This window comes from Aythya marila (genome assembly GCF_965140915.1).
Source record: "Aythya marila genome assembly, chromosome: 20".
NCBI classification, from domain to species: domain Eukaryota; kingdom Metazoa; phylum Chordata; class Aves; order Anseriformes; family Anatidae; genus Aythya; species Aythya marila.
In genome coordinates, this window is record NC_139061.1 from 7,972,072 (window position 1) to 8,247,314 (window position 275,243).

At 46.2% G+C, this 275,243-nt stretch overlaps 12 protein-coding genes and 1 long non-coding RNA gene across 23 annotated transcripts; 9 read left to right on the forward strand and 4 right to left on the reverse strand.

The window, feature by feature from the left end:
• Positions 1 to 262: 262 nt before the first annotated feature.
• Positions 263 to 17,043, forward strand: TRPV3 (transient receptor potential cation channel subfamily V member 3; the record flags this gene model as incomplete). The annotated part of the gene is made up of 17 exons (XM_082776202.1): positions 263 to 381; positions 3,686 to 3,790; positions 5,441 to 5,524; positions 6,598 to 6,755; positions 7,425 to 7,601; positions 7,807 to 7,947; positions 8,389 to 8,669; positions 9,394 to 9,570; positions 10,655 to 10,813; positions 11,271 to 11,372; positions 11,919 to 11,992; positions 12,905 to 13,070; positions 13,595 to 13,661; positions 14,045 to 14,316; positions 15,126 to 15,238; positions 15,921 to 15,991; positions 16,893 to 17,043. 17 exons carry the CDS (start codon positions 263 to 265, stop codon positions 16,985 to 16,987), a joined length of 2,361 nt encoding a protein of 786 aa, XP_082632328.1. The 3' UTR covers positions 16,988 to 17,043.
• Positions 17,044 to 19,034: 1,991 nt separating this feature from the next.
• Positions 19,035 to 34,983, reverse strand: ASPA (aspartoacylase). 4 transcript variants are annotated; one of them, XM_082776055.1, is made up of 7 exons: positions 34,885 to 34,983; positions 26,492 to 26,754; positions 23,839 to 24,034; positions 22,731 to 22,824; positions 21,824 to 21,931; positions 20,776 to 20,885; positions 19,035 to 20,225 (listed from the first exon to the last, which is right to left on the reverse strand). In XM_082776055.1, the coding sequence occupies exons 2-7, from the start codon at positions 26,728 to 26,730 to the stop codon at positions 20,013 to 20,015; spliced, it is 960 nt and encodes a 319-aa protein (XP_082632181.1). In that variant the 5' UTR covers positions 26,731 to 26,754; positions 34,885 to 34,983; the 3' UTR covers positions 19,035 to 20,012. The 4 variants fall into 4 exon arrangements, with proteins under 4 accessions (XP_082632181.1, XP_082632182.1, XP_082632179.1 ...); XM_082776056.1 differs by lacking the exon at positions 34,885 to 34,983 and adding an exon at positions 28,423 to 28,459; XM_082776053.1 differs by lacking the exon at positions 34,885 to 34,983 and adding an exon at positions 27,958 to 28,096.
• Positions 30,716 to 35,776, forward strand: SPATA22 (spermatogenesis associated 22; the record flags this gene model as incomplete). Its single annotated transcript, XM_082776057.1, has 8 exons — positions 30,716 to 30,758; positions 31,121 to 31,219; positions 31,930 to 31,984; positions 32,122 to 32,217; positions 33,001 to 33,355; positions 33,678 to 33,807; positions 34,661 to 34,758; positions 35,152 to 35,776. 8 exons carry the CDS (start codon positions 30,716 to 30,718, stop codon positions 35,341 to 35,343), a joined length of 1,068 nt encoding a protein of 355 aa, XP_082632183.1. The 3' UTR covers positions 35,344 to 35,776.
• Positions 35,777 to 36,117: 341 nt separating this feature from the next.
• Positions 36,118 to 101,006, reverse strand: LHFPL7 (LHFPL tetraspan subfamily member 7). Its single transcript, XM_082776644.1, has 3 exons — positions 100,651 to 101,006; positions 89,704 to 89,842; positions 36,118 to 39,627 (listed from the first exon to the last, which is right to left on the reverse strand). The coding sequence occupies exons 1-3, from the start codon at positions 100,936 to 100,938 to the stop codon at positions 39,401 to 39,403; spliced, it is 654 nt and encodes a 217-aa protein (XP_082632770.1). The 5' UTR covers positions 100,939 to 101,006; the 3' UTR covers positions 36,118 to 39,400.
• A 4,834-nt stretch (positions 101,007 to 105,840) lies between these two features.
• AKAP10 (A-kinase anchoring protein 10) lies at positions 105,841 to 125,011 on the forward strand. Of its 2 annotated transcripts, XM_082776060.1 has the most exons (15): positions 105,841 to 106,006; positions 109,234 to 109,281; positions 111,610 to 111,792; positions 112,130 to 112,681; positions 114,086 to 114,184; positions 114,704 to 114,788; positions 115,152 to 115,275; positions 115,877 to 116,013; positions 117,083 to 117,227; positions 117,969 to 118,142; positions 120,377 to 120,486; positions 121,350 to 121,432; positions 122,027 to 122,079; positions 122,681 to 122,776; positions 123,553 to 125,011. In XM_082776060.1, the coding sequence occupies exons 1-15, from the start codon at positions 105,985 to 105,987 to the stop codon at positions 123,556 to 123,558; spliced, it is 1,917 nt and encodes a 638-aa protein (XP_082632186.1). In that variant the 5' UTR covers positions 105,841 to 105,984; the 3' UTR covers positions 123,559 to 125,011. The 2 variants fall into 2 exon arrangements, with proteins under 2 accessions (XP_082632186.1, XP_082632185.1); XM_082776059.1 differs by lacking the exon at positions 109,234 to 109,281 and having other exon boundaries at positions 105,849 to 106,006.
• Positions 125,012 to 125,936: 925 nt separating this feature from the next.
• Positions 125,937 to 139,164, forward strand: NLE1 (notchless homolog 1). 2 transcript variants are annotated; one of them, XM_082776061.1, is made up of 13 exons: positions 125,937 to 125,963; positions 126,159 to 126,302; positions 126,377 to 126,594; positions 126,676 to 126,755; positions 127,021 to 127,097; positions 128,452 to 128,549; positions 129,711 to 129,903; positions 130,050 to 130,185; positions 130,520 to 130,566; positions 130,717 to 130,919; positions 131,858 to 132,017; positions 132,107 to 132,177; positions 132,663 to 139,158. In XM_082776061.1, exons 1-13 carry the CDS (start codon positions 125,958 to 125,960, stop codon positions 132,673 to 132,675), a joined length of 1,446 nt encoding a protein of 481 aa, XP_082632187.1. In that variant the 5' UTR covers positions 125,937 to 125,957; the 3' UTR covers positions 132,676 to 139,158. The 2 variants fall into 2 exon arrangements, with proteins under 2 accessions (XP_082632187.1, XP_082632188.1); XM_082776062.1 differs by lacking the exons at positions 125,937 to 125,963; positions 126,159 to 126,302; positions 126,377 to 126,594; ... (1 more) ...; positions 127,021 to 127,097; positions 128,452 to 128,549 and adding an exon at positions 128,672 to 128,809 and having other exon boundaries at positions 132,663 to 139,164.
• Positions 139,165 to 139,362: 198 nt separating this feature from the next.
• ULK2 (unc-51 like autophagy activating kinase 2) lies at positions 139,363 to 177,600 on the forward strand. The gene is made up of 28 exons (XM_082776187.1): positions 139,363 to 140,071; positions 141,297 to 141,389; positions 142,617 to 142,658; positions 150,186 to 150,218; positions 150,581 to 150,617; positions 151,702 to 151,875; positions 152,982 to 153,055; positions 154,060 to 154,161; positions 154,500 to 154,558; positions 154,873 to 154,955; positions 158,244 to 158,294; positions 158,656 to 158,744; positions 159,280 to 159,451; positions 160,371 to 160,431; positions 160,672 to 160,764; positions 164,014 to 164,151; positions 165,211 to 165,356; positions 165,910 to 165,990; positions 168,621 to 168,907; positions 169,035 to 169,228; positions 169,744 to 169,853; positions 170,501 to 170,653; positions 171,381 to 171,589; positions 172,882 to 173,060; positions 173,969 to 174,087; positions 174,453 to 174,610; positions 175,500 to 175,635; positions 175,735 to 177,600. The coding sequence occupies exons 1-28, from the start codon at positions 139,979 to 139,981 to the stop codon at positions 175,800 to 175,802; spliced, it is 3,234 nt and encodes a 1,077-aa protein (XP_082632313.1). The 5' UTR covers positions 139,363 to 139,978; the 3' UTR covers positions 175,803 to 177,600.
• Positions 177,601 to 180,629: 3,029 nt separating this feature from the next.
• Positions 180,630 to 192,659, forward strand: LOC309885849 (aldehyde dehydrogenase family 3 member A2-like). Of its 4 annotated transcripts, none has more exons than XM_082776190.1 (11): positions 180,630 to 180,912; positions 187,111 to 187,342; positions 187,448 to 187,533; positions 187,862 to 188,070; positions 188,191 to 188,308; positions 188,439 to 188,580; positions 188,675 to 188,841; positions 189,311 to 189,410; positions 190,237 to 190,472; positions 191,432 to 191,555; positions 191,881 to 192,659. In XM_082776190.1, the coding sequence occupies exons 1-10, from the start codon at positions 180,751 to 180,753 to the stop codon at positions 191,507 to 191,509; spliced, it is 1,530 nt and encodes a 509-aa protein (XP_082632316.1). In that variant the 5' UTR covers positions 180,630 to 180,750; the 3' UTR covers positions 191,510 to 191,555; positions 191,881 to 192,659. The 4 variants fall into 4 exon arrangements, with proteins under 4 accessions (XP_082632316.1, XP_082632318.1, XP_082632315.1 ...); XM_082776189.1 differs by lacking the exon at positions 180,630 to 180,912 and adding an exon at positions 186,637 to 186,837; XM_082776191.1 differs by lacking the exons at positions 180,630 to 180,912; positions 191,432 to 191,555 and adding an exon at positions 186,637 to 186,837.
• Positions 192,660 to 193,446: 787 nt separating this feature from the next.
• LOC309885851 (aldehyde dehydrogenase family 3 member A2-like) lies at positions 193,447 to 199,891 on the forward strand. 3 transcript variants are annotated; one of them, XR_014318858.1, is made up of 12 exons: positions 193,447 to 193,847; positions 194,527 to 194,700; positions 194,891 to 195,122; positions 195,228 to 195,313; positions 196,110 to 196,318; positions 196,439 to 196,556; positions 196,687 to 196,828; positions 196,923 to 197,089; positions 197,999 to 198,098; positions 198,841 to 199,076; positions 199,242 to 199,391; positions 199,501 to 199,891. XR_014318858.1 is itself a non-coding variant. In XM_082776197.1 (11 exons), exons 2-11 carry the CDS (start codon positions 194,539 to 194,541, stop codon positions 199,254 to 199,256), a joined length of 1,467 nt encoding a protein of 488 aa, XP_082632323.1. In that variant the 5' UTR covers positions 193,448 to 193,847; positions 194,527 to 194,538; the 3' UTR covers positions 199,257 to 199,891. The 3 variants fall into 3 exon arrangements, 2 of the variants coding, with proteins under 2 accessions (XP_082632323.1, XP_082632324.1); XM_082776197.1 differs by having other exon boundaries at positions 193,448 to 193,847; positions 199,242 to 199,891; XM_082776198.1 differs by lacking the exon at positions 193,447 to 193,847 and adding an exon at positions 194,062 to 194,370 and having other exon boundaries at positions 199,242 to 199,891.
• An 83-nt stretch (positions 199,892 to 199,974) lies between these two features.
• Positions 199,975 to 205,284, reverse strand: LOC309885852 (multidrug and toxin extrusion protein 1-like). Its single transcript, XM_082776199.1, has 17 exons — positions 205,049 to 205,284; positions 204,736 to 204,837; positions 204,456 to 204,524; positions 204,154 to 204,302; positions 204,011 to 204,053; positions 203,872 to 203,916; positions 203,426 to 203,523; positions 203,155 to 203,252; positions 202,550 to 202,663; positions 202,370 to 202,437; positions 202,019 to 202,127; positions 201,839 to 201,914; positions 201,691 to 201,760; positions 201,303 to 201,435; positions 200,921 to 201,015; positions 200,630 to 200,777; positions 199,975 to 200,510 (listed from the first exon to the last, which is right to left on the reverse strand). The coding sequence occupies exons 1-17, from the start codon at positions 205,217 to 205,219 to the stop codon at positions 200,305 to 200,307; spliced, it is 1,794 nt and encodes a 597-aa protein (XP_082632325.1). The 5' UTR covers positions 205,220 to 205,284; the 3' UTR covers positions 199,975 to 200,304.
• Positions 203,563 to 209,074, forward strand: LOC309885853. Its single transcript, XR_014318859.1, has 4 exons — positions 203,563 to 203,654; positions 204,639 to 204,862; positions 206,049 to 206,159; positions 208,940 to 209,074. It is a non-coding gene; the product is annotated as an uncharacterized lncRNA (long non-coding RNA).
• Positions 206,404 to 216,019, reverse strand: SLC47A1 (solute carrier family 47 member 1). Its single transcript, XM_082776188.1, has 17 exons — positions 215,883 to 216,019; positions 214,304 to 214,405; positions 213,739 to 213,807; positions 213,262 to 213,410; positions 212,813 to 212,855; positions 212,038 to 212,082; positions 211,530 to 211,627; positions 211,198 to 211,295; positions 210,766 to 210,879; positions 210,477 to 210,544; positions 209,893 to 210,001; positions 209,427 to 209,502; positions 209,026 to 209,095; positions 208,250 to 208,382; positions 207,857 to 207,951; positions 207,537 to 207,618; positions 206,404 to 207,209 (listed from the first exon to the last, which is right to left on the reverse strand). The coding sequence occupies exons 1-17, from the start codon at positions 215,979 to 215,981 to the stop codon at positions 206,974 to 206,976; spliced, it is 1,686 nt and encodes a 561-aa protein (XP_082632314.1). The 5' UTR covers positions 215,982 to 216,019; the 3' UTR covers positions 206,404 to 206,973.
• A 5,345-nt stretch (positions 216,020 to 221,364) lies between these two features.
• On the forward strand, positions 221,365 to 273,596 carry NXN (nucleoredoxin). The gene is made up of 8 exons (XM_082776160.1): positions 221,365 to 221,703; positions 256,447 to 256,564; positions 258,077 to 258,210; positions 258,673 to 258,773; positions 259,056 to 259,162; positions 266,721 to 266,900; positions 269,464 to 269,588; positions 272,404 to 273,596. The coding sequence occupies exons 1-8, from the start codon at positions 221,386 to 221,388 to the stop codon at positions 272,584 to 272,586; spliced, it is 1,266 nt and encodes a 421-aa protein (XP_082632286.1). The 5' UTR covers positions 221,365 to 221,385; the 3' UTR covers positions 272,587 to 273,596.
• Positions 273,597 to 275,243: the final 1,647 nt, after the last annotated feature.

Sequence of the window (275,243 nt, forward strand, 5' to 3'; positions counted from 1 at the left end):
ACTTGAAGTTACAGTTCTCCTGGATTTATGGTGTGGATTTTCCACTCATAATGGAACTTCTCCTGCAATGTAATTTAATCAGTCTTGACTATAACCCTCCAGCCTTGACACATAGAATAACATGTATGTGCCTAATAACTGAAAGATGAAAAAATATTAAGAGTTGTGTGCTCACATGTGAAGAGATTGTACACTCTTGGTCACTAAACCTTCTTGAAATGTACAAGTGGTAAGTAACTGTGATTCTATCTACTGCAGAAATATGATTAAAGATAACAAAGAAGTTGTTCCACTAATGGGCAAGAAAACAAATCCATCTGGTAATCCCCCTTCAAACCAGCAAGAGAAAAAGCCAACTGAGAGCACTCCCACAAAGAAAAGGTAGGACTCTTGCTCACTCTAAAACGTTACAACTCCTTGTTATATCTACTGTAGTAGATATTTGCACTGCAATATCACTAATATCTTTATTCATGCTATATATATGGATGAGATAGACCTGATAAACAGAAGGTGCCTTCAAAAAATCATGTGCTTATACTGTTTATAAGTGGAAGAGTATCCTGCTTACTTAGACATATAATGTGTTGACCCTGATGGGACAAATACATAACCCCTATCCTAGAGACATCAGACTCAAGCACCAGTCTAAGTTAATGTCTCCTATCAGGCAGGCTTTCTGCATCCAATCTATATACCTGTATAAACTTACGTGATTGTGGTCAATTAATGGTCATCATTTCAATAGGAGAATGTAAAGTGATCACGTGGCAGGGTATACCAGGTTTCATATAAAAGATGCTGGCCTGAAAAAAAGTGACATTTCAAATTTAGCATCACATGAGAACGTAAAGGATTACAGGGAGACAGAGGTGGAATTAAAGAATAAGGGCTGGGTAGAGCAGGAGGTTTGGGAAATCCTATTACAAACAGAAACCTGAATTCACTCTATTTTTCATAATTCTGATTAATGAGATTTCTTATTTTATAAAATATTCACTTTAATTCATATTTTATGCTAGTGAATTAATACAATGATTAAGGGTTTGAATTTAATATGAATAGAGAAATAGAAGCAGTAATTCATCCATGATACTGTTATTGAAACTACCTAAGTTACTGTAGACTGAGGATGGATTTTCATTCATAAACTTTTCACTCTGTGGCTAATTACTAGCTATTATAGTAATTTTTGAACCTCTGAAGGCCTAGGCAATTGTGGCTGTTCTGACATTTATAATTTCTTAATAATCAGAGGAATCACTTTCTACAGAAAAGGTGTCGTAAGTTATTTGAGACCCACTGCCTGGGTGGCCCAATTTCTCGTCTTGTCATTAAATGTAAAAAGAGAAGCTCTTCATTTGAATCGCTGCACTTTGCTGGTAGAATGGGGAGATTGAGGTATCTGAACAGCTCACAATACACTTAGTACTCCAAAAATGGGCGATTCCATGGAAGATTTATAGTTAAAACAAATATTGGCAAACAGTGGTAAATACTACCCTTCACTTAGTTATCCCCTATCTCCCATTTGGTTTTGTGGCATCAGTAACAGTAACCTTGGGGATTTTGCCATCTCTCTACCAGCAGCTGAGGGTGTGACTACCAACATTCCTGTAGTATAAGGAATGAAGATCACGTGAATTTTAATGCAGTGGTTTAACGTGTTCTATTAATTATATGTTTCTATGCTGCTGTACTTCTGTTGCTTCAAAATGCTTCCTTCTGGTATGCTGTGCCACTAAGCAGCTAGTGCATCTCCATGGGTAGCATTTCTCATTTGGCAAATGTATTGGCCATGTGTACTTTATGAAAAGACATTGACTTCCCCTTCTTGAAGCTGCTGGTATTTGGGTGGACTAGCAGTATGTAATTAAGCACAGGAAAACCAACACGTACGCTGGGGAGGAGTGCTGCCAACGTTGTCGGAGCCTGATTATGTTTGTGGGCAGTGTTCCTGACAGTGTGCACCATGGCCACGTAAGCACTTGGTTATTTTTTGGCAATTGTCCACTTTGCATGGTGGTTTTTGTTTTCCCTCCCCTTCCCCCCATGTTATCTCCATGTAACCCACATGTTAGTATAGGTTAGGTATGTCAGCCTCCAAAACAGGGCCTACTTCATAGCTGTTGTATAGCTTTTGGTTGCACATGAACACAATCCTAGGAGAAACATCAGCCTGTAGCACACCATCTCCTCCTGGTGCTGAGCCAAGTGCAGGTGGGACAGTCCAGCTAAGCCTGAAGTGCAGCACTTCTGGCTTTCTGTAGATTCACTGTAGCCTCCAACAGTTGTTGGGACAGATTCTGCACATCATAGCCAGGGAATGCAAAAGCAGGATGAACCCATGGTGTTTTCACCCCTCCTCAGACTCTCTGCCAAGATCCGTGTGAAACAACAGTGATTTACAGCAGCTGCGAACCTGGTGAGTGTGGTAGAAGTGATGGCAATGGTCCTGTTTCTGTCTAGGTTTTTTCCTGTGCTCTGAGGAGCACCCTATGCCTAGGTAATTTCAGGGACACTGTCGTGCTAGGCAGAAGCTGCACATCTTGAATGTTATAAGGTATATAAGTTTAAACACCTACACACAGTGATTTAACACTGGGATCCCCAAGACATTGGAAAATGATATGAACTAGGGCCATTATTAGATCATGCTATTTTTAGCAGATATCAGTGGGTTGTTCAGTAGTGTTCTAATAACATAAAGCATTTTAGCATGAGTATGTGTACTTTGATTCAACAGGATTCTTTGGGGGAGATGCAGTTAAATGAAAGGAAGAAATACCCTAGGGACTAAACCACAAATATTAGGTGAATTGGAGATATTTTTCAGGTGACTACTGGAACATTTTAGGTATGTAAGACAGTTGCTGAATGAGAAGCCTTGTGGGAGTTACTACGTTCACCACTGAAACTCCCCTGTCTTAGATGAAATGTAGCGTGGATTAATGAGATCTAGTAATACCAACCCATTGACTTTGCCTCCCAACTCTGCAGGCTTTTAAAAGGCTAAATCTTCCAGTTCTTCTCATATTCGCTTTTCTGTGTTGTTTCAAATTTCATTTCTTTTTCCTATAAATAGTTATTCGTTAGCTAGACATTGTTAAATGTCATGCACTGACTGGCAAGATTCAGTTCTGGAGGGTGAATATGTCTTATGTCATTAAACACGTGACCTTTCAAACTTTCTGATTTAATGTTTATTACTGCTGATAGGTTTGGAATGATCTATTTTGATGGCTCCTGGCTGGAGAAATAGGGGCTGCAGTAGAAGGGCGAGCATATTAACGCGTCTGTGTGTGTATGCATATATGTATGTCTGTTCAATAAATGTATGGCGTTGCATTTAGCGCTTTGCACAGAAGGCAGGTGCAAGGCTGTTTTTAGGCTGATGGTGTAGTGGCTTAGACATGTCAGGACCTGATGCCATGCCTCCTAAAAAAAACTTGGGATCTTTTGCCCATCTTGCCAGCATGTAAGTGCTGGACACTGGCTAAATGTTGGAGTCTGGGATCCTCCCAGGCAAAAGTAGACAAGTCTCTTTCCATCATCTTATTAGATATAATGCCAGCAAATTTAAACTGTCAGCATTGTCCCAGGCATTTACATGTACTGCTTTGTTTATTTTATGGTTCAGTTCGCTTTTTTTTAACTAATATTTTTAATGCAATGTGTTCAACAGTTCACACTTCTTTCTGGAGATTGATGGTTTTGAAAGTAATGCAACTCCAAATAATACATCTCCCCCTGTGTTTTCAAAACCAATGGATTCAAATATTCGTCCATGGTAAGTTATAGAGGCATATTCAGTAGTCATATTGCAAATATATCTATTTTATTTTCAACAGCTACTCCATATTTCTCCTTATATTTCAGAGCTAAAATTTCTCATGACTTTTCATAGATTTTGGTCACTTTAAAGACAAAACTCCATTGGAGGTCTGTTGTTGCTAGATAATTTATCTTTATCTGCTGCTATCGTTCACATCAAATAAATCAGGCCTCAGATTTGAATTAATTTAAAATCAATACTATCTTCTTTTTTTTTTTTTTCTAAGCCCCTTATTTGGGATATGTTAGTACAAATGCCCTGCACACCTTTGTGTGTTTTCTGATAGGTGAAAACCACAGCTTAATTTAGTAAACCACATTCCCAGCTCTGTGTGCTAATATCCTTGCTCTGTTGCTCATTAACTACCAAACAACATGAAGATACTGAGTCTGAGATGTTTAAGGCAGCCATTTATGCTGAATGAATAGAGAAAAAAATGTGTCTGGGAAGAGCACACCTAATTTTTAAAAATTGGAGTGGTACTAAAAGCCAGTGATTATGAATACGGGAAAATGTATCAATTTTAGCATAAACTCAGAATTATCAAATGGATTTTTGTTTGATGGATGTCTGGTCAGCTTTTTGGAATTAGCTGACCAATTTATTTTGGTTTCAAAGGAAAGGCATCAAAGTTTCTGCCTCTCATTCAGGGACAAACCTGCACAAGACACACGTATGCTTTGTCACTAGATTCCTCACGGTTTTCTGCAGAGAAGTGATGGACTGAATAAGAATGGACTCTGAGCAACCACCTTTGTTTCAAATAAATATCTGCAGGGCAATGTTAAATGCTTGCATTTTTGTCCATACATCCACTTTGTCAATAGCTAATAGTTTAGTCTCCCGAAGTTATTAACTGGTGATTGTTCATCAAATCTGAACATTATAGAAAACAAAATTATAAGTGAAAAAAAATTGCTATCAATTCATTTTAAAGTCAGATCTGCCTTTAGGAATGTCTGGAAATGGCATAAGTAATTACAAAATACTAATGGCACCGAGATCCTTTAAATTTATTACTGAAATATGTATTTAGAGCCCAGTCTTTGATTTCTTTTAGCTGAGGCTTCCATCTCAGTCAGCTGCAAAATGTTCTTGAGTTGCCTGCAGTGTACTGCGTAGTAAATGTTTAAATCACTTTCATTGTTTGTTTGCAACCCATACTGATTTAGCACTTGTTTTGTGTCAGATGACAAATTCAGGATGTGAAAAGGAAGAATGTAAGCTTCAAGCTGCAGCACTCAGGATGTTGCATAACAAGCACTGAACATTTAAAAAAAATTAAAAAAAAATTCCCACAGATAATGAAATAACATAGTAAAATAAGATAGTAAAATGTATGAAATAACATAGTAAAACAAAACATGTGGTTTTCCTAAGGATTTTTAAAATATAATAAAGTCTTTTGGGTCTCACCCTTCGTACCACTCACTTGAATATATACAAGGGAGATAAAATGATAAAATTAATATCAGTGTCAAATTAGATTAATTTCAGTTCTACTGTAGATGCGGCTTCCTAGCATTGACTGATTCATCATGCAATTTGGCAAAATGTCTTCCTATATCTTCTTGACTTAGCAGTTATGCTTTTTGTTTTCTGCAGTGCATCTGGAAATGGAGAAGATATGGATTCCCCACAGTCTCTTCAGGATGATGTGACTGAATATAGCCCTAACGTAGACAGTTGGTGAGTAGTACATTTTGTACAGATTAAGTCTATGATAGGGTAGATATCACCAATTTTGTTTGACATTTTTCAGAAAAAAGATACCCATGCCTTTCTTAGTTTTCAATAATTAAACTTTGAAATGAACAACTCTAACTTGTGCTTTTCTCAAATCTCATATTTAGTATGAGGATTCTTCATATATAATTTCTGTTTCATAGATGACAACACAGGACCTAAACTCTTATGCCCAACAAGGCATGAGAAAATTCCCAGAAATCAGTATTGTGTACCAACCATACAATGTACAATGTATTTTTCCTTCAAAAGCCAGCTCTAATAGGCTAGAAAGCATTTCTTTTAGAGGTGAAACATTGCCCTCTATTTCAGTCAGTATTAAGAAATCTTTGTTAGCTTGATGGAATGAACAAAATGTACTTTCTTAACACTTCTGAGGACTAGTAATCCTGATAGCTAATCTCACTGTGAAAAGAAGATATATAGCTGATGCATTAATGAGGCTTCCAAAGGAAATCAGCTGGAAGTATTTCTGACTGGGGGTAAAGTATTAAATCATTCCAGAATAACGTATGACCAGGAAAGTTGTGTAAGAAGACGTGAGATTAAAAACAATCTTCTGCTGTGAGTGGGATGGGTGCAGCTGGAGTGCAGCATCAGATAACTTCAGGCACTGAAGTCATAAAGTTGTAGATGGGTCAGAGAAGCATGGAGGGGAGTAATACTGAAGGCAATGTAAAGAAAAGTGGAAAGAAGCATATTCATTAGTGTTTCTCAGCCTTTGTTTTAGAAAAATGGACAAACTGACAAAAATGCAAAACAAAATTACTCGAAAAATGTACATTGTAATAAAAAAGCTCTCAATAGCCACTTCTCTGCAAATAAGCAACCTACATAAACGTAGATCTATGCCAAGTTTTATATATATATACATGTACACACATATATATATGGGAATAGGGCCAGTATATGTAATCTGGTGTAAGTAATTGCATTTCTTCTTCCTCTTGTGCAGAAAATAAAATAAACCCAAGTAAACTGATTCAGCAATTTCATTATTATTTTTGATAATTCAGTGCTAACATATCACAAGGTCCTGAGCAGACAAGTGCCCGGAAGAAGTTGAAAAGATACATATTTCGAGCAGTATCTGAGGGAAATGTGGAAGAATTGCAAGGTCTGCTCGCAGAGCTGAAGGAAAGATCAAATGCATGTACAAACATGACTGTGCCAGGTAAGCAGTGGAGTTACCTGAAGGAATACTGATACCACATCCGGCAGCACATGTATAGTCTAAAACTAGGAAACGCAGCAGCTACTTGCAAGTGAATTTGAAGTCACTTGTTTTCAATTAAATTTATGCCATTTCTTATTTCTAAATGAAAGATTAAGATACTCAAAAAGCTACCTCCTTGCTGTCTCTGAGGCAACACTGGAGAATATTTGTCCACTGTTTATGATATGCTGAGGGTCTATCTGCACTGTATTCCCAGAGCCATACGTAAATTAGCCTTTTGCAGTATGAGACTCAAAGCTGATGTCTCTACCACCCTGTAGTCAGTCTAATTGCAGTATAGAGAGGGTTTGTGATGTATTTTAGCATGGCAGAGTGGGTTGGGAAGTTAGGAAAGGGTTTGGGGTTTGTCTGGATTTACCATGGCAGTGGGATATCTGAAAAAGAAACCAAATACACTGGCCTCCTTATAAATCAGTACCACATCTCTGAAAGTGTCATCTCACAAAGTAGCCCAAATAGAGTAAATAAGGAGTAATTGCTTGCTAAATAGTATCATATATATTCCCCAGGTCCCACCCCAAATAAACAAAAGATTAGAATTATTTGCCTTCCACTTAATAAATAATGAAGCCTAACATGATCTAATCTCAAAATTTACTCTTGCAGATTATCTGATGAAAAAATTCACAGCTTCAGATACTGGCAAAACATGTCTGATGAAAGCTCTGCTGAACATCAACCAAAACACAAATGAGATCGTGAATATGCTACTCTCCTTTGCAGAAGAAAATGGTATTTTGGAGAGGTTTATCAATGCAGCATACACAGAAGAGGCCTATAAAGGTACTGCCATCTGATACCAATTCAGGAATATGGTTAAATATACCATCAATAAATGTAATGTTTTCTTCCAACATTCTAAGAATGGTTTCAATTCCTGAAACAACTTTGATTCATTGTTATTGGTGCTATCTGTTGTGAAACATCATTAATGTTTCATAATGTGCTTAAGAGATTTCACACTAAATACCTGCGTCTGCTGTTTCAGGCCAGACAGCTCTAAATATTGCCATTGAAAGAAGACAATATGAAATCACTCAGAGCCTTATAGAAAAAGGAGCTGATGTCAATGCTCACGCCCAGGGTATTTTCTTTAATCCCAAACATAAGCATGAAGGCTTTTATTTCGGTAAGTAGAAACGTGATCTCTCTCCAAAAGGCAGGAAGGAATACCCAAACAAGTAAGTCAGTATGGAAGATGGGCAAGTGTGGATCTTTAATATTAGCTGACCTATATTAAGAAAGTCACATCACAAGATATGAAAATGTCACAGTACCTTTTGTAAGGTAACTTCTCAGAGTGCAATGTATCATAAACACTCAGAAATACTTGTAAAACAATTATTAAATGCTGAATAGCAAATAAATTGGCATAAATTTGAATCTGAAGATTGTCTCCAAACAATGTTTTCTTGCAAATGAAGTTTTTCTAAAGCAAAAGCCAAATTAAAAATAATCAATATTTAAATGCACTTTCAAATACTAAGATGCTTAACATAGTCAATTCTATAATACAGTTTTAATGCTTGTAATAAAACATGAACAGATGTTACATTTTATAATTTTGTAGGTGAAACTGCACTGGCGTTAGCTGCATGTACCAATCAACCAGACATAATTCAGCTGTTAATGGACAATACCAGGACTAATATTACTTCTCAGGATTCCAGAGGAAACAATATCTTGCATGCATTAGTTACTGTTGCGGAGGACTTTAAAACTCAGAATGACTTTGTAATCAGAATGTATGATATGATTTTGTTGAAAAGTAAAGACAGAAATTTGGAAACAGCAAGGAACAAGGATGGTTTGACACCACTACAATTAGCTGCAAAAACCGGGAAATTAGAGGTAAGTATTAGTTCAGTAGTATCTAAGAGAAATTAAATATAGAGAGAGTCAAGGCCAACCATGTACTCAGACATTAGTGCTCTAGCATATAGTTTTCCATGCTGGTTATGCAGTACTATGTATCAGTAGTATTCAGTGAGATAATTTTGCTCAACATAAAAGCAAAAATTTCTATTGCAGTGTTGCTTCTGCTCTTCAAGGTTTTTCTCTGACAATACCTTTCTGTATCCATGCTATTTAAAAACAGCCTTGCAAACCTTTGTATTGTACTGAAACTCAGAAGTATTGCATTTATTACAAAACTATTATACAATATAAAATCTTTGTAAAATTTCAGAAGACTCACTAGTACTGCTCTGTTAAGCTGCTGTGGCATTTGGCCCGCATAAATCATCTGTGTTGTGGTAAAGAGTTGACAGTGGGTTAATTTAGAAAGTAAATGGTTAAGTTAAGGGAATGTGAACTCATGGAAAATTGTGCTTTCATCCTTTAGAAAAATCTCTCTGATAGAAAGGCTAGAGGCATTAAAATACTATATTTATTTCCTAGAGGTCTGTAACCTCTAACACCACTTATCAAATGACGGAATTACAAATGTATTGAATTGCACTACTCTAGCAAATGTGATAGATTTAACGTATGGGTTTTGGCAAGTGTATCAGTGTGCTTTCTCTTTTCCCACAAAGAATGCATCTGCTTACAAATGATTCTGTTAACGTTTTAGATTCTGAAATACATCCTGAGCAGAGAGATAAGAGATAAGCCTAACAGGAGCTTGTCAAGAAAATTCACAGACTGGGCTTATGGTCCTGTTCAGTCTTCTCTTTATGATCTGACAGAACTAGATACCACCACGGACAATTCAGTATTGGAGATTATTGTTTATAATACGAATATTGGTGTAAGTTGTCTATTACTAAAATTCATGTATTTTCTAGCAGTATACTCATTTCAGGTGCTTTAGCCTACACATTTGACTGAAGAACTTGTAAAACAGTAAATAATAACTTCTGCTTCTTAGTTTTGTATTGGAAGCAAGGTTAATTTTACATCTCTGTAGATTCTCAGCTGTAAGTGAATATGGATTCAGATCCTCAAACATTGGCTAAGTATTTTGGGAGCGTTTCTTTTTCTACATTTAAACCATTAATTTGCCTTGCATAGGAACATAAACAAGGCCCAGCTGGTCAGACCAAAACTAGTATAATTCCTCCATGGTTTGGTCACTGGCAGCTGCCTAAGAAAGCTCTTGAGAACAGGGGAAGCAAGCAGCAATGCATTCACAGGATACTCCACCTGTCCTCAGGAAATTGCGTCTCACCAGGTTTTGGAGGCAGGGGTGGTGTTTTTTGTTCTGTGCCCTGATGAAATGCTTAGCACCCACAGAAGCCTGTGGACAGGAGTTGCCTGTCTTTACTAATACCATTATTGCTGTGCTACTGTTTATTTTCATGGCATATGAAGTGTTCTTAAGCTGTCAGAACAACACCCTATTTTGTCCTATTAATACAATTACTACAATTAACTTATGTATTGTACACAGTTGTTCTAAAAGAAGGTTCTATTAACAGTCACGGAAGCCATAGGGTTGTATATTTACTTAATAAAAACTTCACCTCACATACATGTATTTTAGGCATCTAGGGTAGAACCTTATCACAGAATTTTAATTTTTCAAAGCCAGAATTTGATGTTTGCCAAATTAAAAAACTGTCATAAAGCTTCTGTATGAAGCAAGTGCAGAAGTTCACACTACAGTTTTATCACAATCACAGTTTAACAAAGCATGGCAGGTTATCACAGCCTGAATTGAAGTGGGCTCATTGTATCTTGTAAATTTAGGGTCTGACAAATATATTTGAGTACAGATGTGTTTCTAGATCAGCAAGATACTGAATTAAATTTATAAAATACATACCTGAAATCATCTCAGTTTCCTTACAGGTGGAAAGTTCAAATCTTAATTGTTTGTTTGTTTTCTACAGAATCGTCATGAAATGCTGACTTTGGAGCCTCTGAATTCACTGCTGCGAATGAAATGGAAGAAGTTTGCACGACACATGTTTTTTATGTCATGTTGTTTTTATTTCCTATACAATATAACACTGACATTAGTTTCCTACCACAGACCTAATGAAAATGAAGTGAGTACAGTAACTTAACAAATTTTACTGCTTTAAATTGCAATAGTATTTCCTGATCTGTTTTTAAAATGCTGGTGAGTCCAAAAAAAACCTCCACCAAAACCAGATACCAGTTTATCTGGCTACAGTAAGAGCAGGTTCTCCCAGATCAGGTCTTTGCATCTGGAAGGAAGAGGTGTAACAGAGGAAATAATTCTATTTGCGTTTTGTGAAAGTGACCTAAAAGCCACATAATACAAAGACAGGTAGTTAAATTTCTAAAAGTGTGGGGAGGGGTTTTGCTTTTCTTTTAAGAAAGAAACCTCTGCTATTCTCTGTAAATCCACCATGAATTCAACTCTTAGTGTAATGGCAGAAATTGGGTACCCAGAGAGCTAAATACATGAGGCTTCCGGTTACTTTGCCTTTTACCCTTCAGATATGGAACTCAGTCTTTCATTTTGGACCTATCTTGCAGGCTCCACCTTATCCACTAGCTCTAACACGTGGTGTGGGATGGCTGCAGTTATCGGGACAGGTGATGGTTGTGTTAGGAGCAATATTTTTAGCCATAAAAGAGGTAAGACTTTTAAATAACAAATACATAACAGAGTAGGTAAAGAACTTATCTAGATTTACGAATATGCTGGTGATTTGTGTAATGTCTAAAAGTATTTGGCAGAATACGTCACTCATTCTGAATGACCCTGGATATTTATTTGAATATGACTGTATTGCTCTGTGAAACAAATATGTGAGGGATTTTCCTTTGGAATTCTTAAGACAGAGAGATTTTGTATTTATATGACAGTAATGTTGTCTAATTACTGGGGCTAAGTACACTGTTGAATTAGAACCTATAACAGAAAAAAGCAGGGCATAATTTTTTACCAGATACTATAAGTAATTAAAAACAGTATCTAGTTGTTAAATTATGCCAAAGATGATAGAAATTGAGACTTCGCTGTTACAGCTCCATAAAATATTTTTAATTCTAGAAGCTATCATCTTGTCTTATCAATAGATTTTTAGAAGACCAACTTCAAATGTATGATTTTGAAAAAATGATTTTGAGCCCTGCTTTTTCTTACTACCATTTCTGTATTATATTTATCTGTTTACATAGAGTGTAGCCATCTTTCTGCTTAGGCCCTCAGACCTGCAGTCAATTCTCTCAGATGCGTGGTTCCACTTTGCATTGTAAGTCTGTCATGCATGTATTTGATGCTCTCTATATAATACTTATCTATCCTGTGGTCACAGGGAATGATTCCTGGAGCAGATGCTCAATTTTCTTTAGATTATTAGTTTTCAGAGGGATGGATGTAATCTTCCATACAGCTTTTCTGTAGCACACACTAGTGCTTTCACTGATCAATAACAATACTGGGTGTTGATGTGTACAGGCTGTATTTTTCCCCAAAGTACAGACTGTCTTTATCTCCTCCAGATGCTGTATCTCTTTATGCTGTATATAGAGAAATGTGTTTAAGAAATCTTTTTAATAAACCAGATCTAGTTTTTAACTCCTCCAGGAAGGAAAAATAGCATAAAGCTGGTTCAGCTGGTCAACTAGTCTTGATCATAGATGGTTCCCTCTCCTTTCTAGAATAAGATTGTGTGATCAGTAAAAAGAGGTGTCTTAACTACACTTTTCTTTCTCTTTCTACAATCATGCTAATATCAATTTTGTGCTGCCAGGAATCTGGTCTATACGCTATCAGAGTGCATCACATGTTCTCTAAGTGTCTTCCTTGCAGAGAGGTTCATAGAAATATCTTGTTAGACCAGAGCTTTAATTAAGCTGCGTCAGAGATGCTATTAAGGATTCCTAATATCTTGCCAGCAAAATCAATTGGCCAGCTATTCTGGGGAGAAGGGTTTACTTAAAGTAAGCTTTAATAAACATAACCATGATATATTAATATACTTACACTTTCTTAAGTCATCTATTTTATTGTTAAATTATATAGGTTATGTTTGTAATGGGGAATGGAATGCAATATGAAATTAGAATTCAAGCATAAGAAACAAGTCATTTCGTATTTTTCCATAATGCTGTTGGTTTTGTTCTAGTAATTTCCCTTTTACATACATGTGTTTTTTTAACAGTTTTATACAAGCTTTGCTTGTGATCTTCTCTGTCTTTTTGTACTTGTTTTCCTACAAAGAACACCTCGTGTGTCTTGTTTTGGCAATGGCCCTAGGATGGGCTAATATGCTCTATTTCACCAGAGGTTTCCAGTCCATGGGAATATACAGTGTTATGATTCAAAAGGCAAGTATGTTTATTTGTTTATTTATCTGCCTTGTTACAGTGATTGCTTATCTATACAATCCTAATGAAGCATGTTCAGTTTGAAAATATTTTATGATTCATATTGGAATTTCTTATTTTTGTATTTTGCTGAAATAATGCATATAATCTACTTTATAACTTCAATAACAGAGACTACCTTGAATCTTAAAAGTAAGATTTTATTTTATTAAATATGCAAGTAATTTGTGTTTGTGATTTTCAAATAAGAGTTCTGCTATTTAATTGCATCATAGGTTTAACACCTATATTGTGCAGCTATAGTCACCATTAGAAGTACACAGCGTACCAGGCTCTTACTTGCAAGATTAAAAAAAAAACAGACCTAAGTTTTCTCTTCCCACTGAGGCTACAATCAGTTTGCTTAATGAAAACAATCTGATACTTCAGTGTTTACTGCACATGTATGCTAGCAGAATATATAAGCATAAAACTAGTTCTCGGTTTTAATTCCTGATAAATATTTAATTTAATTTAATTTTTAGGTCATCCTGCAAGATGTGATAAAATTTTTAGTTGTCTATATCGTGTTTTTGCTGGGATTTGGCGTAGGTAAATATTACTGGAGAAAAGCACTGATGCTCTGTGTGAGTAAAAATTTTGGCATTATTATGAATAAGAACCCTATTGTCATGATGAGAGCTCATGTTGCGGTTTCTTCTGGACATTAAAAAGCCAAGTTTAGAAATTTAAAGTCTACCTAGAAACTATCTGAACAGATAAGTAATTTGGCTTTTGCTCAATTGCTTGCAATTTCAACTGCATGTGGGTACTTTCTGTTTCCTTTTGGTAATCTGTCACCTAGCTGCTGATGCGTATGTTGCTGGGTAGCTGTAGCTCTTTATTATGCAGTGCTTTTTGAATTCTTCAGGATAAAATGCGATGTATAAATAAAGCATTATTGTAATTAAAATTTTCTCATGCTTTTTCCTCAGCTCTTGCTGCATTGATTGAAACTTGCCAAAACGGCAGTGAGTGCCATTCTAACAGCAGTCTGGGACCTGTTCTGATGGATCTTTTTAAGCTCACTCTAGGACTGGGTGATCTGGAGATCCAGCAAAATTCAAAATATCCTGTGCTATTTCTTCTGCTCCTCATAACTTATGTTGTGTTGACTTTTGTTCTTCTCTTGAACATGCTTATTGCATTAATGGGAGAAACAGTGGAAGATATTTCTAAAGAGAGTGAGCACATCTGGAAACTCCAGGTTTGTTTGTGAGTTAGCTTGCTTAATGAAGAATTGATGCGTTGGCCAAAATCTTCTAAGCTGTATATGTGGTCACTTATTGTGCTCATAGAAGGGGACAGATAATGACAATGAGAATCTCCATTTGCATATGTGTACAAAAAATGGAAAAATGTATGTTTAGTATAAGAATATCCCGATAACTTCAGAATTAATAGAATTAATAGCTATCCTGAAGGTAATCTTATGGCTTGAATTTTCAATCCCATGTGCTGTCACGTAGCTTTGTGACTTTCATTCCCATGGGTACGTCACCAGGAATGTTTGTTTCACTATCTGCCCAGAAATCTGTAACACAGCATACTTTGCGATTTCATCCCTTGAACTTGCACAATGCATGAGTTCACTCTGATTTTTTATTTTTTACCTAAGCATGCTTTCTGAATCCCAAACTGTAATCACGAATGCAGTCAGAATTAGGACTGGAGTTGCTTTCTGTGATGGGCAGCATCCCACTGAAGGAGATATAGCCCTATGGCAGAGTGTTGGTATGAAGGTATTGGGGCTAAGCCCTAACCACTGAGCCTACTTTGAGCATGCCTCCTGAGCTGGGTCTAACTAGAGGAAGTTGTGGACTACCTAATTGCATATGCCAAATAACCAGTGGCATTCCATATTATTTACTACTGCTGCTGTGTGTATCGATTATAGATGGTGGATGGGAGGGTATGGTATAACATATTTTAATGAAAGATGGAGCTCAAAAACTGCATATACAGACATTTCTGAATATAGTTAACCATACTGATGTTACTATTTATTGTTAATAGAGAGCTAGAACCATTTTGGAATTTGAAAAATTCTTACCAAAATCTTTGAGGAAAAAATTCCAACTGGGAGAACGGTGTAAAGTGGCTGAAAATGACACGAGGGTGTGCTTAAGGTAAAGCAAAGTTAGAATATTGTGCTATTGATTATGCTCTGTATCTCTCTTCAGGGTTATTTCTCTTCAAAAGACTCTGAAATATTTTATACATCTGTACAAAACATCTTCTGCTTTTAATACATAGCTCTTTATAAGAAGAAATAGTAAATGCATTTACTGTACTAAAACTCCATTTGGGTTTTTTTAGTTCTGATCAATTGCTTAAGAAAAGGGAAAATACATAAGGAAAATACGTAATTTTTTATAAGAAAACTGCTTTTCAACCTCAGGTATGTTTTTAATGTAGAAGTATCAGATTTGCTTGCAGGAGATATCAATTTTGTCATAATCACCTTTGAATGTTAACTTAAAAGTAATTATATTTGGAATTAATTGCTAATTGATATGATTAGCGTATTGAAGAAAATGTTTCTATGCTGTTTTATGAAAACACTAAAATATTTAATGTGAGTTTCAATACTATACTCATAATGTGTGGAATTACAAAATAGTCTGAATATCATTCCCATCTACATACAATGTGTAACACTGCAAAAGACAGTCAACCTTTTAGTAAGACTGGTGTTGATGATAAACCACGGCAATCCCAAGACGGAATGAGGAAATAAAAGGGGAAGTGCAGCTATGCAGCTAGGAGAGAATGCGTGCTAATAACATAATTTATATACAATATAAACAGGATTAATGAAGTGAGATGGACCGAGTGGAAAACACATGTTTCATTTATTAATGAAGATCCAGGGCCAACAGGTACTGCTGAATTTTACACCACAGTATTTGTGAAATCTTTTTTTCCTTAGAAATGCCTTGATGTAGTTTTATACCTTTAAAAATATAAACTTGCGTAACCTAGATATTCAAAAACTCTATTTACTGCAAGGGAAACTCATGGCTAGTATGGTAGGGGTGTTAAATTAGTTTAAAAATTTGGAGAGAGGTTTGGTTACAACTTTCATTATTTATGCTTTGGTATTGAAACATGGTAATGTTACCATATTTATTTTTCTCTAAGCAGTTACACTTGATCTAAGTTTTACATTTTCTTCAGGCATTTGAATGGTATAAGAGTGAAGAACTTGTAAACAGACAAAATTTTTGTTCTGAAACAGCTGTCACAAACTACATTAATTTCCTCCTTGAATAGTTACATACAGCATTGCAAAATTTGGCAAGAAATCAGACTGATTCTACCTAACAATACAGTAGTTTGCTATGTTTTAGTCCTCAAACATTCATGTTTGTTTTGCGATATACATTGGATGACAAATGGCTCCTTGTAAATGTTAACCAGGAAATTCAAGATACCCATCTGCTGACAGTGTTGGAAGTGTAATAGAGAAATGACCTAACTTTGAGGTGTCAGATGTCCTTCTGGGAACAAACGTCGGAGTGTATAAGGGCATCTGAGGATCTGAGAGATTTGTTTTGCAGTTTGTTCTTTAGTCAATTAACATTTATACTGCTTAGTAGAATGATCTCAGCAACAATGAAAAGGGGCAGACAGAAAACTTTGTATAAGATATGGTAGCAAACTGACAGCTTACTATTTAAATAAATGCATGTTTAAAAAAAAATCAGTTGTGCAAAAATTTGGTCTTGCATATACAGTTTCTACCATATCCTGTTTTGTTTATAATGCACTTTTTTGCAGATCCAAGCAAAGTTCAAGATAATTCAAGAACTAATAGCAAAACAACCCTGAATACGTTTGAAGAAATGGATGATTTGCCTGAAACTTCTGTTTAGTTCTTCTGTATTTCATGTGTGGATGCTTTGGAGGCTAAAAGCATCAGAAGCTGATGTTGAAAGCTTTTTTAGTATTTTGGACAGCTGTAACCAGCTGGAACACAAACTTACAGTGACATGGTCTGATGACTTTAACCCATTTAATCAGTGCAGCTATGCTAAAAATAAAATGGACTATTTAACTGGTTCAATTTTGAGCCTCTTAAAAACCATTGCTGTCCAAGTATGTATGACTATTCAAACTTGGATCTAGACTATGTACTGGTTAAAAAAAGGTCTAATGTGAGATATTTCTTCCTTTTGTGGAAAACTGAGATCTTTGTGATCCCAGTCTGATGTCTTTTGTTTTCAAATCTTTAACACATTGTATTCTGAAAAAACTTAAGTTTTTGTCATGGAGAAAAGAAAGGCATTTCAATTTTGAAGACTACTAAATGAAGAATGTTACTTTGAAATAACAATGTTCTGGAAACATTTGAAACTTTTGTATTGATGGTCAGTGTTACTGGAATCTTTATCCCACAATTTGGAGAAAGCCTCAAGTGGAAACATAGCCCCTTTGGGTCTCATTAGCTTTGTGATTTATTTTCCTGTGTATAATACCTAGGGTACAAATGTGGTCTTTATTCATGTGGATCATATGTGGATTTTTATTCATTATTTATATATGTGCCTTCCCATAAAATAATAGGGCAGAAACACAATTCACAATGGAGAATTTCTGAGTTTGTTCAAGTCACAATGTCTTTATTTTTCCTGTTTCTACCTGGCTTTTCCATACTGGTGAATCTTGCTATCACACTGGAAGTTTTCAGGTTTAATTAAATCAATTTCTACATTCAATCACTTCAGAAAGCTGAAAGTCAATATTTCTTCCCAAAGGAACAGAATAAGTTAAATGCAATATAATTGCAGACTTTATTTTATTTTATTTTTTTAATTCAGAGGACTGTGTAATGCATTTCTGTAGCACTTTTTATTTCATTATTTGTGATGACCTAGTACTATAAATTATATTTTTTACTTTTCTATTTGTGTATGTATAAAAAGAAATAGTTGTCCTGTGTACCTTTAGATTTCAATTATTACAATATGTATCCTCATTGTCATGGATTTTTGTCGTATATACATTTGGTGCCTGTTTTAAAGGTACTATTTAGGAAACACTCAGGTAAATTCTGTTTTGCGTTTGAATGATAATATGAATTGCATTGGATTCTTACAGCTAAGCCTGAAGTGCGCAAAATGGTCCAAAAAACTTTCTTAACACAGAAGAGAACGTGAGGGAACTCTCCATCGGAAAGGATAGTGCAAAGCTATTTGCAGCGATGGTGAACATATTTTTGCTACCAAACTGGTCTTCTACAGATGTCCTATGAGGCGTTTGCTACCGTGTATGACTCGGATGGATGGGATCAAGTTGAAATCTTCAGTTACTTTTTCACAGTGCATAGGAATTCCAGGGGAAGGACATTCGTGCATATCAATATACTGATGTAGTATCTGAGCATTGTTTGACCTTCTTAGTAGGATATGTGAGTATGAGAAGAAAAAATCATATCTTCCAGAATCATTCATCTGTGCTGGTTGATTTTGCATTGAAACTGACAACAAAGAATATTGTCTTAGGACTATGCAGTTCCATTTGGATTCTTTTGAGTGCCAGTTTTTGTACCAAAAAAATACCTCGTCACATATACTCAGGAACCGGAATAAATGAGTCTGCGCTGTATTCCATATTGTTATGGATAGACTTGTCACTAAAAACAAGTTCAGATGTCTCTGCACTGTACTGAGGTCAGACTGTAGGCACAGCCATAAAACAGGGAAGACACAAAAAACGTAAGGAACGTGCTGTAGCCATGTCCAGGTTCAAAGCTATGTGATACAAATGAGGAAGGGGGTGGGTGGGTGGGATTGTTTCTAAAAGTTCTTCACTGAGAAAATACCTTGTGTTTGTGGCCATAGAGTCCTGCCACATACCAGTTGTCTCCTATCTCAAGGCTCTTACCGAGAAAAATGACTACAGCAGATCATTCTGTACTTTTTATACAATATTTATTTCAATATAAAGAAATAAAATGTACTTCAATAAACATCTCATTCTGTCCTGTATTTTTATTTTATTTCTGTAAAGTTACACAAAAGTAGCTAAAAAAGTTTTTGGCTTAGTAGTGAATAAGGAGGACATCTCTTTTTGAAGTATATACTTTAGGGGTTATGTTGGTAATGAATCAGTTAGTAAACAGCTAATTATTGTGTGCTTTCAGAATTTATGTAAAGTTCTTAAAGTTTTTTCTGTCTCTGATTATTGTCAAATACATTTAAAACATCTGTAAAAAGTTAATTAAATCCTCATCTTCTTCTCTTTTTCAGCTAGTATGACAGGCTTTCTTTCTACAAATACAGAATAAGTCAGTCTTGAAATTCTGATAAGTCTCTCCATACAGATTTCTTCTTAATTTCCATTCTGAGATAGTCAGGTATGATTAGTGCATTGTTCTTCAACACAGCCTGCATAATTGCCTAAATCCTGCCTTGTTTTTTGAAACCTTTCAGGGCACAACAGTTGATGCAAACTTTATTTGGAAATGTTACAAGCAGGAGGTGGAGACAGTAAGTTAAAAAAAGTTAAAATAAAATTGCTGTATTTTCTTCTTTATCATGTAGTTTGGGGGGGTTAACTTTTACTTTCTATGTAATTCTGGATAGATGCTTTATAGCTACTCATCAATATATCTTGTATATTGTAATATATAACATATATAATTATTTTATATAGAATAAACTATCAAACTTCATAAAAATATGATTTGTATCTATAGTAATCTATTAGAACAAGTAAATAGTAGCCATAATTAGCATTATGACATTATCTTTGATCTTAAAAGTTCTCAACAATGTTAATTAAATTACAATTTAAAGTTAGATTCTGTATATATTTAGTCTGTGAATAACAACTGAATGGCACTGAATTTCACAGAGAAGAAATCCACTATTTGTAAGGATAACTTGTAAAAAGTTTTCAAGAAGTATTCTGGTCTAAAACTGAGGACCTGATATGTTTTGCAGTGAGTTCCATTTTGATTGTTTTTACAAAAGCTTGTTTCTTTTCATAATACGCAGCTTCATTAATAAATGTTGGATAGACTGTACAGTCCCCATTATATGTGATTACTTCTCCATCAAGAGTTAAAAATAGAGGATCACCATTGTTCAGTGGCTGCCAATCTTGATCCTTAGAGAAAGAAAATAAATAGAATATATTTACATGAACATTTAAAAAGAAAATTAAAGTGAATTCTAAATTTATGCTCAATAATTATTTTCCCTACAGTTGATGGCAAAAGCTTCTAAAAGAATTCCTTTTAATTACATAATATTGGGTTTCTGGCCCTCATTTTCAGGTTTGTGTTGAAATAACTTACTGGTAAAGGTGAACTAAAAGGAAACCATGTATGCTCACAATTGATTGAAAAAGACCCTCACTTTAGAATTAAAAATTAAGATTCACATTTTAAAATATAAGCTATCCTATTGTCATGCTCTTTTCAGTTTTAGGTTCAAAAATGATTTTAGATTCACTTATCTACAAATCAGTTACTGAAATGTTGTATGACCTTAGTGATAGAACTTACTATAGGGAAGATCTAAAGTATTCAGTAAACCCAGTGGCAATATTCTCATTTTAAATATTTTATTTACTATTAAAAATATACTATAATGTAGCAGGAGCTACACAGGAATACTTATAAAATGTTGTAAATGGACACTGCTATAAAATTTACCTGCAGTTTAGGGTGAATAATAGCAATAACTTCACCATTTTTATTCCTGGGATAATCTACTTTCTCCATTATTTTATAAACCTCAATTGTACATGGTGGAAATTCTTTTCCTAGAAAGAATAAATGTGGTTTAATGTCAAAATGAACAACGGACTGTTAAAAAGAACAATGCATTACTTATTCTCTGTAGAATGGCTTAAATTATTAGCTTGTACATTGTTAAGGTTTGCACACCAGTGATTAGCTCATACATCAAAAGCATGTCTAGTTCCAGGTCTTTCTTCCCCTAGAATCCAAGTTACAGAAAGATAATTCTGTTGTGTATTGTTGCATACATAGCCCTGATCTAATCAGTGGTGCTGAAACGTGGGATTTCACTATATACTTAAAAATACGTATTTTGTAGACGAAGAAATTGCTGAAAGGCCTATATTGTTGCATAACACAGAATGGTGTCAGTGCTGTTTAATCTTTACTATTCCAGCACAATAATGTAGATTCTGACATACACAACTAAATTCTTTTCCTTCTACTTCCAAATATAGCCTACTGACAAATGTACTCCAAAAGAATTTTCAACACCTATTTTTGTCAGTATGTTTTACATAGTGTACACAAGTGTACACAGGTAATAACAAGAATCTTACAGGATTTCTTGACTGTAATTTGAGATAATGCACAGAAAATGTGTAAATTAAACATCTCCTTAATTTATGTACACAGTGTTCTCAATGAACATACTGCTACACAAATACTTAGGTACTATTTCAGATTCTTAAAGCAACTTTAAGATCAAGTACACATACTGAATCTTTTCTAAGGGGAAATATCCTCAAAGCTACCCAAAGGTGCTATAGAGAATACTTTGGACCTTCTCCTGATGTTGCAGTTAGGTCATCTAGACAACACCTGCTCTGTATCCCCTTCAATTTTACTTGTTTAAATGTGAAGTGTTGTAGCTCAACCTATTTTATTTTTTGAAAAGCTACTCTTGAAATAGTCCACTGACATGACACAGGGGGGTTTATTCTTTCATTACTTACTCTACCTTCATTAAAAAGTTGAACAAAATCAAGGCCATGTTTGACAATCTTCCTCATTTTGTCCAAAGTATCGGCTCTAACAACACCTTGTGGCTGGGGACCCACCTCCACACCTGTTTACAGATCAGGGAGATTATTAATATAGCCATAATATATCACAGACTACAAAGGAAAAATACATGTCTGGTTGGGTCTGTGTTTTATGTTTAAGACAAACTTTAAACTATACAGTTACGTGATTTTGGATGGCAAGCAGGAAATTTAGCTCCTGAGTAAGGATCAGTTCAAAGAACCATATGTACATTTTTGAGTGTGCTCCTCAGGTAAGGGAAATGGTCACTACATATGTTCATTTCTCTTACTCTTTTTTAAAATTATCTTTCCATGATGCATTTTGGAGAACTCAGTGTTTAGTATGACAGGCAAAATAACATTTTTGTTTGTTTGTTTGTTTTTTCCCCTTTTGTTACGATTTTGATTCCATAAATGAAAAAGTTAACAACTTCCATGCAGAAAATAATTTTCACCTTCCTTTATTACATCATCTTTTTTTTCCCTTCTTGGCTAGGGCCCAATGTTTCAGGCAAGGCTTATTTAGAGGAATTAAATATTTCTCTTCTGAAGCTGTTACTTCTTTCTTATCCTCATATATTATAAATATTTTCTGAAAACAGTGGGTTAACTAAGTTTATAAATTTCCATCTGGTTTCTGTATTTTGTAAGCCAAGTAAAAATCAGTGCACTTCAGAAGAGAAAATCATAAACATTTGATTTGGTAAAATACATTGTCAAATAAATAGCTACTGGTGATCAGAGCACACTGTATAATGTAACAAAATGAACTGATCAGGAAACAGACATTTTTATATAATTTCTTGTAGGTTAAAAATGGTATTTATTTTTCATATTTACCAACAGGATGTTTTGCTACAGATCGGGTTGTTGCATATTTCAAGTTAGGATGTTCAATCAGCAAAACAGGACAGCATTCTGGAGCCAAAGCATTCTGTGGAGATTGTTTAAAAATGTCTTTGTTATGCAAATATTTTAAAATGTTGTGCCACAAAAGACTACTGATGCAGAAGTGATTTACACAATGTGTTCAATATGTTGCCTTTATTTCACAGTGCTCAAAGAAGTAGGACATCTTTAGAAAACATACAAAGCTGTATTTGTTGGTCTTCTTTCCATTAACTCATGCCAGGCATGGTCCACTGAACTTTGCTGTCTCCTAATATAACTGAACACAGTGCTGGCCTTAAATTGCTAACAGGAAGAAAAATCTACGCATCAGTGTTGCAGAATTTATAAGCAAAATACTTTAAAGCAGATTTCTAAGCAAATCTTGTAGATTTAAATTAGATCAAATCAAATGTTAAAATATGCCTTACTTGTAAGGTAAATAATAATAATAATAATCTAAGTGCACATCATTGGCCTAACCTTTATTTCTTCACTCATTTTCTAGGTCACCAATAGCATCAACCAGATTACTTAAACAGCACTTCTGCAAACCTCACTTCACTGATATTTTTCAGCCCCAGAAATAGCAGAATCAAATAGGTTTCAAAAGCATATTAATATTCCTGTAAGTAGCGACAAGGGGAACATTACTTGTTACCTGGTTCCATTAGTTTTTCCATGTCTTTATTTCATAAAATTAATGTTTAACTATTTAGTATGTGTGACCCAAATTTATTTAAATTGCTGAGAGATCAGTGTGACATCAGATTAAATTACATTTATTTTCACAGATTTTGTTCTAAGCATTACTCTCTGTGCATCAGTCTTACTAGAACTCATGTTAATACATGAAGATTATGAATGAGGTCAAATCTGAATTACCTGATATTATAATAAAATTATTAATTATCTCTGATTTTAAAAATCAGGAATGATTAAATATTTTAAACAGTTTTGCAAAATAAAAAATAGAATATTTAAAGAAACTAAGAAATAGTATATAGTAATACATTACAAACAATAATCTATTTTAATAATTCATTTAAATTAGTTTTACCTTGATATAATGAAACATTTGAATTGTAAAGTCATCCCTGGAGTTTTCAAGAATAAGGGTACCACCCATGTTAGAAGTGGTGTTGTGAAGGTCAAAAATAAGGTCATAGGCATCATCACTACCTTTTGGACCAAATATATGATTGATTTCCTGAGCCCTTCTCACTTCATATGGAATATCTTCCACCACTGTCCTGCTGTTAATATTAGTACAAAAAAATTAGTAAACTCATTCCATGGCTTTACAGTCAACAAAATATGTATATCCTTTTCTTTTCACTTTAATTCCATAATTGGCTGGAGTTGAAATCACCTATTTAAGTGCTTTACATAAAATATGGTGTTTGTGCTTGAAGGAAAAAATGATTGTTATTGAAAAACAGATCTTACTATTACTATCTCATGCAGATTTTTTAAATCTGATTTTAGCTATAGACTACTTACTTCTCTCTTATTTCTTTACATTGACTTCTAGTCCATACCTCCATTTACCTCCATGCAGAAAACATGCATGGAAATGGCTTAAGTTTTTGATAAATTTGGGATAACCAAATTTATCAAAAACTTAAGCCACTTCCAAGACTGAATCCAGCTTCTACTGAAGATGGTATTTGGACATTGCTTTGTGCCCTTTTGTCATGGACCTCAGTTACAAAGTCTTTCATAACCTGATTTCATGTATTCTTGTGTTCAGATCAGATTTTATTACAGCCTGTTGTTTTGAGTACTCTTGGCCTTCAAAGCTCATAGAAGATTTTGCTACCTCAAACCTGTTCTTCCAAAGTTTTAATACATTTAGTCTCAGGTGGCTGTATCAGTAGTAGACTTAAAAAATGGTCTTAGCCTAAGGAATGGTCTTAGATATTTGCTTCCTGTCTTTATAGGGGAAGTATAGGAAACTGATACACGATGCCAAGTTACCTTCCTTACTTAAACAGTGTAAAAAGCTGCTGCAGTTTAGACTTGTTCTGCATATTCAGCAGATTTGGTGTTCTTGACAGGCTTGGGATGCTACCCAAGTACAATACAGAAACACCTAGTATCTTTTGTGCTAAATTCAGGGTTTTTTTTTCCTCAGTACAGCTCAAGCTTTGTAAGGTTTCGATTTTGTAAGAAATACTGGTATTAAGTTGCATAAAGGTTTGTTAAAAACTGGCAAAACACCTTGCTAACTGCACAGATATTTAAACATCAGAAGAGGTTGCTAAGGAAAATTATGGGGCCAGCTCTGCTGAAGTAAAAGAAATGGCAAGGAAATATATTACAAATGGTGATGTGAACTTGATCTACTGGTGGGATGTGATGTGGGTAAGAATTCTTACTTGAGCCTCTCAAGCTCCTTATTTTTACAATTCCGTATATCACAGAATCTATCATTGTATTCTCTAGTTCTGACTTTGAAATTTGGGATTCCTTCACATAAAACTGTTAAATACTTCTTGTCAAAGCCAATAGGACTCCCACCGTTCCTTTCAGTAGTATCAGGATTTTCCCTCTCCTTCTGATTTTGTAAAATCATTTGCAGTCTTGAAGGGTCTGCACTTAAAGTGATTAGGTAAAAATCATTCAAATATATTCACTACTATTGTAAAAGGACAGAGTAATAGGATATACAAAGGAATATTATTTTTAAAAATGATGACAACCTGGAGGTGTTTTAATCTTTTTTTTTTTCAACTGTCCTATGTTCAAAACAACCTTTTTTTTTTTTTTTCCTCATGTTTGTCCTAAGTAAGCAATTAAAAGAATGGCCTTAACATTTCTGTGTAATTTTTTAAAATCTAATTTAATAACCAGCAGTAAAATTGTTAAATGACACCAGGTGAAAAAGCATGCAGGCTAAGAATAACCTGATTACAAAATAAACATGATACATTTTTCTTTCAGTGATATTCATTTTCACCACTAAGACCTTTCTGATACATAATTACGTGTTCAGCATGCAACTATACCAAACATTAAAAGTGTTTGGTTCATATGACAAGGTACACCTCTGGAATAGATGTCTCGAAAGCAGAAAAACATAAAATCCCATTAAAAATATGAAATCAATTACTACTGTACAGTAATTATAGATTGTACTTCTCCAATATAAAGAGACAGATTATTGAATTTTTGTTGATCTTTTTGCCATTGATTTCTTTATTTCTTACACCTTATTTCAAGTTTTATTTTTTTATTATATGTAACTGAAATTAAATTGTATCCCAATTTATATGCCATTTTTTCAGATACGGGGGTCTCCATTTAGATTGTTTCATGTTTTCACATATCCTATATTACTACAAGTATAATTGTACTCAGAAGAGCTCCAGAGCTTCATTGCACTAGAAGACATGAGAAATAATGACTTCACAACTCAGAAAAGCAATACTTAAGTTTACACAAACACAGCTAATCTCATACTAATTTAAAATGCTATGTTTAAGACTATGTGTTGGTTTGAGACTCATTCTATTAGCGACAAATCTAAAATGAAACTGCTAACACACAATTTGTTCTTTTTGGGTTAAAGGTCAATAATTTAAGTTATGTGACTGCACAGTTAAAATAGTAGTGGAACTTGTGTTTACAGTTTAATCTGGAAAAGAAGCACCTTACAATTTTTTAAAAAAAGAGAAAATTAAAACAACAGAAAGCATGACTATTCTTACCCAAGATTATCAGGGTCAAAAACACGGTTCAGGTCACAGTCAATGTATCTAGTACACTTCTTCACAGCTCTTGGGTTGGTAAGAAATGGTTTCACTTCCATTCCTGTTCTTTGAATTTCAGCTCCATTCTCTTGCCAGTGCTTGACCAAAAATATCCCTGATAATTCATTACCATGAGTTCCTCCAAAGATAGCAACCCTTCTGACTGGAGGTTTATGAACAACAGAACAGGAAGTCATGCTTTTCAGCAGCTATAAGAATTGCTGAAAGCAAAACAGAAAATAAGGGTAAAGTAAAGCTTGTGTCACCAAGAAAAAAAAATATATATATATTTTTTTTAATAGGAAATTATTTATGCCTGTTTAGGTCAGACGTGAACGAAGCAAATTAACATTTCTCTACCAGTTTCAGATTCCTGTTGTGAGGCGGGGAGTTGCTCATCGGACTCTCCTCCCTCTCAAGGATCCCTCCCCTTCATTTACCATATTTAGTAATACCTCCAAGGCTGGTAATGGTACAGTTAGATAGTTCAAAAGTTAACTTTTTCCCGGCTAGCTCTATTAATATGTGATATGTAGGTAAATAATGTGCTATGAAAGTATGAAGAAACTTTTTTAATGCATACTTTGAGAATGTACTTAAACATCTAATATTTTTGCATTGCAAGCTATGGGTAACAAGTATATTCATGTGTGTTTTACATTACATAAACATTACAGTATACAGAGCAGAATGATTTAAAGAACAGAATGATTTAAAATGAGAAAAAAATAGTAAAATATGAATCATATCTTGGCTCTAGATCAATACATAATGCTGAAACATCAAGTACTTTCATCTAAAAAAACAAGAACAGCTGAGTTCCTCAAAGCATGTTGTTGCTTGTATGACCTTTTTTGTTTTATAATATCTGAAGAACAATGATCAGAATGAACACTATCTGAAATTAAAGTGCAATATACCCATAAGTCACCTAGTATTCCTGGCTCTAGTTGTGTCTTGGGATCTGCTAACACAGACCTCTATGACATTGAAACAACTTGGTGAAGACCCCTTCTAACATCTGCAACCTCTTATTAAAAAAGGAAATTGATACAGACCACAGATGGACAATAGTTTTCTCCCCCCAAAAAAACTTAGGCAACAACTTCTTCCACTTCCAAAAGCATTCAGGTAGGATTTCTGAAAGGAAACTTCAGCTAAACATTTAGAGAACGGATCTTGATAACAATAAACAAGGTCTTACTGCTGTAAATGACAATTATTCACAACTAGTGTCCAGCACACAATATAGATATAAAAATGTTAAACTGTAAGGGAATATAAAGTGTTTATCAAACTATTCTATTTTATTAAGAATATACTCCAGTAACTGACAGACTATTTGGCTAGTATCTGTGAGAGGTTTTATAACCCAGGTTGATAGATTATATGTCTATGAAAATAAAGCTAAACATAGGACTTACCTAGACAAGTTCTGTCAGTCATACACTTCCTAAGAATGTTATTCTCTACATTGCAGCTTATGTCTACAGATTTGCTGAACCTTATAGCAAGTTAATATAGATAGACTGCTTACTTTGTCGCTGTATGACTGTTGTAAGCTGTCAGCTATTTAATCACAGTAAGTAATTTATTAAGCAAAGCAGTAAAGCTCTATTTTACAGCACTGGACAGTCTGTACTGTCCTTTGACCTTGGTCTCTAGCAAAGGTGCCAAAATGGCTATTTACATGCTGCTTGAAAAAAAGACTCGTGCTCTGAATCTTGGTTTGTTGAATTTAAACACCACCGCAGTTTGAAGAGTAAAGAGCAAAATTCAGATATGCAGTGCTAGTACACATACTTTATCTTTCATTGCTGATGGTGCTGAAATGGTTATAATTCCTTGCAAAATGTTGAATGAAATACGGAGATCATTTGTGCACTTACCTCACTTAACATGCAAGAAGTTTGTTTCCTAAGAGCTTTCTTAGGACAGATACAGTGCATTTCCAAATGAGGTTAGGAACTAAAGCCATGGAAGCTTCTTTTATACCCTTAGAGCAAGTTAACTTCCAAAGAGTTTTTAACTCCTGGTCTCCCAGGACATTACAAACACCCATGAATATGTGGCATAAATGTAGACAATTGAAATGTTTTCAATTTTCTTATTTCCTTTTTTTCCTATGCTTTGCCAATACTTGCATGTTGACAATTATGTAGGAACATACTTGGTTTATTAAAAATTCAATATTGTTTTTATGTACTGCTTTTTTTCAACAAGAGTTTTGACTTAGTTTATGACTAAGGAGTGGGGGAAATAAGTTATTAATGACAACACTACATTTGCTAGTAATCCCTCCTTTTCCACTGAGGTGACCTGATCTAAAACTCAAGAGCACTCTGAAGCTAGCAATTTGAAACAGAATCTGCTTTGATCTGAAAGCTAAGATTTAACACGGGAGCCTGACAGAAATTACACCGTTGCAAACAGCTGTGTTAAAAACCCAGCATGAAGAATGGAGATAGCTTTATTTGTAGCCGTGCTTGTGTTCACCATTTGTGGATATTCAGCTTGTGCCCAGGGTTCTGTGAGCCCCAAACACGTGGGTTGGTACCCGAGGGCAAAGATACCTAATTAAATCCTAGAAACACCAATTTATTGTTCCTATATTGGTATTGAACGGGGATGAGTCCCCAGCCCCGCCGGTGCCCCAGGGCGCTCAGTAGCGGCCTCTCATGACCACCGGCGCCGGCAGCGGCAGGCGCAAGGAATCGGCTCCTTCCCGCCCTTTTGCCACCTCGCGCCTCAGCGAGGGCGTGACGGTTTGGTCCGTTACTTTTGGCGGGCTTCACCTCAGCCCCAGCCCTCAGCCCCCTGGCCAGTCGCTTCTGTTGGTCTGTGAGGGGTGCTGCTCTTGTGTGAAGTTCTGAGGCGGCTTATCTCGGTATCTCCCCTTACCTATCTTTACTTTTACTTTTTTTTTTTTCTTTAACTCGGGGCCTTGGCTTGCTCATCTTCAGGAGAAGACAAAAAGCAAAGCAAGATAATCTAAGATCTTACACAACACAAAAACTGTCTTCAAAAGCTGAAATTCCAGGTTTATGGGATTTTATTTGACAAGTGTATTATTTACTGATTGTCATTAAGCTTTATAGAGCTACCAATGCATTTTAAATATAAATTAGGTAACAGCAATAAAGCGGAAGCTGCTGCAATGTTATGTGTAGTTAGTGTGTATTACAGAATTAAAGAGTAAATTGATTCAGCTGTGGTAGATACTTGGGCTTAATTCTTACCAAGGTATGTAACAGCTGCATGCAGTTAACTGCCAAAACAACAAAATAAATATAAAGGCAATGGTTTATGTTATTTATGCATAAGTATGTGGTATTATTCATATGCTGCTAAACATGATACAAATCAGTAGCTAACTGAGAGAATAGCAACAAATGATACACAATAGTATTTGTAGTAATCTCAATGCATACTATAATTTATGGATATTTCCTATAAAAATACTTTAATCAGCAAACAAATATAGTAAACTATCTGTATTTAATATGCTAATTTAATATGCTAATTTATATCTTTTGGTCATAATCTTTTAAAGAATCTTTGATAGTAATGGTTTTTGATGTGTGGAATATTTTCTCTGAGGAATTTGAGGAAAGACTTTAAATCTGTACAATACAGTACAGAAAAGGTTATTTTTTTTAATGCATGACAAAAACCTACATAGTATCTCACATGTAGTTAAATCATGAGGTGTTTTTTTTCAAAGCAATATACCTTGTCTTCATGTTTTGCAAACAATGCTTAAGTATTTATTTTTATTAGTATTGTATCTAACTGAATTAAAAAATGTTCTTTATTTTTGAATGTATATTTACTTTTAAAATCAAAAATGAATTCAGTATTTTTTATGGCATGCAAGTAACAGAGAATATAATTTTTTGTGCAAGAATGTAATAATTTGGGTCATTAATCTGCAAAGACTAATTGCATGGTATTTGTGTACCTGTGAATCTTCTAAATCTGGTTCAAATTCTCACACAATATAGACTTCTCTAAAGTAATGTGTATAACAGAGTTATACCAAGAATTAAGATGAACCGCTATAAAGTAACATAAAATTTGAACATGTTTACGATATGAATTAGTTTACTTTTTCCATTTACCTTTCATACAGCAAATTTGAAGTAATCAATACAGTGTTGCCTATTAAAATACAGTACAGAAATGAAAAGGAGTTTATCTGACACTTCAACTCGCACCACAGCAGGTACTATTCATTCTTTTGTGCTTTACAGTTTATGTGTTTTTATGCTTATACCCTAGAACACCGTTTCCCGAGTAGACTTGTTTGAATTTCTATGTTATTACAGCACAGTGCAAAATTTTGGAGTAATGGGATTAGTCACTAAGCGAAATGTTTAACTCACAGACTGATTTGCAGGATTGAGTTCTAGAGATACAAATTCTGTGAAGCAACGTCTCGTCTATGTTATGTGTTTATGAAGTATAATTCCTATGGATGATGTAAAATAAAAGAATTGTTGGATAATTACTATTTACATAATTTAAGTATAGATTGTGTATCCTTTTGCTGTTGGTATAACATTATTATGTGAATTTTAATTTTAGGTTGTCTGCCTGTACCGCTGTTCAATCAGAAAAAAAGAAATAGACAGCCCCTCACTTCAAATCCACTTAAAAATGAGACAGGTACCAGTTCTGTGACTTGTACTTATGACTTATCTCCTACATCATTGTAAATAAGATACGTATAATTTTAACGGCTCTAAATCCAATTAAATGTTAACTTTGTTATTATTATTATTAAACTAGATATTGTATTTATAAAGATCTATATGCATCCTTTATATTTATTTCTGAAAAGTTCATTATGTAAAAAATGTCCTCCAGGAAGTTCCTTTCTCCTCTGTACAATTGAGCTTTTTTACTTTGTGCCTAGAGGGAGGTCAACTCTTTGTGTGTTAGAGAATGAAGTAGCACTGGCATTTAAATAGAGTCTCTTGAAACTCTGACCTTTTGTTTTCAGTTTATTTCAATCAAAATTCAAGCCTTGTGTTACAAGAAGAAACATAAGATGGCTGTCTTGTAACTGAGAACTTTTTTTCAAATTGTCCTTAGAAAGGACTATGCAGAATTCAATCTGTTATTATTTTCATTATGCTTTGCTTGAAATAAAAATCTCTGTGCTTATAAGAACTGTCTAATGTTTATAAGTTAAGCATTATCTAGAAAAGCAACTTGTCAGAAGTTGCCTTATAATTATAGATACCAAAGGATCACACCGCACCCCCCTTTTTTTTCCTCCTGAGCAAGACTATGTGTGGAACGTAAGGCAGATAAAGAGTAAGAGGCCTAAGCAGACTTTTAGATCTTTTTAGTTTGTACATATATTCAATCCTTTGTCTTTTGATAATTAGGCTGGGGAACTGCGAACCCAGGAGGAGCTGAACTACAGAAAGCAGTGAACGATGGGTATGTAAAACTAGATTATTTGTTATTTACTGATTTTATTTGGGTACTATCTATTAGTTTCACAACCTATGAGCCATGTGCATGTCTTAAAATAAAGCTGCTACTCTGTTACTGATATTTTAACTTATCTTTTAAAGCCGAGGAGAACATGAGATGGCTCTTTCCCTTATGAAACCACCAAATGCATCAAATTCTAATGTAGCAAATGCTGGCAAAAACTTGAATGCCTACAGGTTAGTTAAATCTTTAATTTTTACTACGATTATCCAAAATAATTTTTATTCTGGTGTGATACAACTTGCATTATTCCATATTCTAATAGCATTTAGAGCGACCCTTTTAATTCTAAGGTCATCACCATAGGCCTAAACAATTACGTTCTGCTTATGAGCCAAAAACAACTGAAATGGAGTATCTTTCCAGTGCACCTAATGAGGCCTAATATATAGCCTTTTTATTTTTTTATCATAATGGTTTCACATTGACAAAGTACTCAAGTATGTATCTAAATCTCTGGGTTTAATTGGTTTTCACACGAATAATTGTATGAGGAAAGGGGATCAACTTAGCACCAGGAGAGAACTTCAGAAGGAGAATTCTAGGAATCATTTATCAAGAGACAATCGATAGTTTCTATCAGTGTACATTAAGGCAATTATATATAGAAACATTCAATCAGAACTTATGAGTTATGAGACTTACAGAAAATTGTAAATCTTAGGTCAGGAAAGATCCCTCTGTAGGACAATTTATTTCCCAGCTTGGGACTGCAATTTTTCAGTCATATTAAATTCGTATTTCAGTCACATTGAATTCAGTGGGATTTAAACAAGTATGTAATCACTGTTCTGTATATGGATAAATTTAAATATATGTTCAAATATTTATTGAGTCTAAATATTTAACAGATTTAAAACTGAAACAATACACAGATTGTTTTTATATACTGTAATTACGTATCTGAGTATTCAGAATAGATATTCTGATACTGAATTGTGTCTTATGTTACACTTCAGGGCAGAAGAGAAGACTCCCAGTACTAAAGTTTGGAACAGAAATGAGTATACTCCTCTAAGTAACAGAACAGATTTAATATCTGATAGTGGAACTATTCGAAAGTTTGAGAACCCTTCAAATACTTTGAAAACTGTTCAGCAGCAAAAAAACAAAGATAATTATAATTCACCTCAGGATATCAAAACAAGAGCAACTAACCAAACATATGCACGTACAGGACAATGGCCAGTGAAAGCTAACACTGTACCAAGAAGTCTGCAGGATCATGGTCTGGCATATAAATTTAACTGCAACAGTCAGCAAAGTAACATGAATGAAAAACAATTTGATTGTGTTCCAGAAGACAAAATTCAGGTAAATTTCTGGAGAGAGTTAACAGAAAGAAACAATGAAGAAAACTGTAAAGAAAAAGAAAGTTGAGGAAAGATGAGGCTTTCATTGGTCCTAGCAGCCTTAATAAACCCTTAAGTTTATAAAAATTTGAAACCAAGATTTTAATATTGTAATAGCCTTCAGTCCTCAGCATGATCATACAGATTGGAGGGGGTTATTTGTATAGTCTGAACAAATACTGTAATGTAAATATCGGATATATAACAATATTACATAAACATCTATCTGCCTTTAAAATTCTGTAAGTGTGTATCTAACTTGAGTTTTCTTCTTCCTCTGAAAGGAAGTTTCATCATCTGAATTAAAACCTAAAGAAGAAAGGAATTCTTTGCGAATCATATCTACAGTCATTGAAAGTATGAAGCACTGGAGTCGATATGCTTACAAAACCGCACTATTATTTGAAGTTTTAGGTAGGTGTTAAAGGTTGTGCTACAACCAATAATAATGATAGGACAACAGCCAAGAGAAACTGTGTTATTAACTGTTAAGGAACAATAGCTGAAATAATTAAAAATACAAAATACTAGCGCTATTTAATTTTCCTGCTGGGAGATCTACTCAGCTATCAAAGGTGATTGAAATAGGAGCAAAAATATTAAAATAGTCATCCATCAACATTTAAGCTCTTTCTACCCTGTTTGTTTGCTTTCCTTGTTACGATACATTCTATAAATTTTCTTATTTAAAAAGAACCTTCTGTAGAGGGGTACAGATTTACAATAATATTTAATTAGGGAATAAATTCAAGCCTGGAGTGCTTCTAAATGAAGATGACTTTTAGTGTGTTTCACTTTGCGTTTTAAGTGACGTTATCTGAGAAATGAACATGACAAAAGATGAAAACTGGCTAAACTGTTTAAATCAAGATGAATAAAAATACACAATGTAATGGCGTCTCAGAAACTATAATTTTGACAAGGCTACAAATATATGTAATGCTTAAAGTTGATTTGTAAATGAGGATCAATAAAACAGAGAATTTAGTTTTGCTCTAATTAACAGGAGAATAACCCATTTACTTTGACAGTTGTGAAAATGGCATTTTATCACTCAGTTTAGACAGACTTCATACACAATTTTACTGTAAAGCCCGTAACTTGTATAGGAACTTCCAGTGTTGTCAGCACGAATTGTGATAGGATGCTGATGCTGATTTATGTATCTTTGTGCTTTTGTGTAAGAAATGTTGTCGTGATAATTTTGCACCTTATTTAGTACTGCTGTGATGTTTACATCATAGTTTGTCATTGCTATATGTTGTAGGCACACTTGATTCTGCAGTCACATCTGGAGCATACGGAGCAAAGAATTTTCTTTTGAGAGATGGAAAGGAGAGTCTGCCTTGTGTTTTTTATGAAATTGTAAGTATTCCCACTCCTACATACAACCCAGACACCACTACCTACAATCCCTTTTAAGAAGTTAATAATATACCGTTCCAATGAAACAGAAAATTACTGTGTAAAAGGAAGGCTAGATGTTTATACCTTATTGTTTCCAAACTGTTGTAGAGCAATATCGCAACCACTGTTTAGGCATCCTCAGACTTCTGTTTCACCAAAAATACTGATGATGCAGTGATGCAGCTGGGACTTTCAGTTCAAATCCTAAATATTTGATAATAGCAAAAAAGCTGTTATAAATTCCTTCTGTGTTTGATATAGTCATCAGAAATCCACTAACAATCAAACATTTTGAAAGTTTTCATGTTAGAAAGGTGATATAATTTTTTGTTTATTATGCTTTTGATGAAGGACCGTGAGCTCCCAAGACTAATTAGAGGTCGAGTGCACAGATGCATGGGAAACTATGACACAAAAAGGAATATTTTCAAGTGCGTCTCTGTAAGACCAGCAACTATTCCAGAACAAAACACTTTCCAAGAATTTGTTAAAATTGCAGACGTTGAGATGACAGCATATGTAAAAACAATGAATGAAATTTAAAACAGTCAAAATGGTTGTCTGAAACCCATTTTCATTCCTTACTACCAAAAAGGCTGGACATCCTAAAGCATTTATCCAAACTAATACAGAAAATGTCATTAAACAATTGCAAATATTACTATGCTATGTTATCCAACAAATGTTAATGACAATATTTTGTTTCCACTACTACTTTTAATAGTTCATATTTTCTAATTATCTGTGCAGGTTTTGTTATGTAGCTGATTAGATTTTACTGGAAAAATTCTGAATTAAAATGTTGAAGTTGCTTATATGTACATAGTTTATTTGTATGAACTGTTCCTGCTTAACTAGGATGAGTCAAGTTCTATTTTTCTGGAAAGAAATGGACTGTTTAATCAATTTCATCAAAAAAAAAAACAAAAAAAAAAACAACAAAACAACTCACTATCCATGGATCTTTTTCACTGCAAAAATCACAAGGAATACCCCATTCATAGCTCTTTTGTCTGTTATTCCTAGTGGATTCAGATCATTAAAAGCAGAACAGGTTGATTAGTGACCAGTCAGTGAAGAAAACACTTAACAGTAGAACTATCTTTGACACATGAGAAGGCGAAATGAGGCAGAATCACAGGATATAGCTACATATTTTAGGTATTTGTATGGTTTCCATTCTTATGTTATCAGATTATATTTTTCTTTAAAAACTATGAATCATTACAACACCTGTATAAAATAGCAACATACCTTGAAGCTGTAGGGACATTGTTCAAGGACACATAGGAAGTTGGAGAGAAATAACTACTTAAACACAGAACTTCCTTTCCTTTGCCATAGGAACATCATCTGAGGGACTGTGTATATGTTTATGTGTCTTAGCCTTCAGACATTGACTTTCATAGATTATTCCTGCTGTTTCTGTTCCTTTTTTCTCCTTACTTCAATAGCTTTGTACCAAATCTGTTGGGAATTATTTTTTTTGTGTGTGGTTTGTTTGTGTGTTTGTTGTTTGTTTTATTTATTTATTTTAAAAATAAGATATCAAAATACTGAACAGTGTGATTTTTTTTTTTATTATTATACAGTGTTGGCAATTGGAAATTTCACATTTAAAATAATTGAAATATTGTATCCAACAAGTCAAATACAGAAAACAGTTAATATTCTAAAAAGGAGCCAGCTAATCAACGCAGAAACACATTAATGGAAAATACAGCTTTTAGTTACACTTAAAAAATTATATATATTTAGAATAAAACTTGAACCTGATCCCAGAAATTTTTTGACTTTTAACAAGAAAACGCTTTACACAGTTTAACTCGCAGACAGTCTTTATTTAAAAAAGTGATCTGTCAGTGTTAGCACATGTATTGTTAGCAACACCCTCTAAATCTGTCAGTTGAGGAGCTAAAGTCACTAACTTAGTTTATTAACTGTAGTAAGAATCATTTCCATCATCATCTCTTTGTTCTGTGCTGAGCTGGTTCTGAGCACGGATTTTTAAAGTAAAGTTTTGGCTATCCAGTTGTACGGGTGATATACATATACTTGATTTCCTTTATATATTATAAAATATTAAAGAAAGTTCCAAATGGAAGCATTAGTTTAACTCATAAAAGGTGAAGAATATTGCAGAAAGTAGAGTTTGACAATGCTCACAACAGAAGAATTTGAGTTTTAAAAAGTAATGGATTTGGTACAGTGGCATTGTATCTTGTAGGACTCCATTATAAAAGTAAGTCAAAGTTACAAAGGAAGCTTGAACTATGGGACCAGACCTGCAAGTATGTGTGTAATCAATATCACACAAATGTAGTTCTAATGATTTCAGTTGATTGACTGATGGTTCCACTTCTGCATATGTAAAAGTTATGTTAATAAACAATGATAGGAATAGATCATTTGTGTCTACTAAGTATGTTATGGATGTTAATAAAAATCTAAATTAATTTTACTTCCAGTATTTAGAGTTTTGCAAGAAAAAATATTTCTACTTTACACTAACAAATCACTTTTCTAGTGAAACATTAAGTAACAGTCGTAAACATTACACAAAACAGAAAAAAACCTACATAATACAGTTTATACACATTACTTAACATTTTTCAGTTGTTGATCTTTTTATCCATATTGATCCTGTCTTGTATAATGGTACTAGTGTAAAGGCACAGGTTGGTTAGGAAAGAAAAGCCTGCCTCTCTGTCTCTCTCTACTTCGTGGTGATGACCTTACCTGTTGTTTGTTATTCCTCACTTTTCTGACTTTTATATGAAAATTATCAATTTCAGCTATTCTTTTAAAACAAAAGTTTAAGACATTACTGAAAAGCACATTACTATACAGAAATGATTGCAATCTCTTCTGCTTATTTTAGAGACATTCCTTCAACATACTTTATTAAATAGTTGGAAGATACAATTCCTTAGTAAGAGCAAAACCATAGTGCTCTCATTCTCAATGTACTTAATTCTACTTCGAAATCTGTATTCAAAGATTAGTAATGGAACTTACGAAGTTTATGTGCAGAATTTGCCTTTAGAGTGCATGACAACATAACAACAGACCATTATCTTGAAAAATAATGCAATGTTCCATTGAAGTTTATAAGTTTGAGGAATGTAAACTAGACTGTAGAAGTCTTTGACGTATTAAAATAACACAGTGATTGTTCAATCTGTTTGCATTTTCTTATACATCCTCAACATGTCTCTCTGTCCCTTCATATACACTTTCCATTTAGGAAAAAAAAAAAAAGGCAAACTAAATTCAGGAATTAGTTGGGCTCACTTAAGTGAAAAATAATAAATTTGATCACTTGTTTTTTGCCAAAATAAAAAACTGAGAAGTACAGCTCTGAATTAAATATAATCTATCTTTTTGTTAATAAATAATACAAAATAAAATATAGAAAATAGAATTAAAATTCAGATTTTAAATGAAAAACATAATAGTAGGGTGAGATTAGAACCCAATGTTTTGTTTAAGACGATCAAGTGCACTTATTTCAATCTTTGATAGTAATGAATCCAATGCTACCGAGGAAACTAGACAGATTTCAAATACAAGTCCATGAAATATGTCCATGTGCTAGTTCTATCACAGAATCAGATTCGTCATATTTGTTGTGTTCAGTAGCATTTTTTTGTTGTTGTTTTTTACAATAGTGGGATCTTAATATGAATGGAAATATTAGAAACTAGTTAATTCTGGCAAATATTGTCACTACATACAAGGGCCATAGGGCACATACGTTTTGTAAACACAGTTTTTTTCTTTACAGCCTTAAAAACAAACAACAACAAAAAACTTACAGTTGTCATAGTTCAAGTCATTTTGTAAAATTCCACATAAAGTTGCAATCCTAAGAAATGTGGATTTTTTTTTTCAGTTGGTAACCTGTTGTATCATCATGGAGCCCTTAGAAGTAGTTAAATCACTTTCTCTGTCTCTCTGAAAAAAGTCATCTAAAATTTATCTTAATGAAGATGACTGTAAATCTTGAAGATTAGATTGGTATTAAAAAGTGTGCTGACAATTTACAATATGGAAGTATTACTAATACATATAGACTAAAAAGAAACTTTTTCTTGTATACAATTCTTTTTAGTTATCAAGCTTAATTTTAGGCCATGGCTACTAGTAGTCTTTTTTCACTAATCAAAATAATTATAACAAAATATCATTATTGGTTTTAAAACTATTGGGTTCATAAAAGTTTTGACATTTAATAATATATAAAAAGTGAATTGAAGCTTTCAAAAGACTTACGGTTTTGAGACACAAATGAAACTTTGGGAGGTAGACAGATGTTTTGAGGATAAACAGATATATTTTTTTTGTCTAAGGCATTATGCCACTGTATGTTTAGAGCAGTAAAAAGGCTGCTGATTAATCTTAGTTCAATTCCAGAGTGTTCGCTACTTATACGTACGGAAGACTATCAATGCACTTTTGGTCTTTGTGAATCTGACCTTCTCTCCCATCTCCTTTTTTTCCCCCTTCTTTTTAGCAATACAGCTAAATGGAAGTGCTATAATAATTCTGCCCATTGCCTGTAGACAGGAATATTCTGTTCTTAAACAGTAATAAAATACTATAAAATAGTAGGTATTGGAGTTGGAGATATGTGCTCTTTTGGTGCATATTTTGCAAAGAATGGTAAAAAGACAGACAGCATGACCCCAACAATTGCCAGCATATACCCCCATCCAATCTGGCAGTCTCCTGCATAGTAGATGTCTGAATTCTCACAGAATCTCTTCACAGTAGCAGAGTTGAAACCAAAAGGGTAAACCAAAAGCCCAGAAGCCATTATGAACACTAGAGAAGAGGAGAAAAACACAGTTATTATTGAACATTTAATTCCTTTGAAAAAAATCCTTGTTTTAGAAAGGCAAATGTTATGTTCAAATCAATGGGAAAAGTTATAGCTTAAAAAAGAACCTTCCAATTGTCATATTGTTTTCCTTTTCATAATTACCTCTGATGGACAGCAGTGTCATAACATGGCAGCAAGTTGGCATTGGGATATTTTTTCATGAGAACTGTTGCCCATTATGTAACTTCTGTAATACAGACCATTTAAAAAAAGTAAGATGATTCAGATATAATGGAATCCAGAGGAGAAGATATCCTAAGACTGCAGATTCCAAACCAGCCTGATTATCTTTTCAATAGCATTTTCAGACTTGAGAAAAACAATTACTTTGTTCTCCCAAATAAAAACTTTCAATGAAAGAGATAAAATAGATTTTTTTTCAGATGCTGCTGATTAAGTTCTGATAATGTAAGCACTTTCTTATTATTCTCAGTATTAAAAACTCAATTTGTTTAAAAAAAATCCTGCATTTGACCCAAAGATTGTGAGGTGAAGAAAATATAATTTGTCTTATTTTTATTTGGATTTGAGCATTGGAATCTTTCAGAATATATATATATATATATATGTGTGTGTGTGTGTGTGTGTGTATTTTCTCTGTAAATTTGAATATTAAAGACCTAAAAATTAAGACCTAAAGTTTCCATGTTATCTAGTTTTGACAGCTTGGGTTTAAAACCATAGAGTGAAGATAACAAGACGTGCTGTAGAATCTGGAGATTCAGTGTAAATGCACAAATTTAAAGTAAGAGGAAAGCAGCAAGTTTTTTACTTCCTAAAGCCAAATACACTAGCAGATTAATCCAGTGTATAATGAGGAAATGTATCTAAAATGCAAGCAAAGCTTAAGCTATCTCTTGATGTTTGAAAGCCAGACTTGCCACCCGCAATTACAGTGTGTATTACCTGTTAGCTTTTAATAGAACTTCGCAGATTTTAGTCTTTAGTGAATACGTTATATATTTAAATATCATGGTTTATGCAATTAATGAACAGTAGAACTACTTTTCCAGCTTTGAAAATAAGCCTGTCAAGGTGTAAATCATGGCTCTGATAGAGATGCATTATAATACTCCAGGTACAATGCTCAGGGCCTGGTTTTGTCCACCTTGGAAGTCAAGAGGGGCTGACCGAGGCCAATATGAAGGCTTATGCCATCCCAGCCATTGTATATTCTTCTTGTTTAAAAGAACACTGAGAAATTATTATTTTAATTTTCTTTATTTTGTGCTAATGAATTACTGCTGTATTTAAAATCTGTAGTGTATTTTAAAAGGCTTTATTTTATGCTTTTTAGGAGGATAATTATGATGCAGACCCTATTCCGAACTTCTGTTCTTCCAGAATAGCATTTTGTTCAAATTCAAGGTGTATAAGTAATTCAGGAATAGTGGTAACCAGAATTAACTGTTACATTTGAGCTAATAGATAATTCATAACCAGCAAATATTTAATGAAACATTAAGATGACAAAACAAATACTACTTACTATTCTCTGAATTTGTAATTGCCTTTAAGGTAAGGCATGTGCATATTACTCCAATTATAATATTGGAGAGGCTAAGTCTTAGAACTATCCACTAAAAACAACAATCAGTCGTTAATCTTGTTTAATTAAAAAAACTTTAGTAAGTTTGTAGGCTACTTGACCTCAAAAGTTTTAACGTGCTCGGCTTGTAATGTCCCTTAATAATTTGAATAAAACCTTTTCTTCTAGTCTAAGTGGAACCACTGAGTTAATCCTTGTAAAAAACAGTAAGACCATGAAAACAGAACTTAAAAGGAGAGAAACTGGAACAGAGGCAAACTTGCAAGTCTGTTTCCCTCTAGGGTAACTCTTGTAAGGGTACAAAGAGAAACTGCCTGCCAGTAAGTGGAATTCTCTGAGAGCAGGTGCTTTTCCCTTGCTCCCACACCCACTCTAATTCCCTTTCATCACCTTTGTGAATGGTAAGGTTACACTGATTCACAAGGAAAGAACAAAGTGGCTTTCCCCTCTTTCCAGGCTTAAGGTGTATGAAGGTGTCGGTGCTACATGCAAGGTCCTTCCCAGCCCAGCCAACATCTTCAGCGCATGCCTTTCATTCCATGACATTTAACCAGAGGGAGTCCAAGATGCTGAGCACTGTACAATTCTTAGCAGCTGTGCTTGTGTGCTCAGACTCTACTGTTAAACAAACATACAGAAACTGAAGCTAAATACAAAGAAATTAGTTGTATTATGCAGAGCTACCTTAACTGCACATATTAGACCACTTAAAACAACACAAAAAATAAATACAAAATGAAGCTAAACTAGACACATACACAACCTTCTTATCTATCAAAGGTCACTGAGCTTTCCCAAAAGAAGAAAAAGAGCTAAGGGCCAGCACGCTTTCTTTGTTCATTAAAAAGTTGTGGCACACTTGCATGGCCAAGAAAATTATCATAGAGTACCATCTCTGTGTAATGGAATATAGAAAGCAACCTTGGTGAACAAACAGAGGACTTTTCCTAATGTTATTGTAAAGTTTGAATGTTAAACATCTAAGCTGAGCTGTATACTAAACTGGTATCAACCCATAAAACTATTTAGGCTGTAGCATTTGCTTGTGGGCTCAGATGGGAAGTGGAACAACATACTATTGAAAAGGCTGTGATGTAAAGTGGATTTGCAGCATAGACCCACTCAGAACCCACACTGCACGACTGCATTAAAAATCTTGAAATAGCCATATGGTGGAAAAACTTCTGTAAAATGCTAGGGCCATTTGCAAAGGAAAGCAAATGAGTTTTAAGAGAAACAGAATCTTCTCTAAGCAAGAATCAGGTCTAATAGCAAAATTTCAGTTCATTCACCTTTTCAAAGCCAAAATAATCCACACATCTCATTCAGCTGAACAAGTCATTATGCACAATTGGAAGTAATCTTTTTATCATAAAATCCCTTTAAACTTTGCTGTTAGAATTTGCTGTTTTTCTGACAGAATCTCAGCCCTCCTGCTCTACTTCATAAATCTGTCCGTGTATATGTTTTCTTTTTTGTTGGGTAACCCAGCTACAGAGTTATTTTGAAGGTTGTGCTTTACAGTGACACTAATGTTTTGATTACTTGGTGCTGATGTTTTTGTTTTTATAGTTTGATTTAATAGAAGAAGCTTTTTTTATTATATATATATTTTTTGTAACGATAGAAATAATCTGTGACAGTTGAGTGTAATGTGCTCACATATCAAATGGGCTAAAAAGTTACTCATGGTTTCATATCCTCAGGCATGTCACAGAATGGCCTCATTATTCTCATTTAGGTGCCCTCTTTCTTACAAAGGCTCAAAATATTGAATAGCCTGTTATTATCAGCAGAAGCCAAGCTTTCAGACATGGTGCTAATGACTGCTTAATGGTGCTGTCTATCAGCAGTGCAGTTAGCTGGGAGAACACACAAAGAAACAGTGGGACTCCATTTAGGCACCTCATATAGCACTTATGCCTCTGCACGGTTTTCCAACAACAAACATCTCTTTGAAAGGTGTCAGACTACAGCAGTGAGTGTGTATTACCATTATATAAAGTGTAATCCCACTGCCATAGAAGATCATGAGAAGGCAAGACAACATATTTGGGCTTCTTCTACAATATAAAGCATATGGAATATAGAGCAGACTTGCTGGTAAAATGGATGGTTGGATTTCTTTTTTTAACATGGTTTGACTGATCATTTGGTTCCTCAGACTGTTTTTTGACACTTATCTGCCATAAACTACTGTGTTTTGTTAGAAACATGCATTTTATTTTTTTTTATTTTAGTATCTAACACATGGTATTTGTTATCGCTAGGACATCATCACCTGAGTTCTCACAGGCCACCACCAACAGCCACTGTTGAATGCAAGTCAGTTTATAGTCAAGTCCATGTGCATCGAGTCAACTGTAAGTCACTTTTAATTTCTGCTTTCTAACCTTCTGCCCTGACAAAAAGTTACAGTCTCACTCTTTGTCCTGGTTTCAGTTAGCACAGAATTAATTTTCTTCCTAGTAGCTGGTGGAATGCTGTGTTTTGGCTTAGAATGAGAAGAATGCTGATAACACCCCGATGCTTTAATTGTTGCAGAGCAGTGCTTATACTAAGCCAAGGACATCTCAGCCTTTGCTCTGTCCTGCCAACGGGCAGACTGGGGGGTGCAGTAAGAGCTGGGAGGGGACAGACCCAGGACAGGTGACCCAAACTAGCCAAAGGGGTATTCCATACCATCTGACGTCATGCTAAACAATATATAGGGGTGGCTAGCCGGGGGGAGGGGGCCGGACTGCTCGGGGTTAAGCTGGGCATCGGTCAGCGGGTGGTGAGCAATTGCATTGTGCATCACTTGTTTGTACATATTATTAGTAGTAGTACTATTATCATCATTGTATTATTATTATTATTATTATTATTATTATTATTATTATTATTATTATTATATTATTATATATAATATAATATTTCTATATTATATTATTTTCCCCCAGAGAGGGAGGGGGGAGGGTGAGCGAACGGCTGCGTGGTATTTAGCTGCCAGCCGGGTTAAACCACGACACTCTTCTTCTCTTGTTCTCTGTACTTCACTTGTGTCCTGCAGCCAGATGGCAACTGACAGTTTCTCCTCTGAAGGGTTTGCTAGACAAGGCTGTGCTCTTGTTACCTGCTGCACAACCAAGACTTTAAAAATGTTTTCCTCTTAAAAAAACAACAACAACAACAACAAAAAAACCCACAAACAACCTACGTGAATTTGTCAATTTCTAAATAAAATAACTTTCATTATAAGGAACAGGTTATCATTAGAGTCCTTTTTATGGAGAACACAGAGTGTTCTATACAAAAAGTTTTAAATTATAATTGGAAATAATACTGAAATAATATCATTACTACTCAGGGAAAAGCAGCATTTTCTGCTGTTTTAAAATACAATAAATTTTAGTTCTTTGTCATTGCACAGGTTCATTTATTTCATTAATCTTCTGAAGTACTATTTAAGTATTTAACAGGACAACACATTGTGATTGATTTAATTTTAAACCAGAAATAATGCAGTTCTCTACAGTATGTGCAGAGGGCACTAATGTACAACTGTCTTAAATACCATGCACAAAAAAATGGCTATTTCCATTTCCATTTCTTTCCCAAAGACTGCTGGAGTTTTCAAGATATGAAACAAATAATTTAACAGCTTTCTGTATCGTGAGGCAGGAGTGTGAATACTTGGTTAAGATTATGTGTATCCTTCCATACTAATGTTTAAACTCTGAAAAGAACTGGAGATGGAAATGGTCCACAGATATAAAGATCAAAAAGAACAACGGAGGGTGTATTGTTTTATTTTATTGTATTTGTTAATGTGTTTAAATGATGTGTAACAATGATTACAAGTAGTAAAATATGCTGTGTGCCTGAATTATCTTCCTGGAATTACCTGCTGTAAGAAGATTATTTGGTCTTAGAAGTTTAATTTTCTTACTTTAGGAGTAAATTATATTCCTGATACTCGTAACTATTATGGTTTAGTTTCAAGAGTGTAGGACTTCTTATCAATCATGAGAGTTAGGGCTGAATCCTATGCGAGTAAGAGTATTCTTCCAAATGTGTTAAAGATTACTTTACCATCTTATCTATTCTTGGAAAATTTTTATTGACAAAACTTAATCTACCAAAGCAGTTGTACTTTCTCACTCATCTCATCAAGAAGTTTCCTCTTACATATAATACATTGTCTCTCTTCTTAAAGCTGGCAGTTCATCTTAGGCACACTCAGTTGACTTTGAGTAACATTTCCTCAGGTTTATACAGTGTTCTCTAATAATTTTATTAGCTCCTCTTAAGCTTTTTCTTTATGTTTATTTGATTTTACTAATATAATTTTAAATAAGAAGGTAGATGCTGATCCAAAGACACAGACACCCTAACACAAAGCCAGAAATACAGCTAATATCTGAGCTGCACTGAGAAAAACCTTTAACCAGTAAATCAGCCAGAAATCTTCAAAGGCATCATCTTTTCCTACTGCACTGGCTAGGCTACTTTTAGTAATTTCCAGCACTCTTCCCTAGCAAATATTTTTATGGCATGCCTGAAGGGTCACTACATTTAGGATATTTTGTACGTACATGGTGCAAGTTCCCCTGTACAAAAATGAGATATATTTAAGTCTTTTCTACCAACTGGAAGCCTTAAGACAATGCTAAATAAAATCCAAGGTCACAATTGTTCTTCATGGTAATAGCTGCACATGAGTCTACAAGCAGAACCAAGAGGCATTTTGGGGCTATCCACAGATGAGCAATTTCCTTTGGCTACTTCAGAAGAGGAGGAATTACCTAGACTAAATTTGGTGAAAGCTGAAATACATCTAAGATCAGCAGGCCTCATTTTAAACGTCAATTAAGTATAAATAAAATGGTTGGAAAAGTGATTTATTAAAGATAAAACTAAAGCAGACAAAATCTTGCTGTGATGGAAACAAAATATTTGAGGGGTGAGGCAAACAGAGACCACTGTTAAATGCCATTCTCCTCTACAGAACTAGCAGGTGCAAGTCAGGTACCCATAATTCAAACTTTTGAAAACAGCCCTAGCAATTGTTTTCTCCATAGAAAGCAAAATGGAGAGAAGGGAAAAGTGATAATAATGTCCATATACTTGGTATCAAAATGAAGCTGTCTCCCTCTGAACAAAGACCTGGAACTAGTTATAATGATACAGTCACTTCTAACATATTACAGTTTAGCTCTTTTCCTTTTAAAGAATGATTCCATTGGCTTCATTTCAGTCAAACATGTTGTGATTTGAAGAACATGTATCACTCCTGGACTGCTGCCAAATAAGTAGATTATACCAGTTCTTTTTCTAGCTTTTCTAAATGGTGCAACTCACAAGTTAGAACTTCACAGCTATAAGATAAATGTGGTTATAAAGAAAGCTACGTAGCATGTCTAAATCCTTTCTTAGCTAACAAAGGATATGTACTGGTTTGTACAATGTTTCAGTCTGTGTATAAATAAATGCTAAGTATGTTACTACAGCTCGCAGGCTGAGGTACTGCATCAGATATAGTAACTTATATTTTTATATATGTATATATATGCAAAACTACTGAGAAATATATGTATGTAAAAAGCTGGACAATATTACTATAGCGTTTCAGTTTATCTGTATTTAGCTGAGGTGGAACAGGAAGAGGTTATTTTAAATAAAACTAACATTGAAATAAGAGTGCCCACACACCTTTTTTTCAGAAATCTTTTTAGTACCACTTAATACCCCACTCAAGTTCTGTTGGCATAGCTTCCTTATGCAGGCAGGCCCTTAGTGCACAAACAGCCTGTTACAGAAATGTGTAGCTAAATCTACCCTACATTTTAACTGAAGGAAGTGGAATCTAACTATCCAGACTTTGGAAAAGAAATTCTCTGAAGACAACATAGGGGTAATTGGCCTTGGTAATTGCTGCATTAGCTACAAGTTTATTAAGGGCCACAAAAGAAAATGCCATCCCAGTGACCTTTGAGGTTGCGTTTCACAGCATGTTTTCTACATGAGAACAAATGATGAAACTTCAGTATTTCTGCCAAGTGAGTGGTAGCTATGGTGAAGATTTATTGTTGTAATCTGGTAATCTATGGGCCTAATCATGCAGTTATAGAGTTGTGTGCCATTTACTCAAAAAGGCTGAAGTGATCTAGCACTGTGTGGACTGTGGTGAAGGAGTGCATTTTGTCATCAGCAAGGTTAGAAGATATACAGCCTATTTAGCAGACTGTAAAAGGCAGAGACAAGAACTAGTGGTTCTCAGAATAGCAGATTGTTACACAGAATGTTACAAGGCTCAGAGAGTTAAGAAATTGGGACTGTCAAATGCACTCTAATTTGAAAGCCATTAGAATTATACTATTTTTTTTTTTTTAATTTCTCCAATAATTATTTATATTTTCTATTTAATTTATGGAAATAATGGAAGTCATGCTCACTTCATCTCTTTCAGAACACCAAACAGAAGCAGAGTAATAATATAATATTGACACATTTAAGTGTTGGATTCTTTAGATGAGAGCAGCATGCTCAGGATGTATTGTGCCTGCAATGTGCCTGCATTCCCTTATCTATATTAAATTTTATTCAACAATTAAGAAGTGCTAATAAAAATGCATATTTCAGTTGCTCTATTTTAGGTAAACATAATATGGTACATGTTTTCTAAGCAATGCACATTGGTTAGCTGCTCAGCTCCATTTCTACTGATAGAAATAAAGGTGGCAAATGCTTTGCTTCTGTTAGTTAAGCTATCCATGCCAGAACTAGCATGCTGTCCAGCACAGGCAGGGAATGAAATTGATAACTGAAAAATTATTCAATACTTCTTCTTGTAATCTTTTGGCTAAGAACAAATGCAGCTTCAATTCACCATCCAATGCATTCCCTAGCAAGAATAGTATCAGCCTGGGTCCATGTGCAGCTGGAAGCAGTGAGGGAGCAGACACATCTCCTTGTAGCATATTGTCTCTCCCAAGGTGACAGCTTGCCTGGGAAGCGGAGATTCTGCGCAGCCTACATGCAGCAGGTGTTGGCTCCTGCTCTGGCTGTCAGTTCCAAGTTCCTAAATAGCTATTTAGAGCAGCGGATGAGGTCCAAAAGATGGGCAGTGATGTGTAGATCACCTGAAATGTCATGATTTGACATGACACATTTGCTCCCTTCTTTTCCCAACCTGCTCAGACCTCATAGGTCTGTTTTAAATCAATTTTTCCACCTCTCCCAAGACTCACAATTTAAGCAGAGCAGACGCTCATGAAAACAGATTTATAATGAAGCTGGTAGCCATTAAATGCTAGCCTTACATCAGAGGTGACCTTATTGTAAAGGCATCATACAGTGAATTTATTTTGACTTTGCACATTCTATATCTTGTCACCCACATCACGGAGATGCACGATGTGGCAGCTAAGTCAGTGGTAGCAGGAGGTCTGATGCCTGAGAGTAATGCCCACGTCTCACTTCGTTACGGTTGCACTTTACATCCCAACAGTCTTCAAGCCTCAGGGATATTGCATTCATTACCTCTTTCAGAGGCATGTATTTTACATAAATGGCTGAATGGTGATTAGAATCCCTGACAGAACAGCATTTTATATGGAATACAACCATGAAAAATACATGCTTAAAACAAAAAAGGCATCTTAGATCCTTCTTCTAATTGATTTAAGCTACAAAGATCAGCTTCCATTTTCCCAGGACACAGGAACTGCCAGGAAGACACAAATTGCATGTTTTCGTATCTCGTAATAAAAACTCTTTGACAGGGGTCGAAACTACAGTTTTCTGTTTCTCAGACATCCTAGTCCTGTGAATGTCATCACTCAGCAGAAGTACATGTACTGCCACCTGATCATAAAAAACAGTTCTGTAACAACCCTCATTTCACGCTACTGATTCCAGCACACCATAAATCAGCAGCACCACAAGTAATGCTGGAAGTAATTGTCTTCTTCAGGGCTCCCCTCTTTTTACAGCCCAGGTGCCACAGCTGTAGCCATATGGTTGGGTACGTCCTACTGAAGTCGGTTATAGCTGCACCTCCAACAGTAAATACTTGGAAGGTTGTTTGTTTTTTTTTTTTTTTTTTTGAACGCTGCAAACTTGAAAGTGCAGCTTGTAGTGGTTTTCCTAATCTTTAAAACTGTTATAAAAAAATCACCTGTGGCTTAACCCTAGATGCTCTGCAGATAGGAAATGGGAATGCAACTGCTAATTCACTGAAAACAGCCTGGTATCTCTGCAGGTCATCCCAGGTCCAATCCTCAGACAAGTCTGCCAGCGTGCTACACTCTGACCTGTCCTTCTTAAGTCAATGCACGCTCTTTCTACTGTCTACTGTCTACTTTTCTGAGCAGAGGTTGCCTGTACTGATTGCCAGCTGTGCAAATGAATTAATGCTAACATTTTGGCTCCAGACTCTTTACCTCCCACTGCAGACACAATTTGTAGGTACCTGAGCAAGTCAATAGTTACCTCAGCAAGTCATTGGTTGCAATGGGCACTGCCAACTATGACATTTTGTGATTCTGTTGTACTTAAAGCCGCTTCTGGCTCATGTCCCTTCTCTGCTTCATGGAGCTAGAAGCCCATTATTGACTGACATGTGCTATAGCTCTCAACTCATAAACACACACATGTAACTTTAGGTCATGGTAAAACAAAAGAAGTGTTTGAGTTCTGAGGCAGAGACACTTAGTTAGAAAAATAATATAGAAATCCACAGTAGTGATAGAAATACCCAAAATGACTAGCTACATACAAGCGATTTGGGATATCTGACTATTTTTATCAGGTTGGCTCTGCTGCTCAATTTCCCATCTTCAATTATACCAAAAGGACCCATACTTCCTCCTTCATTAATGCATTTAAAGGATTTAATGAGTTACTTCATCAGGTTAATAAATCCCTTCAATAACTTTATTACAGTTTGATACAATTATTCAAGTGGTTCAGCTAACAAATGATCATCATTTATACTTCTTGACAGAATAACTTAGTTAATATATCTGGACCATGAAATACAAAATCTATAAATAAACTATGAGGACGATTGAATCCCCCTCTTTGTGGGGGAGTTTTTATATCTCCAGTTAAGGTAGCACTGAAAATTCTCTGTCTCTTGTGCAACTTCAGGCAAATGCTAAGAACTGCAGGAGACTGGTGCCTCCTAGCAGTATTCTGCATCCTGCTGAGTGCTTAGGAAGAAGGTGAGCTGCTGCAGGACTCTATAAGCAGATCTCTTAAAAACGCATTAGAAAGGACATAGCCTGTATTTATTTTTTTTAATGCTTTATCAGGTTTAAAATCCAGCTTAATAAAGGCTGTTCCATTTCTTAAGGTTAACATATTTAGCTAATTTTGACAAGGTGCAGTGACACCATCAGAAAATAACATTGTATTCTAGAAATTATTTTAAAAGTAAATTGAATTGGTTGCTATGCCATTTTTTTTCTTTGTGGCATCATAGTAAATGATGGCACCAATAGAATAACCTAAGGGGCAAGGATGTTTTCAGAATCTTGAACCTTTGATTGGCCAGTAGTATTACAGTTTCCTATTTCCAGAGTAATAATATTTATGGTAGGTAGACTGCAAGAATGGAACCATACCATTTATTTACTTTACTTGATAGCCACCTCTGGCAAGAACAAATTTCCCATTAATCACCATCTTATCTCTGTAAGAAACAGTTACTCTCAAGGACATCTGTATTATTCCCTTTATTAATACAGAGAATAGCACTGCTATGGATCTTCTGACATCGAAATGTATTTATTTTCTATACTTTCTTTTTTAAGGGGAGCCGAAATGCTTAAATAAAACAAGCATTGATCTTTGTTAATAAACAAACTACTGAAGACCCAGATCATAGAGAGGGACATGTGCACTGGAAATCTGAGTACATTTGTTTGTTGTTTGTAAAGAAACTGCAAATCACTCTCCTCTCTTTTTTTTTTTTTTTTTTTTTTTTTTTTTGTCTGCTGAAACTTCAGTTATGAATTCTGAGTTTCTCCTGGGAATGCAGATGATCTTGTTAACATGTAAGTGCCAGAAATACAGTGCCCTCCAGTCCCACAGGTCAGGGAAGTGAAGCTAATTTCTAAGCTAAGTCTTTAGCTTGTAATAAAAAAAATCTTATTTCTCTTCCCTTGCACTTGGTCTTTAGTTAGCATTTTTTAAGTGACATATTATGTTGAGCCACAGACTGATTTGTTTTTCTAATTTTTCAAGAATATTGTATCATATATTTTCATATTTAAAAAAGAAATCAATATAAGCCCATCAGGGAACAATATTACACAGACAAATTCTCTTTCATGTGAGAAAAGCATTAGTGGAAATTCTTCTATGAGACAAGATTTGTGAAAGTTTCTCCCTGTCAGCAGGTTTGGTTCTGTTCATGTTCCTAAAACAAAAGATAATTGCAGATGAACACAGGTCTCAGGTCAGCTGAGAAGGACCAAGCTCTTCCTCTAGCAGCCCACTAACTTTTGTGCAATCTGCGTTGAAATAATGGAGCCACAGTTTCCCATTTCCTTTCATTTTGGTTCCAAGTGCCCTGCAGAGCTCAGAGTGGCAGGGCCACTCAAGCACTGTGATTGCAGAGGAGACGCAGGCAGCATTTAATGGTTGCTTTCCTGTGCAGCCACCTCTCAGCTCAGTCTCAGCAAGCGGTAACTGTTGGCAGCAGGATCTGCTGATGCTCACGTGTGTTAGACAGAGCAAAGTAAAAGGTCTTGCTGCCAGCCTGCCCTGGGACGCTTTTCTCTCCATCTGTCACAGCTCAGGACACAGAATACAGCCTTGCATTGGCTGTTCTCATCAGTGCCTACTGAAATGTGTCTGTCCGCCCTGCAGGCCTGAGTCTCCTTTCCATGGAAAGCAGACCCTGAAGATGGAGGAAAGGAAAGAAAGAAAACTGCTCCATGCTCTCTAGAGCATGATGGCTCCTCTTCAGAAGTGATCACGTGCTTGGCAGGCAGGAGATGCACCCCATGGCCCAAAAGCAAATATCTATGTTTCAGTAGCACAAGCCTTGCGCAGTACCAGTTAGTAGTTTTGCTAGTGCAAGGGGGACCTGTTCACTTTCATTTGCTGTTTAATTACGTGTCCAACACCATACAATGGCAAAAGACGCTTCCTTTGATGGGATGAGCCACCTAATTGTCAGTTGAAAACGCCGTCGCGCCTGCCTCCTAAATCCACGGGCTGCTCACACAGCAATTACTCTGGAGTCTGTCAAATGTGATTTAACCAGTAATTTGCCTGCAAAGTGAAAGCTGTTGTTTCCAATATAGTAAAGGTTTCTACCCTCTGCCCTGCCCCTGTGTCACAGCTGGGCCCAAGCTATGCTAGTCCTGCCAATCACAGCTGTCTCCTATGAGATTTCAGGTGTGGGTAGGGTTGGCCGAGCCAGGAGAGCAGTGGGAGCCTGGCAAAGACTCTGGAGAGTCTGTGCTGGAGTTTGGCAGGTTGCTGTGTGTCTGTGGGGGTCTAAGGATGCTGTTGGGAGGAACACTCCGTAATGCAGCTGGGTTTTCCTGACTCTAGAGGTGAGTGCAGCCTGGCTTCAGGCATCCTTGCTCTGCTGTGCCTGCCCAGCTCCCTGCCACCCTGCTGAGAGGTGGCAGGGAGCTGGGCAGGGAGCTCCCCATTTTGCTGCAGGCACCAGCACCGGCACTGCCAGCCCTACAACACAGCAAGGAGAAATGCCCCAGGCAGGCACTGTGTCTGGGCTGGTTAGTGCATGATAGGGGCTTCCTTCAGGGATGACAAAAATAACTCCATTGCATCTCCATCTTCTTGCATGTTTGAGTTAATAACATTTATGGGGCAGCACAGAAAAAATTAAGTTAATTACATCATTCATCATCTCAGGATACCAAATTACACTGTAACTGAAAGAGATACAGAGAAATGTATCTAATAAACGTAGTGTATTTTGCACAATTTACTTTGCATTTTCCATATGCTGCAAAAAGCACAGGACAGTATGACTTCTTAATGATCATAATGTATGTGCAGAAAGAGCAGTTCCCTGAGGACTGCTGATTAATCAGGGAAATACTCATTTGTTCTGCCAGAAGTGATGTGCATCAAGGCACAGCAAATGATGAATCTTAAATGCATACAGCAGCCATCAGGGTTCAAAAGTTTCCATTCATTTAACTATTTTTCCCTTCAAGAAAGGAATAAGTTTCTGCACAGCACTGGGATATAATGGCACTTGTTCTCCATCCTAATTCCTTTAGGGTTTTGTCTCATGGAGGCATAAAGAGGCCCCACATTCATTTCAGCAGCTGTAAATGTATGCAAGTCAACTTCCAAACTAAGAAATCACTGCTGCTTGCTTAGAGAGGGGGAGGACATAAGGTCCCCACTACAGTATCTGATTACAGTGGAAGGGTCTTGGGAACAAGTTAGATTTAAAGGATTTTTCATCAGGTTTTTAGTACCCTAGAAACACTGCATGCCCACTGACTGCAGTCCTTCCCACACTCCATCTCAGTCATATTAATTTTGTGGTTTGGCACGGTTGTTGCCACTTTGAAGTTTGCTACCTGGTGTTTGCTAGTAACGATGTGCAACTTCTGTGCTGCACACGTATTTCTCTATAGTGTTCATTTGCAAATGAGCCACAGAGAGAACAAACTAAAAGCAGATGTGTCATACTTTTCTCTGTACATTTGGAAGCTCAGTCGTGGAAATGTCTTTGTCAAATAAATGAATTCCAGGTCACTGGGATAAACAGATGCAATAAAATACTTGTATGCAGAAGAAACCCATATGAAAATGAGATCCAATAACTCTTCAAGGAAATTGCTGTGTAAGAGATCCAACTTTGAGGCTTACCTCAGGCTTTTACATAACATGATAGTTAGTACTTTAAATTGGAGAAAATGTGATGGGATCTTTCAGCTTTTTTCCACTTGCTTTTTCAATTTCATGGGATCAGCAGAAAGTGAAGGGAACCAAAGCTGAACCAAAAAAAAAAAAAAAAAAAAAAAGCTGCACTTTTGAATCCAGTGCTGCCTGAGCACACAGTGGGGAATTTTTTTGGTGGAGAAAGGAGTATGTCTTCCCCCTTATGGGCATCCCAAAACTGTCAGAAAATGTGGATTTTTTGTTTTCAAAATAGCATGAGATAGAGGAAAAACAGAAATAAATGGGAATGCTGAAACATAATTGGAAAACAGCAGATATTTAGTTTGGCTCCTGATTTATTAATGCATTATAGTTATGCACTCAGGAATGAAACCTCACTTTAAATGTTTTCCAATTCTAGCAGGGATTATTTACAGGAAATAAAAACAGTTAAAGAATTGGAATAAAAGCCTGCCTGTACTGAGTTGACAGGAGTGTTGCCACTGACCTCATTGGGCCAGGTTTTGCCCCCAGATATCGACAGAGAACCACAGTTCTCTTGCAATACGACTAGCAGATTAATATTCAACAACCACAGGCATTTTCAAAGCTGCAGTGACAAAGTACTTAAAGTTTATCTTCCTCTACACAGTCCTTTATTTTTATTTGGTTGGCCTAAAAACTCTGCTCCACGGTTTTGCTTTTTAATGCAAGACAGACGCTGATCCATGCTCCATTTTAGCCCAATGTGGCCACTCCCACTTGGCGTAAGCACCCCTTAAAATTATTTTCCCTCTGTTTGTTATAACATTTTTTCCTCTGAGATATCTGCTTTTGCAGCAGCAACTTTAAGGCATTTCAGGCTACTGAAGAACTACAAAATCAGCACTGTGCTCATTGATATCATGAAGAACATGCTTCTTTAACCCTGTCCTTCAAAAACCCATAAGCAGTTGCTGTACTTCATCAATTTGCCATATGCTTTTACAAGGAACATTTTGCATCTGTCACCATAATACAGGAGAAATGCCAGCTTTGGAGGAGAAAACATTAACTAATTTACACAAAGCTTTAGGTGGTCTATTAGCCCAGCATAAAAACAAGAACATGTAATTACTGGATCTACAGACAGAAGTAAATTTGATTGACTACAAAGAAGGATCAAGTGGAGCAATTAACAACAAAATGCAAGTAAACTCTTTTGATTGGGAACCCAAGGCCTGGCTGAATGGTGCTGATAGCACAGTATCTCTCTCTGCTGTCCCAAGAGATGTAACTGCAGAAAAAACTTTAACTCCATGCAAACAGTTAAACTTCTCTCTACAACAGTGCTCTGCTATATGCAGCTGTTGAGGACTACTTGGATTGCAGAAGATACAAACCAATAGCTGTATAGCCAATATGTAGTCAGTTCAGCACAGTAGTCTTCTAACAGTATCTGCATCGTTAATTCTGTCAAATCATTCTTTCTGCTTTGTTTTTGGACAGGGCTAGGAGCCATGGTTGCTCCTCTGTGGCTGATGCTATTTTGGGAGCATAGTGTCTCTCACCACGTACATGACTGGGCAGTGCAGGAGATGCTGTTCTAAAAGTGTGATTGAATAGTTACTTCATAGGCTTAAGTTCATCAAGATACTTCTAACTGGTTAGACACAAGTGCGCTGTTAAACTTAGAATGACAAAATCTGTCCAAAAGAAAAGCATCTCCACTTTCCAGCTCCTCAGCCCCGCAGGTTAATTGCAAGTCTTTTGGCAATGCCTGTGGTAAGGCAGGAAGCTGGGGTGTTTCTGTCGCAGTTTCCGTTCATGATTTGATTTAATGCTCTCTATGAGCAATTGCATCTCAGTGTTTGTAATAAGAAAATGTCATAAAAGTACCTGCTGCCTGCTTCAACATCTTTTGGCTTTGACAGTTCAAATTTACAGCTTTAATTCAGCAGTGTGGAAGTCTGGTATTCTGTACACAGTGAAGGGCTGAAGGAACGTTATTTTATAAAATGGCTTACCTGTGTTCAGTGACCCATGGAGGATCAAACTCCTCAGCCCTTGTACGATGACTTGCAGATAAATTTGTAGTCCGGATTGCCCAGTGCCAAATTACAAAGTTAACCCCCTGTATGTCCCGACTCAAATGTTTTGCCTCCATAGAATGAAGAGTGGAACTTTCAGCAGCTTAAGTAAACAAGTGCTTGACTGGACTCTCTTGGCCTCTTCTCATAAAATCTCTCAAGCTTAATTTCTCAATCATGTATACAACAAACTGCATTTTAAAATTGTGATCTCCCTTTCTTACGTTTCTACAACTTAGGTTGGATGTTAGGAAGAACTTCTTTACTGAAAGGGTTGTTAGGCATTGGAATGGGCTGCCCAGGGAAGTGGTTGAGTCACCATCCCTGGAGGTCTTTAAAAGACGTTTAGATGTAGAGCTTAGTGACAGGGTTTATTGGAGGACTTGTTAGTGTTAGGTCAGAGGTTGGACTAGGTGATCTTGGAGGTCTCTTCCAACCTAGATGATTCTGTGACTTTTTTTCCTAACAGTTAATTTGCTGAGGGATGGTGTAGCTAGAATACACAAACAATTATCAGTGAATCCAGCACCTGCATTGTTCTTGCTGCTTTTTGGACAACTTCAGAGCAGGATGACTGAGGCTCCTTCTATGGGCAAGAGATACAGGCAGTGTAGAGGACACAGCTGTATCCATGCCATGATCTTGCATACTCTGCCACAGCTCCAGGTGTATTTGGTATTCTCCTTAAAGCCTCAACCCACCACTGAGTCAGAAAAACTAGCTTCCTCTCTCCAGACTAATATAAGTAGGATTTAGGGGCTTAAATTGTGACATCTGTTGCCTGCCCCTCACACCACTTCCCTTATCAGCATTGACACAAACCATTTTTCCAGGGAATTCATCTGAGTGCGGCAGTATATTGCTGGTTTTGGGGTCAGTGCCAGGACAACCTGTGTGCTGGGAGTAGGTCAGCTTTTGTGTGCAAGGCAGACAGCTGTTTTTATCAAGTAGTTTCTATAGCAATCATAGAATGATAGAATCGTTAAGGTTGGAAAAGACCTCCAGTGGCAATTTGACTTTCCATGCATTTGTGTTTATTGAAATGGTTTATAAAATACTGATAATAAATAAATAGTGCACTGAGCACTGTTACACATGTATAAGGCTGCCACGGTGTGCCTAGCACAGGCCTGGATTGCTAAAGACTGAAAGAGACTGTCAAAGAGAAATGTAAAAATTTCACCAATTTAAGAAAAGATTAGATCTTTTCTCTCAGTTCTGCATCTAAATCTATGAAATCTGCACACCTTGACCCATGAGGAGGATGCCAGGAAGGTGGGACATGCCATGAGCACCCATAGCATAGCAGGAGTTGGAGTATGAGCAAGTATGGTCCTACTACTCCTGATAAGCAGGTGAACCGGCACTTCATTGCACAGAGGCAGTAAGGCCAGATGCAAGGTGCACCTTTACACACAAAGCCTGCAGCCCACATTTTGCAGCAGTCACTACACAGAAACTGCACATCTGAAACACGTGCTCATCCAGAGCTAAGTGCCTGCATGAAAGGCACTGACACACACCACTTGGGAGACCCTGGACAAAACAGCTATGGGATTTCCTTTAGGAAAAGAGCCTTGTGTGGCTGTCACACACAAGACAATGTCACCCTGCTGAGCACAGTGGGTTAGGGGGAGGTGAGTAATGAAGCATTAAGCAGAGGTGAAGGGAGGCAGCACCCAGCCATTGCCCAGACCATCCCACACCACAGGGAGAGGCCAACTTTGACACTTTTGCTCCTTTTGCAATCAAATTTGAGTCCTGCATCTCTGTTGCTGCTGTGTTCCCAGGGGTCACATTTGGGGCTGTCATAAAATGCAGGCACGCCAGCATTTCAAATGTCCCCAATCTGTGCCGTATATGCAGCTGTTTAATGAGGCCTGCTGTCATTACAGCAAAATGACTCAAGGACTTTCTTAAAAAAGCTTCTTATTTATAGTGCCATAGATTACCTCAATGCCTTTTTACTGGGAGGTCCTTTGAAATGCTATGCAAATGTTATAAAATGCTCCTGAAATAATGTGAATTTAAACAGAATCTAAAAAAGAAATCATAAATCCTGGTTGAAAGAGAAAGCATTCATCGAAATCTGCTGAAATCTTCAGCAAAGTAGTATTTTTATTAAAATATTCTCTTCTAATCATATCTCTATGATTCTATGATCTCTGACTTCTGTTGGCACATCAGTCTCTTTCCATCCTTTCCATCACATTTCTGTGACATCCTCACTTTTTTTTTTTTTTTTTTTTTTGTGTGTGTGTGTGTAAAATACAGACTAAACTTTAGTGTTGTGTCCCTATTTTTGCTGTTGTTTTCTGTTATGGCATAAGTTTCAGTTTGCACTTCAATCTGTCATGGAGATACGGAAAATTTGATTCGTACCAACCTCTGTGTGTATTAGTGCAGGCTTTCTCTCACCAGATTAACAATAGTTAATACTAAATAATAAATAGTAGTTAATAGTCAATTAGCAGTAGTGGAGATGAGCCCTCCATGCATCCCTGTTTGAACAAGAAAAATATTTGAAGTATCTACTTGGTGAAAAGAGGAGATATCCAAGACACGCTGATTTAAGTCCTCGTGTTCCTACAGCGGATAATTACAGGTGGAATCTTAAATGGAAATGTATTTATCAGACTTGGACCTGCTGCCAGAGCCCTTCCCATCAAAACTCAAACAGCATCAGTAAAGTGAATTTGTAATGAGAGAGGTTCCATTTAGCCTCTAAATCTTTTTTTTTTTTTTTTTTTTTCCTTAGGTATCTATATTTTAATGGAATTAGTATGCTTTTTAATGTAGGAGACATTTTGATGATCTTAAATACAGTCTCTAATTAAACATTCTGTAATTAAACTTGTTGGTTTATCTATGTAAAATGCCAAGGAATTAGAGCAAGCCTTATGCCTCCAGGTTAAGCCCTATTTGAACTCAAAGACACACAGGGAAGACAGCGTCTAACACCAGGTCTCATCTGATAAAGCAGTTGTGAGAGCAGGAGGATGCCTGTATACCAGAGAGCCCATGCAGCTGCAGTGGGGCAGAGCAAAGGAAAGCCCACGCATTTGTGCTGTGTCAGGGCTGATGGGCTCAACGTGCTCCCAGCAGCCTATGTGCCTCCTGGCCTGGCTCAGTTGGAAACTCCTGCCTCTCTGGACTTCTTACTCATTTACTTTTTCCGTAACCTTTGATGAGATTCCCAAACGTGATGTGGCATTTGTGAGACATAGACATCATTTTAATCAGAAAAGAATATTTCGGCAAACATGCAGGTGACATAAGCACACTGGGTTTTGAATGTCTTTATCCTTACATGCCAACATATATTATTGCATCCCAGAAAAATACCTTCTAAATTATCATTTTAATTAATTTGTGGAGGGTCTGTCTCATAGAAAGATTTATGCTATATTCATCTTTGTTTGCTATATCTGTAAAACATCCATTATTTTTCCATTGTGTAAGTGATCTCATTTCTGTTGGTTTCCCTGCAACACAGTGCCATGTTCATTCCTTCTTATAAAATCTCAGAAAGAAAAGCAATTTGTAAGAGTGACAGAAAAATGGCTTCTCATTTGTGTACACTACAGCAATCTGACACACAGAAAGAGGCTCTGGTGAGTTTCACAAGCCCTAATTCTCACTGAGTTTCAAGCAATCCAGATTTAAAAAAAATCACGTCAACCAATTCGATCATAAAGATTCTAATTCAGCACAGGTTAATTGAGAAGTCAGATTTCCTGCTATCACTTCTGGAGAGGAGGGAGATAAGCGAACACAATGACTCTTTATCAACAATATGGGGACTTCATTTAGGGAGAGAGCATTAGGTTACAGGCTAGAAGATTAGTAGCAATCAGACTGCTCTCAGAAAAGAAAATGCACTGGGTAATAAAGATAGAAGGCATGAAGCTGGATGCATAGAAATGAGGTTTGATGCCAAATATTACAGGTCAGATCTGAGCTATCTGTCAAGTTGGCACCAATCATTGCCAATGCACAATTATTATTATTCACCTGTGATCAGGTCATTTACCACTATCAAGTCAATGGCTCCACCCACCTATTCCATTTGCAAATGGCATTTTAATGAAAAAAAAGTCTATCTATTATCTATCTGAGATCACTAACCATTGTATTATAGCATGAAATAAATTTACTTTTTCCCAATCACCCATAAAAAGATATCAGCTGTTATTCTGTTTCTGAGACATAACCCCATAAATCTGAGTGCAGTTCTGCATTTAAAGCTGGCAGGCTTATTTTTCCTTTTTCTTTGTGTACCATGTGTTTTCCATACCAAAAAGTGCCTGTTTTGTTGTAAGTGACAGAAGGAGAATTTAAAGGGATGCTGGAGGATCATAAAGACTCCCCTCTACCCAATCCCAGGCATGCTTTCACCTTATTGTTCTGCTGACTAAAGAATTAGAAACTATTAATATTGTCTCTGCTGGCAGGTCAGAAAAATACTTATTCTGTAGTCAAGTAGATTAATCCGAAGGGGGAAATAACCCTGCAAAGCCCTGCGAAAGCTGGCTGTCTCACCAATCCATTTTCTAAACCCAGATGTTTTCAATCTGTTAAGTGTTAATCTCACAATATTTCTTTTTATGCCTACTGAAACAATTTTAACATGTTTTGAGCTATTAGAGAATCCGTGCTATTAGTGCAGTTATTATTTTATTATTCTTTATGAAGGAGCCTTTTGAACAAAACCCATCTGTGAGTTTGTCAGTCCGTTGCTCACATCGAGGCATGTTAGGACCTCTTGCCATTGGCTTTTCTGATGGGCTCTGGATACTGCCCAACTTTGGCTATTCTTTTCAAAGGAGCATATACTGCAGTCAGAGGCACTATAATACGTACTAGGTAAATTACAGATTAAACACTGGCGTTCTATGATGAGAGCCTGAATGAAGCAAGATTTAGGCTTCAAAGAAGATGATTGAAGGGCTTGGTCCTGGGAAGATATTGAGCACTTGTCCCTTCTGCATATCAGCAGGGAATTTTGGATGCTCAGTGCCCTCCCTTGAGAGGTGATCTGAGTGAAACAGTTAAGCTACAAAGCAGTTATTACAACGCTATATCCAATGACTAATTGAGGTTCCTGGGCAGACCAGAATGAGTAGGCAGAAGTTGACGTCAGAGGAACTGTATTGCAGAGACCATGACGAGTATGTAGAATAGGTTTGCAAATGAAGGCACTGGAATCTAGCCTTGGATATACTCCAGCAAAAACTTAGTAACTCTACAAAATGTAGTTAGTAGTTTTTCCTGAAAATTCAATTGATTTTTTTTCTTTCTTACACACATCCATCTTATGTCTTATCTTGGCATGACTTTCGTCTCTTCTGATAAAGAGTTGGTTTGAAATAAGACAGCTAAACTGTGAGTTTTAAGCTGAGACCTCTTCTGTGACAGGTGCTGATGGGCCCTGCTATCTGGGCTTGCTGTGTGAAGAATAATGGCTTGTGAAAGGAAGGTTACGAATAAGGTTATGAAACAGCTCAGGAAGCCTTGCATTTCATGTCAAGGATCTTAAAGGTTATAGGAGGGCTGCAAAACTTCCCTCTGGAGCTGCTGACAGATCTGTGTCATGATTATTACCTGATTTTGATAAATCATGTTGATCTACCATTTGCAAAGGCTTCAAAATGCTGTTTGTGAGTCATGGATTCCTGTGAAATACTGGATGAATTCCATATGAAAAAAAGAGCTTATGCCTTCCTACATGTCCTGCTGGCATATATACTGCACAGAAAGTGGCCTTTGCCATCTGAGGGAGGGACTTTGCCCCTAGGGAGCTGCCCAGCCTTCATGGTTGGCACTTGAAGGCTTTTCTCCATTTGTATAGTGTGTGGAGTCTCTTCCATTTTGTGAATCTCCATAGACATCCCAGATGTCCTCAGCCATTTAGCCCCTGAATCCTTAATCAAAGTCCCTTTGCACAGCAGCAAGCTGTAGATTTTGTCTGTGGGAACTGGCTAGGAGAGAATACGTGTAGCTGCAGGCAGCTGTGCTTACGCACACAGGGTGAGGGGGTTATCATTGGGTTTAAGGATGCTTCTTTCATTAGTTTGGTAGGAGATGAGGGAGAGGAATCAGATTAAAATTAAAACGAGGATTTTTCAACTTGTCCTTAGCATTTATAGGGCTTCCTTTCCCTCACAGACAGATCGTCAAAGAGAAGATGGAAAGCTGTTCATCCTTATTTCTTGTGCTTTTAGTTCAGATTTTCATTGTTTATACTACTTTAAGCAAAATAACTGTTGTGGAAATGCAGTCATTTAAAAAATCCAGCCTACTAAGCCTTAAGCAGCAAAGACATGTCCTGCTATGTTTGTTCCTTTGTTGTTGCTATGGCATTACCACACATTTTTCCATGTAGGAAAGGAAATCCCATGGAGACCAGATAATAAAGGCTTGAATTTCCAGGGCACAGTGTCTGTCTCGCCTCTTGACCTGTTTGACACCCTCTTTCACCAAACCTGCAGTCATTGTATCCAAATAAACAGGCAGCCATCAAAGGAAATATTTTAAAAGGATTGCTTATGGTTAGCCTTGATGAAATATACATTGGAAAACCTGCATTTTAATCACATTTGGAGTTCTGCCTTTCAAAATGCAGGTTTTGTTTAACTACATCAGACTTGTCATTCACGGAAGTTTCCTTCCGTAGGATGCCTGCATTTAAAAGTCAAGTTAACGAAACCCAAACAAATTTCCCAGGAGGCCATAACAAGCTAGACAAGCATCTCACACACTTGGTGTCTGACCTCTGCACTCTACCAGGTGTGTCTGCCTGCTACTGCAAGTGTCTGAGTTGCTGCATATTTATTCAACATCACCAGGTCACAACAGGGTGCTATGAGGTTTCATCAAAATATCATCACTGCATATTGCTTGCTGGGGTAACCGTGGCTTAGACCTTTCATATGGTGTGACACTAGTTTACAAAGATTATTCCTGTGTCCTAGCCAAAGTCTGCTCTGTCATTCTAGGTTGCACATGATCACTGTGCTTTGGTTTATTTTAGAAATACCTATTTCCTAGTGTTACCTGAAATTATCCTTTGCAAAAATCTTGAAATTGATGCATTAATACAAGTTCATAAAATGCTCTGGGACATTCATCCCATGTGGTTTTTCATTCAGGCTAAGATACATGGTAGTTGTCATACTCAGTACCATTGATCTTCAACTTATTTTATTATATACATGGTTGTAATTTAAGTGTCCTTTGTTGAAGACAGGGAAGAGTGAACAGTTCACAACTGACTAAAGAGCAAATGCCTCAGATTCAAAATTGTTCTGATGCACAGTGGCATGGTGTATTTTGGGCCATATATCTCGGCCTTCATTTGTTGTCTGTCATACACTGCTGTCATTTTTCTGTAACATAATTCAAAGGCACTGGCCTAGCAATCCTGGTATAGTAATAGTGCCTTGTATCCTCTCAGCTTTCAAAACCACATATCCATATTGCATATAGGATATTGCAGCCATAAGCCATATCCAGCCAGCACAGGTTAATCTGCCACAGGCAACATATGGCTTGTGGCCTTCCAAATTCTTTAGACAGTACAGGAAAACAAAAAGCAGCCTTGCAGACTTAATGGACCTTTAATGGGTTTGATGGATTCTGCATCAGCAGTTTCTAATGGAACAGTTAAAGAGGAAAAATTTCTTTCCCATAGAGATTCCTAGGAGAAAGTGAACTGACGGTGCAAAGGCTCCTATTTGCAACACTTTAATGCTGTGCAAGAGAACTCAATGACAGGACTCAAAGTCTTTGGCTTCTCTGAGATGTCATTGAATTTTCAGGGGTTAGTAACTGAGCCATGTCCGTGCCATAAGCTTGTCACGTACTGCTGCACCGGTAAACCCCATGAAGCCAATGACCTCCTTGATCAGGGCCATTTAACTCAATCCCTAAAGCTGGTGAAGAGGGGGTGCAGAAATTGAGGCTAAAAGTCTGCTCCTGTGCCTAGAGGGCAACTGTGTTTTTAGATGGGGGGTTGTTCTGTAGTGATCAAAAACAAGACAAAGGCTAAAATTCCTTTGTTGAATCCAGACTGGCAGCAGCAATAATATATTCTTCTAGTCACATATCTTTGCCTTTGTTATTTTTGCATAATCTTTTAACTTCAACTATTGATAAATAAAATGGCTTACAAATCAGAAAGTTAATCACCATTCTCCACTAAGCTACTACTGTGCCTTTCATTTGTAAGGCAGTTTTCAAAGTTGTTTTTTTAGTCAGTTTGTCTGACATTTTGTTTTTCTACTATTATATATGGGCTGTATCTTATGCATGGATATGTAAAATACTTTAATTCCAGTTGTTGCAGTTTCTCAGATGCCCTCACACAAAAGCTTTCTCCAAGTAGAACATTCAGGTACAGAGTTTGTTCTCAGTTGTGGTGATACAAATTCATCCATCATTCACTGAGATCAAAAGGGCTTTCCTCAGATCTAGAACCATTTTCAACGTTTAAGAAAAAATCTGAGCAATACTCTTCTCAGAGTGTACATCACCACCTCCCAGCAGCATGCTTTGAAGATGGGGTTAACTCACTTATCCAGTGTCCTCAGCTCAGTAACTGAACCTGGTGCTTCTTGTTGCAAGGGATTACCAAATGCATTCAGCTGTGATTTGACTGCTTTAGTAATAATATGTCAGAAACGTGGCCCCATTTGTGCTGGGCAGATTTTGTAACATTTGCTTTCCAAGATTTTGGATGCACCCAGTCGTTTGCAAACAATGGTGTTGTTGGATATACTAGAACTCAGTGACTAATTAAAGCAAGTATTAGTCCTCTTTTGATGGCAGGTGTTAACTTTTTTCCTGTGAGAGAGCAGGTTATCACTAAAGCAAACCTGCAGCTCTTAAGCCTTTGCTTGCAAAAACTGTCACCAGATGCCAAAAACCTTGCCAATTATTACTCTCTGTTTCACAGGTTCCTCTGATCTCTGAGCTTCTGACTTCACACCTGAGTATGGAACAGACAATGTGTGAAAACAAGAGCTTTGTTGCTAAGGAGCATTTGGTATGTAATTTTGCCATTTATTTTCATATACTAAATGATAGTTCATTTCTTAGGAAGAAATGTGTAATGTGGTTCACAGCAGCTGTAGGTAAGGTGCAGTAGGAGAGGGAAAGAGCAGTGCCTAAAAGCTCCTGCACTTGCACACTGTCTTGTTGGGGCCAGACCTGGTGCCAGAGCAGCAGCTGGCCTATGGGAAGCCTCAGCATGGAGGCAGCGTGGGCTCTGCCACTTGCAGGCTGAATGGGTTTCATTTTTCATCTCAGCACATGGAAATGGTATGGTTAATTTGTATGACATCGTTGTGACAACACAGAGCTGTGAAGATGACGGATGTCACAGAAGCCATTACAGGGCAGTTTGTCAAAGATGACTACAAACACAGCACAAGGCAAAAGACACAGTTTTGTGTGTGTAAATGAGGCAATTACAACCAGAGGCATGCAGGGCGCATATTTGCAAAACTACAGCTCTCTTGTTTGAAGACGTGCCTCTCAGCCACATTATGCAGGGCTTTCCAGGCTTGCCTGGTTTTGCATTCAGGCATGGAGAGTAGGTGGGATCTGCTCAGCCCAAATTGATGCTAGAGGCCTTGCACCACAAGGCCAACAAGTTTTGCTGGTGCTCTGCCGGACCCAGCACAACTCCTCCCTGTTTTAACCACAAAGTTCCCAAAGACCAGCCTTTCCTGGGGGTGGAGAGCAATCCTGCACAAGGCCTTCAAGAGTAATTTATCCTTATTTAGAAAGGCGTGTTATTCTAATGGCATTCCATGCAAGGCATGATACAGTTTAAATGTTCTTCACTGGTTACAAACGTGACCTTCATTAACTCGTCTTTGTGTGCCTAGATCTACAGGAACAGCTCATTGCATTTCAATTTAATTTAATTTGAATGATAATTTAAAAGTTGTTTGATGCAAATGCGACCATCTGCATCCTTGCAGCTGACACAGTTTTTAAAAATGAGTTTATTGGCAGGGGTAGGAGGAGCTTGATGGAAAATGGGAGCTAGGGGCCTTACAAGCACCCCTTAGAGCACCCCAGGAGGAAGCTGTGAGGATTGGGGCGGGGGGGAAGAGGTGCTAAGTCACGGAGAGGAGCTGTTGTGGGTTCTCAAAGCTGTGCGTGGCCATGTAGGCATGGAGAGATGTCATCAAGCAATCCCAGCTCATGGTACTGCTCGTCATCTGAGTCATGGTAACTATCCTTTGGGCAAGTCAGCCAGAGCTGCCCTGGCACAAACTGTGTGGTAGCTTAAGCTGCTTGGGAGAGCTGAGCCATGTTCTTTGCTGCCTCGTAGGTGGCACTCCAGTGCCTTGGGCTAGCTCTTGCTATGGATTTAATTTCTGTCCTCAGACTAAGAGCTTACATTCTTAGCAGCACCTGTCAGAGCTCACAGTGACTTTGATGGGAGAGAGGTTGTAGGAAAAGCTCTATGTCCTTGCTATTGGCAAAATCTAAGCTGTGCCTGTGTATTTCTCCCTTCTTCTGTGGGCTGTGCAGTCCTGGACACTCAGGGATAGTAAATAAAAAACAGTGCTAACTGCTGTTTGTTCAGTCACTCTTCAGCTACCGAACTTCAAATAACTTGGTAAAACCCTGACATGTTGCACTGACTCTTCTAGAACTCACTCTGTATTGAATACTGACTTTGTCCTAAAGTGATACGATAAAGTGATTTCTGTGACCAAATAAAGACCTTGAAAAGGCACCAGAGGAACTACTTTGCTCGTAATGCTTCCTTGCTTGCAGAATTGCTCAGGTAGGACAGAAGGGGAGCTCCTTGCCCAGCCCTCATTTAGATCAGCAGCAGTTCTCCTCTCCAGGGAGCAGTGTAGGATGTTTGGAGAGTAGCTTCCCATCTGGGTCCACCAAAGCCTACGGGATCTCCACTGAAAGGGCCAGTGAAGGGGAGAGAGCTGTGGAGGTATTAAAACAAATTGCTTTCTGTCCTGTACTCTGAAAACCTTCTGTATTTCCAGTCATGCTTTTTTGGCACCTGTGTGCAACAGCCATTGAACTGGTGCTCATGGGAATGTCATTGAAAGCTTTTAGCTAAATTTGCAGGCATCATCTCCCTTGCTGTTTGTGAGCCTGGATGAAGGAAATGAGAAAATGACCCTTTCTAATATGGAGCGGTTGGCATAGCATTGTCTGTGGCTCAGGAGACCTGGGTTTAATTCCGAGTACAGCCCTGTGCTCCTGAGAGGCTTAATTCTCTCTTCTGATTTCTAGTGAAACTGCAGCATTACCATTCCTAAAGAGGCAACTGTGCCAATCTCTGCTCTTTTTGGGGGTTAGCACTGTGTGCTGCCATCTTCTTAAAAGCAAAAAAAAAAAAGCGTGTGCTACTTCAGCATAGTGGAATTGTAAGTGGGGTTTATAGCAAAGCTCCATGAGAAGCAGATCCTTTATTAAAATGAGCATGCTTATTATGAATGGTAGCATTTATTGTCTTAGACCTAGGAACTGGATGAAATATTGTTAGAAAAATATTGCAGCAGCTTTCTGTGGCAAAGACTTAGCTACTGATGCATTTATGTAACGTTTTTCTTGCCTTTCATTTAAAGCCACGCTTTCTGCCATTTCTCTTGTGCTCGCTAAATTGGGACATGAGAAATCACATCTTTGGCAGCAAGAGCAATTGCCTAGAACTCCCCATACGGCTCAGCTTTCTTGTTGTGTTGTGTTTCGCGTGCCTCTGAGCTGCATTAATGGTCACTCAGGAACACCAAAGCTTGGAGATGCTCGTATGGCTGCATTTTAGGAAGCAAGGTGCACAAATGACTCGGTTAAACTTGGTCTCACTTGAAGTTCACTTTACAAGCAGCCTGTCAGTACCCTCGGCTCCCTAACTGGCAGAAGAAAACTAAAAGTAGCAACCTAATTTCTTCATTTCTATTGGATGCCTCTTACTCTATAAATTACATTTAAACTGTATTTATGAACATTAACCAATGTTATCTAATTCAGCTTTTGGAAAGAAGCAAGGGAGAGGCCCCTGCTTTTCTAATGAGAGGATCAGATGGTGAATAAGGTGTACAGAGAGACTGAGAAGGTGGTTGGGAGCAGAGGCTTTAAACTGCGACTGTAAGGCTGATTTTGGATCCTTCTGCTCTGTGTCAGTATTGCTTCTCACTGAAACCATTAGAGAAACACTTAACAGAAAAAGGCAACCCCCCCGGGAGAGTCTTCCACCTCCTGTAGAGATTTGGAAGAAGGCTCACATCTACCCATTAGAAAAAAGTACTTTTAGCTTTTAAGTTCATATTATGGATCTAAACAACATATGCTAGAACTGAACACAGTCTTGCTGGGAGGGGATTTGCCAAATCCAAGGCTGTTTTAGCAGTAAATAATAAACCTAATTAGGCTCCTTCTCTCTGGAGCATCCAATTTTGCAATAGTGATACAACAGGGCATCAGAGCCTCTCTTCTTAATAGACATTCAGAATTGCACTGAAGTGTAACAACAACAAAAAAAGCAAAATAACTTCATGTTGTTCTTGAGAACAGCCAATTGTAGAGAGTTACATTATCTGTGGTTGTGTTTCCCTACTATTGTACATCAGCAGCTTCTTTAAAAAAAAAATTCGAACAGCAGCTGGTCTGATGGCTGTGCATTGCTATGCAAGGCAGGGAAGGCAGCTATTTTATACGAATACTGATTGCAATGTGAGAAAACTATGGGTGCCTTATTTTTCTCACAATACTTAGTTTCCTGGTATCAAACATCTCTTTGATAGAAACCTTATAGTTTGGCTTTCAAGAGGCAAAATCACTTTAACTGGTGTGTTAGAAGGACTGCAGATTTCATCTGTCACTGAAAATCCTTCTGTGCTTCTTCTACAAACACAAACATCAAATGGTGGAGCTCTTCCAAGGCTGTCGGCTCAGATATCCTTTTCTGGCCTGGAAGATGCTTAAAATGAGAAGTTTCAGGGAGAGAGAGAGAGATGAGAGGACTCATGTTTCACCATCTTCACGCTTGCTGTGAAAACTCCCACTATGCGCATTGCCCCTTGCTGGCAGTTCAGCTGAAAGACTGGGAATTCAGCTATCTATTCCCTTTCGATCTCCAAGCTTTGGCTCTTCCCTCGCACAAACCTTGAAACTAGTCAGAGGAAATGAACGGTGCTTCTCCACCTGCCGGTCTGCCAAGCCTGGTTGGCAAACCACAGCTGATGTTGCTGCTTAGTCCTGTGAGCTGCTAGCGCTGGTCGTGCGAGGAAGGTTTTGTGCCTTTGTTGCAGGAGGAGAGTTTTTTGTGCTGATGGGGTAGGAACCCCTCAACAGCTTGGTAGCTGCGCCTTTTCCCCCTTGTGTCCTCATAAATTAAGCATAACGGCTGCCTCCTGTTCCTGCAGACAGCCACATTCTAATAAATCATGTAAATAGAGACTTGGAGACTCACTGCCCTTTATTTCACTCAAGTCCCGTAACTCAGCTGTTAATTGGATCTGAGATAAAAATCTATTTTCCCGCATGCTCCCTAAGCATGGTGCTGGAAGGTCCTCTCCAGAACAATACCCTATAGCATTGCCCTCTTTGTTTTGCTCCTCTCCTGCCCCGTGGAAGAGAGCAGTAAGGCAGCACAGCCAAGCCCATGACGAATTTCTTTCCTTGTGGCTTTTCCAGGTCATTCCTGTCCAGGTATCAGCTCGGAGCTACCAGTGTTTTGGTGAAATTTTGGGGGCTGTTTTTTGCAGCAGTGGCACAGCTGCCAATGCAGGGCTGTTTCTGCCTTCAGTCTCAAAGCAGTGGTTTCCAAGGAGCCTGGCCAAGTGTAACCCCTTTGGAGCAATTACGCCGGGCTGCTGGGGCTGCTCTAAGCAGCAAATGCTTCATCCTAACAGTAGCCTTGTTTTTCAGAAAGGTACTAGAAATTTCTGGTAGTTTAACTGATGTAATGCCCCTTTTCAGGTGGGAATTTTATAGATGAAAACAGACATGTGAGGTTCAACCAAAAAGGTGCTTGAAGCTCCTTTCTCAGGAAGTAAATGCTAAATTTTCTCTTTACTTCTTGTTTTGCACTAACTACAACACAGAAGTTGTTTCAGGCTCTTTAAGGACAGCTCTTTAAAGAGATTAATAAAACCTACACCTACGGAAATGAGGAAATGCAATGTTGTTTTTTTTTCAGCATTTTTTCCTCGAAAGGGAAATCCTAACAACTTTTGCAAGAAGACTTGCAGTGGGGTCTCTCATCTAGAAATCTGTCACCTCCCTGGTCTTGTCCTGGCGAGTGGGTGGCTTTGGCTTGGGACACAAGCTTCCAGCCTGAGCACACTGTGCACAAAGAGCCCTGAGAGCAGGGTGATGCCTTCAGTTGGCCCCGTGCAGAGCTGTAGCCTCACACAGCTCATGCCAGCTAGGCTGTGGCAGTTTGGCTGCTGCCCTTGGTGTTTGTAGACCTAACCTGAACCAGTATCTAGGAGCAACAGCAAGATAGATAGCTTTGGCAATTAGCAGTGCCTAACTGAAGCTGCTGTGGACCAAAGGCACGTTTTTAGACTGCAGAAGCAGCAATTAGCGTTTCATTAAAGTAATGAGCCTAGCTAGACTTCTGAGCCTGCCTGGGTATGCTGTTCTAATTCTGGGATCCACTGATAAACTCTAGGGGCATTAAGTGACATGCATTGGATCTTTCACCATAAAGGGTGAAAAACATGCCTGGAAAGTGAAGATTTTTGACTTTACTCGGTTGGCTAATGGCCATGGACATCTTGGTTTATGTAGGAAGCATCACCAGACAGCACCAACTGCAGAAAAGCCAGATGGGTGCAATTGGCTCCATGTCCTTGAAACTGGGGTCTCTCTAGCCCATAGGAGGCAGAGGTGGCTCAGGGAGGCTGTTTCAGCTCTGGCTTTCAGGTTCTACCTCCAATCTAGGGGTAAAGAAAATATAAACAATGTCCTATCTGTAACCCCAAGCTAGCATCCTTTTCATTAGTGTTCTGAAGGAGAAAAGCATGTTTCTGCTCTGGTTTCATATTTCAGTTCTGGTTCCTGTTTGGAAAAAATAATGCCTGTGTTAGGAAACAGATTTTTCTTTTTTCTTTTTTCTTTTTTATTTTTTTTCCTCCCTTGAAGTCTTGCCTGCAGCTGTGGCTTGGTGGTTTGTTCACCTTAAAACTGAGGTCAAGTCTGCCTTGAGGGGAAGAGGCTGACACCACTTTGCTAGGTGCTAGTGCCCAGTCAGGCTGAGGAGGGTCAGTTAGGCTGTGCCACTGTTGGGCATCAGGGAGTTGGGATGGCAGAGATGCATTATGTGCATTAAGATGCATATGCTACGTTCAAGTGCCAGGTTTCAAAAACTATTAGCTATAATATGGTGATTCACATCTTGTCAAAACGTCTTTTGGATGCTTTCATTATTTTGCATCCATGAGATGAGTTAGTGACCTTAAACAATTTGTTAAACTTGTTCCTGCCTGTACAGAGAAAGCAGTCTCATTCTCTTAATTGATAGCTGCTGTTCCCTATCTTTCTTGCTTGAAATACCCAAAATATGAAGGGTGCAATATGATTTATTATTTTCAGTGATTCTTGTAATGAAAAACATAATGCAGAAGTTCATTAGACTTTTCCTTACCAAGTCTCTAGTGTCCCCACATTTCGTACAGGTTTTAATGTGGTGTTTATTCCATCTTGGCCTCACCTTGTGAAAAATGTTTTTTCCTTTGGTATACTGATATATTTAAAACTGGACTGGACAAATAAATGCACTGAAAAAATGCTGAAAAAACATCTTATTTCATTGGCAGATAGATGAGATGTATCTTTATAGGTAGTCCTGGTTTTGAAGGTCAAAATTTGCAGTGCACATCCCTCCCCACCACCGTTCTCACATATTAAGCTCCAGCTAACATACCAAACAGTATTTAGTGGTTTTGCTAGGAAATGCCACTACAGAATCAGCGGACTATACCTTTTTTTTTGACTGCTCTTTGGCATAATACAAAAATAAAACATCCTGCTGTGAAGCTTTCTAATATCCTAAGGGTATTACCCAATGCAGCTGTTAAGATAGCCTCTTTTCCTTGCAACCTGCTAAGTTTTGTGCTTTATTACAACCAGTAACTTGGAAACTTACTAAAAAATATTAAAAGGCACAGAGCCATGCTTCAAGCAGCCTTCTGCTAAAGAAATGGACATGATAAAGTCGGAAACTTTCTAGATAGCAGTTTTATCAGGGAGGTGTTAAAAATAACAGCCAATAACCAAGGAAGTCTTTGGTGCCTCTCTTCTGAATCAATGCCCTTTGGTTTGAAGATATAGTCCTCTGGGATATGCACTTTGCATTTCCATAAAGACTCTCTCAACAGAACGTATTGCTGGATATACCAGAAAAATAGGAATGCTTTCCTGTAGACAAAAGCTTTGGGATGAAAAAACGTGTTCCCTCATTCACTGCTCAATTACGCGAAGAGGTTTTTATTTATGGCTCTCTATCAGGCTTGGGATTTTCAAGGGGGAAGAATACCGAAGTATCTCATCTGGCTCCAATGAAGTTTCTGCCACTGAGCTGAGCAAAGGGGAAGGAGCTCAGCAATGCGATGCCCATTTGCAGGTCAGAGACAGGCCCCTCCCCGTGACACTGGTGTTCAACACCCACTAAAACTCCAACCTCAGCACTGGTCACCATCGGCAGTATTTGTCACAGCTCATTACCCAGCAGGAATGTGGAAGCCTGGTGACCTTTCCCAGGGGGACAGGCAGAAAAGCAGCTACACAAAAGAGGGAAGAAAATGTTGTACACTTTAGAAGAGAAATAATTGAATGTTATTGTGATGGAAAACACTGAGCTGACAACAGGCACGGACAAAGATTTTCCTTTTAGAGCATTGGTTGTGGGATATGTGGGGTTTGGACATCTGCCGGGGTTCAGCTCCCCTTCCTGCCTTCTCACCTCAACCCCACTTCTAGGGAATTTCAGGCAGGTTGGGGAATGGCCCTCAGGTCTCAGTGGCATTAGGGTGTGGGGGAGCCAGGCACCTTAGTGATGCACTGGAGCAAGGATCAGAGGTAGGAGAGCTGGGGCTGCCTTGTGTGCTCTCCTGACATGCAAAAGATGCAAGAGCCCTAAATATGTGATTTCTTTGCCTTGAATAGGTATATTTTTAGCCAAAGCTTCCCAGCTTCCATAGTGAAGGAACAGAGCCCCTAGGACTCCTCCCAGACTGCCTCCAGAGCTTCTTCAAATAGGTCCAGGTTTCCAACTACCTTTTCCCCCCTTCGTTTCACTCTAGTTTTTATTTAATCTGACTTCTCCAGTCTCCTGAGACAAACTGATTAATTCTTTTCCCCTTCATAGTCCCCTGAGTCCCTTGTTCAATCTTTCCTGCCTCAGTGAGATCTTAATAAATGCTGTCTGTGGCTGGAAGTGGGATTGGGTCTCAGAACTGTAATTAATTTTTTACTTCCTCCATTGCTTCAGTATGCTATTTACAGCTGTCAGCCCATGCAGAAGTGGAGGTGAGCAGCCTCCCTCCAACTTTTGCTGCTGATTAATGCGTTGTATCTACCTTTCTTTCTCCTTCCTCTCTTACATTGCTTGGTTTGCTTTGTAGCCAATTCACTCTTGATACGTGAAAACACTGATGGACTTCCAGTGAAAACATACTCCCAGAGACAATAATTGCCACTGTTCCCTCTTTGCTCATGTTCTGTTATTTGAAAGCCTCCTGGTCCAGACAGGTTGCTCATGACAGGACATCCAGACCCACTGCAGCAGCATGACCATGGTCTGTCTATAATCTCCCCAATTATTTCCTGTAGTCTGCTCACCAACGCACTGACTGTCAGCCCAGGGAGTGCTTTGGAGGCATTGCACAAAGGGAGAAGGGTGTGAGGAACTGGGAGAGTGATGGGAGAGAGACAGTGGAAGTGACTAGGAGGATGGGCAGCCACGAGTCAGGAAAGATCTATTAAAAGGGCTTGCAGTGGTTGGTAGGGGGGAGCACAGTGAATGCTCAAAGCCTGCAAACATCACCAAATTAGGTAGGGTGATGCTGTGGAATATAAATATGAGCAGATTGAAATTAATGTAGGTATAATTGGGCTGAGTGGGGGTAGTTGCTCCTTGCTGGCTGTGGGAACCTTCTCTGGTGGGGCAGGGAGCCCCGGCACTGACTGTGTTTAATCCTGAGGGGAGTGCCTGGGCCTCCTGCCCAGGACCCGCTCAGGGTTTCAGCAGTGAACTGGAAAGCTGCATTCAATATGCCAGCAAGGGAGTGAATGCAAATTTCCTCCTTCTCTCTCTCTCTTTTAGGTGAGATTTATGCCACCTCCACATGCACAGCCTCCTGGCAGCAATAAATCACAGAGGGGGAGGGAATGCAGCAAGGAAATGGTTACCCTGCAGTTTCTGTGCGAGGGGTAGGGAGATGGGATGTGTGGGATCAGCCAGCCGCTCCCAGGCACGTATCCCTCACATCACAAACCTGGTCCAGCACACACTCCTGCTCCTTCCAACAGCCACACCAGAGACCACCTCCCTGAGCCAGGGAAACAGAGAAGGGATTTGCTGCTTCAGTCACCCCCCTCCCCTTCGCTCTGTGTGAGTGTTGCACGTGTGCCCAGACACCGCAGGCTGGGACAGAGCTGGCAGCCTCATCTCGGCAGATGGGTTTATTAGAGATGAGCGCTTTGCCTGCTCTGTGCCAAAGTCCTCCCCAGCGTGTGATGAGCTGGGCATCCCCCAGGCACGGGCTGCATCGCAGACCTACAGCTCCTGCATCAGCAGGCACCTCACCTGCTGGCTGGGATGGGTTGGGGGTCCTGGTTCAACCCAAGCTGTGGCAGAGCACGGCCCTGCCAGCAGCTGGTGCAGGTGGAAAGACGTGAACTCTGTTTTGCCCCTAGCAATGGGCATTAATTCTGCTCAGCCTGCAAATCTGGTGCAACCTCCTTGACCTCTCTGTTTCCTGACAAACGTGTCTGGGTTCAGACTGGGGAAAGCAGAATAGCCACAAAGAGCAGCAGGGGCATGAAGCAAAATAAGCAGATGTGCCTAAAGAGTATCTCTCGCTTGAGGACTGGAAAAGCTCCAGAGACGCCTCCCAGGCACTATTAGTATTGCCATTGGGTGTCTTAACCTCTGCTCTGCAAAGTGGAATTGGTGGTGAGCAAGGCCATGGACATATGCAAAGCAAGGCAGGTGCTGCAGGAGAGCTCTCAGTAGCCACACACACCCTGCAGGGCACCAGCTCAGTGCTCTGCTACATTTTGCAACTCCTTGGCAAAAGCACCCAGTTGATCTCTGATAAAACCTTTCTGTCTTTTCCCCAATAGCCTCAGCCATCTCTCAGCCTTACCTTTCCGTACCCCTGCTCCTGGGACTGACGGGGCAGCTGTCAGGACTGGAGACACAGGAGATGCAAAGTCCCTTTCACACTGGCCACAAGCAGCAAGCTCAAGAAGGCACAAAGGGAAAAAGTTCCCCCTAGTGCGTTGTGCTGAGCCTGGCACGCTCTGCTGCCCACCACAGCCGCTGCCTGGGCCAGGGAAATAAGCCCTGCTCCCGAGGTTCTGGGTTCAACCTCCAGGAAAAGCATTTGGCTGCTGCCTGTAAGCACGTGGCTACAGTTTAATCCACTTTCAGAGCAGAGCTCTGACAGGCCCCCAGCAGAACTAGGACAGCTAAAAATACTCAGTGCATGGAGAAAATAATAATTTGGGTAGGACTGAACCCAAGTGATTTATCTCAAATCAAAAGGTGTAAAATGTGGTCGTATCGGGTCAAGCATCAGAAAAGGAACAAAGGCATGAGCTGGTCACAGGGTTTAAGAAAAGCAGAAAGATCTAAAAATAAAAAAATAAAAATTTCATATTAAGAGCAGCAGAGCCTGCACTAGCAACGCAGGGATGTGTGTGCCGATTTCCCCACCATACGCTGACTTTACCTTTACTGTCAGTCTAAATTCTGCCAATTATTAAATTATCCAACTTGCAGCAGGAACACAGTTAGATGTGATCCAAATGGTGTCACTACAATTATGGTAATTATCTGAAAACAAGCCAATTACTTCCCTCCTTCATGCCAGTTGGTACCAAGATAGCAGCTGTTCGAGGCAAATTTGTTATCACATTACTGTACATTTGTTAAAGGTTGAGGTTATAGATTCTAGCCTTCTTTTAAATATTAAAAATGCAATAAAGTCATGGAGTGTATAACTTATTAGGATTTTTTTAAATGTCAGGGAGAGAGAAATTTCTTTTACATGCCAAGAGAAGTGGTGGGAAAGTGATTTACTAATGACTTGTGGATGGAAATGTGTGCTTTGCAATCAGCATACAACTGAGCTATACATTAACCTGTGTCATCTCGTTACCTCTGCTTGTGTAAAATGAAACAAAACCAGAAGTTTTCTAGGTTTCTTTTACACTCTTCCTTCGGTTTTAGCGTTCAGGACCATTCAATACATTGGGAGGTGTCCTGCAGAGTCAGCCCCACCACTGGGTTTGTTTTCAGCAGCTTGTTCAGCTTGTCAAGTGCTTTGGCTCATTTAATCTTGTGACACTCGCTTATGGAGAGTGCATGCAATGGATGGCTCAGCTTCACCCGCAACCCTGGGAGCTTTGCTCTGCTGCCGGGGCCAGCGGCTCTGCCTCTGGGCAAAGCAAGTTGGGACAATGCCGGGCAGAGCCACGGGAAGCTCTGCCCGTGTGAAGAGGCTACTGAAGAGTGAAGTTATCAGGGCATCCTTTACTTTTAAATCTGTTCCTAGTAAGGATGGCCTTGCTTATGTTACTGAGCGTCACAACATGCAAAACCCAGCACTTGCAGCTAGTGTCAGAGGTGCCAACAAAGCACCTTCAGACCACGGATCAGCACGACCTCTTGTTTTGCACAGACCCACCTTGTAGAAAACCAGAGCCTTTCATCTCATGTTTGCTAGTGTATCCTTCCTTGAGCTGACCTTATTTTTTTTTTTCTTGTGGCGTTTTGAAATCTTTGGCTTTGATGTGCGCAAAACACTCCTTTCAATAAATGTCAAGAGCAGATTAAAGAAAATTAAACAGCAGAAATAAAAGATACTACTACTTTTCAGTTGGAAACAGCATTTACCTGACAACTGAATGAATCAGCTATGAAAAATGTGTTTCCCTCTGTGCTTAAGGTACATACCAGTAGGATCTGTTTAGATCTGTGGGCTTATGTACACCTTCATGCATCTGTAATTCCCTGTAGTTTGTGTGCAGCTACACAGTCAAGGCACAGGGCAGAGCTGGGTTCCTGGGAGCAGGTTAGTAGCATTAACCTGCTGCTTTGCTTGAAATAATTAGTCTTGCTCGCAGATGACCTTCACAGCAAGCGCTAAAGGCTGACAGATTTGGGTTACACTGGAGCAACAGAGAAGCATGTGTCAGAGTGCTCCGCCTGGAGAAAACCCTGCTGCTCACTCCACTGCCAGCCCCCAGGAGCTGTGGCTGGGCACGGTGGCATCTGCCTGCCTGCAGCAAGGGGGTTCCTCACCTCCCATGGGACATGGGAGCCAGATACAACCACTGGGCTCCACTGTGCCCTTGGACATCCCTGGGACCTTCATGCTGTTCTTAACTGATGCCATCAGCTTTCCATTTTCCTTTCCCAGAATGTCCCCTCTGCTGTGAGAGTGACGTGTCCGGACTCACTCTCTCGTTTCTGCATTTTGGGTCATTCCTGCTAACTTGGCAATATGGGAAATATGGCCCCGCATGGGAGAGCATAGATAAGCTATTCCTTACCAATCACCACTTGATTCTCCCTTATTATCATTTAACTTTTAGTTGCTGCCATTGTCCTTTTGCTTCATGTGAAGCCAATTCCATATTTGTTATCCATTAAAACTGCCCTGTTCATATTTCTCTCTGTTAAGCAGCAATGAGACATTCAGCCACAAGGATTATATTTGATTGAGTATAAAAAAAAAAAAAAAAAGAAATCCAGGCAGTTCCCTGCCCAATTGCAGCATTAGCTATGAGTGTGTAAACAGGTTTCTGCTTATCAGTCCCACTGCTATCTTCTGCACACAAACTGCTCAGCCCCACAAAATCCAATTTCCGAGAGGTTAGAGGAGGAAACTGTTTGCAGAAACACAGCAATACAAATCTCTAAAGCCACAGCCCTCATTATGCTGACGTCAAAGGGAGAAATGCTGCTTGACTCCTTCTGGCACCCAAAGGTGACATTTACTTTTGTGACTTTGATTGGAATCAGCCCAGCTTTGTCATGGGATCATTTCCTCATAATTTTCTTCACAGTCATCACCTTCTGTATCCCCCAAAAAAGCCTGGAAACTTGCCTTGGAAATGCCAGTCACACGTCAGCAGGAGACACGGGAACACCGGCTGCTACCTCCCATGGGGTACTCGGCGCTGGGCACGGAACGAGAGGACAAGCTCCTACGTTCAAGGCATGTTTTGAGCATTTGCACAGGACCTGTTGGTGTACAGATGCTGCAGCTCTGTCCTGGAGGAGCTGAGCCCTCTGGCATTTGGGAGGAAGGAACGCAGCACCAGGGATGCTCTGGCTGGACCCTCTGACCTGGCTGCCACAGGCGACAATGGGAGGGATGCAGACCACTGCCAATTGGCAGCATCCAGCAGCAGCAGCGCTGCGAGATGCAAAAGGCAAACATGCCTCAGCCCCAACACAGGCACGAGCTCTTTGTTTATTTCCAAATTGAGCGATCAGGCAGCAGGCAGCCCGCCTCCGCACTGACTCTCCTGCAAAGGGCTGTTGCCCAGAAGTTCACCGCATCACTAAAAATGCAAACTGTAAGCTGATTAGCTATTCATAGATACTCTTTCTTGATTAGCTCACCATTAATATTTCAATGTCAGAACTGGATGCACAGTGCCTCCCAGCTCTCTTCCTTCCTGCTTAATTAATTTTGACCATCGCCAACAACGGTTTCCGACAGATAGCAGAAATTAAAGTGGGCTGTTCCGTGACTTTGCTTGCTGTAAACAGCTATTTGCAATTCCTTTTCATACATCACCCACCTGCAACAAAGAGATCACAGCAGCAGAAAATGAGTCTCCCTCATAAGGGCTTCAGAGCTCCAAAAGAACATTTGCTTCTTCAATAAAAATAATCAAAAAGACAATGTGGTAGGCGCAACTCAACAACAAGATTTGCATCTCACCTAGTAGTCAGCTGGCTGTTAAGCCTTAAAAAAAAAAAAAAAAGAATTGTTAATTTGTCTGTAAAAAGACAGGGCCTTTGATTTAGGGGAGCTCATAAAAGCTGTAGTATGCCCCAGCTGTGAGAGGATGTGATAATCGCTGCAACCCCAGCAGTGGTATGAGCAGGTCGCCTCGTAAAATGCAGGCTGCACAGCTGCCTAACACACACCAGACTCATCCACAGCTGATAACACAACAAGCTGCTAATAGCTGGATTGATTTTATTGACACATTCAAGATATGCCTACCTGGAGCCACAGCAGCACTCAGCTTGGGTTTACAGAAAGATAAATTTTGCCTCTCTTTGTTGCTACTTGAGCATACATGTCACTGCTGCAAAACGAGTATTTTGCTACTGGACACACTGCACATCTCCATCTACTGCTGCAAACATGTCCCGACCCATCCTCCAGCCTCTCAGAAGGACTCCCTCTAGGGAATGCACCATGATGGTGGCCCAAAGAAAGTGGTAATGTAGGAGCAGCACATTGCAGCCATGCTCGGCTCCATCCCCTCTACACAGCAGTAACTCAGGCTGTTAAATGCCTGGCCAGTGCTTGCCATCTGCTTCCAGTCTTCTAAGAATCCCGCTGCGTAATTCAATCAAAAAGGAGAAGGTCCTTGTTTCACTGAATCGTAAGTCACTCTTCAAGTAATTATATTTTTATACCCCTATCAGGAGGCAACAGGGGCTGTTCATTTTATGGGCTTCAGCAGCCAGGGCTGTGTCTCTGCCAAGGTCATGGCTGGGAAAAGAACACAATTTAACATTTTCTCAGCTACCAATAAGGGCCAGCTCCAGCTAATGTCTCCTGTGCAGCCCCTGGGCCAACTGTGGTTCCCAAACCCCTGCTCAAGAGTACTCTTCTTGCAGAGCATAGCAAATGCTCTGGCTGGGACCAGAAGAGCTGACCAGCGTGGTCAGTCCTCCCCTCCCTGATGGCTACTCAGAGCCTGGCTCTCCAGTTAGAACTTGCAGAGTGGCAGGTGAAAATCAAAGACAGAACAAGGCCAAACCATCAGCATGAGGCTGATCCTCAGTGGCATAAACATGCCAGTCCTGCCCTTCCAGAGCAATGCACAGGGTGGCTTCTGCAGCACTGTGATTGCTGCCTAACTAGGAGCAAAATCCTGCTTATCCCGGCATCTGGAGGAAATGCAGGGTTGCATCCCTTGTGTGCTGCCATAGAAAGGTCAGATGAGATTAGTTCAGTGGAAAAGCCTGCCAACTTGCTCTATCTAAAGTGCCTGGGAGGCAGGCCTCAGAAAAAATCAAGGAGTCTTTAAAAGATCAAAAGTAGTAACCTCACTAGAGCTTTCTGCTGCTCTTTGTGGTAATTTCCCTATTACAGACACTTCCACCATCCTACAGTTTGTGCCCTCTCCACAGACAACCTTCCTGTAGCACCGGCGTCCTTTCTTGGGTCAGTTCTCCACCTGCTCTTTCACTGCCCCAGATGTTCAGTATTTTAAGCAGATTTATTCCCTTGACTTTGAAAAGGGCTTCACCATGTTTCCATCTGTGTTTACACTCCTTGCAGGGTAAATTTCTCCTCCTAGCAGATCTGTTCCTTACCAGTAAGGAAATACAACTCAGCATAGACTCAGATTGGAAAGCAGAGCAAAACATTTCTGAACAGCACTCACTTGGGAGCTGTGCTACGTGCCCACACACGGATGGAGACCTCTGCCAGACCAAACTGCATTATCAGACTGTGCAAAAAGGAAGCTGCAACTGGCCCATAGCCACCGCTCATGCATCCGCTCTCAGGGCTGGCCTCCCAACTCACCCAGATCATAGAGCAGTTACTCAGGATGCTGAAGCCAAGCACTCATCCAGAGCAAGCGAAGCAGGACTGAAGCATCTTGTGTCCCACCAAAGGGTCTGAGCCACGCAGCTGGGGCTGTGCTTCAGGTCAGACAGGGCTGTAGCTACCAGAAAGGCACAGTTTGTTAGACCTTCCCGGCACCTTTCTCAGGGAAATCCCATCTCTGTATTTGCCTTCTCTTAAAGCAGGACTGGCTGATGTATTAACAAAGCCAATTCTAACTGCCTAGGCAATTTGCAACACAAAGGACAGTGAGCAGCTGCAGCCCAGATTTATCACCTTGCTCACCAAATGCAGCCAACACTTCTCTGCTGTGCACCAAGAGTGCAAGGTCTAGTAATGACTTCCCAGGCAGATCTACAGATAGTGTGAGCTTCATCAAATCTAAGAAAAGAGATTTCAAGGCATTTGGGGGCTTCAACCTAATCTGATATCAGCTTTCATGTTTTGGGGCAGCACGTTGCTGCTGGTAAATGAGCGGACATGCTGCTCTCATAGCTATATGCTGCTCCTCTCTGCACTGACAGCTCCCTGTCCCCACGTTCAGATGACTGTTAAATTACAGCCAGGATCTCACCAGACATTTATGTCTGACACCCAGGCTAGAGACTGTCTTCCGTGCTGCTACTACCAGTTTAGCACATCATACTAAAAGGCCCAAAACTTCTAACACTGACAGAAAGGGAGGGCTGGATGTTTAGGTTGATGATGGCTCCCTAAAGTGCAAGCATCCTTCTACCGAGCAAACCAAACTGTAAACTGCCCATGACAGTCCCCAGCTCCCTGTTATCATCAGAGAGAATGGGGACTTTTTTTTTTCCTCTACTTTACACTATACATTCAGTCGAGATGGATGAGTCAATAATGATGATGCGACTTCTACACAATTGCTTCAGGATGCATGAAATGCAGCTAGGAGCTCCACTCACACAGCGAGGGAGGATATTCAGGTGGCCTTGAGGTGATTTGCAAGGGTCAGTGTCCATCTTCCCAGCAACAACAGATACAAATATGAGCCAAGACAGAGGAAAAAAGGGAATAATCAAACCCTTTTTGAAAAGAAACATCAGCCAAAACACCTAATCGCATAGCAGGGAGATAAGGAGACGTGCTCCTTCTCAACACTGGGCAGCCAGTAGCGACAGCTGTTAGATCATAGATGCTCCAAAGCTTTGCAGGATCTGGTTTATCACATCCCAGTTGTGCTATGAGCAACCTTCCACTTGCAGAGGAAGAAGGACCCTTCCAGGAACAGCCAACAAGCACAGCTAATGTCCACGAAATGTAAACCACAATCAAAGGCATCTCTTCCCAGAAACTCGTGTGATGAGTCTGCTTGGGAAGGTATGGCTTGGAGAGCTCCCTGAGCATCACTGGTACCTTGAAAATATCAGAATTCTGAGAGCAAATGTCTGCATGGAGAGGCACAGACAAGGGGAAGCAAACTCCCTTGGAAAATGAAGCGTGAATTTTCCTATCTGAAATAATGCACAGTGCTGGGCTCCTCGGGGTTGGCTTGTATTTCCTCAGGGGAAGCAGCTTGGAAGCCCAGGGGAGCTGATTATTTGTTGTTCCCATTTATTACAAAACACTGTTATTATTTACAAAACATACACTTTATGTACTGTTACTGCATTCATGTGCAATAACTAGTCTAAACTCAAATCCCTAGGAGAACTGCTGAAAGAGAAGCAATTCTACCACGTATTAATAACCCTAGGATTTCCCCAGGTTTAAGGGAATAGAAAATATGTCTCATACAAGTGAACTTGCTCTTTCTTACAGTATAAAACTGCTCTTTTCCAATGATAGCAATGAAAGGATATTGCTTCTGTCACTGATGCCACTGGAAATGTATTGCCCCTCTCCAAGAAACCAATGAAAGGATATGGCTGGTTTATTCTCTAAATGAGGCTGCTGAGAAATATGCTGCTCCCAGTGCTAGCCCAGGCATGCTGCTACTGCTGTGTCCCCAGCCTGAAGGCACCATGTGAGCATCTTGGTGCCAAATGGCAAAACTGTGGAGAAAACCAAACCAGAGTTTGAGATCTAAGCAGAGGAAAGAAACTGTCCAAACGTCAGATAGAAGTGAATCCCTAGGTTCCCTCACCGAGGCTGGAGTAGGGCTCAGCTGCTCTATAGCACAGCCAGGATCTGGCCCCTTCTCCTTCAGCAGCTCTGCACCTCGTGTGAAATGAGTTTAAACCTTGGGGGGGAAGGCGAGCCCACACTTAACCTGTGGCCAGGAGCCTGGCCATTAGGAAAGCTGCCAGACACTCTCCCTTTTACTGCTAAGTTTAATGGCCTGGCTCTGTGCTGAAGATTTTAGGTTTTGAAAGCAAAATCACAGAACGGCTCTCAAACCGACACTGTCTGCCACTCAAATGTGTACACCAAAGTGAGCATGTTCATGTTCAAGGCAAGTTCATGGGCTTTATAGCCTGCTTTTACTGAGCTGAATTCTGGAGCAACTTGGCAAAAAATGCAGCAAAGCAGAGGGCTGCATCAGCAAAACATGAGCAGGTGTAAGTCAGGCGTGAACAATGCCGGCGCCGGAGCGGAGCAAAGCGCAGGCTGTGCTGCCACAGAGGTTCCTCTCCAGCGCCCCGGTGGCAGTGCTCAGTGCGGTGGCATGGGTGCCTGCCCACAGATATTTATTGGTTGTGTCAGGAATTAGTGAGAGTTCACTGGCTGAATAATAATGTGCCACAGGCAGTTTTTTGACGTTGCTAATGTAATTAAAGCAAGCAGGGGGAAAAAGCCTTGCATGGGGAAGAAACCAGAGCTTTTGATGTTGTTGGTTACTGTCACTATCGCAAGGACAAAATGTGAAATGTGAAAGGGAGAGAGTAAAGCTGGCAATGGGGACCTGTGCTGTGACAAGGACCGTGCAATTACTTCCAGCTGTGATGGGAGCACTGCTCCTTCCAGCGAAAGCCAAGGGAAAAGCAGAACAGGTGCCCTTGGAACGCAGGAGCTGGGTTCACGTGTGAAGCTGCTGCTTTTTACTTGCATGCCTAAGCACTTTGCAACAAGGCTGGACTTTGCTTTGTTTTTGGTGCTTCTCCTCTTGCTTAGCCAAGCCTTGCAGTTCTGGGGAACCCTTTGTGGATGGCTGGAAATGGCTTTATGACACCAGTTCTTAAATGGTGCCCTGGTGGTCAGACCCAGCCAGCCAGCAAGGTCATCTCATTAGGTCTTGACAAGACACTGCTGCTGCAAGGAGAGGGGCTGCTGGGGCTCTGTGATAAAAGCCAAGATGCTATTTTTATGGTAGGGATAGAGGACTGATAAAGACACTTTGGGTGACTTTAAATCAAATCAATGCCTGGATAGCAGGATGCTGCTCCCCTCTGCCACTGCTGCCAAAAAATAAAATAAAATGATCAGGAAACTATCCGCATTGGCTCTGGCTTGGGCAGCATGGAAGGAGGATGTGAAAGGCTGTATGGTCTTGGACCTTTCTCTTTTTGGACATTTTTAGCCCTGAGCATTTTAACATTGGACACAGCTTTGGTTGCCCAGATCCAACCTGTCCACTGCCTTGGACAGCTGTTTGCTCCATTTGTCTCCTCAAAGAGGCGCTGCAGGGGCCGTGCCAGGGACACATGCAGGGGACACTGCTTGCACTCTGGGACTGGTGGGCACATCCCCTCCATCACAGACACCATCAGGCAGTGCTCCAAAACCACCTTGGGTGGTAGTGATGGCAGCAGGGAAGGGGGGACCTTCACAGTGTTTTTAAGAGCAGGTCAGCAATTAGCAGGCAGCCATGACCCCTCTATTTGCTGCCACCCTGGAGATGCTAGGAAGGTTGAAGTACCCTGGCAGCTTGGCCATACACTCTCTTGGTACTATTTTTATCTAACTTACTAATTACACATTACCTATATGTCACCAGGCTGATCAATACTAGTCCGAGAAATCAATACGGACGTGGAGGACAGTGCTGTTTGCCATTCAGAGCCTGCACAACGAAAAACAGGGCACCATCGATCCCAAAGGTGGGCTGAGACATGGGGAGGGCCAGGCTGCGTGATGGGGGCAGCGAGCTCACGCTGCCTTCCTAAATAACTCTGTGACACTGCCACCAGGCCAGCCTCCTGGCCAGGGACCTGCCATCTGTGTGCTGCCTCCTGGTACACACCTGCACCCTGATGCTGGGGCAAATCTGCCCATCCCGCAGCACGCCTGGGCAGCCTGTTTGGTCCTGGTTGCTCTTCAGCCCTTGGGAGGCAATGCATTTAAAAGATTCACTCTGATTGGAAAATTAATGATTCTTCCTCTCTCTGTGTTCTTACCTGATGATCAGTGTCTTAAGTAATCAGAGGGTACTTCCAAAAGCACAAGGTCTCCTGCATTTTGCTTTGCTGCCTGACTAATCAAAAGCAAGCTGTGGCTGCGTCTCTAATGCCACTGTGTTACTTATGCCAGCAAGAGGGACTTAAGCTGCGAAATGCAATCAAATTTTGTAGGAGGAAGCTCTCAGGACTACCATGAAATTTAGGATTAAAACGAGGTTAAGTAAGGGAATTGCATAACTGGGGGCTTTTGCCTGTCTTACTGGAGTCTTAGGACTGTTCTGATTCTGTCATAGTGATGCTGGGAAATGGCTCTCTGAAACTAAAAGAACCTTAGAAAGGCACAGGTAGGTCAGGATCATTTGCCCTCAGCACTTGGCTCTTTTGAACAGTTAGTTGATGGTGGTAGGATTAGACAGAGAGCAGTGTGGGGTGAAAACAAAACTCCCCCCAGAGGCTTGCCTCGTGCTCAACCATGCCTGTGCCCTCGCCAAGGCGCAAAGCTCTGCAGCCTCCTCCTGCCACACGGGGCCGGCACGCCTGGGAGAGGCTGCGGGGCAGCTGGGGGGGCAGCCAGTTACCAACTGCCGATGGATCAGGAGCCCTTTGCCTGAAAAGTGTATGATGGAAAGCTTCCAAAAAGCAACAGTCCTGGCTTTTATCAAGGCTTCTAGGGTAGCAGAAGGAGCTCTGGGTAGAGGCTGCTGGTCCCTGCAGCCCACCTTTGAAGACCTGTTGCTTTTCCTAAGCAGCAAATGCAATCTGCTTTGGTGCCAGAGCACATCTGCCAGCAGCTTAATCCAGCAACAGACCTATAATCCTTCCCTTATTCTCCCAAGCCCCCAGAGCAGAAAGCTGCCCAGATTTGCTGTTTGATGGGGTTTACCCAGCCTTGGTTGCTATCCCTGTTTCCACTGGCAGATGAACATCATCCGCGGGAGCAAGTTCCCTGGGGGATTTTCCCCTAGCAGTGCTGTAGGGACACCACCCCATGGTTTGCACCACTCTGCAGCTCAAGGACCTCAGGTTTCAGTACTGCCAAGGGGCTGCGTTCAGCAGAGCAAAACCTGCTTATGGTGGGGATAGAAATGGAAAAACACTGCCAATCTGCAGCGGCATACGGCTCTAATCTTCTCCCCCAATGTGGCAATGTAGCTGGGGACTGTGTGGGCTGTGATGGCTCCGAGTGGGGCCCAGGGGCTCCCTGGGGCATCACCGATGGGTACCATGGGTGAAGCTGGCGCCTGAGACACTGCGATCACCCCACGCTCCTTCCAGCAGCCTTGCCACTGGCAGTCACATGAAAACCTGTCTGAGAGCTTTGCAGAGGTAATCTGAATTGTCCAGCTGTGAGCCCCCTGGCACAGCACCTGGAAGCCACTGGAAAGGTTGTGCAGCCACAGCCAGCCTGGAGAACATCCCTGGCCCTTCCCTTAGGAGACATTCCCCCCTGGAATAAACTCCCAATTTACAAATACTAGCAAAGAGGCTTTTTCTGAAAAAGGACCATAGCAGGATTTCAGCTGTGCAACATTTGCATGCCCTGTCTCTCTCCACCTGCAGCAACAGGCTGCAGCTGGGCCCTGCTGCCCCATATATAAATGGGGCCAGTCAGACTGCTCTTCCCTTTTTGGGGGTGCTGTGATGTGGGCTGCTGAGGAGGCACTACAGCAGAAAGGTAATTTTAGAGAGATGGCACCGTGCTTGGTGGGTGAGCCACATCTCTAATCTCTGAGAGGCAGCTTTGCCTTTCTTGTAGGGTGTGAGAGCTGAACAAATATTCATCCCCCTATTTCTCTGCTGTTTGTTTACTCTCATTAGGGATCATCCTCATGTCATTTGTGCAGATATGTTGTGTTGGTTTTTTTTTTTCTATGGAGTGGATGCCAGGCATCGGGAATCATGTGTTCAACGTATGGTGGCAATTAGCCCAGCTCTGAACCCTGATGGCATGTCTGCGTCTGCAATTAGTGCTCTGCTCTATCTGCATGAATTTTCTGTCTTCCTTCCATCTGGGGCTGGAAAAGGCATGACTTGGTTCTCTAAAAATAGCGGAAAATGTTAGACGCAGCCTGAGCCCCTCTGCCACTGGCTGTGGGGTGCTCCCAGGATTGGGCCGCATTTGGTTTGGTCTCTGCACCTGGGTTTGTGTGAGTGTGGCTCAGGGCACTGGTCTGATACGGTGCAGGGGCTGTTCCTGGATCTGCCCGTGCTGCTGCTCCTCATGCACTTTATGGCAGGTTTCATGTTCCTGGCTGAGTGCACCTGGCCCTTCACTGGGAAACCTGACGGCCTGGCTCAGTGTTTGATAGCATAGAGCTCCTGCCTGTGGTACTCTGCCAAATTCCCTGAGTTGTTTTTGTAGCATGGGAAAATAGCAAAGTTCTGATTTTGGGGGAAGAAGGCAGGGCAGGCAGAGGGATGACACCTGTGGGACCTGCTGTGCTGTAGGGGAACCTGGGGTTGGGAGAAACATGGCCCTGTCCTCCATCCTACTGCTCTGCTGGCATCTCGTGGTAGTCTGACAGGGCTCTACCCCATCAGAGCTGGCACTGCAACAGGGACAGAGCTGACCCCACCAGCAAGCTCTCTCCCAAAACTCATGGGCTTGCTCTGCTTTCCTTCTCTTCCATATAAATTCATCTGTCCTTCCCCAAACCTGCTTTTTCTCCCCGAGATAATGTAATTTTGAGGAGGAGCTTCTCTTGCTGTCACCCAGCTGCTGGCTGGGCTGCAGCTGATCCCTAATGAAGAGCTTCCTCCTGGAGAGGGTGGGAACAGGGAGAGGAATTACAAGGGAGAGAGGGGGGCAGCATTTCTGAATCCAAATACATTAAACCACTTAATTCTGTTGACTCAGGGCTGCCTTGCTCTGAATAGGAATTAATCTGCAGTGAACCAAAATTAAAAAGCGCAATACAAAATGCTTAGCAAGGCTCCACCAGGGTTTAAAGCAGCCCATTAGCTTGCTCAAATGTACCCAGTAAATTTTCATTTGTCAATAATGCTTAAAGCCTACAGTTTATTTACAGCCTGTTCAATATTACTGAGCCCCCTCAGAGTGCCTCATTTGTATTTATCCAACACAGTTGGTTTCCTTTCCAGGGATGCTTCCTCATCCCTCAATTTACACTCACTTGTACCTCTCATTGCAGAGCCAGATGTGGCACCCCCATGGGCAAAGGTGATGCAAGGTGACCCCTTTCCATCCCACTTTGTTCCCAAATGGAGACCCCCCCTAAGCCCCGGTCCCAGGTGACCCACACCGTGCCCTGGTTGGGGCTGAGACCCCTCAGTCCTGTACCCAAAGGACCCACCCTGGCCACACAAGGAGGTGATGGGAACCTCCAAACTGTAGCCTTCAAGGGACGTGTTGGTCACCAGCAATGGGACAGGGGCATGAGCAGCTGGCTCTGCCTGCCCGTGGCGTGGCTGTGCTCCAGCAGCCGTTGCTGTCAGGCCAGGCCCCTCCATCTGTCCCCAAATCGGCTCCCGCGGGATGAGTCGCAGCGAGGAAAGCGCCTAACAGGATTTCCCCCAAAAGCTGCTTGAATGCTGGCAGGCTGATAACAAAGCCTGGCTGGCCCCGAGGATTTCTCCAAGGAAAGAAGTTTATTCTCGGGCACAGACACGAGGGGGTGCTTTAAATCCCTGCTGCAGCTCATGGCTGGCGCAGCATTGGGGCTGCTCAGCGCAGCGCTTCAGAACCTCAGGTGCAGCTCCCTGCAGGGTGGGTAGGGCTGGGGTGGGTTTTGTGCCCTGCAGGGAGCACAGTACAGGGCCAGCCCTTCCCCTCCACGCTAGTGCTTTTCCAAGGCAGACACATAAAAAGAATGCAATGGAAATAAAATCTAATAGGGCATCAGGCAGGGTGCCTGGAGAGGACAGCAGGAAATGTGGGCTAGGGAAGGTGACATCCAGTCCCGGTTATAAAGCGTATGGAAGAAAATGCCTCCAGAGGCTTAACCTCAAAGGTGGCCCATTTTATAAGCACTAATACAGGAGTCAGTTGCTAAAGTGAAGGTTTGTTCTCTCTTGTCCCAGCATTGGTTAGGGTTTGCAAGTGCCTCTTGCTGCTGGGAGCCAGGATGCTGTGGGCTGCACAGACATGGGTGGCTGGGCTGTACCCCAGGGAAACTCTCCCTGTCCTTCCACCCCAAAGAGCCGAGTCCCCGTCACTTGCCTGCTGCTGTCTGCATGTAGCCAGCCAGGGTGCACACTCGCCTCTCGCACACTCCGCTGGGCAGCAGGACGGCGATGATGGCCAGCAGCGAGCTGAGGGCCAGCAGGACACAGCCACCCGCACACAGCACGGCGCTTGTCTGGAAGGACACACAGAGCGGTCAGCGAGGCAGTGTCCCCCACCACCCCCACGAAACATCCCCACAAATTCCCCCTTCTCCTACAGTGGAGTGAGGAGCAGGGCCCCGCACGGGTGACTTCTCCCGCTTCTTCCTCCTTCTGCTGCTTAAATTCACCATTGAATCTTGAGCCCACGGTTCACCCGTCACCTGGTCCCAGGGGTTATTAGTATTCGGGCAATGGTGATAATAGCAAATGTATTACATGCATGAAGGGCTACGTCATTAATACAAGTGCCATTAGATGCCTGCAATGCGTGTCAGTGCCTCCGCTGAGAGTTGAAACACATCTCATGACGGCACCTGCCCCTGCAAGCCCAGCAATTAGAAGGTATTTTGCCAGTGCTCCACGGTGGGGAGCCCACTGCTGCAAAGGTTTAATTGCAGCTGGCTCCCACCACAACACCGGGCTGCTCCCTGGTCTTTGATTTAGCCTCTTCAGCAACAAAACTCAGTCATTTGAGGCTGGAATTCAACTCCAGCTCATGCTGAGTGATGATGCTTTGGGTGCTGGTGGCTCCAGGAGCGCCCAGTGGCAGCATTTTCTGGATAGGCGAAGGGGAGGCCAGCACAGCCTACAGCCTGCCTCAGCCACTGCCCAGCTGGCGTGGAAGCAGTTTTGCTAATTAATATTCTGGCCATAACGTGCAAATTGCATCAGAATCTAAACCTGAGAAAAGCATTAATTTACAGCAAAACCAGCTCAGCCGTGTGTATGGGTGCCTGATAGCTGCACTGTTGCAGTTTCTGTCCCCATTACAGGTGGCATTTCCATCTCTGCCAAGGGGACGGCACTGGGACCAGCAGGGATGTGTGCCAGCCCGGCCAGCAGCATGGTGTGGCTGGCTGGGGAGGACCCACAATGGGTGCCTCCTCCTCCAGCACCCAGCTCCTGGCACTGTTCGAACGGTGCAAGGGCACCTCAGTCCTGGCATTGCTGCAGGCACATCAAGTCCTGTTATTTCATAGTATTTTATAGCAAATTCCGTGAAATGCTTCTGGCTTTGGTGAGTCACCCAGCAGTAACATCCGTGCCTTGGCTCCATAACACAGTGCTCCTGTAGGACAGGTCTTGTCCCAATTTTCCTAACAAGACTCATTTTCATAACCCATGTGGGAGCCACTAGGAGCTCAGGTCCCACCTCCACCCATTTGTATCCGGTCCTCACCCTGCTGAGGTGTTCTGGTTAGAAATGCAGTTTTCCTTTTTTCCTCTTCCCCCAACGTTCAAGCTTTTGGGCAACCACGGTTACTATAGAAACAAACCCAATAAACATTTCCATTTGGTGCCCCTCACCAAAGAGGTTATAAATCAGGAATACAATCTATTAAATGTGTGTTGTGCTGCGGGAACCACAGGCAGACTGGAGGGTGTGAGGAGGAATTGGGTTTCCCCTCTGATGGCCATGGTGGGTCCAAACAGCAAAGAAAATCTCCCTGTCCCCCTGTGACTAGTGGTGCTGCCACACAGGTCTGATACTGTCCTGCCTCTACCTGTGTTACCTCCCACTGAGCTGTATTTTTAGCACCTGAGCCATCCTTGAGGTGCTGGGGCAGCAGATCTGCTGCCTGCCAAGCCAAACCAGGAGCTGCTGTTGCTCCACGCAGGGACGGGCTGGTGCTGGTGAGGAAGCTGCCGGGTGCCACCCTGACACCCTGGTGCGAGTGCTTTCCCCAGTTCTGTGCAGTGATTAAAAATCAGCATTTAATTTATGGGCTATTTTTACACTAGAGAAGCAATGCAAATGCTGTCCTGGCAATACATTAATTCCTGACATGCAATGGAAAAGGCACAGCAGTGCAAGCAGCCACCAAAAGGAATGGAGAGGGCGCTTAGTCAGGGACTGTGGAATCTGCTCCTCTCTTCTGCCTCTCAAGACACTGAGACCCCAGAGACAAGTGCTGCCTCAGGACAGGGGACACCGCACTGGTGACCAGTCCCTGGCCCCATCATAGCCTCTGAAGGACCCAGAGAGCAGCAGCATGGCACAGAAATGTGTACCCATTAAAAAAAAAAAAAATTACTCTAGCTGGCGTCTGAATTTCACCTTCCACCCAGCAACATGCAAAACCATCCTTCTTTGCAGGAACCATTAATTATTTACAGCAATGAATTTTTCAGCAGAAAGGGGTCTTGTGAAGCAGGCCTGCTCCTCTCCCGTGTGAAGCATATTATTTTTAATGATCGAGGCTCATCATAATTATGTTGGCACAACTCCCCTAAAAACTTGCAGCTCCTGCTAGAAGCAACCTTGTAGCTGCTCAGGCTGCTAATCCCCGTGGAAACGTGCAAAGGGACAAAGTATTTTTCAGGCCACAGCACCGGGAGAAAAGGCACAAATAGGATCAGTGCAGGTGAGTCTTGTACTGAAAGAACAGCCAGATTGGTTCAGATCCTGCCATTGGGGTTTGCACAGGCAGGAGTGTGAGTCCTGGTGCTGGCAGCACCCTGGTACACACAGTGGTGGCCAAAAAATCCAGCCAATCCCTTTGCCGGGGAATCTAAGGTCATGCTCTGAATAGAACTTAAGTGGGCAGGAGGAGTAGGTAAACAGTGAGCTTTGGATGGAGGCAAAGGATCCTGAGCTGCCAAGTGACCTTGGGGCAGGGTGGGTAACAGCTGAGCGGTTTTGCCATGGGGCACAAGTGACAGCAGTGGTGCTGCTGGCCCCAAAATGGGTGGTAAAAGGTGCAGGCACAAGGTGTCTCAGTGCAGATGGCAAGAGACCCCACTGCAAGCTGCTGGTCCTAGCCTGGCTCCCACATTATCCTGCTATGCAATACACACAGCTGCTTAAGCACAAGGTGCAAACTTCTTTTTTCCTACCATGTTGGCATTACCTCCCAAAGCCCTGGATATACTCCTGTAAAACAGATTTTTTGTTTGTTTGTTTCCTTTACAGGAGCTTGTCTGGAAGTTAAACACAAGCGCTCCTGCCCTGTACTGGAATTGCACCTGCAGATCAGCAGCCTCTTCCTAAGGAAAATAACAAGCCCTAAGTTTGAAAAAGTTCATGGAACAAAGGTAAGAAATTGTGGCAGCTAAAAAGCCTCTCCCTCCAGCTGCACAGCACCTCCCTCTCTCCTCTCTGTTTGTGCCTGCTGCATCTTGAGCGGAAAGGAGAGGATGCAGGAAACAGGATGCAAAGGCTGAAAACCAAAAATAGATGGGGGGGAACAATCACGATACATCAGCTCAGGCAGGAGCAGGAAAAAGCCCATTCATCACATGAGAAGGCACAGCTCCCACTGCAAAACTGGCCATGGAGAAGCAGGACCTCGTGCCCTGTGGCTGCTGCTGCCCAGGCTGTGAACAATCCTGCCTCTGCCGTGCCGGGAGATGTAAAACCATGTCAGATTTTCTGCTCCCACTCCTGGGGAGATTAATTGTTTATCCCTAAACAAATTAATAGTCCCCTGGTGGGACTGTAAATTTGTCTTTATGTAGCGTAGTAAATTCCGATTAACAACAATCTCCTACCCATTATTTTAATATTTTACAGGTCTGACACGCGCCATAGCTATGCCATTCACTAAGCAATAAATCTGCTGAAGATACCATTCCATTCACCAAAAAATCAAAATTAAAACATCACACAACGACCACCCTGGGGAGAATCACTTAATGTCCCTAATGGAAAGTTTAAAAAACGGTTAAGCCATCCTTTGAATCCAGCATCCATGATCTTTGTTGCTTAAAATGAAAAGAGCAAAGGGAGAAAAAAAAAAATCCAGTGAGCTGGTGCTGGGAAGTGGTACTTGGCGATTGGTTGAATGGAGATAAACCATTTTGTCCCTTACATTGGTATCTTTCCTGCTGAGATGGAAGCTGAGCAGAGCTCCCACGATCACGTCCTGCATGCTGGGTCACACCATGCCACACATTAGTTTATGAATGCAATTTATTAATTGCAGCTTGACCACCCTGAGAGCTGCCATCCCAGATGGGGCCCATGGTACACAGAGCAGCAGGCTGAAGACAAGGTTACAGATTGCACATCTTTGCAAATGGGGGCAGAAAGTAAATACACTAAATAATTAGGAAATAAAGCCAGGGGCTAACTGACAAAAGGAAAAGAGTGAAGGTCACAGCCTGTTTGCCTTTCTGGGGTTATCTGTTGAGGCAAAAAAGGTTTGAGAAACCCTGAATGAACTGGGGGAACACCGGCTTGAAAAGCAATAGCAAGTAAAAGGGGACAAAACTTAATCAAACCTTTCTCTTTTTTTTCCATGCAGTCCCTTCCCATCAGAGCTCTGTGTGATTAAATATTCATGTGCAGAAGATGTTTTGGGGTCAAACTGGGTAGCGCTGTGCCTAGGGAGGCAGAAACCAAATGGACACTGGAGTTTTAACCTTGTTAAAATGAATCAGTGCTGGACAGAGGTGCTGGCTGGGAGTGCAGGGTCTGGAGCTTGCAGCAGTACTGGCAAGGACACAGGAGGCTGCAGTGGGAGCTGATACTGGGAAGTGGCTCCAGATGTTGGCAGCTGGGCTCATCCCTGCTGCGGGGCCTGAGATGCCCCTGGCTGGGCGCCGGGTGGAGGAGGAACCATCACCACCAGCTGTTGGAGGGGGAAGTAAGAGGGTTGGGATGGATCAGCTGCAAATACTCAAACTGGTGTCTATCTGCAGGGCAGCAGCAACACTGGAGCAGCAAAGCTGCCTTCCCTCCAACCCAGTGCCCAAGGGGTCTGTGCATATACCTGCACCATGCAAGACTTGCAGCCGCCAGCACCATGTGGCCACAAGGTGTGTCAATCTTCCCAAAACTTTCCGTGAGTTTTGCATTGAACCATATAATCACTGCTTTTCATCCAGACCCCACTAGGTGAGGCTGCCCTGCTCCTGAAATAGTAGCGCCTTTTCCTTGGGCAAGGGCACAGGAGGGAATCTTGGTAGAAAACCACGAATATCCACCTGGGTGCATGAGAGAGGCATCTGTCTCTGCAGGAGATGCTGCGTGCAGAGGGGTGGGTGGATCAAGACTCGCAGCTTGTTCGTATTTCCCCCACACAAGTCACAGAAACAAACATCCGCCATCTGGTCGGCATTATAGCAGCGGCCGGGAAGAGGATCCCACACGTCCTCATCTTCTCCTCCCCAGTAATTACCTTCCTTTCGGCACCATCTGAGAGCTTTCGCCTTCCTATTTGATATTCCATCCCCATCCTGCTCCCATGCAGATGTTGTTCCCTGCTCAGCAGCATTGGGAAGTGCCTGGTGTCATCTGATGGGGACATGGGAGTAGGTGCAACCTCCCAAACCAGCCCTGCAGTAATGTGGAGCCCCAGGCAGGACGCTGATGGGGGTGGCTGATGTCTAAGAGTGCCATGAGCTGGGGTGTTTTTGGCTGCGACGTGTGTGCTGGGGCACAGGGACACAGAGGAGGCAACGAATCTTCAGTCCTCTTTTCGTCCCATTTGAATGAAGATTTTGGTCAATGAGGACCTGGCAGCACCACAGCATGCACAGGGGGTGCTCCTCACCAGCTCAGATTTAGCTGCTCATACACAAAATTCAGCAAAAATCCTGTAGCCACAACTCAGCCAGTCCTGGCCTTTCAGGTAACTTTCCCACTTTCAAGCTAATTGGTGTTTTCAGCATGAATGCCAGAAAGGTTAGTGCCCAAACTGATTGAAGGGAAAAAAGAAAAAAAAACTCATTTTAATTAGGGAGAAAATAAGAGACAGATAATACGCCTGATGAATTATGGCTGTCTTTCTTCCAGTGCCATTGCATCTGGGGACGCTGGAAAGCACCTCTTAATGGCACTGCTTTATCTAAGAGGATGATGGATAGTGGTGAAAGAAAAAAAAAAGGGGAAAAGTAAGACATTAGCACATCAATGGTGTGCCTGTGACCTCCATCAAGGGATGCGAACCAACTTAATGAAATTTTAATTAGGCAGCAAGCAGTGCACTGTCGCCGGGTACCAGATCAGACCTTCTCACCCGCACTCTGTCATTATCCTTCCTCGGGATAAGCCCTTTTCTGGCACTGACAGCAAAGCCAGGCTCATCGTCTGGGGCTGGGGAGCTCCCCCCAGGTCTCCCAGCTCTCCCATCTGCTTCTCCCTACAAAGCCGCCAGCAGAACTTGCAGCCTCAAGGGGGATGGAGGGAACATCGTGCCATCAAAATGTCCCTGACGTGTCCACACCAACTTGCACCTGACTCTGCTCTGGGTCCCACGAAGGAGAAGAGCAACATTCAGCCCAAAACGTCCCCACAGGTGAAGGTCCTGCCCTTCAGGGCGGGGTTCAGGGCTCCCTGTTTCTGTTTGTCCAGAGCATTTGGGGGCAAGTGACTCAGCACGAGCTGGTTATCACCATCACAAGCAGCCGCTTCTCAGCTAAGCCCTGGCTGCTGCTCAGCCACAAGCAGCGATGTTGCAGCTAATACCCACCTTTCAGTGCCTTTGTGTAAGCAAAGCAGCTTCTGCCTCCTGTTGAGACTGGAGCTGTTAGAAATAATCCCTAGAGCAGGCTGCCTGTATTTTCAGTCAACTTGACCTTCCATGGCCCACCCATGAGCTGGTCTGGTCTCAGCAGCTGGGGAGGCATTTCAGCCCTGCTTACTGGTGAGAAGCTCCCTGGCTGGTAAGTCCTGGCTATCGTCTGCTACACGGGCATTGAAGTGTAGAGCCAAGGTCACAGGTTTCCCCAGCACTGGGAATTTTATGTTATATTAACATAGGTCAAAAAGCTCTGTGTGGCTAACAAAAGGAAATAAAGTCTACTGCAAAGTAACACGCATGAAGAGGAAAATGGAAGATGGTGATTTCAAGACTTTCTGAGCACTTATGCTTTATGCCAAGGCTGTGTAAATGCAATTAAAAATCAAACTATCTGATAGAGGTAGGCCAGGAAGAATCTGTTCTCTCGGGAAGGTCTTTGATGAGGAGCTAAAAGTTGATTTCCTGATAACCCCAAATTACCACACCAGCCTCATACATGGCCCTCGGAGGAACAGCAGGCTCTGCCCAGGAATGGCAACCCACGCACACCCAAGATGCTCAGCTCCTCCTTGTGCCAGAGCCTGTGCTAACAGAGGAGCAATGGATTTTATAAAATCCTTTCTTTCCCATGCATAGGGGCACGCCACATGCTTTTTCACTGGGAATGGGACTGCTGCCCGGCTCTGCAAATCTGACCCCCACGAACAAACCTAAGGTCACACTGAACTGAACAAGAAACTGGCAGTGGAGGTGTATGAAACCTTTCAGCATCTTTTAATACAAGGGTAAGCATGTGTGCTACGCCTTTTCTCTAGGCTTCACTGGATCTTTTCAATCTCTGCTATGGACAACAACCCAGGACAGACCAACCCAGGTACCTCATGGGGCTGTGCAAAGCTTTCTCCCTCATCCTAGGTGGGTTATTTTGTGCTGTGCTCCAGCAGGTTACTTGCTGGCTTCATAAGCAAATGGTCAATGTGTTTTCAACCTGAACATCATGGGCTGATCAGCTTCTGTTATTTTAGATTATGTGCTTGGCAAAGCCTGAAAATAATTGGAGACTATCTGAAAAATAAAAATAGAATTTTGAAATGAAGCAGCACTAGCTTCTGAAGTGTAGCACTGACATACGAACCCATGAGCCAAATGTTCCCACTGAAAGAGAAAATAAATTAGCTCAGCATAAAGCACTATTTTGCACGCTCACATAGGCAGACAGGGATCTGGCACCAAAAAAAGAAACAGTGAGATGCAGTGAAGCAGCACAGAGCTCCAAAGCTTGCCTGTTTCTCCCATCTCTAGCAGTTGGGCTCCCAAGAACAATCTTGTTTCCCCACGATGCCTGCACCCCTCAGGATGCCCTGGCAGCTCCAGGTCCTCCCATGATAAATCCACCTTGCCATCAACTGTCCGTGTAAGGGCCTCGCTCATAAATCAGCGTTGGCCCCTGGGCAGTGTCACCATCCTCTCTCCTCACCTGGCACCCACCAGCCCCTGCCCAGTTTCCATCTGCCCCTGCAAGGTCTCATCCTGTGTGAGCTGCCCGAGTGTCAGTCACATCACTGGGTACCAGTGATGCTGAGCACAGTGCAAAGCCTGAGCACCAAGAGGGTTAAATTAAAGGTACCCATGATATTAGAAAGCTGCAAAGTAATTACGAAAGGAAGCAGAAAAAAGCCAGCAACTCTAAGCAGACATGAAGGCCCTCTTAAGAGAAAAAAGGCACGTTAATTAACCTCTAGACATGATTCAAAGAATCATTTGTAGCATGATTAACATAATCCCCCAAGTGCAAACACAAAACTGGCATTAACGATCATTCGCTGGGCTGAATGCTCCCCACCCCTTCATCGAATCAGCACATTTGAGCAGGGGATGATTTGACACATGGTAACCGTGCACGTTTCAGGAAACAAAAAGAATCTCATCCCCAGGGACTGGACATCCAGGCTGCGGCTGCTCCCACCCCTGTGCTCTGCAGGTGGGTGTCCCCCCCAGGTGTGCTCTCAGCATCCTCCCCAGGTGTGCCACCAGCTCCACACTAGAAGAGCTCCTGAGCCCTGTGTCAGCTTTTGCTTGCTTCACTCCCCACAGCCACAGCTTCAAACCCTTCATCAAAAGGCTGGTGGCTGCTATCAAAAGCTCCTAGATTCTCCTCCACGTTAGGATCTTGGCTTTCATTTAAAGGAGCCACCCACAAGATTGCTTGAAAGATTGGAAATGAATGTCACATGTTCTGAAAGCAAAGAAAAAAGAACCACAGTTTCCCCAGTTCGTGACCTCCCCCATCTCTCCAAAAAGGAGAATCTCCTGCTTGAACTTGGGCAGGGCTCACAGTGCTCAGCTCCCCCATGCTGAGCACCAACTCGTGCAGGTGCAGGAGGCTGCTCAGGCAAGGGAGCCAAAGCTGTAGCCTGCCTTAGGAAAGCTGCCACGGGTGTTTTATTACATCGTACACCATCGAATAATCATCACAACAGGTATTTGCATCCTTGCCATGGCAGAAAGCTGGTAGGGGAGCACTTTTCCCTGAAACAGACTGCACTGTTTGTTGTTCATCAATTATTTGGTTGGTATTAATTAAGGTAGCAAAGATGTGTCACCAAAATCCCCTGTAAACCCCACACAATACCATGACATTGTTCATCCTAACCACAGCCCAACCTCGGGAGCTCAGAGGCTTTGCATTACATGATATTCTGGATCTAGAGGCTTTTCAGAGGCTATTAGATGGCTGAGGCTGTTTGTAGCTGAAGCTTGTTCAAATGAGTCACTGCTGAGCTTCATTCTTATCTTGAAAGTTTGTTATTGCTTGGAAGTGTTTATCTGAATTACATTTGCAAAAACATCTGAACAAAGGCCAACTTATGGAAACGACAGCATTTTTACATGTTTTTATATAAATAGGAAGGATTTTAAGCAGCCGGTTCTTTTCTTTGCAATTCACAATATTTGTCTTTAATGACAGTTTTAAGGACCATGACAGGATTTAAACAATCGCACGCAGACCTGACATCCTTGGAGAGCGAGCAGCGCAGCTCCACGACAGGCTGAGAAATCCAGCTACTGACACCCATTGTGCCGGGCGCAGCCACGACCTCGCTGGGATTTAGCCCCCATGTTGGGATTTCTGCAGCATAGCAACCTGGAGCAAATCAAAGCTCGTGCGTTTTGGGCAGCAGCAGCAGCAAAATCATAAAACCTCAGGGTAAGAAGCTAAAAGTAAAAGAAAAAAAAAAAAGGAGAGGAGGAAGAAGGGGCAAGGGCAAGCGGCCCGCAGGCACCAGGGCTGGGCTTTGTGTGCTGCGTGGTCCCAGTGCACACCCACCAGGGTCAGGCGGCCTTTGTCACGCCAGGACACCGCAGCAACCCCTGGGCCCTGTAGCTGATGAGGGCAAGCAGGGAGGCCTTGGCCTCCTCCTCCCAAAACCTGGCAAGGGCATCACCTGGGGCTGGCCAGGTGGGGAACGGCAGCAGTCCCCACATCCGGGCTCAGTCTCTGGAGCCGCGTGTCCCAGAGGCAGCAGTTTTGGCCACCTCCCTGTTCCCTTTACACTTAGCAAACTCAGCTGGCACGCGATGCTCAAAGCCCCACTGGGGAGTACCAAACCTGACCTGTCTGAGCCCCGACTCCATCCCACACGTTACGCAGCAGCTCGCCCGGGCAGGTCAGGAAGGTTTGGGGTCCAGGCAGCTAGGCACTGCCGGGAGCCCTGATGGGGCAGGCAGCAGGGTCAGACCCGTGGCACCGCTGGGGCCACGGCCAGGATGGGCAGCGCAGCAGCACTCGGGCTGCATTGCCTGCCACACCTGCACAAAGAAGGTACCCAGGAGGTTCCCATGCAGCATGCCAAGCGTGACCGGGAACCCCCAGAGGGAAGCAGCACCGCGGGGTCCGCAGGACACCTGGAAGGTGCTGGGGGAGTGCTGAGGGGCAGGACTGGGGGGATGCAGGGGATGGATGGGATGCTTGAGAGCAGCGTTGGGGGGATGCCGGGGATGCTCAGGGGAAGCACGGGGGATGCCGGGGATGCTCGGAGCAGGACAGAGATGCTGGGGCGGGTCTGGCGGACAGGATGAGGGGATGCTGGGCAGCCTGGATCCGAACGGGAGATGACAGGGGAGGCTCAGGGAGGCGAGGAGGAGGGCAGAGAAATACCGGAGAGCCTGGGGCAGGTCCGCGGGGATGCAGGAGGGATGATGGAGGGGATGCCGGAGAGCTCGGGACTGGGTGGAGGGATGTCGGGGAGGTGCTGGGAGGATGCCGGAGAGCTCGGAGGTCGCGGGGGGCGCGGCGGGCCGGAGGCGCTCACCTGCCAGGAGCCGGAGGGGATGTCTCCGAAGCCGCCGGGACCGGCGGAGCCGTGGCAGCCTCGGGGCGGCCCGGCGCAGCGCCACAGCAAGCCGAAGCCGGCGGCGGCTCGGCCGGGCGGCAGCAGCCAGGCCGGGGAGAGGAAGGCGGCGGCGCAGGCGGCCAAGAGGCCGGCGGAGAGCAGCGCCCAGAAGCAGCCGACGCCGCTGCACATGGTGCGCCGGCGGGGCAGGGAGCCCGCGCCCCGCGCCGCCCCCGCCACCGGCACCGCCACCGGCACCGACAGCATCGGCGGCGCCGCAGCGCAGCCGCCGCGGCCGGGCGCGGGGCCGGCAGCGCTGCCCGCGCCCCTTGCGCGCTCCTTGCGCGCTGCCTGCGCGCTGCCTGCGCGCCGCCCCCCCCCCCCCCCCTTCCTCCGCGGGGCGCGGCTGAGACCGGGCGGGGTGGGGCGGGGGAGCCCCGCGGGGGCAGGGGGGCAGCGGGGCCCCCCCCCACCTGCGCGCACGTTTTTGGGGGCTCCCCGCCCGGCTGTGGCCGCAGGGAGCTGCTCGGCGGCGGGCGGCAGCGGGGGGGGTCTCACAGCAAACACGCACACCGGGGGGGGGCGGAGAGCGGCGCCCCAAAGCGCTGTGGTTTGGAGCTGGGCAGGGGTTCCCCGGGCAGGGGTTCCCCGCTCTGCCGCCCTGCACGGCTCGGGGGGGCAGCACCGCCCGCACCGGGAGGGCACCCGGAGCGCAGAGGCTGGGGGAGAGGCGCCCCAGGTGCCGTCGGTGTCCGCCTCTGGACACCTCTTAATTAAGGGTCCGATCGCTCGACCGATGTTAATTTTACCCTTTAATCGTCTAGGTTTAGGTTTCCCCGTTCGAGTCGGAAACGCCGCCTGAAGAGCGACGCAGAATGTTTGCCCGGGAATTTGGGCTTACTTTAAACGAAAAAGCTGCGCCGCCCGGCGCTGCTGAGCTTTTTTAGCGGTCGCTCGGAAACTTGGTGGGTCAGCCAGGTCTTATTCCTGCTCTGCCCCGGTCGCCAAGTGAAGGGCTTGTGCCCGCGTCCCGCTGATGTCGCTGCCTTTTACCGGTCCCAGCAGCTCGGCTCTCTCCCAGCCGTGCCCACGGTCCCAAACGGCAGCACGGGGAGGCAGAGCCCGTATAAATACGGCACCAGGCACCAAATTATTTATCCTGCCTCCGGTGGGCTTCGGGCAGCTATTGCCCATACGGTTGAAACGGAGGTAAGGATGCTTTTAAAAAAAAAAAGGAGCTTTCCCTGCCGCTCTGGGTTCGTTGCTCCGGGACTGCACTGGGGGCAGCGAGCAGCAGGCGGGGGCTTGGCTCCCTCTGCCGCTGTGCGCCGGGACTGCGGGCGAGCAGGGGACCGGCCTCCAGCCCGCGAGAGCGTCTTGTCCTTGAGTTTAAAAACGTGCGTCCTTTAACTTTTAGGAAAGTTTAGAAAGAGCAAAAATCACACCAAGTCTTCTTGTCCTCGTATCCCAGGTTTGCAGATGTTCCCGACTACTGTTATGTACTTCAGCACTTCTCGTTCTCTTTGAGGCATTTAGGAAAACCAAAGGGGAAAAAGCATAAATGGAAAAACAGAGATAGCAGTTTAAAACTAGATTTTATTTTTCACTTGTTTTTATTCAAGTATTAATGACGCCGTAAATGGCCATGAATTTGGAAATAAAACTGAAATTAGTGAAAGGTCATCTGAGGTGATGGTAATGCTGCCCAGACAGACTGGAGGTAGGAACGATCCAGTTAGTTTTCAGTAAAGCAGAACAATGCCAGAGTGGGACAGAAGCCCTGCAAAACCTTCAAGGAACAAGCTGATGCAGCAGTGTTGGGGCTGGAGGAAGCTGCAAAACTGATGCGAGGGCTTCTCTGCTTCCCTTTTCTTTGCATCTGTGCAGTGCTCCTTGCCCAGAGCTCAGATGCCCAGAAGATCACCAGCAAGTCACTGATGCAGCTCATCCTGCTGTAAGTGATGCTTATTTTTTTTCACTCTGTGCTGTATCACACTTCATGGCTCAGGCTCTGACCACCCACAAACCCACTGCGAGTCAGGCAGGAGCTCCTTGCCCATTATTTGTGCAAGAACCCCTCTGGGTAACCCAACCTCCAGGTGTGGAGGAGCAAGGCTTCCTCCTTGGGCATGTGCTCAGTGGAAGGAGACAAGAAGGGATTGCAATGTTTTAATAAAATCTGTTAATTTTTGCCTGGCTGGGATACAGGATAATTCCCTTCTCTGAAATAGTTGGCACATCTGAGAAGGCGGCATCAACCCTCCCATTCCCATTAAGGCTAATGGACTGAGGTCAGCCACACTGAAATTTGCAATGATTTTTATGTGCGCATGCAGCCACTTGTTTTCCCATTAAAAAAAAAAAAAAAGAAAGAAAGAAAGAAAAAGACAAGACTGTAATTGAAGCTGCTGTGATTGCAGTTTTGGAGCACCCCTATGGTAATTGTATCAGTTGTGTCTTCTCGATTTTGCAGCTTTTACAGAGTCCTGTTGTGCACCACTATATGTGAGTGTGGAATCTTTCCCACTCTCCCTCACCATTAATTCCTGGATTCTTAGTGATTAATATTTGTATTGCGTATTTTGCAAATTCATCTAAGATATCTAATTCATTTGAATTAACAATTTTAACAATACTAATGGCAATATTTAGACTATGTGATTTTAAAGCTTGTACTATGTTGCTGTAAAGGCATCTTTGACTCCTTAAAAATTTGGGCATTATTATTGACTGCAGAATAAGATCTAGGCTGTTAAACCCCATATTGATATACATTTTTGTTACTGTATTCCCAAAGTAGTGAGAAGTCTATGTATGAGATAGAATCCAATGCCACGTAAACATGTGTAAATAAATGAACAGACTGTTCTGTCCCAAAGATGTGAGCACCAGAAAGTCTCTAACGTGATTTGTACATTTGTGGTTTTTTGAATGCTGCAATGGAACAGAGCAGTTCCCTGTGATTAATTATCTGTGAGTCAAAGACGCCAAGCTATCAGAAAAGTCTTGTTCTGATTTATTAATTCTGTCCTAACAAGTGCATCCCATTTAAATATTTTCCAAGTCTGCTTATTTTTCTATCTATGGAGAGGGGAAAATCACTGAGCAATGAAGCATTTTTTCTTTGAGTACCTGAATTTAGGAAGGTGTCCTCCAGTTTCTCTGATGTCAGCCAACCTATGTCTCCTGAAGTCGTATTTCAACTGATTACTCAGTTAATTAAACTGTCATGTTCTGTTAAAATGTGTTAAAAACTCCAGAACCTGATCTTTTCATGCTTCCAGTTCAGATCTCTACGGTCTGAGGCTGTGATGAGCTGTGGATTGGAGCTTCAGCCCTTCTGCATTTTCCCAAAAGGGGGAGATAATTTCAGTCCAGCAAACATAACTTGTGCCAAAAATACTTGTAGCTGGAGGTTTCATCAATTATCTCATACAAAGATAATTGAATTATCCCAAAGCCTTTGACAGATTTTGGATTAGTTTTTTTGGAAAAGGAGCTGCTGCTTGAAAATTAATGGCAAAATAGAAGGTCTTTCTCTTTGAGTGTGATGAGGGATACCTTCCATTTACCCACCAAAAATCACATTGCCAGCTGGCCAGGTTTCTGACAGCCTCGCCTTATCGATGGTAGCAATCACCACTTCACAGCTGGCAGTGCATCCTCCTGAGACTGCGTGCCCCAGCATGAAAGGGTCTGGGCTAATTGAAGCAGACACACATAGCCAAACAAACCTGCTTTGCAGAAAGCTTGCCTCCTTCTCCCACTGCTCAGCCAGAGGAGCTATGCTGGTTGTGATGTTTGGGCTTGGCGGTAGAAGACGTGTACATAAGGTCAGAAAAAGGCTCAGACTTCCATGGGAAATCTACCACTGATGGCAACTCAGCCAGCACGTGAGACCAGGGTTCTGCAGTACCGTGTTCTGCTCCGACCCCAGCACACACACACTGAAACCTACAGCCTGCTCTGCAAAGCTCGACCCCTTAACCTCACAGCGCCACACAGACAGCAGGCTGTGTGCAGCACACTGGGGGATCAGACGGGCCGTATTAGGGCTGCCTTTGTACTGCAGGTTGTTATACATGTTCGTAGAGGTCTGGGTGCAAAGATTTTTTTGACAGAAGATGTTAGTTTAATGTTCCCTATGTGATTTAGCCCGTTCTTTCAAATTTACACACCTTTTGAATATTTAGTTTGTCAACCTCTTTAGGGTATGTGCCAATTAAATACAGCTCATTATGCAAAAAAAAAGACTTCCTCAAACCAGCCTCTGGGCACGTGTACAAAAAAGTATCAAAGAGCATCAGTTAGCAAAAATAATATTAAAAGAGAGAATAGATTTGCTGTAGGGTGTTAATCAGCTGCAACACGGTGCCCCTGAGATGGCTTCATCTCAGCCCCAAGGAGATCCCCGTATACCTTTTATGCATTTTATGAGTCTTAATTAATGAGCGTTTGTGAAGAGCTTTGGAGCACTCGGATGAAAGATGCTCCAGTAATCACGCAGTGATTATTAATTACGTATTTTTGTATGGCCCGAACACGGCAGCAGGACAGTCACAGCACAGGGGGACGGCGCTGCCCCGACCCACCCCGACCCGGCGATGGGAGCGGCCGAGACGCAGCCGCGGCCCCTGCGCAACCCCTGGGGCTCGCCTCGGGCCCCTCGCGGCGGCGCCTCCCTCACAGGGCCCGTTCGAGGCGGCCACCGGGGAACGGGACAGAAACTGTTCCACGCAGCCGCTCCCCCAGCGCCAACGGCGGGCGGGTGGCTGTGGGGTTTGGGGAGGGCCGCGTCCTGCTGCCGGGCCTCAGTTTGCCAAGCACAAACCCGAGCTCCGCCAGCAGCGGCAGTGCAGCAGCCGCACCCCGCCTCGTGTCTCGCGGCCCGAGGTGGCCGCAGGGCGCCCCGGTCCTCCTGCCCTCAACAAAGATGGCGCCTCGGCCCGCCAGGCGCCCCTCGCCCTAACCAAAGATGGCTCCCGGCCGCTCAGCAGCTTCTTGCCCTCAACCAAGATGGCCGCCTCCCCGCCCCCCGCGGATTGGCCGAGCGCGCTGACGCCGGCGCGGCCGCGTCGAACGAGGCGGGGGTCCGCGGGCGCGTCCCGTCGTGCCGCGCGCGCCGCCGGTCGGCCGGAAGAGGGAGCGGGGCGGTTGTTGACAACATGGCGGCCGCTGGCGGCTCCGCGGGAGGAAGAGGCGGAGGGAGCGGCGGCGGCGGGCGGGGGGCGCAGCCCCGCTCCTAGGGGCCCGGCTCGCTGCCCGCTCCCGCGGCCACGCCCCCGGCGGCCGCCTCGCCCCCTGCCCGGCGCCATGTCCTTCTTCAGGCGGAAAGGTAGGGCCGGCACCGCGCCGCGGGGCCCGGCGGGGGCAGCGCCTCGGGGCCGCACGGAAAGGCCGGGGGCGGTCACCGGGGGGGGGCGCGGGCGGAGGCTGGGGAAGGAGCCCGGGGCGCTCGGGGCTCCTGCGGGCTGCGGGTGTCCGGAGCGGGGCGGCGGAACGGGGCCCCGGGGGAAGGGCCGTGCCCTGCCGGGAGGCGGCTCTGCAGCAGTGCCCGCTGCGCCCTCCCGGAGCGGTCTCTGGGTTTCTCCAACTCCAACTGCCCGGCCTGGGAGGTGAGGCTGCGGGCCGGGGGGAACAGCGCGTTATCGGAGCCGGCCCTGCTGCACCCGGCTGACAAGTGCTGCTGTAAGGTTTCCGAGCCAAAGCAGCAGCGCCAAACAGTTCGTTTTTGGTGCAGAACGTAAGCTGCTGTTCATGGTAGCAGCGATGAAGGCTCCCTGAAATCCACTGAGGGTTTTGCAAGTGTTTAATTGTTCCTGAGCTGTTTATGTACTGATATGGAGCTGCGGAATAAAACTTTCATGCTGCTTATAAACAAACTGCTCAAAAATAGCTTCTGCTGCTCTGTAGATGAAAAGAATCGTGGAGCTGATGTTCCCTCCTGATGCTTAACCCTAGGAGCAGTGTGAGCTTTGGTGGAAACTTTCTCGTGAAGGTAGTGAAGTGTCTGGAGCTTTGATTAAAGCATCTTCGGTCAGAGAAGCGCAGTCAGAGCTAAATGCCCAGCAGAGGCATTGCTAAAAGGAGGAGAAGAGTAAGCTCTCAGCTGGGTTGTACATAAATAATACTGCTTTGTGTATCTCAGCTATAGACACGGACTTTTAGAGAAGATCTTGAACTGCAGCTGGTGAAAAGCGACAATTAAAGGCTTAGGATAAACCTCTGTAGACTAGACACGTGCAGTCCAACACTGGACAAAAGCGTCAGTGTTTTGGGGTTGAATTGTTCTTATCTAAGCAGATACAATATTGGATAAAAATGATAACAGTTGTTTTCAAATGAAATTGTAGCAAGGATGCTGGAACTACTGACGTGTAGAAAAATCTCAAAAATACAGTGAAGCAGTTTTTTAGAATGGTCTATAAAACTGTGGTTGGATAATCAGTAGAGAAATGAAATAATAACAGTTGGGCCGGGAGCCAGGGGGCTTGAGGGCACCATTATCAGTGAAATTATCATGAAACCATTATCAGTGAGAACAGTCAGGCTCCGTGCTCATTCATGGGGGATGTTTTAGAAATGATGCACGCTGACCTCTGAAGTTGTGCATTGCTTTTCCTACACGTACACGCATGAGCAGCTTAGGCTCGTTCATCCTTCTGTTTTCATTCATCCTTCTGCCATTCAAGATGTGAATGAATCAACGTTTTCAAATCTCTTGTGGTCAGCTGGTGTTGGTTTGATGCAAGCCCTGTTCAAGACAGGGTAACACTACTGGAAGTTGTCACAGACCTCTGGCCTTGGTAGTTGTGTACCGCAGTTATCTGTCTGGCTGCACGCAGACCAAATGACATCCGTTTTTCTGAGGAAAATGAAAGTAAATTCCTTAAGTGGAGCTTCACCCTCTGTAACGTGGTCTCCTCACATACAGCAGTGTTCCTTTATTCTCCGCTGGTGCTCCTTAATCTTGTTCTGCTTGAAGCTGGCAGTGACAAAAGACACCGGTGTACAAAGAGGTTGCGGTGTGGCCTGGGAGTTTGTAGTAGTGGTAGTAAGGCGGCGAGGAACTGAGAAGTTGGTGAGAAGGAACAAGTACATTGGAACAGCAAATAGGTGTGTGGAGGGCCCTTCTGCTGAAGCTCGGGAACTATTGCCAGTGGTTAAATATCAGTTGAACAAATTACTGGAACCATTCTAGAGAGGTGCAGAGTTCCTGAGGCTGTGAGCTTTGTGGTGAAGGGAATTGCTTCGTGTCTGCTGTAGCTCAGGGTTATTTCAGGCATGCAGGCTTTCTCAGTGGTTCCTCTCCTGCACATCAGCACGCAGTCAGTTATGTAAAAGCTGGGCTGTTCTCACCATTCGTGTGCAGTTACATCTGGCTGTAAGCTCAGTTTAAAAAGGACCGGTTCTTTTAGCTGAGGCTTAAACCTTTTTGTCTCGGGCAGTGTGTGGAAGCCACTAGCTTAACTCGTACTCGCTGAGGTGCCAGTTGAGATCTGCAGCATCCATGCTGCTCGCAGGGAAGGCTGGCAGTGTGGCAGCGCTGCGGCCACGATCGAGCTGGCAATTATGTAACGGGAGCTTGAAGTTTCCCTTTAAAATATTTAAAATGCTTAGGTCTAAATAGGAAACGTTTTCTAATCTGCCGGTGTTCTGTAACACAAATGTTTGATTCTAGTCAGCTACGAATTGTGGTTATGTTTGGAAGGACTCCAGAGTCGGTGTTCAAAGATGACCTATTTGTAGTAATAATCCCAGCCTGTAGCGGCTGTACGAGGCTCTTCTTGCAGATCGTGTTCTGCAATGTCACCAGTTAATTTCTTGTGCCATCCTGCTTCTGAACTCCTTTGGTCTCTTTATTTTTGTTTTAAATAGATATCCTTGTTCTTTTCCTTTAGGAGCTTCTTTTAAGAACAACTTTTTTTAAAAGGCACTTTTTCCTCACGAGTTTTTTTTAACTGTGATCTTCCCATCAATTGTTTGCCATAGCCTTTGAAGGTAGATGAGCAGTATTATTTATAAGATAATTAACCCTTTTCAGCATCCTTCCAGAACATTTGTGGTACCCCTGCATGGTGGAGGAGTCACAGGCTGTCCCTGGTTCCACGTGCACCTCCCCAGCCGTCCACGTTACACCGGTCTGATGCTTGTTTTGGGGAATGCGATTTGTAGCTCGGAGAACATCTGCCATATCCTGCTCCTAGAACACATCTATCCCTTTCTTTCCAGTTAATGCTGTTTATTAAAGTAACCTTGAGTGTAGCCTTGCTTTAATCGTATGGACAGCAAGAATCTTTCTGGCTGTTAATTCTAAGGTAGTGTATTTCATTGAACTTAACTTGTGAATGAGAAGGTTTTGCTTTTGAAAGGAAAGCAACACGGAAGCGTTGAAAGTCTGGCAGTTACTAGTTATGCGGATTTAAATGAGATCACTTTTAGCAAAATGATGGCTTGCATCTTCCTTTGATACTTGCTGAAGTTGGGAATTTTATATTCCTTCTCTGGTAGATGTCATTGGTCACCCAAAATAACATTAACATTTTCCTTTATATTTTACAGTGAAAGGTAAAGAACAAGAAAAGACCACAGATGTGAAAGCAATTAAAAGTAAGAGCGATGCTTTGTTTATGAATTCAGTTACCTAATATCATCTGACATTTTTATTGTAACTATGGAATAATTTCCTTACAATCGGGTGCAAACCCGATCTAAGCCTTAAAAGCAAAACAGAACCAAAAGTTAATTCTGTTCCTGAGTATTTATAGCAACTAATCTTTCCTAGCCATCTCGCTGTATCTATAAGTACAGAAGGTTATTAAATTATGTCAGACGTGAGCTTTAATTCAAAGGGATGGTAAAACTCAGTCACCTTGCAGACAGTAGTTAATCCTTATCTACGATGAGTTGCTTGTGAAGTTTCTTGCTTATTTGTAGTGTCCTTTGTGGTTTTGAAGATGCAGCTTAACTGTCTAATTGGCCAAAGAGGGTGCCAGTGTCTGATCTAGCTCTGACTGATGTGTCTTGTGAGACCACAGATGGGAATTTTGTTCAGAATGAATAGCTGTTCTAATGCTCCCCCATGTGATGCAGAAGTCTTGCTGCTGACTGCTGGGAGACAAAGTCTTGATGGGAAAGAAGTTTATAAAGTGTGGGAAGACAAGGTTATTTATGCTATCAATTTTTAGTGCAATGCTAAAAGGAGCTGAGGTAGTCCGTGTAAATCTGGCCTGTTACTTTTATGTCCTCAGACAAAATCCCGTTTCTGTACTTGTGAATGTGCTATCTGGATAACGAGAGAAAATGAAAGGCTTCTCTTACCTTGGCGTCTCAAGTCAAATATAGGAAACAATTGCATCTGTTTAATAGTGTACACCATTATTTTAGTGCCAGTGCAGTTCCCAGGGACTAGCTGACAGAGGCTGTCAGGGAGAGGCTGCAGTTTGGTCACCATTGAAGTTGAAAACTTCCTATATTACATGCAAGCTGCTGCAAACAGGGACCATCTTTCCAGTGTGGCAAGCAGCTGCTCCACAATCCATGTGATGTTAGGTTAGATTAGTGCCATCCAGAGGTTTTGGAACAAGTGCCTGATGCTTAGATTAAGTAGAACAATTTTGCTTCAAATGTTTGTCATACGAAATTCAATTTGAATCTATTTCACAAAAGCTTAAACCATTACGAGCAGTGTGGCTCTGGTTCTACACAAGCAGCCTGCAGCAAGTTTCCCTCATCAGCCAAGTGACTGGCTGCCATCCATTGGCATGGGGAAAACTGCAGGTTTTCCATTATTATATTATTAAATATTTTTGTTTATCTATTTTTTATTATTAAATATTATTAAAGTATTAAATAAAGGCTATGTAAAAGACGGTGAGCAGTACCTTGGCACCAAATACTTTAAATGCAGGAACACTTCAGGATAGCATCAATGTTTCAGCTCTCCTGTACTGTTGCTTCCAGGTATCTGCTACCATGATATTCAAGTGTGATATCGTCAACTTCTGTCATCACATTAAATTGTGCATAAAAATAAAGTTACACAGCATGAAAGTCATTAAAAAAAACAACTTTCTTAACACCTTGATGAAACACGTCATTGTGAAGCAGTGTGCTGAGATAGTGTCATCTGACTCGCTTTATTTTTAACAGTCAGAGGTGTAAGATGTCCTTGTGTGACATCCTAATCAAATGTAATTTCCTGAGAGCTTTGGAAACTGGTATTGCTGTGTTTTGTTTTGTTCCAGCTTTGTCATCAATTAACAACCACTTGATGCTTTTTCACAGATGGTTTTGCATGAGGAAGTTCTTCTTTGTTCTCTCTAGGCTCAAATAGCCAGCCATGTTCTGAAATGGCCAAGGGAGATGAAGGTTTATAATCTCTGTTTCATCACAGATGTTTCCTTCCTTATTGCTTTTTTTTTTCCCTCTTAGAACTCAGGTACAGACAAAATATTTTTGAAAGATGTTCTTGTTAAAACTCTCAGTTCTGTAGTTCAGTTTTTATTAACGCATTTAAACCTTTAAAAAGGTAAGGAAATGGATTTGCCAAGAATAATGCAACTAAACTACATTGCTGACAAAGTACGAGACTGTTACAGAGGTTATAAAGGAAGCAGGAAGACTCAGGAATAATATTTTACATGCACACTTGGATTTGTTGGCTTTTGATTACCTACTGAATAAGGAGGATATAGGGGGCGGGTACCACTCAGATCTATTGGAAGTGAGATTATTCTTGCCATAAAACTTGTTTGTTTCTGTAATCTTAAATCATATCAGACCCTTGATCCAAGATGATGTGCAGTGGTTCCATGAGGTTTTTAATAAGATTGACTTGGGCAACCTCTGGCTTGTTTGGGGAGCACTTAGCACCCAATAATGCATAGAAATGATATGGGGATCCTTTTATTTTAATCACTGCTGTCTTGATTCCAGCTCCAATACCTGTACATTCCCCTCAAAGAAGCACTAGAAATCATGCCTTGCTGGAGGCTGCAGGACCAAGCCATGTGGCAATTAATGCCATCTCTGCCAACATGGACTCTTTCTCTAGCAGTCGGACAGCTGCTCTTAAGAAGCAGCCAAGTCACATGGAAGCTGCTCATTTTGGAGACTTAGGTAAGGCTTTATCTGCTCTGTAATACTATCAGCAATTCCTTTCTTTTTTTCCCTCCGGTGGATGTTATTGGTATGCTGACCGTTTGTTGGTTTTCAGTCAAGTAAATTGGGTAACTAAAAATCGATACTGCCATTTCAATTGCATCTGTTATAGCCTGGATGGGCTTTGAATGGGCAGTAAATTCGTTGCCTTTTTGGTTAAAAGAGATTCCTTTGTCTTGTGTACCACCATTAGGTTGGAATCATCTCTTCACTAGCTGCATTCCAAGACGTTTTTGTATTCAATTGAAATGTTTGTAACACAATACAGAGTTATTCTCATAATATTTCCCTTTAGGCAGATCGTGTCTGAATTATCAGGCTCAAGAGACCAAATCAAGCCTTTCAAAGACCCTTGAACAAGTTCTGCAGGACAATGTAGCCCTCCCTTATTTTATCCAGTTTATGGAACTGCGCAGAATGGAACATTTGGTTAAGTTTTGGTTAGAGGCTGAAAGCTTTCACTCCACAACATGGTCCCGCATAAGAGCGCACAGCCTGAACACAGTTAAGCAGAGTTCGCTGGCAGAGCCGGTGTCGCCCTCGAAGCAAGAGGAAACGGCATCTTCTCCGCCTGGATTGCTTGAGGAGAGACTGGAGGATTCTAGCACCGTGCGACTGCTCAGGACCAAACCAGTGGCTCCAGATAAGAACAACAGAACTAGCAACAGCCAGAACCACGTGCTCTCGGGTCAAGAGAGGGATAATACCAGTGTTGTTTGTCTAAGAAAATCTGAGACAGGGATGCATTCTGTTGCAGCTGATCAGCAAGAATCTTCCAAGCTTACAGTATCAAATAGAAACAGCCCCTCATCTGCACTAAAGGACTTGTCAGGAAAACTAATGAAAAGTAAGTGTCACGTATCCCCTTTCTTGAAAAAGGTGGGCAGATGGGGAATGTACTAGCTACTGCTTGCTTTTTATGGTGAGCTGCCTTGGTTCTTGTGTTCTTAGTAAGCTTGGTGTGGTGCTGTGAGGAGGAAAATCATTTTGTATTTCGGTAACTTACTGTGTAAGTGGATAGGCAGTTTAAGAGCTATGTATTTGTTTTGACTGGTTGTTTAAAAATAAATATGCTGTTCCTACTTGTGTAATCTTAAGAAACGAAGATGAACATTGCAATGTCCCGCTCTTCCCTCACACATTCCACCCCCCAACTTAAAAGAATTGCAGAAAATTTGGATGATGGGGCTGAGAATTGATAATAAACTGCCTGTGGAAGGTAAATATCCTGAATCACGTAAAATGGCGTAAGTATTGGTTCCAAAAGACTTGTAGAGATTTTGTATGGAATGTGCTGTTTTTGTTCTTGGATTTATTTGATAGAGTTCCTCCCCTTGTAACTTATTATTCTCATTCGGAGTCCACCTCTTCAGAGGCAACTGGAAGTAAGGATGAAATTAAAATATTGACTTTTGATAGTGAGCTACATGCACCTGTTTCTGTAATCTGCATCGACTCAGTTCGCCCTCATTTCTGCAAGTATGCAGACAAAAAGGAAGCACTCCCTTCTTCGTATCGATTCCTTTTGTTTGCTCAATTGTTTCCTTATGTTACATCCTTTTCTCTTGATATTTGCCTTCCTTGTATAGCTATTTATCGTATGCCTCCAGAATATGTAACCTCAGCCCCAAAATATCATAAGCAAACAATGACATAGTCATGAAAAACACCTCTGATTTCTGACATTAAAATAATTTGAAAGGACCAGGTCCTTTCTGAGAAATCTGGGAAGTCTGGAGTACAATTTTTTCCCTCTCTACGAAGCAGTGTCCTAACTTGTTTGAAAAATGACACGCAAAGTGTACAACTTGTTCGGGGGAATCCAATTTTCTGATTTTTTTTTTTCCTTTAGTTCCTTTATAATGCAAGTGCTTTCTGTTCTGTGTTATGAGCTAGAAACTGGGAACTTCCATGCAGTTCATGCCACACGGGTGTTACTACTGGGGCTAAGATGTGCAGCTGAGGCAGAGGATGCTGTCTTGTTTGGTGGGGGGGGGGATTTGGAGCTACGTTACTGTGTTCATCTCACTAGCTGGTCCATGCTGGGCTTATTGTGACCTGGCTGGAGCTAACACAGTTGTGTTAGATTGCTGATAGCAAAGTTTTGAGCAAGAAACTGTGAAAGCTTCATGGGAAGGAGACTGTAATTGTTATTAGATACATCTGCTCTTCAGGAAAGAAAGTTATTCACTCTTCTTTTTAAACCTGTACCAATGCATACAAAGTTTGACTCAGAATTTCTTCCTTGCAGGTATAGAACGGGATGCAGTTAGTACTTTTACCAAATATATTTCTCCAGATGCTGCTAAACCAATACCTATTACAGAAGCGATGAGAAATGACATAGTTGGTAAGAATGCATACTGCCTGCTCAGTTCAGAGCTTCCTCTTTCACCATAAGTATCATTAGTACCACACGCGCTTATTTTTCTGAATTGCAAAGTTAATTTTAAAAAGATAGCTAAACACACACCTGATGATTGCAGAATGCTCCCCCCCTCCCCCACCTTGGTTATTTTGATAGCATGCAATCACATGGGTATCAGCAGATCTTACCTTTCAGTAATTTTGTGCAACGTCCACCTAAGAACTTGCAGAGACTTTGCTTAAAATAGTGAAAATTCCTGGTGGTTATAGGAAGAATCCAAACCGAGTCTTCATCAAATATTTTAGCCATAATAGTATCAGTCAGCTATCTGCAGTGCTAAGAAGGCAGTGCTAGTGCCTCTTAGCAGCTTTTTTTGTGCAGTCAGGACCAGCTGATTCTAGCAGATTTGAACTGCAGTTCTTCATTAACTAGTCATCGCTCATGTCTTTCAGCTTTTTTAAACCAAACGTGCATTAAAATTAACCCTGTCTTTCTTTGCAGCAAAGATTTGTGGTGAAGATGGACAAGTGGATCCTAACTGCTTTGTTACAGCACAGTCAATAGTGTTTAATGCAATGGAACAAGAGTAAGTTAAGGAATGGTTTGGCTTCTTGTGTTTGTTGTCCTTTTGCAAAAGGTGGTTCATTTAAAATGCTTATGAAGACGACCATAAAATTGCTGTTCTGTGTAGCCTCCTATACTTGAAATAGTGCTCCGATCTCTTCCTCCAAATCTGTTCTTGTGATTGCTTGCTGAAGCTGTACTTGCATGCTATTAATGTGTTCTTTATAATGTTCCCATGTCATATGTATACCCTGCCTGTTTTTTTCTTGCCCATTTTACTTTTGTCTGACTGAAATAGTAAGACTTCTGGGGCAAGAACTAATTGGTTCACAAAGTGTGTTGAATGCTGTTGGCCCTTAATGACTAATCGTTATTTCGTGTGCAGGCACTTTAGTGAATTTTTGCGAAGTCATCATTTCTGTAAATATCAGATCGAGGTGCTGACTAGTGGGACTGTTTATCTAGCTGACATACTTTTCTGTGAATCAGCCCTGTTCTATTTCTCTGAGGTGAGTATTGGGGTTGTGATTTGTTTTCTTGATTCCATTCTATCACATGGAAAATATATTAAATATAAGAAAATACATATAACCAAGCACCTTAAATATAACCAAAGAGATGAGGTGTATCTGTTTTTTCTGGGATTAAATGCAATAGGATAAATGTGAGGTTTTACAGCTCTGGGGTCCTGTACCTCTAGGGAATCATCTGTTAGGAGTGAGATAATTGTCCTGATAGTCTGATAAGCCAATATAGTTTGGAATGGCAAGCTGGGAAGCTGAGACATGCTGTAAACTAAGTGTAGCATGAAAATAGCTTTTCCTATGTCTTTCAGTATGATGTAAACAAGTAATTGTTTGGAAACTAAATGCAAAAATCTGTACAGAAAAGAAATGTCGTGAGCTCTTTTTTTTTTTTTTTTTGTTAAACAGAATGCAACAAGCTAGTTCTGTCTGCAGCACTATCAGACAATACAAAGTATTTATATGCCTTTGATAATTTTGTGTCACAAATTTATGGGCTGTTTTTTACTTTAAGTGGGATGGAGGAAGTTTGTTTGTGCTTGTTATGTTTTCTCGCTAAAACTTTATTTTTTAATTTCCCTTCTAGTACATGGAGAAAGAAGAAGCAGTTAATGTATTGCAGTTCTGGTTGGCAGCAGATAACTTCCAGTCTCAACTTGCTGCCAAAAAAGGCCAGTATGATGGGCAAGAAGCACAGAATGACGCCATGATTTTATATGACAAGTGAGGGAGTTCAACAATTATGTTTCTGAAGCTCTAATTTTGTCTTTGCCCTTCTGTGTTGCCGTGTGCAAGAGGAACTTTTAATTTTCAAATGCTGTGCAGTCTTGCATTGTTTTGCTGAAATGCATTTTATTTAGGCGATCTCCAGTGTATGTGTGTATGTACAATGGCTCTTAGAATGTTTCCTTACACATAAGGATAAAATCCTGATAAAGACTTTGTTCTTAAACAAAAATCAGAATTTTCAGGACTTGATTGCTTCAGTTAATGTTTGGCCATAAAATATCGAAGCTACTTGGTTGCTATATAAAAACGTGTAAGTTCTAAACCTTATAGCAGTGTTAAGTGTAGAAAAGTCTTTAATTTCAGGTACTCTTAGTCATTTAACGTAGGCTGCAAGTGCTTTTACCACACGTAATAAAAGCCATGTTGAGCTTGTTATTAATATTTCAAAAGATGGTCCTTATTTTGGTTAGGAAGCAACCAGTCCCCTTTTATTGTCATTTTCACTCTCAGTAGTGTAACTTCTTTCCTTTTTGTGCCTCAGCTTAGCAACAGTGCAACTGGAGGATGGACATAAAAAGTGCTTCCAGAAGCTGAAGTGTAAGGCTTGTTGCCATAAGCTTGTTGAGTTACTGTCCTGATAGGAAATAAAATTTGGAGAGGAAGCAAAGAACCCACTTCCATTAGTCACACACCTTTGTTACCCTCCGTTGTCAAACTGTTTTTAATGATGAGCAAATGCTGCTTCAGAGTTCTGGGTGTCCTCTGCTTCATTCCTGCTTCTTTGTTACAAAGCTGTGTAGGATTCTGCTCATCAGTAATCACATGATGCTCTGTTTCTTTTATCTGTATCTTCAGGGCAAGGCTTTATCAAAAAATGTTTCTGTGAATTGGGGACTTTTTTCTCCCTGCACTTAGTTACTGTCAGTTGTACGTACATTTTGAAGCCAGCACCATCTAGTGGCTGCAGCATGGTTAATGGCCTCCAGTGGAAAAGGGTAGGTACTAACACTGCCAAATTTTGCAAAGCGTTTTTGTTGTCTTCTTCCCCTGTCTGGTGCTGCAGGTACTTCTCCCTTCAAGCCACGCATCCTCTTGGGTTTGATGACTCTGTGAGGTTAGAGATTGAATCCAACATCTGCAGGGAAGGTGGCCCTCTCCCTAACTGTTTCACTACTCCCTTACGGCAGGCGTGGACTACCATGGAGACGGTGAGACACCCTCTTCAGAATGGTTTTGGCAGTTAGTGAAGATAATGGGAAGATCTTGTAGCATCAGACTTGCAAATTCCATTTGCCATCTCCAACTTGTCCTCTTATTTTAATAACTTACTGTTTACATGAATAATAGAATTAGTAAAATTTGATATTTTCCCCAGCCTACTGTGGAAAGATACCACAAAGTGGTTAATCTGCAAATTGTTGCATATTATTGGGAGTAACGGAATTCCCCCATGTATGAATTGTTATCAACAGCTTATTTTACTTTTTTTTTTTTTTTTTTTAACAAAATTTTTCTTCATGCTAGTAATAGTTGTTTGCAAGTGCTAGTAGTAGTTTGCAGGTATGATACCAGTGCTGTGGATAACAGCGTAACCGTAGGATACAGGGTACTAGATTGATGGCCTGATTCTTGAGGTGCTGCTGGTTTCTGAACAGTCTGGTAAGATAGCTGTAAGGCTGTGGGGCTGTCAGGCCTTTCTAGAAGAAGGAAAATCTCAATTTTAGTTCCAATCTGTGGGGAATTTAGTTAAAACATAACTGTTTTTGTTGTTTCATTTTGCAGTAGGCCTGAAAGCAATTCAGTAGCTAATCCAGAATAGTTCCATACCTGAACACTTGTGTACCATCTACACAAGGACTGAGATATTTGTGTGTCTCTTCTGTTTTACAAATGATCTACAGCAGTCGTGCAGGCCTGCTGTGATTAAGGGGACTTCTTCTGTCTCTCAGGTTTTTTTGCCTGGTTTCTTGTCCAGCAACCTTTATTACAAATACTTGAATGATCTCATCCATTCTGTACGAGGAGATGAATTTCCAGGAGGGAATATTGCACTGAACATTCAAGGGCCCGGCAGTTCTCCTGATAGCGATTCCATAGGGGGCCCAGATGGCTCTGCCTCCCAGGTATGTCTGTCTTGGTTTAATTCTGTTCCAGCAAATGCTGCAGTTGCTTTCCTGTCTTGATATCAGAGTTCATACCCTGTAAGGGTTTCTTGTAATTGTAAGCTTCCTGATCCTCTTTAGCATCACTAAACATTACTAAATCTTGTGTTATGTTAGGGTATGTTTACTGTGCCTCCTGCTAAGATGAAACATGATGTTGGTACAGGACTGTATCTATCATATTCATTGTCCTCGGAGTCTTGCACTACTTTTAGTTCTTTGAATCAAGGTTATGTTTTTTCATTAAGTTGTTAATAATCACCGAAGACTGTTTCATAGTGCTGTAACACTTAAGAACATTTTTTATAAACACTTTGTTTATGAATCTTTTAAAGAACATTTTAAAGCTGCGTTTGGGGGGAACAACACCCCAGTTACAACTTCAGGCAAATTTGACACTAGAATATACGATGGAATTTAAATATGGACATTCAAATTGGGTGTTCAGTGTCACTAAAGTGACATACCTCTGTACAGAGAATTCCCCTCAGTTCTAGTGTTCGTCATCTTTCAATTCACATGTAGAGTAATGACAGTTTATCTCTCCCAGCTGGTTTTCATTAGTTTGCCTCAGCAGATATTTCCATGCTGTAGTTCTTAGGGTAGCTGGTCATGTTGGTCTGGTAGAAGATGGGCAGACTCCTGACCTTAGCAAGAGCTCTGGCATGCTGGAAATACATACTTTTGACACTGTATTTCCATAGAAATACACACTGCAGACACTACTTCCACCGAGATGCTGTGATCTGGGGGGTGTTGTTCGTGTGTCTATCATTTGATGTAAAGCTGGCAATAAAAAAATAGTCTGTTGTTGGGTAGGGCATTCTTTTCGTTCATTAAGCATGATTAGGGCTATGTGGCTGTTCCTTTGCAGTACTGTGTAGAAGCAAGAATGTGGCTGGGTTTCTCTGGCTCTTACCTTTCCAGTTTCACTGGTGTTCACTGGCTATTTGCTCTGTGCCCTGGTCACAGACCAGCATCTTTCTTTTTTATTGCCTTATGTGGTGCTGGGTTCCCATGTGGGCCTAGCCTCAGATGTGGGCAGTGGAGCACGTGACATTTGGTAACCATGCAAGCAACATCAAAGAAATGTTTTTTAACAAAGAGTTGTCTGTTCCAAAACTTCTAGCTTTGCTTGATTCAAATGTGGTTGAGGGAGAGGATAAGCAGATTCTAGCTTATCTGTAACCAGGTCAGCTTGCAAACTGCAAGCCCAGCTGAGAGCAGAAAAGCTAAGCGAGAACTGCTTCTGCTGAGTTGCTTTTATTGAATGCTGCAGTGTTACCAGGGGGTTTAAATCTGGAATGTAGACCAACAGTACCGACATACTGCAGTTCAAGCAACCTGGAAGCTGTACTACTTGCTTGTAATGTTTTTATACCTCCCAACTAAGTTTAAAAAAAAAAAAGTGGGGAATGAAATCTGTTCTGCCATCTTAAACTACCCTGCCTCCTGATAGTAGTAGGAGGAGAAACTTCTGGTAATTGGCCTGCTTGGAATGCTTGGGAAGGAAGTGCTGCATTTTGTGGTATGCATTCCTACTTAGCTGGAGATGCTCCTAGGCAGATCTCTGCATATTTTTGCATAAAGAACAGCACTTGCACAGACCAGCAGGAAAGGTGTTTGCAAGGCAGCTGCCATAAATGTTTCTGTTCTGAGTTAAGGTGCTAATAGATTGCTATACGTTTGTGCTCTCCCTGCTGTTGCTCAAACATTTCCTTGTTTTTTTTTCACGTTCCTATGTAAATGCTTCAGTCCAAAAGATAAATGTTTGTTCTCTGTTTGTGGGGAACGCATAGAGTACTTAATAGGAATTGCTTACCAGGTGCATGAGAGGGATGAGTGAAGCTGCTGCAGCTTTTGAGGTAGTTCAGTGTTAATACTCAAACAAATAATATGCATGCACACACAGATCTATTCAGCTGATAATGTTTAGACAGCAGTCTTTACATGTATGTATGCTGACCTGCACATTGTCTTTGGCTCTGGTCATGTAACTTTGTCATCCTCTGTTTCAAAACAATGTCATACGGTGTTAGCAATTCATTGTTGTGTAGATGCTCTCTAATTCTTTTATGCTTGCATGGATGTTACGGAGTTTTTTATCTATGTGTTAAAGCACTAAAATGGTAATTTTGTTAAGAAGATACAAGTTGTTTGCATTGGGCACTAATACTTAGAATTTTTATTTGTAGTCCAATGTCAAAAAGGCTAATGTTAAAATCCTGAAAAATTTTGATGAAGCAATAATTGTAGATGCTGCAAGTCTGGATCCAGAATCTTTGTATCAACGAACATATGCAGGGTAAGACTCATTCAGTGCATCTCATTCTTTGTAGCATACTTTTCACGTTTCATTTTTGCTGTGTCCTTCGCTGAGAGTATGCGTAAATACTAAATGTTGCATTATTAGTACATCCTAGTATTTGAAAGCAATTTTATTTCATTAGTGTGATTTAATACCAGCATCATAGTGAATGATTCTCTGACCAGAACAGCAGCCAGAAAAATATTTCCAACAGATTTTTTTTTCTCCTCGCTATTACTCTTCTGACTCCAAAATATATAGCAAAGTAGTTCCTATTTGGGGTTGCAATAGAAAAAGAAAAAGCTCAGGTGCATTTGATACTGTAATGAACATCTTCAGTTTCTCCCTACTTCCATGGTAGAGAAGGGCTTGTACTTCATCAGCAGACTGCACTGCTGTTTTCCTGTTTCTTAAGTTGCTCTTTGTTATAAAGCTCTTCTGCTCTGTGGATCTCATAGAGAAATTCTTTGTTTCTATAGTTGCTTTGCTATTGCATGCCACTCTTCTGTCCCTTTAAGTACTGTAAACTGTTTTCTCCTGATGACGTGTTTTATAATAGTGTAGAGCACTTGATAGCTCTGCCTGTTGATGTTATGGTTGAGTTGAAGCATTTGCCTACTTGTAGTTCCTAGAATTTTTAAGATAGGCTCTGAATTCAGATACACAAGGAGGACAGGAAATTTTTCCCAGTACATCATTTCTAGGTGGAAAAGGTGGTAATTGGTGTAAGAAAAAAATGGCATTTTACTAGAGCCTTTATTGTATTGTAGACTTGTTTTTGTTTCTCTGATTGAGAACTTTCCCTATTACTGGAGTTCTCGTGGTAACCTGTGTGGTCCCTTTCTTCCTTTTCTCTGCAGGAAGATGACATTTGGACGAGTCAGTGACCTGGGACAGTTTATCAGAGAATCTGAACCGGAGCCTGATGTCAAAAAATCAAAAGGTTTCCTTTCCTCTTTTAATTTCAATACACATCTTCAAAACTATTCTCTTCTTCTCTTCAGTCAAGATAAGCAAGATTCTTGTCTCTTTCAAGCTCTGGTTAAAGCCAAATAGAGATGTTTAGGGGATTGTCCTGTACTGAGGCAAAACCCATCTCTGGCCTGGTTCCCTAGCCAAATTGTGCTTTTCTGGTCCAGCTGGACTCCTGGGATCATGAGCAGCCTGTGGGGGTTGGAGCTGTCAGTGGAACCTGGCAGGGATGAAAGCTGCTAGCAGCTGAGCTGATGATCAAACCTTGAAAGATTTGGTCTCAAGATGAAAAAGAACTTCAGCTCTCCACATGCTTCCCACTCAGTTTGGGATCTGCTGTTAATGCAGCTTTTCAACTCTGCTTTCTGGTAAAAAGGAATGATTTGAACTCATAGTCTATTGAACCATAGCTCCCTGTAATCCCTTGTCTTTTATTCCTTTTCTGTGTTCTCTAACACCAGCAGTGCAAACCATTCAGAAGGATAGAAGGAAGTAGCTTTTGTAGAGATGTGCCACAGAGCTTGCTAATATACCTTGATTGCTGTTTTTTTTAAATCTCAACTAGGGTCCATGTTTTCACAAGCAATGAAGAAATGGGTTCAAGGAAACACAGATGAGGTGTGTACTCTTTTTTTTCTTGTCCTTGTGACATACTTTATCATTCAGATTCTGAATAGGTCTGATACACCAACCAGAACTGTGACACTGTGATAAATATCATCAAATTGCATGCACCAGTGAAACAATTTGTGTGGTTTTTTTTTTTTTTTTTGACAGTGCTGAATAGTTTAATAAAATAGTTAATTGTGTGCTTGCAGTCAAGGGGTTTCTTATTACAGTGTTTTAAGATAGATCCTCAAGTAAGTGTGGAGGTGCTGTTGTTCTTTGGTTTTATCGTGAAGTGACCACTGTATATGGGTTGCAGGCTGCATTTCTTCCCTCTGGAGGGGCTTGGACATGTTCCCAATGGATAAGTCTAAAAACCTTACCAAATGTTTTGGAAATTGCATCAAGCAGTAAATGTTCATGTTAATTGAAGTTAATGCTGTACTTGGAAACCAAGGTGCATTTACATCAAGGGAGGATATGCTTACTCCAAGTCACTGAGCTGTGAAAGCTAACTGCGTATCCAAGGTTGAGTACATGAACTATGCTGAGGGCACTGCATTATTTTACGGACTTCAAACCATTTGTATTTGGGATGTTTTTGCTATGGCAGGCTCAAGAAGAGATGGCTTGGAGGATAGCAAAGATGATAGTCAATGATGTTATGCAGCAGGCACAATGTGAACAGCGTTCAGAGAAGATTACAAAGGTAAGAGGGTGGAAAAGCAGTGTGCCTTTATCTGGCTTGAGCCAGCATGGGAGGAGCAGAGCTCTTGCTGTACCACCTGTGGTGCTTCTCCTGTGCAAATCTTGAAATTGTCTTTGTTCGAGTATTTACAACCTGCCTTATTAGGTAAGAAGGTGATATGTGCTGCAGGATCAGCATTGCAGTTCCTTGTTTAAGTTCACGCTTATTAGCATTCTTTACCATGAAATAGTGTATTTGCCTAAATTACCACTAAAACTTACGTGTTGTCTTCTAAAAAAAGAAAAGTTCTGATGTACCAAACTTTTTGTGAAATAATGAAGACAGTAGTTTATCAAGTATAGAATCTGATACTCCTGGCTTTTGAGCATTTGAGCATCTGACTTTTTCAAGTTACTTATTCTTAATTATTGAAAGTAACTGTGCCAAATCCTAGTGACTAGGCTTGAATGGATGGTCCATAGTTTTTGTGTTTTTTTTGAATAGTTATATTTAAATGACTTATAATAATTGTACTTAATTCTGTAATTCCAGTCTGACTGGATGACAAAGTCACTCAGTACAATATTTAGAAATGTCAAGTGGCTGCAGATGCTCTGGATTCAATTAAGCAAGCAATAGTTACTGTAATTGGAAGATTGGGAGTAGCATTTCTTCTCTCCCAAACTCATAAGCATACCTGGCTTCAACACTTGTAAACACAAAATGTCTTTCTGTTGAGTGATTGATGTGTATGTTTTAGGGTAAGATGAACTCTAACCCTGTTCTTCCTTTTTCAGCTATGATTTTAGAAATGCCAGAACAGGAAATCTGGCTTTCTGCTTTGAGAATGAGTGAACTTTCCCTTTGGGTGGATTCTTTAACACAGCCAATAAAAACAAAGCACTGTTACTCCAACCGCTGATATCTCCCTCATTGATAAGGAAGAATTAAAAAGAAGCAATCCTGTACCTCCACTGTAGAGCGTGAAGAAACACTTTTTCCTGTTGTATGTGGCATTCACAATGATGGTTTTTAGAGAGGAAGACACCACTTATGAACGTGTCATTGAGTAACTGTGATCAACTTCACAAATACTTGACCCCGTCTCAAAAAGACTTTTAAGCAAAATATCTGGAATGGGACACAAGCCACAAAGAGGGGAAGGTTTTGCTGTAGTTTCTAGTTCTACCTGTAATTTTTAATTATATAACTGCAAATGCCACGGGATGCATCCCTGACATTGGCCATTGGAGAAGCGAACCTGAAATGGTGAATTTATTGGCAGTGAATGACCTAAAAAGTTTTAAGTTTTATTTTTCCTTACTTGAAATAGATGAGCATTCACCTGTAAGATAAATGTATTTTACTTCATAACTCCATTAACTTTGAAGGCAGTGTAGAACGATCAGGAGCGAAGCCTGGACAGCGTAACTCTTCCTTGTCAAGCTCTTACACCTGCACACACTCATCCCCTGCTTCAGACACACAGCCCACTCGAGCAGACTTGAAAGCCAGTCTTGTGCTTGTGCAGCCCTCTGCTCCCGAGCGTTGGCTCTGAATGCAGCCTGTGCTTTGAGGAGATCGTAGCCAGTAGCCTGCTCCATCTTTTTTCTTTCCATCCCACAAGCAAGGAAAAAAGTAATTACTGCCATGTGCTGCTGCCATTCTCCATAACTTGTTGTCCTCAAACCAGCGTAGTATCTAATTCCAGAGGTTTGGTTTACAAAGAAAAATAATTTTTAATGATCTTCAGCCACCTTTTCCCTGATGTTGTCAACACTTGCAACTTGCAAAACCTTTAGTTTAAGTAAAAAAAAAAAAAAAAAAAAAAAGCCACGATGTGACACAGCACCTCTATTTTTCCCAGCAAATTGATTTTGCAGAGTATCAAAAACACTCTGTGTCACTGTTATGTTATCGCTGCATTTTTAGTATACAACACTTCCATTTTGGTTTTTATTTAACTCTTATGATTGCTTTTTTTCCTTGAACTTGTGCAAAAAATCACTTTGCAAAGAAATCATCTCCAATGTTCAGAGTATCTTGATTGACTAGCAAGTGTTATACTGTTGCAATATTTGATTGTATAGAGACACTGTATTATCTATAAGAAAAAAAAAAAAGCAAAAAAGGCTGTGTATAGGTTTTTGGTACTATGTACCACCTCTTATTTCTCTCATGCCCAAGTATTCGTGTACTTAAAGCATACTATATTTAATTGTGTTTTGATTTAAAATATATAAATATTAAAACTTGTGTCAATTTTCTGTTTTGATGGGATTTGAGTTTACATGTTTTTTAAAGGTGGGTCTTATAGGTTCATAAAAACAAACAAACAAACAAAAAAACACCTGAAATGTTTGTCCTTGGTACATTTGCAAATGCTAATTAATCTTGTAATGGATGATGTAGTGTACTAAGAATCATTTCAATAAATTCTAGGGCCTGATCAGAAACACTTCTGGAACAAAAAGCAGGGAGAAATGGCTGACAAGGTCCCACCTCACTCATGGGGCCAGCCTGCTCCTCCAGGGTGCACAGACATGGTCTTGGGAGCTGTCACTGACTGGCTGAGCTCTTGCTTTGGGTAATTTCTCTAAGCTGTTTTGCTTGAATGGTGGCAAACTGGTAAGACAGTATTCTGTGGTTGGTTTGGTTTCCCTCTTCTGTGCGTAGGCAGTATTGAATTTTGATAGAGTGCTGATCGCTGGGGGCTACGGACACCTGATGCTTGCCATGCTTGTCACTGGTTTGTGCTGGATGGGACAGGAGATACTGTATTTCTTGCTGTGTTTCATATTTGCATAGCAGGGTTGAGTCTGTCCTTGGTGCAGAGCCCACGGAGCCAGTGTTTTTATATGGCGGATAAAACACTTCAGTCTGCAGCCCAGCCCTCCTACTAACACGGGCAAGGTGCAGGCTGCAGAATTACCTTATTTTTTTACACGGCACTGTGACAGTCTAGGAGCCTCCTTATGCTTTTACAGCGTTACGTGTGAGAAAGGCATTAAAAAGCATCTCGGTGGCCACTACCAGAAAAGCCACGACCGGCGGGGACCGAGGCGGTGCTCAGGGAGGTCTCGAACCCGCGGCTCCCCGAGCCCCCGCCGGCCGCCGGGGGGCAGCAGCGCCGCGCCCGGCTCCCCCCGGTCCCGCCCCGGCGCCGCCGCCGCTTCCGGCGCACGCGGGCGGCAGCGCGCACATGGCGGTGAGGGGGGCACCGGGGGGGGGACGGGGCGCTCCGGGACCCCCTGGCTGCCGTGGGGGTCCCCCGTAGGGCCCCGTCCCTCGGTGGGGTGCTCGCTAAGGGGGGCCGCTGCCGGCCCGGCGCGGGGGGTCAGGGCCCCGCCGTGCCCCCGGGCTGTGCTGCCGGGGTCCCGGCGCTGAGCCCGCTGTCCCGCAGGGCGCGGCGCCTCCCGAGGACGTGGAGCGGCTCCTGATCCAGTTCCGCGATGAATCCGGGGAGCCCCTGGGGTCCCCCTTCGACGTCCCGCTCCGCATCACGCCGGGAGAGCTGCAGCTGGTGTGCAACGCGCTGCTGCAGGAGGTGAGGCCGGGGGGCACCGCGCGTCCCGGCACCCGGGCTGCCCCGCGCTATCGCTCCTGTCCCTTCTATTGCAGGACGAACCCGTGCCCTTGGCCTTCTTCTTCCGCGATGCCGAGATCGTGGTGTCGCTGGAGAAGACCTTGGCGGGGCAGGCGGTGGAGACAGAGAAGGTGCTGGACATCGTCTACCAGCCGCAGGCGGTGTTCAGGGTGCGGGCGGTGACCCGCTGCACCAGCTCCCTGGAGGGGCACACCGAGGCCGTCATCTCCGTCGCCTTCAGCCCCACGGGAAAGTACGAGGGGCTGGGTGCAGGCGGGGGGCTCGGGGCAAGGCAGGGTCACCGTGCTGAGCCTGGCTCTTTCTCCTGTCGCAGGTACCTGGCGAGTGGCTCTGGAGACACCACGGTCCGCTTCTGGGACCTCAGCACGGAGACGCCGCAGTTCACAGCCAAAGGTGGGTGTGGGGTCTGCCAGGGGGGGCGGCTCCTGAAGGCCCGCAGGGATCCTTCCCCCTGCCCAGGGGGACATGGAGCAGCCCTTGGGTGCTTTGCAAGCCACATGGCACCTTCCCTTGGAGGGGAGTTGCTCTGTTCCACTACTGAAGTGAAGAAAGGATGAGGAACATGCAGGATTCTCAGTCTCTTGTCCTGGGGGTGCTGCATGCTGGGGCCAGGTCGGTGCAGCTCTCCGCTCACTCTTGCTCACGCTTTCTCTGCCAGGTCACCGGCACTGGGTGCTCAGCATCGCCTGGTCTCCTGACGGCAAGAAGCTGGCCTCGGGCTGCAAGAACAGCCAGGTGGGTGCTGGCTCCGTGGTCCTGTGGTGCCCCAGCAGCTGGGCTGGGGGGGAATCTGGGGGAGTGCAGAGTGGCCTTGCCCAGGAGAGCCTGCGCAGCTCTGGTCTGAAGCAAAACGCAACCTGCAAAGTGGGTGCCAGGGGCTTTAGGGGCGAAGACTTGTTTTCTTTGGCAGCTTGGGCAAGGCAAGTGTGCAGTCGTTCAGAGCAGGATTTCCTGTGCCCTGGAGGAGCTCTGCATGCGGATGCTTCATAGCGGCTGCGAGTAGTGGCTCCGAGCTGGCCTGTGCCTCAGCTGTGCCAGGCAGGGCTTTGTTTCTGTTGCAGCAGTCTCGCCGCTGAGCCCTGCTGTCTCGTGGCAAATGCTTTTGCCTCTGTACAGGAAAGAGTCCAGGATTTGGACATGGCCCTTGGCAGACGGCTCCATCACGAGGGAGGTGTCTGGAGCAAGCAGGGTATTGCGCGGCCAAGCCAGGGTTGCTGTTTGCATGACCCAGACATGCAGTGGCAGCCTGTTTCGCTGCTCCTGCTGAGACACAGACAAATTCCCTCTTACAGGAATGCAAAGGGGGCCCTTCCCCAGCTGTGGAGCCTAAGCAGCTTCCAGAAACGCCTGGGGAAGCAGGGGCACTTGGGTGCAATTACAAGCGAGTCAGTTACTTGCTGGGCTGCAGTGGGACCTTCGCTTGCTCTGACCTTCGGACGGTCTGGGAGCACAGAGAGCGGCTGCAGAGCTGCCAAGCGGCGCTGTCCCGGGCTCACCGTCTGTGCAGCTGCTCTGGAAGGCCACTGTGACACGAGCCCAAGGAAACAGGCAGGTTCTGGCTTCAGTTTAACCCAGGGAGCTGCTTGTTCTCTGTTTTTCCCAGGTTCTTAAGTAGCAGATGACTAATGCCTTGGCTCTTTGGATGAGCATTTATATAGAGAGGGAAAAAACAACAGAAAACTAGCATGTGTCCCGCCCACAGAATCCGATAATAAGTAGCATTTAGCACTCTCTGGCTTTCATCATGCTCTGTAAACATTCACCAACTCTCTGGCGCAGAGTGTCAAAGGCTCAGGCTGGCTTTCTGGAGACCTGGATTGCTTTTGGGTTGAGGCAGATATTTTTGTAACAGCAGCATCTAAAGCAGAGAGGAGGGCGATCGGGTCTCATGCGCTGAGACATCAGCTGATTGCTGCTGGGATCTGCAAAGGCATCCAGTCCTGCTCTCCTCCTGTTCTGCTCTGTGTGCCAACGTAAATCGCAGCCCCACAAGACTGGGGACACCTATCCTTTCTAAATGAAGCCTCGACGTTCCTGGGATTCACGTGATGTGTGGCCTGACACGACCCTCTTGCTTTCTCTCGGGCAGATATTTCTGTGGGATCCAGCCACCGGCAATCAGATCGGCCGGGTTCTCACCGGCCACTCCAAATGGATCACGTGCCTGTGCTGGGAGCCGCTCCACATGTAAGTGAGGGGCCAGCCCAGCCCTTCTGCCCCGTTACTTTTAAGGAAAAGACCGGCTTGACCTGAAGGGCATTCCTCCCGTTTGCCTTTCTCCTGTTATGGTGCACAGAGGGAGCGTGTGCAGCAGAACGTCCTGTGAGGTGGGGCAGGAAAAAGGCATCCAGCTCAGGAGTCACAGCCGCTGCTCGCAGTCCCTGTGAGGGTGCTGGGGAAGCTGCTGCTGGGCTGTGCCTCTGCTCCCCTCACCCCGTATAAACGAGGTACCTGCCAATGGAAAGGGATTGATGTTTTCAGTGCTGGACAAGCTGCTCAGAGTGCTGAGATGGGAGCAGGAAAGCCTGCGAGCGTGGAGTCTGAGCTCAGCCTGTGCAGAGCACTCCTGTTCTGCCCTCCTGCATCCTGATTGCCTCTGTTTGTTTATCTTGAGGGCTGATTAACTCTGCAATCTCCTTATCCCTTGGATCGGCTAAAGCTCTGTCTGGGAGAGGTGGGTGAGGGGGGACAGTTATAGCCAATAATCCAAGCCATTATAGAAATAAAGAAGGAAAAAAAGGGTCCCTTCGGAGCAGAGCCCTGCAAATTGAATTTGCTGGTAGGAAACTCCAGCAAACAATTAATTGGATTTGCAAAAACTGATTATAAAGGAGGATCAGGAAATGGAGAGCTGGGAGACAACCCTGCCAGAGCTCGACTTCCCTGTCTCCAGCCAGCTGCACAAGAGGAAGGGCTGTGTTCTTCCTCACCCCAGCACTGCCCTCATGCCGTCGATGTGGCCAGTGGTGCTGTCAGTTGTTACTAAATCTTCTGACTGCTTGGCTTAGCGTTGTGCTGCTCGGTTTTCCTTTTTCTTTGAGGATGGTTTGCTGTCAACAGACAGCTAAAGGGAGACAAAAGGGAAACTCCTGAGAGCAGCGATGCAGCAGGAGGCAGCGAGTGTCATTTTCAGCCCAAGAGTTGGTTTGGAGGGATGCATCTGTCTGCTGGTCCCCTGCCTGTGGGATGTTTCTCTGTAGTTGCCTTTGCCTGGCCTCTCTCTGGTGTTAAGCCAAAAGAGAACGTTGTATTTTAGAAACTTCTGAGCTCTTAAATCCTCTGAGGCTGACGGAGTAAGATCTTAGCTGTGCCTGCAGTGCATGTGGATTTGACGGTCTTCTTTCCCAGAAACCCGGAGTGCCGCTACCTGGCAAGTGCCTCCAAGGATGGCAGCGTCCGCATCTGGGACACGTTGATGGGCAGGTGTGACAAAATCCTGACAGGCCACACGCAGTCGGTGACGTGCGTGAAGTGGGGTGGCGATGGCTTGCTCTACTCCTCCTCCCAGGACAGAACCATCAAAGTCTGGAGGAGCCAGGATGTAAGTGGGGCAGGCAGCCCTGTGGCCTGCTGACCAAGGGGGCTGCACGTGGCATTGGAGCTTTGTCCACTCTGCCTGGCGTGGATTGAACCTGGTCTGGTTCTGTGCTGCCCATCCCTCTCTTAAGCGTGTGGTTTTGTTTCCAGGGCGTCCTCTGCCGCACCTTGCAGGGCCACGCTCACTGGGTGAACACCATGGCCCTCAGCACCGACTACATTCTCCGCACCGGCGCCTTCGAACCTGCTGAAGCCACCATCAACCCGCAGGATGTGAGCGGCTCCTGTAAGTGCAGCGCCGCGTTGTAGGGTGGAGGAGGCAGCAAGACCTCTTGATGCTGCCAGGAGCTGAAGCTTCTTCAGAGCTGGGAGCAGACTCTGTGCCGGTGTCGGTCATGCTGACAGCTGTGATACTTCTTGTCTGGGGCATGAGACTACCTTGAGTTCAGAGGCTTCAGCTCCCAGTGTGGTTCCTGGCAAAGAGGAAGAGGCTGAACAGTCACAAATGTGTTTGCTTGGCCCACAAGTCAGGACTGGAATTGGCATCATAGGATTATAATGTTGCTTTTCTCCCCACAGTTGCAAGTCTTTCTTCTTAGCCCTCTCCCTTTCTCTTCTAGTGGCAGAACTGAAGGAAAAGGCACGGCAGAGGTATGAAAAAGTCAGGGTAAGTCCCATTGCAAAGTTTGCCCTTGCCATGGTTTGTAACATTAGTACTGGTGGAAGCAGTAAACGCACACAGTTGTCTGTTGGGTGTGTTTCCAGGCTGTTCACACCTAGCTCTGACGAGAATTGGGTTCTGTCATCCCTTTCTCAGGGCTCAGGACCAGAAAGGCTCGTCTCGGGGTCAGATGATTTCACGCTGTTTCTTTGGAAGCCAGCTGAAGACAAGAAGCCACTGGAGAGAATGACAGGCCACCAGGCACTGATTAACCAAGTCCTGTTCTCGCCAGACACACGGATAATAGCTAGTGCTTCCTTTGACAAGTCGATAAAGCTCTGGGATGGCAGGACAGGAAAGTGAGTTTTTTCTGTCCTCTTGTGGAGGTGGTGTTTGTGTTGGGTCTGCGTGTGATGTGCAGGTTACGCAGAGATGGGCAGTGCCCCAGTGCCACCATCAGCAGCTCCGTGCTGTGTTCAGCATCTCTGTAGCCTTAACTCACTCAAAGAAATTCTGCTCCTGTTTCTTTGCCCTTGGGAAGTCCCCTTGTTGGGCTCCTCACGTGTTGTAAGGTCTGTGCTTAGTCGAGTGCGTGGGATTCTGCTGTTACCCAGCCACAGTGCTGCCTGGCACCTGTGTGGCACACGCTGTCTGCTGCAGGGCTGTTTCTCTGGGGCAGGCACGGCTGCGGTGGGGTGGGATGTTCCACTCGGCTGCTCTCCTGAAGATGTGTGCATTGCACGCTGCAGACTGACCCAGTTTAAACAGTGCCCATGCCAGGGAACAGCTTGTTCTGGATGATGCAAATTCTTGTAGTTACAAGTGGTGCTGTTGGTGTTTGGATGTCCCCGTAATCTAGCTTTTAACCTTCTAGAGTGTTGGTGAGCTCTGTGGGGCAGCAGTCCTTCCCTTGTTCTCCTTCGTACTGATGAGCTCTGACTTCATGTCAGTAGTTTTAATGGTTTTTCTACATCCAGGCATGTTTCTGCTCAGCTAGAGAGGAAGGAGTTACCTTTACAGTGATGCTGCAGAGTTGCCTGCTGGGTAAGGGTTTCTTGGAGCAGTTGAGATGAAGGGCCTGTCCTCAAGAAGGCTCTGAGCCTGTCTGGGAGGAGTTCTAGACAGATTGAATTGACTTTATACAATTGACTGCCCTACGTGTGCCGAGTGTGAGATGGATTGAGTGTTCTGGGCTCCAAAGCACTTGCTTGCAGCCAGCGTAGAAGCATGAAGACAAGGCAAGGGCAGGTTTGAAACAAATCTGTTTCAATTTTTGGTCATGTCTCCTCTGCCCCAGGTACCTGACGGCACTGAGGGGACACGTCGCGGCCGTGTATCAGATCGCCTGGTCAGCCGACAGCCGCTTGCTGGTGAGTGGGAGCAGTGACAGCACGCTGAAGGTTTGGGATGCTGAGACAAAGAAACTGGCCATTGATCTTCCTGGCCATGCGGACGAGGTGAGTGGTCAAGCTGAGGTGCTTGAGAGGGGTAGGAATGCTGACTCCTCCAGGGACAGCAGAATTAACTGGGACTTTCCTTGTGCTAGGTGTTTGCAACAGACTGGAGCCCAGATGGACAAAGGGTAGCGAGCGGAGGGAAGGATAAGTGTCTGCGGATGTAAGTAACCTGTGGTCCGTCCGTTGAGGAAGTCACAGCCACTCCACATCTGCAGTTCTGTTGCAGAGACCTGCACAGTTAGGGCGTGCTCTCTCCTTGCTGAGAGTACAGCACAGGCCATGTCCCAGCTCAGACCTGACCTGCCTCAGTGCAGGGACTTCTGCTGTCCCCTGGGAGATGACTAGAAAGCAGAGTCCCTCCAACTGAGCCGTCAGTGGTGAAACTTGACTCAGATGTTTTGGCTCCCGCAGGGGGCTGGAGGGGGGGGAAAGGAGCAGTTGTACCAATCGGTCAGAGCCTTCCTTTCTCACCTTGCTCTGTCTCCCAATTATGCAGACAGACAAATTCCTGTGAGCTGATTGCCATTTGAGCACAGCTGACGAATGAACCAGGTCTCAAGGTCCTTGCGGTGCCGCTCTCGCACTAGGCCATGCAGCAGCACTGGTGCCAAGCCTCAGAAACTCAGCAGCTCTTTCTGTCCGCAGATGGCGTAGATAGGAGCAGCGACATGAAGCCACCAGTCCTGTCCTAAGCTGCCCTGCCCGTTGGCTCGATCCGCCTGGGAGATCGGCAAGGTGATGGACAGCAGGGGCTGACCTGAGCACATCTCCTTGTTCCTGTTACCTGCTGTCTCATGGACTCTTTCCTTATATTTATTTAAGGAAATTTTAATTCCGGTTCTTTTTAAGAGCTGTGCTTTGCGGGATGATTTCCTCTGAACATTACAGGAGGGATATCTCATCTGTCTCCATCTCAGCCTGCTTTTTATTGAAATTTCAGCCTTACAGTGTTCTGCCCCTTTGGAAGGTAAAAGCAAAGAGGGAGAGGAAGGGGAAAATACAGCACATCATTATGTTGCAGAATTGTGCTCGGCTGCATGCCTGGGACAAAGATCTGCTGAGAATAAAGTCTTGGGGGTTCCTCGTTATTCCAGTAAGGTTTTGGCTTTCCACTCAGCCTACATGCCCATGAGCTGTGCCAGCCATTAGCTGTCAGTGATCCTCCTCGTCGACAACAGCGAACTATTTGCTCATCCATTCAGGCCTGGGTGCAACAGGCATGGACTGCAAACTACTGCTAGAGCTGTGCTGAGTTTTCAGGTCTCAGTGGCTCTTTGAAATGAGAAAATGAGGCATCTGTGCCTCTGAACAAGGTGCTCGTTTCCCATCCACTTCTAGGGAGGAAATAAGGAAGGGATGGAGAGGGGGAAGGATGGAGCCAGAGGCATTCTGGTTGTTGAATGGCCCTTGCCCTGGATACGTGCTGACAGCAGGGCTGGGGCTGTCACAGTAAATGGCAAAACTTCTATTGCACAGAGTTGGCTCCTTCTGGAATTTCTCAAGTGGGTTTATGTGCCCAGTGGGTGAGAGGGATTCACTGTCAGTTTTATGTATTTGTAAGCTTGCTTACAAGCCTTTTTATAAGTCACTTTGGGCTTCCAGCAATCGTGAGGCAAATAGATCTGGATTTAAGTTTTTATTTCCACGATGGTTATAAAACAGTGAAAATCAGGGGGTGATTAATAAGGAGTAGAGAATATATTGTCAGATTTTAATTGCAGCAAATTAGCTGCAATTTCAAAATGAAGACCAAGACATTCTGCATAGCCCTCATACTGTGGTTGTTCCTCAGTGATTACTGCCACTCAGAACAGAGTTCCCAGCTGCAGAAGATGCATTTTAGGCTTTTATTCCTGCTGGCAGGATTGCTTTGGAGAATTAAGAGGGGATGGTGCAGTCATGACTGTTTGCTTGTCTGCAAGTGTTCGGATGAGCAAAGCACTGGAACAAAGTGTTACATCTGTAGTACAACTGAGAACACAAACTGGTTCCTTTTGTTGTTAGTGTCTTTCTCAGCCAGGCAAATCAGCGGGCTCTATCTTCATGGGATCTTTTGAGAAGGACTCAATATCCTGTACCTGCTTTCTCATTCATATGCTTCCTCTAGCTGGTTCTTGCTGGCACTGAAGGCCATGTTGCATCCATCTGCATAAACAAAGCCTTTCGTAATTTGCTAAGGTAAACGTTAGGGCAGAGGATGATTTAAAACTGTAGCTGATAATTCTGTCCTCTCCAGACTGCCATGCCCTTGGGAAGGAGAGGAGAGTGCATGCAGCTGGCAGAGCTCCGGTCACAGCTGAAAAATCTTTGTTGTGCAGTTTTTTAGGGGAAACAACCTATCTTCTGGAGTTCAGCTCTGTCTTTGTCCTGTGGTTTGACTTGCTGCAGCTCCTGGCAGCGTGTGACTCTTTCTGTGGGCTGCACAGGGTCGCTGTGCCCCACTGATCTGCGACGCATTTTGTGTTGGAAGTGGTGATTTTTCCAAAATGGGAGAAGTGATCCTGCAGGTACTGGCTTGGCTGTGTTTGTGTACCTAAATACCAATTCTTTGTCCACTGATTTCCAACGCAAAGCCACTGCTGTGCCTTCTGGCCATGCTCCTGACCTAGGTTAGCTCCTGCCATACCTTCAGACTCTACTTCTGTAATATTAGGTGCAGAGCAGAGCCTGATTAAAACCCACTTTGTGCTGGGGCACAAACCTTTCCCAAAGCAAAATGAGAGCTCTTGAAGAAAGGGAGGGCCTATAAGTTCATGCCAAAGAAAAAAACAGAAACCACCACCTACCTTAATTGTTCTTTGACCTGCTTGTGAGTCGATTTTGAACCATGCCATGTGATGAGTTCTCACAGAGACCAAATCGTATTTTCCTATCCTAAGCAGCTGCTCCCATTTCTATCATTCATACAGGACCAGCCTTCATGCATACTAAGTGCTGGCCCCTTTCCAGCTGTATTCCCAAGCAATCCCATAACACTCCTCCCCATTTTATTTGAAAGTGGCATTTCTCGGGCCATGCTCTACAGTTTACTGACTTGTGTGCTGGGAAACAGCTGCTGCCCTTTGCTTCGGGGGTGGCTCTTTTCTGGCAGGAGACAAAGTAGCACTTGATCACCCTCTCTCTCCTGGCAATGGGAGCTTTAATTAGCTAATTTTTAGAGTTGCGGTTGCAGATCTGGCTTGATGGTGTTATTAGTGGATACGATGTAACTTTTTGTCAAAGGCCAAGCACGAGCTTTGATTGCTTTGTACCTACTCAAGGATCTACCTAGCTACACTTAGCAAAAAGCGTGCTTTAACAACTGAAGTTTTTAAACCCAGTGCGATAGGAAACTCAGGATGTACGGCTGCATTTCAATCCAGTTTCACCCAGGTTACTTATTAAGCATACCACACAGGTATGCCTACCAAAAGGACCTTATTTTTCACTGATACCATAAGACTAATTTTAAGTGTATTCCGCTGATACAGTGCTTCTCCCACAGAGCCATCGGACACTTTCTCCTTTAAAAGCTGTGATAACTCATCTTGTGCCACCATTAATTTTATTACAAATCCCTAATAGGGAGGACAGTGCTGATAAGGACTGGGAAGCATGCCAGTCTGCTGAGAAAGGCTTACCTGTCTTGATTAAATTCCCAAGTATGATGCAGGGAGGGAAGGAGAGAAGAGAACAGTGAGAGCACCTAGGATGAAGTAGGCAGACCAGGATAGAGCTGAGAGGAGTGGGAAAGGTGACAGGTTCCTGTCCCCTGGGGGTAGATTTAGATAAGTGGGGCTTTAGCATCCCTCTGAAAATTGTTCTCAGGGCTGTGTGTTCTGCTTACCCAGGCAGGAAGGCTGGTGAAGTGGTGTTGCAAGTTGTGCTCCTGAGATCCTGGTTCCTTGCAGTCACGCGTTCATGTTCTGCTTGACTCAGCTGATCTCTTGATTATTTTCCCAGATCAGTAATTTAACTTCCATGTGCATACTTATTGTCTGGAGAGAGATGCAAAAAAGATGTTTTAATGAACAGGAAGAAAATCGGTATCATCTTTATTCTGCATCAGTATTAGAAGAAGCAATCTTCTCTCTGCTTTTCTTTGGGTGAACCTAGGCACCATGCAGGTCGTGTTTCCCTCAGAAATGGCTGCATTTTGGTGGTATGGTGGTAAGGGCTTACCATAAAGGCCATCAGTGCTTTTGATGAAGGTACTATGGAAACTCAGAACAGTGATGTCTGTGTATTGGGGAACTCCTGCCAGATGAAAGCACACTTCTCATGTGCGCTCAGGCAAGCAATGTGGAAGGTGCTAATTCCTTCCCAGATCTGTGCCTCTCGTGATCAAAAGTGCCAGCTCACATCTGAGGGGCTAATTTGGCCAAACCAATGTAGTGCAGGTAGGAGAGAGCTACAAATACCTTTCCAGTAATGTTATTTTCTGTTTTCCTCACCCTGAAGGTTGGTTGTCCTTGCTGAACTGCAGCTGGCTGATAGTTTTTGTAAGTCCTGCCATTGCCTGGGCAATGATAATAAAGAAATAAACTCAGCACACAGTACTCTGCTTTTGAAGAATCATCGTGGCCTCTTAGACCGCGATGCTAGTGCCCACTGCCCAGCCGTGCCTTTTGAGTGCACTGGGTAATTTATTGTCCTGCTGCATGACTTTGTCAGAGCACAAAGCTGCATCCCTCTGAGTGCTGCAGGGCTGCTGCTGCCTGTTAGTGCTAAGTGGTGAATGTGTGTGTGTTCTGGGTGAGGGAGGAGCAGCACGAGCCCTGCAGGTTATTGTGTGTTGCTCTCCCAGCATGTCCAGGAAGGAGGCTCTCTAGAAGAGGCAGGCGAATACAGTCCGCTTCATCTCCAACCTCTTTCAGTAGCAAAAGCAAGGGAAGGTGCTGTTTGTAAATAGGTTTGTTGTAGTCATAACGCTGGAAATATTGACACCTAGAAACTCTCCCAAAGACTTAACAAGGAGCCAGTTCAAACGAATGACCTGCATGCAAATCTCACAGCCCTTCATCGAGTGCTTTTTCAGATCTCAGCCCCTCAGATCCTGTTCAAATCCCAGTGCTACGCCAGTGTATTTAGTTATTCTGGTCAAATCTCCTTGCCACTCCTTGCTGTTTTGTTCTTGCTGTGCTGAAATAAACCTGCTTGAGGGCTCCAGCCCTATTATGAGGACAAAAGGACATCAGACAGGCTGCTACCAAAGGGAAACGTGTCTCATTTTTGAAGTGTAATGCAGAGCAGGTGGTTTAGAAATTCCTAAAGTGGCTTTCTCAGTTCAAAAGGGATCTTTCTTTTTTTTTAAATTTTATTTTTATATTCCCTAAAACGCAGTTTGTGACTTAGACTTTGGGGTGATACACACTGATGCTGAGAGGATTAATACTGAATGTGAGACTCAGTGGATGGCAATAAACAGCCAGTTCTGAGGGAAATTATTTTGTGAGTCAGAATATTTAACACATTGAGACTTGTGGGCTTTTTCCTGGTTTTAAAGGGGCATTGTGAGTACATCCTAGAAAGTGCTTGTGTTACTACCAACACCTTAGTTTATGATTAACTTAGAATATTTTTACATCTCATTTATTCCTTCCACAGTGGTGTTCTGAGCTGCTGAAATTAATTGTCCAGCTTCACTTTGTGTTTTTTTTTTTTTATTTGTTCATTTGTTAGGTTAGTGCCACAAAGGAATTTTGCATAGGTACTCAGAACTTCAGAAAATAAAGGGTGAATTTGATCTTGAGGGATTTTTTAAAGTTCTTAATTCTCTGTGGCACAAAATAGATGTGTCAGAATTCTTCTGGTGCCTCTATGTAACGTTTAGAGCTTAAAACATCCTTCATAAAGCTGTCAGTATTCTCTTATTTATCTCTTGCTAAATATTTCTTATGCAGGTGTGTTATCTTTGGAGCAGTCTTTAACCGTGGAGTTTTTGACATGGCACACCAGTCTAGTAGTTCTTGGGTTTGAATTACATTAAGTCAAGGGAGATAAGTAAAGAATAATCGGAGAGACAACTGTGTAACTGCTAGGTCACTATTTTCATCTAGAGCACTGAAAGAAGACCCCAAGAGAGAAGGAGCAGTGCAGGTGTGTGGGGTCTGAGATCTGGCCTGACAAGATCCCAAAGTGCATCTTGTGGTGCCTGTAACTGCCCAAATCCCAAGTAGTGCTGTGTCTGGCAGCTGCCTGCTGCCCCTTTGATGGCACACAGCCAGATGGGTTAATGATTGCTGCTGCCATGTGTAGTGATCAGAGTGCCAACGGGATCCGGGGCAGGTGGGGATATTTGGGTGGCCTGAAACGTCTCGTACACGTGAAACCTGGATGCTGAGGTGGCATGATGGAAAATGCAGAGAGAGAGAGAGAGGAAATGAAAGAGCAATGAGGAAAGGAAAGGAGCATAATTATGTAGATCTGGAGGTGAAGGTCAAAGTCTCCATGTGACTGGTGTGTGGTGTGACGTATGGTGTGATTTTTTGTTTGGTTTTGTTGGGGGGTGTTTTTTTTGTTTGTATTTGTTGCTGAAAACTGCCCAAGGCTGATCTAGAAGTGCTGGGGGGAAGAGGGTGCAAATTAGAGTGGCCATTCTCTGCATGAGATCAAGCAACATGAGAAGTGTCTTTGGCTTGTGGTGCTTACCTGTATTAGCATTTTGCCTGTGTGCTCCTCAGTTGCTTCTCCATTCCTTTAAGTTTCTTCTGATCTAGAATCTGGCTTACTAAAGGAGCAGGGTCGGGGCTGAGGGTGAGCCATGAGGCGCTGGGTAAGCAGTGTCACCGCCCTGGCAGCAATGCCGGCCCGGATGAGCATAACCTCTGCCTTCCTACCTCTGCTGCTGCCTCACAGTGCGGCTCCTCACCCTGCCTCAGTTTGTGGTGTGAGCAGGGTTCCCCTCTCCTGGTGGCCCCTCAGTTTTGTCCCTCATTTCAGGCGGGCCTGAGGTGGCTGAGGAAGCGGCCCAAGTGCCGCGTTAAAAGCGATTTCCAGGCAAGGCAGGGGCTGAAACTCGAATTTTACCTCAGCCTGGGCTTCCCCAGGTGCCGGGACGAGGACGTGTCCCCTGAGGGGACGAGGAGGGGGTCTGAGCACAGCAGCTTTGGCTCCCTCAGCGCCGGGTGTGGGGGCGCGGGGGTCCCTGAGGCGCCGCCGGAGCCCTGAGGTGACGGCGGCGGGGCCCTGAGGCGCCGCCGGGCTCCTGAGGAGATGGCGGCGGAGGGACCGCGCCTCGCGCTCCCGCCGGGTTAAACGGGGTGAGGCACTCTTTGGCCGCCGGCGGAAGAAGCCGAGCGCTGGAGCCTGCGCGATGCGGCCTATAAAAGGCGCGGGGTGGCGCGGAGCTTTGGGCAGTCGGAGCCGGGGCTGGCGGGGTGCGGATCGCGAAGGAAGCGCTTGGCCGAGCGGCGGGAGCCCCGGAAGGCGGCGGCGGTGGCGGCCAGAGAGCCCCTTATCTGCACCCTCCCTGCTCGCTCCTCTCCCTCGGGGGACGAGGAGACGACGCTAGCCCTCCTCGCAGCCGCGGGCCGCGCCTTCCCCCTCTCCCCGCTGGATGCTCCGGGGCTCGCTCCCTGAGAGGGGCCGCGGCGCCGGCAGCCCCCGCTGTGGCGGGGCCATGGGGGCGGGCAGCGGCAGGGCGCCGAGCCCCCTTCCCCGCTGAGCTAAGCCCCCTCGTCCCGGCGCCGATGCCGAGCTGTCCCCTCACGGCCGGCCCCTGAGAGCCTCCCTTCCCCTCCCCATGCCTGACGGAGCCCCTCGCCTCGGAGACGCCCTGCAGCAGCCCCGCCGGCCGGGGGGTCTGCGGCTGCCCCCGCGGGATGAGAGGAGCTGCCCCGGCCGCCGGGGGCAGGCAGGAGAGGGGCAGGCTCCCAGCCCGCCGCCGGCTGCCGTGAGGCGGCTGTAGCTGCCTCGGCTGGAGGAAGAGCCCCTTTTGTTTTCCTACCACCCCTTCCCGGGGCTTCATGCCCCCCTGAGGGATGATGGAGGTGGTGGGGGACTTTGAGTACAGCAAGAAGGACCTGATAGGACACGGAGCCTTTGCTGTGGTCTTCAAAGGTCGCCACCGCAAGGTAAATAAATACCACAGCGGCGGGCTCGGCCCGCAGCCGGTTACACAACCCCCGCCGGGCCGGGCCGGGGTCGCTCGGAGGGGCCGCGGCTCTGAGGAGCCCCTGCCGGGGGTGGGGGGACAGCTGCCGGGGGCCTTCGGGGACTTGTAGGGTTGGGGGAGGGAAAATAAAAGACAAAAAGGTGCGGGGTGGGCTCTGAGGTAGCGGGCCGGGGGCGGTGGGGCCCGGAGGTGGGCCCTGCGCCGGCCTGAGGCGAGCCGCCGTCACCCGGCCTCGCCAAGCGATTTCTTTTTATTTTTTTTTTATGATCACGATGATGGTTTAATAAAAACGTCAACAAAACGCCCGGCTAAGCCGTGTTCTCACCTCTCCTCCCTGCTGTTTGGTAGCTTCCTAACATAACGGCGAGCCGGGAGTTGCAGCTGCAGGGGAGCCGAGCCCTTTGTTTGTCAGCAGGGGCACGTTTACCCGGCCGGGGACAGGGGGACCTGGTGCAAAATTGTCTCCTGGGGGCCTGGCAGAAAGATTTCCGAAATTCAGAGGTGTCTGTTTTCCTGCCGTGGCTCGCCGATCACCCCGGATCTTCATAGCTGGGTTTCTTGATGCTGCGAGAGTTTATTCTGGGGCTGGTGCCTGAAGTGCTGTGCTTTCCAGAAAACAAGACTTCACGCTGACCCTGTGGGGAGAAGAACTTGGAAGGGCACAGCACAGAGATTTTTGATTTAAAAAAAAAAAAAAAAAAAATAAGGCATTAGAAGCTTTGAAGGCCAATGGAGGATGCCAAAGACAATTTATTTTTAGGCAGTGTATAAACATACAATAAATAAACTATATATTTATGTAAAAACCAGATGCTCGTGCAGTTTTCAGCTGTGGAGTGTAAGGAGGCCAAAACTGAGAAATCTAAGAGAGAATAAAAGTGACTTCATCACTGGGACAAGACTGAAGAGCAAATCAGATATGATAATTTTTGCTGTGATATTTTTTTTAATGCTTTTAAATCCATGAAAATGCAGTCTAGCTGCAGCCGGTTTTTAATAGCTGCCTGCACTGTTGTGGAATGAAATAGTTCTTAATGGTGTCATGTGATGTAGTAATCACCGGTGGGTAGAGTAGGGGTGATCTCGCTGCTCTTGTGCTTCACTAGATACTTGTTAGTGCATAAAGTTAAATATGTATATATATATATGTGTTAAACTGACGATACTTTTTTGGTTGTTTGCAGAAGACGGATTGGGAAGTAGCCATAAAGAGTATTAACAAAAAGAACTTGTCAAAGTCACAAATCCTACTTGGAAAAGAAATAAAAATCTTAAAGGTATGTTAATTGCAGTGATTTTTAAAGCTGCTTTACTTGAAAAGGAAAAGAGACTTTTGACGCAGTTCATTCTGGGTCATGTGCGGTATCACAGTAATTGTTACTATGCCTTTTGCATCTTTATTAGTTCCAGAAGAAATACAGAACTAAAAAGACAAAAAAAAAAAACTTTTTTAGTTCTGGAAATGCTCTCGGAACAGGTTAAGGGCATGTTTTTGTTGTTACAAGTGAAAAACTGTTGTAGAACCAGTATGTGCTTTTATTGCACATACAGAAAGCTTTGTCCTTCAGGATGCTTAGTGTTGCACCACCTTTCCCAAGCTGTACAGTCACAGCAGAGGGTAAAACACAGGTCCTTGATCCTTCTTCTATTTTTCTTTTTTCTCTCTCCTCAAAAATGCCTTGAAAAGTTAAATTGGCATGCTGAATATGATTCCTGGGGCAGACTTTCCACTTCTGAGATAATTCACTTCAAAAATGTAGCATGGCTTTAATGAAGGAAATTGAGCATCATTTAGTTCTTCAGTGCTGTTTTATAGAAATGTCTGCTTGGATAGTGTCTTACCATTCTCCACTCTCTGAACTTCACTGCATCTCATCTGATGTAGCTTTGCAATAATAATCAGTGCTGCTGTCAAATTCAGTGCTGTTTCCAACTTTCTTGAGATATTTTATATGCGAGTATATATATTCTATTCTAGTTTGTATATTGCACACTAGAAATTGCAGCCTTGCGTCTATTAGTGTGTTGCAAGTGCTTAGCAAAGTGTTGCTTTTGTTTTGAACAGTTACAAATAATTGCATGAGTTGTCATGCAAGTTGTAGTTGATGTTATTTGGCTTGTTTTCCACTTTATTGTAAAATAAGAAGGTTGGCTTGAAAATAGCATAGTTGGTTACTCCCCTAAACAATAAATTGTTTGAGACTATAATTAAATTTAGTCAGTTTTCAGTATTCATTAAAGGATCATGTGTTGTAACATTTTCTGTAACAAGATATAGAAAATAAATCTTGAACCAGATCTTTTTGACCTCTGAAGATACTGTCTAATTTTCTATCTGTTTAAATATAGTCTAAATAGCTGGGGTTTCCTCCAAATTCCATTGAATGGTCTAAAAAATATACTACCTTTCTTTGTAAAACTTGGTTATCTTTGATTATCACCTGGTATATTAAATTTAAAATAATAACAGGCTATTTCCATAATATAAATATTTTGTTTTACAGGAACTTCAGCATGAGAACATTGTAGCTCTGTATGATGTCCAGGTAAAAATATACCTTGATGCCTTTTTCTTTAAATTTTATTTATTAAAATCTAATGTGTTTAAATATCAAGTAGATTTTTAAGTAGCCGTATATTTTCTTGCCATAATCAATGTGGTATTTAGAAAAAGAAATCTATTTCCCTAGCAGTGGCAGGGGGGTTCTCTCATATTCAACACACTACACACTTATTTTATATTGTCTCTTTTTGGGGTAGAAAGGGGCATGAAATCTGGTTTGCTTCCAGGCACAGGAGCACATGGAAGCCTGATAATCTCTGCAGAGACTGTTTGTGTAGTCTGGTCCTGTCTCCAGAGAGAAGCATCAGCTGGCTGGGCTGGGAGCTGTATCAGTGGCAGTAACTATTCTCCTGAATTAGCATTGTTTCTTTGGCCCTCTAATTTAATTGGAAAGTGGATGTTTGCGGTTAATGACTGAATACACCCAAAGGAAAATGCGCTAGTAGGAGTTGATCTGAAAGGATGAAGCAAAGTGACATTGAGAAGTCAACATAACTGAAAATACTGTTGTAGAAAAGGAGCAGGGGTTTTGAGGCATCTGTGGCAAAGAAATATATTGTATGGCCCTGCGTTACAGTGAGGGAGAACTGAGGGAAGCAGATCATCATCACATATGTATGTTGCTGTTACATACCTGTATTCCAGTTTGGGGGGGATAAAGTATAAAAACCAAACAGACATTTGCATCTTTCTGTTTAGGAGAAATAAGGATTAGATGGTTTCAAGTTGTCTTCCCCTTTTTATTCCCAGGATTCTGCCTGACAAGGTGAAGGCGTTTCTTTTCTAGCCTATCCAGGGTAGTGCCTTCTACCTAGCAGGAAGTACATTTTTTGTATTATAAGGGCTGCAAGTGTTAAGTAATGCTAAATGTGAGATGATGTAAGGTGTGCAGCCATTTGTTCTACTTGAATACGAAATATACATTTGTCTCATGGCCTCAATTCTAATCTTAAATACAGAATTACATTTATGAATAAAATTATTAAGAGCCACCCTCGGGGCATTGCATAGATAAAGCAGTACAAAATAGACATTTTTTACATTATTCAACATTTTTGTCTTTACATGTTTGCATTCGAAAAGATTTTCAGCTTGTGTGTAGATGTGTATTTCATGTAGCTACAGAAATTTGTGTTCAGAAGATATATGCCAGGTAAAGTCAGGTTTTATTGTGTTTTGCACTGCAGGACATGTATCAGCTTCTGTTGACCTATGATACAAAGTGGTGAATTCAAGTAATAACAGATTATGCTTCAAAACTTCCATTTGGATGAGTACACTCTTTCCTGAGGTCTTTTCTTTCCCTTTTTGGGTCCTGACTTCAGAACTCTGCATTTTGAATGATATTAGCTGCTCTGAAAGGGAAGGTGCGGTCTCTCAAAGAGACCAGGCTTTCCTCAGTAATGCTAAATGGAAATAATCTGTCAGCATCCTGAATTTAGTGTATACACACACCTTAAGAGAAACTGGAGTTGTTGACGGAGGATGTTGGTGTGTGAGTAAGCAGCTGAATTTTGGATTTATCATTTACAGTTGTTTGATGTGAAGATTACTTATTAAGCTTTGCAGCTCCACTTGAAGGTAGTTGACCAGATATAATGTATTTTGATGACTTAACATCATCTTCTAATTCAAAGCTTTGGAGAAGCTCTCATTTCTTATTATTTCTATACAGAACAGCCACAAGGGAAGAAAGGACAGAGCTATATACTTGTTTATTCCTTCACCTAAAAGTAATGTAGAAACACGTTTTTCATGCTTTTATGTTCTACCACAGAAAAGGGTGCCCCTATGAGTGACAGTACTTTGTGATTGGTCAGCCCCATATTCTCCTTTTGAGATGTTGCTGTTTGTCACTGGCCATTGAGCTTCAATAAAAAGAACAGCTACAGCAGAGAGAAGGGAAAAACTGTCTCATACCTTGGATATATTTCAAATGCATTCATGGCAAACATAAGGCTTGGCAGTATAATGCTACTTCTATAGAAGAAATTGCTGTGCAAAATATGGTCCGGAGGATGTGACACTTGCACAAATAAGCTTTCCCCTTTCTGCACAGGGCTCTGTTTGTGAAATATTATACGTCATTAACTTGTATGATTATATTAATTTATAACCCAGCAAGAATGAACACTATGCAAGGCATTCACATGTCTAGTAGGCTGCTACACCTACTAATTTTCTCTAGCATTTCATGTTCTAGCATGTACTGACTGCTCTTTTTGTTTGTCATAGTGTTGTGTACATGGACATATAGTATAATAGATAAGAATTTAGGAATTTAAACAATATTTAAGTTACAGGAACTTTTTTTTTTTTACTCCATGGTGGAGCCAGTGGGGTCTGTGTCATAGTAGGGAGTTCTCAGTGTGACTGGAAATCTGTTTTATTTTTATAGATCTGTTGGTCTAAAGTTTTTCTTAAATGCTCACATTTCAAGTGCACTCCTAGGCAGACCATTTATCTAAATAATCGAAGAACTGTTTGTTGTACCAACTGTTCAGATAAAAAAAAAAAAAAAAAAAGCTGGTGTGCATTGCAAGTTGCAATAATAAGTGAAAAAAAGGTGTATTAATTGCAATGAATAATAAATATTTTTTATGTCTCACAATATTAAGTGAAATTATTTGTACTTGATGGTGGTACTTGGAGATTAAAGCTGTATGCCTGTATAGCAATTTGGAATATATATTTTAAGCTTGAGAAAGAAAGGGTAGTTAATATTTTACATATTGCAAAAGGCTTCATTTAGAATTGTTTTCACATGAGGTAATTACACACATTCCTTCTCTTTCATCTCTGCTCATTTATGGTTGCCTTCCTGTTGCATCTGCGACCAGTCGCACAAGTGAGTGCAGTAAAAACACATACACTGTTAAGACTTTGATTAGATCTAAGGAGAACTTGTGAGCCATCCTAATGATAGGATATGAGCACTTGAAAACCTACAGTGCTGTTGCTTCAGTTTCTTATGAACACCATTTTTATATATTCCTTAATACCTATAGGGTCCACTAAGTTAAATTACTGGAAATGACCATTCATCTGCAGACATCCCCAAAAGGACTGGTGCGCCATTAGTGTTGAATATGTATTGGTCAGCATTAAAACCTTTTGTTCTGTTGCCAGCACGATAATTGTCCTCAATTTCCGTAAGGTGGTCACGTGCAGTGCTGGCAGGTTTGGTCTGCAGTTATGCATTTGATGTAAGCAGAGTATGTTTTTTGTGCTAGCTCAGAAGTCCAGGGAGCTGCACAGAACTGAGTTTGGAGAAGAACGGTTTTAAGACTGAAGGCGTTTGTGGAGATGCTTAAATATGAGCTTTCAATCTGTGAGAGGCAAATGTTTTTGATGTAGCAGGGCTTTGGAGAAAAGAATGCAGCTCACCTCTCAAGGTGAAATTACTTTTTTTCATGAAGCAAAAAGCAGAGTGCAATAGATGGATTCCAAAACATAACCTGTTGAGACATTTTTTACTTATCTTCTTGGGCAGGAGGTTGGTATTTTTGAAAAATAAAAACCACCTCAGTCACTGCAATGGTAAAGGAATGCAGCTCTTCTCCCATGGTGGTGCTGGGAGATATCATTCATCCTGCAAAAGAAGATCTGAGAGTCTTGGATCACATTAATTGGGGAAATGGAGCCTTGCTTCTCAAAAGCAAAAGGAGTCTAAAATAACCTCTAGCTCAGCAGCATGAAGTGCATTGTGGTCCTGGGATAAAATATTACTCTGCACTGTGAAGGTATCAGTAAGTTATTTGGAATGTGCTATACTTAGGCCATGAGTTTACAGTTTTCTGCAGTTCATGATCCCAAGTGTGTGCTGACTAGAACTAATCTCACACAGTGCCAGACAGTGCCTGTTTTAGCAAATAATTTAATTCAAAACCTCTTTAGAATGTCAGCCATCAGGATGAAAGCCTGTAATGTATCTCGGAGATAGCGCTTTAGAAGAATGAATTAGTCTTCGCTGTATGGAGTCTGAAGTTTGCTATTTGAGCAGTAGTTTAGAGAGAACGAATTTCTAGTTTGTTACTGGAGAAAGAGTATCTGTATATAAATTGTTTCTTAGCTCGTTGACGCAGAGCAGGCAAAATAACTGCAGCTGCTTCTCTTGTCCTTGAAAGCAGCAAAAGCTAGTGGGAGCAAAGCCAGCGATCCCTTGGTACCTATCCCTCAGCCTTTCCCATACAAGTGCCCGTCAGTTCCTACTAGGGATGCTGGTGGACGGAATGGTGTTTATCTATGGTTGCTGTTTTACCAAAGGGATTAAGTGCTCCTGTCTGGGTTACCCAAGGACTCCAGCTGGTCTGGTCGTCTTGCATGTTTCCTGAGGTGGTAGCTTCAGGCGTTCTGGTGTGTGCTCTTGATCTTGGTGTGTCACAGCTTTGATTGCCTCCGTGCTCTCATCACAGCTGTTTTCTGAACCATCATCTTTTAAATTAGGATGTCTCAGTATCTTTTTTGTTTTTTTTCTTCAGCTCTTTGATTGAGGCCTCTTGATTTGACAGCATCCATCCTTACTGTGCATGGATATGGTCATAGGAAAGCATGCTTTCCAGACCATTTTTCTGGGTTTGTATTTCCCCGCCACATGACAGATGTTTTTAAACAAAAAGGAAAATCCCGCCCTTTAGAAAGCGTAAAGGTTCTGAAATACCACCTTGTAGTTGGTGCTAACTGGAAGGCTGGTAGCAATATCAGACTGCAAGGAATGACACTAGGTGTTGAAGGTTAGGGATAGCCAGTTAGTTTGTTTTGACCACAAGAACCAAAGGTTTGGAGTTGCTACATAGTCCTTAACTCCTAGGTTTACTTATCTTTCCCTTTTTGAGCACTTTTCTCTGCCTAGCTAGTCAACAAGAACTGCTCATCTGGAGAACGATGATAGGGATCGCTTTATTTTTCAGCAAAATAATTTATTAGGGAAAAATGCGTCTACAAAATTGATTTGTGTTTTCTGATTGTATTCCCAAAACGGAGATCATATTCCCAGTCAGGCCGAGCAAGAACGGGAATGCAAAATGTGAACAACTGTGAAGGGATGAACAACTTCAGCTGTTTTGAAGCTGTTTTGCTTGCATTGGTGGGATATTGAAAAGTGCATGTGGTTATGAGTTAACCACCCTAATCAAGTATTTGATTTTAGTTAATACCCTCAAAATAACACTGATAATACTGTAGCCAGGATAAGGCTTTAATTAAAACTTTAATGTGATGTATACAGATTTTTGAACACCAACATTTTATGGGAATTAAATATTAAGGGGTTCATTTGGGCAGATTTAGAAATCCCAAAGGAGATTTAAAACTGGTTAGAGAATTTGTGACGGGTGGGTAGTTGATACGGGGTTTGTAATCTGTTGCCAGTTTGCCTTGATTTCCCAAACCCAAATACCAAATTGGTGTCATCACCTGTACACACGAGTCAGAAGAGCCTGCTTTCAGGGTGGCTGGCAGAAGAAAGCCTATGCAGGTTTGGTGTGACACAGCCCTGTTTCTGCCAAATCTGAGCATACAATTGTGGTCTTCCTTTCACACAGACTCTCTGGCCCCGTGTGCTCCTCCAGGTGCCTGAGGGTGGCCAAAATAACAGTGCCGTGACATATTTGCTCTGACTTAAGTGATATGTTCACCTGTAGGTTCTGGTTTCCTTGCCTGGAGAGGTGAGGGTTGGTATAACAGGGCAGATCAGCTCTGTGTTTTGGAAGGGAGCAGCTTCATCTGAAAGGACTTTGTGTCCAAGACAATCCAGACAACACATTCTCTTAGTTCTGTGATGAATACAAGTCTGTCATGAGCTGAGCGCTACATGCTGCAGTGAGCTGCTGTTTTTGTACAGTGTGTTGTGTAGCTGAGGCGCTGACGCTGTGGAACATCTATTTCTGATTCATGGGATTGCTATGTTTGGGTGGAAATCCAATAGCTGAGCTTTCTTCTTGTCACTGGAGAACAGACTCTTTCCATGCTTCTTAGAAGTGTTGTTATTACACATTGCAGTTGTCCTGTAAGAGAAGTGCTCCTCAGCTGGCAGAATTTGGGGTTTGATCACTGGGGAGCTCAGGGTAGCACGTGGTCAGCTACCGGCTGAAGTACAAGGGAGGTTAATGACAGGTGGCCATAGCTTTCTGTTTGCTCATTTTGTTATCGTTCCTGTTCCAAAGATTTTAGAGATTTCCTCCTGTCGTTCCTATTCCAAAGATTTCAGATTTTATTTTCGTTCTACAAATGGTGGATTTCTTTTCATGATTCTGGCTTGATGTCTTTGTGTCGAGTTCAGAGGAAGGTGTCAGGGAGGCTTTACTGGCACTTGCGGTGCCAGTATGTCAGAGATGGGAGTGGGAGCAGGTGTCTTGGCTTCTTTTCTTTTTTCTTCAACACAAGACTGGCCTTTGCTGGGCAAAGTGATGAAAGTTGTTTGGAATTAGTTTAATTAGTGCTGATAGACAACTTGGAAGCTAATACCAGATACGGGTTACTGTTTGACATCCGTGGGTTCCTGAAAGAAGATGAGTTTCTATCTTGAAAGAAATTGTTGCAAAGGAACAGTGCAGAAAGAAACAAGATTTATAATTATGTATTTTCAGTAATTTACAGGGCAGGTATTTGTGGTGGTGGTGGTGTATTTTGCTTTAATGTATTCCCTTCCTGATAAAATGCGCTTAGGTTTTGAGGCATTTATAGGATTTCAAATTATGGTTCATGTTGGCCACAGCTGTTACAGAAACATTGAACAATTGGGACTTCCTGAAATGTGATCTACTGCTGCTTTAATGTTGGTTGGAGCACGCCCTTCATTCCCAACAGATTTGCCTAGCATTCCTAGAAACATGCTTTCTTTGAAACTAATTTCAAAATGTAAACAAATCTGTAAAGTGCTCGATGTTCTGAGCTGGAAAAACCCTCAAGTGCCTTTCTGTAACACAGATGAGAACGGCTAAACTAAATGCTTCCAGAAAATGAAACAGCCTTATGTAGTCTTGAATGAACCTTAACGCATCTGGCTCATCTTAAACTACTTATTCATGCAGTTGTGTGTGCATTAGGTGTCGTTTTAATCACGATCATGTGAACAGCAGCAACGTTTGACAGTAGCTTAGGAGTTAATGTTCAAAGCTCTTGTGAACTTTAGGTTTTCCTTCTTATAAAATAACATCACTTGACACTTCAGCAAGTTTTGAGTATAACATTCCCTCTCAGGAAAGAGAATTTTGCTGTGAAGCCGTTTGGCTATCATTTATTCATACTCAGTTTATGTTTTTGTCTAGTTTTGCCTAACAAAACTGGCTTTGCTTAGTGTTGATTTCAATATGTATTCTTGATAACTTGAAAAACTTAAGGAAAACCTCTGCAATTGATTGTTAGTAAACATATTTATTTGCTACCCACAACGACTTTAACATAAGATCTCTCATCTGACTTGAAAAAATCTCTTACTATATACCAGTTAATGCAGGTGTTGAAGGCTCTGTCTTGTCACATTCTTAAACTGAATTTTCTTCTCTTTTAGGAAATGCCCAATTCTGTCTTTTTGGTGATGGAGGTATGTGTTAGCGTATGTGTTTCTTTCTGGTTGATTTTTAAAAATGATTTTTAGAAAAAAAAAAAAAAAGCCTTTGCACAGCTGCAAAATAACAGGTAATTCTGAAAACTAGATTATTAATTTTCTCTGCAGTCCTAAGTTTATCAGCAGTGTTTGTACCATAAATTCATTTTTATTTTATCATACTGTAAGCATCAATGAAGGTGTTACACTTCAAATTAGTAATTACAAATAATAGACAAAACAAAGTTAAACAGCTGGAAAGGGCCTTCTAATTTTATTGGAAAGATTAGAAAGCAAAAATAGTCACAGCAAGTGTTTCAGACCTTGTATTTTGAATAAAAATCCTTTCTTTTTAACAGTACTGCAATGGTGGGGATTTGGCAGATTATTTACAAGGTAATTGATTACTGTATTTCCCTATTAGGAAGCTATTGCATTTAATGTTTATATTCTGTGTTTGTATAATCCATTGAAGTTTCTCTGAAATTTTTGCCTGTGGTTTAAAAATTTTCCTGTTTATGAAATGTCTGTGCTTGTTTACTCTTCTGCTCTTTTAAAGTATCCTATTTATATGATTAATTGAATTCACTGATCAGTTCTACATCAGCTGATTTATGGGAATAGTTCTGAACCGATGCTGGGAATGTTGCATTCAGTGGTAGTAAGGTCATCTGGTTTTTGATTCCACCTGCTTTCTTTGCCACCCTTCAAACTCAGCCTTATTAGAAATAAAATTTTCAGCAGATATAATAATCTCAGCATTTTTCTGATGAAAATATTCTTCTGCTTGCCTCTGTATCAGCGGCGTGTTTAAGGAATCTTTTTGTGAGCAGCTATTGTTATGGTAACTGTATATTAAAAGCCTAATTTACTTCCCATTAAAATCCTTGGAAAGACTCATACAGTATAATCCAGCTCCTGCATTCAGTACATTTTCAGGCTGCAGAATGAGCTAATAACTTCTGAAGAGACTTTCCAAAGTATACCTTTTTCCCCTCAAAATAAATTTTATCATGGATAAAATCTGTGAGCAGTGTGGTTATCTGTGTCCCCAGAACAATTTCTTTAAAGAAAGAATAGGTTTTCAGCTTCAGGCTGTAGCACGATCACAGATACATTTAGTGTTATAAACTGTGGGAGTTCTTTAATTTCACGGGCTCCTGTGGTTCGTTTTAGAGAGTTTAGGATTTGATAGTGGTTAAGATGTTCTAAAATTATTCAACTCAATAGCATAATAAACTATTGTAAAAGCAGATATTTCAGAGTACAGTAAGTAGTGTAAAACTTGGATGTATTGTTAAAATAATATACATTTGTAGAAAAATAGAAATTTGATTGTTGAATATAATTTGCTATGATTTGATTGCCTTTATTGTTTTCACATTTATTTCTGTGAATTTTGTTGCTTTTTGCGCCAAAATAACATATTACTTTACATTATACATATTTTCTCATCTGCTATTGTGTGTGTTATTTTCAGCTAAAGGAACCCTCAGTGAAGATACCATCCGAGTGTTCCTCCAGCAGATTGCAGCAGCTATGCGTATTCTGCACAGTAAAGGAATCATTCATAGGGATCTTAAACCACAGAATATTTTACTGTCTTATGCCAGTCGTAGGAAGTCAAGTGTCAGTGGCATACGCATCAAAATAGGTAAATGTGCTTTTCTCTGATCTGAAGGTAAATAATGATTACTGAGTCATTTCCCTACTCAAAAGTGTCTTTGTAGTTAAAACGCAGAGGGTGTACTGGCTATATTGTATTTTAAATTGAGGAAAATCAAGTCAGTAAGTCCAGAATGAGCTTTATGCTGTAATATGGTTTTTCAGTATTAAAAAAAATGAGTCAGAAAGACCCTTTTGATTAAATCTGTAGGAAGAAGCTGCCACTATAAAGCTGATATTTCTAATATTAAACTACTTTAATTAAACACAAATCTGTAACCTTTGAAATGTTGAGTAGCCTTTAGCCCATTTCAAAACTGTATGCAAGGCTCCAGTCACAGTTCTAACTGGGCTGTTTTTGTTGCAGACCCTCCTAAGGGTTTTTGAAAAATTTAAAAATGTAGGTTATGAACTATTTTTGACAGAAGGAGGTTTGGCATTGTAACTGTGGAGAGGTGGCAGCTGTTCAGGGTACTACCAAACTCCTCTTGTGGGAGACTTCAGGGGTTTTAATCTCTCATTGCTTTCCCTGTAAAGTGTCCATATGAAGACTTTGGTTGTGGCAGGTTTCTTTTCTGTGCTTTTGCTTAACCAATTTCTAAGGTCTGTTCCAACTCAGTCCATCTTCTGAACATCACAGAAAACTTCCTCTCTTACTGCCCTTACTTGATAATTTCAGATGCTGTTGCCTACATGGAAAACTCAGGCATCTGAAGCTGGATATCCAAAACTTCTACCTGAAGTAATTTCACTGAAGCAGATAGCACATTCATCACTCTTAATGAACCGTTTATATTTAGCCACTGATTTTAATCCTTTCCTACTGATGCCAGACAGCATGCTCTGCACCTGTGGAGATGGCTGAGCAGCAGTTTGTACAAATGATGCCACTGCTGTTTCTTGGCTTGCTGTTTAGAAGATAATTCCTTCAGCATATAACATAAATTTTGCTATTCCATGAAGATGGCTATATATTATGCCTAGTTTTTGTTTTCTAGCTGATGATTGTAGCAGATTTCAATCAGAAAAGATTATTTCTATATTATGAAAGTTTGAAAATTGTTTCTTTTCATTGACAAATGTTTCTTTACACAGCTGACTTCGGTTTTGCCCGTTATCTGCATAGCAACATGATGGCCGCAACTCTGTGTGGTTCACCTATGTATATGGTGAGTGACAGCACTTTTCAGATTGTGGTTTATCTCAGATACTCTCCTATGAGAACAAAATAATTTATGGTTGGCAGATTGGCAAATGCCTAACGTTGCATTGGAAGTATTAGGAGCAGCATGCAGTTCACCTTTCTGTAGTTTTACTGGCTTCTTTTTTGCTTGTGATTTGAAGATTGTGATTGTTGAAATGAAAAGGAATGAGAGACATTAAACATTTCTTAGTGCTGTAGGGAAGAAACATCAAAAAAGGCAATACGCTATATCTATAAAATTTTTACATCAGTAGAAAAAAACTACTTATTTTTTTTGTTTCATTTCTTTTATATGTATTCTCTCAAATTTGGGTTTGATTTATTATTTTTTTTCTTTCTTTTTGTTTCCTTTTTTAAATAATTTGAAGTTAATTGCCATTATTTTTAAGTAGTGTGGTAGTAATTTCAGCACTGAGCTGTGTGTCCTTACCAGTGCCACTACCGTGCAGTGTGGTCATGGGCAAATCATTTAGCTTTCCCATGTCTTGTTTTTCAATATGTAAAATATTTAATTTGTAAAACTAAACATTAAATTAATTATTACAATTAAAATATTAAACTAATATTAAATATTAATTTAAATGAAAATATTTAATAGGTAAAATATTTTAATATGGTGATAATTATATTCTTTGTGAAATCCTTGGCTACTTACCCACAGAAGGACTGCACCAACCAAGTAAATAATGCTTACTTCTTATTCCCATAGGCATAGATCATGAACTTCTTTCTTTAGAACATCAATATTTCTAGTTTTCTATGTTTCTGATATTTAATTTTAATTTCAGATAGTCTAATACTATTACCTTTCAAGAATGACACAGACTAAACTTCTCACATTTTCTATTAAATATTTTGTATTAGAATATTTTACTCTTTACAAAAAGTTGCTGTCTATTAATACCACTGTGTATTATTTCTGTTGCCGTGGCTTTGCTTTTTCTTCTGAAATTTTCCTGTATTTTCCAGGCCCCTGAAGTGATTATGTCTCAACACTACGATGCTAAAGCAGACCTATGGAGCATAGGAACAGTGATTTATCAGTGTCTTGTTGGAAAACCACCTTTTCAGGTAACATTTTATTTCCCATTTCCTCTTTCTATTACTCTTTAGTCTAATGGAAGTTCCTAGACTTTTCCTTCTAGGCATGAAAACAGAAGTAAGTAGTGATGTCTGTGTCGATGCTTGAGGATACCAAAGGAGAAGTTGTTTGTAGTCAGTCTTTGACATCAATGTGTTCAATCCAGGGCAAACGTATAAGAATACTCAGTACTGAAGTCAGGGCTGTGCTCGGTGTTTTCTCCTTTAATGCCCATATGCAAAAGCCTTTTTTTGTATGTGCGCATAGGTACAAAAGGTACTTTCTCCATTAAACTGAGCTTTAATTAATGTACATTTTTATTTGACAGGCCAATAGTCCTCAAGATTTGAGAATGTTTTATGAAAAGAACAGGAATTTGATTCCTAGGTATGTCACCGTGGCCTTTCCTGTCACTTACATTTGTTGATTGAACACTTCTTCATCTTGGGGAATGCCTGGGATTCATAAAAATATTTGGTGTTGCTATATTGACAAGAAAATAGTAAGATACCAGTGACTCACATTGCATCTTGCCTTCCTTGTATCTTGCTGATTTGAGTGTCCTATACTAAAGCTACGGAGCATGTGTAGTCAAGACGTAGGGATGTGGCAGAATGCTGACTTCTTGAGATTTAACACGGTATGCATTTTTTAATACACGTGTGATATTTAATGCATGCTTTGCTTCCTTTTGTATGCAGTATCCCTAGGGAAACATCAACTTATCTGGCTGACCTGCTGTTGGGTTTGCTTCAGAGAAACCAAAAAGACAGAATGGACTTTGGTACGTAACTTTTTCTTTTGCTCTCTTGACCTGTTAGTTGTATACATATGACAAAAATAACTCTCCTGACCTTCTATCTATAGGCAATGACATGAAAAGTGAAGGTTTTTTTTCTTCTGTTATCATAAAGGAGTCAAAAAAATTACTAGGGTCATTACTGTCAGTATTAAATGAAGTGTATAAAATACAACTTTCTTGTTGAGAAGTGAAATATAGATAAGTTTAATGCTTTCAGCTGTGGTTTTCCCCTGTTGTTTATTGATATGCCTTAAATTTCATGTTGCAGTATTTTCATTTAACTGCTGTTTTGTCTTCTTTCTAAGAGCAGACGTCTCTGATCTCTGTGTGGTTTAGTTTACAGAAATGTAACAAAGTAATGGAATAACCAACTTTGGAAGCGAAATTGCTTTAGGTTGTTTCTTCTCCATTACTTTCTCCTGCAGGCTGCAAAGGTCATAACTGTTAATGGTGGTACAAATTGTGTATATTTGATTTGACATTGAAATCTGTATGTATGTTTACTGGAGGGCAATGAGAGAGGTAATGTTAAATCAAAATCCCTCATATTTACAAAGATGAAGTGCTAGTATTATGCGTAGGTGCTGCTAGCTATAGACACTTCTTTATTTTAGTGAAATATTTTCACTGCTTTTTAAAGTCAGAAATCAATAGAATCAAGTTGTATCTTTATATTTCATAAATCCTAAAATTTTAGAATATTTAAACTGTGTAGTGACTGAAGTTTGCATACTGTTAGATTACTGCAAAGTCTGCATACAACTGCCCATTGAATTATTTGGGAAGTTAAGCCTAGCACAAACCAGGTTGATACTGCTTTAACAAAAATGAACTTTTGGCTCCAGTGGCTGCTGCATTTGGCTTTTCCTTTTTAACTGGAAATCTTTGGTTGCAGAACATTGTGCTAACTTCTTAAGATTTCAAAGCCTCCAATCGGTGCTATTGAATCACTCAGAATGGCTGCAACTGTTCTCTCCTCAAAATTAGTCAGGAGTATGGTTCAGGTTTGTGTGCACTCTGTACTAGCTAGATGTCTGTTGTTTACATGAGTACTGAAAAGACTTTTATTGGTAGTTTTTTGGTTAGCTAACAATTTGTTATTGTAGTTTTATTATAAATCCCAGGAAATGTTAATCTTTTATCTAATTAAAGCTAGCTTAGCTAAATAAAATTAACTTTGTGTTAATTTTGACACAATGAAAATAATTTGTTTTATACCGAGATTTGTTTTTAGCAACAAGATAGGTGAATCCATCAAGTTTAATCTGTGGAATAGTGAGAAAGAGCCTAAAGCTTAAAAATCTCTTCACACTCCTTGCAGATGAGTGTTCTTTCCTCACCATTAACTATTAGGTCTTGTGATGCTGAGATCTTAGGGTGAGTTACAACCTTGAGACATGCTCAGTTTCCTTTCTGCTTATGAAACTTCACGTTCCTGTTTAGTTATGCATGCAAGCTTGGTTTTGACGCAGTACTGAAATACACAAATTGACTCATTCATCACATGTGTTTCTTGTGCATTTGTGATAAGAAGACTATATTCAATGGGCTGTGGAGAGACAAGAATTCAAAAGGTATCTGGGTTGTTTACTTAAAGTGCAGGACTTTTATGACTACATTTTTTTTTTCCTTTTCAGTTTCTGATATTTCTCCAGCAAACATCAAACTTTTTAAAAATAATTTAACACTTAAAGCATTGATGCTGGAATAATTACTGTTCTGATAACCAGGCATGTTTTTTTTTTGTGTGTGTGTGTATGTGACTGAAATAATGTAATTTAACTGCTGTATGTAGGAACTTGAGCAGAAATCAGATATAGAAAAAAAAATCAGGATACTTGGGTAAAATGTCCAGATGATGCTGACAGTATTCAGATGTTGATTTTCAAATCTGTTTTAAAGAAGAATCAACGTCACAAATGTGGACTTTGAGTAATTGATTCCACCTGCACTCTGGGTATGCTGATCTCCACAGTTTCTTCAAACGTGGGAAATTCACTGTAACATTGTGGTAGTATGAGAACACATTTGTGCTAAGAAGGAAAAAAACAAAGCAGAATGGTAGTGGTGAAAGTCATGTTTCCCTTGGCTGAGCTGCTCGAAGGGCCTCAAAGGGGCTGCTCTGGAATGTGCTTAGCAAAGGGAGTGAAAGGGAGAGTGTATAACTGAGCCCGGTTGCCTGTTGTTAAAATAAAAATAGCATTGGAAATCTTGCTGATCTTTTAGCAAAGTGAAGTAGAACAGCAGGTGTTGTACAAAAGCTCAAGAACACCTGATCCTTGTGTTAAAGTTAATCATTATATTGTTCTTGTGTTATTGCTAGCCTCCCTTCCTTATCACGTTGTGGAAGAAAGTGTTGTTGAAGGAAGAAGAGATGGTGCAGGCCTCAGGTGTTTTTTTTCTTGGTGGTGGTAGTTTTTTTTCCCCTTGTTATTTGCTTAGGTCTGATGAACAGTATTGTTTTTCCTCAACTGTTAGAACATTGAAGTTCACAAAGTTCAGCAGTTAGCTTCCACTAACCATCAGTTTTCCCTAATGATATGAAGGCCTCTTGTATAAAAGAACTTTTACATGTACACTGTTAGTCAACTGCTTATGCTAGGTCAATTAAATCCATCTGAGAACATCCATTTATAACAAAAGCAAATGTTTCTATTGTTGAAACAGTAACAAGTTAGCTGAGGAAATTGTTAAAGTGATGTTTACTTCTGATTTAAACTGAACCAGCTGTGCAGGTTGTGTTCTGTTGGGAAGTGGGAAGGAGAATGGCTGCTGCTTTGTTGTGATCTTCAACCACGGAAGGAGTAGCATTAATGGGTTCAAAAAACAAGTGTCTGTTCGTGGGAAAGGCAGAAGTGAAAATTCTTTCAATGTTTGTTGTAAAAGATGCTAATCATTCTGTAGAGGAAATTAAAACTGAACAAGTACTGTGTTCATCGCAAATATAATTTCATGATGTATATAGGAAAGCTTGTTATGTATATGATTCTTAAGTTATGTTAGCATCAAGTTATAAAAATGTCCTTTGATAAGTTTGTCTGATTTGCCTTGCTGGCTGTTCTTGGAATTTATTAAATTGATTTTGTTTCCTTTCCAAATGCTGTAGCAACATATAACAGATTAAAACCTTCCATGTTGTAAGTTTTTCATCCTCTGGCTGTGAATATTGATTCTGGGAAGGCAACCATTTACCACTGTCTGCAATATAGTCTACAAATTCTGTGTCATTTGTACGTTAATTCACAGTGGTGGTTGTTTCTTGTTTTACAGAAGCATTTTTCAACCACCCTTTCCTGGATCAGGTTTCAACAGTCAAAAAGTGTAAGTAGTTTTGATTTTCCAAATATTTGTGTAAATGATGAATGTTGGGGACTAGTGGGGAAGAAAAATCATGCTAAATGTTCATGAGGCAATTTCCTGTGTCTGGCTGTTCTATTCTATTGTGAACCTTGGAGCTGAATCCTATTTTGAACTATCTCTGAGATATGACACTTATTTGATAATTCCTTTCATATTTCAGCTAAACTTAAATACTATTGTGTGCTTAAGGATGTGCTGTGCTTATAAGGATAGGGGTTTATGAATGAAAAGCAGTGAGGAAATCAGTTTGTTTGCAATTCAGCCTTTCACACGGTTAGTTGCATTTTTTTTTCTTTTTTGTGTCTGGGTTTTCCTCTTTTAGCTTGTCCTGTACCAGTGCCCACATATGCTGGCTCAGTCTCTGGCAGTTCCTGTGGAAGCTCCCCTTCCTGCCGCTTTGCTTCTCCTCCAGTAAGTTCTCTGTTTTACAAAACAATCTATAGAAAATATTTTCTCCAGTGCTTACCCAAGATTTCTTGAATTTTAGATCTTTCAATTCTTAGACAGAATAACCCTAAACTGTCCTGTTTAAAAATGTAGAACAGGAATATCACTGTCAAAAAACAAAACAAACAAACAAACAAAAAACAATGCATATACTTATCAAACACTAGGTAGTAAATCTTGAGGTCTGTTAACATGGCTTGCAAAGTAATGAATGTTACAGATTAACTTTTGAATCAGCCTTTTTGGCTGACACTACTTATGTTGGTATGAACAAGTTTACATGACAGTGTTATCTGGCATTTCAAATTTCCAAAATCAAATATATTTTATATTTCTGAAGACTTGAACAGTCTGAAATATAAATTCATCTATTTATTTATTTGGTACATTAGTGATAATTCCTATATTGGAGGCTTTAGAGTTAAAAGAGCAACTTTATCTTCTGAATCACTGAATTTATAGTGCTGGTTTTTTCACTCCCCCTCCCCCTCTTCTTTAGTCTCTTCCAGACATGCAACATATTCAAGAAGAAAATTTGTCTTCCCCTCCACTGGGTCCTCCAAACTATCTACAAGTGTCTAAAGACTCTGCCAGTACCAGTAGCAAGAACTCTTCTTGTGACACAGATGATTTTGTTCTTGTCCCACACAACATCTCTTCAGACCACTCATGTAAGAACCTTCCATTATTTTCATATTTTAAAACACTTTCCACTCATAGCATACCTTCATGCCTTCTTATTATTTGGCTCTCTTTTCCCTAAATGTATCTCAGTTCACCTTGGAGCTAATTGCATCAGTTTGAGTTAGTTTTTGAAGGGAGACTCTTTGGTATATGTACATGTCCATCTGGGACATTTTCACCTGCAGTTGAGTGGCCAGATATGCCAAAGACACCAAGGTCACTTAAAGTCATGGAAAATACTGGATTTTGGCAGTAGAAGAAAAGAGAGTCAATTGTAAACAGCTGCTGATAAGAAGCCCAAGGATTCTCTCAATGAGAAAGTCACATCCAGACTAACTGAATGTTTAGTCCATGTTATAGAGCTTTAGATAAACAAGTGGAGGTAAAAACATACAACATGTTTAACATGAAACGTTAGGCATCAGACTGGGCTTATACAGCTGAAAGACTTGGATGTTGCACATTGCCATATTATATTTTCTAAACCTGCATTGCCACTAGAAAGCTAGTCATCTGACTTCTGTACAGTGCCACCAACTCGTGTTATATATTTGACTAAATTAGTACCTAGATCTCTGAAGCATTTCTGTCTTTCACTATTACAAATTTCCCAATGTTGATACATTGTACTCTTAAAAGTGGATTTAATCTCATAATTATTATAATGAGTATAGCAAAAAGAATAATGTTAAAGAAATACTTTCCCCATTTTTGTTGTAGGTCACATTTGAGGTAATTTCATACGCAAAACAGTAAAAAAAGTTGTATAAAACTTGTATATATTCACAGAAGCTTGTCAGAAGCAATTATTTCTACAACAGTAATATAGAAGATTTTTTATTTTTATTTTTTTTAAGATTCTAGTTCATGATGTTGGTTTTCAATGTGTTCTTCTGCTTACTGTAGATGATATGCCATTGGGAGCAGCTGGCAGGCGGGCTTCAAGCGAGTTCTTGATGTGTGGAGGGTAGGTGTGCTGAGCTTTATCCAAAAGAAGTCTCATGTTCTAAAATTGATGCTATAGAAGAGGTGGTTGTTTTTTTTTGACAGTGATGGGTTTACACAGCTGTAAGTGAACTTTTTGGGGTTAATACGCCAAGCTGAATTTAATATGAATATATAAACAGCTTGAATTCAGAAAGTTTTGCTGCAAAGCAGGTAGTTTCTGATGTGAACTGTCTTCTGATAATGTTTCTTGTTCCTACAGGCAGTCACCATTAACTATTTCTGGAAGCTCAGGAACTGTACAGAAGCCATCCTCAGCCTCTTCTCGAAGTACTGCTTCTGGTACAACTAACAGGTGCATGATGAAGGCTTAGTATTTCCTCTCTTTAAAAAAAGTTCTCTGTTTTACTGTATGTTTTTTTTTGTTCTGTTTTGTTTTAATTTTAGATTACTACTGGAAACTGAACTGAAATAGAAGCTAGACCTGTTTTTTCTAGGCTCTCTGCACTTAATGCATTGTAATAGCTGATGGTTGCGTAGCTAACTTCTGGTTTGGATGCATCCCAAAAAGATTTCCTTAAGGAAAGACAGCATTCTTTTGTCTGTTTAAATTTTGAACTGTCTAAAGGCAGAAACTTCAGACACATAACTAACTTGACCTTTTTGTGTTATGAAGTACAGCGTGTTCTTTGTTTACTGAGTCAAGATGTTAAAAGCAGTTTACTTCTCACACAACTACATCTTGAAAAGAGGGATTCAGAAAGCACAGTTTGCTATGGATTTGTCTCAGGACTGGATTATCTTGCATCCAATAACTGGATGTGGCCTCTGTGCAAGCAATTATTATGAATTTTGTGTTTGTGGTTCACAAGATACCCAAAGAAGCCCCATAAAAGTGTTGAACATTTATTGCAGCTTTTCAATCAGCAGGGCTATTAATAAGGCCCCTTTCTGCTACATCGTTGTAGACAGTTTCTGCCAATTTGAAATTGAATTGATATTTGTCAGAAGTGCCTGACATCTTTCCTGTATTATACTGGAAAATGTAAATCTTATCAGATGCTTAACTATTCATGTAACAGCTAAACAGAAAGGGTAGATTTGTCATTTGACCAAATAATGAATTTCATAAAGTTTTCAATACAAAATAGAAAGAGGACAAGTGGCTAAAAGGGGAATAATGCTATTATGTTGGGTGTATTTTTGGCTTATGCTAGTACTACAGGACTGCAAGTCAGCATTATTTGTTTAGAAATGCTTGTCACAAGAAAAGTTGGCTATTTTGTGCTGATCTTGTTGCAGTTTGCAAAATCTGCTGACATGGGCTATCAATAAAGCTGTAGCCTTAACTTTTGTGTTTAAGGGCAGCCAATTTGAATGGTTTGGTTGTAAAGATCCATTTGTTATGGATTGGCTGTGTACGGAATATTATAAAATACGGTAATTTCCTATCTTATATCGTCATGTGTCACAGTTTTTAGAGTTACAGGTTTTATGAAAATATGCCAGTTATGTTATCTGTATGCTAGTAAGTTAAGAGCTAAATGGTTGTGTGATTAGAAACAGGTGCCTACTGTTCACACAGTCAGTTTGTACTGCAAAAGTTTGATGTAGGTATTGGTTGAGTAAATTCAGTGACTGACTGACTGCTTTAGGTCATTGTCTCAAGGTAGCAGATAATCTACCAGATGCTGCTTTGTTTTTTTTGGTTATTTGTTGCTGAGAAGTGTTCTTTCATAGCGTGTGATTTATTTTATTTTATTTTTTTACAAAATGTTGTTATGCCCTGTGATACAGTGGTTTTTTTTCTGATTAGATGATAGAACAGCATGAATGGTACCCATAGTCACGCTGCTTTGTGGCAAGCAGAAGAAGCTGTGATGCTTCTCATGCTCCAGCCAGAACAGGCACAATAGGTGGAGGCGGTTCACTCTTCTGTGGTTAATTCCTAATTTTGTTCTCTAGATCCCACAGATACAAGATTTGCATGCAACTCTGCACACGTCTGTATTGCCTCTTTCTCTAACCAGTAGCAAACCACATCAGACTAGGGGATGCCTAACCAGAGCGTGGCTTTGGGCCTGAGCTGGGGAGCCCTGAAGAAGGCCAAGTGCTATACCACCATGCTAACACAGCACTTACCTCACAGGACCTACCTGTAAGGCTGTGTGACAACAGGGGAAGGCATATTCCATGCTGGGTACTTTAAAAGTTGAAGTGCCTTCATGGCCTCCTCAGCGGCACTGCTATGGTTTGGATTTCCCCTATCCAGGTCAGACCAGGGAGCCTCCCTGTGCTGCCTCAGCTTGTTGTGGTAGTCAGAGCAGGCTGCCTACTGCCTTTGTGTGGTTTCTACTTGTGAGACCTTCTCCTTGTGCAGAAGCTTTCAGGCTTTCCACTGCCTGTGTGGTCACAGCTGCAGATTTGTCCCATCTTCTGCCAGGCTGGCCACTGTGGCACAGCAGACTTAGGACTTCTGTCAGGCACAGCTGAGAAACTTAGTGAGTATGGGTTTAAGTTCAGGGAAACTGATGAGGCTGTGGAAAAAGTGTTGGTACAGATCTATTGAGGCTTGTTCCAGCTGCTTTTCAAAATTACTAGTCTCTAATTAGTAGTCTCTAGAACCTGGGTGGCAATAAAAGGACAAACTTGTTTTCTTTTGCTAAGGAAGGACCATGCATATTAGGAAGTAGTATTTCATTCTCAGAGGTTGCAAAGGGAATATGATAGAGTCAGAAACCAAGATTGCTGTTCAGCTGTATCCATGCAGTAAGTGGTGTAACTGCTTGTTTTCTAGAGCTTTTAAGTAGGAGTGGTAGGACTTCTTTCACATTTCCTCTGAGAATCTCTAATTTTTGCCTGTTTTCTGAAGAATTAATCAATAAGGGGCCTGATACTAAGCTGATTATATTCCCAAAAGTCATTTAGTTTGAAATTCTTTCGGTCTAATTCTTTTAAAAGTGTTGGTAACTGCTTATGCTGCAGTGGTTTGATTCCCTTATCAGGCAGTACACTGAGGTAAACCAGGTCACTGACATTTGGTTGAACTTGGGCAATGCTAATCTGCAGTTTGCGTCTGTGGATTAATGTTCAGGTGTGTGGTTTTGGTCATTTTGTCAAGGGTTGGTTACATAACATGTTTTCCTTTTGCAAGTTCACTGTGTCTCATGGGATATCTCTGTGCTTTAGTGGCTTTTGTACACATTCCAGCCCTGCTGCTGAACTTCCTGTTCTTAGCACAGTGGGTTTTCCTAGAACGCTATTTTGAAGTGTGGTAAACAGAGCGGGCTGATTGGCAGGAAGTCGGAGGGATCTGTAGATCGCTGTGATGCATGACGACATGCTTCAGCTAGTACTGCACTCTCAGCTCGATCTGGTACTAGCCAGTATAAGAAAGGTAGGTAGTAATGAGCAGTTCTTTGTCTTCCTCTGTGAAGTGTCAGAGCTAGATTAGGACAAGCTAAGATCACACTGCACGTGGGGAGTTTAGAATCAGTTTATTTGTCAGTTTCACAGATTTTATTTAACTTCTGAGAATGGTACAATTTAGAGAGAGACCTGCCTACCTCTATTTATCTCCTCTCTCCATATCTTCCTACTTCAGGCATTGTCAGCCTTCAGTATCCCCCCGCAGTGAAACAGCACCTATCCCAGTTCCCACTCAGCTCCGGAATTACCAGCGTATAGAACAGAACCTCTCCTCTACTGCCAGTCCTGTATCAAACCCCCACGGATCACCAAGGTGAGTATTCTAATTCCTTTTTCTTGGTTCTAGTTTGTATTTGCACCTTCACAGATGTCCATGCTTTCTTATTGATGTCATTTTTTTCTGCACAAGACCATACTAAAGAGGCATTTTAACGATAACAAGTAATAGTCCTTCACAATCTCAAGGTTGTTGAATGGACAGTTGAAATTTTTCACTAAAACAAAATGAGCTTGTTCGTTTAGGCAATTGCATCCAAAGAAGATAAGAAGATGAAGTATTGCTTTTTTCCCTCCTTTGTGTATTACGCAGCATTACATCACAAACTAGAAAGTAATAAATTTTGTTTTCATACATGCAGTGATGAATGTGTTGTTCTATAGAATATCAAGGAAACAGTTTTTGGCATACTAGCTAACCAGCTTGTCTTAATACAAGGCTCTAGTGTGCTAGACTTATTCTATGCCTTGTGATCTACAAGATAGGGGTGGTGAAGGACAAAGACCCAAACTCTTGAGATCTCTGGAGGTCTGTAAAAAAAAAAAAAAAACACGACATGGATCCTTGCTTTTTTTTCAAGATCTTTGATTTTACAGTTTTTTCTACACTTGAGGGCATGCCTTTCCCTAAAATAATGTGTTCTCAGTAGTTGAACTTCATACCAGGTCCAATACTTAAAACTTTGTCCTAATCTTTTTTGTAGGTTCCTTCTTTTTCCAACCATAAAAAAAACGTTTGTGTCAATGCATTTCACTCAGTTGTAAAATTCAAAATTAAATGGCTAGTTGTCTGAATATCAGTAATCCATGTGCTAAGGGATATATCTGTTTTAAATTTCTCCAGTTAACAGACTGCTATTGCTTTGAAAGTTACAATCATAGCGGGAACAAAGGGAATTGTATTTTTCTTGTTTTCTCAATGGAAGGCTTAGCTTAAGTTATTACCTTAATAAGCTTCAGCTTTATGGCTTTCTCTGTGAATATCTTTTTTTTTTTTTTTTTTAATTGATCATTATACTCCTTAGGGGACTCTGAACCTCATCTTAAGGATCCACAGTTGCTATAGCATGTATAACCATTCTTTTCGTCTTGTTAGAGCTGGGGTTGTGAGACGCTCAAATACCAGTCCGATGGGCTTCATGAAGATGGGTTCCTGTTCTCCAGTACCAGCTGACACTGCGCAGGGTGTTGGGCGCCGGTTATCCACAGGATCTTCAAGACCATATTCTCCCTCACCGCTAGGTAAGCCCATAAATTCTTGGGAAGGTTTATCTGGAACAGTTATTCAGAAGACTAATTCTTGCCTGAAGTTGCCTTAAACTGAAATCTGCTCAACTAGATCATGGTTTCACCGGTGCTGCATACAAGAGGACAATCACTCTTCTCTAGCCCTGCTGGCTGCACTTCCCTAGTCCTGTCATTGGCCTTCTTGGCCACCTGGACACGCTGCTGGCTCATGTTCAGCTGGCTGTTGATCGGCACCCACAGGTCCTTTTCTGCTGGGCAGCTTTCCAGCCACTCCTCCTCAAGCCAATACCACTGCATTGGGTTGTTATGACCCAAATGCAAGACCCGACACCCTTGTTGAATGTCACACGATTGGTCTCAGCTCATTGATCTAACTTATCCAGATCCCTCTGCAGTGCTTTTCTTACACTCAAGCAGTTAGATTTACAGCAATCAATTTCTGTTGAAATGTCTGGTATAAGTAAGATAAACAGGTTTTATTTTCCTTCACCTTCATTTGTGGATGAAGTATTATGCATAAATTTACATTTTGATTTTATTTGCTTAGTTGGAACAATACCTGAGCAGCTTGGACACTGTTGTTGTGGACAGCTTCAAGGACATGAATCGAGGAGCAGAAACTTCTCAGGTGAGAGACTGGGCAAAGTAACCTGTATGATTTTGGTACAGCTTCTACAGAGTTCTGTGAGGAACAAGGAGAGCCAACACTACATAAGTATGGATTAATAGGAGACGCTTGGTAAGCTGTACACTGAGTTTCTATAGAAACTTAGCCTGAGTATGGTTGTATCAGGACACCTTTTCCCATAATTAATTCTCTACACAATAAGAGAGTGGCTGAAGTTCTGAAGTTTTTCTTTTTTTGTACAGTGTGCAACATGCTTTCATCATTCCCTTAGGAAATTGCCTAGGATCTGATGGTGTTGCTAAGCATTCAGTAAGCTTTGCACGTCATAAATTGGTATGCTAGCAGGGGAAAAAAATTTGAGACTCTATAAGATTGAATTGCACTGTAACATCAGAAGATATAAAGATGTCTTCTTTATCTAAAATACTAGCTATCCTCTTTATTTTGATTTTTTAAGAGGTAGTGTTGAAACTACGGTGTGGGTTATTTTCCCTGTTTAAACACTTTCCAAAATTCTCTGGAGTTGTTAGTGTCTTCATTTCTTTTAATAGATATTTCATATAACTGGGGATGATTTCATCCATATGAAATAAATTCTATGAGATATCTTAAACGTTTCCTTTTAAACTGCTGTGCCATTGGCAATCAGGAAAAGACAAGGACTGAGTGAAGCCTCAGATTTGAAATATTCTCTTTTCTTTTGTGAAATAGAAAAAAAAAGGCTTAGGGGAAAATGGATGGAATGCAAAGCAGAATATGTGCTATTTTGTTGCATCTTTTTTTTTGGATAGAACTTTGTAAGACAATTGGTTTAGTGCCTTTTTCCAATGTTAAACCTATTTGTAGTATACAACAGGACTGATTTTATGGCTATAAGAGTATTTAATGTTTAATTTCATCTGTTTCCTGCATTCTATTCCTACTTTATTGCTTCTTAATTTCAAATGACTGCAGTGGTATTTCTATCTGTAAAATATCACAAATTGCAGCATGTCTGTTTTCAGCATTTAAATGGGTATGGGAAGTTCTTTGCTTCTGGGTGAAGCAAGATAATGTAATGAGATTTTCTAGGGCCTGAAGATATTTGTCGTAATGCAGCTTCTGAATGAATTGAGTAACTCTTGCTGCCAGTGGCAGCAGGGAAGAAACTTTGGATTGAGAACCCTTCCCAGTGATGGTGCTGACAACAGAGCAGCCACCAAAGAAATTTAAGACTGCTTTCTGAAATGACAGGTTTCAATGCTATGAGACAGACAAGCAGACTGATTTCAAACAGGCAAATTCTCAGCTGGGAATTTAGTGAGGAATAGACGAGTACTCTGTTGGAGCTGCAGGCAGAAAGGCTGCTCTATAGCACATTGTTTAAAGGGAGAGGAATGGAATCAAGATGAAGTGGCTCTTATTCAAAGTCTAACTAGAAAAGCACAGGCTTAAGAAGGCTGGAAGATGTGTCGTAACAGCTGGGCACTTTACTGAGCAAACTGCAAGAAGTTTAAGATGTTTTTTAAAGCATACATTTATGAAACAGAGCCAATATCAAAAGATTGCCTTGGCCAGCTCTTAAGAATCTTATATACTGAGTTACAGCACAGCCTAGGGAAAAACTAGTTAGAATAGTTTATTTTAAGTTGTGCAATTTTTTTTTAAAGCTGAGTGAAATTGTTGTCACTTCGGTGTCAGTTCTTTGAGGTTACAAAGATACATATTTTATCTAGGAAGCTGTGGCCGCAAAACTGAAGTCTTGCATACTGTTCGTAACTTTGTACAGTTCCTCATCATGAAACATAAAACTATCACAGGGAAGAGACCACTTAATCAAGTTTCAGTTTCCTTATTTTGAAAGAGGAATGGCATCTCAGAGTAGATGAGATGTTCATAGGAGATTTTTCCCTAAAGCCATCTGCTTAAATGATTGTTTATAGCTCTTCCAAATCTTTGTGCTTTAAGAGAAATTTTGAGTTCATATTCAAGTGTGGACTTCCTTTGTACATAATGAACTTTTGAAAAACATGTTCTGACAGACTAAAAATAAATGACTGCCCTAAGTACTGATCCCAAACTGTTTCATATGAATACATATAAATATTTTTCTGTTTTTTAATACATACTTTTCTTGCAGAAGCCATGAGAGGGAGCTGCCTTTTTAGTCTGCAGATTAAATTGTTGCATGTTAATGACTTGTTTTGTTTGTAATGTTGCATTCACATTGCTGTTTGCAGGAATATAATTCCAGTACTTGAGGAACTCTATCCAACCTAGAGTCTTGGTGGCTGCACTTGAAATTTCATTATTGTTTATGCCATTCCTGCTGAATTCAAATACTTTATTTGTCTTGATGCAGGTTGCCAGAGGTACTGCAGCTGCCAGTACAGCTGTCACCCTGAAATCTTGCCTTTTTGGCAGCTTGAACACAAGCATCATCTCATCAGTGTATGTAGCCTTAGTCCAAATAGCCGACATGCTAAATCCATTCTCTTTGCCATCTAGTGAGTTGATGATCAAACATATCTCACAGTACTGCAGCCCCATCTCTTTACAGATCAACATTGATCTTTAGCATTTTGGGTTTCATTGCTACATTTTCAAGCACTGCAAGTAGCATTTTACTTGACTGTTTTTCATCCTTACAGGTTCTCCGATACCACCATCTCAGTCTCCACAGTCACTTTTGATGGGAGCTAGGTTGCAAAGTGCTCCAACTCTCACAGATATTTACCAAAACAAACAGAAGCTCAGAAAGCAGCATTCAGACCCAGTATGCCCATCTTATGCTGGGTATGGATACAGTCATTCTCCACAACCAAGTCGGCCAGGTAGCCTGGGAACATCACCAACCAAACATATGGGATCGTCACCTAGGAGTTCAGACTGGCTGTTCAAAACTCCATTACCAACAATAATTGGCTCTCCTACTAAGGTGTGTTAAGTTTACCAATGTCTGTAAAATGTGAAGTATTAATACATTGTCTGAAACCATTCTCAAGAATATTTTTGTGTGCTAACCTTATTTTTTATATATATTTTTTTGTTTTTGTTTCTTTAAGGCTACGGCTCCTTTCAAAATACCTAAAACACAAGCATCCTCAAACTTGCTGGCTCTGGCTAATCGCCAAGGGTCAGTAGATGCCCCACTGCAGCCTAAAGACATCACTGAACCAAGGGATTTCACACATTTCCACTTGACACAAGGAAGTGAAAAGCAAGCAGGAGAGCAGCACAGTAAAGCTACGTTCGGCAGGTAGGCATTGTAGTGTTTATGACCTGGAAAACTGGGTAGTTAATTTGGCAGAAGCATGTATGTTTCACATAGCAATTTGGAGGGGCAGAGCATGCAGAAAATGAGTGGTGAGGATATGCTGATGTTTATTGTACATAACAAGCTCTCAGTACTGTGTATAAATATAGCACAGACTTCCTGAAGCACTTTGTGTTGCTGTCTAGTTCCCTTTTGTTTTGATTATCTGAATAAGGAAGTCTCATTGCCTATGTGAAGCCTGTTCAGTTTTGCTTCAAAATCCAAATGTCAAGACTTGCAATATAAATTATTAAGGGAAAAAGGTTCCTTTATGGTTAGCTCTGTTTCAGTAGGGCCATGATGAACAGTGAGATTTCAAGGCTTTTTGTACTTCTGTTGAAGAATTCTGTATAACCAATATAACACCAAAAATCTGAAAGCCAGCTTCTGCTGTGAGTTAGATAGGAGGAACTTACTGAGAAATCTTGTTCTGCATTCATATGCTTTTTTTTGTCTAGATCTGTTAGTACTGGGAAGCTATCAGATCAGCAAGTGAAGACTACCCTTGGCGGCCAGTTATATCAAGGCAGTACAGACAGCCTCAATACTGAGCGACCAATGGATACAGGTAAGGAACAGACTGATACATTCAAATTGACTTTATGTGCTTTTTTTTTTTTTTATGGAGTGCCATATAGATCTTGTTCTGCTTCCAAACTCAGTAGTTTGTTGCAATAATTTTTAGTGTCAGTACAGAAGCCTTTTTTTAATTATCTTTAAGGGAATATATTCCAGTTCCTTAACATAGCTTTAAAAATAAGTGAGACAGGAAAGTATCTCTATGCTAAATGCAGGAACATCACTGCCTATAGTAGCTAGAGTTTTTTTGTTTTTGAGCAGATGGAAGAAGTTCTGCAGACACTGCTAGTCTTTACCCTTCAGACCTACCATGGTCTGCATTTAGAAGTTTTCTGTTGTGTCTTTTGCTGAAAGACTGATGTTGTTCTCAGGCTCTCAGAGAAAGCCCCTGTTGTGTTTTTTTTTCTAGGTAGGGGTAGAGAGATAAAAAGATGTATGCAGGTCACATCTTGGTTCTTTTTTTTTTGTATTGCCAAGATTGTCCACTCAGCTTGTTTTATTTGTTGTCAGAACTTACAACTATTCTTGGATCTTCATCAAAGCATGGTGTGTTGCAGTACTCCAGTTTGCTGCATATAATTACAAAATGGTATGACTGTATGCAATAGGGACTAACGTGAAAATTTTATCTTCCAGCTCCAGCAGGGGCCTATGGAATTACAGTGGGACCTCCTTCCATGGGAAGTGGGGCAAGTTCTCGAGCTGTCATGTTTACTGTTGGGTCTCCTCCAAGCAGTGCCACCCCTCCTACCTGCACCCATATGGTCCTCAGAACAAGAACCACCTCAGGTAAGACTTCCCTGGCAGCTGTGGACTGCCGTCAAACAATATTCAGGCTTGCCCACCTCTTGAGATGGTAATCTGCCTACTGCCATGCACAATAAGTCCTCTAGCCCATACGAAGTGCTGTGTAAAGTTGAGATAAATCCTGGAGTTCTGCCTTTTCTCTACTAAAGAGAAGGCCAGAAGCACCGATTTACCATCCAGCAGTGTATAACACCTTGTGTACACTGTTTTGCTCCACCACAGGGAGTTTTAACAGCACCTATGACGAAGGTGGAGAGGAACGATTACATCTCTTATTCCGCATTTTTGCCTACTGTTATGCGTTGTACCAGAAGCAACATAAAAAATGAGCCGACTGCATTTTAGCATGTCAGCTACATTGTCAAATATCAAAGATCCCAAGGTAAATGCCTGAATCTGCTCGGGATGAGCAGGAGTCTGTATTTGCAGCAGTGTGCTTTTGTGAACTGTAGCACAACCTGTCTGTCCTATTGGGCTGCCTGCCTTGGAATCCCTGTCAGCCAATTTCCAGAATCCATTTTATAAATCATCACTGTATTAAGGTGCAGCCCTTGCATTCTCTACAGAGTGATGCGAGGAGCAAAGAAGAGATCCTCCCAAGAGTGAATCTGTGGTGATTACTGATTTGTCACTTGCTATCATCTGCAGCCCCAGAGCTACAAAATGGAACAACCTATTAGACTGAATGTGTGTGTTATTTTTCTTGTAGTTGGATCAAACAGTTCTGGAGGGTCTCTCTGCTCTACTAGTGGCCGTGTATATATGGGCTCCCCTCCTGGTATTTATATGGGTTCTTCTCCTCCGGGAGCCGAGGCAGCTCCAAGTCTGAAGTACATGCCTTATGGTACTTCGCCTCCCAGCTTAGAGGGCTTTATCACTTTTGAAGCTCCCGAATTGCCTGAGGAAACTTTAATGGAGGTATAGAAAAAATAATTTAATGTTTTATAATGTTTAATGCTGCTAAAACAGAGACATGGTAAAAACAGGACTGCATAGTGCACTTGGTAGTTTCCTCTTCGCTGTCTCAGATATTACTTTTTAAGACCTTGAAAATATTCCTGTAGCAAATGTGACCATTTCTCTTTGATAGTTATTCCTGGCATTTCTTGTATTTGAATAGGTAACCAAAGGAACATGACTGCTTTTGTTCACCAGAGCCTTCCAAATAGGCCTCTGTTTTAATGCCAAGACTTTGGACGTGGGTGCTGACAGAAGCAATGTCGTTCTAAGCATTGTATTTAACTGCTTCTTTGCAGTCAGTAGATGACATTAAATCCTACTTGTGGGAAGAGTGTCCTATATTTTTTTTAAATGTGTGGAGGAGTGGCGCTTTAAAAGCACATGTTGGTGTGGTCCTTCACCAGAATGCTATCGTTGGACTATAAATTTCTCAAGGCAGATTGCTGTTCTGTTTTCTCATTCACATCTAGCTGGAAGGTGTTTGGTTACTTATTGAATCTATACGTTATAACATGAATGTTTGACAGTGCACTGTTTTCTTCCCACAGATAGAGTTTAACATTTATTTAGACCTGCATTACTAATGAAAAGATTATAAATATTACTAAGATGTGTTTGTTTAGTTTTGAAGGCTGATACTCTTTCTGAGCAGGGACCATGCATGTAGTGTCTGTTTTAGTCACCAACAACCAGTGAGTTGTTAACTCCAACTTAAGTTGTTTGTCTTAAAAGGCAAACTTTGGCAACAGCCACATTTTAATACAACTTAATTCTAGATCCAAGTGTAAATTTGAGTGACGCAGATAAGCATGAAGCTTCAGATCAGTTCTTTTGTAGGTATTAAGTCTGTTATATAATAAAAGCCAAACATTCCTCCTGGCTTCTCATATGAGTACCAAGCATACTTCTGGGTTGCTGATAATATAATAACAAGTAATACGTCTCACTTCTGATTCCCTTACTTGCTCAGGTTTCAACAAACATAGAAACTCCGTGTCCCAGTTCCTTTGGCTTTGTCAAAAGACTGAAGTATAAGCTTACAGTATCTTGAAATCATTAACAAAGAACTAATTAATATCTGTTGATCCTTTTGGATCCATTTGGTTCTGTAGTCTCTAGTGCTGACTCTGTGATTTCTGCATAAAATTAACATATCAAAAGATCCTCGAGTGCTTAAAAAGAGTTTTAATTGTACTTGTTTGCCTTATGGCTTATAGTTGTTAAATTGTCATCTCCTTTTCCTCTGACAGAGAGAACATACAGATACACTGCGTCATCTGAACATGATGCTGACATTTACAGAATGTGTTCTGGATCTGACAGCAGTACGGGGAGGGAACCCAGACCTGTGTACTTCTGCAGTATCACTGTACCAAATCCAAGAGAGCATAGTTGTTGATCAGATTAGCCAACTAAGCAAAGAATGGGGGTAAGTATGTGGTCAAATAGTATCAAGAGAACTAGTAAAAACCAGATGCATCAAAAATGTTTTTGGACAACCTATGCCCTCTTTTTGTTTGGAGTGGTTATTTACTACATAGAATGTTATTTAAGAATACGTTTTTAACAACTGAAGACACATGAGAAAAATACAGCAAAGGATAGAGAGAGATGTGCTAATAGATAGGTGAGGACCATGTTTTCTGGCCTGCCACATAAGCCGGGGAAAGTGGCGAGAATTGCAGACTTGTGTTGAAGTAGTTTGTTTCTGAACCTGGAAATCTATGTACCATCTTGTTTCAAATCCAAGTCCTCTGTGATCCTGTTGATCAGGCTGAAGCAGCAGCTCTGAGGTGGAGGGAAGGAGTATCCAACTTTGACCTTTAATCAGTGTAGCCAATCAGACCTAATACAAAATCAGAAGCAAGGAGAAATCTGGAACGGTGGAAAAGGGCAGTTCTACTTCCTGCCTTCTTTCTGGGGAAAGAAAAAAAAAAAGAAAAAGGAAAAGAAAAAAATCCCTGCAAAGTGTTTGCATTTCACACCTGTGAGAATACCAGGGGATAGGAAATGACGCTGCAAGAAAAGGACGCCCAGTTGCTTGTGGTAAGACCTTGACCTCAGGCATTCAGTCCCCATGAAGAAGGGTTCCTTTTAAAAATGTCTGCGTTAAAGCAGTTTGTGTTTGCTGCTGCAGTTACTGGATGAGCAGATGTACTCTCAACCCGTGACAGGGTGTTTGTGGAGGGAAAGGAGGGGTGGAGTTGCATTTAAAACATCTGTTTTTTCTGCTGCTGCTGGGTCTTGTGTAGGATTGTGATAAAAAGTGGTGTCTGCCTAAGGCTTGGATGTGTTCGAGAGAGGTTTTTTGATATATAATTACTTATTTTCCCCCAGACAAGTAGAGCAGCTCGTGCTGTACATGAAAGCAGCCCAGTTACTGGCATCTTCTCTGCATCTTGCCAAAGCACAGGTCAAATCAGGGAAACTGAACCCATCCACTGCTGTTAAGCAAGGTAGGTGCAATATAATCTCATTTTCTCTGCTTGTGAATTTCCTTTAGTTATATGTCACTCAAAAAGCTGAAGTTGCAACATTTTTGTTGTCTTCTGTACAAGGTCATTGCACATAAGTACAGTTGCAAAATTCTGATAGTAAACAAAGATACAAAAATCAACTGTTAAGAAATGGGTGGTTATTAATTTGAAACTTTATGATTTGATATATTTGATACTTCATTCATACTAGTAGCAGAGTAAGTAAACATTAGAAACACAAGATTAAACAGATTAACTTTACCTACCACTGGAAGAAGCTGTACTTAGGCTGTTCGTGGTGGTGGTGTTGGTGTTGGTTTTTTAATTTCTTATTTTTTCCCCAGTTGTGAAAAGCCTCAATGAGAGATACAAATTCTGTATCAGCATGTGCAAGAAACTGACAGAAAAGTTGAATCGTTTCTTTTCGGATAAGCAGAGGTTCATTGATGAAATCAACAGTGTAACTGCAGAGAAACTCATTTACAGCTGTGCTGTAGAAATGGTAAGTCACTCCTTTTACCTAAATGATAGGACATTGAGATTGATAACACATAGATTCCTTTTCTCACATACCTCTTATTCATAACCAGAAAATAAAATGTATGTTTCCAGATTTGTTCATAGTCATTTTTGTTACTCTTTCACTTTCCATCCTGCCCTCCCTTAACTGTGGCTAAAGTCCTTGGCATATACTGTTCCTCAGGGATATTTCCCCTACATCACCACATTTGATACATAAACACTAGGAAATTACCTCCTAAGTCAAACAGCCTCTAAAAGTGCCCTATGTGCTGAAACACCATCCAGTATGGTTTACTAAAGCACAGAAACAACAGAAGTAGCTTCCTCAGTCCACCAGGTCAATTTGAGGAACACCAGCCTTGTTCATACAAAGCAAATGCGGCACATGTGGAAGCTTTTTTATGTAATTGAGAAACTTTATATCTGCCAGAGAGCAGGTACAGTAAGCATACTAGAAACTTAAATGCTTTTTTTGATGAGAGGGAAGTCTTTCACCATAGGTGTCACAAAAAAGGTACCAGCAAATATTGTGCTTAACCCTGATAATAGTGCACAATTAATTTGACTTCTTTACAAGAGAATATAGGTATGAGAACAAGCATACTTATTTGTATACTGTCATAATTTCAGAATATGTTGTAACACAGAAGCACATGAGATCAAAAAGTGCTTTTACAGCTTACGTGCAGAATACCCTTTGCTAATACAGCACAGGGGCTCTGTTTTCTGACTGCATTTTGTTGTCTTACTGTCATAAAAACAGATCAGCTTAATTAAGGCTCAAAAATAGTTTTTAATCCATTTTGAATTTTTCATTTCAGTATTTGCCTAAAGCAATTTATGTAACTGAATCTACTGAATGATTCCAGGTTCAGTCAGCAGCTCTAGATGAGATGTTTCAGCAAACTGAAGATATTACATATCGATACCACAAAGCAGCCTTGCTGCTGGAAGGACTGACTAAAATACTGCAAGACCCTGCAGATATAGAAAATGTACACAAGTGTAAGTTTATGCTCAATGAAAATAATGAAAATTACACAGAAATGAATTATAACACTGAATTCATCACTTTTTTCCTTTTTTGACCTTTCTGTTTTTCAGATAAGTCTAGCATCGAGCGAAGGCTTTCTGCACTTTGCTATAGCACAGTGGCTGTATATGAGCAGTAGGAATATCCCAAGGACCAGATGGCGTGAACATAAGGGACCACATCAGTGATACTGCACTTTTTTCACTACAGCTTAATTGTTGTCCTTGTTCTGCCCCACGTGGAAGATGATTCTTACATTTCTGTGGTGACTACCAAAGAAGCAGCAGCATACTCAAAGAGGAGAAATTCCAAAAGTACATTTGTAGAAAACTTGCCTTACAGATCCAGCAGCTCCTTTTTCTTCCTAGCAACAGAATAGCAACAGAATTTAAAAGAATCTGTCTTCACATTTCAAACTGATCCTTGTACATGTGTTTTGACTTGAATGATCAGGGTTTTTTCCTCATGAGGTCTATAGAGACTGGATCCTTCTGCATCAGGTACAAAAAGACATTTCCCTCAGAAGAGTCCCTCAAAAGTTCGTGGAAAAAAAAGGTTTTAAATTGTCAGTAAAATGTGTCTGACTGAATTTGGGAAACCCTAACCATGTGCAAGTGCTGTTGAAAGCTTTTGGGGCTAAGCTGGCTTGTATCTGAGCTCACATGTTGTAAACATGGCTCAGCTTGTCTTGTGAAGGGATGGTGAGAAAGCGTTCTTTTATTGGGGGGGGGGGGGGGGAATGGTAATGGAAGAAATTGCGCTCCATCTGTGCAAAATCCTCAGTGGATTTTCAGCTGATGTGGATACAATTTGAAGATCTTCTTCCAAAACACTTTGTTTTGCACTAATTTACTAAAGCAACTGTATAGTCATTTTTGAAGAACTATATAAAAAAAAAAAAGAGAGAAGGCACAATGAACTTGGCTGAATTTCATTTCAGTGTACATAAAATTCTTTTCAGAATTTCAAATGTAGCTTCTAGAAGACTTTCAAACAAACTGTAAAAAATTGTATTCATGTGAACCTTTCCATTTTATACCTATTTGTCTAATACTTGAGTAACTACTGCTCTGGACTTTCTCAGTGATAGCAATGTTGAGTTGCTGGTTGTTTGCTTTTTATATAGATTTGGTTGCATCTTTTGTTGTGCATGCGAAATGTGCATTAATGCCTGCAGTCTGTAGGGGTGTAATGACAGTTCTCAGTAGTCTTGCTTCTTGGGCAGTATTACAAGAAATACTGTAAACTGAGAGGTTCTGCAAGGAACCATGCAAAACCAGAAAATAATGTTTGGATTTGAGATGCTGATAAATTGATGTAGAATATCTACATAGTGTGTGTGAAAAATCAGGATTATTTTGTGTGCATTTTGGGGGAGAGGTGGGAAGCTTCATTTAGCCTTATAGGCATTATCATTTCAAGCATCCCATGAGATTATCAGGACAGCGATTTGCAAAGTATTTAAGCAGATCAGCTTCTCTGGAAATGGTTCCTTTTACTTTATTTTTGGGACTTTTTTTGTTACTCAATTGCTTGAATACTTGAATAAACCATTCTCCAGGACAAAATCATTTTAATCCTCTTAAACACAGTGGTCTGAACTATTTGACAAAGTTGTACAGGGCTTACACATCAAAATACTCTTTCAGTGTTTGGATAACCATGTGTTTCCTTTACTTTGACAGAGTAATGTACTTTTTACCTTATTTATCTGTATGAAATTCCAACAGTTAATTTGAAAGTGTTTGTTTATATAATGTTTGTATTTTTAGGTCTTTAATACGGTGTTTCTACCTCTCCTTTGTAATTGCATGCATTATTCTTGAAACTAGGTAATAACTCACTGAACTGTTGTGTAATAGCCTTTTTATTATGGCCTGTATAAATGTATATTAAGGTAAAATAAATACTGACACTAGAAGTGTTTCTATGGTAAAGCCGAGTTCGTGTATGTCTGTAACCAAAGATCAATGGTGCTAACTTCAGAGGAGGGGGGGGGGAAACAAAGCCAACTGTCTGTACTCGGCTCATTAAATCAATTGCTGAATGTTGCCTGGAAGCTGAATCTGCTTGGGTCAAGAGACACTCACCTCAGGGCGATGGGGCAATGAGCTCATTATCTCTGGATAACTCTGGCACAAAGTGTCCCCAAGTTTGTTTTCTGTTGCTTTGGGAAAACAGTGTACCCTGCTTTGTTGTTTGTTGTGAGGTTGGTTGTTTGTTGTTGTTGTTCATGGGGTTTGGTGGTTGTTTTTGTTGTGTTGTTGTTTTTTTTTAAAAAAAAAAAAAAAAAAAAAAACAGCTTTGAAAACAAATATGTGCTAAGTAGGTTCTTAGGTAACAGTTGTGCATTCTTTCAGCAAGGTGCTTGTTTGTTGCCTCCAGCAAAGAGGAGCTGACTGGGCTGCCAAGACAGCATATACAGAACTAAAAATAAATAAATAATGATAGGAAAAAAAACTGGCAGTAAGTTACAATTACTGTCCAAGCCTTACAAAAAGCAGGTTTCCTTCACCTTGTAGCTAATACCCTCTCCCCAGCTGAGGTGTGCTGTTATAGCTGGTACGCAGCTGTTGTATTTCTTAGTTGTAGTATCATTTTTTTTCCATTTTATTAAAAAATAAAACCTGCGCTCATGACTGGCATATAACAATAAAAGAAGATGAGGAGTGAGTGAGCAGGGAATGCTAATGAAATATCTGAACATGAATCTAGGAACACAGTGAAAGCCTTAAAGCACGAGTCTAGGAGACAGTTCTTGGGAAAAGCAGCCTCATGATTTTTTATTGGTTTTCTTTTTTTCCCTCAGGATTCAAGTTCATTCTCCTCGCTCCTGCCAGTGAGGCTACAGCTGCACAAACAAGAGAAGAAAAGGGCTATTCTTGCTCCCTGTCTTCAGGAGGAGGAGGCCGATGCTCATAGCCTGTCTTTCTGTATAAGCTCATTCCACAGAGATCCTGAAGCTGTCCTCTGTCTTCAGCTCTCCGCACTGAACAGCAGGTGCTTGGGTTTTTTTTGTTTTTGTTTTTTCTTTAGCCTTTTGAAAGATAGAACTTGAAAGGATACTTGATGTACTGCTTTTCTAGTTCAACTCTAGCATCTACTCAAGAATGCCATGTTCTTCTGTACTTCTGTATTTTCACTTTCTCCTTAATGTGTAGAATTGACTGAGAAATATAAAATATAGTTTAATTCTGACATTTGCTGCTTTTTATATGCAAGATTAATTCTTGACCTTTCCTCTGATACAGAGGATGAAATCTAGTGGGTCTAACTCACAGCTGATTTATTACAAATTATTTAAGAAATGTTTTTCAGTTGAGATGTGAGTTGTTGGTCCTGGGACTCGCTAGGTTCTGCATTGCTCTTGCTACTTTATCCAGCAACATCAAGATATTCCCATTGTCACCTTATGGGTTCAGAGGCAGTAATTGTTGTGATCCATTGGTACCACAGCACAGTGCAGCATACAGTCCAGGGGCACTGAAAACAGAAGCTTTCTCCTTGGTGTAGATCAAGTAAAGCTGGACACTTGCTTTCAGAGCTTGTTGAGGCTTTGAAATTCAGACAGGCTGACTTGTGATCTGGCTTGTGACCTGCCTCATTTGACTCGTGTTGCTGCTTCTGTTTTTGTTTTGTTTGGTTTGGTTGTTTTTTAATTTTGATCCTTTGTCTTTTTGTCATTTGCTCTGAACTCTGCTTGTCACTGACTTTTTTTTTTTTTTTTTTGACTGTCCAACCTGAGCCATAACCCTAGCTGTGGCTTTTCAGTAGAACTGCATGTTTTGCTCCTCCTTTCTGTAGGTCAAGGAAGTATATCTCAGTAACCCTTCTCTTGAAGTCAGTTGGAGCCCAGTCTCCTTGACTCTTGGCACTGCTGCTTTGGACAAACACCTTTTTCAATAGCCTATTGTATGTGGCAGGCTCCCCCTCCCCTTCAGCTGAAAGCAAATGAAATGCCAGTGGTGCTGTTGAGTCTTGTTGCAGTCTTCGTGCCAATCATTTTCATTGTTTCTTTGTGGCTCTTTCACATTTTCCGTGCTCCAGCTATGTCTACAATGCAGCCCACAGACCACAGCTTTGTACTGCAGAGTATCTTGTTCTTGCAAATGTGAGATCAGCCGTAGCTTTCAAAACAAGTGATGCCATAAATGAACTGAGACACATTTATTCTTGTAGGTTCCTTAAAGCTCCTCCCTGTTGTTAGTTTTCTGCACTTGCTTTTTTTTATGGAGTGTTATTTGAGCTTTTGTATCTGCCTGGCTTGTTGTGCCACCACCCAGATGATGTAATTTAGGAGTAAACACTTGGAGCTGTACACAGGATACACATTTAAGTGGGAATTTAGGATTGCCAGCCTGGCTAAAAACTTGGTTATGTCAGGATGGTGTGTGAGCTAATAAAATATGTATAAAAGAGCTGCTTTATTCGGTGGACTCTTGAAAGCAAACGCTGCATATCTTATCCTGTAAGGCAAGGTCCTCCTTCAGCAGGTTCTACTGGCTGCTTTTGGGGAAGGGAATCAACAACGGTGCCTTGCTAGAGCTGACTGCAGGAGGGGAGCTGGAGCAAGAGGCTGCTAGGCAAGGAGGGAAGAGGGGCAGCAGCGCAGATTCTCAATCAAACCTCTCCTGCTGCTCTTTGCCTACTCCTGGCGATCAGAGAACCTCCGGCACTGCTTACCTCACGCTTCTCCTGCCGGTAATGCCTTTCCCAGAAACAGCTCCCACCTTCACTGCCTCCAGGCGGGGCCGCTGCCTTCCCCCGGCCGGGCACAGCCCCCGGGGACCCGGCACCGGCAGCACCGGGGGGCTCGGCCCCGACCGGGACCCTCCGGGGACTGCGGGCGCTGCCGCTGCGCCCCCTCCTCTGGGGCCTTTTCCCGCGAGTTTTGTCCCCAGGCCCCGCCCCCGAGCCCCAGGACCCGCCCCTAACGCACAGGCCACGCCCCCCGAGCCCCGCCCGCTGCTTCCATTCGCCGGGGACCGGGGAGCGGCTCCGGGGCTGGGTCCGTCCCGCATCAGGGGGTGCCGGGGGCTCGCAGGCACCCACGGGCAGGCTCCGGGTCCCCGCAGCGCCCAGCGGGCATGGAGAGGATGCAGCAGGTCGTGGGGAGGGCCAGGGCGGCCTTCAGCTCGGGACGGTGCCGCTCGCTGGAGTTCAGGCTGCAGCAGCTGAAGAACCTGGAGCGGATGGTGCGGGAGAAGGAGAAGGAGATCCTGGCGGCCCTGCAGTCGGATCTGCACAAGGTCTGTGCGCAGGGGCGGTTGGCAGCTGGGGGAAAAGTGGCACCCCTGGGTTGTCTCCTGATGGTTGAGTGGTGAAAGGGCGTGGGCTGGGAGGGGACTTAAAGACCATCCAGCTCCGACCCCCTGCCATGGGCAGGGTGGCACCCACGGGATCAGCATGGCCAGGACCTGGAATGGCACTTGTGCAGCTGGATGAGCTCAGTGGCCACCCATGGGTGCAGGAGGTGAGTGCCCGCTGTCAGCACCGTCAGTGAGCTGCCTGTTGTTGCAGTGTGGGCACAATGCGTACAGCCACGAGGTTATGGGAGTGCTGGTGGAGCTGGCCCTGGCCATGGAGAATTTGCCATCATGGGCAGCCCCTCAGCCGGTGAAGAAGAACCTGCTGACGATGCGGGACGAGGCGTACATCTACCCCGAGCCGCTGGGGGTGGTGCTGGTGATCGGTGCCTGGAACTACCCCTTCATGCTGGTTTTGCAGCCGCTGATCGGAGCTATTGCAGCAGGTGGGGACCTGCATGGGGTCTGGGTCTGTATGGGGGCCATGGGAGGTGAGAAGATTGCAAGGGTTGAGCAGCAGCACTGGGTTTGTCTCCTAGGCAATGCGGTGGTAGTGAAGCCGTCAGAGGTCAGTGAGCACACATCCCAGCTGTTGGCAGATCTCCTCCCCCAGTACCTGGATGAGGTGAGTGTTGTTTTGCACTGCACTCGTTGTTCCACGCCATCTCGTGGCTGCTCCAGTGCAGCTGCTCCAGACCAGAGGAACCCCAACATGCTCATATACCGCCAGGAGCTGAAGCATTGTCTGACATCTGTTGCCCTGTTCTAGAGAGGCTGTTCCACTTGCAGCACAGCTCTGCCGTACAATTTGCTCTCAGGAACTAAAAACATTCTCTAGGTGGGGAGAGAGAGCTGAGGAAGGGGAGAGCCTGGTGGTCACTCATGCTGTTGTCTGCAAAGTGAGGAAGAAGCTTGACAGCATGACTCAGCCCTGGCCTCCAACTCAGTTTCTTCCTAGTTTGTATGGGGCTGTGCAATCAGTGGAGTTTCATGTTGTTAGAAGGAGCCCAAGTTGCAGCCTAGCCCAAAAGCGAGTTTGCCTCATGGAGAGCTGCTCTCTGGATGTACTTGCTTTGAGTCAGGGTCGGTGTGAGGTTGTCGCTCATCCCTGCAGGAGCTGTACCCGGTGGTCACGGGAGGAGTGCCTGAGACAACGGAGCTGCTGACACAGAGATTCGACCACATCCTCTACACCGGGAACACTGCTGTGGGCAAAATCGTGATGGCAGCGGCTGCCAAGCACCTGACGCCCGTCACCCTGGAGCTGGGTGGGAAGAGCCCCTGCTACATCGACAAGGACTGCGACCTGGCCGTTGCCTGCAGGTCGGGCTGTCATGGGCCTGGGGAAGGGGCAGGAGGACGTGTCTGGGCTTCTGTGGGCTCATAGGTGACGGTGGGGTGGCAGTGGGGACTAGAAGGGGCTGAGTCTCCCTGTTGCTGTAGGTGGATAACGTGGGGGAAGTACATGAACTGTGGGCAAAACTGCATTGCCCCGGACTACATCCTGTGCGAGCCGTCCATCCAGAGCCAGGTGGTGGAGAACATTAAGGCGACTCTGCAGGTGAGCACAGAGGCTCTCGTGCTGTGGCCGCTGTCACCTCGGAGGTGTCAGTTTGTGACATGGTGGCTCTGTAGCCGCGTCCGTGCTGCAGGTGAGTGAAGGGCTTTGGTTCTGCTCTGGCCTTTGCCAGGAGTTCTACGGGGAAGATGTGAAGAAGTCTCCGGATTACGAGAGGATCGTCAACAAGCGCCACTTCAGGAGGATCGTGAGCCTGCTGGAAGGCCAGAAGATCGCGCACGGGGGAGAGACGGATGAGGCCTCCTGCTTCATAGGTAGCTGTGGCGCGTGGTGGGCAGAGGCCCTGTGGCGGACCCCATCTGTTGTGCTGCTGACCTCATGTCCTCTGTGCTTTTCTGCTTGCCTCAGCACCCACCATCCTGACGGACGTTTCTGCGGAGTCCAAGGTGATGGAGGAGGAGATCTTTGGGCCGGTGCTTCCGATTGTGTCAGTGAAGGGCGTGGACGAAGCCATTGAGTTCATCAACAGTCGGGAGAAGCCCCTTGCCCTCTATGTCTTCTCCAACGACAAGAAGGTGGGTCAGGGCTCTGTGTGGCTCGATGCTGGGTGCAGCCGTCCCAGGCCCGGCTTGGTGCTGGGCCCTGTTGGCTGCTGTGTGTGGGTGGGTTGCAGCTTTTGTGTCCTGTGGGACAGGTGTGTCCGCAGGGAGAGTTGCCAGAGCCCCCAGGGCACATGCTGAAGCACTCAGGATCTACATGGTGTTGTGAAACAGGGGTAGATAAAAGGCTGAATTTCCTGCTTGGAATCTAGGTCGCCATGCAGTGATCCTAGGGACTTTGAATGTTTTGCTGTGGAGGAGGGTTCTTGTGTTTCCAGCTTTTCCATTTCAAGTAGTCTTGTGTGGAGAGGGCTTGTCTGAGGTGTCAGCCAGAGAAAGTGAAAGTAAGGGCCTACTGTCGCATGGCTCCCTTCCCAGTGCTGATTGATGACGTCTGGTCTCTGCTGGGCCTTTGTAATTTTGTTGTTGTTTTTTCTTCTGTCAGGTAATCAAGAGAGTCATCTCAGAAACCTCCAGTGGGGGCGTTACTGGAAATGATGTCATCATGCATTACTTCCTCTCAACCTTACCCTTTGGTGGTGTTGGTGAGTTTCTGGGGCTCCTGAAGTGTTGTGACTTGGTGCTTGTGCCACAGCACTGCAGTGGTTGGCTTGTGCCCAGCTACTCCTGCGCCTGTCACATGTGAAGGGTCTTTGTATAGCAGGTCTCAGTAACAACTACAAATTCTACAAGTCTCTTAAGGGAGAGGAAACATGAGAGAATAAGAGAGGGAAGTATGTTTGGTATGTGTTGTTGGGAGGATTGAAGCACGTAGCATAGGCTAATGTGAAAGGTGTTTTCAAAGCATTAGTTGTGAACAGGGTGATCAGCAGTAACTGCTGGAGGGAGGGTGCAGATGGACACCTTAGAGACCGGGAAGTTCTGCAGAGAGGAAGGACACATCCTCCCTGCAGGAATATAGGGGAGAAGTTAAGCTTTGAAACTACAGCAAGCCAAAATGTGGATAGGTAACTTGCACTGCAGCTGGCCAGCAATGGAAACTTTCCTATGTTCCTGCTTGCCGTGCTGGTGGCCACAAGTAGCCAAAGGTTTGACTGGCACAGCCTGTGGTGTGACCTGGCCGGGTTGTGTGTCCCAGGGAACAGCGGGATGGGCGCCTACCACGGCAAGCACAGCTTTGAGACCTTCTCCCACCGCCGCGCCTGCTTGATCAAGGACCTGAAGATGGAGGGCATGAACAAACTCCGGTACCCGCCTGGCAGCCAGAAGAAGCTGGATTGGGCCAAGTTCTTCATTTTGAAGCGGTTTAGCAAGGTCTGAGTTGGACTGTCGTTGAAGTGATTTCTGTGAATTTCATGTTTGTGGCTCATTAGATATGAAAGATACCATGTGTAGGAGATGAACATTTATTGCAGCTTTTCAAACAGCAGGGCTATTAATAAGGCACCTTTCTGCCACATCTTTGTAGGCAAAGTTTCTGCTAGTTCAAAATGGGATTGATAATCATCAGTAGTGCCTGACATCTTTCTTGTATTGTACTGGAAAACGTGAATCTGGATGTTTAACTATTCATGTAATACCTAAACAGTCTGGGTAGATTTGTCATTTCACCAACTAATGAATTTCATAAAATTTTCTATATAACATAGAAAGAGAACAAGTGTCTCAATGGGCAATAAACCTTTGGTGTTGAGTGGGTTTTTTTGGCTTATGGTAGTACAGCAGGGCTGCAAGTCAGCATTATTTGTTTAGAAATGCTTGTCACAAGATAAGTTCTCACTCGGCGCCATTCCAGGAGACTCAGCTGGTATTTTGCAACACATAAAGCAACCTCAGCTTGTTTCTGGTCCACAGCTGGCTAAAAGATGCCCCTGCCAAGGCCAAGGGGCCATCTCCCAGGATGGCATCACGGTGCTGCTCTGTCACTCCTGTCAGTACAGAGGAGCCTCAGGTTTCTGTGAGGGCATGGCCCGGTAGCAGTCTTGGGCCCCAGGATGAGATGCAGGCTGCGATGTTTGCCTGCTCTGTGTGCTGCCAAGCACGAGCAGCGCTGCAGTGGAATGGAAATTCTTTGGCTGAAGGGGGAGAATTTTCAAGCAGGAGAGCAGACTGGAAAACGGCCACTGTGGAAAGCACAGGTAAGTAATGGTCTCGGTGTTCCTGCAGACACCCTCTTGTGGGTGTGCTCACTGCACACCGCAATGCTCTACTCCCAGAGTTCACAGACTCTTCCTCTGGCTGCAGTAGCACGAACCCCTTGTCTAATTTTTTTTTTGGACTCTCAGGCAGCACGGCACATGGACAGAGCTTCAACATAACCTGTGTGCAAGCGCACTAAATAGGATCAAGGAGAGCGTGTTCACAAGGTGTTGCTCCTATGAGAAAAGTTCCCACTTTTCCTCCTTGTGTTGTCTTGAGTGTAAGCCCAGCTCCTTTTCATCTATCACAGTGCAAAGGAGCCATCAAGCACAGCCTGGTTTTCTTTACATTGTGCCTGCTGCGTGCAAGTACGGGCAGTTGCTTATCACTCTTTTCCACCGCAGGCTGGTTACTGCTGAGGTTTGTGCAATCGCTTGTGAAATGTTCGTGTGCTGGCTGAGCCACAACCCGCAAGTTGTTTGCAAAGCCACCCAGCTGCAGGAAAGGCAGGCTTTGTGTCGGGGGGAGCGGCAGCTCAGGCACAGCATCTTGGGCTTAAGCTTGTGTCCTGCCCTTGGAGAGACACTGATCTGGGAAAACAGCGTGGAGCTGGAGCTGATGTGAGGGGAGCAGGGGTCCGGGGGGGCTGGGCGTAGATGCGGGGTGCCTGGGAGCTGCTGGGCAGCAAATGCTCTGCTGCAGCCCCATCTTGGGGGCATGAGCAGCTGGCTCCTGGCCCTGCATGGCAGCGAGGTGAGAGTGAGCAGGTGCAGAATTAGCTGGGCATGGTTTTGGCTGAGGAGCTTCACAATAATACATACGGCCTCTGTAGGAGTGTCAGGTATGCTGCCTGAGGAAGTGTGCCATCTGAGATGACAGTGAGTAACACCTCTGCACTAAGTTCCCAGTAACCCGCTGCAGTTCCTGGGAGTTGGTGCGGGACTGATTTCACGGGAATGAGCCTGACCTTGGGTCAGCGCCCTTCCCTGGATGTGTGACTCGCGTTCACCACATGAGAGCTGCCTCAAGGTTACGCTGCTCGCCGCTCAGCCCCCTGCTCTTGCTTCTTTTGCCCCCGTGCCCCCCACGTGTGATTTCAGGGCCCGGCTCTTCCTCGGCTGCCAGCGACCGCAGCCTCTGCGTCCCCCCGGAGCAGGGGGAGCTGGAAGGGCCCCACGGCTCAAGGCCGAGATGCCACGGCAGACAGGGGAGAGGCCGCCCCGTGCCACCTCCCCTGCTAGATAAGGGACCCGGCACGGGGGGACTTTGCCCCTGCCCCGGCGCTGCCGACGCACGACCGCGACCCGCGGGAAAAGCCGCGCTGGCCCCGCCCCCTGCAGCCAAAGCCCCGCCCCCATCGCTCTGAGCCCCGCCCCTCGCGCCGCTTCCATTCCGGGGCGGAGCGGCCGGGGAGGGAGGGACGGGGACAGGGGGCAGGGGACAAGGGGACACCGGCACTGCCCGCACGGCCCCGAGCAGGGAGCGGGCATGGAGAGGATGCAGCAGGTCGTGGGGAGGGCCAGGGCGGCCTTCAGCTCGGGACGGTGCCGCTCGCTGGAGTTCAGGCTGCAGCAGCTGAAGAACCTGGAGCGGATGGTGCGGGAGAAGGAGAAGGAGATCCTGGCGGCCCTGCAGTCAGATCTGCACAAGGTCTGTGCGCAGGGGCGGTTGGCAGCTGGGGGAAAAGCGGCAGCCCCTGGGCTTTATCTTGATCGTTGAGTGGTGAAAGGGCTTGGGCTGGGAGGGGGCTTAAAGACCATCCAGCTCCGACCCCCTGCCATGGGCAGGGTGGCACCCACGGGATCAGCATGGCGAGGACCCAGTGAACCTGGCCTTGAACGGCGCTTGTGCAGCTCAGTGAGCTCAGGGGCCACCCATGGGTGCCCGCTGTCAGCACTCTTTGCAAGCTGCCTGTCGTTGCAGAGCGGGCACAACGCGTACAGCCATGAGATCATGGGAGTACTGGGGGAGCTGGCCCTGGTCATGGAGAAGCTGCCATCCTGGGCAGCCCCTCAGCCGGTGAAGAAGAACCTGCTGACGATGCGGGACGAGGCGTACATCTACCCCGAGCCGCTGGGGGTGGTGCTGGTGATTGGGGCCTGGAACTACCCCTTCGTCCTGGTCATGCAGCCACTGATCGGGGCCATCGCAGCAGGTGGGGATCCACATGTGGCCCAGGTCCCCTGAGGGGTCTGTGTGGGGGCTGTGGGAGGTGAGAGGAGCACAAAGGTTGAGCAGCAGCACTGGGTTTGTGTCCTAGGCAATGCGGTGGTGGTGAAGCCGTCGGAGGTCAGTGAGCACACGTCCCAGCTGATTGCTGATATCCTCCCTCAGTACCTGGACCGGGTGAGTGCAGCTTTGCATAAGGTGTGTTGTTCGTCGTTATCTCTTCGCTGCCCCAGTGCAGCTGCCCCAGGCTAGGGGAGAGCCTGGTGGTCACCCATGCTGTAGGCTTCAAAGCATGGAAGCAGCTCCACAGCCGGACTCAGCCCTGGCCTCCAACTTAGTTTTTTCCTAGTTTGTATGGGGCTGTGCAATCAGTGGAGTTTCATGTTGTTAGAAGGAGCCCAGGTTGCAGCCTAGCCCAAAAGCGAGTTTGCCTCATGGAGAGCTGCTCTCTGGATGTACTTGCTTTGAGTCAGGGTCGGTGTGAGGTTGTTGCTCATCCCTGCAGGAGCTGTACCCGGTGGTCACAGGAGGAGTGCCTGAGACAACGGAGCTGCTGACACAGAGATTCGACCACATCCTGTACACTGGGAACACTGCCGTGGGCAAAATCGTGATGGCAGCGGCTGCCAAGCACCTGACGCCCGTCACCCTGGAGCTGGGTGGGAAGAGCCCCTGCTACATCGACAAGGACTGCGACCTGGCTGTTGCCTGCAGGTCAGGCTGTCATGGGCCTGGGGAAGGGGCAGGAGGACGTGTCTGGGCTTCTGTGGGCTCATAGGTGACGGTGGGGTGGCAGTGGGGACTAGAAGGGGCTGAGTCTCCCTGTTGCTGTAGGCGGATAACGTGGGGGAAGTACATGAACTGTGGGCAAACCTGCATTGCCCCGGACTACATCCTGTGCGAGCCGTCCATCCAGAGCCAGGTGGTGGAGAACATTAAGGCGACTCTGCAGGTGAGCACAGAGGCTCTCGTGCTGTGGCCGCTGTCACCTTGGAAGTGTCAGTTTGTGACATGGTGGCTCTGTAGCCGCGTCCGTGGTGCAGGTGAGTGAAGGGCTTTGGTTCTGCTCTGGCCTTTGCCAGGAGTTCTACGGGGAAGATGTGAAGAAGTCTCCGGATTACGAGAGGATCGTCAACAAGCGCCACTTCAGGAGGATCGTGAGCCTGCTGGAAGGCCAGAAGATCGCGCACGGGGGGGAGACGGATGAGGCCTCCTGCTTCATAGGTAGCTGTGGCATGTGGTGGGCAGAGGCCCTGTGGCGGACCCCATCTGTTGTGCTGCTGACCTCATGTCCTCTGTGCTTTTCTGCTTGCCTCAGCACCCACCATCCTGACGGACGTTTCTGCGGAGTCCAAGGTGATGGAGGAGGAGATCTTTGGGCCGGTGCTTCCGATTGTGTCAGTGAAGGGCGTGGACGAAGCCATTGAGTTCATCAACAGTCGGGAGAAGCCCCTTGCCCTCTATGTCTTCTCCAACGACAAGAAGGTGGGTCAGGGCTCTGTGCAGCTCGATGCTGGGTGCAGCCGTCCCAGGCCCGGCTTGGTGCTGGGCCCTGTTGGCTGCTGTGTGTGGGTGGGTTGCAGCTTTTGTGTCCTGTGGGACAGGTGTGTCCGCAGGGAGAGTTGCCAGAGCCCCCAGGGCACATGCTGAAGCACTCAGGATCTACATGGTGTTGTGAAACAGGGGTAGATAAAAGGCTGAATTTCCTGCTTGGAATCTAGGTCGCCATGCAGTGATCCTGGGGACTTTGAATGTTTTGCTGTGGAGGAGGGTTCTTGTGTTTCCAGCTTTTCCATTTCAAGTAGTCTTGTGTGGAGAGGGCTTGTCTGAGGTGTCAGCCAGAGAAAGTGAAAGTAAGGGCCTACTGTCGCATGGCTCCCTTCCCAGTGCTGATTGATGACGTCTGGTCTCTGCTGGGCCTTTGTAATTTTGTTGTTGTTTTTTCTTCTGTCAGGTAATCAAGAGAGTCATCTCAGAAACCTCCAGTGGGGGCGTTACTGGAAATGATGTTATCATGCATTTCTTCCTCTCAACCTTACCCTTTGGTGGTGTCGGTGAGTTTCTGGGGCTCCTGAAGTGTTGTGACTTGGTGCTTGTGCCACAGCACTGCAGTGGTTCGTGTGCCCGGTACTCTGAGTCTGTCACATGTGAAGGGCCTCTGTATAGCAGGTCTCAGTAACAACAACAAATCCTACAAGTCCCTTAGGAGAGGGGCCATGAGAGGGAAGTATGTTTGGTATGTGTTTTTGGGAGGATTGAAGCATTTAGTGCAGATTCATTTAATTTCTTTCTATTAGTTTTCCAGGAAGCTAGTTGAGCTTTCTAGAAAAGGGTTTGGATGTCACGATGCTCACAAACTGGTGGTGAGGCAGCAGCGTTCTTCTGCTGTGACCATCAAATGCTGTGTGGGGACTGAGAAGCAGAAGTGTACTCTGCCAGGGAGCTCAGGAGAAACCCTTTTCATACAGCATGGGTCGGGTCTCGGAGGCATGTGTGGCGTTTTGAGGGAGGGATCAAGATCCAGGGGAGTGCTGGGCATGGCTCAGACGCATAGGGAACAGCACCTACAGGGACACACTGAAATCCTGGAGTCTGTGCAGTCAAAGGAGGGTGAGGAAGATGAGAAATGGAGTGCAGGTGGACATCTTAGAGACTGAGAGGTTCTGTGGAGAGGAAGGACACAGCCCCCCAGCAGGAATATAGGGAAAAAGTTATGCTTTAGACCTGCAGCAAGCCAAACTGCGGGTAGATAACTTGCACTGCAGCTGGCCAGCAATGGAAACTTTCCTATGTTCCTGCTTGCCATGCTGGTGGCCACAGGTAGCCAAAGTCTTGGCCTGCCAAGCCTGTGGTGTGACCTGGCTTGGTTTTGTGTCCTAGGGAACAGCGGGATGGGTGCCTACCACGGCAAGCACAGCTTTGAGACCTTCTCCCACCGCCGCGCCTGCTTGATCAAGGACCTGAAGATGGAGGGCACAAACAAACTCCGGTACCCGCCTGGCAGCCAGAAGAAGCTGGATTGGGCCAAGTTCTTCGTTCTGAAGCGGTTTAACAAGGGCCACTTGGGACTGATCTTCTTGGCCCTGCTGGGGGTTGTGGCAGCAGTGGTGATAAAGGTGAGCTTTGGCTCTTTGCTCTCTACCCGAGTGCATGTGCAGTTCATCTTATCTGCTGCCAGTTTTGCAATTGCAGTCCTTTCTTAGAGCCTGGCCTGTTTGTTTTTTTTTGTCCTGACACGATATCTGGCCTATCTGAAATTACTAAAATCTGTTTTCACTCTTGCATATGATATCTAGAATAGGAATGTCCTTAGAGGAATTTCCTAGGTTTATGTACTATTTCTTGCTCTGCCCTGGGTGGTGACACCTCTGAGAAACTCCCTGCAGAGGTACACAGAGTTTGGTGTATTTTGGGCAGGTCTCTTAGGTTTGATTTCATTAGGTGTGACTTCAGCAGGGCAGTGCATAGGTGGGGCTGTGATATGAAGCTGGGGTCTGTGACAAGCTCTTGTTCATTGCCTGGTTGCAGCCCCTTTCTGACCTCAGCTCAGTTATTTATCTTTCCTCCCCTGTTTCCAGTTGGGTAATGAGGAAGGATTGGATGTCCTCACGTCTGTGCAGGAAGCAGAAGCCTGCTAGCAGCGGCTGGAGGACTCAGGATGCCTCCTGAGGTGGAGCAATAAGATCTGAAACTCCAAGCTTGCCTCACGTTGTTTCTCTGTGGCTGCAGACCAGGCGCTATGCATGCCTGTGTGGCTGCTCCTTGCAGAGCTCAGCTGAGCATCCTTCCTGGCCCTGCCCTGGGGATGTAGTAGCCTTAAGGGAGCAGCCATTGCTCAAAAAGGAGATGGCAGTTTGTTGTTCCGTGTTGTTACTGCTGTGAGGGGAGGTGCAGGAGCCCAACCAGCAGGAGGAAATCACTTTTCTCCACGTTTGAGTGCAGGAGGAAGTGCAAGAGCCAACAACTGGCTCAGGCCTTGCAGTAACAGCCAGGGAAGCAAGCCCTGCCTAGGTGAAAGACTTCTCAGTGAAGAGGGGGAACTCACAGCATCTTGAAATCATTTGGGTTTTCTCAGAGTCACCAGTCTGTGCTGAAGAGAAAAGCTCTCTTGATTGTGCTGGCTGTTCAGAGGCTGGGCTGGCTCAGTGGGTGATAAGGAGCAGCAGGTTTCAGAGCTCTGCTGTTGCTGTTACAGTGAGGTAGGCATCTTTTTCTTTTCCTGTGTGCAGACCTGGTTTGAAATTGGGCGAAGCTTTGTTAGAGTAGTGAATGTGGGGCTTGGAGAGGTTCCCCCTGGCACCAGAGAGCAATGCTTTCCCTGGCAGCAGTCAGAGCTCGTTCGTTGTCCAAGATAACCAGCAGTGTGTGCATGCCGTGGGGACAGGAGGCGAGTGAGCTGGTGCCAGTGACACCCTGGGGAAGCAGAAGGGAAGGAAGGGGCTTTGCTTCATGCTGTTCTAAAAAGACAAATGGTTTTGTTTCAACAACTTCATCACAGGACGGTGGTGTTTTTTGCTTTCACAGATGGCTTACTAGTGAAGAGAGGAGAAGACACCGTAACCCATGTGCAAGATATTCTGAGTGCTCACTTTGTGTCTGTTTCTTTAAGTCTTTTTTTTTTTTTTTTCCTTTTTTCCTTTTTGAGCTGGATTATTTCAGTGAGCTGTTGAGCACAAAGAGTAGCCCTGGGAAGGCACTAAACAGAGAGAAGCCTTGGACTCATGTTTACTAAAAGGCCGTAATGAAAGAAAGGGACCTTTGGGTACAAGCTCTCAAAAGGAGAACAGAAGAGCAAGAAACACCAGTACCTACCACCAGCCCGTGCCGTGCAGAGCACAGCTTCCAGGAACACACACCCTGTGTCTTACACCAAACTGCTTCGCTTCCTTCAGTGACAAACAGGAGCTCATGTTTCAGCTGTCGCTGGGCTGACGTTTTCCCTGCAGTTTTTGGGATGGTTGCTCTTCTGTCGTGCTCCAAACAGCCACCCTCTTGGTGACAAGTCTGAGGCTGTGCTCCTGCTGTGCTGGCTGATGATTTGTGCCCATAGTGAAGGTTATGAACAAACCAAGCTTGCCTTCTAATTGAGGTGAAATATTCCCAGGTCCCTATGAGCAAGAATCATCCGTAGCTGGTCAGGTAATGCAGGCTGCCACCCTTTTTGGGGCTCTGGTTTTCACCACGTGCCTCTTAACAATTATTTGACAATTAGAAGATAACAAAGAAGGTATATGCACTGCTCATATTTTACTAATAAGAATATCTTATGCTCGTACAAAAAAAAAAAACAAGAAACAAACAAACTTCGTGGTCTGTAGAGAGAAGTGGTAATCATGAAAAACCTGTTCCTGGTTGGAGTCTTTGAAGGGGAAACAATTACAGGAAGTGCGTGTACTCCTTTGTGTTTGAACTTCTGGGTCTGCTATAATCTTGCACTGGGTTATAACAGAGGACCTGTTCTAGCTTGGGGAGACAATACTGGAGAAATTTAAGATGAAAGGACTTAGTAAATGTTGTTTAAATAAAATTTAAAGTGATGAAAGGAAGAGGAAGTAATTCTTAGAAAATTGTATTCACTGTGCAGGAGGTGGGATTTCTTCATGTCTGGTGAAAATCCATACAATAACTATTTTTAATTATATATTTTGCAAGTACAAAATAAACACTAAGAACTTAAATAATGAAGCAAGTGTGTTAAGTCGCTGCAGTCTCCTGTGGAATCCTGCCTGTCCTCTGCCACTCCTGGCGCTGGCCAAACATTGCAGACGTGTTGCAAGGTGTCAAGCTGATTAACAGACGTGCCCTAGGACAGAAACACAGATCCTCAGCGCGGTGGTCTCCCTGCTCTCGGGGAACGATCAGTATGACTGGCTGGACCATTTCTGCTCCTGCCCTGTGGAAATCCATCCATCCTGTGTCTCCCACCCACAGGTGCCAGTTTGGGATTTGCTTTCACCTGGACGATAGCGCAGGCTCTGTGTTGTTGACTCCCGACAGCTGCAGCAGCACACAAAAACATCCCCTGGCTTCATGCTCTGAATCAGAGCAAAGCCACGTGGTCTTGCAAACAGGCACAGGCCTCTGAGTCACTGCCCCAGCTGAAACGCTGCCATCGCAGCACCGCCAGTCCTCCTGGGACGAGCACGGCTGCTTGCGTGCCTCCTGATGGCAAACAACACGCAGCAGTGCGGCTGCGCCCTGCACTGGAGAGGCCATCGAGGGTCCCTGCTGCCTGTCCCAGTGCTTCAGTGAACCCAAGTGACAAAAAGGAGCAGTGCTGCCTCCCGTGCAGAGCAACAAGCTGCGATTCACGGCTTGTGTATTCGCAGCACGAGGATATATCTGGGTAAAGGGTGCCTTGTTATCTAAGCCCTGGGCCAGAGCCAGATATCCTGTCGTGGGAGGAGAGCACTCCAGCTGTGTCAGGGGAAGGGCTTGTCCCTGTTCGTGCTTGCACTGGGAGACCAGCTGGGAGAGAAGCTGCTCTGAAGGTAACTTTCATTTTTCCCTTCCTTTTTTTTAATGAGTCATCTTCTTTCTTGGTTGGCCTCAGGTTGGTGTTGTGCAACGGTGGCAGAGAATGGGGAAGGGCAGATTGTAGTGGGTGCAAGGGAACCTTAGAACTTCATTTCATGAGGCAGGGATTGTGAGCAAACTTCTTGTCACAAGTAAAGCCGAAACGCTGCCCTGGGATGCAGGATGAAGCCTCCACGATGTTTCCTAATGGTGGTGTCATGCAAGGGCCTCGCAGTTGTGCCATAGTGGGCTGGTTGCTGGTTTGCAGCTCAGTCTGCAGCTGCTGCCACGCAGGACACAGTGATCTCCATGTTACGGTTCCTTGGAGCACACCTGTGAGCAGAGGAGGGGACAGCAGGTGATTTAGGCCAGGAGGAAGCAGCTGCAGGGAGATTCATCAGCTGTCCTTGGAAGCTGCTGTGAGAGGAGCCCTCAGAGTGAGGAGGAGGGGGGGCTGCTCCGTGTGGCTGCCTTGGGAGCAGGGGGACACCCAACAAGGTGAGCACATCCCAGCCTGGCTCTGGGTGCAACATTTCTCAATGGTGGCCCAGTGTTGAGCGTTCCCAGCACTGGAGAAGCTGCCTCTGCCTCCTGGCAGCTTGTGCAGTCTGCCCAGGGCCCTGCGGTGTGATGAGTTTATTGCTCTCCTCACAGCGCCCAGCAGGCATGGAGAGGATGCAGCAGGTCGTGGGGAGGGCCAGGGCGGCCTTCAGCTCGGGACGGTGCCGCTTGCTGGAGTTCAGGCTGCAGCAGCTGAAGAACCTGGAGCGGATGGTGCGGGAGAAGGAGAAGGAGATCCTGGCGGCCCTGCAGTCAGATCTGCACAAGGTCTGTGCGCAGGGGCGGTTGGCAGCTGGGGGAAAAGCAGCAACCCATGGGGCTGCCTTTGCCCTGCCGGGTTTCTCCTGATGTCCCACATGGTCCTGGATGAGCTTGGTGGCCTCTCCTGGCTGCTATGGTGGGTGCAGGAGGTGGGTGCCTGTTGTCAGCACCCTCAGTGAGCTGCCTGTCATTGCAGAGCGGGCACAACGCGTACAGCCATGAGATCCTGGGCGTGCTGGTGGAGCTGGCCCTGGTCATGGAGAAGCTGCCATCCTGGGCAGCCCCTCAGCCGGTGAAGAAGAACCTGCTGACGATGCGGGACGAGGCGTACATCTACCCCGAGCCGCTGGGGGTGGTGCTGGTGATTGGGGCCTGGAACTACCCCTTCACCCTGATTGTGCAGCCACTGATCGGGGCCATCGCAGCAGGTGGGGATCCACGTGTGGCCCAGATCCCCTGAGGGGTCTGTGTGGGGGCTGTGGGAGGTGAGAGGAGCACAAAGGTTAAGCAGCAGCACTGGGTTTGTGTCCTAGGCAATGCGGTGGTGGTGAAGCCATCGGAGGTCAGTGAGCACACGTCCCAGCTGATCGCTGATATCCTCCCTCAGTACCTGGACCAGGTGAGTGTGGCTCTGTGCCTGATGTTGGGACTGTCCTGAGGAAACACCTGCCTTGCTTTCAAAGGGCCCAGCGTGTTAAAGGTGAATCAGTTGCCTGCTATCTCCCAAAGGGCATTAAGTGAAAGATATGGGAAGGGTTGAATTAGTCCTAGAGTACAGAGACACACTGATATGTTCTTCCTGCTTTCATGTAGCCTATTGGGCCTACATAGCCTCCCTGTCTTTTTGATGTTCATCACAGCATAAAGGCTTGTGCAGGTATTTCTCACTGCAATACCTGCTGTATGGGGTGCTGGTCTGTAGGTAAGCACGATTTTGTGCCAGATGCTGGCTGTGCCTGGCTCTTCCTGAGCCAGTGTGGGGCTGGCTTGCTTGGTGGCTGTCAAACTTCACTTTTCACATCCTGCCGTGCTTACAGCATGGGGCTTTGTTAATTCTCCAATTGTCTGACATCAGTTGCGCTGTTCCAGTGAGGCTGTTCCACTTGCAGCACAGCTTTGCTGTGCAGTTTACTCTCAGGAGCTAACACGTTCTCTACATGGGGAAAGAGAGCTGAGTAAGAGAAGAGCCTGGTGGTCACCTGTGTAGGCTTCAAAGCGTGGAAGCAGCTCCACAGCCTGACTCAGCCCTGGCCTCCAACTCTTTTTCTTCCTAATTTGCATGGGGCAGTACAATCAGTGGAGTTACATGTCATGGGCAGTGTAGCCCACAAGCAGGTCTGGCTCATGGAGAGCTGCTCTCTGGATGTACTTGCTTTGAGTCAGGGTTGGTGTGAGTCTGTCTCTTGTCCCTGCAGGAGCTGTACCCGGTGGTCACAGGAGGAGTGCCTGAGACAACGGAGCTGCTGACACAGAGATTCGACCACATCCTGTACACTGGGAACACTGCCGTGGGCAAAATCGTGATGGCAGCGGCTGCCAAGCACCTGACGCCCGTCACCCTGGAGCTGGGTGGGAAGAGCCCCTGCTACATCGACAAGGACTGCGACCTGGCTGTTGCCTGCAGGTCGGGCTGTCATGGGCCTGGGGAAGGGGCAGGAGGACGTGTCTGGGCTTCTGTGGGCTCATAGGTGACAGTGGGGTGGCAGTGGGGACTAGAAGGGGCTGAGTCTCCCTGTTGCTGTAGGCGGATAACGTGGGGGAAGTACATGAACTGTGGGCAAACCTGCATTGCCCCGGACTACATCCTGTGCGAGCCGTCCATCCAGAGCCAGGTGGTGGAGAACATTAAGGCGACTCTGCAGGTGAGCACAGAGGCTCTCGTGCTGTGGCCGCTGTCACCTCGGAGGTGTCAGTTTGTGACATGGTGGCTCTGTAGCTGCGTCCGTGGTGCAGGTGAGTGAAGGGCTTTGGTTCTGCTCTGGCCTTTGCCAGGAGTTCTACGGGGAAGATGTGAAGAAGTCTCCGGATTACGAGAGGATCGTCAACAAGCGCCACTTCAGGAGGATCGTGAGCCTGCTGGAAGGCCAGAAGATCGCGCACGGGGGAGAGACGGATGAGGCCTCCTGCTTCATAGGTAGCTGTGGCGCGTGGTGGGCAGAGGCCCTGTGGCGGACCCCATCTGTTGTGCTGCTGACCTCATGTCCTCTGTGCTTTTCTGCTTGCCTCAGCACCCACCATCCTGACGGACGTTTCTGCGGAGTCCAAGGTGATGGAGGAGGAGATCTTTGGGCCGGTGCTTCCGATTGTGTCAGTGAAGGGCGTGGACGAAGCCATTGAGTTCATCAACAGTCGGGAGAAGCCCCTTGCCCTCTATGTCTTCTCCAACGAGAAGAAGGTGGGTCAGGGCTCTGTGTGGCTCGATGCTGGGTGCAGCCTTCCCAGGCCCAGCTCGGTGCTGTGCCCTGTTGGCTGCTGTTTGTGGGTGGGTTGCAGCTTTTGTGTCCTGTGGGTCAGACACGTCCTCAAAGTTGCCAGAGCTGCCCAGGCACATGCTCGAAGGGCCCTGGTCTTGTACTTTTCCCCATGTCTCGGCTGGGTGCTGCTTCCTCATAAGTCCCCTGGCCCCATTTAGGATCAGGTGACGGTTCAGGAATTCAGGTCAGGGATCGGCACTGGCACCACACCACTGCACAGCGTGTGGGAGGGCTGAGCTGTGCCCAGGCTCAGGTGTCTGCACCAGAGCCTTCCCTCTCTGTTTTGTTAGTACAACTGTTGCTGATCTGATGCTTAGGTAATGTAAAACTGAGTCAACGACATGTAGGTTTCCCTGTTTGTACATCTTGTACCCTGGGTGTATCCTTTTGTTAAGGGTACCCTTAACAAAACCTTTTGGGTCTGGGTGTGTGTTCAGTGTCCATGTTTGCCTCTGCTTCTCTGAGCTCCTTCCCTTTCCACCAGCCTTGACCCAGGCAATGTTTTGGGCTGCTCCTGCAGCTGCAGAAAGCCACCACACGTAGCCATGTCTTTAGGTGTCATCTGACAGAGATGTCCCACCAAGGCCTGCCCTGAGCCGTGTCACCCACAGAGCGTTTTCTGTAGGCAACCACGGTTTCCATGTCTGGTGGGACAGCCCTGTTGGCTCTCCAATACACCAGCAGCAGCTGCTGAAGCTGTAATATTTACCTGATGTGGTATGAATGGATACAAGCACAACCCTGACACCCGTGTGCCCTTTGTAAGGCCACGGGGATGGTGGCCTGCCTTGATTTTCCTCTGTTCTGTGCCATCTCTCATTTTGGTTTAGCTGATCAAAAGGGTGATATTGGAGACCTCTAGTGGTGGTATGACTGCCAATGACGTCCTCATGCACTCCACGGTCATGGATCTGCCCTTCGGCGGCGTGGGTAAGTCCCCGTTATCTATACTTGATTTTTGTGCCCCAGCAGCAGCGTCTGATCCTAGGTCATCCCCATTTGTCAATTTAGGATCTTTCAGCTGCATTTCCCCATTAAATATATTTTCATAGTGGGTACCTTTGTGAAATGGCTTATTAGCAGTGGGAGTAGCATTGATGCTGGCCCTGAGAGGAAAACTCTGGCACATCTGTGCAGCTCCAGTTCCCCCACGTAGGATGCAGTTGCCCAGGGATGAGCAGCTGGTTGAACCTCCATGGCTTTGCGGCAGAGACAGCCTGGCTATGGGCAGTGGGCTGAGCTCTTGGCTGTTTCTGACAGCCGGTTGCTGTGTGTCCTCTTCACATTCCTCTGTGTGAAATAACAGCCCCTGTCCCTGCCCTCCCGCACCCCAGCATAGGTTCAGTGGGAAAAGCAGGACTTGCCCTTGGGAGGAGAGAGCTGGTGCCCTTGTAATTTCAAGGGTGGGTGGACAAAGCCAGCCTGAGCTGCAGCAGCAGTTCAAGACAGCAAGTTGTCTTCGCTTATTCCTGGTGGGTTGTTAGAGCTCCTTGTTGCTTCTCTGCCCTGGGGGAGTACAGCTGCTGTTTTCAAGTGTGAGAAGCACAGTGAGCAAGCTTTCCCTGTGTCCTTGGGGCTGCAACACAGCAGTTAAGAAATGCAGCTGTCATAATGAGTGAGAGGCTTGGCCTGCCAAGCCTGTGGTGTGACCTGGCCGGGTTGTGTGTCCCAGGGAACAGTGGGATGGGTGCCTACCATGGCAAGCACAGCTTCGAGACCTTCTCCCACCGCCGTGCCTGCTTGATCAAGGACCTGAAGATGGAGGGTATGAACAAACTCCGGTACCCGCCTGGCAGCCAGAAGAAGCTGGATTGGGCCAAGTTCTTCATTTTGAAGCGGTTTGACAAGGTCCGCTTGGGACTGATCTTCTTGGCCCTGCTGGGGGTTGTGGCAGCAGTGATGATAAAGGTGAGCTTTGGCTCTTTGCTCTCTACCTGAGTATGTTCCCAGCTGCATTCCCTGAGCCTCACCATGTCCCATCCTCCATCCACCATTGCCTCAGACCTCCCTGATGGCCCCCCAGGGCTCTGTTCCTTCTCTGTGGGACTCAGCCATGTTTCTGTGCCCCTTTAGGTGATGTTCCCGTGAGGAGGAGTGCTCTATATTCAGCTGCACGTTGGGCTTGTAACTCATCATTTTCACCCTGCATTCCTATTCTTGCTGCAACTTCTTCTCTTCCAAGGCATCTGACCCACTAATGAGGCAGAAGCAAATGAACCCCAGGTAATGCAGAGGTAATCAGTCCGCTGGACTGATGCAGTCTGAAGCCATGGGTCCTGCCTCAGCAGTGCAGGTGGAAGGAGGCAGTGTCTCTGTCCTGCTCTCCAAACAGGAGCCCATGGAAAAGTTCTTGGGCGCGGGGAGATCATGCCACAAGCACATCAAAGGAAAGCCACGCGTTACTGGGCCCGTTATCTATGTAACGTGTCTCCTGTGATCCCTATATAAAGCTGTCTCACAGCAGCAAGAAGCCTGACAAAATGAGTGTGACGGATGGGGACCGCAGGAGCGCCAGGGACACGGCACTGTTGGTGCGCAGCATCTGGAGCTGGGCACCAGCAAGGGGGAGCTGCGGTGACCCAGCTCTAAGGAAGAGCCTGAGCAGCTGGTGACCTTGTGCATAATTTCATTTTGTTTTTTTGGTGTACTGGTAATCTTTTACCTCTGAGACTGTAACTGGAAGCCTGACCCTTGCTGAATAAAACCCTTGCTTTACCATGAAAGCCACGTGGGGACTGGGACTACGAAGGGCAGGGTAGCAGGTGCCAGGCACAGGACCCAAAGGAGCCAGCCTGAGCCCGGCTGGGTTTATTCTTTATTTGGCATTTTTCAGATCAGCAGTGTGAGCCGGGCTGTGCAGCTCTGGTCAGCAGGCAGCAGTTGGCAGCGTGGGCAGGGAAGGGGCTACCTGCACGCTCGGTGCATGTCGGGCAGCCCAGAGCAACATTTTGGGTGTTGGAGCAGCTGTAGGGCCCGGCCCCAAGCAGGATCGGATGAGATGCTGCCAAAGGCTGAACACATCTGCTCTGATGGGACACGCAGGTGCTGGATCCTTTTGCTGGCTGGTCTGTGCTTTGTGCATCCGTCAGTCAGGAGGCGCCTCCGTCCCCAAAGTCCCTGGAGTCCCAGGTGCAAGTCAGTGTTTGCTGGTCATGAGCTTTATTACGATGCCGAGCGCAAGCACGGTGATGGCCGCAGCCACTGCCAGCCCGCGCCGGACGATCAGCTCCTTGGTGGACATGGTGCTGCCCGGTGGCTCTCCCTGGGGCTCCGGCTGGAAGGTGGCTCCCTCCAGCCTGGTGATGGCCGTGAGCACCACGCCTTTCTGCGCTTCCACCCCCGCTGCAACAAGAAGGGGATGGGGTCAGCGAGGGCTTCTGGGCTTTGAGGGTTTTGCCTGAGGTCTGACAGCATTGTACAAGCACCGCAGGCACGCGGACAGCCCCAGCCCTCAGCCGTACCTATGCAGCCCCGCACTGCAGCGGCTGGGAGGTGAGCGTGGGGCGGTGGGGTTGGTCCTGTACCGGAGGGCAGTGCCTTGCTGGGGGGTTCAGGGCCTGGTTGTGGCTCCTCTGGTGGCCGCGGGGTCACTCCTGCGCGGTGCTGAGCCTGGGGGGACAGCCGAGCACAGGGAAGTGGCCGTGGTCCCGGATGCAGAACCCTGGGTTTTGCTATTCCAGCCCGCTGCGAGCACAGCGAGGCTGGCAGGGACCATCCGGTGGGGTGGGCATGCTGCTGTGGTGTGCGGTTACCTCCTCGGCAGCCTTCCTCCAGTCCATGCGGGAGATGTAGACGATGAAGCAGGTGCAGAGCATGGAGACACAGACCAGCATGCTGAGCCACAGCCCTGCCGAGGGTACGCCGGTGTCAGCCGGGCACCACCGCCGGGCAAACCCAACGGGGATATCACTGAGGTCAGCAGGGGCATTGGGATGGGGCTGCCCAGCAGAAATGCTTTCCCCCAGTGTGATTTAGGGCTCCCAGCAGTTACAGGGACCATCCCAGTCCGCCCCAGTGTGCCCTGCAGAGCCAAGCAGGGGTCATAGCAAGCTGTCAGCAGTGCAGGGGGAGCCACATCCATCCAAGAGGAGAGGATTTTGGGGGTGCAGAGCTTTCCACCCCAGGGGTTTGTACCTATGACACCGATCCTGGCTACGAAGAGCAGCACGACTGCCAGGGGCAGCCCCATGCCGTAGTAGCTCACGGCATTGAGGATGGCGCCGAATCTCTGCTTGCCTATGCCTCTGAGCACCCCACTGCAGGCACCCTGTGAAAAGAAGGAGTGGGGCTGGGGCCATGTGGTGCATCTGGGGCTGAATTCAGGCCTGTGCTGCCCCAGCGTGCTGGACAGACCCTGAGGACAAGGCTTCCCCTGCCTCTGATGGTTATTTCTGTGTCCAGGCCCTGTCCTGAGGGCTGGCATCTTTACATGAGCTTGGGGTTTTCTGATGGGTACTCCTGGGTAGTTGATTCTCAACTCTGAGGTCCCCTAGTGACAGTAGCAGTGTCCCCGGGGACTTACACACATGGCTTCGAACAAATGGAAGACGACGTAGACAGGCAGGACCCAGGCCACCAAGTCAACGATCTCCCTGGGGACAGAGAAGAGCCAGCGGTCGCTTTTAGGAACAAACATCCGTGCGCCTGGGCCAGGAGCTGGGGACACTCACTTGTCGGTGGTAAAGATATATCCCAGCACATCCTTTGTGGCAGCTAAAATAGCCCCCATGGCTATGCAAAAGAACCCTGGAAAACAGAACCAAGAGCTGGGAGCATCCTGACAGCAATGGGGAGCACGGAGCAGGTGGAGGGGATGACACCACCACCTGCTCCCGCGGAGCAGCCCTGACCTGTGCAGAGCAGGCTGGTGGAGGAGGCCCTCTTGGACGTCTCGATGTCGCCAGCACCCAGCGCGTTCCCCACCTGCACGCTGGCAGCCGTGCCGAGCCCCAGGGGGATCTGCAACCACAAGGTTTTGGCCAGGTAATGGGGCCAACGCAGCGACAGCAGCAGCAGCAAGGGGGGAAGGAGAGCAGGGTTTAATTTAGGATGTCTCTGTGGGAGGGGGAGGCAGGAGCAAGGAGAGAGTATGGAGGGGGGAGATGTGGAGAGTGGAGTCAGCCGGAGCTGATTTTGGCTCTGAGTCCATGCTGGGACTGCCCTTAGGGAGCCTGGTCTGGACTAAAACCCCCAGCCCTTACCATGTAGGCGACGACAGACACCTCGTAGATGATGGACTGCGCCGAGAGCTCCACCACGCTCAGCAGCCCTAGGGGCAGGAGGGCTCAGCACCGGGTTCAGGCACCCCCAAAAGTGCTGCCTCAGCCCCCATGCTGCCTGTGGTGCCCCATCGCACCCTGGCAGCCCCCCTCCCCGCTGACCTATCAAGAAACTCCCGATTTCGTAGGTCCACCACTCGATGCACATCATGAGCATGCTGGGGATGGCCAAGGAGGTGAAGCTGTCCCACTCCAGCAGGCACTCGCTGGACCAGCCTGCGGAGCAGAGACACCCGATGGAGACCAGAGTGGCAAAGAGTGCCAAGGGTGCCCGAGGCAGCCGGACACACCACTTGCACCAGCACCCGTTTGCAGATCCCCAGCACAACACCCATGGGCTTCATGGCACCTCCAGCCACAGAGCAGGCACTCAGGAGCTCCGCTGATGGAGCGGAGCAGTGCAACGCTCAGCTCAGCCCTCCTGGAGCAGAGCATCTGAGGACAACTTCGTGCCTAGGTCTGTGCTCATCCGGCTTTGGGGCTGAACCCTCAACACCTTGGCAGGAGGTTTCCTTCCTCCAGAATTAATGATTACTGCGCCGTGCCCTGCCAGCGCTCACATGATGAGCTGCCACCGAAGCAGCTCTGCGTTCCTGGGCTGGGGTTAATGTTTCCCCTCCAGGACTACCAGCAGTCACTCAAAAGAAGTGCTGGAAGATTTAGGAACCGTGTGCATATAAAGCAGGAAGCGGTCAGCGCTGCCTTACCTCCCCACGTCTTCACGTGGAGCTTCTTGCCTACAATATACAGGAACAAGAAAATGGTTTGAGAATACTGAGCAACAGTGTTGGCCCAGGCAGAGCCCCTGGAAAGGAAACAAGAGCAGTCGTTGGCATCACACTCACACCTCCCCGGGAGCAGGGTGCTGGAACCTAGCGTCCCACCATGCCCCATGAGCAGCAGCTGCAGCTGGCGGTGCTGATTTCCCCACAAAATCACTTTTTTTGTGTCCTTTTTACCCCTAGGGGCACTACTCACGTGATTCCCAGGTGGAACACGTAGAGGAAGACGCAGTTGGCGATCACGTTGACGATGTTGCCGACGATCCCGCTCAGCACCAGGGGCCACATGATCATCTGCAAGCAGGAGGGGACAGGGCTGCAGCAGCTGCAGGGACACCCTCGCCAGCCCCAGTCCCTCAGCTTTCACAGCCAGAGGGGGGAAACTTCTGATGTTGTCTCCAGCTCGGAAAATGAGAGCTTTGAAGGTAAAATCTCAACGTGGGGACGTGGGAAGGGATGTCCATCAGGCAGAGAGATGCAGTTTTCTGTGTGATGGGGTGATCTCCGGGGCAGAGCTGCTCCGTGGGGCCTTGGACAAATGCTGCCTTGCCATGGGGAGTGGCGTGGATGAAAATCCACGTGTGGTTGAGGGGATCCCTGAGCCAGGAGGATCCTCCATGGGCTCGGGGCTGTGGGACCCACCTGGTTCTGCAGGTACCTTGTCTCCAGGTTGTACAGAAAAACCGCCTGGAAAGCAAAGGGGGGGCATGAGCCAGGGCTGCTTCTGAGCATGGGATGGGGTACAGTGGTGGAAAATGTGTGGCCAGCACCCAGGACTTACTGGGAGAGCGGGGACAAACGCCATCACGTAGAGCTGGGTTAACCTGGGGGGGCACGAGAGCCACGGTCAGCAAGGGACCACGGCCACCATCCCCTTGTCATGCTGGGGAGGGACAAAGCAGGGTCCCCTGGAGGCCACCCGACCTGGAGACCTCGGGGTCCTGGTGGAGGAGAAGCAGGAGCTGCTCGATGTTGATGAGGATGGCGCAGCAGGGGAAGCAGCAGAGCAGGAGGATGAGGGTGGCACGCTGCAGGATCACCCCCACGCGCAGCAGGTTCTTGCTGCCGTAGGTCTGCAGGAGAGAGGACGGCAGTGAGTGCTGGGAAGGACTGGGAATTTCCTTGGGAGCTCAGCACTCCCTCTTATGGGGTGGCTGCTGGGGCTCTGCAGTGCCTGGTGATGCCAGAAACCCCGTGTCTTTAGGGCAAGCGGCAGCGTTACCCACCTGTGATATCAAGGTGTCACATGCTGAAGACAAACCATATCCTACAGAGATGGCAGTAACATTTATAACCTGGAAAAGGGAATAAAAAATGAGAATGGGGAGTATTTAAGGCTTTCCAGTAGGGAAAGAGGGAGAGCAGTTAAAAGGAAAGAGAGAAGTGTGAAGTCTCCTCTGTCCCTACAGGTCACAGGCAGCCCCAGCTCTGTCCCCATATCTCACCCCAGCATCAGTGGGGTCAGGGCTGGTACCCAGCTCCTGGGCAGCCCCACAACGCTCTTACCGCGATGGCCAGCGTGACGGAGGCCAGCTCGACCTTGCCCAGGTGGCCGCAGAATATGGAGCTGACGAGGTGTATCAGGAAAATCATCAGCTGGATCAGGATCTGAGCGCGGAGAGAAGAGGCGGAGGTGAGCAGGGGTGGCTCTGCGGGGGACACCTCGGGGCTAGGGGACAGGAGGGCAGCGTATTTAGCAGCCCTCGGGGTCCATCTCATCCAGGAGCTGTTGGAAGGCTCCGCTGGCTGAGTTCCCTGCTCCTCATTGTGTCGGGCTGTGGTCGATGCAGCCCCGGTGCTCGCCTCCCAGGGTCCTTACCAGCGGCCCCGCCAGTACCAGCAGCTTCTTCGCGTCCTCCCAGAAGTTGTCCGGGATCAGGCGCTGAAGCCAGCGGCGTTTCTTCCCGCAGCCCCCGGCCGGGAGCGCGTGCTGCCCGGTGGCTATGGGCTCGCTGAAGCCATTCTCCTCCGGGAGGCTCGCCCGCTTCATGCTGCCGCTCTGCCGGGGAGTGAAACGACCCCTTCCTCCGTGCTCTGTTAACACCGCCGGGTGCCACGGCTCCTCCAGGGTGAGCAATGTGTAACCCGGGGCGTGAACTTCAGCCAGGCGAGCTGGCTGCGTGTGCCTTGCGGCTGGCAGCGATGGGGAGCAGGGGCAGGGGCAGGGCACGGGGCTGTGAGCAGCACAGAGCCTGCGTCCCACCGCGAGCAGTGCGGAGGAGCCCAGGCGTGCAGTGCAAGGTGCTCGCTGCCTGCCCCAAGCTGGTGTGGGGACTCAGACTTCCCAAATCGCCCCTGTGAGCACTCATACCCTGCTCCTGCTCTGCTGTGGCTCCGCTGGCTGGTGAGCAAGATGGTCATCCTCCTCTTCCAGCGGAGATGGAGGGTTCATGGGTCCGTCCGCTGTCAGGTCCTGACTCCGAGTGCTTCACCAGCAGTTGCTGGGCCCCTCTCATCCCAGCGGAGGTGGCCAAGACAAGCCGGCCCCATTTGGCTCCAGCTGTCGGCCTCGCACAGCACGGCAGCGTCAGATTTCACCGTCACCACTCCGCCAGGCCAAATATAGCATCCTGCCTTGGCCTGGCGCAGGGAGCTGGGGGGGCTCAGAAGCTGTCACCGTGTGTGCAGACCCTCTCTGGGACAGAGAGGCTGGGGGCTCCATGCCCATGTGGCAGAGCAAGGGGCTGTCCTCTCCTGGGCTGTGCTGCCAGAACTACGAGCAGGGCCCAGCCTGCTGCAACCTGCAACACCTGGGCACAGCAGGATCGTGGTTACCACCTGCTCTGACCTCTTGCCTGACCCCTTCTCTCCATCCACAGGCACCCAGTGCAGCCCGATGGGTGATGCCATCCTCCACTGGATGCGGTACTCATCTCTGAGCACCGGCTGTGCTGCAGAACCCACAGCATCGCTGCTCCACGCAGCTCCAGGTAAGAGCAGGAACATGGGACAGGGCTTGGTGTAAGTGTCAGGGGGCTGGCAGTGCATGAGGACCATGTGGCCAGAGTCAGCTTCACCACCCAGGACCCAGAGTTTGAGGGTGCTTTTAAGGCTGTTCTTATGAAAAGTGGTCATTCAGTACCACCTCGACCTGTGTCTCTGTGCTGATAGCTTGGATGTGCTAGTGACCCACCCAGGTCATGTTCATACCACATTAACAGCAAGATGTTTATTCAGAAAACTTTATTATATTAAAAGCCCACATTACAAAAGTGCAAGGAGCTGATTTAGGCCCTGTGCTTGTCACATACCCGGTAGAGCAAAGTCAGAGACCTGGCAGAGAGGTCAGCCCTTTTCCACCACAGTTGGCCTTGCACAGCACTGCTGCGGCAACAGAGAGTGGGCTCTGATGCACCGAGATCCGGGCACAGGTTGGTGGGTGAGGGATGGTGCTGTGCAGGCAGCACAAGCCTCTGCCATTAGCAAATGCCGAGGACAAATGCTCCCAGCAAGGAGGAAGCATCACAAGGTCCCTGTCTCTATCCCTGGCCAGCCTCATCCAAGTGACGCCCCCCAGGCAGTGCTGGAGAAGCTCTGAAGCACCTCCAGCCCAGGTACTGCACACTCCCCTCCTTTAAGAGCTACAGATGTAGCATAAGACAGTTTCAGTTAACCAGCCATGGAGCAAAGTGTCTCTAACCAGGTGCTGAGGGGGGAATCCCTTCCCACACCGTCCCCCTAGGACATTCCCACCTGCCCTCCTGCACACGCAGCCAGTTTCTCCGTGGCACACTGGTGCTGCCTCTAGCTGTTAGTGGTCAGGAGCCGCACCAGCACGCCCGCCAGCAGCACAGCGAGGGCAGCAGCAGCAGCCAGCACCCGGCGGATGATCAGGGCCCTCCACGCCACAGGAGGAGGAGTAGGGATGGCCGCAGGTTCCTCTTGTGTGATGAGCTCGTGGTCGGGGTGCCTCTCGCCTCCCACCACGCTGTCAGGCAGTACCACGGTGTCTACAGTGTCTGTGTCCACGGAGATGTAATCTGGGCAAGAGAGGTAAGTGTGGGAGGGAAGCCAAGCTGCAAAATCAGCTCCCAGTGTGAAGCTGCAAGCACCAGTGACAGTCCTGAGAGTCCTCCCTCAAGGCTCACGAACACTGGGACGTGCAGCAGCACAGGGACAGGTGTGCTCTGGCTCTTCCCTGGAGCAGACGGGGTGGTGACAAAGGTAATGGGGACCAGTGCCAGATACTGTGCCCTCTCCAGCCATAGGGGCTGACAGGAGAGACACCACTGGCATGACCCTGAATGAGAGGAAGGGATGGGTGGAGAATTGGGGCTCCCTCCCTGTTGTCAGGCCTGGTTACATACCCACAGCAGATGTTTTGTTAGCAGCTGTGCCATTGGAGTTCACATCTTCTAGCTGTTTCTTCAGTCCAGCTCGGATCTGAGCCTAAAAACACGTTGAAGAGTTGTTGTTCTCAGAGCAGAGATGTGCTGCCCAGCCAAGCAAACCTGAGCCTCCTTCCTCCACCCTCCCAAAGAAACCATGCTCAGAAGCGAACTACTCCTGTGCTACAGCAGTGACAGATCCTGTGTCACTTTGCTCCCCCCCAGACAGCTGTACCATACTGGGGCAGGAGCCGGCCTAACACCTCTGAAGAGTTGCTGCAGGAAAGCACCAGTCTCACCTCTTCTGCAGCTTTCTTCCAATCCATGCGCATGACGAACGCTGAGAAGGAGAGGGATTGCAAGGAGATGCAAACGATCATCCCCACCCATAGCCCTGCAAGAAGGGAGAGGTATTTTAGCAAGGGCTTGAGGAAACCCAGCTTTTGCCGATCACTGCTAAAATGCACTAGGATTTCAGTGGGGTGAGATCATCATCCTAGCTCTGATTTTCCCCCATTTGCTAGAGACAGCACAGAGCCTGCCTCAGCAAAACACGTCAGTGTGTACTTCAGCCCCACCGACCCGAGGGAGGCTCTCTAGTCCCAGGGCTGAACCTTTGCCCAGGGTGCAGGGTTTGGCCCAGCAGCTCCTACCCGGCCAGGCTCCCGCTGCCAGACGCAGGATGCACCTACCTAGCACGCCCATCTTGGCCGCAAACATCAGCGAGATGCCGATGGGCATGCCGATGGCGTAATAGCCGACAGCATTGGCGATGGCACCCAGCTTCTGCTTCCCTGTGCCTCTCAGCACACCGCCGCAGGTCGCCTAAGGAAAGCAGGCAGAAGGTGAACACGTGTCATAGCTGGTACCACCACAGGGCAGCTGGGGTTTTAGCACAGCCCTGCAAAAACGGGAGCCCCAGGAACCATCCCACAAAGCCCAGAGGGACCAAAACCAGGTCACAGACAGCATGGTGCAAGTTTCCTCTCCTCCCGGCTGCTGAGCCAGGCACAGAGCACGGAGCCATCTGCAGGCACCGAGGGGCAAGCAGCAGACTTCACCGTGCTGTCCACACTGCCTACATCTCCCTCCCAGGGACATGACAGAAGAAAGCAGACTGGCATTGCTGTCTAATGAGTTGTATGAGGACTGCCACTGTGCTGTGAGAGCTGGATCTTCAGAGATGTCACAAGTTTGCTTGTTTTGCTCTGAAAAACTAGTAAAAAGCTGAAGGCTTGATGGGAGGAAAAGAGGAAAAACTGGGCAGTTCTGCAGCAATGCCAGTGGGCATCTGCAAGCACAAGGGACACCGAGATGCTACAGCTAATTCAAGTAGCTGCTGTGACAGTTTTTCAGTTTGCTTCTCTGTATCACTTTAACAGATCAAGAGAGAGCTGAAATCAGCTTTGCAGTCTCCGCTGCACCCCAATCTACAAAGAGAGATCACTCTATGTGCTGGAATACTCACTGCTGCTGCATCAAACAAGTGGAACGGAGCAAAGATGATCATCACTTTGGACACCAAGGTAACAATCTCCCTGTGGAGAAGATGTATGTACTGATCAAGGAAAGCAGCATGGTCTGGTCTCAAGACATTCTGGTTCTGACGCATCTCCTGGCCAGCTGTGATGCCTGCTCCCAGCCCACAAGACTTGTGGGGAGTGCACACAGCTTGGGTATGGTATTGTCCCACCCTCAGCAGCATCCACGCTGCCCACTGACACCTGGTGGTGAGGAGAAACCTTTGGGGAACACATTTGCCAGATGGACGTTTATGAACTCTATCCCTCAGGTCCCTCTAAGCTGCTTCTGGGGCACATCGCATTCTCTGGGAAGTTATCAATACTCAAAAGAAAGCTGTTAACTCACTTGTCATTGGTAAAGATGTAGCCCACCACGTCCTTTAGGGTTCCCAGTAATGTTGCAACCACCACAGCAAGAACTTCTGCAAGGAAAAGAAATAATCAAACAGCTTGCCTCAAAGGCAGCATGTCCTGCTCCTGGTCAGGCCCAGACCTCGGGGGCTTCATGTGATAGGAACCGGGCTTGGCTGACCTCCAGCTGTCACTGCAGTAGAGGACAAGTCTGTTTTCCCCATTTTCTGCCCAGATGCTCCATCCACCTTCTGGAGGTGGAAAACAGAATGCTAAATTGCATTTTTTCACTATTGGAGCCTTTGCACCAGGTTCCTAACAGAGCAGAAGAGCCAGGGTCTCACCCTGCCCAAACAAGTGGGTTGGGGTTGCTGGTGGGGTGTCCCCAGCCCTGTGAGAGGTGAACTGAACCCGGTGCTGATACCTGTCTTTTATTCCCCTCCGCAGGGGCTTAGGCTGACCTGTGCACAGCAGGGCAGTGATGCAGGAGGTCTTGGCTTGCATTACATCCCCTGATCCCAAGGCATTGCCCACTCTGACACTCGCAGCCACGCTGAAGCCCAGAGGCACCTGAGTATCAGGAGACAAAGAGGGGGTGAGTGGCAATTAAAGCCTGCACCAAATTTTCTTCTTCCCAGTAGGGAATCTGGGACAAAGTGCTAACACCCACCCCCACACTGCTTCCTGCCCAATGTGCAGAGTTTTTTGGGAAGCATCAGAGCAGACTGGAATTGCAACAGACCCCCTACCCAGCCACTTTGGTGAAGCAGTCACACACACACACACACACACACACACAATCACAGTGATGCCAATATGAGCAGACTTTGGATATTCTCTGAGCAGAGACTGGCAAATGCAGTAAAGGGATTTTTCATCTCCAGCACAGCCCTGGTTGGCAGCTACACGGTAGGCTTGAGAGTTATCACCTGCCTGGTACTGACTCCTGCTTCCTGCCATGCTTCCCTCCCCAGCCTTGGTCTGCAGCACCATTGTCTGGGGGATCCTCCCAGGCTGATCCCAGTTGAACGCACCCAGCCCTTACCATGTAAGCTGCAGAGGAGAGCTCGTAGATAACCGACTGCGCGCCCAGCTCCACCACACTGAGCAGTCCTGGAAAAGATTGAGCACGTCCTTCGTTAGGTCAGAGTTACAACTCCTCCTTTGCTGACAAGGAGGCAGTGACTACATGGTTCCCATCTCACAGATGCAGCATCCTACAGAATCAGCCCTGGAGACGAGGACACTGCTGGCAGGAGATGCTGAGGGACACACTCAAGAGGTGGCCACCAGAGCAGGCATGGCTGCACCAAACGACAAGGATTGGGACTCACCTGCCAAGAAACTCCCGATCTCAAAGGTCCACCACTCAATGCACATCATGAGCATGCTGGGCACCGCCAGCTGGATGAAGGAGCCCCAGTCCAGGAGGCAGTCCCTGGTCCAACCTGCAAGGTAGGAGTGAAGCAGCGTGAGTGCATTCCCCAAAGGGAGCCACACACTTTTCTGGACGCTGCAGGACAGCATCCCAGCCATGGCTCCCAGCACATCAGCTCAGTCTTGCTGTACTGCCGTGTATCCCTGAGGTAGGGTGATCAAGAATTAAGCTGGGTCTCCAGAAAGGCCGTGGGATCATGTCTACAGCCTCGCCCCACAGTGAGGGGATGGTAATTCCTTTGTTGGACCTACATCTCAGGTGCTGGTGACTGTGCCAAATCCCCAGGGCCAGACACTGGTATTTTGAAGAGCCAACCCACAAACAGTACCTCCCCAGGTCTCCACATGGATCTTCTTCCACCGCACATAGAGGAAGAGGAGAATGGCCTGGGTGTACTGAGAAACAGTGTTGGCCCAGGCCGAGCCCCTGGGGAGAGAAACAGGCAGATTACAAACACCACCCTCACCCACTCCTCAGCTCCAGCAGGGGACCTGGTGCCACCCACGTAAGTCTCAAGCAAATCACCCCCAGCCTTATCTTTCCAAGCTGGTTAGCTGGGGGCAGAGTGCTACAGAACTGGGCACTCAAAACAAACCCCTACAGCCCTGAGCAAACCCCTGCACCCCGGGAGGGGCTGTCACCACCTCTGCTCACACTTACACTATGCCCAGCTTCAGTGCATATAGGAAGAAGGCGTTCATGGCCACATTGAGGATGTTGGCTGCAATTCCTGTCACCACCTGAGGTAAAATGATCGCCTGGAAGCCAAGGAGAGACTTTGGAGTTTGCTTCCCCAGCACAATCCAAGCCCCCAAACCTGCAGCCACCACCCAGTGAACACTAGGGAGACCTTCAGCAGGGTCCAAGGAGAAAGCCAAGAAGGTGGCTTGCATTTCAGGTAAGGCCGGACTGTGTCAGACACACAGAAGGCAGCATGCAGGGCTCAAGAGCTGGTGCAGAGCTGGGAGGTAGCAGTGGGGAAATGGAGCAACCCAAGGGTGGTTCCCCATGAGCTCTCCCTGTCCTGCAGGGCCAGCTGGAGGCTGTGGATCACACATTCCTCAGCCCAGCTCTCACCACGACGGGAAGAATTTAGATCCCTAATCTTATCCATATTGCTAGGAATACCTTTAACCCGTGGCCCAGAGCCCAGTTAGTTACACAATACCTGACTTAGTAAATATCTTGTCTGCAGCTGGTACAGAAACGCCGCCTGTAAAAGTCAGGATTCATTTCATCAGCAGTGCCGTACCATGGTTCAGCAGCCAGCTACAGTTTAACACCTGCAGCTAGGTCCTTCCCAGGACTCTTGTATGGCCCTGTCAGGGTGCCACAGCCCAGCACGATGCCTGACACCCTGCGCCTCTGCTCTGTGTTAAGTTTGGTGTCTGCTGGGACTGGATGCAGCCCAAGCCAAGAGTAACAACAGGCACCTCCCGTTCCTGCTAGGCGGAGATCAGTCTCCCAGTGGGAGATCTCCCTTGCTTCCTTATCAGCATGGGACAGCAGAGCCTGGAAACCTTGGCAGAAAGCATTAACCTACAGGCACTTATTCTCCAGGAGTACTGCTCCAACTTAGAGGAGCCTCTCCAGAGGGAGTAAGCAGCAAAGAGCCCAGTGGCTGCATGTGCTAACAGCGAGCTGCAGCCTTTATCACAGAGCTGAGTGAGCCCTGCAGCCCCTGGTTCCAATGTCCAGAGCTTCTTACTTGTTGGGCAGAGACGTGGCCTGTAGTAAAAGCCTCTGCACACTAAGATGAACGGCTGCGTGTTTGTTGGTCCAGCAGCCACTGGCCAGTGCACGTCCATTAATGCCTAAGATCAAGGTGCACATTGTAAAACCTGAAATCATGCTGCCCTGTGACCCGCAGTGCAAGGACCCTTCCTCCTTTCCCCATGTTACCAAGGGAGACAGAGCTTCTAACAGCTTTAGCAGCAACTTACAGGAAGAGCTGGAATAAAGATCATCACGTAGACCTGAGTTAACCTGGAAAGAGAGGTGTTTACTCAGTTAAGGATACAGGAAAGCAAGAGCCAAACCAAGCAGCATTGCATTTGATCTCCATGGCATCTCGACTTCAAGACTACCCAGCCACAGCCAAATACCCAGCCCAGGAGGTCTGGAGGAGAGGAGATACACCAGCCACTGCCACTGGTAGCAAGCTGAGAGGTGATGGGCACCCACTACAGTCCTCCAGATGCAGAGGACACAGAGGCCTCAAATCCCAGGGAAGCTTCAGGGACTCTTTAACCTGTTAATGGGGGTTTCTGTTGGCTCTGCTAGCAAGCAAGGTCCCAGATGACACCCTGTTCTGACCCAGGGGCTTCAGGGCTTGGAGGGCTGAGACCTGACATGCTGCTGAGGGGGAATCAGATTCAATCTCACCCCTGACCTGGAGACCTCGGGGTCCTGCTGGATGAGCAGGAGGAGCCGCTCGGTGTTGATGAAGAGTGCCCAGCAAGGGAAGCAGAACAGCAGCAGGATGAGGATCCCTCGCTGCAGGATGGTGCCCACCTGCTTCAGGTTCTTGCCACCGTATGTCTGCGTGAGGACAAAGCAGCAAGGTGAGAGAGATGGGGAACCGAAGGATCTGGGCAAGTGCTCAAGACTGGGACAACAATGGACTGATTAAATACCTTTCCCCCCTGCTCCCAGGAGTGGTTAGCACCAAGCTGGTTGGGTTTAGCTGTTTCTCAGATGGATTGCACCCCCCTTTGCTACCCAAGCAAAGCTCCTCAGGGAGCCCATCTCAGATCCATCCCTTGCCTGTACCCTTGCCTCCCACCCTTTGTGCCCAGACCACGCTGTGTAGGAGGTGAGACATCGCCAACCCAACCCCACCAGGTACAAAGGGGGAGCTGCACCTTACCTGGGACATCAGTGTGTCACATGCTGAGGCCAAACCAGAACCGATGGAGATGCCTGTCACATTGATGACCTGGAGGAGACACAAGCGACTTGGGTTGCAAGGGAAGACCTGGCCCTAAGCACTGTGTCCCTCCCAGCTGGGTGGAGAGACAGTTCAGCTATGGGTTTTTGGGAAGTTTCCAGTCTTTCTCTGTTTCTCAAAATAACACATTCATGTTACCTAAATAGTCTCTTCCCTGTTCTGATGTGAAAAGGAATCTCTACCGAGGGATGAGTATCTAAAGGACTACAAACAGTGCTGCTCCTCAGCACACACACGCCTAGGTCTGGCAGCTCCAGCTCCCTGACCAGCTGCTGGCCTTGCACCAGCACAGTCATTACTGCTCAGCTCTCATCCCCTGCCTCTGTTCAGGGCAAAGGAAGGAACAATTTGGTGGATGCAATATTTGCATTGCATCAGGCTGTGCTGATACACAGGGTCATCAGATAAACATTCCTACAAGACTTCTTTTTTGATGTCTCTATTTACATGCTTTAAATCAGAGGAAAAGCAGAGTAATACATACAGACACAGCCAGTGTCACGGCGTCCAGCTTGGCTTTTCCCAGATGGCCGCAGAATATGGAGCTGACCACATTGATCAGGAACCCCAGCAGCTGGGCTACAAACTGGGGGGGAAAGAGGAATGGTGAGGTGAGCACCCAACCAGACCTGATGAGCACCGTCCCTCCCCTGCAGCTGGACCATGACTGGTCAGGTTTGGACCATGACTGGTCAGGTTTGGACCATGACTGGTCAGGTTTGGACCAGCAGCTGTAAGCCTCCCACAGGCTCTCAGTGGCTTTGTCTTTCCACACCAGCTGCTGCCTCTGATGGTATTTTGGTGTTGCAGAGTCAATCTGCCAGATGTCTTTGTTTAGCTGGGGCTTAATGGCTCCCCTAGAAAGCCTCTTTTCCATCATGAAAACCGAGTAGAGAGAGAAAATAAAAAATCCCAATGCTTCTATGCATCTGGGAAAAGCTCAGCTCCACAAACCACACTGTCCTCTCCTCCTGCAGAGATGCTAAGTCCAGCCTGCTCGTTCCTTGCCAGGGGCTACAGCAAGGCTTGGCGATGCTGTCGCAGAGACTGTGCTCACCACCTCATTTTCCCTTGGCATGAGGACAGCCCTGCTCCAGCATGTGAGGCACAGAGCTGCAGCACAGCGTGGACTGGATGCAAAGAGCTAGAGCCCCACTGACTTGTGGACATGGCTGGGGACCATGGGGCTGCTCTCGCTTCTTTCCCAAGCCCAGGCCGCTGGAGAATCAGCTCCTGCGGGGTCTGAGGAAGAACCCAACAAAACCTTCTCCCACCCCGACCTCCCGCTGCTGCCTACGGATGCTCTCAGGCCCCGACACGTCTCAGCAGTGAGTAATCCCCGCAGGAGAGGTCTGCACAACCACGATTGCTCCAGCACGGGGTTTGACACGAAATGAGCGTGAACTACCACGTCCTACACCTGGAAGGCAGCTGTAGGTTTGGTTTTGAGGTTATCGACGCCCACAGAGCAGCACTGTGCCAAAGGTAGAAGCACTTGGGGGCACGGGACTTGGGGCTGACGCGTTCTGCTCCAGGAACAGAAACCAGTCGTTACTTCCTCTGCGGCCCCATCGCACCAGGTCCCTGGGAGATGTCACCGAGGGCATCTCAGCGCTGTCCTGCAGCTGGTCCTTAGCCACCACGCGGAGCAGCAGATTTGAGCCTCAAGGCTTTGTGTCCCAGGGCTTCAGGCCGGGGGCTGTTCCTGCCCTCGGATGAGGACCCTGCTGAGGGAGGGCTGTGCCACCAGCACCCGGCAGGGAGATGCTGGGAAGGGGCTGCCAGAGCCAGCGCTGGCTCTGTGGGGCGAGCAAGCAGCCGGGTGCCAGCGAAGGGCTAAACGGTGGCGATTTAACGCTTTAATCCCAGCCTGCTGGGTACAGAGCAGCACACAGCCTCTTCTGCAGAGCTCGGAGCCGAGCCAGGATGAGGGAGGCGAGGTGAAAACGCCGCCTTCGGAGCCTGCCTCGCTCCGCTCCCCTCAGCGCCGCCGTTACCCGCCCGGTTCCTCTCCATCTCCCCCCCCCCCCTCCTCCCCGGTCCCCTCAGGCCCCGTCTCTCACCACCGGCCCCGCCAGCCGGGCCAGCTCCCGGCTCTCCCGCCGGACACCCACGGGGAGGAGGCGCCTGGCTCCCCGCAGCCACCCCGCTGCCGTCGCCATGGGCCCAGCCGCCGAGCTCCAGCCCCCCTCCAGCCTCCGGTGCCGCCTTATGGGCACGGCCCGGGCCGCCTCCCCGCCCCCGGGGCCATGGGGTGCCGGCTGGGGGCGGTGCGGGCCGGCTCGGCTCGGCCTGGAAGGGGCCGGGGCTGGGGCTGGGGTTGGGGCCCCTGAGGGGATTCCAACGCGGAGGAGTTTGGGGGAGGCTGAGGAGCCCCCCTCAGGTTGGGGGGTGAGGGTTTGTGAGGCAGCGTCTGTGGGGTGGGGACTCGCATGGGCTGCGCCCCCCCTGCTCAGGGGTAGGGCTGGAGCCTGATAAAAATGTCCCGAGGTCACACACACTGTGAGGGATATGGGTCTGCAGAGAGCCCCCCAGCAAGGTTTGCTCAGCCAAGGCAGGGATTGCTCAGCATGTCCTCCAGGGATGGCCCCTCTGCCTCTGTCCCATCCCAGGGACACCTCACCAGCCAGCCTGGGCACCGGGGGAATCACCCCCCAAAAAGGGATTCCCCGTCCACCAGACAGGCTGAAACACCTCAGCAGTGCTGCAGGGGTGTAAATGTTCAAAGGTGGGACTGTCTCTGGGCTGTGGTGCCTGTGGCTGTGTTTGCCCGGCACCTGGTGAGAAATGGGGCCCTGCTCTGGGTAGGATCGGGGCTGTTGGGTGAGATTTTACCTCCACGCAGGTGCCCATAACCAAGTAGCTGTAACAAAACCCATTTCCAATGTGTGGAATTTTACAGTGGAAAGTGAGGCTTGCTTTTAGGGCTGCTTAAACACTTTCTCAGTGCCCTACGGGTGTGATGCCACCAAGCAGAAATGTAAAACCTCGTTAATGTGTCACTTACCCCCCTTGCTGCTTCGGCTGTAATGTGACATCATGGAAAGCTGGGCTGTAGCGGTGGTGAGTCACAGCCTCAGGGATTTGATGTGCCATGTTGAGACCCAGGCACTGCAGGACAACAGGGTGTTGTGGTCTGGTCCTCCTGTTCCTCCTGACTTTTGGGGAAACGTCACCTTGCAAAACTCCCCCGAATTCATTTCTTTAAGAAACGCATGTTTCAGTGCAGAGGTTTTCATTCACCGATCAACAAAACCTTTTCACAAACGAGGAGAGAACAATGTAAAGCTCAGTGTGAAGTTCCCGAGTTTATTTTAACTCTGGGACAGTTTCCTCTTCCTTAGGCAGTGTTCACATCACTCGGTGCTCGTGCGGGAGTCTGTGCTGCCTGCGAGGCAGCATTTTTTTTTGGCAGCTATGAAGAAACAGAATTTGTTGGCAGGGAACGAGGTGCATCCTGCCTGGCAGTTGTAAGTCAGCTGCCTGATGGCTAGAGGGTTCCTGCGGTGCCGGTAGGCAGGAGGGGACAGATAAGGCTCAGATGGTGCCATTCAGTCCTCAACAAACAGCACAAGTGTGAGTCGCTTTGAAGTTTGCTGGTGACCCTGCTGAGATCAAGACTCAGGGCTGGCAAGGAGGAGGGAGAGAACCAGGCAGAAACCTGGGGAAAAGGACTATGAAAGGAATAAAACTCTTTCTCTTCAGGTTTAGGGGGGAAACAATACCTTCCAGCCCCAGGAGCCAGGTCCTGGGCTAGTCCCTGAAGAGCCAAACACACATGGAAGGGCTGTGATGGACGGACAGGCAGACATACACACACACACGCACTCTTCTTTTGTTTTGCTGCTGCTGTTTGAAATAAAATATTTATTTTTCAGAAGGGTTGTTCTTTTTTCATGGTCACACGTGGACCCTGATCTTGCTGGGAAGCAGACTGGGTGTGACGAGCAGAGTCAGGGACATCTCCAGGCTGGGACCACACTGTTCCGCTGCCGGCAGGACAGGCAGCACACTGCCGGGGAGGGGACGAGGTGCTGTGCAAGCTGAGCCTCGTGCTGCCACATTTGCTCCTTCCCTTTCCATCGCGGGCACAAGGACATTGCCAGCTGCCCCACAAGGTTCAGCAGGGCTCTTCTGCCAGAGCCCCAGGGATGGGGAGGGTCAAAGGTAGGGCCGGCCTTGAACCCAGCCGCCCCCAGCAGTCCGGATGTTAACGCTGTTGCAACACCGGCTGGAAGAATTTGAAGGGTCAAATTCCTTCGGAGCGTAACATCGTTGAACTCGGCCAGTGTAGACCTCCAGTCAACGTGAAGCCGTGCTGAGGAAGCCCAGTACCTCAGCACAGACCTGTTTAAAGGAGTTAATGTGTGACTGGCTACAAACCATCTGGAGCACACAGATGGCCTGCCATGTCAGAGCTGGTTTCAACAGCTGGGCCCCCGTGCCATTCCCAGCAATGCTGGTGTAAATCCAGAAGAAAGCAGCTGAAGGGAGAGGGTTTGCAATTGCACACAGCATCAGGAGAGCAGAATCAGGCCCTTTCTCTGCAGATTTCCAGCAGGATGGCTACCCAGGGGTTTCTCTAGATGTATATGTCCATATTTTGAAATACAGCCAACATCACATTACTAAAATAAACCTCACAAATGTACCGTGTCTGGAGCCATTAAGATTAAGAGCTACCGACTAAGAAAAGTGTCAGAACACAATGGATTTGTGTCAAACGCTCAACTGTTTGAAGAGCCCCTTTTCTTTTAAGAGACTTGGCTACTGGCTAATGTCCAGATACCATGGAAAATCCACTCCTCCCCATGTCATTTGGAGTTCAGAATACAGCTAAATTAAAAACTAAAGAGCCTTTAGTTTTTAAGTGCCATACCTTGGGACCACATGATCAGAGCTGTGCCCTGTAGCTGTGTCCTCTGATCTCAGAGGGGAGAAACAGTACTAAGAAAGAGGATTGAAGGAGTAAAAGAGATGGGAGATGGCAGGAACAGCCTGTTGCAGCTCAGGATGCTCACCCAATCCCTGTTGCAGTCAGCCTTCTCATCATGTTCCAGAGGGTATCGGGCAGGTTGTATTTCTGGGGTCACATAAAAGAACTGCTCACCCTGTTGTCCCATATGGCCAGCGCAGGCACGCCTCTGTAAGAAGGGTTACAGAGAGGCTGGAAGCTGCTGTTCACAATGGATGGAAAGTCTCCAAAAGGCAGTTGCCAGTTTCACAAAAGCAATGAGAAATCCAGAGTCCCGCTGGCACCCGCAAGTCCTCCTGCCTTGGCACCGCCGTGCACCCACCGCCGCCTGCTGCTGCCACCTGTGTGCTGGGAACCCTGCTGGAGCCCTTCCCACGATAACCAGGCTGCTGGTGGCCAGGAGTTTTCTTTGGTGGCTTCTTTAACCTATGGCTTTAGGTTAATCAGGCTTCTCCTGCTTAAGAAACCACCCTGAGCGTACCTTTTTTTTTTTTTTTTTTTCTTTTTTTAATGCCACGGGCTTAATTTTCTCGGGTTGATGAGCATCTACCACCACGCCCTCACATCACCGACTTCGGGCAGAAGCCACGAAGCGTGAAGAGCTTCTCCGATTGAGACAGGAAGCGTGAGCTGAGCTCGGTTTGCAGCTCCCTCAGCCCACCCTGCATCCCTCCTGCCCCACCGGGACACCGGGGACCGGGCACCGGCAGCAGGAGCCCGAGCCCCGCTGCCGGTAGGTGTCACTTGAGGCTCGGGAACCTCCAGCACGCCGAGCTTTCCTCGCTTCCACGCAGAGCAGGAGGGAGCCGGGGATGAAACTCTTTTTTTTCAGGGTTTCTCTCGTTTGTTTGACACCGCGGGACCCGTCGGTTTCGCCCCCCTTCAGACCACTTGTTCGGTATTTCCTTTCTTGTGGAAAAGACCCCGATAAACACCGATTGTGGGGAAACCAACCGCAAGGCCAGTGGAAGTATTAGCCAAATGCTGTTTGCCAGATACTTTGGCAAAATATTTGCCAAATACTTTAGAGAAAAATACAGTACGCGGGTGGTGCAGTTTCAAAAGCGGTAGCTCTAAAAATGAATAGTAGAAAAAAGCAGATTGGCAATAGCTCTTTGCAGACAAGAAACTGTTGGGTGAAAGCCCCTCGCTGTCCTTGTGCCTCTTTAATTCTGGCCCCTCGGGGTGACGCTGCGGGGTCTGCACGTGAGCTGATGGCCACTCACAGCGGGACTTGCCAGAATTTGTATGGGTTCACCCCATTTTGGGTAGCCTCGCCTTGGGGATGCTGCTTGGACAGGTCCAGCTGGTCCTCACTTTTTACTCGTTCTCTGTTTCAGGGCATCTTATTTCTGCTTGGTTCATTAAAAAAGAGGTCATTTTCAGTTGACTGCAGCTATAAATATCATTATTTACTGCAGAGTATTTATATTGCCACATAGGTTTGTTGAGCTCAGGGCCACCGACTTAAAAAACAGATTCCCTGCCCTAACGAGCCCAAATACTTAATTAAAGCAGATAAGGCAGGACAAATAAAAACAAGACAAAACTCCTCTTGCTTTGAACTACCTCTAGGGAGCAGGTCTTGGCAAAGGAAAAGAGAGATTGTAATGCTCTAATAATAATAACGATAATTAATTGTATTTATAAAGCATCCCCTAATGGCTCTGGATGCTATACAACAACTTTAAATACAATTGAAAGCAGCAATAACAAGAAGCCAAGTGAAAAGCCAAGTAAGGAAATGTTGTAAAGATAAGCGTCTCTTACAGTAGCCAGCAAGATGTGGGGCTGCTGCTTTGGGGCTCTCCTAGGAAAGCCCTCAGGGAGCAGGGGGCTGCCCTGTGCAGGCACCTTTCCCTCACCAAAGTGTGCTTGTGTGGCACCAGAGGAGCTCTGTGCCTTTAGAGGTGTGTTTGTGGGGTTTCTGAAGCTGAAGTCTTGGATTCAGGCACCCAGTGCTGGCTGTGCTCTTGTGGGGAGGTCGCTGGAAAGCGGGTGGCTCTGGCTTGGGGCGGTGACACGGGTGGCTGGGGACCTTGCATGTCCTGTGTGCTCGCAGGTTGCAGGCCCTGGTTACGAAGAGGGGATACATTTCAAAGCCTGCTTTGCATGTCCCTGTGTACACTTTATTTCCTCCCCGCGTCGCAAGGCAGCCAGCCGCCGTGCTTCGAGGCAGCCACATTTCCTCGCCTCGACTCTTCGGCTTTTGGGGTTCACCATTTGGCAAACAAAGAACGCTTCCCACCTCGGGCTGCGACCCGAGGGGGGACAGCCGAGAGCTTAGCGAGGCCGGAACAAAACCACTTCTCAAGACACCAAACCCCGTGAGGGCACCCAGCGCCCATCCATTAACCCCCCCCCTCACACACACACACTTCGGGTTTCCCCTCACGGAGCCCCGGGGAGGCCGGGCCGGGCCCCTCAGCAGCAGCAGCAGCAGCGGCGGGGGCGGGCGGAGGCCGCGCTTGTGTCGGCAGCGCCCCCTGGCGGCCCGGGCGGGCCGGGAGCGGCGCAGAGCGGGGCTCGGCGGGGCCGGGGCTGAGCTGCAGGGTTGGGGGGGGGGAGAAGGAGGCAGAAGAGGGAGCGGGATGGCGGGCGGCCTGGCCGAGGTGCTGGGCGAGGTGCTGGTGGCCGCCGACGGGGAAGAGGTGGCGGTGGCGGCGCTGGCGGCCCGCGGGGTCTCGCTGGTGGGGCTCTACTTCGGCTGCAGCCTGAGCGGCCCCTGCGCGCAGCTCGGCGCCAGCCTGGCCGCTTTCTACGGGCGCTTCAGGGGGGAGGCGGCGGCGGCCGGAGCTCAGCGCCTCGAGATCGTCTTCGTGTCGGCCGAGCAGGAGCAGCAGCAGTGGCAGGAGGCGGTGCGGGCCATGCCCTGGCTGGCGCTGCCCTTCGCCGACAAGCACCGCAAGGTGAGACCGCGACGGGGCTGCGGTGAGGGGTTTGTGTGTGTGTGTGTGTGGGGGGGGGGGGTGGCCCCATAGGGAGGGTCCTGCCGGGCTTTGTCCCGCTGGGGATGAAGCGAGGAGCGGTGGGGCTGCGGGCTCGGAGCCTTCCAGAAAGTTCCTGCGCGCCCCCAGGGCTCTGGGCACGGCCGGGGCAGAGGGCTGGGGGCACGCAGAGGGGCGGTGGGGTTGTGGGGCTGGGTTTCGCCACGCTCCTGGGGGATGCTGAGGCTGAAAGGGGATTTAGGGGAGCTGCCCAGGATTTAGGGGAGCTGCCCAGGATGGTTTCTTGAGTCCTGGGTGTGAGGGAAAAGGCCGAGGGCAGCCGGCGGGTGTTGGCCGTGCCCCGGCCTTGGCTGGCCCCTCGGAGGACGGGGACGTCTGCTGGGTGTGGGACCCGGTTCTGAAATAAAAGTGGGTTTTCTGTAAGCCTCCTGGCTTCCTTGGGATTTGCTTCTCGAGACGTAAACTTGGTGCTACGGCTGGAGCTGGCGGTGGCTCTGCCCGGCCGAGGGGCAGCTCGGGGCTGGGAGCACCCAGCTGCGTCCCAAGGGGATCTGCGGGATGTTGGCGAGGATTTGGGGACGGCATCGATCGGGTCTGTGGTTTCCCTCAGCTTGTAAAGGGACGTTTGGTGATCGCAAAAAAGATTGGAGCCGGTTTGGGAGTTCCTGGCAAAGCAGCCGGCTGAATCGATGCTGTTCTTTTTTTGGTATTTATTCAGCAGCTGGTATTTTTGGTATACTACAAGTTATAGTCCCTAATCTGAAGGGTTTCATCTGAAACACTGAGAAATACCAGACAAAAAGAACTCTGTAAAACCCTGAGATCTAAGGCTGCAAGGGACGGGAGGGCAAAGACCAGATTTTCAGATTCAGCGAGTTCTCAGCGTTGGTAGTTTAAGGGGAAAAAAAAAAAAAGCCTTTACAAACGTAATCTTCTCTGAAAGCTGTTGAGCAATAATTAAAAAGATGGAGCCCCGCAGTGTCATTTCTAAACATCTTTCTGGAGCGGAATCGCAGCGGGCTGTTTGAAAGCCGCGGGTGCGGCGAGCGGGGTCCTCTCCCTTTGTCAGCCGCTGGCGGTGGCCAAGCGGGCGCTTGCTCAGCCCTGGAGGAGGTGGGCTCGCCCCCAGCCCTTCGCCTGCAGCTGGGCTTCAATCCCACGCCTCGAGAGCCCAGGGGGTGACCCTTTCAAATGAGGGCTCTGCTGGGGTGGAGGAGGCTTCTCCTTCCTGGCCCGGACCCTGAGCCCTCCGCTGTGCGCATCGGCGAAGTCATCTTTGGAAATATTCTGTCATTGGGCTCGCTGTTGGATGTCCCCTCTTCTGGGAAGTATAGGTGGTGTGATTTTTGGCTGTTTTGCTGTCATTTTTGTCACTAAACCTCTGATTCCTCCTGTCCAGCTTGACCCACCTGGGTGCTGCTGCTGAAGACCCTCCAGTTTCCCCCCTTGAACCCGAGCAGCTCTCAGCGGGCGCTGTGAGCGCAGGCTGTGCTCAGTTGGCTTGACGAGGGGAGTTGCTTTGTCCCTCAGAGGAGTTGGGTTTTAACATCAGTGCCTTTAAAACCCAAACCTCTTGCTACAGGGGCATGAAGAGATTGTGGTTCCAATTAGCAGCTGGCCGTTTCCCTGCAGAACGTTTCAGGTTGTTTAGGTGCTGGGGCTTTTTGCTTTGCCGTATTTGCTTTAAAAATTCCCCTGTAACATAATGAAATTGTTGGGAAGTGGTTGGAGTGGAAGGCGGCATTAATTTTACGTTCTGGCCAATACTTCCATCTATTAGATTGCGAGAAAACATGAAATAAAAAGATTATGGGGTCTTAAATTCTTATTCCAAGAAACCCTGAGTTAAATTCAGGATTATTTTTGTGCAGAGTGTAAAGTAATTGAAGCTTGTGCTGTATATTTTCAAAACTAAGCAGATGTGATGTGGCTTTGGAGGAAGCTTAATCTGTGGATAACAGAGAACCTATTTGTAAGTTATAAGGGCAATTATGTCGGGATATCAGATTTCTAAACAGGAGATTTATAATCTGTAGTTCAGGCAGATAGAAGTTTCCTTGTATAATAGGCTGCTTTTTAAATAGGCGGGCTAATGACCCGGCTCTCCAGAAAAGCACAAACTTTCTATTTTTTAACTACATGCCAGCAAGAGCTGGGGATGTCTAGCATATGCTCGGTACCTTGCAGGCTTAATTTGTTTAAAAACAAAGGCATTAGGAAAATGTAGACAGTCCTTTTGAGTTATGGCTCTTTTGCTCTAAAAGCTATTCTTAAACCCGATGTGAGACAAGCCCCAGAGAATTACACAGATTTACTGGAAGAAAAGCACCGTGTAGATACAGAATAGGGATAAAAGGGAGGCAGAGACGTGGGAAAACCAGGCAGGGAACTGAAATTCATCCCTGAGCTCACAGCCTTGGCCCGGAGGGGCTGTGGGGAATCGTCCTCGGAGCTTGGCCGGGTGAAGCCGTGGCTCTTTTGTGTTGGTGGCTGTGGCTGGAAGACCTCTGGAGGTCCCGGCAGCCAGCCGATAGTTGGTCTGGGGTTGTGAAAGCTTTGTGGGGAGACGACTTACTGTCCTGTGTTGGCTGTAGCATCAGTTTTGTTGCTCAGAATTACTGAATAATACAGCTCTGACAGTTTCCTGCTTGTCAGACTACTGAAATATTTATCAGCGTACCCATCACCTTTCCCTGGTGCACTCCATGGTATTATTATTATTTTTTTTTTCAATTTTCCCCCTTTTCTGAAGCCCAGGCACTGAGCCTTGCTGGGTTCGAGCAACCAGCCTCCTTTCTGGGCTCACGGTAAAATACCCACAGTGCTAAAAGTGAAATAACCTCTTACTCCCGTGGATATCGGCGCCAGTAGCGTGGGCTGCCCAGGAAAGGAGCCGCTCTCACGGAATTCCTGGGGAGCTCGGCGATGCCAGGTTGGAGGACTGAGGGCGTCCTGCAGCAACCGGTTACATTTGGGTAACTTTAGCAGGGATTTCCGTCTCCAAACCAGTAATAAAAGAGCCGGAGAAGTCAGCAAACATCTGGACATGGGGAAGGCCTTTGATTAATGAGGAGGATGGCGCTGTGCCTCTGTCTGAGCCACAGGCAGCCCTATTATTGTGAGTTTTTTTTTTTTTTTCAAGAACGAAATCATTACCAAATGAGATCGGAGGCCTTCAACTCTTGGTACACATCCCTCAGTCGAGGCGCTCAGGCCGGGTTTTGGGGAGCTACAGCAGCTGCCGGCGATTGATTTGTCTCCTGATGGAGCCTGGAGTCGCTGAGCGGGGCACGAGGGAGATGTCGAGCCGTCCCTTTGTTTCAGCCGGGGTTTTAGTTTAACATCACCCTGTCGTTAGCCGCTTGCACGAGCAGCTGCTCAACTTTTGGAGGGCTGCTTTCAGGCCGGCATTAATTCCTGACGGCTGCCCAAGGCACCGAGGAGCTCGGCAATGTCACCAGCCCCAGCTGCCTGCGTGCCCCGTGCGCTCCATCCACGGGAGCACCGACATCTCCTGGCCAGCACCAGCACCCCCAGCTCCTGGGTGAGCCCATGGGGGACATTTTGGGGCTGTCGGAGCAGTGGGGGCACAAAGCCTTGGGCAGGAGCGTGCTGTCCCTGTTGGCTGCGGTGATTTGTGCCAGCTCGGTGCTTTTTGCTACCAAATTGGCTGCTTTCAGGATCGAGGAGGTGCTGCCACACATCCCTGCGTACAGAAGGGTGCAAGAAGGGTCCCTGCACTGGAGGAGAAAAGGATCTGCAGTAAGAGAAACAGTTTAAAAAGAGAGAGAAGTGTCTGCAATGAGAGAGAAGCAGTTCATCTGCTGCTGCTCTTTATTTGCCCTTGCTTTTGTTTCTACCTGTTACTTGCCTGGTGCAGTCACCTTCCTCGTTCTTTTTAATCCCGATTTTCCCCACCCCTCGTTCTTGGTGTGGCCGCTCGTGCGCAGCGCCGCACGCTCCGTGCTTCGCCCCGCAGTCTGTTTGCTTTCCACTGCCTTTATGCATCTGCCTGAATGCTGCCCAGATGCTTCCCGGGAAGGCCAAACTGTTTCCACTGGAGCCGAAATAGTTCTCTTCTGGTTTTAAACAAATGCAGAACATGTTTATTACATTTCTGTGATTACTCAGTGAAGTCTCTGAAAACAGTTTGAAGATCTCTCTTTGCTCATGCTGGTAAATATGTTTTGCTTGGGAGAGAGTGGTTTCCCTTCATCCTAAAGCTGGATTTGTGCATCCTGGTCTGGGTATCATCTCATGTACTAATACAAAATGTGGCTCTTGCTGAGCTCAGTGACAGGGGTATGTGCTCTTCCTCTGTGCACAAGGAAAACAGCAGTTCTGTTTAAGAGGGAGAGGAGCGTGTTCATAGCTTTGGGTGGCTTTGTTCCAGTGGATTGACAGAGGTAACGGGTGATCCGAGCTGGGCATGGATAGAAGAACCTCTTCTGTACTGGGGGCACATCGTCCTCATCACTGCAGGTAAAAGGTTGGTCTTGGTGAAATGTGACCGACCTCTTGTGAAGATTTCTACAATAAATACTTTTTTTTTTTTTTTTTAATTATGTTTTCTGTCCTGTCTTTCCAAGAACAAGGCTTTTTCTCTCTGCTTAAAAAGATCGTCAGCTGTAGGAGCTCTGCTAATAGGACACCCCAGACAGATTGGTGAGGAGCTGCAGGTGTGCAGCGTGGTGCCAGCATTGCAGCTCTGCTGGGTGAGCAGGCGGGGGCCAGGTCTGTGCAAGAAACGGTGGGGAGGAGGTGGAAACACCACTAAATCAGATGGTATTAAATACCCGGGGGGAGAGGCCCCAAACCCTTGGTTACAGGTGAGGTTACACCCTGGTTTTCAGGGACTTGCAAGGTTTCTTCTTGCAGCCGCCATCTGCTGAGGCCGGGGAGGCAGGCGGTCAGCACAGATGGGGGATTTGTCTGACGGAGGGTTTGGTAAGGCAGTCGAGGCAGTTTTTGAGTTTCATCATAGAAAAATATCGAGGTAATCGCTTTCAGCTGTATTCCTGACTCGGTGTTTTTTGGGGTGGGAATGTGTGTGAAATCCTTGGCTCGAGGAGATGCAGATTTGAAAAATCTGCTCTTCTCATGACATCAGGCTGTTGAGTAAGGAGCGAGGCAGCAGCAGCACCGACTGATTCTTTGTTTGCTCTGAAACCCACTGGATCTGAACCAGAAGAACGAGAGATCTCTGAAAGCGGCACGGGGGAGCCTGTGTGCTGTTTTTCATTGTGGCATCTTAATCCAGATGTTGAAATGAAAACGTCCATTGAAAAATGCCCGGCTGACGTTTCATTTGTTACTCTCGGGTTGCAGAACTGAGCACAGAGACTTTGCTCCGTGCAGCAATCAGCACGGTTCCTCCCCAGCAAGGCGTGCCTTTGTAAGCTGAACGTGGAACTCTTCCACGGGAGAAGGTGCAAAAACACAGGGCGATGCTGGAGGGGCAGAGCAGCCAGCTTTCCATCTGGCCCAGGAGTGGCTCTGCAGCATTTCCACGTTGTGAGCACAGCACCAAAGCCAAAACATTCTCTAACCCGTGTCGCTGACGCTTTTCCAGATGATTTCTGAGCATATTTCGTACAGCTCTGCGGCGACCCTCCGTGCAGTTACCAACCATCTCCCGTGCAAAGCCCCCGGCCTTGCAGTGGAACCCCAGGATCAGCAGCCCCCAGGTCTGGGTGTAAAATCCACATCCTGCAATAACAGCAATAACATCACAGACGTCCTCTGAGGCTGGGTTTCCCCACACATCCCCAACGCCGCCCGCCTGAGCGCTTTCCCCGGGGGGGGAAAATTAATGTTCTGCGTGTCTCGCTGGTGTGTCATCCGCCGGGTTGCTCATTGCATCCCTTCGGCTGCTTGTTGCAGATATCCGAGGCCCTGCTCTGAGAGCCCTTGGACGCCTCTCCATAAACCTCGGGGGTATCTGGATCAGGCCCGTGCTTTGTTCACGTCCTCCTGGCTTTACGGCAGGGGGAAGCAGCAGGAGCTCAGAGCTCTGCCGTGTGGCTGGCTCGGGGGCTGGCCTCTATAGGTCCTGCCCAAAAAGCTGCCCCAGGCCTCGGCTCGTGACTCAGCCCGCTCCAGATTTTTAGAGCAGTTTGATAACACCGGGGTTTGAAATGCACGAAGCCGTCTCCTTCTCCAGGACTCGAATCAAGCCTTTTGTGCCATCACCTCTCGCTGTCTGGAGGCACTTCTTAGTCCTGGGGCAGTCTGTGTGAAGTGGTAGGATTTCTGAGAGGGTCGAGGGATGTTTTGGAGGTTTCTGATCCCTTCTCATGGACGGACTTTTAATGTTTCAAAGCTGCGCACGGCGAGGTCAGCTGGTGCTGCCTGGGATAAGGTTTCACTTCTGCTGTGTTTTGCATTCCTGTTTTTTTCAGCGACGTTCCCAGCGTATGGGTTGGGTTATGGTTTTAATCTCGGCAAAGTCAAAAGATGCTTCGGGGGGGATCAGCCCAGGCTGCTGCTCGCCCCTGCCCCACGCGGGGACAGGGCGAGCTGCTGGAACTGGGGCTCCAGGCAGCATCAAGGGGTGCCAGGGGCTGCTCTGGGCTGAAGAAATGAGGCTGGGCAGCATTTGCCTGAGCATTTACCCTGCAAAAACCTCGTTGGTATACATGGGTTGCTTCCTCCTCCTCCTCTTTCTCCTTCCCCTCCCATTTTTTATCAGGGAGCCAAGTTCCAAGCAAAATATTCCAAAGTGATATTTAATTACTCTTTAAAATGCAACTATTTGTCTTATCAGCCATGTGGATTTCTGTTTGCCGCTTTGATTTGGCAGTTAGTAGTTTGTCATTTTTAAGAAGCTTACACACCCCAGGAATCTGTGATTTTTGTGCTTTTGAAAGGAGAGATGTTGAATTAACTGCGGCTTTGAACTATTCACGGATAATTTCAGGCCCCCTGCTTTCAGCAAATAACAAGCTGACTCCCGAGCTTTCAGGCTGGCTTGAGTGCTGAATAATCCTGGCTGTACGGAGCCTTTAAGTCAGCTCTGTAACACATCCTGGTGTAACACACGAGGTGTTTGATGCGTTCTCCAGGCAGGTGGCTTCGTGGCAGTGCCACCGCCGTGCGCTGGCAGTCGGGAAGGGAAGAGCACGCGGAGGGCGCTTGGATTCCTTGCGACTCGTGCTTTGTGTGCAGCGATTTCCTCTCGTTTCCTCGCCTCCCTTCTGCTCTTGATGCCTTAACGCTGCCGTGTTGAGCTTTTATTGGAACTTTTTGGCTGATCTGTTCGAACCCCAGCGAGGTCTCGCCACCTCGCTCCAGGACGCACTTTGTTACAGGCACTTATTTCACAGGCGGGCAGCTGCAGTGGCAGACACTTCAGGGACCTGTCCGTGGCTGCAGAAATCCAACCTGTGCTGCTACAGGTGTTAGACTCCTACCTCGGGGAGCCTGTAATTTGAACAGGCGGTGAACAAAAGGCACGGGGAGATTTACAATCCGGAAAAGCCATGCAGGAAATCTGTGCCACGGCCGGATAAATTCCAGACCGGTACCTGCAGCCCAGCATCGTGCCCTTTCTGGGATCCCCTTTCGGAGGGGCAGGAGGGTTTTGGCCCCCCCAGCTGTGCGTGGGCAGCCTGGCTTGTAGTGAGCTGTGCTCGAGGTGCTGCCATCCCTTCCTCTGCTCGGAGCGGCTTCCTTGTGCTGTGTCCCACCGCTATTTGGCTACGCAGCCAAAAAATACAACTGCGGCTTAAATCCGAAGGTCCCGAAGTAAAGATAAGGCCAGTGGAGGAGCTGGCGGTGAAACGAGGAGCTGATGAGTAAGCAAAAAGACACAAATACGTTCCTTCTCTTTCCCACCAGAGAATTTGTGCGCGTATTTCGGATTACCGCCCGGGCGCCGTGTGCGTGCGCCCCGCTGCAGGGTGGCTCATCGGATCATCGCCGTGAGTTTTCCAAAGAAAATGCAGTGTCGTGTTGACTGGGGGGAGAGCTAACCAGATGCAGGAATGTTTTCTGCATATTCTCACGTCCGCCTTTCAACACCGGGAACAATTGAAACCAACAATTAATACGCAGAGAATTTGCGGGCTTTATTTAGCGTGACCGACTGACTGAGCGCTGCTGGTGCGTCAGGGCCCTGCCTGGCGGGCTGCTGCGGGATCAGCCCCCTGCCCGGAGCACAGCGAGCCCCTCTGCTCGCAAAACGAGGAGGGGAGAGCCCCCAGGATGCTCCCACTGCCTGTGCTGGGACGACGAGCAGTGGAGGCAGCGTCAGGGAGATGCTGGTCTGCAGAGTTAAGCCCCAAATGTGCTTCTAGGGAGCCGTGGGGACCACGAGCTGTGCTGCCAGCCCTGTAGGAGAGTGAGGACAGGAGCCTGCTCTGTGGAATCACAGGAAAGCAAACTCAGGGCGCAGCAAACCTCGCAGAGCTTGCTCAGAAGGAGGAATGCAGCGGGGTGACCGGCGGCGCGAGTCCTCCTGTGCTGCCTGGGGCAGAAGCAGAGCCGGATTTCCCAGGCCAGGAGCAGCAGCGTAGCGATGGGGTGGTTTGTGAGGCTGTGCTGTGAGTTTTGCAGCCATGAAGGTCGGGAACAGACCTGCCCAGCCGGGGGGAAAGGCTCTGGAGTCCTCTCCACAAAGGTCCCTATTTAAAATTAATTTGCCAGGAGTTACCAGGTTCCTAGTTGGTGCCCAAGGCATTAAAGGAAGGAAAAAAAAAGCTGGTGGCATCCTGGGGAGCCCAGGTGAGGTGTCTGGGATGGCTCAGGGTGACACTGCGGTGACGGGGGTGCAGCAGCAGCCCCACCAGGAGGGAGCAGAGAAAGGAGCCTCGCTTTACGTTTCAGTGCAAGGATTTGGGAATCTGGGTGAGAATTAGGTAATGTGTGCGGGAGAGAGCAGGACACAACCGAAACTAATTGCAACTGTGCGAGCGAGCTGGAGAGAGGAATTCTGCTTCTCCCTCGTTCCCGAGAGACTTCCCCTGGCGAGATGAAGTCATAGCCATTACTTCACGAGCAGCAGCTCAGCGTGCTGACAAATGAGCCCTCTCAATTCGTGCCGGAGCAGCTGAAGAGGACGTTGCCCCCTTGCAGAGACGGCTGGGCAGGTACGAGCAGCCACCCTGTGAGCGCCTGAGCCCTGCTCGGGGAGCGATAATTGCACCCAGCGGTGTGAGCCCCGCTTCCAGAGCAAACAAACGGCTTTAGGATCTCCCCCTCGCAGCACTGCTAGGGGAGTCCCTTTTGGAAAAAGTGTGAAGTTTATGGTAATGCGTGCTGAGGATCTCGTGGCGGATCTGAGCCGCTAAATCCTCTAAACCTGAGCCCACGGCCTCATTGACAGGGCCTCTCACTTTGCTCTGCTCCAAGCTTATGGTTTCAGTGCTCCAATATTTTTCCATACATGGAAGCATTCCTGCCCCAGCCCGGGCTAATCCTGACATGCCACTGCAACTGGATGTGAGCTCATTTCTCGCAGCTGACACTGTACACAGGCAGACGTCTGAACCTACTGGTGTTTAAACGGATTTACGTCAACCAGCAAAAGTCTCACCCCATAGGTAAGCAGGGAAAAAAAAAAAAAAAAAAGCGTGGTTTCCCATTTTACCTACCCTCCAGGGCTGCTAGGTGGCCGGACGGGCCCCTGGTGCTGCTGTGCTGGGGAAATGTTTGGTGTTTAAATGATGAAGGGGCACAAGTTTAACCGGACCAGCCTCCAGCACAAGCCCCCATCTCGCTGCTGTCTCTGCCTTCGCCTCCCCTGCTCTTTGGTCGCTCCGTGTGCCCTTCCTGGCTCTGGGCGCTGTCCCCCTAAGGTCCCCATCTCCCCTCCTGTCCCCAGAGCCCCCCACTCCATCCTGCCAAAGGCTGGGTGCAGCTCGGGCCATATCCACCAGCTCTGTGGGGTCCCACTCCCTGTTGAGCTGGGTGCCGCAGCAGCGCAGAAGAAAGAGCTGCTTGTGCTGCTGTGTGAGCCAGAGGCTGCTCCCGTGCTGGAAGTTTTAATTAAATGGTCATAAGGTGCTCCGAGATCCTCTGCTGAAAGGCCCTGTGTCAGGGTGAAGTCTCCAAAGGGAAGTTCAAGTTCTTCTGGATGCTGCTCTGGTGCTTTTAGGGCAGGTTGAAGGGCAGCAGGTTACAAATCCTGCTGCACAAGCACTGCCTGAGCGCTCAGCATCCAGGAATGCGCTTCTTTATCAACTGATAGCTGCTGTTTAGCAGGGCGAGGAGTTATGCTGATTGTATCCGAAGCCGGTGACTCCCCACGTTTATTTTGCAGGCTGCTCCCTCTCTAATTCTGCTTGGCTTGGCGGCAGTAGCACAGAGGCTGCGTTGCTGCTCCATTACCAGCTGCTCAGAACCACCTCTCCCCTGCCATCTCCGTGCTCGGGGAGCTTTGCAAATCGTGCGAGGGTTTGTTCCCAAAGCTTTGGAGCTCAAATGAAGCTGCTGTGCCTGTTGTCTGGAGGGAAGGGGAGCAGAGCAGCAGCCTCCTTGCTCCGGGTGCCGGCGGCTTTTCCAGCCCCGTGCGACGTGAGCCCGGCCTGCCCCCCGCCGCCGCGCTGCACGCTCCCCAAATCGCTTCGTTCCGGGGTTAGAAAAGCCCCGGTTTTGTGTCCTCAGAGCTGGATTTCACAGACACGCAACGGGAAAGGTCTTAATGCCTCCAGCTTGATCTGCTAATCTGAAAGCATGGGAAGTTTTCCATAGGCAGATTTGCTGCCTGGCTTTCACGGTGCGAGTTTGCACAAATAGGTTTTAGTCCTGCGATGGGGCCGGGCTGCAGGGTGCCTCCCACCAAGATTACTGACATTTGGGTATCTGGTGTTGGTGGAGATGCACAGAAATAAATTTAATGAGTAGGGGGTTCCAGGGAGCGGTACAAATGGCTGGAAATTGAGGGTAGGGAATAGTTAAGTGCTAACGTATGGCGTAGCTTTGATTCCTTTTTATGTTTTTTTAAGGAATGGAACAAGCTGAGGGCTGCTGCCGAGCAGTTTTTCCTCTCCTCATGACACACTTGTCCTCGGAGCCTTGTAGGCTTTCTTGACAGTCGCTCCCACGCCTCCTGGCCGTAAGTTGAGTGATTTTGTGTGACGGGAGCACCCAGGGCCCCGTTTGGCACAAGGTGTTTATTGCCTGGGCTGTGCATGCAGCAGCGTCTGCTGCCCCAGTCGCTCCCAGGATGGGTTTTTGCCTAGAGAGGCAGTTTTCGAGCCAGTTAATTGCCAGGTTGTGAACCAGAAGGGGCCGTGGGTGTCCCTGCCTTCCCCTGCGGACAAATCCCTGCCGGTGTCTCTCGGGGTGGAAGGGTGGTGACAGGAGGAGCCTCGTCCCCAGGGGCAAGGTGAGCAGAGGGACAGGGACGGGACGGGACCCACAGCAGCGCTGCCTTGGCTGGGAAGGCGCCGTGCTGCAGGCAGCTTGACTTGGAGTTGCAGGAACGATCCAGGTTTTAGTTGGCTGAAGTCTAAAATGCCCCGTGAGCCGTGCCTTTTGGCTCGGGCTGCCTGACCGGCCGCCCTGCTTTGGGCCCCGTCCAGCATCCTCTGTTTGATGTTGTCTCCGTGAGGATTTACTGCAGGCTTCACAGCTGAAAGAGCGGGGCAGCTGGCGTGAAAGCCTCGCTAGGATAAAACTTGATAGGATGAGAGGCCACCGAATGCCACCTCTGTCTGTGGCCATCCCTCTAATTACTGAATTAACACCCCCAGGCACAGCCTGAGGGCCCACCTGGGGCTCGGGGGCTGTTGTGCCGGGCCCTGTTTGCACAAACGCACAAGGAGAGGCTGTCCTTGGGGTAAAACTGCTTATTTTTGGGGGTGTTGGTGCTGTGCAGGCGGGAAGCAGCCCGGTCGGGGCTCCGTGGGACCCCCTGCAACGTGTGGCACAACATCCTCCCCCTTCACTGCTGTTGGGAAATCACACAGCAAACGAAGCAGCTCCTGATGGCCAGCGTGGATCATCCAGAGCTCCAGATTATTTTATAGCAGGGATTATCCAGAGATCCTTCCCCCAGCTGCACGCTTCCAGGACAGATGGACACCCAGTGGCACGGAGCAAGGCAGGAGAGCCCAGCATGACACAACTGCTGCTTGGTGGCACAGGTGGAGGTTAGGACATTTAGGGTTTCTTTGAGCTTTGTAGTGAAGAATCTGAAAACGTGATTCATCCCTTGATCCGCGTCTCAAGTATGCGGTGGTGAAGCTAGGAAAAATCTGGGTATGTATAAAGCATTTCCTCCTGGGGGCTGGGAAACCCTTAGGTGCAGCATTTGTTACTTTACTTAATTGGGTTTGAAATCCTAAATGCTCAGAACAAGCCAGCTCATGTCTGTTGCAGGAAAAACCTCAATTGCTCAATAGGAACGGCTTTTCATCTTGCCGCACTAAGGAGAAAATAAGGTCAAATCTATTGAAAAGAAGAATTACTGATTTATGTATTTATTTTGTCATCTCCTCAGGACCAGGGAGATGGCTTAGCAGGTACAGCTCGTGGTGAGGAAGGTCGTGTGTGTGAGGCAGCTCCCGAGAAGGAAGGCGGTTCTGTGCCGATGCTCAGCCCTCTGGTATTTAGCCTGCTCTCTCACTTTGTAATTATCCCAGCAATTAGCGCGGTTACAGATTGTGCCTTGCCTTTGCTGCTCCGTGTGCGCTTCTCAGGGTTTGCTGGCCGTGGGAAGAAATCAGCTTGGTGCAAAAAGCACAAACCTGGGCTGAAGAGGCAGCGTGATGGGAATCGTCGCCCACGGTGGTGCTGAGTTGCCACCTCGGTGGTGGCCACTGCCAGGGAGGTGGCAGAGGACAGCCTCTGCCTCGCCCGAGCTGGAGCAGCCACATCCCTTGTGATTTTGTTTTGTTTTCCTCTCTCATTACTCAGTGTTTGCTTCCTCCGGAGCTTCAAGCTATACAAACCAGGGGTGTCGAGCAGGGCGAAGACGCAGCGGTGCGTAATTCTCCTCGAGGTTGTGTCACCCTGTGCAAAGCTGCCAGACAGCTCCTGATTTCAAAGTCGGGAGCTGCCGTTTCTGTGCACTTTTTCGGTGCCTGGTTGTTACCGGTGGAAGCCCATCCCGAAAGAGAACCGGGTATTAACGTGCCTGGTGGTCTGGCTGCCCTCCCTCTGCTCTGCTGCCTGTGCAGGACCAGCCTGGCACATCCCATCCCAGCCTGGTTGTTGCTCAGGTACGAGCTCTTTTCCATGCTGTTTACGCTCCACTTACCAAAAGAGCTCGGAGCCAGATGGTTTTCCTGCCGAGGATATAATTTCATGGGAGAGAAGCAGGGGTCTGTAAAACAATCTGTGGAATTAGTGGCACCTCAGCTCCTGCAGGGTCTCCCCGCCCCCTTTTTGGAGTCTGATTTCTGTTCTTTGAAAGCTGAAATTTCCATTGCTGCTGATGCCCTGCCAGGCACTCTAGCAGGGTTACTTTCCCTTGGATGCAGTTCAAGAAACCATCGCTCCTTTTCTTTATCATTCGTCATCAAAGCAAGAGGAGCGCTTTGCTTTCCCTGCACTTCCCTGCTGCCTCCAGAGCTGGGGAGGGCAGGCGGCCGGGGCTGCTCTTCAGACCCACGGCACCAGAGATGTGAATTTGAAAAGCTCTTGGTAATGGGGAAGTCAAAGCCTTGGTGTCCTCAAGAAAACACACTTCAGTAATTTAAAAAACATGAAACAAAACCTGCTCAGGATACCGGCAGAGGTCTCGCTGGAAGCCCTCCTCCACGGAAGCCAAGATCTGAAGGCGCACACTTCATCTGACACTAGGGATGTGCTCCAGTCCTGTCACATTTACCTCGGTTCTAGGATTCAGGCTGACCTTTTCATCTCATCCTAGAGTGTAGATTAAAAAAGAGAAGAGTGTTTAACAAGGAAAAGAAAGCTGCTGCTTAGCTTTTTGCTGCTTGTAGGAGCAGTTGGCTGCAGGACGTGCTGTTTTCTGATGGCTCGTCCAGTTGGATGTCGGTGGAATTACTTTGATCTCAGCAACGGGAGCGATTGAAGGATCCTCCACTGGGTGAACTGGTGTGGATCTATCTGCTCCTGCACGTCCACTGGGATATCTCCACCTCTCCTCATTCCACCTTACCTTGTCGTAATGAAACTAGGGCAGGACTTGGTGCTGTTGGCGGTGGGGAAGAGTTTTCCTAGAGAGAATATAGAGGTCCTCTGCTTCAGAGAAAACGTTTGGGCTGTACTGACAGGAGAACTGGCTGAGCAAGTCAGCAGTGGGTTTGAGCTGTTAGCTTTGTGGCTTTTGTCTACCAGAGCCCGAGCAGTATTTGATGTGCAGACATGTTTTCAGACATTTCTCATAGAGAAGGTGTTGGCAGGTCTGTTGTTAACACCCTTGCCTTTAGGCCAAACTATTGAAAATTCAAGTTCAGCTTGAATCTCATTTCAATGGCTTGGAAGGCTGCAATCTGATGGGCTGAGAAACCTCGTCCAACTCCAGCCCTTATTAGGAGCTTAATCTGAAGTGCAGCCAAAGCCAAATAAGGGGGAGAGCAAAAAAAAAAAAAAAAAAAATGCAGTAAAATGGAACAAGAAATGTGCATCCAATTTACAGTATTCCTCTGCAACTTTAATTCAGCCCCCTGTACGCGTTACGAAGCAGTTTCTAATTACGGGATCGTGGGCTGTGTTTTTCCATGGCACCCCTGCCCTCGCTGCTCGTACGGGACGGGCAGAGCTCAGCGAGGGAGATGGAGGTGGCCAGGTGTGTATGTGGGACCTCTGCCCTGTACGGCACGGGGCTGGGAGCGAGGAGAGCTGTGGAAAACCAGGAAGGGTAAAGTCATGGTTAAGGAGATGAGCGTCCTGCTGTGCCGCTGCCGCAGGGTTCGTGTTGGCGTGGGGTTTGTTGCCCTTCCCGCACAACTGGTGCCTTGATTTCCTGGGTCCCAGTCCCAGGGCTGGTTTGCAGCCACTCGGTGTGCTCCTGCTGCAGATGGTCTCACGGGAGGTGGCACGGCAAACATGTCACACGCTGCTCACCGCTATTTGTTTCCTAAAGAGCGAGCTGTAGGCTGATCTGGGCCTGGATGCCCGAAGCTCCTTTATACCTCCTCTCTTCATCTACAAAATGGAGGCGTTAGGAACGTAGCTCTCTAGGATTTTATGAAAACTCACATCCTTTGAGAAGTATCCCAGCTTGGCAGCGGCAACACGCCTTCATTTTTGCCTCGGAGCAGCACACGAGAAGCGTGAAGTGAAGAGGGCTCAGCACCGCAGCGAGCGACTGGGTAACTCCCCACCCGAGGAGCATCTTCTGTTCTCGGTGTCATCTGCGTCAGGACTTCATGCACGTGTGGCATGTGTCCGTCTGAAAAGGACCATGCACAGGTGGACCAGACCAAAGCTACAGAGAAAATATATTTCCAGCACTTCCTCGCTCTGTAGGGCTTGGCTTGGCCCTTGGCCATTTGTGAGGTGATACAAATTGCAGAACCAGGTGAGGAAGGAGCTGTGTGTGGAGGGTACAGGCATCGCTCTGTAGGATACCCTACAGGGAGACTTCATCCTTAGGGTGGTAATTCGTTTGCTTTTCTGACCTGTAGTAGAAAGCTGAGGGTTTGGGATCGTCCAGGAAGGATCCTGTGCGTAGCTGAGGCTGCTGCCGCCAGATGTCTGCTTTTGGCTTATCGGACGTGGCTTCTGCTTGATCTTTAGGTTGGAGCCTCACTTGCAAAACAGCTCCCGTGTCCATCGAAGACAGAGGTTGAGGAAGTTATTTTTTCTGTGGTTTTCTGGAACTTCATACCGTCGTCTGTCTCTAAGGAAGATGTGACGCACGGTGGCTTTGCAGCTATGCAGCTCGACGGCGAGGCGCGTAGCTGCCGACGCTGTCCCGGGGATGCTCTCGCAAGGCGCTTGCTAAGCCGAGAGGCAGCCCACGTTTCCCTCCCTTCTCCCTTACCCTTTGGACTTTGCTCCAGTTTATCTCCATCCCCTCAAAATGTGGATTGGCAGAAGCAGCACACGTTTCACACCGCACGGGCAGGAGGAGCCCCGTCAGCCGTGCCGCTGGGAGGAAGGGCTCAGCCGCGCTCCACGAGCTCTCAGCCATCAGCAGATGTTGTCAGGCATGCTCAGGCAAAACCTTGCTCTCATTCACTAATTATAAAAAAAATTCCTGGCAGCAGCTCAGTGTGACTCAGCTACAAAAAAATCACTTAGGGGAAAAAAAAAAAAAAAAAGAAGCTTATGGCATAAGGCTGACTTGAGCGCACAAGAACGAGGGAAGTCGGGGCTGTCTGGAAATCCCGTGGGTCGCCCACCCTGCGCTTGTCTGGGGAGGGCAGCGCTGGGAGGTGACAGCTCCCGGCTGCTGGTGGGGACAGACGGACAGCGAGGGGCCTTCCTGCAGCCAAAGGAGAGCTGCTGCTGCCTCGTGAGCCGGGCTCTTCCCTGCAGAAGCCGTGGGGACGGCGAGGACCTGCTGCCCGCTCGGGGCTTTGCGTTTGCTTTTCCCCTCGCTGCGCCACCTGAGAGCTGCACGGGGACACGCGGGGGCTGCAGCAAGCCTCCCACCTCGGCAGGTCCGGAGTGATCCCCAAACAGCGCGGTGAAGCTGCCTTTTTTTTTTTTTTTTTTTTCCTTTTTAGAACGTTGGATTTTATTTTATTTTTGTTATGAAAACCACATAACTAATTTCCCTTGGAATCTTTTGCAGGCGTCTGCTCCGAGTGTGTTTTGGCCTCGCTGTCCATTGCTGGTTTTGAATCCCAGTCCCAGCAGTGGGAAGTTTTTAGAATTAATGCCAGTTGTATTTTTTTTTTTTTTTTAATAGAATTGCAGCGTCCGCCTGCGGGTTTCAAACAAATATCCTTGACTTCACAATTTGCCTGCGAGTAGACAGAATCCTAAGGGTATGTGGCCAACAACAGCTATTTGGCAAGGATGCAGCCCTTCCCCTTTGTCAGAAATGGCTTTGTGTGTCTTTTTTTTTTGTAATCTGCTGTGCACTTTCCCCATCCTGCTGCTGCACCGAGCTGTTGTGGTCCACCAGGATAAGTGCTGTGTGCTGGGCTGTGGCGTAGGCTCCCGGGGGAGGTGTGTGCAGTCCTCATCGGTGAGTGATTTAAAGTTCCACCTGGAGAGCACGGCGCAGGAAACGATCCTGCCTGGTGCCTGTGGGGATGGATGTGAATTTCCAGGGTTGATTTTTTGGCTGGGCTAAATGTATTTGTTTGCACTGACCGTGCACGTGCGCTGAATTGCTGCCTCCACCATTTTCCTTTCTGCTTCTTTACCTTGTTTTAAGATGCGGCTCCCAGGGGAAGGCAGGCTCTCAGGAAGTTCCCCCTTCGTTTTGATCCCAATATTCCCTTTTTTATTTTCCAGGATGCCCTTTGCAGTGTACCTCCAGTTTACTGTATCTGTGGCCACACTCCTGGCCCTGTCCTCGTTGGTGTCCCTGCCCGTGCCAAACACCCAGCTCAGCCCCTCTGGGGTGCCCGGCTCTGCCCAGCACCAGCAGTGAATGAAAGCAAAGAGCCAGGTGGGAGGCTGGGTGATGGTGACCCGCTCATTTCCCTTCCAGGGGGCACTCCAGGTGCGATGTGGCCGCGTTCTGGGTGGATTTGCAGGGTGCCCAAAGTGGGGCTGCTATAAAGTGTCAGCGAGGAAAGGAAAAGCGAGCAGAAAAGCATGTGGTGGTATCAGAAGCGGTCATTGATGGTGGTGATGTTAGCGTGGAGGAAGATCGGGGTGAAAACCTCCTTCCACCTGGGATGGGAGAGGGAGGCAGAATTCCTGAGCGCAGTTCCGTAGCTGCGTGAGGCCTCCGGATCCGTAAAGCCATACGTCTCCTGCAAGGGGCTTGTGTTTATTTCTTGGAATCCAGAGTTTGTAGAGCATGTGCTGGCCATGCAAAAAATCTCCGCTTTGCCGTAAATTTGCGTTTTGGCAGTGCTTGTCAAAATGCCATATTATCCAGATAGGAACAGATAGGGGATTAGGGCAGAATCCTTCGCTATTTATGGACTCCCTTTGGGGACGCGCTGCAGTGTTCTTTTGAGTTGAATGAAAGGTAACCGCAACAACCTGCTGCCTTCGCTGTGCTGCTAAATCTTCTCCGTGGCCCTCCTTCGACCTGCAGAGGAGGAAGGGGGGGGATGCTTTGGCGATTTCAGCCCGCAGACCTGCCGTAGCGTTCAGCCTCCAGCGATCCGCCACCTGCTGACTCCCTGGGAGGCGTGAGGTGGAGCAGAAATCAGTACACAATTTGGGATATGTGCCTGTTTTTTTTCACTAATGGGCTGGGTTGAAGTCCCTTTCCTCTTTTTGTAAGCACGTCCAGGCTTGGGGGAGGTTATTTTGTGCTATGCTTAGAAGCATCTTTCGGTAGAAGTTTCTAAATCTTTCCCTGCCATTTCTTTGTAAATTTGGATCTTGTGTACCTGGGGCAGAGGTGTGGGCTGGGACCCAGTGTGCCAGGGGGTCTGGGAGCACTGCGTGGAGCTGCTGGCTCCCAGTGGCTATTGAGGAGCAAGAGGTGACCTCAGAAAGCTTTTCTCCTCCTCTTGCTTGAAGTCAGGAATCTGAAGCACCCCGTGTTTGCGCATGGAGCATCAGCTTCCAGTCCTCAGCTGTGCCCTGTGGAGAGAGCCCCGATGGAGGGGACCCAGCAGGAAGGGCAGCGGTGGCTGAGCTTTGCCCTGCCTGCCCGTTTGTCCCTACAGCGGGGTCTGCTGGCAGCTGCGCCCCCGACACCGCCTCGCAAAACCCACCAGCTTCACAAACCGGAGACGAGGAACGTTTCCCAGTAGGAGCTGAGTTCTGCAAACCAGCTGGCTCCGTTCGGGATGCTCTGGGAATTTCCTGGGTTTGGGTGTTTATACAAACTGCCGAGCCCGACGCAGCCCCTGGGGCACGCGTCTGCCAGGGAGCCAGAGCCTGCTCGCTGCCTGCCATGGGGCAGGTGGGAGCGATGCTGCAGCGCCTGTGAAGCACTGGTGCCTCCTGCAGAGCTCCTTTGCTTTTTTTTCGGGAGAAGCGGGCTTACCCACGCCTCACTTGCCCCGCACCCTTCGTGCCGTGGTGCATTTGTCTGAATTCGCTGAGAAACAGCAAAACTCAGGAGTGGCCGGATGGCCGGCGCGCTCGTTCTCCTTCACATGCCTGTTTAATTGGATAATATGCTTGGCCTTGCCTTTCTGTTTACCTTAGGGTTTGTTATGACAAAGAAGATGGATTTTTCCTGGCTCTCGCATTTACAGTATGTAAACCAACAGGATGCAGCACACGGCTCCGCACACCCAGTCTGCCGCGATCTGGGGCTTGGGGAAGTTTCTGCTGTGCTCTGTGTCGGTGTTTACTCATCGCTGTGTGCCTGTGGTTTGTGTTACACCTCCGCAGCTGGGCAGCACGGCTCCCCTCACGTCCCCAGCCGCTCGCTAGCGCTCACAGGGTTGTCCCAGATTATTTTTCACCTAGAAATGGGGGCATCTAGGAGAGGAGATGCAGCTAGACCTTTGACATCTGTGGGGTTCACCTCTGGATGTGGTGAAATCTTGGAGGCAATGGGTTTGTTTGCATCTTCAGTGGTGTTTGCTCCTCGCTTTTTGTCCCAACAAATTGTCCCCCAAATCTCGGGATGGTTTTCGTACAGGCTTTTCCTTGGTGTTCACTTGAGTCTTGTGTTTCTGAGCCCTTACACATAGGGAACTGCTTTTTTCCCCTCCCCTATACCTCTTAGCTCTTGAGTGATTTTTGTTAATTTATCAATGCTGGCTTGTCAGTAGAGACTTGGAATGAAAGGCTTTGTGCTGTGCTGCTTAGCTGGCTGTATAAACATGAAAGTACCAGGTTTTTAACCAGCTTGCTCGCATGGCTTTTCTCTGCAAAGCTTCAGCCAAAACACTTTGCTAGATAAAAGGGATGCTGAGAAAGACCAGGTCACTAGCAGGTTGTCTGAGAAGGAGGATAACATTGATCTTTGTTTTAGTTTTTACTTTTATTTCTTGTAACTTCTCAGTAAGAGCAGGGAACGAGGATAAATTGTTTTCATCTCTCAGTGGTCAGGGATTAAGATGGATGAGGCGCTGGGCTGCCTGGCAGAAGCTGTTGAAGAGGAGCCCAGCTGCATCCCAGCTCCCTCGCATCTTAGGTGCCGTTGCCTCCTGGCAGCCTTGGTCTCAGTGCCAGGGCGAGGAGATGCTCAGCGGGCTGGGGGCTCGTCCCCAGAGCCCACCAGGACAGAGGGACACGGGAGGATGGAGGTTTGCCTGCCCTTGGGCTGCTCAACACCACTCCTCGTCCTTACGCTGGCAGGAAGGAGTCTGCTCGGGCAGCCAGTCCGTGACAGCGGCGTTGTGCCCGTCCTGGTGCTTACTGAGGTGAGGTGAGCCTTGTTCCTCTCATCCAGGCCTTGTTTTTTAAGGCTGTGTCCTGCAGAAACAGACACACCCGAGGCTTTGTGCTGGGCTTGAAGCCTCTTGGGGTGGAAGAACGCAACCAGTGGCTACGGCAAACCCATGCCACCAGCGCAGCTAGAGAGCTTTTGTGCCTCTTCAGCATTTACCAGGGAGAGAGGAGTTTGCACAGCTGTCGGGTAGCTGTTTTTTAAGAAGTTACAACTCAGCATCTCTTTTGATCTGGCTCCTCGTGGCTTGCCAGCTCTGCCTGCACGTTGCTGCATCAGTCCCCTCCTTCCTGGCCGTCCTTCGGTGCCGCTGGGCTGCGGATCCGCCGCGGGGGGAGGAAAACCTCCGGAGCATCGCCCTCACTGGGAGGTACGTGAGCACTTGGGCATTTCCTGGGCTGCTTGTTTAACTCAAATTCTGCTCACTTGCTTGTTTTAAGGGCTGAGCACGGTCGCTGCAGAGCCCTGCCAAAACGGGATGCAGTTTAACAGCACCGTAGCTCCAGGCCCAAACAAGTTTTGTGCTTCCTGCTTCGCAGGCGCCCTTCCCCGAGCTCCTCTTTAAATATCCGAGCCGGTGACTTATTGCCTTGAGTTCGCTGAGCTCTTTGAACTGGAATAAATGAGAGGCTCTGGGGATGAGGCCTTTGATCAGGCGCTCACCTCTCACCTCGTAGGGCAAGGCTTTGAGTCAGGTGAGGGATTAAATGCACAAAGTTTGGTGCCCCTCGGGTCACGTCCTGACCAGCCTGCAAAAGCTGCCTGCTGTTTGAGGAGGCTGGCTCAGGTCTGAGAAAGCAGTTACAGACCTGAGCATCATCCCATGCAATCTGAGGGTAAAGAAGGGGCAGAGCAGGCTTTGGGTAAGAAGCGATGCTGGGTTTGGGGTCAGGCTCAAGGATTTCAGGTTCTTCACTTGTCCTTCATTGCTCAAGGTTTCACGGAACTGGGATGAATCCCACCTGCATCCCAGGTTTGAACCTGCAGGGAGAAGTTTCTCAGGACACTTGAGATACCATTCAGCCTGCTTTATGTTGGCAGTGCACAGGAAGGGGGTTCACTGCTGGAAAAGGCGATTTTCAGGCTGGCACCTGTGGGGTGAAAGCCACCAGACAGGTCAACGTGGTGCATCTGCGGTATGGGGACGTGCCGTGGCATCGTCGCACTTGTAGGCATTTAACAACTTCTGGTTTTAAAAGGGGCTCAGCTGATCGCCAAGAGCAAATGCACAGCTGAAGACACGAGACCCTTGGGTACGGGGAAATGGCTGTGCCAGAGCCCCAGCATTTTGCCCTATTTGAGGTGAGGGGAAAGGCATTGTCCGGAATACTGATGATGGAGCTTTGTGGTACCCACGTGCAGCCAGGACTCACTTCACATCGTGCTTACGGAGCTGTTGTGCTGAAATGCAGAGGAGCTGGGGCAGGGCTGGCTCTCAGCCCCGTCCATCAGCGGTGCTCAGCCCTGTTCTGGATAAATTGTTCCCTGCCTGCTGGCTTGTGCAAGCAAGTCCTCCCTGTCCTGCCTCTCGGATCAGCCTCTCGCAGATGATTGAGAGATTCCTGGCACCGATTTCTTTGCGCAATGCTCTCTTAATGTTGTTATTTCGTTAATGAGCCTCCGAAGAGGCCTTATTGGAAGGTGCTGGCTCGCCGGCGGTGCCGGCTGGGGAAGTTGCAGGTCTCTCGTGTTTTGCTTTGCAAGCCTGGGCTCAGCTAATGAGAGGAAGCACATTTCCCATCCTGGAGAGACACTCGGCTTGCACCCGATGCTGAAATAGCAGGGCTCGAATCGTGAAGCATCAAGAGACTTCCCTACAGAAACACATTACCGGTTTTTACTGTCACTGCTGCTGCTGGAGTAGCCCCTGGCTGCCTGCCTTTGTAGTGTCACTGGGAGAGGACAGAGGCTCGGAGAAGCCACGTGGCAAAACAGGGCTCAAAGGGACCTCTCAGTGGTGTTTTTATCTCTGGAGATCAGAATTGGAGCTTTGGCAAGGCAGAGACCTTTCTGACAGTGAGAACCAGTGCGAGCCAGTAAGCCCCAGCTTGTTCCCTGAACGCAGCCTGATGTGTGTCTCGCTATTTCATAGTCCTTGTTGGTTACAGGGTGGTGTTTGATGATGATGGGGAGTCTGGGGTCCCAACCCCATTTAATCTGCTTCTGACCCCGCTGCTGCGGGGACGTTTTGTCGGGCTGCGTGGTGGGTCGCGTGGGGATGCACCCACAGCATTTTGTCCTCCAGCGTCCCTGGTGGCACTGGAGAGGGCAGGAGACTCATCTGAAGCCCAGGAGCCCCTCAGCTGATTCCTGGGACTGGAGACTCACATTTTTCTGGAAGCACTGCTTGGACACTCAGCCCACCTGGCAGCATTTGCTCAAGGACAGGCGTCCCTCTCCGGCTCACCCCGCTGCTGGGCTCCCTCTGCAGCCACGCCGGAGCTTGGAGGTGAAGATGTGGCACTGCAGCAGCTGCCAGACCATGAGCCCATCGGGTCTGAGGATTTGTGTCTCCTCCAAGGGCCTCTGTCAGACTGTTCTGTGCAGGATCGGGGTGAGCACAGCGGGCGGCCGTCGGCAGGTCCGGCGGTACGCGTGCCCCGTGGTGCGGTGGCGGGGCGGCTGTCCTGCACTTCCTGCCCTTTGATGTGCTCTGTGTGGGTAACGAGCATCTGCCCCCTAAGAGAAAACAGATTGGAGTTATAAATCTGAAAAAAAAAAAAAGAGGGAGCAATTTTGCTTAATCATTCTCACACAGATCCACAGGCGTTTCGCAGAGAACGAGCAGCATCTGGTTCAAGAGCAGTCTTGGCTGCTTTGAACTCTGGTGCAGCTTCTGCAGTCTCAGGCAGAGCCTGATGTTCCAGATGCTGTTCCCAGCAAGCAGATCAATGACATGCTTATTCAGGCTTTTCAGCTTTTGAAAGAAGGAAAAAAGTAGATTATCCTTTTTAAGATCATCTTAAGTGTCAGGAATCTGCCAGCCTTTTTCCCCTCTCTTTTCAGAGGGGATGGCTGCAGATGATTTTCCTATTTCCAAACACCATTCAGGAAGCAGGAGGAAGCAAGAGGTCTTCTCAATACACTCCTGATCCCTCCAGATCCTTGTCGTTGCCAGAAATAGAGGAATTCTTGCACCAGATGAATAGAAAGAATTAATTTCCAGGAGAAAGGACATCATGCAGTGATGCCCCGTGGTGCAGCTCGCTGAGCAGGCTGTCCTTGTGCCCCAGACGTACCCTTGGGGTGTCCTGGAGCAGAGGCTTCACATTTCTACCAGTCAAAGCCAAAGGCCAAGAGAAGCACCCGAGCCTTGTCCTGCTGCAGAGAGGAGTCCTGGGGTCCCAGCCAGGGTTTGGTGTTGGGTAGGTGCTGCTGATGAATTATCGCCTGTTCGAGGTCTGATCCTGAGGTCTGATCCCATGTGAGATACGGAACAAAATTCCACCAAATAAACGGAAATTAAGCCGCGGGTTTTGTTCTCATTAGTGTAAAATCCTAAGATCTGGTGTTTGTGATGTCTCTAAAACAGAAGGAGAATTAACTCCTGGAGAATGGAACCAGAGGATAGTTAAAAGGCAAATTGTTCACATACTTTTCTTTAAAATTTGCATGAGTGTAGTGAAAGGTCATCAGCGACTGCCGAATCTGCTCCTCAGATCCTCGCCTGCTGGCAGCTGATTGCAAGAGCCTGTTGCTAAGTGTTCCTGGAAACGGAATAAAGATGAAGCCAGATAATTGAACAAGAAGGAGGGAGAGGGGAAAAAGCTTGGAGCTAATAGTCTAACTGCAGAGCTGCCAAATGAGATGAATATGTTGGAGTTTGACTCTGGCTGCACCTAATCAGCTCTGATTGAGGGGTGGAGAGGGGGTGACCAGCCCAAAACTTCGTGGCAGATCCTTGGAGGAAGCTGCTGGGACGCAAGCAGATGACTTGTTCGTGTTTCCCGTAGCTCGTCCAGCCCCGAGCACGCTGCTTCCTGGCTCTGAGTTTGGAGGAGGAGAAAGCTCAAGGCACTCTGGAGAAGGCTCGTGTTATTGCCATGTGTGAGAGCACTGCTCCTGCAGCGTGCGTTTTGTTAGCTTGGGATCTTGATCTAGACGATCAGTAATGACAAAACCCAACAGGCGAAGCAGGAACCCAAACAAATCCACAGCTTGAGCTGGGAAGCCCCCAGCTCCAGGTGACCCCGAGGGGTTTTCTGCCGCTTTTGGAACAGGCTCCCTCTCGCTCTGAGGGTTGGGCTGCGTTGAGAAATGCAAACTGTTGGAGGTTCCTGCATCGCCCGGTTCCTCTCAAGGCAGTTCCTTCACTTCATCTCTGGCTGGCTCTGCAGCCAACGCTGTGCTGGAGCTCCAGTGTTAATGTCACGCTCGTGCCCACAAATGAATGGGAATTTGTAGCTGGGGATTTCCTCCTAACTCCCTCAGCACCGTCCTCCAGCCCCTCTCATCTCCCTCCATTGGGTCTGCACCTTGGTGGCGAGGGCTGGCATTTGCTCGAGCTCCAGGGCGGTGCCGTGGACGTGCTGAGCCCTTGTAGCTTTGGGGAGAGCTCCGTGACTTAGCTCATTTTGTTTGCCCCAAATAGAATAAAACCCCGGTGCAGCTCCTGTTTATTGCCGAAAAGACAAGGAACCCAAACTTCCTGAGCTGCGGGATTTGTTTAGTCGAAGCTTTTGTAAAAATCCAAGACTTTCCCTTTTGCTGTCTCCACAGATCGATTTCCTGGAAGCAGTTTCAGTAACCATTTCTGCCGAGATTTTTTATCCTCCCAAAGCATTTTACAAGCTCTGAATATAGTAACAGCTGAAAGCCAGCCACATCTGAGGAGGGCTGCTGCCAGTGCACAGCGGCGTTGGGCGGTTTATAAAGGAACACGTGCTCGGCTCTTTCTTTTTGCACAGAATCCTCTTTATTTCCAAGAAGCCAGGGCTGTGCTCTGCCGCTCAGCCCGCAGCACCTCCGGGTTCAAAGCTGATCCTCGGCAGAGCGGCGACGGGCAGGCTCGGCGCGGGGAAGTCTCTGCTTCCCAGCCTCCAGCTGGCTCTGGCTGTCGGAGGAGGTAATGAATACTCTGCGTCTTATCTGACATTTCGACTGCCCCCGTGGGATTCGCGTTGTCATCGGTTCCTGGCAGCGGCGTCTCGCTGATGGCGGGGTCGCTGCGGCTGCTTGCGCACCGCGCCGTGTCTGCGTTTGAAATGGCAGCTCGGGGACAGGGAGGCTGCCCGGCGGGGTCGGTGGTGGCCTCCCAGATGTCACATCGTGTCTGAACGCTGACTGATGGACTCCCGCTGCTCTCAGAAACCGTATATCTAGTGACTTCCGTGGGTCGAGTCAGGATGTAACTGCGGCTTTTGACCCTTCTCCTGATTTATCTCCACCTTCTTTTTTTTTAATTGCTTCAGCAGTTGCAAAACGTCACTCGAGGCTTAAAATGAAGATGGGGCCACCCTGACCTACCAAGAGTGGATGTGGGGTTGTGGACCCCACTGCTGGGCACTGCCAGAGGACCCCGGGTCCGTGTGCATGGGCAGCTCAGCCTGGGGCCAAGCTCCACTCCATCCCCATCCCATATTGTTTCCCTGTCACTTGCTTTTAATTTTCTAAAGAGCTAGAAGAGAGTGCAGTGAGCCTACCCATAAGGGAGCAGCCAGGTGAGGAGAGGGTTTCTCTCATCTCCCATACTAGCTTTTGCTGCTGTTTTGGTGTTAGCTTCGTTGGAGCCGTGTTTAGGGCTATTCCGGTCTGGTTTTTAACATGTGCAGTTGATTAATTGCTAACGCTGGGCTCGCAGTTGCATTTTCATATTTAGACGTCACTCCCATCGGGTTTCCATTTCCAACCTGCAGCCTTGCTGAGCAAGGATTGAGTTTCAGTTTGGGGCGTAGGAGGATGAGGGGAGCACAGCAACGTGGCACGGCGGGTCCTGAGCAGCCGCTGCCTGGAGGCGATGGGAAGCCCCCAGGATAACCCAGTGGTGTCACGAGGGGGAACCACTCCCGCAGCGGTGTTTGGGAGCCCGTGGGGCTGCTTAACTCGAGCAGACCGGGATCAGAGCACGGTTACAGAGTGAATCTCTTGAGCTGTAAAACCCCATTGAGCCATGAGAGCTCGGTGCCAGTGCTGCACACAGACCCCAGTGCTGCTCGGGTCAGCTGCGGCTGTGCTGAGTCCCTTCCTAGCTCTGCCGCTGCGTAACCTTTGCGTGAAAAGGCTCCTTGGGTTGCACGCTGGGAGCGCTGCCAGCCTCGGAGTCAGCACTGGTGTCCCTGGGAGGCTGGGGTGGCCGTGGCTGTAACTGTTTGTGCTATTTGTACTAATCCTTGTACTAAGCTCAGTGTTGTCTGAGGACCTGCTGAGTGTCTACACGGTATTCGAATTGGAAAGGAAGAAACGAGTAAGTTTGGGCAAAGTGACGGCTAGGTGGGCACCAGATCTTCACACAAGTGAACGCCAGTTCTGTCCGTCCAAGCTGGGGTGAGCTTCCACGCTGCTGGAGTCTCCTTGCGTTTGGATTTCTGTAGATGTTACATGAGTTGGCTGAATGCATTAATTTTTATTATATTTTAAACGCAACTTCATTTGCTTAGGGCATACATATACTGCTGACATCCTCGGTATAACGCTTTTTCTAAGCCATATGTATATTTAAATGAAAACAAGTCTGAAATAACTTCCAGCTTTCTCTTTGGCTAGATACTGGTGTGGGTGAAGATGCTGGTGAAATGCTCCATCTCTTGCTTTGCCAGCATCCTCGTTCTGCAGAGGCCGTGGGATCGGGGTGGTGGTGGAGGTCTGCGGGACATCGTGGTGCTTGGGGCGCTCACTGCCCACCCCTGGGCTCGCTGCAGTCCTAACAAATACCCTATTGTCTTCTCAGCGAGGGTGTTTTTAGTGTGTTTTTTATCTGATTGTGTAAGGTTCCCTTTCGGATTAACCGCTGAAAACAAAACAGAAACCACACCAATACCTCATTGTGTGTATTAAACAAAACAAAAAAATCCCCATTTCCCTGCAGATTTAAAAGGCTTTTGTGTTCGGTGGGAACTCTGTCTAAACATGGGGCTTTTCAAACGAGTTTCTTTCGTAGTGATCTGCGATTGCAAGGCGTTTGACCTCGAGATTACCATCAGCACTGGATGCTGGCTGCCTTCAAGTGAACGGTAGCAGCGAAAGCAAATGGGGCCGATAGGAAATCCGCGCTGCAGCATTGAGGTAACTCTGGCAGCCAGCCCGCTTGGGATGACAGATGAGACCTGGGACCAGGAGAGACCCTGAACTTCCATTCGACGTCCCAAACTACCACCCCACTTCTTGCCTTTCCTCTAAATGGATGGAAAAATATTCCTTCCCCATAGAGAGAGAGAAATTATTATTTTTTCTTATTACCTTAGTGTTTACATAGCTGTTTCTTACTCAGTGGTAGTCATTTGTGGGCATAATTTATAGGGGCCATGTATGATACACTTCTACACGTGTCTTGAATTTTTCCCACAAACACTTGAACTCCCTCCATCCTCACTGCTCTTTATGTGTTTGTCTTGCTGTCTTACCTCCAGAGCTCTGGTAAGGGGATGACAAAGCGCAGGCAGAGTGGGGCTTTACCAGCAGCCGCGTCCCATAAAGCAGTGACACGCGGACCCTTTGGGTTCCAGTCCTGACACGTGGCTTGGGAGGGGGTGACAGGTGGCTTGGTCTTCATCCTCAGTCGGGTTTTGATTTTGTGGCTGCTAGCTGGTATTGGTAAATGCCAGAAACGATGCTGGTGCTTCCCTTCAGGGTGTATCTGCAGTCCCTGAAGCGGTGCGGTGCCTACGTGCCGCACACCTGGGTGTGGAGGGGACTTGCATCGGGTGAGCTGCTTGAAAACTGTGCTGGGACCTCCCTGAAGACCCTGAACGAGGTGGGTTACAGGGGCTGACAGGCCTGGGTCCTGCACCCATCTCTGCAGTGGGTTTCTGCACGAGCCCCAGGCCTGGTGTCCTGCGGGAAAGGAGAAATCGCTTAACCCAAAGCAGAACTGCGGGATTGTTTATAAAGTGTCTCGAGATGCTTACATACAAACGTCCTTTTAAGAGGTAAACCGAGTCATGCACATGGAGAAAAAAGGGCATTTCTTGGGAATGCGTGGAGGTTTATTTCCTAGTGCTGGCTGTGACTGTCCCAGATTCTGCCTCATCTTCCGTCTGTTCAAAACCAATGAGAATCACCTGGAAAAAAGACCTTTATAAAGGACATATTCGGTATCACTGATAGACCAGCCTTGTCTGTAGCATCCCCCCTGTGTGTTTTGCTGCCTGTGCTGTTACCCGTGTGCTGGGACAGATGCGGCTTTGCCCCGATCCTCGGCTGCAGTGGAGCCGCCAGCCCAGCACACGTGAGGCAGGCCCGCCTCCTGCGCCAGGCCCCGGGGCTCTGCTCGCCATAGATCATGTTAACCGCCCTTAAGTCCTGCTCAAATTAAATGTTTTCATATCAGATGTGGGTTGCGGAAGATCCAGTCTGTCAGCCTGAATGTGTGTCAGGAGGAAATAAGGCAGCTTGCGCTCCGAGTCTGGCGTGCGCGCCAGGGCCTGGCAGCCATATGCTTTTCTGCCCCGAAATAAAATGCTCAGCTCGCGGTCACCTTGCCTGCTTAATCCTTTAAATCGCAAGGAGCGGTAATTGGGGCACTTCATGAGGAGAATAAAGGTGCTGTCACCTTGGTGGGGGACAGCAGGGGGGACAGAGGGGTCCGGGTGGAGTCGCGGTGCAAATCCTAATGGGATTTAATATGGAGAAAGAAAAGCACTTGGCTGTGGGATGAGGCTGACAGGGCTGTGGTGGGAACAGAGCCTGTGCACCCCTGTACCCATTCCCCTTACTGGTACCAGTGGTGCTGGTGCACAGCGTGACTGGGAGAGAGGTGATAAGAGAGGGAAATGGCGTCATGGGAGCAGGGACTTTGCTGGCCCCGGTCCCCTCGTTCGAGGACTTTGGCTGCGGAGCTCCTTGGAAATACATAAAGAGCAGTCCTCCGCTGGCAGGGGCTCTGCCAGAAAACCCTACTGAGAGGGTTTCCTTCTGCTTCAGCCTCCAAAGCATTTGGCAGAACAAAAGCCCCGGCCAAAAGCGTGGCGGTGCCGGGCTCTCTGGAGCCTGCAGGGGGCCCAGGCCCATGGGGCTGGGTCAGCCCCACAGCAAGGAGGGAGGCGGCTGTGACAAGCGGCCCATGGGGCTTCGTTTTGGGTTTTGTCTTGTCCAGCTCAGGCAGTTGGGACGTGGCCATTTGGGGGAAGCACGTGTGAGGGGTTGTTCACAGCAATCACATTTACTGCGACTCCAAATCCTCCCTCCTCAGCTGATTAACGGAGCCAGCATCTCTCTCACCATTGTGTTTTATAATTAGGTTTTAATTTCTTTTCAGAGAGAAGCGGCAGCACAACAGATAGGAATTTACCTCGAGCCTGCTCGCTCGGTCTCCTGCACAAGGTCAGACCTTGCAGGCACCATCTGCCCCCAAACTCCCCCCTGTATTCGCCTGGGTTTGGCTCCCTCGCTGTGCCCCGCTCCTGTTGCAGGAGGTGAGGGCGGCGTGGAGGGGAGGCCTTCTCCTCCTCCTTCTCCTCAGCTCAGCCCGAATCGCCAGGACAGGCGTTAACTGGATTTAAACCACAGGGTGAGGGAGCAGCTTGTTGTTCTACGGCCCTGTGCCTGCTTTTCACAGAGCCTGGGTGGCCCCTGGCACTTGTAAGCCCTGTCAGGCCGCTGTGAAAGCTGCGATTTAACACTGGGAGCGAGCGAGGACAGAGGGGTCCCCGCAGCGCGGGGCCAGGAGAGCAGGGCGGTGCAGGGCCCGGCGGTTTGTGGCCTCCCTCGTTTTCCCCTGCTGAAGCAGCTTTGCTGGTTATTTTTGTTGGCCACGGGAGCTTCGTGCACTTTGCCTGCTGTGTGTTGGTCAGCCTTGCCTCCTGATCCGAGTGTTTGTCATGGGGCTGCCGTGCCCTGCACCGAGGGAGGACAGGGGGGGGGATCAGAACAGGATCAGTCACGGTATCTGCAAGAAATAAAGAGCTGCAGGAGGGCTGCAAAACATGCAGAATGAATGCTTCCCTTGCTGCTGGCATGGGCAGATACCTCTGGAATCCCTCACTTGAGGATGGAGGGGTGGTGTCTGTCGCAGTCCCACTTCACACAGAAATGCAGCTCCCAGGGGGGTGGCTGCTGGTGAGCAAACCTCCCGTGACAGCAACGGCTGCGTCCCGCTCCCCCCGGCCGCGCTCCCAACAGTTGTGTTTTATCTTTGCCAGCGTTAACCGCTACAGCTCAGGATTTATGCTCGTAAGTTAATGCGACCAGGGCTGATAAATCAATCAGCACGCCCAGAAATAGCGACCCGCAGCTGTTAGGAGAAGGGGTTCCCTTTCCCAGCAGCGCGCTGAGCAGGGGGGGATTTCATCTGCCCCAGCCGGATTCCAGCCGGTCTTCTGCTGTGCACAGAAAACAGTGGTTTGCTGGGGGGGTGGCCTCCAGTTTGACACCTTTATTTGGAAAAATTACTGAAATGTGCCTCATGGTGAGGCGTTTCCAAGTCCTCCAGGGATGCAGCAGTTGGCTCAGGTGCGTAGAGCTGCTCACAACCAGCGCGGATGCTTTGTGCTGCTGTAGTGCCTGTGGTCCGTGACTGCCTGTCACCTGCTGGAGGTGACGGGACGTAATGGAGCTGGGAACATCACTTCTCAGGTCCCAGGTGGTTAGGACCCTCTGACCTCAAGTAACAAATGGTTATTCTAATGCCTTTTGCAGCTGCTTGTCGATGGAGTCGCAGAGAAACCCAGGGCTGTGGTTTCCAGCTCCTCCAGCACGGCGCGGCGATGCTTTGCGTTATGGATAAGGTTACCAGAGGAATCTGGTGACTCTGTTTTTTCCACTGGACTGCTTGACTTAACCACCTGCACAGGAGCCAGATCGGTTTCTGTAAAGCCAATCAGCCTACATGGCATCGTGAGTGGGGCTGTGTTTCCCCACTCCTTATCCAGCAGGCGGTTGGGGTTGAGTGTCGAATTCAGCAGGCGTGCACCGTGATCAGGACTGAAGAGGACTTGGAGAGGATCAGCTGATTTGGGGCTGAATAGTCTGCAGATTATTTCCACATCTGTGTTAGCTTTGGCTTGATCCCGCAGATTTGCAACAGCTGTTGGGAAGCAGAGCAGAGATCCCCTCTTTAAATGGATGATCAAATCCTCTGAGTGTGGAGTGTGTTATTTTCTATGTCATCCTCTTCAAGACAGGAAAAACAGCTTTGAAAAGTTGCTGAGGCAGCACTCAGCTCTGCTGCCCGAGCTATCATCTGATCTTCCTGTGGTTTCAGAGCGAGTCCTAATTTGTGTTCCACATCCCACGCCTAGCCCGACATGCGGTCCTCGGAGAGGTGTGCGTCTGCGTGCGTTTGCTCAGGTACCTGCACAGCCCCTGCCTTTTTTCTCTTGGGCTCGCCTTCTCGAGCATTGCTGGCATCCTGTGTGGTGCTTGGAGAGTGGCCGGATTCCTCCCTTCCCGTGTGCCACCTTGAGGACTTGGCCAGGTGTTGGGCAGGACCTTGCCAAGCGCCGTGTGGTGACTGTACAGAGGTGCGCCCAAGCGCTGGCTTCGTGTCTCGCTTGCCCCTTGCACCCCAGGCTTTCCTGATGCCTCAGCTGGTGCTGAGGAGTTCGGGTCGTGGTTGGTTTTCATAGTACGTAACATCTCACAGTCGTCATCGTCTTTCGGCACAGAGCCATGGCCAGCTGACACCACAGATGCAATCCTGGCATTTCCATCGAGCGGGAGCTCAGGCTCCTTTCCAGACTGCGTGAGTGAAAATCCTCAGCTCTGTGCTCTGAGGACACCTGACTGGTCGAGTAACTTACTGGGAGGTGGTCCTGGAGGTTGGTTGTCTTTGTTGGAAGCTGCAGCTTGACCACAAAAGAGCGGCTTGGTGTGGCAATCCTTGAGGGAGGTATCCAGGGCTGCTTTATCCAAAAGCCCAGCTAAAGGGTCTCTTGTAAGAAGCTTGCTGGGTTTTTGTTGTCTAAGGCATCTAAATGCAGGAACAGGAGGCTTGCTCCTCAGTAGTGCCTGATGCACTTCGGAAAGCCGAGCCTGGAGGAAGGGGCCCTCGCTGCGGGACTGGTGGTAGATCTTGGCGCTCATCCTTCAGTGCATGCGTTTCTCATTTCCAATCAGCTTTCCCAATGCACAGGAGAGTCATCGAGTCGAACTGCTCTGCCTTTAAACAGCGCATTCACGTGCTTTCTGATAGAGACATCAAAATGAATATGGTTTGTGCTTCAAGACCACCAATTTGCAATTCAAGCCTTTTAGGACCGGCCTTAAAATGGCAACCCAATTCAGGTCGTCATGCAGGCAATTGTTGTGTTTGTTCACCCGTGTCGTGTGATGGTGTAAGTGACAGCCCCGGCAGTATCAGCAGCTGAGTGCCTTTCTTCAAGGGGATGATCTCTGAGAATCAGCGCGGTGCTTTTTAGCAACCTGAAGTGCTCCAACCTCCTGGATCTCCGCATTGAGGCTTGGGGTGGCCTGGGATTGCTGCGTGGTGGTGTCGAGAGACATGCAATAGTCATGGCTTTTGTGCAGATGCAAGGTAAAACCTTTTATCCTCTGGTCTGCGCTGCTCCAGCCCCGTTCCTTCGAGGCAGCGAGCTGATGTTGCCTGTTTGGCTGCGATGTGCAGTCCTTGCTGGCTCCCTCAGCCAAGCTGAGCTGCTACAAGACGCCGCGGTGCCCTACGGGGAGCTGCTTTCCATATACAAAGGGCTTGGCGAAATGAAGTGAAATGTAAGCAACTATTTAAGGAGAACTATCCGATTGCTAGCTGTAATTTCCCCTTTGTTTGCAGCACCCTCATAAGTGCTTGTGATCCTTATAAAGAGCTTTTCCCCACCCTTTAAACTTCACAGAACTGGGGTTTACCTTCTGTGGTTTGACCACACTCAGTGCAAGGGGGCTGTTTTGCATTTAGTCTGATTTTTGTTCTTTTTTTTCATGCCCAGGGCCGTTTGGTTTGTGAATCAGCATTATGAATGAGTTGATATGTCCCGAGAAATGTGTCTGTCAGAAACCTAATGCTGGTGGGTTGAGCACAAAACCCTGTCTTTCTCCAGGTCCTAGTAGATGGAGATCAATTGCGTCTTCCTAGATCAGTGCTAACGCTTTCCTTTAGACCCAGGAGGATTTTGAGTACACCGCATTGGAAGTAGGTGAACTCTTGTAACTCACTCAGGCGTCTTTTATAAAAAGATGTTGAAAAAAGTATTTAATATAGTGCCATCGAAACTAAACATGGGTGCAACTTATCCCCTTCACCAGATCTCTGGAGAGAGTGCAGAGAGGTCAGGTTGCTTTGCCTGAACGCTGCATCCCTTTCATGAGCTCACATCCCTTCTTCCCCAAATCATTCATATCTTAAGAAGTAGTGGGGTTGCCTCTGTTTGGAAGCTGGAGACAGCGACCAGGGGAAGGGAGCGATTCATTTCCTTCCCCTCGGGCACCGTGCTGTGGTTCGGTTTTATTCAAGAGCTTGATAGTTCACTGCTCAGCCAAAATGACCAGGAAACAGCAAACTGTAGCCCGGGACATGCAGCACGTGGCCGTTGCCGCATGCAGGGCTTTTGTTCGTGGCCGGCGGAGGGCCGCGGGGAGGCTGGCAGTGCGTTACGGGTGAGCTGTGCCGTGCAGCCCCCAGGCTGATGCCAGACCTATTAAGCAGCTCCCAGGAACAAAACTGGGAAGCCCCAGTTGCAAAAGAGTCGTGTTTCTGTGTTTTGGCCTTGTTTTGAGCGTGGCTGTGTCTTGGCAGGGATTGTGAAGTTTGTTTAATGAACATCGAAATGGGAGAGGAGGAAGCAGCCAGGGAAGCGTTACAAATTACTTCAGAGCAGTGGCATTAAAAGCATTTGTGCTTACCATGTCTTCTAAACAAAGACCTCAAAGTACAGAGCAGGGCTGGTAAGCATTAGCCCCATTTTACTTGCAAAGAGAGGCAGATGTGGTCGGAGGAGAAGCCCTTCACCCACGCCCCTGTGCGAGCCTGCAGCAGGAGGGAGGCGGCGCGGTCGTGGCTCCCGGTGCTTTTCACCCAGCCTGCGGTGCAGAGGGCTGGCAGGATGGGGCACGGCTCTGCAGGAGCTGGAAGGACAGGCTGTGCCAGGGGCCACGGAGAGACGCTTCCAAATACACTGCTGAAGCGTCGGCTCCATCTCTTTGCTTACCTCTGACCTCTTGTCTGAAAGATGCTAATGCCCCGAGATCTTCCTGTTCGTGCTGCCAAGCTCATCTTTCTTCTTCTCCCTTCCTGATCTGTTTTGCAGCTGAAGCTGTGGAACAAGTACAGAGTCTCCAACATTCCTTCCCTGATATTTATCGATGCTTCCACCGGGAAGGTGGTTTGCAGGAACGGCCTCCTGGTAATCCGAGATGACCCAGAAGGTAAGACCTGGAGTCCTGTGTGCCCTGGAGACAATGGCACGCGGTTGCCTTGCTATTTCGGTTCATTCTGAATTGCCTTGGAGGTTTAAAAAGAAACCAAAAAAAAAAAAGAAAAAAAAAGAAAAAAAAAAAGGGAAACAAACAACTATTGTCATACTTGACTAATCAAGGCACTGTATTATTTTCAGTGTAACATTTTCTGCATCGTTCCTGCCAGATCTTGTGTTTTGGTTTTGCTTGTTGAAGAGAACAAAGACTTCCCCTCCAGGATTTTTGTCTGAAGTGCTAATGAGGAAAAAGTTAGACTAAGTGAAACATGAAGTTTGGATTTTCTGTGATGGAGGCACATGGCTAGACAGACCGAGGGCCCAGACTTCCCATACCTTGGGAGCCAAATCTTTCCAAAATACGGGATGGGTGCTTATCACTGACACCAGAGCTTTGGTAGGGTAATGAATTCCCCATTATTTACAAATGAGACAGAAAAACGCCACCATTCTCAGTTTGTGAAGGTGTGTTGGGAGTTCACATTGAATCCGTCTTCTTCAAATTTGCAAAGACGTGCATCAGATGTGCAGGACGTGTGTCCTCACTCCCACATTCTGCAAGCCTGACGTTCAGCTGTTAACCTGGCCCTTCGAACGTGTGATTTCACATGACAGCCGTCATTTCTCCATGCGGTAGATATCAAACGTGGTGGCTGGTGGCAGAAACTGTGCAGCAAGTACCAGTTGTGGCCTGAGCCATCTGTGATGTTGCCTCATCTCTGGCTTAGTGGCTGGATCGATTGCTGTGGGAGCTGGCAGCGGATGATTCGGAGCATGTGTTTGCATGTGCACACGTGCTCTCTTTGGGGTGCAGAGGATTAGCCTATGTTCTACAGGTCCCTGTGTCCAACTTCAGAAAAAAACAGCCCAGTGACACGGGTAATTGATATGATTAAAGCCCTAAATACAGAGGAATTAGGGCTGCGGGGATGTGTCCTGCACCATCTGCTTCCCTGTTTGCATGGAAAGGCAGCTGGTCCGGAGGCAGGGTGGGTGTGAGGCCTGGAATCAGCAAAGCAGCTTTATCTGGAAGGGGCAAACAGTCTGACTGCATTCCTGAGCACGTACCACCTTGCCCCTGTTATTAAAACAAACACCGTGGATAAGGCAAAGATACATTATCGGGCACAAAACCAGAGCTGGCTTCATCAAGCAGAAGTTGCCCTGACTGGGGCCAGGGTGCAGGTCCCTGTGAAAAGGAGGTGGCCCTGGATGTAGTGCTGAGCTTGGGGCATGGCCCTGGTGGTGCCCAGGGAGCTGAGCAGCTCTGCATCCCCCTCGGGTGGGGATGGACCTCGGCAGGATGCCTCAGCTAGCACCTCACATATCTTTTAGAAAGCAGAATGGTTTTTTTTAGTGTAACTTTTTGAAACTGTAAATGCTCCGGGTTTATCTTGCTATTTTTTTTATTTATTTTTTTTAATTTGTTTTTGTTTTTTCAACCCCTAATCCCAACCTCCTCTAGGTCTGGAGTTCCCCTGGGGGCCAAAACCCTTCAGTGAAGTTGTTGCTGGGCCTCTGCTAAGGAACAACGGCCAGACGCTAGACAGCAGCGCCCTGGAGGGCTCTCACGTTGGGGTCTACTTCTCCGCGCACTGGGTGAGTGGTTTGTGCTCTGCAGGGCAACTGCAGTGAGCTCAGGGCAGACGTGGAGCTCCAGGCATCCCTTCTGCAGCCCTCAGGCAAGGTGTGCAGCCCCTGCCAAGCTCTGCAGGAGGGTGAAGACCTCGGTCCTGTCGGTGTTTAAGCAGTTAAGATGTCCTGGTCCTTCTGGGAGAAGCCAGCAGCGTTGCAATTGCAGGTCACCCTCAGCTGACCCTTCAGAAGGGGAAGAATTTTTAGATTTTAAAACTGGGAGAGGTTTCTTTGGCGATTTAAGCAGTCAGTGACCTCTTACCATAAGCACCAGCCGCTTTCAAGGCCGCTTCCTGGCTCCAGTAGAGAAGAGATCGTGTCTGGCTTTCAGGGATGGCCTGAAACTTGTCTAGACGTGCTGGGGTGAGAGCCAGGCCCCGTGAACGAGGTGGGAGACAGCATCCTCACGTGCGTGTTGTTTTGCAGTGCCCACCCTGCCGAAGCCTCACGAGGGTCCTGGTGGAGTCCTACCGGAAAATCAAGGAGGCGGGCCAGAAGTTTGAGATCCTCTTCGTTAGTGCAGACAGGTAATGCAGTAAGTGCAGAGCTGACTGCCCCACGGCAACCAGTCTTGGAGGGTTTGAAGTATCAGGAAAAAAAAAAAATGCAGTGCAGACCCCTCTGTGAGGGACTGAGGGCTTTTAGTCTGGCTCTCCCCAGGTTTATGCCTCCTAGCAGCCCTCGCCTGGTGGGTTTGATGAAATGGAGCAAGGCCCTTGCTGGCCGGGTTTTTAACGAGGAAAAGGGAAAGTAGCGTGGCAGGGAGAGGGGCTGCACTCAGGATTCCCTGCGCTGTTCCCGTTGCACAGGTCAGAGGACTCCTTCAAGCAGTATTTCAGCGAGATGCCCTGGGTAGCTGTCCCGTATGCTGACGAGGCCAGACGATCGCGCCTGAATCGACTCTACGGCATACAAGGTAGGAAAGGCCCCCGCGGCTCTCCTTTCTGCTGCTTTTGTTGAATATTTGTGATGTCTCCTCTTGTTTAACTAAAACAAGAAAACAGAGCAAAGCACAGTGCCCCAGGCAGAGCTGCCTCATGTTTCTGCTCTCCACAAACTCACATTCCTACCACCTGCCAGGCAGGCTGTTAGTTGAAACAGGACTTCCATAAACAACCTAATTCTTCCTGGAAACTTGGAAGCTGTTTTTGGCTTGGACGTTTTTTGCCTAATTACTGAGTTATTTATTTTTGCTTTTTCTTCAAGGTTTAAATTTCATTTTCTTGCTGTTTTATGTAATGCAAAGGCAGGCGATCATTCTCTGCAGAGGCTGAGGAAGATGGCATCTGGTTTATGTTAGTAACATGAATTACAGAAGAGCACATGTTTGATGTAAACCATGGCTTTGCCTTTACTGTATGTGTCAGTGCCAGAATCCAGCAGCCTCGGCTGCTCGGAGGGGCAGGGGAGAGGCTTGCTCTGTCTGGGTGTTTTCAAAGTGTCCTGAATATGATAAAAGCTCCCAGCAGCCCTCCTGGGGACCAGCGCGTTGTTCACAAGCTGCACAGCAGAGACACGCGAGGTAAATGGCTGTTGAGGAAGCCTTCCATCTATACACAGAGTTTTTACCCATGGTTCAGGGACTGGAAGATAAATTGCTGCTGGTCTTGCTGCAGTTTGTGTGCTTCTCAAATGTTTCAGGGAAACATTGGTGAGGGGGGGCAGAGGAGCAGGAGTGTTGCCAAAGGTGCCCCAGGGCCTGGGGACCCTCCTGGTGGTCCCACCCTTCTGGATTTGCCTGTGTTGCTTTTGCAAAGCCTCCTCAGCAGAAGGGTCCCGGAGTGACCAAACCCTTGAGAGTGTTTAGATCAGGTTATTCACCCATGTTGACTTAACTGGGCTAGTTCTGCTGATACGAGCTTTTGGCTGAAACCCAGTGGGCAGGGGAAATAATCCTCCTTGGAACCCTCCCCGAATCCCCCTTCTGGGGTGAGCTCAGGTGCCATCGCTGCGCTCTGTTCTCTGACCTCAAACCAAGAATAACTCTTAGGTAGCTTTAAATAGCCATCAGTTTGCTTCTTAATTACCTTCCCATGGGGCAAAAGCTTTCCAAATCCATCTGCCTTTTTCCCGGCCCGCTCACAAACCTCTCCAGTGCCGGTTTCGGCTGAGCTCTGCAGGACTGCTGCCAGTTTCACTGGGACTTTCTGTAAATAAGGTGTCCAGACACGGATACTTCAGCACTGAGTGTGCTGTAGCCAGGGAAACGGTGACAACAGCTTTCCCTTTAACTCCAGCCGCTGTCTCCTTAAATGTCTCTCTTTGTTGTGTGCTGACCTGAAAATGTAAATATTTGCTATTCCCCTGTGCCCTGATCCCTTCTCGCCGGCACAGCTCCCATATTACCCCTCTGGTTCTGCACGGCAGGGGTGCTTTTCCAGGGACACTGACCCTGGGATCTGGGCATGTTTGACTGCAAGCCCTGCTTCATTGTCACAATTTTCCCATGCAGTAGGAACCTCTCCACAAGGACAAAGCACGACGCACAGAGTCACTTGGAAACACAGAAAGGGACCGGTTCCTACCCTGTGCAGAGGGAGAGAGGCTTGGGGGGAACCCTCGTGCTGCTTCCTGGGGCTCTGGGTTGTTGTTTATCCTGCACAGGCATTGACTCCTCATCCTCTGCTGACTTAGGAGTGATGGTGGGAGCGCAGCGGCAGGCAGGTGCCTGCTCGTTTGCAGTCTGGGCTGTCGCAGCAGGCCGTGTCCAAAGCTTTCTGCAAGCAGAGCTAGATGGCACGGGCTCGTCTCATCACCCTTGGTGGTTATTCCACCTAAATGAAAAATCAGCTGCATGCAATCTGAGCTGCCTCTCCTCAGACGGATGGCTCTCGTGCTGCCCAACATCCTCTAAGCCCTCTGTAACTGCACCTCTGAGTGCCCCCTGTGGAGCTGCAACTCCGTGCCAGCAGCAGCGTGTCACCTGGGAAATGTCCCAGTGACCATCCTGGTGGTTTCACACAGCGCTGGGTTTTCAGATCGGTGTTACTGATCTCAGCTCTGCTCGTCTTTGCCTGGTGCAAAGAAACAACTTCCTGCAGTTCCTCTCTGCTGTCTCTTTAATGGCCGCGCTAACTTTGTCTTTTTCCTGAATCTCCAGTAAAACTTAAAAACGCTACTGTTCACCTCCAGCATCCCTCGGTTTATTTGTTGCTGTGCTTCTGGTTTTGCTCTTCGAGTGCCTGCTTGGCTTTCCCTGTTTCCTGCGAAACTTGGACAACGCCGCGCTGCTCCCCGGAGCTGCCTTTGTTCTTGGTCCTCGCGCCGCGCGTCCGTGCAGCCCTGCCTTCCCTGCTGCAGGAGCTCCCTTCCTCTGCGCAGGAGCACGTGCTTTGGGTTGTGCCTGCAGGGTGGGTTTTCCTCTCATTTTTGTAAGGCTGCCGGAGCTTTTCCGGGAGCTGGGACAACAAAAGAACTTGTCTTCCTGCGCAGCGCTAAGCTGCTGAGCGGGGAAGGCAGCAGGATGGTCAGACCTCGTGTTGGTTTAGTCCTCTGTTGGCCCCTACAGCATTCAAAAACTCAGTGTAAGATGTAAGTTGAGTTATTGGCCTTTATTTGGGTTTGCTTGAATGCCTCTATTCATAACCCCAGTGCAGTCAGAGGGCTGTGCCTTACCCACCTATATTAAATTGCTGCTGGGTGCAGCACTGTCTTGAGAGAGAGCCGTTTCTTGTGTCGTGGCTGCTTGGAAATAATTCTCCATTGTGTGTGCTGCTCCTGGGCTGCGTGGTGCCCGCCGTAGGTCAAGTCCCCTTCCTCTCCCTGCGGGACAGGGAGCGGTAACAAATGCTGTGCTCGGGTGGGGATTGCCCCATGTTGTGTGTCCTAGGAGAGATTTGGGGCTCATGAAAGTTCCCTGTGGGCTCCACTGCAGCTCTGTGGGATTTGCAGTTGCTCGGGGGAACTTCAGAAACCCCTTGTTTCACCCCTGCCCTGGGCTCTGTTCCAGGCACCCGCCGGCCGCTCCGCAGCCCGACTGGGAAGTCACTGCCAGGAGAGGTTTCCTGTACCGAGTTTCTGGAGCTTTCTTCTAAAGAGGTGAAAAAACAGCAATAAAACCCGGTGGTGTATTCTCTGAGCGTTTTGCTCATGGCAATTTACATTGCTCAGCCAACAGACTTAATGCAGAGGAGATTTCCATGTCGGATATGGGTTTTTAATATATAAATAAATAAATGTGTTGCCAGGTTCAGTAACAAATCATTTGGCCCCTGTGTTTTCGTAAAACGCTAGCCCCAGGAGAGCCGAATCCATTTTCTGATGCGTAAAGTCAAACGGAGCCCGTCGATGCTAATTCTCATCCAAAGCTTATACAATATTCATGGCGGAGTGTCTGATCCGCGATGCTTCTTGATGAGGAAATTCGTGAGTTAGGGCTCACGGCAATTAGCGGAGCCCCCAAAAGGCACTGAAATAACAGTGGTGGCTGTGGGTGAGGAGGGAGGGGGGAACACCAGGATTAGCAGGTGTGGATGAGGTGTTTGAGGACGGAGCCTGGGAAGGCAGGAGAGTGCTCAGCAGTGCTCGGGAACAGCTCGGGAAATGCTCGGCGACTGTGGCAGCAGGGGCAGAAGCATTGCAGCAGCCTCAGCCTTCACCACACGGGGCCAGAAAGGAGTCCGGAGCTTTGTGGGGAGCTTCTGGTGCCAGGGAAAAGGTGAAACGCATGGATCCGGCACGGCCCCCGGCTCCTAACAGAGGGAAAATCACAAAATCAGCCCCAAGTTTTCTGGTGTGTTACTGGCATTTCCCAAACACGTTAAACCGAGATGATTTATCTTAGAGTTTTGTTTTCTGGGTGAGTTTTGTATTTGCGTTTGGGAAAGGGGTAGGAGTTAAAAAAGGATAAAGATCCAAATCATGCGGGATGCTGATCGTCATGTGCTTGTCTTGGCTGCAGTAGTATTTTGTGATACTTCGTGCCTTGCAGGATAGGGCCGGTGTGAGATTGCCCAATTCCTCCCAGTCTGTTTAACCTCTCCCTGCCTTGGAGCTGTTTGGAATACCAGCAGGTAATGAATAAGCCTTTCTGTGATAGAAAATCGCTTTCTTGGCATACCCTTAGGATTTGCAAGCCCAGCCATCACGCTGTTCCTGCGTGGCTCTCGCAGCTAACCCGGCGCGCGCAGCCCCGCGCAGGGGGAGGAATGTGAGCAGCGCTGTCTGGGCTGGAATGAGGGGAATGCAGCTGCTCGCCCGGACCTGCAGGCAGGCCAGGACAGACAGACGTCCGTGTATTTCCTAGAGAAATGCCTCGAATTCAGAGGGCTCGTGAGTAACCCACTGTTGTACAAACACAGGAGCGCAGTGCTGGGAGCTGGCAGTAGCTGCAGGGGGGAGCACGCTGGTTTCTCCCGCACAGAAAACGGTTTGGTGGAGTGTTTCTAACAAATGTGGTTTTCAAAATTAATCTTCGGGCTGAGAGGTGAGGGTGGGAGGATTGGAGCTGCCTCAGTTTGCTGACTGTGATCGGGAGGCTGTTGCTGGGTGGAGGAGGTGATGCCTGATAGCGATTGGGTCAAAGACCGAGTGACGAGGATCTGACAGCAGAGCCTGGCAGTAACGCTGGCCGCTTGACCCCTGTCTCTCGGGGCCTGATATCAAATTGTCTCCCTCTTCCTTCCTTTCGGGATGTTTTTTTGTCTCCTCGGTGTGTTTTCCAGATGAAGTCACCAGCGTGAGCCACTCCTGTTGACTTTCAGTGCCACTCCTGCAGTCTGGGGGTGCCTGGGGCAGCCTCATGCACGCCAGGGACAGCCGACAGCGCTGTTAGTGCAAACCCAGGTGTTCCACGTAAAGGCCAGGCACATCCTGAGAGCAGCGTCCCACTGACGTGCCACACCGTTCATTCCCTGGAGCCGCATTGTGGGGACTTGTCACAACTGTGGCTGTGCATCCTGAAAGCCTCCTCGGGGCAGTATCAGATGGGACAGCCACCAGCTGGTGCCCCCACTGCGTGGTGCCAGCCCGGCCGGCTGGCAGTAGGTGCCTTGTGCTAAATCTCACCCTCAAAGCATCCCTTTTATGCAAACAGCTGGACCTGGGCATCCTTAGGGCACTGCCACTGCCCGTCCTGATTTGAAAAGCGATGGTTCTGAGCAGGTCCACGGCACATCTGTTTCCCTTGAGACAAACACGGGTTTGTTGAGCAAAATCCAGCTGGTTCCAAAAAGGAGCCCCGTGTTTGCAAACCCCAGCCCTGTGCCACTGCCTCGGTGTGCCCAGCTCAGCCCCTCGCCTCAGCCAGGCTCACACTGATACTTGCAGGTGAACTGCATGAGATGCTTGCCTGGGCATTGCAGGGGGGAGAGCCCGGTCTGGCTGGGTGAGAGCTCCTGGAGGGAGGCAGCACAGGGCTCCTTTCAGGCAGGATTAAAAGCAGAACCGGCCCATGCCTTTGCTGTGTTTTCGTAGCACTAAAATATGTGCTGAAAACTTCCTGGAAGACCATTCTTAAGACGCGTGCTGCAGCCAGGCAGGATGAATGAACGCTACGCCCACTGCAACCAAATTGCAGTAATCCCAGGAAGAAAAAAAATCCATTAGTGACTGCTGGGAGCCCTTCCTCTCTCCTTTCCTCTTCCCACACCCACCCTGGCTGCGTTTCCAGGTGCTTGTTTTAATGCAAGGCTGTTGTGCTCGGACACCCCCAACCCCATCCTGCGCAGTGCCAGACCCAGCAGGTCCTGGAGGATCCTGCACAGCCTCGGTATCCTTAGGAGGGCTGTGGCAGCTCTGCCTTGTCCCTCTTTGTATGGAGGGACATATTTAACTGATTATCTGCCTTTTTTTTTCATGTTTTCTTTCCCAAACGAAGCAGAGTGCATTTGTTCCTCCCTCTCCCAGGGGCTGCTGTTGCAGAAGCAAGGAACCCAGGACCTCCATCCCACAACAGGACAAGTCTGGTTGTGTGTCAGTGATCTGCAGCCCGGCACCGGTGTGTGAGGGAATCTCAGATTCCTCCATCCGTCCCCACGCTGTCCCCTGGCAGGGACATGGCACTGCCATCATCTCCTGCAGGCTGGTGGCACGGCCAGGGAAGGCTCAGCAAAGTCTCCTGGAGTCAGCACGTACGCACACACCCTGAATCTTGCTGTTTGGGTGCACACCTACACCCGTTTGTTGGATGCCTGCTTTCTGTCCAAGATCTCAGGCTCTTTTTTAGGCTAAGGGTGCAGCTCTGCGTGGTCCCTGTGCCGTCTGGGGGGCTGCAGTAACGGGGTCCTCTGTGCTCTGAGCAGCTGCTGGTGCAAACACGGCTGGAACTGCAATGTGCAAACCCGTCAGGACGGCATTTCTCATAACCTAGGAGCCAACTTCAAAGTAATAAAAAGTGAAGTGATTATCTGCAAAATGGATTTGCAGCGTGGGAGGTAGCCAGCGGCTCCGGAGCTGTGATCAGAGCAGGGCTCTCAGTCTGTTGGGGGCTCAGGGAGGGAAAGAGCAGCACAAATGACACCGGGTCTGCCTTCCCCCACTCCTAGCCACTGGCAGGCTGCAGCTCAGGGGTTGTAGAGCTGGGGTGAGGTCTGCATCTTTGTGTTTAATAGCCCGTGGTGGTTCTTTTTCTCCCGAGAAACGTTTTAACCTGTGTATGTGTTACAGAAGTGCCTCCCTGCCAGCTGTGCCTGGGAGCTGGTGGCAGCCTTGGGCACTTTGCTCGCTGGCTTTGCCGTGCTGGTTGGCAACCTCGTGCTGCCAGGGCACCAAGGCTCTGTCCACAGCAAAATTCCCTTTCCATGGGCCCCGTACCATGGGTTCTGTGTCCCCTTTTGTCAGGCTGGGGCCAGCTGTGCCAGCAGAGCCTGGTGGTGCTCCCTGGTTTTGTTCCTGCTCAGCGTGGTGCTTCCTTGCAGCCCGAGGACCGGTGTCGGAGGGGGTGCAGTCGGTAATTGTAGCCTCTGTGTCTGCCTCGCCACGTGCGGTTCGGCGTCCCAGTAACATCCATGGCCAGGCAGACACATCTGCGTGCTGTGAAAAGGTCCAGGCAATTATTTCTGAGGGTCGGAAGGGGTGTGGGGGGGTCTCAAAGGAGTTCCCGGCTGCTGAGATGTGGAGGTTTCTGCTGGGAGCTAACACGCCCTGCTTCCTGGCCGCCGCTGCGTGCAGTCTGCCCTGCGAGAAGGTTTGTGTGTGTTGCTGTGAGTTGTGTGTCTCAAAGCTGGGGTCATCCAGCTCTGCCGTGCACGTGGGAGCTTTCTGCCCGGTGCTTCTGGGCAGGGTCAGCACGGTCTGTACGCGGGGACGTCTGCATCAGGCAGCGGTGACCTCTCCCTGCCCTCGGACAGGGAAGGGCAGGCGATGCCAGAGGCTGCCTCCCGGCTTCCTGCTCTGCCTCCTCAGTTCCAGAGCTCTCCTCGGACAGAAACAGGATCCCGGGACCCTGCTTCCCACCCTGCGGGCTGTGATGGCAGCGCCCTCTCGTTCCCATATTACTGCTTTGGCACTAACCCTGTGTTTTCCTCCCGTCGCAGGCATCCCGACGCTCATCGTGCTGGATTCCCAGGGCGAGGTGATCACACGGCAGGGGCGGGTGGAGGTGCTGAACGACGTCGAGTGCCGGGAGTTCCCCTGGCACCCCAAGCCCGTGCTGGAGCTGACGGACTCCAACGCTGTGCAGCTGAACGAGGGGCCCTGCCTCGTTCTCTTCGTAGGTACGGAGCAAAGTCCTGACGGGGAAGGGTCTGGGTGACCTGGGGGCTTGACAGCTCGCTGTGTCCCCTCCAGGGACTCAGGAGGGAGACGTTCCTAGAGCCTAGCCTGTAAGAGATGCAGCTCACAGGGATTTGCTGGAGCCATGCTCATGGCACAGCCTCGTGTCCGTAATTCTCCTGCAGCTCCAGCCCGCAGTGTTGAGGGATGTGGTGGAGCAGCAATTTGCAGCGGAGAGGAGCTGTCACAGGAGATGCTTCGGTGGTGGCTGTGGTGGGATCGCTAAGCAGTGCTGGAGAGCGCTGGAAATACGCTGGTGGTGGTCGGGATGAGGAGGGCCTTTCCTGGAGCTCAGACCTCAGGCTTGGGGGATGTTTCGGAGGAGGCAGGGGATGGGCTGGGAGGTGCCTCCAGGAGGGACTGCAGCTCTGTGCTGGAAACCACAGCTCAGGGCTCGAATCCCTGGGCTGAGCGAGGCCGTGGCAGAGGGCGGCTTGCTGGCTCTGCTGCTTCTTTGGGTATCCCCTCTCCGTGGGGAGCTGGCTGCAGGACAGAGCAGGCTTCCCCCTTGAAAGCTGGTGTCCCTCTGCCACTGCTAACCCACCCATGAAGCTCAGCCGTGGTTGGAAGCGGGCCTAGAGCTCATCTGGAGCACATCTGGGCTGTCCCGGCCCCTTCCCTCCAGCAGCAGCTGGTGAAATCCCGCCAGCGCTTTGGCTTTGATGGCGTGTGCTCCAGGCACAGCGGCCCGGCCAGCAAGGGAGCTCCGGGCGCTCAACAAGAAGCTGCAATTTCCCTGATTTTCAGAGCGTGTCTGTCCCTGGAACGCTGTGCGGAGCGCGCTGGGGTTTGCTGCAGAGCCTGCATCCCCCTGAGCCTGCCCACCGGGATGCGGGGGCTGCTGGGACGCGGGCAGGGCTTGTCCTGCTTCCTCACACACCCTTTGTTAGCAAAAAAAAACCTTTTTCTGCAGCGTTTATAACATGGCTCTTACTCTTTCCCATCTTCCCTTTCAGATTTCCTTTTGACCCTGATTATTTATTCAGTAGAACCCAGCAGGGGATGCGAGCGCAGAGCCAAAAATACTCTCCTCAAGCTGGGAGGACTGGCTCGCCACGCTGAGTGTGATTGATGGGGGCTGCAGGCCTCTGGAAGGGAGGGGTTATTTTCGGCTTGCTCTGAGCGAAGTTTTTCTGTCACCTTTCTGCAAACAGCTTGTTGGGAGAGGGCTCTAGAGTAGCTCTCGCTCGGCTCTGAGAGGATGCTCAGCCCGGGTGGAAGCCGCTGTGCTCGGGCAGACAGAGGTGGTGCAGCACTAAGGCACTGGGGACGTGGGGCTGGAGGGCTCCATTTGGAGCTCACTCCTTCTTTGTGCCAGTTTTCTACCTGAGCTTTAAGGCCGTAAACCCGAGGTCAGATGGTGCCTGGGTAGCCCGGACCCAGCTTTTGCAGGCAGCAGCACCCCCAGCAGCCCAAAGCCCTGGGGAGGGAGCTGGGATGCGCCGAGCGCAGCGCGTGTGAGGTCGGGGCTGTGTCAGCAGGCTCGGCGAGCAGCGGGCAGGAATAAATCACCAGCGATGTGCGTCCGCCGCGGGACAGTTTGGGGCTAGGTTAGCCAGAATGATGAGGGCTGGCCTGGAGTGCAGCCAGCAGCATTTGTTAGCAGAAAAATCAATCACTGCGTAAAGCCCACGGCTCCGCGCATTTATCACTGTCACCCACGCAGGACAGACCCCAGGAGGCAGCGGGCGGTGTCCTCGGCATCCCCTTCTCCAGAGAGGGAAGCTCAGGCAGAGCTGTGCTGGTTGGCAGCGCCTGCCGGCTGGATCCATCGAGGCCCACACAAGCTGCACGCTGCCAGGGGACCGGGAGCCCTTTCCTTGCTTTTTATTATTATTTTTATATATTTTTTTTAATGCTCAAAGTTGTCCCCAAATTGAAATCGTTTCATCTAGGTGCTGTTCAAGGACGCTGTCTCTCCTCTTCCCGACTCGGTATTTGAACTTCAGTGGTGGCTGGCGTTTGATTGATGTTTCCATCTCTTTCTACTCTACCTCTGTCAAATCAAAGCTGCCTTCACAGAGCTGCCGCCGCGGAGGCTCGAGCAGCAAAGCCGCCGAGCAGCAGTCCCAAGGTGGAGAGATGGTGGGTGGCGGGCAGGGGTGGCAGGCAGCCTCAGATCAGCTCGTTCGTTTGGTCTTCAAAACATCCCGATGCTTTTCAAGCTGCGGCCCAGCTTCTTTATTTTTATTTTTGCGCCTGTTTGTCCCCGTGCTTCACCAGCAGCAGCACCAGGGGAGCGAGCGGTAAAATATTTGGGAGCAGGAGCTGCTCCTCTGTGACATGTTGCCCTGTCTCACATGAAAAGCGCATTTCAGCGGCTCCCTAATTGCTACACAGCCGCTTGGCTTTGAAGTTGGCGCTGCGCATTCGGGCTCCTGTTTCCTCCGTGGTGCTGCTATGGGATGGAGCTGCCTGCGCCCCGGCCTGTTCGCGTCCGTTTGATCCTAACCTCCTCTTTGTGTCCTCTCTTTTGTTTCGTCTCCCCGCGGCTGTGCCCTGCAGATTCGGAGGACGACGGAGAGTCGGAGGCAGCGAAACAACTGATCCAGCCCATAGCCGAAAAAATCATTGCCAAGTACAAAGCCAAAGACGAGGAGGCACCGTTGCTCTTCTTTGTGGCGGGCGAGGTAAGCGGGAGGAGAGCGTGAGAGCTCCCTGCGAGCACGGGGCTGCGTCCTGCCCCACCGGGGCAAACTCTGGCAGTTGTGCTGCCGAGCCAGGCCTCTCGGTAGCCACTGGGCTGGAGTCTTGCTGTGCTTCCTGCCAGGTCCGAGCTGGGTTGGGTGGTGTTGTCCCTGCTCTCCAGGCGGGTAAACTGAGGCACGGAGCCACTGCAGCCAGCTGGGGACGTGGAACAAAGCTGGAGCTGAGTCCTGGCTCAGTCCCCATGCAGCCTGCGCTGGACTAAAGCAGCTGAGGGGCTCTCCCCCAGGTTTTGCTGTGGATCACCCTCAGCACTTTGACTCCTGTGCTTGTTCAGAGGCAGAAAAGCCTCAACACCATCAGGGACAGGCAGGGACAGGCCCTGGGAGGCAGGAAGGAGCAGCGAGCTCCCACGCTGCGGCTCCCAGCCCCGTGTGGCCGCTTCAAATACCAGGCTCCGTGCGCTGGCTGCGTGGGCAGGAAACCTGGCTGGGCTCTGCCTTCAGTCCATGCTGGTGGCCAAATTGGCCCCGCCGTGCTTCCCTCCTCACTGCCGTGCTGCTGCTTTTCTTGCCACCCCGAGCAGCGGGAAGGGACCGGCACTCCAGCCTCTTCCCTAATGGGTTGGCAGCTGCCCAAAGTCAGCGCGGCGGTGCCAGCGCGAGCTGGCGGCGTGGGCTCTGCCGGGAGCTGGGCCAGGCTCATCCCGGGCTGCCTGGAGGGGGAGAGGCTGCCAGGGCAGAGCCCTCCCGGGTTGCTGGAGAGGGGTTTCCTCATCCCGGCTGGCTGGTGAGGAGGAGGAGGGACCTCAGGGTGCACTCGCCTGGCTGATGGGGTGGCCCCTGGGTGTGGGGGAGCCTGGCCCGTGGCGGGTTTGGGCATCCTGCAGCGTGCTGGTGCCCGCCTGCTATACCAGCAGAGGACGGGCTGCAGCAGGAGGCAGCCCCCATCCCGTGGGCTGGGCTGGTTTCTGTGCCTGATAGCAGACAAAAAACTGCCTGTGGGGACAGCCAGGGGCTGCCCAGAGAGCAGAACTGCAGGCCCTGGGGCTTGGCTGCCGTGGTGCTGGGTGTTTTGTGGCAATGCTGCCTCCTCTCGGGCCTGTCCCCGTGTGGAACGAGGAGCGTGCTGAGCCACCACGCTGCTGGGTTGGTGGTCACGATGTGCGCGTATCGATGTGCGGGTCTGCCGTTGGTCTTCAGGGGAACGGGCTGCTCTTGTCTCCCGTGCAGCCCTTTGCCCTGCTGCAGCCCTGAGCACTCGAAAGGCTTTGTGCAAGGCTCTAGAAAGCTCCTGGCTCCCCTCCTGCGGCATCCAGGCAGGTGGGAGCCGCTGAGCTGCTGTGCGCCTGCTCGCCCGCCGCGCACGGCCGGCCTCCGCTCACGTCACCGCCGCAGTGCGAGCGCTCCCCGCAGCCACCCGGAGCACAAAGGGGCTGCGACGCCGCACCCAGGCTCCCCCCGTGAGGTGAGCCCCCACCGCTGCCGCCCGCAGCCCCTTCGGCCCCCTCCACCCGGGCGTTCCCACTCCCGTGACGGGTCTCTGAGCATCCCGGCTTGGCCCCGTGCCCCTGAATAAGCCCCTTGTTGGGAAGGCTGCTTTGGGAGGGTCCTGGGACCTTCCCCCCCCACCCCCAAGAGCCTGTGAAGCGTTTTCCTCCCGCTCGCCGGCTGCAGCTGAAACATTGCCGCTATTCATGCGGCTCCCGACGTCCCTGCGGCAGCGGGGACGAAGAATGGGGAGCATCCGGCACGTCCCATTCATCCGTCACCTCAATAGCCCTGGCTGCTGGCCCCAGGTCTCCGCCAGCCCCAGCGCACAAAGCAGCCCGGCCACGGCCGGAGCAGGCGCCTCCCATTCCTCTCCCGGCGCCTTCTGGGCCGGTTTTGCATTGATTAAAACATTTCAGTTGCTTTGCAGCGATCAAATCAAGGGCGAGGCGTCCCAACACCTCTGCTCCGGGCTGGCCCCAGAGGTGGGAAGCGTTCGGGGGCGGCCGAGTGCCCCAGCACCGAGGTCCCAGGCCCGGCCCCGCTCTCCCTTCCCCGCCACGTGGTCCTGCGCCAGAAACCCCTGCAGTAGAAGGGGAGGCGCGATAGGAACCACCCTGCCGGCCACCGCCTCGCGCTGCAGAGCCACCAGCTGCCTCTGGATTCGTTTTATTTCCATCGCTGCTGTTGGAAAACAGCTCGGAAAAATGGCCGGTTCCGAATGCCACGCATTGTGGGGTCGACCCCATTCCTCCCAGCGTCTCCCCGCCGCGGTCAGTGTCAGCTGCGGGAGATGAATCGCCCCAGCGCTGGCGATTGAATTCCACAGCCCCGGCGGTGACGAATGAGTTTTTTCCCTTTGTTGAGAGCTGCAATTTGTGTGGCTGCAGTGAAGGCAGCCGGTGCTGAGTGCGTTGCTCAGGTGTGCTCCGTCCTTTGTGCCCTCAGACCTCATGGGTCTGCTTTTGGAGTCCCGCAGTTGGCTCAAACCCAGCGTTTTTGTTCCCGTTTCCTGATTTGCCTCATCTGCACGCTCGAGGCCCTGTGCGGGCTGCTGGGAGGGGTGAGGCAGGGGCCGTGGTGGCCCCCGGCTCCTCTGGAGTCGGGGCCTGGCAGCCAGCGGGGGGCTGAGGGTGAGGGGGTGCCTGGGGGTGCCTGGAGGAGGGGAGGAAAGGGGCCCGAGAGGGGTGAGAAACAGCACTGGGTGATTGTGGGTTCGTTTTCTGGGCAGTGGCAGGGATCAGGGTGGCTGAGGGGACCGGTGCCTCTCCGCTGATGGCTCCTCTCTGCCTCTCGTTTTGGCCCCCAGGACGACATGACCGACTCCCTGCGGGATTACACCAACCTGCCCGAGGCCGCGCCGCTGCTCACCATCCTGGACATGTCGGCCAGGGCCAAGTACGTGATGGATGTGGAGGAGATCACGCCGGAGATCGTGGAAGCCTTCGTCAGCGACTTTCTAGCAGACAAGCTAAAACCCGAGCCCATCTAAGGGGGGTTCTGTGCCCACAGACGTTATTTAAAACTAGGTCTCTCTTCTGCCGCTCATGGATTCTCCAGCGTGTTCTCACGCCCGACCCAGTATCCAACCTTCTTGTGGTGCCTTGTTCTACGCAGTGAATCCTTCTCCTAAGCAAACTCCTTGAGATGCACTTTCAGCAGGGAGTCGTTGGCGTTTGGAGACTTCGCTTGTGCTTCATGGTGATATATTCTCTAATAACCAGGCCAGAACTGTTACCGTATCCTTATTTTATACACGGCACTAGCTAGCAGGCAAATCTTTTTTTGCATGGTGTTCTTCCCAACATATGCATCAGGCAGTGGATGGGGTTCTCGGGGCTCTTTTCTTCTCCTTCTCCCATTTCTTTCCTTTCCTACGATCTCTGCTGACTAAATTACTTTAAGGAAGCAATAAGGAAATTGTCCCTGGCCCCCCTTTTCCTTCCCGCTCAAGTAACGGTGCCCTGACGAGGCCAAGACAAAGTCTTAACTGCTGACAACCTCTGAAAGACCGCAGTGCAGCCGAGCTTTTCCTCCTCGGGGTGAGAACCTCCTGGGTAGCTTTCCCACTCCCACCCCGCACACCGACAGCCTTACGAAGCGTTGGCCACACGCGTCAGGGGGAGTCCACCCCTCCGTGGCACACGGATGTCCCCCTCCTGCCCTGGGCCAGGAGGAGAAACCCCACCAGGCTGCCCTTGCCTCCCCGTGGTCTCCCCTTTGTGCTCTCCCTGTCCCCTCTCCCTCTCGCTCCTTCTCTCTGGTATGAATTGTCCGCCCCTCTATGTTAGTCGATTGAGCTGTTTTTTCGTAGGCGTGTCCCAAACCCGACATTAATGGTGCTGTTCTTTAAAAAAAAAAAAAAAAAAAAAAAGTAAGAAAAAAAAAAACACACACAAAAAAAAATCCCTCCCCAGTCCCTAGCAGCACAGCCCCCTGAAAAGTGACATTGTAAAAACTGTACATGGTGATTGGAACTTTGTAATAAAACCGAGCTAATAACCGAGACCTCCAAGGTGCCGATTGCCGCGTCCTGCTGTGGGGGTGAGGGCGGGGTGCCCGGCACAAGGGACCTGCCCTTCGCTCGAGGCCGCTGCCTCCTCCGTGCCCCCGTGAGCCGCTGCTCTGGAGGCACGGGGAGGGGGGTGCAGCCTCCTGGCCCCCCAGGACCGCTCCCCTCGGTGTCCCGCGGCAGGGCGGCGTCCCGGAGCCGTGCTGAATGGCGGCCGTTGTGCGAGCGGCGCGTTTCCCTTCAGCTCGTTTGTCAGCGGTGGCAGGCCCGCAGCCTCTGCCCTTTTATCGCCCGTACAGCGCGACCCGCCCCGGCAGGAGCTGGGGAAGGCAGGCGATGCGGAAGGGCAGGGATCGGATAAACCGTGCTGTGTGTTTCAGGTTCTTGCATTCGGTGATGAACTCCTGGGCGCTCGGGAAGCAGCAGCCCCTGGTGGCGCAGGGAGAGCTCAGGGAGGCCGCGTGGGGCCGAGCCGCGGGCAGGAGCCGGGGTGAGCGCAATGGCAACAGCGGGGCCGAGCTGACAGGATGAATTAACTCCAATTCCCTCGCCTGTTGGTGGGGATTTTTGAGGAACGCCGTCCACCTCAGGGTTAAGGGAGCGTGCGGAGCCGTTTCTGCCTCACCCTGTGCACAGCAGAGCGGCCTCCAGCCCCCGCTGTCACCTCGCGCTGTGTGCGCTGCGGGCTGCTGCTGCTCTGCGGGCAATCTCGGTGTGTTTGTGGGTTGAGGCTGGCAGCAGCACCGCGCTGTCTGCACTGTTTGGTCACATGGCAGCAGCTGATTTATTTATTTTTTTGGGCAGGGAGCACCCAGCCCATGCTCGCTCCCCTCTGGACATTGTGGTTGGGGCTCCCGGAGAGGCCGTGAGCGCAGATGGGCAGCGCCGCCGCAGCCGCTCTGGTAGCTGCTGGAGCAAAGCAGCCATTTTCCGCCTGAGAACTGGGTCATCTGGGGTCAGTTTGATGGGAAGAGAACTGGAACCGGTCTCTGGAGATGAAATTGGTGGGCTGGAGCAGTTTCAGTCTGGAGCTAATGCCTGCTCAGCCCCTCAGCTACCAGGGTTTGGGCTTGAGGAGGCTGAATCTCGGCGGGTCTCTCGAGCAGCCGCCATCGATGATTTCAGCGTGGTAACGGGAAACTGCAGCCAGCAGAGCCAGCTCATTGTGCAGCTCACAGCCAGTGCAGAGGCTTTTCTCAACGCACAGCAGGACAGGCGGCAGCCAGCGCTGCCACAGGAGCCATCCGTCGGCGCGCAGCTGTCAGCGGAGCTGAGCATTGTGCAGCCCAGGGGGGAGCCCCCGCTCCTGCACCCGTGAGGGGGTCACAGGGGCTCCTTCCCAGCACCCCGACCCTCGTTCCCCTCCAAGGGACGCTCACAGCAGTGCCCGCAGCTCCCCCTTCCCACCCTTCCCATCCCTCATTCATAATTCATCCACGCTGAGGCCCAGCTGCGGAGCACAGGCGGCTGCGTGGGGCCAGACACTGCCACCTCCCGGCAGCGGCACCAGTGCTGGAGCTCAGACACCCTGCGGCTCGGTGCGCAGCTCCTGGCACCGGTTAGGGCACGGGCTTTGGGTAAGTATGGGCAGGATCTGCTCTGGTGGCAGCCACGCAGCCTTCCTGACCCCAAAACAG

Bases quoted from the DNA above. Each gene is read 5' to 3' on its own strand.
- ASPA (XM_082776055.1), bottom strand. From the start codon at position 26,730: ATGACTTCCTGTTCTGTTGTTCATAAACCTCCAGTCAGAAGGGTTGCT. The intron at 22,825-23,838 runs GTAAAACTAATT...CAATCTCCACAG, and splicing joins AAATGTTTCATTATATCAAG to AATGCTTTGGCTCCAGAATG. The intron at 20,886-21,823 runs GTAGAGTAAGTA...TATTCTTTCTAG, and splicing joins TGTTCAACTTTTTAATGAAG to GAAAAGAATTTCCACCATGT.
- SLC47A1 (XM_082776188.1), bottom strand. From the start codon at position 215,981: ATGGCGACGGCAGCGGGGTGGCTGCGGGGAGCCAGGCGCCTCCTCCCC. The intron at 209,096-209,426 runs GTGAGTTAACAG...TCTTCTCCACAG, and splicing joins TACATCTTTACCAATGACAA to GGAGATTGTTACCTTGGTGT. The intron at 207,210-207,536 runs GTATGTAACCAG...TCTCTTGCCCAG, and splicing joins TAACAAAACATCTGCTGTGG to ATTACATCTCCGTGGACACA.
- LOC309885852 (XM_082776199.1), bottom strand. From the start codon at position 205,219: ATGAAGCGGGCGAGCCTCCCGGAGGAGAATGGCTTCAGCGAGCCCATA. The intron at 203,917-204,010 runs GTAAGTCCTGGG...TTTGCTTTCCAG, and splicing joins CGTTTGTCCCCGCTCTCCCA to GCGGTTTTTCTGTACAACCT. The intron at 203,524-203,871 runs GTGGGTCCCACA...TCCTGCTTGCAG, and splicing joins CAAGGTACCTGCAGAACCAG to ATGATCATGTGGCCCCTGGT.
- LOC309885849 (XM_082776190.1), top strand. From the start codon at position 180,751: ATGGAGAGGATGCAGCAGGTCGTGGGGAGGGCCAGGGCGGCCTTCAGC. The intron at 180,913-187,110 runs GTCTGTGCGCAG...CTGTCGTTGCAG, and splicing joins TGCAGTCGGATCTGCACAAG to AGCGGGCACAACGCGTACAG. The intron at 188,309-188,438 runs GTGAGCACAGAG...GGCCTTTGCCAG, and splicing joins ACATTAAGGCGACTCTGCAG to GAGTTCTACGGGGAAGATGT.
- AKAP10 (XM_082776060.1), top strand. From the start codon at position 105,985: ATGTCCTTCTTCAGGCGGAAAG. The intron at 109,282-111,609 runs GTAAGAGCGATG...TCTTGATTCCAG, and splicing joins AGATGTGAAAGCAATTAAAA to CTCCAATACCTGTACATTCC. The intron at 121,433-122,026 runs GTTTCCTTTCCT...AATCTCAACTAG, and splicing joins TGATGTCAAAAAATCAAAAG to GGTCCATGTTTTCACAAGCA.
- LOC309885851 (XM_082776197.1), top strand. From the start codon at position 194,539: ATGGAGAGGATGCAGCAGGTCGTGGGGAGGGCCAGGGCGGCCTTCAGC. The intron at 194,701-194,890 runs GTCTGTGCGCAG...CTGTCATTGCAG, and splicing joins TGCAGTCAGATCTGCACAAG to AGCGGGCACAACGCGTACAG. The intron at 198,099-198,840 runs GTAAGTCCCCGT...TGTGTGTCCCAG, and splicing joins TCTGCCCTTCGGCGGCGTGG to GGAACAGTGGGATGGGTGCC.
- LHFPL7 (XM_082776644.1), bottom strand. From the start codon at position 100,938: ATGCTGTCGGTGCCGGTGGCGGTGCCGGTGGCGGGGGCGGCGCGGGGC. The intron at 89,843-100,650 runs GTGAGCGCCTCC...GTGTCCTTCCAG, and splicing joins TCCCCTCCGGCTCCTGGCAG to ACAAGCGCCGTGCTGTGTGC. The intron at 39,628-89,703 runs GCAAGTGACGGG...CCTCTTCTCTAG, and splicing joins CTACATGCAGACAGCAGCAG to TGTTCATAATGGCTTCTGGG.
- NXN (XM_082776160.1), top strand. From the start codon at position 221,386: ATGGCGGGCGGCCTGGCCGAGGTGCTGGGCGAGGTGCTGGTGGCCGCC. The intron at 258,211-258,672 runs GTGAGTGGTTTG...GTTGTTTTGCAG, and splicing joins TCTACTTCTCCGCGCACTGG to TGCCCACCCTGCCGAAGCCT. The intron at 266,901-269,463 runs GTACGGAGCAAA...TGTGCCCTGCAG, and splicing joins CTGCCTCGTTCTCTTCGTAG to ATTCGGAGGACGACGGAGAG.
- ULK2 (XM_082776187.1), top strand. From the start codon at position 139,979: ATGATGGAGGTGGTGGGGGACTTTGAGTACAGCAAGAAGGACCTGATA. The intron at 140,072-141,296 runs GTAAATAAATAC...GGTTGTTTGCAG, and splicing joins TCAAAGGTCGCCACCGCAAG to AAGACGGATTGGGAAGTAGC. The intron at 169,854-170,500 runs GTAAGGAACAGA...TTTATCTTCCAG, and splicing joins TGAGCGACCAATGGATACAG to CTCCAGCAGGGGCCTATGGA.
- NLE1 (XM_082776061.1), top strand. The intron at 127,098-128,451 runs GTGGGTGCTGGC...TCTCTCGGGCAG, and splicing joins CGGGCTGCAAGAACAGCCAG to ATATTTCTGTGGGATCCAGC. The intron at 129,904-130,049 runs GTAAGTGGGGCA...TTTTGTTTCCAG, and splicing joins AAGTCTGGAGGAGCCAGGAT to GGCGTCCTCTGCCGCACCTT.